This window comes from Cricetulus griseus (assembly GCF_003668045.3).
Source record: "Cricetulus griseus strain 17A/GY chromosome 1 unlocalized genomic scaffold, alternate assembly CriGri-PICRH-1.0 chr1_1, whole genome shotgun sequence".
Classification (NCBI taxonomy): domain Eukaryota; kingdom Metazoa; phylum Chordata; class Mammalia; order Rodentia; family Cricetidae; genus Cricetulus; species Cricetulus griseus.
The window spans coordinates 128,201,096-128,489,453 of NW_023276807.1; positions in this window are offsets into that span (position 1 = coordinate 128,201,096).

Sequence of the window (288,358 nt, forward strand, 5' to 3'; positions counted from 1 at the left end):
TTACAATTACAATATGATTTTATGTATGTAAAATTCAAAGGAAAGCAACAACAACAAAAAAAAAACAACAAAATTAAGTTTGCATAACTGAACCAAACCTGAGTGGCTGAGGCTTCAGATGTATTAGTTTGGGGAGGAAATAATTAAAATGTACATCATGAAAAAGTCACGTGTCTACTAGACATTCATACTTAAAACAGAAGGGCATGGAAAGCTGGCATAAACTATATATGTCTTCCAATCTTTGGTGAAGATAATTGTCCTGAAAAACACAAAGTGGTGCTATATTATAAGGAGAACTGTCACTTTTACTCCAAATATACTCTGAATACTAGGCACTATATATGAAGTACTTAATTATAGAACACCACGCAGTAGTGAAGTTATCATAATGGTAGCATAAAATAACACATTTGTTGGATATGAAAAATTAAGTTGGATATTTTTCAATAATAAAATATGATGAATTCCTCCATTAGGTGTTCATAAAGGGTCATAATGCTCCACATTTTTGGCAAAATTAGACTTGAAGAATTCCAAATTGACACTGGGTTTCTAGAGAGTATTGTACCTTATGGCAAAACATTTTTCTCAATTTAGAATATTCTATAGATACATATTTCACAAATAATTATTTCAAGGCTTATCAAAACCAAAATATTTGAAAGCCAAAGATTTTATTGTTTTTTTAATGTCAATATATTATTTCCTTAAGCATAGATGGTTAGATAAAATCTGCCTGGCATTTTGTTATTCTGAAAACAGGAAATTGGTATTTAGTAAGCTGTTACTTCACAGTCTCTCCCTGTATGAGAACCTCCTCAAGTTTAGAAGCCCCATTGAATTTTGATTACTTATGGTCTATATTTTTCTTTATTCTTTTTCCTTTACTGAAAGATCAAGACAAGGTTTCAGGGTGAGCATATAGAACACAGAGACAGAGTAGGCCTGGCTCAGAGGGAGGATTAGCCACGTGTGATTTATAATCAAGCATATCAAGAAGAATAATCAAGATTCAGACAAAATCTTTCCTGTGAGAAAAAGTGAACGATTAAAAACGTTTCTATGAAAGAAGCCTGAATCAGTGTAACTATTCAGACAGCCATTCTATGTAAGCACTTTTATTAATTTCTGAAGGGTCTTGGCAATGCTCATTCAGCAAAGAAGACTTACAGTAAAAATGATTATATAGAAGTAATGCCAAGAGTTTGAACAAGGAGGTGGAGGTTGTGAAAATAATGAGGTGAAATCATCTAACATACTCAAAAGATTCAATATAAACATCCTGCCAACTGAGAAACAGACATTCAAATATTTGCATGAGAATTTTTGACATTATCTATGGGATAACAGAGTAAAGTGGGGGAATATATATATAAACCTTTCAACAGAGAAATATTAAACTAAAAAAACAAAGCTGCCTAAAACCAGATTCCTAAGAAGGCAGAAGATGATTACAAGTTCCCAATACTGCAAAGTGAACCAAATAAATGTAATTTTGTTATTTAGTTGCTGTGAAGAGTCTTCCTAGGAGAATAGAAAGTGTCTTTTCTTTGTAAATTCTACCTTCAGTTTATTTATTTCAAGCAGCTGCTGGGAAACAATGAAATTTGGTGCTGAGTTGAAGATAACAGATTTTTATTGACCACAAATTCATTTGCATATCCCAAAAGAGCAGACACACAAAGGAAATCAGTGAACAAAAAAAAGACTGAATAAAAGAACTATGTATATAGACTAGACAGCCCCAAGGATGATCAACTGTGTGTGTCACACTCTGCTCCTTCATTACTAACACATTGCTAATAGAAGGATTCAGTTGAATTCTGGAGTTTCAAGTTAGATGAACAATTTGCCTAAGCTGGTTTTTTTCCTCCCATTGCTCCGAAGGACAACCATCCCTTCCACATCTGGTGATCAATAAGAAGACATCTTTCCACTTCATATTTCCATGTGGCATCCAATGCAAAGACATGCCTGTGCCAGTTTGATCATTCCCAGAAAATAGACAATATTTCAATGCTTAAGTAAAAACAGATTTAATTGCTAAACAAGATTTCAAGGAACTGAACTTCATTTTAATCACAAACAAGCTGCAAGGCAAATTTCAATTACAGCAAGCTTTTTTATTTTTCTCCAGCTGTGTCTTCCTGCTGATTCCTGAAATTACATGTAAGTTGTCCCAGATTTTCAAGTGGTGTACCTACAGAGGTTTTTCTTTTGTCAGTTGATGAAGTATCTGTGATTAGAACTTAAATAAATTGGCATTTATAGGATTCATTACCCCACCCTGTAAATTTCACGACATGATGATGGAGCATAAAGATTGAGGGAGATATCCCCAGTGACAGCATTGAGCCTAATTAGGCCACTGGTGCTGCAAGACTTCACCTCTGCTGCAGGAACATCAAAGGATAACATGAGAGCTAAGTCCCAGAAAAAGGAATCTGTTGGGTTTTAAACAACCAGGTCAATAAGGGATTGTATTTTCAAAGTTCTACAAAGTCCCTGCTATCAGGAAAGTTTGCAGCTGTTTGTTTCCACTAACAATCTTTTCCATATAAATCAGAGTGTTGGCAGATTTGAAATGGAAGTATTTACATTTGGAGGGTTCAAAGAGAATCTGGCACTTTCAGGAAACCGTGTATCATTCTTTGAAAAATAACATAGAAATGTTAATGCCCAACAAAAAAGAAAACCAATACTCATGTCATAATTTTCTTTGTTTCCTTTATGAACCTGACTACTATAGCTGTGCCACTTCCCAGACCCTTTAATTTTTAATGGCCACTCAAAAAGAAGTATAATTGTCAGTTCTTGTTTGAAAGGCTCTTCTACTACTTTTATAAAGTGCTGATGCAAAAACACAAAGGTGGAAGCAGTGTCAAGAGAAGAAGGAAATCAAGAATGCAAGGAAGACAAAATACATAAAAGATCTCAAGTAGAAACAAAAATATGTTAGATCACTCAAAGTAGGTTTTTCTAAATTTTGAACAAATATGAGGTGTCAGTGTCTCACTATAAATATGAAAAAGAAGCATAAATGCACAAAAAGAAAGAGAAAAAAACTGAGTTTCAAGTATAGGAATTACTTCAAGGGTTTTTTGTTTGTTTGTGTTTTTGTTTTGTTTGTTTTAGTATTTTGTTTGTACATTGAGAATGAAAGGATGTTGTGTGACTGAAAAAGATTTTACTTTCTTGATGAACACTGAAAAAATATAAAACATTGTAAAAATTCATCAACAGCCTTTGGTCAAACACAGACACATGCTCAGCCCACCCCCCCACACACACACATATAGGAGCTTGGAAAACAGTAATTGGTTTGTAGTATCTAGTTACACTTAAAAGATACACAACACAGAGACAAGGCACCTCCTTGGGGGAATTCTGGGCATAATTCAGAGTATTTTTAATGGTTTATGGAAGTGCTGAGTTTTTGACTTAGTGATTATTATTATCTCTTTTAAAATTTTTTAAGTCTTTTTTTTTTAATCTTACATGCCAAACATAGTTCCCCCTCCCGTTCCTCCTCCTACTCTTCTCCACCTCTCTGGTGTTTCTATGAAACTGAAGGAAACAAACTGAAAAGAAAAGGTGTGTAAAGACAATGAACTGGGAAAATATTTTGGTAGACTGTGAAAATGCAAACTAAATTAAATGAGGTACAACTGTAGCTTGGATTTAAAAATCTAAAATGGTTTCCTTTTAACCAGTTGTTTTAACCAAAGATTATATATTAGAGAAAAATGAAACCACAAAAATATTGTAAGACATGCATGTATGAGTTTTCACACATCATGTTATATATATATATATATATATATATATATATATATATATATTCATATTCTTATTCAAAATTAGTCATTTTTCACTGTTGAGTTTTTCTACTTATTATTATCATTCTAGTCCCTGTAGGTATAGCCACTATTTGAGACCTATCCCTAAAAGACAGATCTCAATATTGTGTGAATACTTATACATCCTAAGAAGAATTTAACTATAAAGCAGTCCTACTAATTTTAAATACATTCCATATGTGATTACAATTTTTAATTGATATCAAATATTCCAATTTTCCAAATCCTGTTACAAGCAACAGGTTTTAATTCTAATTTTCACATGACTATTTGTTTTTGAAACCAAGAACTTTTAGCACATGTATTTTTGTGTTATATAGGTATATGCATAAATATAGCCTCTATTTTATTTTCTTCAGAGGGTCTCTTTCTTAATCATTATTTCTAAAATTATATGATAATATTCTATGGTTAAAAGATATGAGAAATAATACCATTAAAATAGACCTCCAAGTGTAACTCATAGATTTAGGTGCACTACTGGACCATGTGTAAGTATGAGTTGATAGGCGGTTAAAGTCAAAGTGTGATAATGCATGATGCAATGCCTAGTGGCAGGAAAAAATAAATCTCTACACATATTTAGTGTCTTTTGCTGTTGTTGTTTTGTAACCCACTGGGTGCTATTAGTTACATTTACATATACTTGTGCATCAAACTAGGATCTGGGTGACCCTCCAGAGTCCAGATTCAAAAAAAAAAAAAAAATTGCTTGTCTTGATTATCTGTGTCTCAACAACTTTAACTGTATAGCTGCCCAGATGGGGCTAGCTGACCAAAAACCTCTCCCCACCCATGCTAGGACTATAAATCAGTTGACCTTGTCTAGGTTTGGTAAAGTTAACTGGAGCTTCTGTGAGTTTATATATGCAGACGCATGCCCAAAAGATATTTCTTAGGACTCCTCCAAGATTTCTAGCTCTTTACAGTCTGCCTGTCCACTCTTATAATGATCACTAAATCTTATAGTCTACAAGGATGGTGTAGATGCCCCAACTATGGCTAAGCACATACACTCACTTATTCTCAGCATATTGAACCATTGGGTCTGTCCAATAAACAATGACTACTATACAAGGAAGCTTCTTCAGCTCAGGTTTCAAGATTTAAATGGTTTGGTGACATAAAACATCTTTTTTTTCTATCCTAGGTCTATTTACTTCTCTGTTGTCTTCTGGGACATTTAGTTTAAAATTATCTCATTATATAATTCAGTTATGAGGCATGATTAAGCTTAGCATAATGCAAAATATCATAACTAATAGTTTACCATTAGTAAAATATTGTTCAAGGATCCATTATTTTCTAAAAATCACACTAAAGTATAACTTTATGAATGTTGTGTATTTGTTTTGTGGTATTACTAAATATGTATTAAATATAAATATTTACTTAAATATTTATTAAATAAAAAACGCTTTAATATCTATGTTCTAAAAGATTAGCAATCAGAAAGTTTATAGAAACTACATAGATAGAAAAGTCAAATTTTGTGTCTATATGAATATGAAATAAATCTCAGGAGAATGAATTTACCTTGACTATCATTTTTCTCTATTTTAGAAATTCATATTTCACTGACAGAGCTATTCTGTCAGTGAATATTTTAGTAGTGAATGTTAATAACTGACAGTATATTACTTATTTCTGGTGTTAAATTACTCATTAGAGACAGACTGAATAATGAATAACCCAAGTTGTAAATTAGCTTCCATTAGATCACAGTACTTTGTAAAGTAGTCAATAAATGCTAGTTTTGAATACTTTACTAATATTATTCCTATTCTGAAAATAGAAAAGTAAAAAGAAAACCTATAGTGAAGATATTACTGTAATGGTTTCTATATTTTAAAAAAAAGCACAAACTTTTAAAGTATAGATATCTATTTATCTCAAAGTATATGTTGCCATTCAAAAGAAAGTATCTCTCCTTTGATGAAAAATGGAATAATTTAGGTAGATAGACATGTTATCCAATTTTTCATCCTATACTACACAAATGAAGGAAATTGTTTTTATTATATCCATAATTTTGTAACAATTAAAATATTAGTAACATAAAAGAAGTAGATTGTTTAGATGGGTAGAATTGGCTCAAAAATTCAAATTCTAGAGGAGTTGACTGGGAAATCTGGCTGGAGACAAACACAAATAGTATCAAAGTGAGTACAAAATTCTGTAACAAGCCCATCACCAGTACTAATCACTCTGCATTTCATTCTATTCTACTATTCCAGATATTACAACTATTGCTTCAAGATTCACTGTAAGAGGTACAAACATTTGTCTATCATAGAAAATATATTTATATTCAGAATATCAAATTCATTGGGAAATATACCATCGCTATCAGAAAGCTTATTCCATCAGGACTATTAAGTCAGTGAATCTAACTCTGGGAAATATATGTGCTAAATATGAGCACAGGGATAGTATGAACAATGTTAATAATGTAATTTGAGAAAGAGACTTAACTATTTTAGCTTTCAATACAATTGTAGAGTAGAAAAGCACATCATATTTCCTGACATACCTCGAAATCATAAAAAGTAAACTCTAAATCCAGCTACATTAATGCGTAAATGACAGAGAAGTTCTTTAAAGATTATTAAACAAGGAAGTCTGAAGTCAGCTTCAAGAGAACACCATGGATAATTGAAACAAGCATCTTATAGTTGCAGCAAAGATATACATGGGGTAACTCCTATTCCTAATAACAGGACACCTCACAGTGCATACATGTTTCCTTCTGCATATCTTCCAGAAAAATGCATTATAACCAACTTACACTAAACACTGTAAAAGATATTAAACAACATGGAAAACCTAACTTGATAAAGATTTGGTATAAATGTTGATTTTCTAGTGAGACTTCACACCTTCTTGTATTACTGGATAAAAATATTGCTGTAACCATTATCAATATGTTAGTGAGCCAATTAGATAACAGGTAATATAAACATAAATAGAAGGGTTAGTTAAGCAAAGAGGTGATTTTGAAGTAAAGCATTCACACACACACACATACACACACACACACACACACACACAGAGAGAGAGAGAGAGAGAGAGAGAGAGAGAGAGACAGAGAGACAGAGAGAGACAGAGACAGAGACAGAGAGAGCGAAAGAGAGTATCTAAAAGTAAAAAGTTTAACAGATACAAAAACATAATAACTCCTCAACAGATTACATTCAGTGACTTTAATATATCAAGCTCAACCCATGCAAAATGCCTGCATGGAAGGGGAAGTAAACAAGAAACCCAACAACTATCTGAGGAGCTATTTACATCTGGTACCTGTTGGGAGAATATTTTTAATGAAGTGTCTCCTGGTAACTTAAGCACATGCCCAGTAGACATCTTTCCCACAACTACCTCCAGACACAAACTAGACTTTATGAGAATGAAAAAAAAATCACAAAATTTATTTGGAAAGGATTGATAGGAAGAGAAAGAAGTTATAGGGGGATGTGGGGGAGAAGGGGTTATTATGTGAAAAACACATTGTATGAAATTCTCAAAAAAGTAATGAAAATATGGTTGATATAAAAGAGTAAGTCAACTTCCCTATATTAGTTACCTTACTTAAATGTATCATGAATAAAAGCCATAGTGAGAGAAAATACACACACACACACACACACACACACACACACACACACACACACAACACAATCATTAAACATGAGTGGCATAAGTAACATTCATATGTTACAAGTAGTGTAACATATGTTATCCCATCTCATGTGAAGGGATGCATTCTTGGCCTGGAAACATGGGGGAGGGGTTAGGCCTGGCCCAGGATGATGAGGTTGACTTTGGGGAGCAGCCTCAAGGGTCCTACCATGCCTGGGGAGTGGAGGGTGGATGGGGTGGGGGTTTGGGGCAAATATGTGTGTGCATATATAATATGTAAATAAATAATCAAATATTTTAAAAAGAAAAATAATTACAAGGTAAATATCAGTTTCTAAAAGTAGCTACACTCTCACTAGGATGTGTGCCTAAATTTGAGGTGAGGATGAACAAGGATAGTCATTCTAATATGTACAGGGGTAGAAAGGCATAGGTGGAGCTCAGGAAGCCTCAGTCCCACAAAAAATCTAAAAGAAGCTATGGAATATTGAGACGAGGAGAAATGGACTTCCTCAGCAAAAAGTATACCAATTGGTAATCCAATACTAATTGTCTGCAGTGTAAACATACAAACAAGTAACAATATTGAGACTGAGCAGATCATATTTAGGAATACACACACAAACACATAAACATATATACTACAGAACAATTAATGAAAAAGTAAGTCCTGAATTTGGAGAAAAACAACAATGAGGGGTATGTTGGAGGATTTAGAGAGAGAGGAGGGGAGAGGAAAATGATGTAACTATTTTATAATCTCCAAAAACAAAGGGAGCAGTTAAAGGAATAAGAATGAGAAATTATAAATAAATGTAACTATTATTTTGGAAGGATCATTTTCTCAAATCTATCCTATTTTCCATCCTAAATGTTACATTTTGAAATGAATAACACCCATATAATAGCATTAGGGATATGCTGATAATGTAGCAGCTAAAATTGCTGGGTTTATCAGCTTTTTCATTTATGACATGTAATTTGAAGTGATTTACGCAACTGTAATAAAAATATTCGTATTGTAACTATAAGAAATTAATAAGATATAGGCCATTTAGTAAGGAGATTAGTTTACTGTGCATCATTAATATACTTCTGAGTAGCATTCAAAAGCATTTCAGCCTTGCTTTGATATACAAATAAAACCCTGGTTTTCAGAAATAGATGCTCTATCATTATTGGATGTATGAAAATTTAAAAGAAACATTTTAAATGTTTGAGAGTTATTCTCTACAAGATACTGATTGAAGTGTTTTGTTCAGAATGCTCTCTTTAGTTTAGGATTTTTCATCTAAACTTACTTGTAAGCTTTTCTGAGTTCAAAAGAATGTTAATATTCTAATTGATTTAGCATTAAAGCATTGCTCAGTTAATGCTTTTGTGAGTAGCTGTCAGTTTACATCAGTTGCTTCATAAGCAGAATTTTCTAAAACAAAACAAAACCCAAAAGTGCTCTTCAAAGTAAAGAAGGTAAGTCAACTCCAAATACTTTGTGCATGCTATTTTAACTCATGATTATTTTTAATTTTATCCCATGTAGAAAATATATTTTAGGTGTATTTCCTTATTTCAGTGTTAAACTGCTTTCTGGATTTGCCTTTTAAGTATAATTTAATGTATGACACATAATTTTGAGGTGATTCATTCAACTTAAATAAAAATATGACTAGTATGACTAAAATTAATTAATTTGTTCAGATCATGATCAGATGGGGGAAATATAAAAAACACAGTGTTTACCTTTTGAGACCATAAACAAGAACCTTGGTCAGATATATGATTAAACACATTATCTGTTACATTTTTGAACTGTCTCAAATTCTAACTATATATGGATCTGTTATACATAGTTGGGAGCATTTATTCATTCCTTAATCCATGTTTTATACAATCAATAGTACATTTTACTTTTTCATTTATTGGAAAACATCCATAAGAACAAAAGAAATTACATGATTTCTGATATTTTAAATTATTATTACACCCCAAATACTATTAGAAAGGATATAATGTTGGTACTACTCAGAATAAGGTTTTATTTAAAGTTCATTCACAGATCAGTTTTACAATTGTAGCCTATTAGTCTTATGTTCTATTACCTTGGCTGTAAATGGATTTATCTTTGTCCCACCAACTCACAAAAACAACATGGTGATTTATTAATTATGAAAACCTGACCTATAATTTAGGATTGTCCCACTAACTCTTATAATTTAAATTGAACCCTTTATATTAATCTACAATTTGCCTTGTGGCTTTTTACCTCTCTTCCATCTTGTACCTTCTGTTTCCTCTCAGTGTCCTCTGCACGTCTTCTGCAACTAGATTCATCTCCTTCACCTTTTTCTCTCTGCCTGGAAGTCCTGCATGACTTCTTCCTGGTAATCTTTGAGCTGTCCACCTAACCAATCATATGGCACATTGGCAAAGACACATCTTCACAGCATACAAAAAGACTATTCTGTTGACGTCGGAGCTTCACCCCAGCCTCTGGAATCCATATACCCAAAGAGTCTAGAATATTATGGTGGAAGCTTCACTTCAACCCCTGGCATCCATATATGAGCTAGAATGTTATGGTGGAGGTACCTCCCAAGCCCCTCCTCCAACTCTCTCCAAAGCCTACTGCATCTCAGAAAGCAGTGACACCTCCTCCAGAGATGCTCAATACCACTCCCACAGGGTACTTAAAGTGCCCCACAGAAACTGATCTCCCTTTCTCATTCCCTTTCTAGGGGGTGAAGTACCAATTGGGAGTGCTGTATCTACTAAATATGTGGTCTTCCTAATTTGGTATGAATTGATCTGATTTGGATTGCTGCAAGTTGGAGAGGTTTATCTGGGTGTGGAAACTTTTCATCTGGAGGTTCTACCTAGGGGACTGTTTCTGGCCAGGGACACATGGTGGAAAAACAGCCTTCTTCCACACACCTTCTCTATGCCAGGCTTGGATCAGCTTTCTACTGAGTAAGTTTTCATTTCCAAGTCATTGTCTTAAAGGCCAAAGGCATCTTGTAGTTTTCAGGGTGTCCTGTGAAAGACATGGCCATGCCAGGACCCCGACCTGTTAGTTGGACAAGGACTTGCCTTGTCCCTGAGCTGTTACTGGGACAAAGACCTGCCTTGTCCAGTGGGAAACCTTCTTCAGAAAAAAGTTCTATTCATGGGATTCTGCCACATCCCTTGTTTTTGACTGAGAGCCTACCACAGTGGTCACATTGTGTTAGGCTTTGGTTTTCAGCATAGATTTGTAAAATGGGCACATGCCATTTGAAGCCACATTCCCAAATGTCCTTGGGCTGCCTTTTACAACATCTTTTTAAATTGGAGCTATCTGACAACATATGTCCCAAATGCCTGATTTATTAGTGCACTAAGGCCTGACCTCAATATGCCCTTGACAATGGGACACAATTGTCACTGGAGGAAACTTGAATTTTCCATCCTCCAAGAACTTGAAAATTTTCACTGGTGTGGGGACAAGTGAACAGAACCCTCATATGTCCATGTTTTGTGGATACTGTGCTCCACCCTTCCCTCAGTAGCTAGTGTCTCACAATACCAATCATGTTGGCTAGGGTCATGGTGCCTCCAGATTTCCACATATATGACAACTGGGACCCATAAAATTCTGCCCTGACCTTGTTTCCCTAAACACTGAACCCTGCCATATACCAACCCTTTCCTATGGGGCCACTTGTTCCAGTTAGTGGTCCACATTTCACTCATTCCTCCCCATCCAACTCTTTCCTTGTCCTCCTCGAGGACAAAGGTGGAGTAACAATTTCCTTCTTACCCATGTTCTTCGTCTCCACTTCCCCCTACCACCCCTCCCTATCTTTTCTTGACACCTCTTTGTCTCCCTCTAGCTATACTTGACATAGTCTCCCCAGTAGGAGCCACAGTCCTAGCCACCCATTTCATTTCTCAGTCAGAGCTAGATATTAAAAAGCAATTTAAAAAGGCTGAGGAAGGTCCCCAGAATTCCATACAGGAATTGGTTAAAAATGGCTTTTAAAAAGCTGTCTCACAATGTCCATTTGTGTGTAGGGGAAGCTGTAGCCACGCCTACTTAGGGGCTGGCTACAGGTGTGCCTGACCACGCCCTCACAAGCTTATGAGGGCGTGGTCAGGGGATGTAGGGACTGCGTTTTCGCTTTCTGTTTCTCTTTGGGGGTTGTGTACAGACTGCTGCCACGCCGGCTGGCTAGGTCACTCTGTAAGTAAGGCTTTTCCCTATTAAATACCCTTATATTTCTTCCTGACTCCATTTTGGTAATTTCCCACAATATTTGTGTACTAGAGATAAACACTTGCTCCACTGTTAGAGGTCCCATAGACTGTCCAGGCCTCCTAGCTGGCATACACATTCAGAGGGTTTGGTTTGGTCCAATGCTGGTTCCCCAGCTTTATGATTAGCATCTGTTTGCTGTCATGCAGCCCAGATACAGAAAGAGGTCCTAGACCCTCCACCAAATGATGTGAAGGACTTTTATGGTTCCCCCATGGAGGGCCTCACTATCCTTGAGGAGTAGGTGAGGGTGTGTTGAGATGGTCGTTGGGGGGCATGGAATGATGGGAGGGCCAGGGAATGGGCATATTAGTATGTAAAATTAGAGTGCTTCTAATAATAAAAAAGGAAGAAAAAAAAAGCTGTCTCACTTTTGCTCATCTACTTATCCCTCCAATCTGATAACATTTGATGACTAGGGTACTGATAGCTCATTAGTAAATTTAGTTAAGTTTCCTGCTAAAAGTATGGGCAGGTGTTCTTCATTTACATACTTCATAGTCAGGGATTATTAACAGGTTTCAGATGTAACTTCAGAGGTTCAGAGTTTTAAATTTCCTCTGTTTGTCTTCCTAATATGTTAATGCCTTTTAACCTAAAGCCTTTTACTAAAACACCAAGATGGAAAATCTGTTCCAGCTGTCTTACAGATACCTGCAATTCCCGGAGAAGTTCTTCCATATCAAGAAATCTTGTCTAATAAAAACAGACCCGAACCCATTTTTGCTCCACACATTTTCAAGCATATCTTGCAGGTTCATTCCTCTTGCCTGGGCCAAGGCCAACCCACAGAAGGCCCTCCACATAAAGCCAGAACAAGCTCCTGGGACTTCTCCATTGGTACCACATCTCCAGGATCAAGCAGGCACCTCTTCATGATAGTTGTCTGTCCAGGTGTGACCTTCTACCCTCTGATTTTGTAAGATGCCACAGTAAAAGGCCTATTTTCTTTTTTTCCTGACACATTGACCTCTGTCAGTACAATTAGGGCCAATGTTAACAATTTACTTTTTTCTCCTAGCAATCTGTCTTGTCCAATTCAAGGAACAGGTACCCTCTGAGGTCTACAGGATGGCAACTAAGGGAATGCTTCTCCACCCAAACATTCTGCTAAGCATGAAACCACCAACTCCTGACTTCCCTGCTTCCCCACATTGTTACTTGTTAGCAGGAAGAAGCCAGACATGAACCTGCATCCATACATCCAAAGAGCCTGGGATATTAAGTTGGAAGCTTCAGCCCAGTCCCTGGCATCCATATACCCAAAGAGTCTGAGATATACTTCCAACCCCTGCTGCATCTCAGAAAGCCCACCAAATGATGACTGCTTCCCTAGAGATGCTCAAGACAACTCCCACAGGATATTTACACTGCCCCCAAGCTAAACTCATGGTTTTTCTAAAAGTTCTCCCTTTCCAGGGTCATCTCCTGGGAGAGGGGTGGCTGGAAGGCCATTTAGGAGTGCTGTATCCATTAAATGTGGGCGTTTTTAAATTTTGGTTTGATTTAGTCTGATTTGGATTTCTGCATCAGCAGAGAGGCTTATTGGGGCATAGAAACTTTTCATATTCCACAGCAGTTGGCCATTTAATGTCAAACAAAACTGTTACTAGAAGGATGCCAGCAACTTCTCTCAAAAGGTAAATCTGAAGATTTGCATGGCAGTTTATTTATGCAATCCCAATACTAAGGAGGTTGTACCAAGCAGATACTTGGTAGTTCCATGTTGTCTTTTAAATATAAATTATCATCATTTACAGTTACAGAAAGGATTTAGTAGATTTACAATTATCTTTTCTAGAAATAATAATATCATGGAAGCAAAAGATGGAAATACTATCAAATTCACCTCAAATATTTACAAGTAAAGTGTCTGAAACTATTTGAACAATGAGAGAGGTGGTAAATTGTGAAGGATTTTAAAGTTCAAAGGAAGTGAGGACACAGGAAACAGGAGATGATCAGTTAAGTAGTAGACTCATGTAAAATAGTAGAAAATGCCTAAAGTGTTTGGAATGTTTAGGAGCCTTAGTTTAATTCTGCAAACAGTTCAACAGTCTGGCATGAATACTAAAAGGACGATACAAATATTTTAATTCCATGGAAGAACTGGACAATTGGCTTAACTAGGAAAATCTATAAGTAAATATTCATAAGATTAAATAACAGGATCATTTGTAATCCTGTGGCTGTATTACTGAACTCATTATCATTTGGGTATTTACTCCTCCATTGGTGGTTCAAATCAGATCATGAGTACATTTCCTGTAATATCCTTAGCAATTTAGCAATCTGTAGATATATATTGATTCTGATCATTTCACTGATTTCTCACTGTCAAGTTTTGAAAGAACTTTAACTTTGCTTAAACAACCCTTGTAATCTTTCTTATCAGAAGACAAAACAGACTTCTGTAAATTTGCAGAACTGTTTTATGGAAGAGAGAACAACACTAATTACAGAAAAAGAACTAATAAACCAGTAAGATAATATTAACATACTAGGCTAAGTGCCTGAGTTATTGTAAGAATTCTACCTAAATAAATCTGATTGGTATATGATATTTTAAATAAATATTATTGACTTCAAAGAATTTTAGCTTAACAGAAGTGGTAAGTCATCTCTTCTGAAATCATATTTCAGTTGTGATTTCGACTTATATCTAGTTTCAGATGTTATTCTGCCACATTTATCAGCAAGTTAGAACTACGTGTTTGATAAATATGAACACCTTCAAGCATATGCATTTTTCACACTCCCGGGGAAAACTTTCCTCTCTGCTTAGTAATCAACTGTCTTAGGGTTTCTCTTGCTGTGAAAAGACACCATGACCAGGGCAACTCTTAGAGAGGAAAACATTTAATTGGGACTGCTTTACAGTTTCAATGTTTTCATTTTATATCATCATGGTGTTTTGGTACTTGGTGACATTCAGGAAGATATGGTGTTAGAAAAGGACCTGAGAGTAGAACATTCTAATCCTCAGACAACAGGAAGCAAACTTGTGCCACACAAGGTGTAAATGGAGCATGGGAGACCTTAAAGTCAAGTCTCACAGTGACACACTTCCTTCAATAAGGCCACACCCACTCCAACAAAGCCACCCTTCCTAATAGTGCTACTACAAAAAAGGTGCCAATTTCTTTCAAACAAGACAGCAGCTATGTAAGATTTGTGCATTAAAAGCCTTTTTTGGGAGTTAATGACTTACTGAATAAGATCTGCTGACAAATCTTTTCTTATTTGCAAGAAATGAAAGACAGAATCCTATGTGTATGTACACTTCATTCTGAACAAGATTATTTGATTTCATGAAGTGCTTGTACCTCTTTAAAACAAAAGTGTATAAAAAAAACTATGTTACTTATATTTGTATATCACTAGTGACCATTACAACAGAACAATAGTGTCTTAGATTAATTATATTACTTACTTGCAGTCTCCTTAAAAGGAAGTGGTTATAAATTCATTATATATTGCAATCACTTTTGGAGTTGTGAACATGTTTGTGTGTGTGTGTGTGTGTGTGTGTGTGTGTGTGTGTGTTTGTACATGTGCCTTTGTGTGTACAGGCCAGAAGTAAATGTGGATGTATGCTTTTACTACTCTCTGCCTTTTTCCTTTGAGACAGTATCACTATTTGTCTAGAATGTCTGTTCAGCAGTCCACCAGGATCCATTTGTCTTTCCCTTCTAAGCAATGAATTATAGATATGCACCAGCATGCCTACCTTTCACATGGCTGCTCTTGATCAGATTTCAAGCTTTCATATTTGCTCACCAACCACTTTTACCCCTGAGCTGTCTGATGAACACTAGAACTAAGTTTCTCACAGGTTTTTCAAAAGTTAATTACTAGTATTTTAATGTATAAATGATGGGGGAAGTGCTTCTGTGCATGTGTTTGCCTTACTGAATGATAAACTACTGTTTGGCCAATGAGGCAGCAAGTTTGTCGGGACTAGGAATAAAAGAGTATTCTGGGAAATGTAGTAGAGAAGTAGTGATCCAGTCAGGAAGGAGACTCATATTTAAGCAAGGAGAAACAGGAAGTGGCCCCTTTTCCCCTCCACTCTTCCTCCAGAGGCACAATGTGATCCACCAGCAAGGAGGAACAACAATGAAAGGTGTCCAAACAGATATGTCTTATAAAATATATAGATTTATGATAATTAAGACTGAGCTAACAGATGAGAATCCTAGCCATTGACCAAGCAGCAATTGTACCTAATAAGTCTCTGTATTATATTGTTCATCCATGTGGTGGGCAGAACTCAGGTGGCTGGCAGAGACCGCCCATGTGGCTGGTAGTTATGGCTTTGGTGGAAAGCCATAACACATATATATTTGAGTATGGATATGTTCATGTCACATTGTGTGCATCCAAAGACACCATGTTATTCTCTTTCTACTGAGGTTTCCATACGTTGTGATTGGGACATCAAGTTTATACACCAGGCACTTTTACTTAACACTTTTACTTACCAAACTGTATCACTGGCACTCTAAAAAATACTTGGAAAGTGACAAGTTAAATAATAGTGAAAATGCATCAACATCTGCTTGTGTATTATTTGTATAGCCTACATCTATTGTTTCTACATTTATCATGTTGGCAAACAGGAAAATATCTTTGTATTAAATGTTCAAATTGTATTGTAGAAGCTGCTATAATACTGGTAATTTGGGTCACTGTATGCTAATTGACAAATTAATTAAAAAAAACACTGTTACAAAATATCAAAACAACTAATAAACACAGGGATGAATTAGAACCTTGATTTCCAAGGATTAGATTCCATGATGACTACAGGAAGAGCTGAGAGCTCACATTTTGATCCACCAATAGGAGAGAGAGTTAACTCAAAATGGTACTAGTCTTTTGAAACCTTAAAATCCGTCCTCAGTGGCATTCTTCCTCCAGGAAGATCACAACCCCTAATCCTCCATAATAAGCCCTTAAGTGTTAACCAAATAATCAATCATGTTATATACTTTAATTCACAGATTAGGAAATTTTGGGGGTTACTTGGTACATATTTATAAATGTATGTGGTAGTTTGCATTTTCTTTGGAGATGAAGGTATGATTTGAAAATTAGGTTGTGAAATTTTAGTTTCACATCTGACAATATAACCATTTTCACTGGTTACAATTAGGAATGTAATTTTCTTATTTCAAGCTAATATATATATATATATATATATATATATGTGTGTGTGTGTGTGTGTGTGTGTGTGTGTGTGTGTGTGTGTGTGTGTGTTTCAGTTATGTTTCATGTTTCCCTTTTCAATCATATTTTGCATAAAGTCATGCAAAGGAGTTAAATGACACTTTTTTGATTTTCATGTTAGTACATTTATGAACTAGAATAAACTATGATGCCATGTGAAATCAAGTTATAATCAGAGAAATAAATTGCAATACAGATAAAATAATCAAATATTTGTTAAATGAGCTAAAATTTTCATGAAGCCCCGATAGTACATTTTTTTAGCTATGGCAACTCACTGCCAGTTTTAAAGTCTATAAAACTTGTTCTTGAAGTGAGAATATACCTAAGTGGTATTAGCACTATCAGAAATGGAGAAAAAAAGTCTTTTTATAGACCTTACTATACTCCTGTGTGTCAATCATTGTATTTGACATGTGACATCCTTAACAGAGTTGAGTACTTAATATTTTAACTAAAGAAAGCGAAAAGAAATTGCTGAGTACACAACTTTAACCAACCAATTACATGCAGAATTTTTAGCAAAACTATCTGGATCAAATTTAGTTCTGATAGCAAAGCTATTTCTCTAGAACTTTAATTATTCCTGGGAAATTTTTATATAGTATATATAATGAAGTGAAATTATAAATAAATTTTATAGTGAAATAAAATTATTAGTATATGTAGAAAATAAGAGACTGAGAAAATCAAGAAAAGCAGCATGATTCTTAACAGAATTAACCATTATGGAAATATTTGTGCATTGGAGTATGTTAGCAAAGAAGAATACTCACCTTAGGCATAGGGGATGAAATAAAAAACCAGACAGAGCAACCACTAACATTCCTTTTAGATCTCATATGTGCATTTGATTTCCTAGTGTCAAATTTTAATGTGTAAGTAATTTCAAAATGGCTGTGCATATTAGCCCACACCTAATCTGTCTACAGAGTCAAACAGATCTTTGATTTTGAGACCAGCTTGTTTTAAAACAGACTAGTTTTAGGGTAACAAGATTTACACTGAGGCACACTGTCTCAAAACCAAATAAACAAAAATGATTTTTCAAGTGAAATAATATGAATGATAATTAAATTTCAAGCTGGTTATATGTTCAGATTTTCCTTTCATAGGCAGCCAACATATGTTAAGGTAAATATGTTTTATTAACAGTAAAACGTTGTCATTCAATAAAAATACATTAGAGAATTAACAAAATCTAGAAAGATAAAGAATATGTCATATATCTATTTTGGAAATAAAATATAAAGTGAAAAGATTGTATATATATAGTATATAGCTATTGCTTTACTTTATGTAGATAAGCAGAGACAAGCAGAAGAAACCAATGAGAAAAAGTATTTAAACAGGAAAAATAATAAATATATGTAACATGTGTGCACATTAAAAAAGTATTTATTATTATGAAAATTACTCAAATAATAGTCAAGGTATCATTTAAACCTAAAAGAAATGTCATATTTTAAGATCAGAAGGGAAAACACCAAATCATGGCAAGGATGACCAATGACAAGTAAAATAAACAGGATTTCCGACATGCTAATCTTTTTATAAATATTTGGGAAAACACTGAATTTATCTAGAAAACTTAAAGATGAAAACAACATGTTATCTCGCCTTTTTTCTTATATGGAATAGAACTATAATACCAAGTTGAGTAGCCATTGGAACATGTAGTAATTTAAATTACAATTTAAGAAAAAAGTGTTAAAATTTCAATTACATAAAGAAGTTACACAAAGCACTCAGGTGTTTTATAGATGCTTACTAGTAGTGGTTACATTTTGGACTGTATACATAGAAACATTTCTATAAACTATTAAACTACACACAGTTATATTTCTAATATCAATATTTTGCTACATTGTTTGTGATATATATATATATATATATATATATATATATATACATATATATCAACTCATTCAGTCAAATGTATAATTTTAATAAATTCACACAAACTACGTATACAGAAAATAATGGGTAATTATTGGATTGACATAATCATTAGGATTCTATTTATGCAAAGGTCACACAAGTTAAAAAATGTGTTGTATTAATGGAATTTCCACACATGGGTAAAATCTTATACAGAATTTGAAGGCAATATAACACTTAAATATTCACAAATACAGAGGAGGCAGGACAGTGAAAAATGTGGAGGAAAAGGGAGATGAAGGGAGGGATTTAGGACATAGGAAGGTGGGAATAATGAAGGAAAAGGGAAGAAGGAATGGATGGAGGGAGGAAGTAATGAAGGAAAAAGCAAGGGAAGGGGAAGGAATGGATGAAGGGAAGGAGGAAGAGATACTGATCTGTCATTGAAAATCAGACATATTAATTCATTCTTAATTGTCCAAGCTCAAGGTTGGGAGATACTAAGAACAAAAATGGAGGGGAACAATTTTCTTTTTTGTGGGGAATTCGAGAAAGCGTTTCTCTGTGGCTTTGGAGGCTGTCCTGGAACTTGCTCTTGTAGACCAGGCTCATCTGGAACTCACAGAGATCAACCTACCCCTGTCTCCTGAGTGATGGGATTAAAGGTGTGTGCCACTCTTATAATACACAATAGTTGATGAACAATTGGTATATTCAAGTGAATGCTTCTAACAAAATTTGTACATTTGAGACTGGAATCATAGAGATTTGTTTGAAGTAAAAAGAATTTGTGAGTAATCTTATGACGTGTGGTCAATTCATAAAAGCTAGGTTATTAGAAAAAGTCAGAAAACTAGTGGAGATAGAAAAAATAAAGGTACATGACTTTCAAAGACTTGGATAGACTGCTTTAGGCCATTAATGTGACACATGTCCTGTAACTGAATTATGTGAATATACCTGAATCTATACAAATTCAGAAACAAAAATTTCATTAAATATCTGCTTATTCATCACATACCAACATTACTTACTTTCAGATTAAAATTATTTAAATGTATGCCTAAAACATTAAATTATTTTAATGATGCAAAAATTTTAAAATATACATATTTTTGCATTTCATTTCAAAGGATTCTAAAAAATTATATATCAATGAGGGACCATTTGATTTTTCAGAGAAAGTTTTTTATGAATGGCAGTAAATTCAGAGACTCATGACTATACCAAATGCTGAAAATAAGTGATGTCTAGTATTAAAACATTTATACCACTTAGTGTATGGATAATGGACCACTGTAGTGGATGAGTCTGGGAGAATAGATGAGTGGGATTAGAGAGAGAAGGGCTGCGATTTTTATTAAAGACACACCTATTGCAATCACACACTCAGAGCTGTAATTGAATGTTTTCTCCCATACACTATTCACAAATTACAGCACAAAGACTTGTATTAATTGTAAGTGCTTGGCTGATAGTTCAGGCTTACTACAAAGTAGCCCTTAAATTTAAATTGACACATTTATATTAACCTTTGTTTTGCCACATGGTTCATGGATTTTTTTTTCTGTCCCCTAGAATGTCTTATTCTCCTAGTGGCTGGCTTACATCACCACTGACTCTACTCTTCTTTCTTCCTTTGTTTGGTTTATCCACCTAACCTTATCCTGCTGGCTATTTGTCAGTCAGTTTCTTTATAAAGAAATCAGAGCATAATTCCACAACACTTGGCATCTGCAGATTAATACAGTGAGTTTCCACAAGAGTAGTCTTTCAAAAATAATGTAAGAATGGAGTAGGGGAAAGGGGGGATTGTAATTGCCTTCATTTGAGTGCCCACTCATGATTCCCTCTGGCTTCAATAGGTAGTTCCAGTCCAGTGATCACACAGATATGATTAATCTAAATGGGTCAAAGCCAATCCACAAGTCATGCATCTGCAATAGCAACTGTTAAAACTAGTATGCATGCACGTGAGGCTCTGATGCAGGTAGGAATGACATAAAGTAGAGTAATAAGAACACATGCACATGTAAGTAACTGTCAATAAAGAAAATTTATAAATGCCCTCAAATAAAATGAATATCTAAACAAATTAACAAACAAAAAATTGAAAAAAATTCTGTGGTAATTTATGAAATGCTTTATCATATCTTTACGATAAAAGCAAGCAAAATCCTTCCATTCTGTATTCTGAAAAAAAATTGATTACAATTTTTTGTCTGTGTGTTTATGTGTACACACACACACACACACACACACACACACACACACACACACACACACACACGCACTTGCACACACATGCATGTGTCATAGTAAATGTGGAGATCAAATAACAACTTGTATTAATATGGCTTTGGTGTGGAATCTTGAGATTAGAACTCATATCTTAAGACTGGGAAGCAAGCAGCTTTGCTCACTGAGCCAATCTTCTGGACTTAAGCTAGCTTTCTACAATGTGGAGCATATTGTTGATAACAATATTCACCATAAAGCAGTAAAACAAAACTTCCTTATTCTACCCCTTTTAATGGAATTCATTGATTTTAATATCTTCCCTCTTGTTTTAAATCTCTGGTATTCGGTAACCAACATTATACTCTCAAATTCTATTTATTCAAGTTTCTGCTGCTTTTTGATAAAGCTTCCTTCTCTGGAAGCTTTTCTAGTTCATATCTATTGAAAGACTCATTCTGACTCCTCTATGCATTGATTATCATTGTTTAGAGTTGCAAATCTTCAGAATGCCTATAATTGCATTCTTATAATTACAAATTTCATTCCATTCTACAAAAACAAATATATTGAAAATATACTGAGTAGTTCTGCCAATTATTCTTTCACCCATGTCTTGGCTATTTGACAAAAGATGTGGATAAACAAATGTATTGATGGAATTAAGTAGAATCTTTGAGTTTTTGTTAAGTTTCTAGCCAAATGAAAGTAACAATATGAAGATCACAGCTAGACCTGGATCATATCATTTGATTTATTATTTATTACATTTTTCTATGTTTAATATGTAAAAATATGAGTCTATCACTTCTTAGAACAAGGAAATTTTGCCTTAATTCTTTAATCATGAAATAATTTGGGTTTACAAATATTTGAACACCTCTTTTAAGTCAAATTTAAATTTAGGTAAAAAGTCTCTTGAATAAGAAATCTTTTTTTACATTTTCTCTAGATAGAAGGAAATGTAATCTATCTATGTGTTAGTCTATCCTATAATGTGCAGAATTCATATCCAAAAAAAGAGATGGTAACCTTCAAGTGTATATCTTTTTCCTTCTCTATATTTTCTAGCAACTGTTGTTAACTATTGTGATGAACTCTAATCAGTAAAGGTTTACACAATTAAATGTGAGGATTAAACATTCACCAATTTCCAGACTTAGATATTAATCCAGGATGAGTATAAATTGAATTTGCCATACACAAGCTTTCCACTCTCACAGATGTTCTGAGAAATCTTTGGAAACTTGGGGATTACAACTGACATATTGATTTTGTGGAACTCATTTGGCTAAATATGCCAGAATGAATATGTATATTTGGGTTTATTGGACAAAAGAAATATTCTTGTAAATTCACTGTTCAATTCCATAGAGTGCATTGACTTATGTTCATTCTTCTAAGGAGCAGATGTTCAGAGGTAATGCACTTTCACTTTGATTTTATATAAAATGATAATTTCCAGTCATGGGTTTCTTTGAGATAATGTATAAATAAAATTTAAAGAAAAAAATTCAATATATATAGTCAAGGTTAGTCAAAACCATTGACACTCTTGTCAGTCTGAAGAGATTAATATTTGAATGGAAGACTTCACTGTTAGGAATACAGCACAAAGGTGGTAGCATTAGCGGTTCAGATAGCAGGAAAGGGACAAATGCTGGGTGTGATATAGACCAAGAACTAAAGAGAGAATTTCTGTGGAAATTTTAATGGGAGAAGTTAAGTGAGCAAGGGAAAGGAAGAGAGAAGAGAGACAAAAGAGATACAGAAAGAGAAGCAGATAGAGTGAGAGACATAGACACCTGCCTCCTCAGGGAAATGGCAGAGAGAAGAGAGAAAAAAAGAGAAAAATAGGTGGAGTTTGCATCTTAAAGAGACCTCCACACCTGTGTACACAGCAGGTTACTGCTTGCCATGCACAGAGGCAACTTTGCCAGGTTCCCAAGGGAGGGGGCCAGGTTTGCCTGGATTATTATATTCCGTTCAAGCATATCCTTAGTTTCTAAAAAATCTAATACTGTGTGACATTAAAGAACTTTAAGGTCAACCTTACTAATGAAAATGTCAATTATATTATGTAAATAGGAAACAGCTGAGAAAGAATAATCAATTGTAGTTTTTTGTAAGTTAAGGATGTCTAGGTTTTTTCATAGACATGTCATGATAACAAAGCCAAATGGTACCTTGCAATTTTCTATTTGAAAGGCATAGCATGACTCTTCATCTATTGACTGATAGAAGCAGATGCAGAGATGCACAGCCAAGCACTGGACTGGGCTCTAGGAGTACAGTGTAACACAGGAAGGAGTGATTGTATGAACAAGGTGAAGATCAGAATCATGACAGGTAAGCCCACAGACACAGTTAACCCAAGCTAGTGTGAGCTCATGAACTCTGGAAGACACCTGGGAGCCTACATGGACCAAACTAGGCTGTCTGCATGTGGGTGACAGTTATTGGGCTTGTGCTATTTGTGTGCACCCTGAGAGTGGGACCAGAATCTATCCCTGCTGCATGAGCTGGCTCTTTGGAGCCCATGCCCTGTGGTGGGATGCCTTGCTCAACCTTGATGGAGGTGGGGATTGATCCTATCTCAACTTGATGTGCCAAGCTTTGTTGACTCCTATGGGAGGCCTTACCATCACTAAGGAGTGGATGGAGAAGGTAGGGGAGAGCTAGATGAGGGGAAACTGTGTTTTGTATATAATAATATATATAATAAAAATTTAAAATAAAAAAGAAGCATGTCAAATAGCAAAGACAACACAGACTAAGAGATTTGTCTTCTGAAATTATTACATCAATTTCCTGGTTTTTTAAAGTAGTTTTTTTTGTTTGGGTAGGAATGAAAACTGAAAATTTTAAAACAAACCAAAAGGAATACACACACACACACACACACACACACACACACACACACACACACACATAGCATTCTTTAAGTGTTTTAAGTGTTTCTTAGATCTGTCAGAACTAATAGGTTATAACATTGCAAATTTACTAATATGTCTTTCCTGTAACCTTGATGTTACATTTGCTTGCTTTATTTATTTTTTAAGTATTTTCAGCAACTTAAAATAATTATTTGAGACATGTCAACTTTAAAATATCAGCTTGACCAAATAAGAAATCTAAGAGATAAAAGAGGATATTGAGTTTAAAAGTTTACTCTGAACTTTATGATATATAACTTGAGATTAAAAAAGCAACATTTGTATAGGCCAAAGAATATAGAGAAACACTACAATATATTCTCTAGAAATACTAATGAAAAGTATTTAGAAGAATTTTGTTACTAGTGAAGTTTTGGGAATGGTAGTAAGTTAAATAGTCTCAATGTGAAAAATTCATTGAATGTGCACTATTTATAGTCAATTCCTAAAAGCATCTTTTCAATGAATTTCTTTTAAATAATAGATAAGTAAAGGGTGATGTTTCTCTGATTTCTTTCTCCACCAATGTGTCATCGATCACATCGATATATTAGGGCTACAGATTATTTTGTATTAATCTTATATCCTGCCACATTGCTGAAGGTGTTCATCAGCTGTAGGTTTTCTTTGGTAGAGTTTTTTGGTTCACTTATGGAGACTATCATAAAATCTGCAAATAGTAAGAATTTGTCTTCTTCCTTTTGTATTTGTATTCCCTTGATCTCCATTTGTTGTCTTATTGGTCTAGATAGAACTTCAAGGACAATATTAAAGAGGTATAGAGAGAGTGGACAGCCTTGTCTTTTCCCTGATTTTAGAGGAATTGCATTGAGTTTCTCTCCATGTAATTTGATGTTGGCTTGCTGTATATTACTTTAATTATGTTGAAATATGTTCCTGCTATCCCTGATTTCTCCAAGACCTTTATCATGAACGGGTGTTGGATTTTGTCAAAGGCTTTTTCAGCATCTAGTGAGATCATCATGTGTTTTTTTTTTTCTCAGTCTGTTTATATGGTGTGTTACATTGATGGATTTTCATATGTTGAACCATCCTTGAATCCCTGGGATGAAGCCTACTTGATCATGGTGGATAATTTTTCTGATGTGCTCTTTGATTTGAATTGCCTGTATTTTATTGAGAATTTTTACATCAATATTCATGAGGGATATAGGTCTGTAGTTCTCTTTCTTAGTTGTGTCTTTGTGTGGCTTGTGTATCAGGATTATTGTAGCCTCATAAAAAGAGTTTGGCAATGTCCCTTCTGCTTCTATTGTGTGGAACAATTTGAGGAGTATTGGTATTACCTCTTCTTTCAATTTCTGGTAGAATTCTTCACTAAAGCCATCTGGTCCTGTGCTTTTTTTGGTTGGGAGAATTTGATGACTGCTTCTATTTCCTTAGAGGTTATAGGTCTGTTTCAGTTGCTTATCTGTTCTTGATTCAATTTTGTAATTTTGGTAAGTGATATCTGTCCAGAAAATTGACCATTTCCTTTCAATTTTCAAATTTTGTGGAATACAGGTTTTCAAAGTATGACCTGAATATTCTATGGATTTCCTCAATGTGCATGTCCACTGTTATGTCCCCCTTTTCATTTCTGACTTTCTTAATTTGCACATTCTCTCTCTGCCTTTTGGTTAGTTTGGATAAAGTTTTGTCTATCTTATTGATTTTTCTCAAAGAACCAAGTCTTTGTTGCATTGAGTCTTTGTAGTGTTTGCCTAGTTTCTACTTATTGATTTCTGCCTTCAGTTTGAATATTTCCTGGTGTCCACTCCTCCAGGGTGAATTTGCTTCCATGTGTTCTAGAGCTTTCAGCTGTGCCTTCAACTCTCTGGTGTGACTTTTCTCTAGTTTCTTCATATGAGCAGTTGGAGCTATGAACTTTCCTCTTTGTACTGATTTCAATGTGTCCCATAAGTTTGGATATGTTATGTCTTCATTTTCATTGAATTCTAGGCAGTGTTTAATTTCTTTTTATGCTATAGCGGATGGGGAGAGAGGGAAAAGCTTCTCCACTGCTGGTGGAAGTGCCAAGTTGTACAGCCACTTTGGAAACCAGTATGGCAACTCCTCAAGAAAATGGGAATCAGTCTACCACAATATCTAGCAATTCCACTCTTAGGCATATACCAAAAAGAAGAACATTCGTAGAACAAGGACATCTTTTCAAAGATGCTCATAGCAGCACTATTGTAATAGCCAGAAACTGGAAGCAGCCTAGATGCCACTTAACCAAAGAATGTATAGAGAAAATGTGGTACATTTGCAAAATGGAGTACTACTCAGCAGAAAAAAAAAAACAATGAAATCTTGAAATTTGAAGCAAAATGGATGGAACTAGAAGAAACCATTCTGAGCAAGCAACCCAATCACAAAAAGACAAACATGATATGTACTTACTCATATTTAGACATAGAGTAAAGGATTACCAGCCAACAATCCACACTGACAGAGAAGCTAGTAAACAAGTATCACCCTAAGAGAGACATAAATGATCCCCCTGGAGAAGAGGAAAGGGTCCAGTACCCTGAAAATTGGGAGCATGGGAGGAGGGGGGAGGGAGCTAAGAGAATGGGAAATGGAGAAGAGGATGGATGCAGAGGACATGAGGGAGAAGAAAAGTTGAGTCAGGCAAAGAATAGAAGTTAACAAGAATGGAGATACCATAATAGAGGGAGGCATTTTAGGTTTACAGAGAATTCAGGCATTAGGGAAATTTCTGAAGATCTACAAAGAGATACCAGCTAACAATCTAAGCAACAGAGGAGAGGCTACCTTAAATTATCTCCCTTGATAATGAGATTGATGACTGACTCATATGCCACCAGATAGCCCTCATCCAGCAGCTGGTAGAAGTAGAAGCAAATACCACAACTAATCACCAAACTGAACTGGTATCCAGATGCAGAGAAGGATGAGTGAAGAGCAAAGAGGTCCAGACCAGGCTGTGTAAAACTCACAGAAATAGCTGACCTGAAAACTGGGGAACTCTTGCTCCCCAAACTGATAGCTGGGATAACAGCATGGGACTGATACAGATCCAAGGCACATGGGTTTCAGTGAGGCAACCTTGGAAATCTGCGGGAACTCCTGTAGTAGTTCAGTCCTCATCCCTAGCATAGGCATGGACTTTGGGAGTCCATTCCACATAGAGGAATATGCCCTGATCAAAGACACTCATGGGTGGGTATAGGCCCTATCCCAAATGATACAATAGAACTCTGATCACTCCCTATGGAAGGCCTCACCATCCAGAGGGAACAGAAGGGATACATGGTGGGTAGGATTTTAGTTAGGTGTGGGGGGTTGATGGTAGGGGAGGACAGGAGGGAGAAGGGCACAGGGATTATTATGTAACACAATCTTTTTTCCAATTCAAATAAAAAATCTGAAAAAATAAATAATCGATAAGTCAGAAAGGAAAATAATACATTTTGAGCTGCTATTATGTTTTAAGACCTTAAACTTTGAGATGTTAAAGAATATTAAGTGTTAGAATAGAATTTAAAATTGCTGGGTTAAAAATGTTGAAAACATTGGAAGTGGTGTTCCCATAGAATGCTTTTGTTCAAGATGCTTTACAAACACTTGTCACTGCTTCAATTAGATTACTTAACAGAGGACCTCACCTATGTCCTAAAATTCAAAGAGAATTTTATTTTAATTACTTTTGAGTAGGGCCTTTTCTTGAGCACTACTGATTCAGTTTACTTATGTACTTCTAGCATACATTTTAGTATTATGCTTAGATTTATTAGTTGTCCTTTTGTTCTATAGATGGATTTTTACTTTTATAATAGATTCATATTTAATGACATTTCCAGATATAATTAGAATAGTTTTCATTGAATGTAAGATGCAGATTCATAGTTCATTTGGTAAGGTGCTTGGCTTACAAAAATAAGGATCTTAATTTAGCTCAAAACAAAAAATAAACAAAAGCAGCAGCAGCAGCAACAGCAAGTAAACAAACAAGACTTAAAATTGTAGCAGAGCATATTGGTGATTTTCTGGTAAGGTCAAAAACTTGTATTAAACAACAACAATAATAATAATAATAATAATCAATATTAACAGCAAAGAAGCTGGTGATGTCTGACAGCCAGTCTAAAGGTTGTTGCTCATCCTATTTAGCAAAATTATTTTAGTATGTCCATCTCTGGGACCAGTCAGAATACTAATAGATTTTGGGTCACATTTCCAGTACCAGGTATGTCATTTTCTTTTTTCAAGTGAGCCTTAAATCCTATCATAAACTGATAAGTACTCACATAACATTTATTTTTTCTCTTGTAATCATGGGTATATATATCTTGGCATGCCTCTAATTACTTTATTTCACAAGGGTGAGCTGAGTAAAAGAGTTGATGACTTCCCCCACCCCTAGTAGCTTTCATGGCACCTTCCAGGACTACTATAATCATGGACTTAGAGCAGCTTTTGTTGCTTGGGAAAATCCTGTACCTTGAATAAGGCCTGCAAGCCAATGAACATACTACCATAAGTAAGAAGGAATTCAATATTCCCTGCCTTTGACCTAGGAGTTTAGAGAGGTGATGACTTCTAGAGTTGGAGGGAGTAATTTTTCTTCGAGAATATGCGTCCTGGTAGGTCGTCCACACATGTGGACTGCTCAGATTGGATTGGAGGATTTATTAAAATTACAAAACAGAAAAAATGTGGAGGAAGTTTGAGGTGTGGTAGGGAGCTGAGGGTGGTTCTGCAAGTAATAAGGGAAAGGACATAGATCAAAATATAATTTATGAAATTCTCAAAGAATTAAAGAACATATTTATGAAAATAGTGTGGACAGAACCTAAGAAATGATGCTCAAAACTGTCCTATGGCTTCTATATACATACATGAACATGAACACACATGTTGCACACAAACACATATATGCACACAGACAAGTATAGCCTCACAGATGCATGAATTCTGAAAGGCAGAGGCTTTATCTCAGACCACAGTGCTAGAACTGTAGGACATTACAGTTGTCACATGACAAAATATGATAGTTAACACTAATGTTTTTAAATTTTGTTGAGATTTTTGTCTGCAAGGTTTTGTAGATATTTCCCCTTGTATAAATCCTCCAGTGTAGTATGTCCTTCTATAGTCTGTGACTATGTGTGTGTGTGTGTGTTGTTCGTTGATGAGTAAAGCTGTTTTGGCCGAGGAACAGGCAAAATTTAGCTAGTCAGGAAATCTAAACTAAGAGACAGGGAGAAGGGAGATAGAGTAAAGAGGCACCACTTATCCACTGGGAAGCAAGATGAAAGAGCATTACTGGTAAGTTATAACCATGTGGAGATACACAGATTAATATAAATTGGTTAATATTTTAAGAGACAGCTAGACAGTAAGATGTGTAAGACATTAACCATGGAATTATAAACATATGTTAAGTCTCTGAGTGGATATTTTATAGGCAGTTAGGGGACCCAGTGGGCAGAGAGAAAATGGGACCATTGGGACTGGACTAGACAGAAAAAAGTCTCTACCACCCTCCATTTTGGAGGGCACATCCTTAGTATATGGGATATTCGAGGGAGAGATGAACAATTCCATGATGCCACAACTGAAGATATTCCTTAGGCCCTTCCCTCTCCAGGCATCTATAAGAAATAAGGACAAATGAAAGACACTCCAAGATAGCTGAGCTACCTAGAAGAGTCTCAGAGAACTCAAGCCGGCTACAAGAAGCAAATACCCAATGAACCAATCAGAAGGAACAGAGACCAGCTATAGAAGCAGATCAACCTACCTGAGTTGCCTAAAAAAGGAGTCTCAATCTTCCAGCAAGTTGTGCTGTGCCATGCAGATTCCAGCTTTCCTGAACATCACTCCTGCTGTGGTGGGCTTGATAATTCAGATCTCTTTGAATCACTTCTGCTTTGTAAGTAACTCTTCAAAAATATTAGTAAAAGTAACCCCAATAAAACTCATTGGTTCAATAAGTGGGAATTTGTTGGTTTCTCCACTTTGATCTTTTATTGGTTCTCTATCAAGTGTAAGTAAATGTTTTCTCATGTTTCTGCAGGAACAGTGTCAAACCCTAAGACATTTACATGCAATTTGCCTAATTCTTTATAAAACTTACTTATATTTTGTGGTGTGTGTGTGTGTGTGTGTGTGTGTGTGTGTGTGTGTGTGTGTGTGTGTGTGTGTATGTGTGTGTGTGTGTGTGTGTGTAAATGTGTGTGTGTGTGTAAATGTGCAGGGATGTTCTGATGCCAGAGCCCACCTGTGGAAATAAGAGATGAGGATAACACATAGGAGTCAAACGCCTCTTTCGACCATGCATGTTCTAGCAATTGAGTGTAAGTCCTCAGGCTTGGTAGCAAGAGCATCCAACTGCTGAGCAATCTCATTCATGTCCCCAAAATATTTGCTAAGTTTTTATTTACTAAATCTGAAACCTGAAAAAAAATTTGAAACATTGATTTGAAATAATTTATATTTACCTCCTTTCATGATCAATTTATTTACTACCCCTTATGAAGAAAATTGTTGCAAGTGTTTTATATACCTGAAAACATCTTCTTGTTTCATTTTGTTTGTCCTTTTCTCTTTAGAGTTTTGACTTCTGTTTGCCTAGAAAATTTTGACTTAAAAGAAATTCACACACCTGCCAGGTGGTCACATGCCTTTAATCCCAGCATTCAGGAGGAAGAGGGAGGTAGATCTCTGGGAGTTTGAGTCCAGACAGTTCTACATAGTGAGCTCCAGGACAGCCAAGCATACACAGAGAAATCCTGTCCCAAACAAACAAACATCTAAAACAAAAGAAAATAACAACAAAACAAAACAAAAAAGTATTCCACATAGCAAAAAGTAGACCATCATATGCAATTAACAGAGATATAGACATTTAACAAAAATATACCACTAAAATGTGTGCAGTACAATACTGGTAATACCAGAGTAAGTTCAATTTTCTTATAAGTGACCACAGGGTGAAACTGCGCCAAACTATTTTTGTTTCAAAAACAAATGTGTTATCTCTAATATAATATAAAGAGAAAGAAGCTTTGCCTTCCACACACACCAAAAAAAGATGTATCTATTCTGTGTATTGTCTCTCCATCTTTGGAATTATCCTAAAATTTGGTCATTTGATAGTTCCTTTGACCTGGAGAGTTCCCATAAGGTAGATGTTGCTGAGCTCTGCTGCACAGCACAACACAGTTCAATTTGCCTCTTCTGTCCTCTGTACCTCCTGAAATCCAGCAGCAAGGTCCAAGTCATACAGCAGGACAGAGGCTCAGTGCCATTGTCAAGATGTGCTAGTACCCTGGTTTGGCAGGGCATGATGGATTCCTCTGAGCTAAGCATCACACTGGAACCATAGCATAGATAGAAATTCATACTGCTGCAAGATTATTCTGCACATTCTTTCAAGTCACATTATTAGTTAAGTTACTGTTCTTACTGTTGGGGGTTACAGTTTTGCTTTTGCAAGAACTCCAGAAATATAAAAAATAAAACCACTGGACTCTACAATGTGACAAACAATAGTCAATTGTGGCCCAAAAAAGTCCCCGCCCACACTGAAAAGAGACCCTTCCTTGAAAAGTTGAATTTGCCACAATTGGTTTATATGAATGAGACATTTCAAACATATAAAAAAAAGTAGACGGTAAGAGACCAAGAGACAAAAGGGGTAAATAAAAAAGCAAACTTAGAAGTTTTGAAACAATTCTCTAAGCAGGAGGAGGTAAAGCAGGAAGGAGTCAGAGTGGAATAAGGGTTTTGTGAATATTGCTATCTATGTTCATTGTCTGAAAACTACTTTCATGTAAAAATAAGCAGGACAAAAACAGCTGATGACAAATCATGGCAAGTTTTGCCTTTCTAACATAGCAATTATTAGCTCTTAATCAAATGTTGTGAAGAATATTTCTAGAATTTTTTTCTTTCTAACAGACAAGGAACAATTTCCAGTCATAAACAATAGATAAAGGGACCTTCAGTGCCATTTTGCTATAATCTATGACCACTGTGTAGCTGTGATTTATTTATTATTATTTTTTCAGTTTTACTCTTTTTAAAAAGCCAATTGTCAGTGGATTTATTGTTGTGTAGGGCCTTGGTAATAAAATGTCTTTGGCTGATGCCCCTTTTGACATTTATGTCCCGCCAAATCAAACTAGAGTTTTATTAAACCTTTTATGCTCACTGATTTCAGTTTATTAATTTGCTCTTTTCTGTAATTTCAATATTTACAAAGACACGTCTTCAGTAACATTTCTTGATCCATAACTAAACTTTCCTTTTTCATTGAAAAAATGAGCTTTTGTATTTTATTATCTAGGCTCAGGGAACAAAACACAGGAAGTCCAAGTCCCAGTCCCATGAATGTTTTCTATTTCCTGTAATTTTGATAGTTAAGAATTACTGTCTGTTATTTGGGAAAATGCCCAGTCATTCAGTTTGACAGAGGATTCACTAAGAACGAAAAGCCATGCTGAAGTTTCTCATCATGTAGCTGTTGGAAAATGGCTTCCCACAACAGGAAAATTCTGCATGACTAGTGGATATGACACACATTTCATATATATATATATATATATATATATATATATATATATATATATATTATTAGAAACAATCTTATTTTACATATCAATTTCCCATTCCCTCTCCCTTCCGTTCTCCCATACCCCCCATTGATACCTGCAACCCAACACCCACTCACTCCCCGAGGAGAGTGAGGCTTTCCATGGAGGATCATCAAGTGCGTTGAGTCTTTTGAGGGAAGACCTGGGCCCTTCTCCATGTATCTGGGATGAAATAGTTTCCTTCCATAGGGAATGGGCTTCCAAAGTCCATTTGTTCACAAGAGATAAATAGTAGTTCCACTCTTAGAGATCCCATAGACTGTCCAGGCCTCCTAAATGGCACCCACATTCAGAGGACTTGTTTCGGTCCATGACACATTTCTTAATAGGGAGTTGTTCCTCTTCTTCTCCTTTCTTGTCTCTCCTCATTGTCTTTCTCCTTCATTCTCTTTTTCCATCCCCTCCTTTGAATTACATTTATATAATTGCAGTTGCATGAGCTATGTTGTAAACAGCCCCTAGGAACACCTTAAATAAACCAAATTAATGCTAATTGAATGGGATGCATGCTTCTATTCTTAATCTTGAATCTTTATGTTTAGGTTGAAGGAAACAACATCTTCAAGTAAAAATCACAATGCCACCCTTGACTCCCTCTGCTTTTACATAAAACTTTTCAATCAACACTGTCCAGAACAATTTCATGGAAAATTCTAGAAACAAGTGCCTAGTAAGTTTTAGAGTATGTATCATTCTGAGTAACATGAGGAAATTTCACCTTTTATTCTGTCCTGCTGCATTCTTTTGCAACTTCCTCATCCTATGTTTTCTACCACCACAGATAACTGAATAATTTCACAGTTATAAAATCAGTTCCTGCCGGGCATTGGTGGTGCATGCCTTTAATCCCAGCACTCAGGAGGCAGAGGCAGGTGGATCTCTGTGAGTTCGAGACCAGCCTGGTCTACAAGAGCTAGTTCCAGGACAGCCTCCAAAGCCACAGAGAAACCCGGTCTCAAAAAAACAAAATAAACAGAAAAATAAATAAATAAATAAAATCAGTTCCTAACATTTGCCAGTGCTTCTGACACCTACATTTCACTTATTAATAATTCTAAGTCCAAGAGTATTATTTCTCAAAATTAATGTACAATAAATAAGAACTGTGTGGAACTTTATTAATGAAATGACAAAAACTCTCAGCTTATAAAGAAAAAAAGAGTTGCTGCCACATTGCTAGGTTCTACAACACAAGAAACTTTTAGATCATTTATAAGTTAAAATATAAAACACTTATAGCATATTCCCAAAACTTATATTAAAAGTAATTATTATTATTTTTTGGCCTTTTTTTTGAGGCAGGGTTTCTCTGTGGCTTTGGAGGCTGTCCTGGAACTAGCTCTTGTAGACCAGGCTGGTCCCGAACTCACAGAGATCTGCCTGCGTCTGCCTCCCAAGTGCTGGGATTAAAGGTGTGCGCCACCAACGCCCGGCTTAAAAAGTAATTATTAAAATGCTTACCCTTCATTGTTGTCTATTGCCAATTCTTTACTATATGTATTTTATGAACAAGTTATTAAATAATTATACAAATCATATTAAACTAAAATTTTGAAAAATAAATTTGGTTTAATTTTATAAATTAGGTTGCTTATCAGATATTTTTATATTTTGTATAATGAGTTTATAGATGATTACTTTGACAATCATAATTGTTTTAAACTCAGTTCCAATTTAAATAACAAAATCTAGATTCCCGAACAACTTTGCATTTTCTATATTGCAACTTTTAGCTTAGCATCCTATGTCTCACATAGTCTTAGCTGAATAATTATTTTATTTTACAAATCCTTTGCAAATTTTCTACAAGAAATTTGAACCATGTTCACCTCTCCTCTATGTTCCCAAGATCAACTTTCGTTTGATTAGCCATCCAACTATGTATCTTACTTTATTTGTTTTAACCATTGAAGTCTAACTTGTGCTGACCATGTATTCATGGATGTATAGCCTTCCACTGGAGCATGATTAATTTACCAAGGTCAACACTATTAAGGAAAGCTGACTCTCCCTCTTCTAGCAGCTTTCACTCTCCAAAAGCTGTTTTACAAGACATGAAAGTCCATGTCTCGTCCATCTCCATTGAAGGGACGATCTTGCTTGAGCTTTCACTACTATGATTCATGTTTTCACAACCACAGTGAGTTCATATGTGCAGTTTCTGTACTGTATATGGAGGACACTGTTTCTCTGCACTCATTCACCACCTCTGGTTCTTCTTGTTTGTGTCCCTTAATTTACAATGATCCCTGGGCCTTGGAATAAGGAGACACAATATAAACGTTCCATTTAGCACTGAGCATTCTACGGTCTCTTATTTTCTGCATCATAACCATGTGTAAGATTGATGGTTGCATTTTTCCTCTAGTAAACATAGCACCTTGTAGAATGCTTTTCTACATAGTGTACATAGTGTCTTCAGGAATAGCGACTTGTTGTCAAGTTCTGTAGATTAACCAGGAGAATTATTAATATACCATAATATTTGGGATTCTTTATTCCTACCTAATTATGTTAATAGTCTTAAACACTGTATGTTTATAATGAATATATAAATGTTTTTTTCACAATGTTATTTTTAAAGAGCCCAGAATTACCATAACTTAGAAACATTTATATCTTTTAAAATGTCAGTTGGAACTAAGTGCAAAGAATAGAGAAGAAATTGATTTACTTGTAACAAAATTATGCATGTGCATGCATGCATATCATTTGCTTTCTCTAGGAGGTAAGTATACTTACTTTATGCAAATTTGTGATTTTTGAATGCCATTATTAGCAATTTATTTATTTAAAATTATAAGTTCATATATGAAAGTAAACCAGAAAGAGTAATCTTCCTCTTCTTTTTTACATATGATATTATTTCTTTCTTTATTTTATGCCTAAGAGAATGAACAAAGAGAAAAGGGAGGAAGCAAGCCTTTACATTTTGTGTTATTCAGTTACCAAGGAGGATGCAATGCCCATGGATCCAGGGAGTGCTGAGCCATCAGAATTTTGTCTTTTATGCATGCTCAGTTACATAAACCAGCATAACCTACGCTCCCATAGAATTAGCCTGACTTTCAGATGCTGCATATTTTTCTATACAGAGTAGTGGATTAAGGACAAAGCTGCTTGGGCCTTCATCCTGGATTTGTCATTCTTGCTATTTGTGTGATCCAGGTCAGATCACAAGGCCAGCCTGCTTGAACATTCACAGCTGCAGAAAGCAGCTGCTTTTCTAGAAGTTACATACACTACACGGAAAATTTAAAATAAATGCCAACATTCATGTTTAACATGAAAGCAATACTTCTTGTGCAAGTTACTTATCATTTCTAGTCTCTTTTTAACTTCGTAAAATTTATTTTAAAACCTGCTTGCATATAAACCCCACACATCAAAATTAACCAGACCCCAGAACTCTGCATGTTAAAGTACCACCATTCAGTTTAAAAAGCGGTTCTGAATCTTTATAGCTTCCAGGTGGATATTACTTTCAGTATTGAATATATTATTTGCTCTTCTCCACCACAAAACAGGAGAAATACATGACAGAATTAGAACTAAAAAAAAATTAACCTTATAACTTCATTCTTAACACATCAGAGATGCCTGTACTTAGTCTTCCTCATCCCCTAATATTTAGCCCATTGTGTGTGTGTGTGTCATATTCTTTATTTTAAAATTTATTATTCTCTCATGCAATGCATTCCTTCTAATTTCCACTCCCTCAACTCCTCCTAGTTGCCAAATACCCTCCTCTGTTTCCCTTCAGAAAAAAAACAAAAAACAAAAAACAAAAAACAAAAAACAAAAAAACAAAACAGTCCACCCAGGGATATCACCAAAATATCGCATAAAAATATAATAAAGCTAGGTAGAAACCAATATATCAAGGGTGGACAAGGCAAACCAGTAGCAAGACAATGTTCTGAAGAGCAGGCAAAAAAGACATATATAGCAACTCCCATAGTTAGGAGTCCCAAAAGAACACCAAGCTACACAAACATAACATATGTGCAGAGGACCTAGGGAAGGCCCAGTCAGGCACATAATTTTCACGTCAGACTCTTTCTGATGAGCTAAACTAAATACCAAGAGTTAAGACAACAGACACATTTCCTATTAAAGTTATCAAATTTTCTTATATTATAAAACTTTTGCATAAAATATGCATAAGTTGATACATAATATTTTAGTAGGAGAAGTATAGTTCTTGGTTGCTATTAATTTGCAATATAAGTAGTTAACAGATTAAATGTGAGATGATATATGTTCCTCTTTATAATTAAAGGCAATTAGCTAAATTGAATTTATATATAACATTACAGAGATCTTATAATAGTAAATTTGAAAAACAAAAATTGAAATAAAACAATGGAACCTGTGACATGGACATTTCAAAAATTTCTAGTTTATGTTGGACAAAGTTGAATAGATTATGTTCTTTACCCAATTAAATATGTTTCTCATTTTTTTTATGTTTTCATTATTTTTAATTACTCATATTTACATATCCATCCCCCCATTCCCTCACCCTCCTCTCCTCCCATGTTCTCCACCCAACCCACCCCAACCAATCACCCCGACTCCTCTCCAGGGATAGTGAGGCCCTCTACCAAGGACCGACAAAGTCAGTCATATTAATTTCAGGAGGGTCTAGACCTTCCTTGCTGTGTCTGGGCTGCAGTAGTATCACTCCATAAGGAATGAGCTCCCAAAATCCATTTGTGCTCTAGGGATAAAGACTGGCTCTGCTGTCAGAGGAGACATAGACAGTCTTGGGCTCCTCGCTGGTACCCATATTCAGTGGGTTTAGTTTAGTCCATCACTGTTTCATCAGCTTTATGACTAGGAACTCCATCCTATCAGTAGGTAAGGTTCACTATTTCTGCAGGTCTCTCCATCCCAGTCTTGGCTCCTATGCTCAACCCTCCTCCCTCTCCACAAGTGAATTCCAGTAGTATGGTTCAGTGCTTAGCCATTGGTGTCTGTTTCTGCTTTGAACCACAACTGGATGAAGACTCTCCTTGCTCTCCCTGCCCCCGGGCTCCAATTTGGTCAGAGGTTCCTGTCCCCATCCCCTTCTTCGGGGAACTATGCAAACTTTACTTGGGTTCCTCATTTCCTAGCTCCCCTGGCAGTGTGGCATGTAGGCTAGTGATCCTTTGCTCTATGTCTAAAAATCAAAAATGAGGGAGTACATACCATTTTTATCTTTTTGTGAATGGGTTACTGCACTGAGGATGGTTTCTTCTAGTTACATCCATTTGCCTGTGAATTTCAAGATTCCATTGTTTTTTTTTTCTGCTGAGTAGTACTCCATTGTGTAATTATCTATCTATTCTTCAGTTGAGGTGCATCTAGTTTGTTTCCAGATCCTGGCTATTAAATATAATATTGCTATGGACATAGATGGACATATGTCCTTATTGTATGTTTGTGCGTTTTCTGGGTATATGCCCGAGAGAGGGATTGCTGCATCTTGAGAGAGACTGATACCCATTTTCCTGAGAAACTGCCATACTGATTTCCAAAGTGGTTGTACAAGTTTGCACTCCCACCAGCAATGGAAGAGAGTTACTCATTATCCATATCCTCTCCAGCATAGATTGTCATCAGTGTTATTGATTTAGCCATTCTGACAGGAGTAAGATGGTATCTCAGAGTGCTTTTGAGTTGCATTTCCCTGATGGCTAACGTTGAGCACATTCTCAAGTTTCTTTCAGCCATTTTGGATTCTTCTGTTGAGAATTCTCTTTAAACTTCTGCACTCCAGCTTTTAATTGCGTTATTTGGTGTTTGGTGGCTAGCTTCTTGAGTTCATTTTATATTTTGGTGATCAGGCCTCTGTCAGATGTGGGGTTGGTGAATATCTTTTCTCATTCTGTGAGCTGGCATTTTGTCTTGCTGAGTGTGTCCTTTGCTTTACAGAAGCTTCTAAGTTTCAGGAATTAATTGTCAATCTCAATGTTTTAGCTACTGATGATATGTTCAGAAAGCAGACTCCTGTACCGATTTTTTCAAGGGTGCCACCTACTTTCTCTTCTAAGAGGTTCAGTGTGGCTGAATTTATGTTGAGGTCTTTGATCCATTTGTATTTAAGTTTAGTGCTTGGTGATAGACATGGATAAATCTGCAATCTTCTACATGTCCGAATCCAGTTATGCCAGCATCATTTGTTGAAGATGCTTTCTTTCTTCCATTGTATAAATTTAGGTTCTTTGTCAAAAGTCAGGTATTCACAGGTGAGTGGGTTAATATCAGGGTTTTCAATTTGATTCCATTGCTAAAGCTGTCTATTTTTGCACCAGTACCAAGCTGTTTTCAGGACTATGGCTCTGCAATAGAGCTTGAAGTCAGGGATAGTGATGCCTCTGGAAGTTTCTCTATTGTACAGGGGTGTTTAGGCTATCCTGTTTTTTTTTTTTTCCATATGAAATTGAGTACTGTTCTTTCAAGATCTGTGAAGATTTTTGTTGGGATTTTGATGGGAATTGCACTGAGTCTGTATATTGCTTTTGGCAAGATTGCCATTTTTACTATGTTGATCCTCCCTATCCAAGAGCATGGGAAATCTTTCCATTTTTCTGGTATCTTCTTTAATTTCTTTCTTTAAAAATTCAAAGTTGTTACTATACATGTCTTTCTCATTTTTTGGTTGGTGTTACCCCAAGATATTTTATGTTGTTAGTTGCTATTGTAAAGGGTGATGTTTCTCGGATTTCTTTCTCATGAACAAATAAGCAAGTTTAACAGACCGATAAACACTAAAGAAATTTCAGTTTTGCATGTCTTTTAAATACCATCATTATCACAATACCATTGAATTGAAATTAGTACTTGAAAAAATCACTTTGCTTATATAGACTAATATTAAACTTGTCAATAAAATTGCAAACTAGTTAATAAAAGTAGATTTTATATTTCCTTTTTTATGATTTTTAAATTTAATTTATAAACAATCTTGTTTATATGTCAATCCCAGTTCTCTCTCCCTTCTCTCCTCCCATCTCCCCCACTAACCCCCATTGCATCCCTCTTCTGCTACATAGAAATTGTGAGGCCTCCCATGGAGGATCTTCAAAGTCTGTCACATCTTTGGAGCAGGTTCAAGGCCCTCCCCCATTCATCTAGGGTAATAGAGTATCCCTCTATGTGGACTGGGCTCCCAAAGTCCATTCCTTCACTAGGGATAAATACTGATCCACTGTCAGAGGGCCCATAGACTGCCCAGGCCTCCTAACTGACACCCACATTCAGGGGGTCTGGTTCAGTCATATGCTGGTTTCTCAACTATCAGTCTGGTGTTCATGAAATCCCCCTTGTTCAGTTCAGCTGCTTCTGTGGGTTTCTCCAGCACTGACTCCTTTGCTCATCACTTCTCCCTCTCTGCAACTGGATTCCAGAAGTTTGGTTCTGTGTTTAGCTGAGGGTGTCTATTTCTGCTTCTATCAGCTACTGGATGAAGGCTCTAAGATGTCATATAATGTAGTTATTAATCTCATTAAAGGGGAATAACATTTGATGTAGCCTCTCAAATGTCTGTTATATTCTTAACTGGGGTCATCCTTGTAGATCTCTGGGCATGTTCCTAGTGCCAAATTTCTATTTAGATGTATAATGCTGTCCTATATTATAGTACCTGTTTTCTTAGTCTACTGTATTTTTCCCCTGACTCAATCTTCTGGCTCCCTCATGTCCCCCTCCCCACTCCTCTTCTCCCCTTCTCTTTCTCTTAATTCCCTCTTCCATCCTCCCATGCTCCCAATTTGCTCAAGAAATCTTGCTCCTTTCATTTTCTCTTAGGGACCATGGACATCTGTTCAACTATGTTCATAGCAGCGTTATTTGTAATAACTAGAACCTGGATGCAACCTAGATGCCCCTCAACTGAAGAATGGACAAAGAAAATGTGGTATATTTGCCCAATGGAGTACTACACAGTCGATTAAAAAAAAACAATAGAATCTTGAAATTTACAAGCAAATAGATGGAACTAAAAGAAACCATTCTGAGCAAGGTAAGCCCATCACCAAAAGACAAACAGAGTATGTACTCACTCATATATGTATATTAGACAAAGAGCAAAGGATTACCAGCCAACAATTCCCACCATCAGAGAGGCTAGAAAACAAGGTGGACCCTAAGAGAATTTTTATATTTTTTTGACTTTTTTTATTTGAATTACAAACATGATTGAAATACATGAAAATCCCAATTCCCTTCTCCCTCCCTTCCTCTCCTACCAGCCCCCAACTAAAACCCTACCTATCACAAACCTTTCTTCTAATCTACACCTGACTCAGTCTTTCTGCTCCCTCATGACCTCTGCATTCTTCCTTTTCTTCCCTTCTCATTCTCTTAGCTCCCTCCCCCCACTTCTCATGTTCTCAATTTGCTCAGGTGATGGTGACCCTTTCCCCTTCTCCAGGGGACAAAGTTTGTCTCTTTTAGGGTCCTCCTTGTTTACTAGTTTCTCTGGCAATGTGGATTGTAGGCTGGTAATCTTTTACACTATGTCTAAAATCAACATATGAGTGAGTTCATATCATGTTTGTCTTTTTGTGATTGTGTTACCTCACAATCAAAGGTTTCTTCCAGTACCATCCATTTTCCCTCAAATTTCAGGATTCCATTGGTTTTTTTCTGCTGTATAGTACTCCATTGTGTAAATGTACCATGATTTCTCTATCCATTCTTCAGATGAGGGGCATCTAGGCTACTTCTAGTTTCTGGCTATTACAAATAGTGCTGCTATGAACATCGTGCAATGGATGTATTTGTTGTATGAAGGTGCTTCTTTGGGGTGTACGCTTAGGAGTGGAATTGCTGAATCTTGTGGTAGACTGATTCCCATTTTTTGAGGAGTCACTATACTGATTTCCAAAGTGGCTGTACAAGTTGGCACTCCCACCAGCAGTGGAGAAGTTTCCCCTTTCTCCACATCCTCTCCAGCATAAACTGTCATTGCTGTTTTTTATTTTAGCCATTCTAACAGGAGTGAGATGGTATCTCAGAGTTGTTTTGATTTGCATTTCATTGATGGCTAAGGAAGTTGAACACTTTCTTGTGTGTCTTTCAGCCATTTTAGATTCCTCTATTGAGAGTTGTCTATTTAGTTCTGTACCCCACTTTTTAATTGGATTGTTTGCTGTTTTGGAGACTATCTTCTTGAGTACTTTGTATATGTTGGAGATCAGCCCTCTGTCAGATGTGGGGTTGGTGAATATCTTTTCTCAGTCTGCGGGATGGGATGCCATTTTTTCTTGCTGACTGTGTCCTTTGCCTTACAGAAGCTTCTCAGTTTCAGGAGGTCCCATTTATTAATTGTTGATCTCAGTGTCTATGCTACTGGTGTTATGCTCAGGAAGTGGTCTCCTGTACCAATTAATTCAAGGGTATTTCCCACTTTATCTTTAATAGGTTCAGTGTGGCTGGGTTTATGTTGAGGTCTTTGATCCATTTTGACTTAAGTATTCTGTAGGGCCAAAGGCTTGAGTTTATTGAATACAAAAACACATGAGAGAAATCATACATCACAATCAAGTAGGCTTCATCCCATGGATGCAAGGATGGTTCAACATAGGAAAATCCATCAGTGTAACAAACTATATAAACAGACAGAGGAAAAAAATCACATGATCATCTCACTAGATGCTGAAAAGGCCTTTGATAATTTCCAACACCCCTTCATGATAAAGATCTTGGAGAAAGCATGGATCACAGGAATATTCCTCAACATAATAAAAGCAGCAAACTGCAAGAGGACAGCCAACATCAAATTAAATGAAGAGGAAACTAAATGCAATTCCTCTAAAATCAGGAACAAGACAAGGCTGTCCATTCTCTCCATACCTCTTCAATATCGTACTTGAAGCTCTAGCTAGAGCAATAAGACAACAAAAGGAGATCAAGGGAATACAAATCGGAAGGTAGAAGTCAAACTCTCACTTTTTGCAGATGATATTATAGTCTACATAAGTGAGCTGAAAAACTCTTCCCAGGAATGCCTACAGCTGATAAACACCTTCAGCAAAATGGCAGGATACATGATTAACTCAAAAAAGTCTGGAGCCCTTCTATATATGGATGAAACATTGGTGGAGAAAGAAATCAGAGAAACATCACCCTTTACAATTGCCACAAACAACATAAAATACCTTGGGGTAACACTAACCAAAAAAGTGAAAGACCTGTACCGTAAGAATTTGAGTATCTAAAGAAAGAAATTAAAGAAGATACCAGAAAATGGAAAGATCTCCTATGCTCTTGTATAGGCAGGATCAACATAGTAAAAAATGGCAATCTTGCCAAAAACAATCTACAGATTCAATGCAATACCAATCAAAATCCCAACACAATTCCTCACTGACCTTGAAAGGACAATTTTCAACTTTATATGGAGAAACAAAAGACCTAGGATAGCCAAAACAACCTTGTACAATAGAGAAACTTCTGGAGATATCACCATCCCTGACTTCAAGCTCTATTACAGAGCTATAGTCCTGAAAACAGCTTGGTACTGGCACAAAAATAGACAGCTTAACCAATGGATTAGAGTTAAAAACCCTGATATTAACCCACACACCTACGAACACCTGATGTTTGACAAACAATCCAAATATATATGCTGGAACAAAGAGAACATCTTCAACAAATGATTCTGGAATAACTGGATGCAAATATGTAGAATACTACAGATAAACCCAAGCCTTTCACCCTGCACAAAACTCAAGTCAAAATGGAGTTTTTATATTTTTATCCATTTCCAATTTACATACTTCCCATGGGTCCCCTTTATTTCACAATAAAATTCTACCTGGTTCATATGATGTAGAAAACTGGACATTATCCAAAGTCTACTTTGCTTCTTTTTTATGTGACCTTACATTATTCAAAATGAATAATATACACACAAATAAATATACATTTCCACAGTCTATCATATTTCATTTGTGATTTAATTTTGTTTTCCTTAGTACATGTTTTCCTTCCAAATCCCTTTCTGCCTCACCAATTATCAAACACATTCCCCTCCAGGACTTGACCTTGCTAGCTGGAGCAGGAATCATTCCTTTATTCTCAGAAGCTTCTCAAACTTTCTATTATATTTATCATTTCCCATGGCTGTGTTTGGATGGAGGACATTCGTTAATCATCATAATTTCATTCTACACTTAGTAGCTACTTAATAACTGATTCTGAATAGGAATGAGTTGATTGTGAGACATTAGTGTAATTACTGCTTTCCAGCTCAGGAAATAACAGTAGACAATTAAAAAACCAAAACCAGCTGGATGACATCTTTTAAAATGAACTGTGTGGTAAGTGAGTAAAATTCGATTGAACCACTTATGGTGTAATAATTTTTAATGAAAATATTTTAAAGACATCTGGATGATTCAGTATCCATATAGCATTAACATATAAATATATTATTAAAAATTAGCTGTCAATATTATATCACTCAGTAATCCATTTTTATAGGACTTCCTATTCATAAGTATCAGTTCCTTGAACTATTCTTAAATATTTCTCTTTGAAAACTTGTAAGACAGCAAAAGAAACAACAAAAAAATTCTTTCTCATCAATTTTTAATAGTAATAATATTAATTAAATGTCTTCCTTTATTTTACATTGTGATCAGTTTGCTGTCCCTCCTTTTCTCTCATTCCTGACCCAACTTCCCCCAACACCATCTCCCAATCTACTCCTCCTATGTTTATGTTTATGTTTATGTTTATGTTTATGTTTATGTTTAGAAAGGGGCAGGCCTCCCATGGTTTTCAGCAAAGCATGACATACCAAGTTGAGGTAGGACTAAGCTTGTCTTTTTATATTAAGAGTGGGCATGGCAACTCAGAAGGAGGACTACATTCCTATAAGCCAGGCAAAGCATTAAAGACAAGATATGCTCCCACCACTAGGAGTCCCACAAGTAGATCAAGCTACACACTGTCACAACATATATAGAAGGCCTATGTGGGTCCAATGTAGGCTCCCTAGCTATTCCTTCAGAGTCTGTGAGCTCCTATGAGTCCACGTTAGTTGTTTCTGTGGATTCCTTTGTGATTATCTTGATAACCCTGACTTGTTCCTCCCTCTCTTCAATAGAATTCACCAAGCTTGGCCCAGTGTGGATCTCTGCATCTGTTTCTACCCATCAATGGATGAAGCCGAAGTGATGATAATTGTGGTAGTTTCCAATCTGATTACAGGAGATGGCCAGTTCAGGCCCTCTCACCACTGCTGTGAGGAGTATTAGCTGCAGTCATCCTTGGAAATTCTTGGGAGTTTCCATGGCAACAAATTTCTACCTGACCAGAAAATGCCCTCATCAAGATGTCTCTTTCATTACTCTCCCTCTCCATCCACATTCCCTCAACCTCAATGATCTCCCCTCCATCTACTTCATTTTGTGTGGACATCCACACATCCTCATTCTCCTTTGGGCCCTCCTTGTTACCTCACCTTTCTGAGGCTGTGGATTGTAGCATGTTTATCCTTTACTTATAAGAGTTGAAATGGCTGAGATCAAAATCACTGATGACATCTTATGTTGGAGAGGATGTGGAGTAAAGGAAACACTCCTCCAGTACTTGTGTGGGTACAAACTATTACAGCCACTTTGGAAACCAATATGGAGGTTTCTCATAAAATTGGGAATCAATCAAACTGTAGACACATCAATACCACTCTTGGACATATAACCAAAGGATGCACAACCATTCTACTAGGACATTTACTCAGCAATGTTCATAGCAGCATTATTCATAATAGCCAGAACCGGAAAACAACCTAGGTGCTATTCAACCAAAGAATGGATTATTAATCAGCTGTTAAAAACAATGACATCAGAAAAATTGAACTCAAATGGATGGAACTAGAAGAAATCATCCTGAATGAGATAACTCAGACCCATAAGGACAAATATAGTATGTATTCACTTATAAATGGCTAATAGCTGTAAAGTTTAAACATGCTACAATCTATATCAGTCTTTTCCAATTCAGAAGTCTAAGAAGCATTTGTGTTCCAAAGCATGCATATTATAGAAAAGCTCATAAGTGATTAATATGCTCATGAGCTTTGCTTGTAAGGTTCAACAACAGAATTAGACATTTTATTACTTCTTACATTTTGTTTTTGGAATTCATAAATCTACTCTTCAAAAGAAACTTGAAAATATTATATTCAAAAAGGAAAACATAAATAAATTATAAATGAGAGAGATAAGTAGATTTTGATTCTTTGAAAGCTCTGTTATCACACATGCTAAAAATAAACAACCAACAAGTATATGGGTATGATTTGCTGTATTAATTTTTATTATTACAGTTTGGACTACTACAACTTTGGTCTTAACTCATTTGCCTAAAAATCTGGATTTATTCATTTAGAGTCCTTAAGACAACAATTCCTTTGGAATTTGAGATCTTAAAGATATTAAAAGTCAAAGTGACTGTCAGTTATCATTAAATTTTGAAGAGGATGTAACATGAATTAATAGAAGATCCAGAGACAGACATTGAGGTTCAATGTGAAAATCAGGGAAGCATAGCAGTCAAACTACCAGTTACCTCTTACCTCTAAAAGGACTGTGGCATTCCTATTCTCAACGTGACTAGAAAATGAATGTCTCTTATCTTCAATGTGGCTGGAGAGTGAATGCTTATACTGAAACCTTGTTCCTACCTTTCATAGCTCCTTAATGCTAAGATTAAAGTCATGTGATCCCAGGTGCTTGGATCAAAGACATGAGCTGTTTTTCATTTGGGCTGGCTTAATCTTGTGTACATCTGAGAGGCCTTGGACTCACAGAAATCCATATACCTCTTAATCCTGAATCCTAGGATTAAAGGTGTTTAGTTTATGGCTAGTGGGATTAAAGGTGTGTGCCTGGCTTCTGTGGCTTGTGGCTGACTATGCTTTCTGAGTCCTCAGGCAAGCTTTAATAAATCATAAATAATATATCATTACACTAAGAAGCTATGATATAAGGATTCCTTATGTTGGTGCTTAAATTTTTTCCTAGCTTCTGTTTAAGTCTCCATTGTCTTGTCTGAGAGTGGTCTCAGATACTCTGAGTTACTCCTAGGCCATTGCAATGTGCTGATTTCACAGTAAGGTAGAAAACTCATGAATTAAGCAGTAGAATTCTGTTTCTATTTCTCACATCTATTAAAGATGGGTAAATGTTTTAGGTAAGTTTACATATATTTGTCAATTGACCTGAAATAATACACCTTCCATTTAATCTAAGCCAACCAATAAGGAAGATAAATAGTTATATATGAACCATACATTTACCATTTAAGGCAACACTCTCATAGGAAAGACATTCTGTTCTCACTCATCATGATCAACCCACTCTCAGCCAGAGGAATTTCTCATGATTTACATACTACAGTAAGTGTATCACAACAGTAATATTCAAAGTCAGCTCGCCACTTCTTAAAATTTTATCATGTTGACAGTACAGGATGTTAATAGAAATGATTTCAATATACAGAAAAGCTGTAAACCATACTTTGTGATAGATAGAATTTTACTACATCTTATATCTCATGTATGAATTCAAATATTTACTCAGAAATGTGAAGTTTATTATAATAATGATAATCACATAAGCTCTCTAAAAACAACTGAAGGTACTCGCAACTTTAATGACATTTAATTAAATGAGGCAAAGAAGGGTGTTTCCTATTTCCTTCAAAAGAACTTCATACCACATATAACTAAATTTAAATTAAAAATATAATTCTTATGAACCTGAACTTGAGATTTCAGCAGGTAGGTTATTTTATCAAATTACCTGAGTCACTAATGAAATGTCACCCTGTCCTGACAGTCTCCATTTTGTGTTCTCATTAAATTCACTTCTTTTAAAACCCTTAAAAAAGGCCCTGGGGATAATAGTAATCTGAAATGTCTTCTTTTCATACAAGTCTTGATAAAGAAATAAAACAGGCTAGTGAATTTGAAATCTTTCACTGTGTATGCCAAAGAAATAAAACAGGCTAGTGAATTTGAAATCTTTCACTGTGTATGCCAATTTCTCCATATATAAATCAATTGATAATTAGTACATTATGTAACCTGAATATCTGTAGTATCAATGTCTAATTCTAATGTCAAGAGGTGATTCTCAGTAAATTTTGACCTTTGCTATTTGATAATATTTGACAAAGTAATAATACATTTGTTCCTTTTTTCCCAGTACTCCACGACATGTGATATAATTATATTTTAAAATCATTCTTAAAGTGCCTGTCTAAGAAAAATAACTCCATTAAAATTGAAATTCTTCAGTGTCCAGAAGGAAATATGCTTTATAAAAGTGTATGGAAAGGTTTATAATAAAAGTGAACTAGAGGGGTATTTTGATTTCTATTGATTAAATCTTGATATGATCTAGAATTACCATTCAGACAAAACTCTAGTCATGTCTGTGAGGGATGTTCTAGGTTACTTTAGTTGAGATTAGAAGATCTGCTTAAGATGGGTGGTACTATTCTATGGTCTCTGTACCCTAAATTTAAAGACAAAGAAAGAAAACTGAGAATTCATTGCTTCTAGATTTTTGATTACTCTTTAGAAATGACAAGTTCTTCAAAAACCTGTACTACTCTCTGCCATGTGGAGACAACAGTTAATCAGAGTAAACCAGTCTTCCCTTTAATTGCTTTACAGATATTTTGGCACTGCATGGGAAAAATAAGCAATAAATTTTTCAGATATTTAAAACTGAATAGATACAGAAGTGGATCTGATGACATTGATTTTTTTCAAAGTAAATACTATATCATGCTTTATTGAACTGAAATATCATTGTGTGAAGTGTTTTAGATTAAGAAGCTACACATGGTAGTCCTTCTTGTACTGTATAAATAATTAGGTCACTCATCCCTTGGAGAGATTATTTCTCCTTTTTTCAGCAGTTGTTACCTTCCTGCCAAAGTATGTGGTTGCATATTGTTATTTGATAATAACATAGCAAAATTATCTTTTCTACCATTTAAACTTAATTAAAAAGTTAAAAAACAATGCTGAAAATGTGTAAAATATAAATGTAATAGTGATTGGATATCTGGATAGTTATTTTATAACAATATCAACTGAAAACTACAGTAAATTAAATCAACCAACAAGCAAAAGCTTTACCATAAGTTATGATTCTATTTGCAGGAGCAACACAGATATAAATACTCCCTGTTGGCCTCAATTGGTTCAGGCATCACAGGCCCTCTACTATTCCTAACTAGAACACAGAGTGATGATATTTGATACTAACTACTATTTCTGATGCATCTGAATAAGTATGTGAACTTTGGAAAGTCTTTTCTTTTTTTATAACCTTCTGTTTTGATATATTTGTAGTCATTTATTATTCAACCAGTATTATCTTTTAACCAAAACAGTGTTGCCATTCCCCCCAAAAGAAAATCCTCACACTTTCCATTAGACACTACCTGCAGATGGATTTGGGTTAGTTAATAAAGTTTTTGGTTGTTTTCTCATTTGAATATATGTATATGAATACTGATATATGTAGGACTCTCCAGAACTTGTTATGTGGATATTCCATATAAAGGTAATTTCCATGCACATGAATTGAGCTGAGTCTCTACCTGAATTTGTCATGCTATATGTGCAATCATGCAAGCAATCAGGTAACTGGGAAACTCATCAGTATTTCCTTAAATCTCTAATAGATGTTTGTCCCACTGTTTGTCCTTTTGATTATTTGTAGTGAAAGATATGGTATGGCAGCATCACTAATAAAATTTTGAGGTTCAACAGACTTCATGCGTACTGCTTTTATCTTGGGTAAGAGGTTTTTTTATTAAAAAAAATAGTATCCAGAGATCTAGAGAAAAACAAAATTTTATCACTCTAGCTATATGTCAATATCAGGTATCCAGATGTATATTCCACAATCTTTCAATGCAGTCCATTTTGTAAGGTTGGTTTTCACTGGGTAATTTGCTCAAGGACAGTAAGTCCTGTATTTCAGCCTTTCAAGTGTGCATCCTCAGCTGAGACAGAAACTAGGGTCAGTCAGCTTAAAATACAGTGTAAGCATATGAACACTTTTCAGAAGTGAAATTTTGCCATTTCTAGTGTCTCACTATATTTGATATGATATGGATACCCTATACACACATTTTTATGTAATTTTGAAATGTAATGGGTAAGACAATATTTGAGAAATTAAATGGACATTTAGTGAATCCTAAGTAAATATGAATTAGAAATACTATTTTAAGTCATCTGATTAGTGAAGCGGACATACATATATTTATAAGAATCTGACCATTCCCTTTTGCATTATAAGACAAATTCTTGACTCAAAAATATTTAGCATGCATTACCTTCTTCCTTTATATATATTTCTCTTCTCAAACATTCAAGTTTATAAATGTAATTAATATTAGAATTGTCAAGTTGTTATGCTATTCTAAATCAATAAAATCAACAAGGAGCATTCAAATGGAAGTCTAAGAGATTACATTTCATTCACTGTAAAATTAACCACACTAGATAAGATGAATAGTGATTCCATTCCTAATTTGAATGAAAATCAATTATATATCAATCTTCATTAGTTATTAGAAGGCAAACATTTAAACTGGGCCTCACATTCATTCAAGAAAAGTGTTAAAATATACAAAGAGGAAAAAACACTTATATGGGATTTGTATCCAAGAGTTTAATGTGATACTTTTAAAGTTGTAATATATATATATATATATATATATATATATATATATATATATATATATTGTGTGTGTGTATTGTTTTTTATTTTTAAAATAAAATCCATAATGGAAGCAAGCTATTAGTGAAAGTGATAATCAAGTTATACTTTTTCCTTTGATTGTGAGAATTTGGGGAATTTTATTTAGTGGGGTAATGTGAGAATTACTAATTCAGAGTCAGGTAAAAATATAAGGCTTAGGGAGAAACCTTACTTACAGAGCAACCTAGCCAGCCAGCAGGGCTGGAATAAGTACAGCAAGCCAAAGATGAAAAGGAAGAAGGGAGTTCCATGCTCATGACACTCACACTTAAACCTCCATGTCACCCTGAGTAGGCCTGTAAGGGCGTGGTCAGGCATACCTGTAGCCAGCTCCAGCAGGCATGGTTATGGTGTCCCCTACAGTGTGGAAGTTTAAAAAAAGTAGAGAACAATGGAAATCCTAATTTCCACAAACAGATTGTGACCAAATCATAGTGATCTATGAGGGAGAAATGGATGACTGTTGAAGGGACATTTTTCAATGAGTTGGACAAACAATGTATTTTGTTAGAGAGGATTGTTTGACCAATACTCAATAAAGAATGTCACTGAGCCATCAGTAACAAATAAAGTGTATTGGAAAAGTGGAGAATGAAAAATGAACTGCAAAAATCTAGTGGTCAATTGAAATAAAAAATCAGAAAATGGAAAAACTACAGAAATGCACTTTTATAAACTTTATCATTTTAACTCTACAAAGGAACTTTGTATAATATTTAATGTGGAAATTCTCTAGGATAGGATTTTAGTTATTATTTATAATTATGATGATTAAAATGATATACAACATGAAAATAACATAATAAAATTATTTTGAATTTCTGTTTGCCAGATACTTTCAAGTGTCTCCTTCACAATAGTTATGGTGTGAAGTTAAAAAACTTGCCAAGTTATGCAGCAGTGCAAGAAGGAATATAACAATCACAACTAATGATGAAAATTCATTGGAAATATTTTAATATGCTTTCATTGTAGAACTCATTAATGATAACAATTTATTCATTTATTGACAATGTTTTTCACCATTTTCTTTTTCTGTGTAGATAATACAAAGTCTAAAAATTTTAGGCTGTTAAATAAGGACAAAGTAAAGTTTACCAACAATGAGAAAACCCACCATTCCCAGGTAATTGAAAGTTGAATCCCTAGCACTGTTAGAGAAGGAGATGACATCATTATCCCTGCATTCCTGTAAAAAAAAAAAAAGATGAACTACATGTGTCACTTTCTGATGCTGCTGCTATTATTAAAGCATAGGTCACTCGTCTCTAGAAAAGCATAACTAAATGTGGGGGTTCAATGAAAGATTGAAAGAAACTGAAGTTTATTAAGTCCTTCTACATAAAACTTCATTTGAACTATGGTCACTGATATTAATTCTACAAAGTCAAAAAAGTTATGAGAGTGGGAAGGTATACATTATATGAATCACCCTTTCAGGATTTTTTTCTTGTAATATTGTTTTCCTATACCAACTTTCTTGCCCCGTTCAAAGTCAGCATAATTGTGGATGTCACAGAGGCATCAAATTGAGCACCATAAACCCAGTAAAACTGAAAACATGAGACAAAGCTGTTTATGCTGTTTTTTAAAGTAGCTCCAGTGCTCTGAATCATGCAATAAATATTTTATGCCATTTTTAATGAGTGTTACAGTCACCTTGGATATGAGCATACTCAGAAAATAGTCTATTTGAGTAACAGAGGTGAGTTTTGCTATGCCAGTACTGAGTTCTTCAGCAAAGTAACTGATCTAATGGAACTGTTGAGAAATTCTCTTTGTAATCTCTGTTTTGGTATTTTGAGGAGAAACAATTGTATTTACAAAGTATGGTAATCACCTAGTTAAATTGTCTTTTCCTGAAGCACTTCTGTTTTTCAATACTTTTGCCTTTAAAGTTCTTTAGTCCCAACCCATCCACCTTACAGTATTGTGCAGGTGCAAGTTTATTTATCTTGAAGCAATGGATAAATCCTTTCTTAGAAGAATAATCTCATAGAATCGTATGGGAAAAAATTATTGAAATTTAAAAATGACAACAACAACATTTAATAACAGAGTGCCATGGAATATGTGAATGTGAATTTATCTGCCTGCTGTTGTGAGAGTATGAAGTTCAGTTTGTTGCAGAACCAAATTGAGGACAAAGCTGAAATGGGAAGACAGGTATGAGGTCTGATGTTAAACTAAATACCAAAGATATTAGAAGGACATACTCTGTGATTTGTGTTTCCTAGGGAAGTTTCTGCTCTCAGCATTTCTAGTTGCCTCAGTTCTTTGTGTAGGATTTAGGCCTCTTGAGCTTTTCCCACTCTTCATTAACATGTCTATTGGTGTCATCCTGGTTCAGCTCATATTTAAGCAGTCATGTTGGTGAAATTTTTGGGTGTAGCTTCTGACATTCTAAGAACATGTCAATTGTTTATTCAATACTAAATGGCTAACTTTGAAGAAAACATATACATAAAAGTACATTACAAAGGCAGAAGAGGCTATACTTATGTATTTAGAGCATGCATTCAGAGAGAAGAAAAGGAAAGGGGCAATTGTAGAAACATATTATAATATCATAAATCAAAACTTTTTTAAATGATGGTTAAGAAGGCTAAACATAAGAGCATATATGGGAAAGAGTTACAACATAAGAATGAATGGCACATGTTGAACAGTTGAAGTTAATACATTTGACTGAAAGGTACAATCAATTTTCAAATATAAATTCATCTGTCTTACTATATAAACTCAGCAGGCAGATATGTTGCATCAGGTTTTACTTAGTGTCATTTAATAAACACTATATGGGCTATTTTTTTAGGATTACAAACTGTTCTTTGGTATTGATGTACTGAGAATTGTGATTCTTACAGAAATCAAACTAAGTAGAGCACTGCATACTAAATTATGCCTAAGAGCACTATGAAGCAAAGGAATGCAATACAATCTAATGGTTACACAGTTGTTGTTTATATAACTATTAATACAGTTGATGACAGGAGATTTTTGACTACTAATCTAGTCTTCAACTCCAGTGAAGTAAGTGTTAATATTACCAGTATTTTCTAGATTGGCAGTAGAATTCTTCTAGAGTATGAATTAATAACTTTTAGTACATGAAACATCACAATTAAATTTCAAATTCACAGGTCTGTGCTATTGAACAATTCTATTTCATTTTTATATTACATATGTAAGAATTCAACCATAAGAAATAATTGAGAATAACCAAGTACCCACTATTCACAATGCCAATTCAGGAAGATGTTATGATGATGGCTTCTTTAGGGATGCTCTCTTCTTGAAGGAAACTGCCTAGTCAAAGTATTCTTCTATTGTGTTGTGCTCCATAGCCCATTAGTTACTGTTGAGTCTTGCAGCCAGGAGCAGACAGCTATCCAACATCACAGACATAAAATTTGATCACATACTTGGATGATTAAAAGTCCTAGTCATGTTAACTGTTCCAAATTTCTTCCTACATACACAATTTATAGATCAAACTAGTTATTTTACAGTTTGGCAAACATATGTATGCCTATACTATAGAATAACTAGAGTTCTGCATTTTTAATCTAAATTCATGTCTGCTCCAATTATTAACATAGACTACAATATGAAACAAACAAGAAGCAATATCGAAGGAAGGAAGTATTTGTTACTGACAGAATTATAAATCGTACACTGTTATTTAGTTAATATATGTGCATAAATATACCTCTATTTCGTTGTTTAAGATTATATGGATTTTGGTATTAAGTATACCATATTATAATTCTGTGTGCTCTAGATATGAGAAGAGTCATTTTGTAAGATATTTAAGAAATATTTTATAAGTAGCAAGAGTCAGTTACTCTTTAATCTGGGTTTTCATGTGTCATTAAATCCTTGTGACTGTTGAAAACAACTGAAATGGCTATTATTTGAAATGCTGTATATAACAGAAATTATTTCAGTTGTGCTTCAACTGTTTCTAATAGTAAATCTTTAGTCTATTTTGAAGGCTTTAAACAAAGCTTTTTATCCCAGAATTCACCAACAGTTGATTGGAGATATTTCCTTCTTATACTCAACAACTAGCTAGGCTCCATAAGGTAATAGTATGAGCAATTGAAATTCAATATATTGTGGCTCTTGATGGCAGCATTAGTTTAGGATTAAGAACATTGATGTATTAAACCACATTACGATTAAAGTGTTAGCTCTTGCCAATTCTGACAGGAGTCTCTGTTCTTAGACATACAAACTTGTGCAATACAAGCATATGTCATAGATAATTCAAAGAGTTAATGTCAAAGAATGATGACTTTTAAAGTCCATTGCAATAGATATATGGTCTCAGCAATTATTTGCTCCTACAACAGAGGTAAAATAACACTATGTTAGAAGTCTGTGGAAAAATGTTTGTTGAGTTATAAATAGTACATATTTAGGTACAACTTTAGTTATGGATGTTCATTTTAATTAACCAAGTTCCATGGTGAACTCTAACTCATTAAGTACTCAAAAACAGTCTTTAAGCACTCAGATTATTACTGAAGTATCATTCTTAAAAAATGTTTATTGGTCTGTAATTCCCTTTTTTCATTTTGTCTTTGTGTGGCTTGGACACCAAGGTAAATGTAGCCCCATAAAAAGAGCTTGGCAATGTCCCTTCTGCTGCTGTTGTGTGTAACAATTTGAGGAGTAATGGTATTAGCTCTCCTTTGAATTTCTTGTAGAATTCTGCACTGAAACCATTTGGCTCTGGGCTTTATTGGTTGGTAGATTCTTGATGACTGCTTCTATTTCAACAGGGTTATAGGTGTGTTTAAGTTGCTTATCTGTTCTTGATTTAATTTTGGTAAGTGATATCTATCCAAAAATTGTCCATTTCCTTTAGATTTTTGAACTTTGTGGAGTACAGGTTTTCAAACTATGACCTGATTATTCTCTGGTTTTCTTCAGTGTCTGTTGTTATCCCCCCCTTTTCCTTTCTGATTTTTTAATTAGCATGTTCTCTCTCTGCCTTTTGGTTAGTTTAGATAAAGTTTTGTCTATCTTGTTGATGTTCTCAAAGAACCAACTCTTTGTTTCATTGAGTCTTTGTAGTGTTTTCCTAGTTTTTACTTTATTGACTTCAGCCTTCAGTTTGATTCTTTCCTGGCATCTACTCCTCCAGGGAGAGTTTGCTTCCTTTTGTTCTAGAGCTTTCAGTTGCACCATTAATTCTCTAGTGTGACTATTCTTCAGTTTCTTCATATGGGCATTTAGTGCTATGAACTTTCCTCTTAGCACTGCTTTCAAACTGTCCCATAGGTTTGGTTAGCCATCAGGGAAATGGAAATCAAAACAATCTGAGATACCATCTTACTCCTGTCAGAATGGCTAAAATCAATAACACCAATGACAACTATACTGGAGAGGGTGTGGAGAAAGAAGAACACTCCTCCATTGCTAGTGGGAGTGCAAACTTATACAGCCACTTCAGAAAGTAGTATGGTGGTTTCCTAGGAAAATGGGATTCAGTATACCTCAAGATCCATCAATCCCTTTTTTGGACATATACCCAAAAATACACACTCATATGATAAGGAAATATCTTCAGCTATGTTCACAGCAGCATCGTTTGTAATAGCCAGAACATGGAAACAACCTAGATGCCCCTCAACTGAAGAATGGATAGAGAAAATGTGGTATAATTACACAGTGGAGTACAACTCAGTGGAAAAAAATAATGGAATATTGAAATTCACAGGCAAATTGATGGAACTAGAAGAAACCATCCTGAGTGAGGTAACCCAATCACCAAAAGGTAAAAAGGGTATGTACTCACTCATTAATTTTTATACATAGAGCAAAGGATCACTAGCCTACAATCCAAATTGCCAGAAGAGTAGGAAACAAGGAGAATCCCAAGGGAAGCTTGTATAGTCCCTTGACAAAGGGGATGGAGACAAATGCCCCTGACAAAATTGGAGCCCAGGGAGAGAAAGAGGACAGAGAGTCTTCATCCAGTTGCTGTTCGAAGCAGAAACAGACACCCACTGCTAAGCACTGAACCATACTACTGGAATTCAGTTTTGGAAAGGGAGGGAGGTTGAGCAAATGAGCCAAGACGGGGATGGAGAAAACTGCAGAAACAGTGGACCTGACCTACTGATAGAATGGACAACCTAGTTATAAAGCTAGGAAAACAGCATTGGACCAAACCAAGACCTCTGAATGTGGGTATCAGCTAGGAGTCCAAGACAGTCTATGGGTCCTCAAACAGCAGAGCCTGTATTTATCCCTAGAGCACAGATGGACTTTGGGAATCCATACCCTATGGAGGGATACTATTTAGCCCAGATACATCAAGGAGGACCTAGGCCCTCCCCAAAACAATATGAAAAATTCTGAAGGTCCTTTGTGGAGGGCCTCACTCTTCCTGGGGAAAAGTTGGGGTGTGTGTAGGGATGGGTTGGTGGGGAACATGGGAGGATGGGAGGGCAAGGGAATGTGGGGAATGGATATTTAAATATGAATAATTAAAATAATAATAAAAGAAAAATGTTTAATTTAGAAATAATCTTATTTGTCATATAAATCCCAGGTCCCTGTTCTTCCCATCTACCCATGTCTGCATCAACCCCCCATCTCAACCCCCATCCACTCCCCAGGGAGTGTGGGGCCTTCCATGGGGGGGTCATCAAGGTCTGTCAGGGACCTAAGCCCTTCTCCATGTATCTGGACTGAGAGAGTATCTCTCCAGGGGGAATGGACTCCCAAAGCCCATTTGTGCACTAGGGATAAATGCTGGATTCACTGTAAGAAGTCCCATAGACTGCCCATGCCTCCTGACTGGCACCCACATTCAAAGGGCTTAGTTTGGTTCCATGCTGATTCTCCAGCTTTATGACTGGGTTCCATGTGCTCTTATTTGGTAAGATCAGCTCTTTCGCTGGGTTTCTCCAGCATGGTTTTGGCCCCTTTGTTCATCCCTCCTTCCACTCTACAACTGGAATTCAGGAGTTCAGCTCAGTGCTTTGTTGTGGGTGACTGCTTCAACTTCCATCAGCTACTAGATGAAGGCTCTAGGATAGCATTTAAGGTAGTTATCAATCTCATTATATTGGAGGGGCATTTAAGGTAGCCTCTATAATTGGGGTCATTCTTGTGGATCTCTAGAAATTTCCCTAGTGCCAGATTTCTCTTTAACCTTATAATGGTTCCTTTTTTTAAAGTATCTGTTTTCTTGTTCTTCTTTATTCTTCCCCTAACTCAGTCTTGCTGATCCCTCATATTCGCCTTATTCCTCCTCTTACCCCTTCTCTTTTTCCTATGTACTCACTATTATATGGATAATAGTCATAGAGCAAAGGACTACTAGCCTACAATCCACACCTTCAGAGAAGCTAAGAAACAAGGAGGACCCTACGACAGACGTAAAATTTCATTTCTAAGTCAACAGTAAATCACTAAGTTCGTAAATTAAAAATAATTAATAAGAAGCCCAAATCTGATTACATTTTTAATTATCATTCATTAAAAAATCATTTCAATTTGGAATATTTGGTCAAGTACCATGAGATAACATGTAGGCTATTCTTCTTTAAGAAGCACTTTATTGAATTCTTTATTATTTATCCTTATAAAGAGGATAAATGTGTTAATATACCTTCTTTCACCATTTAGTTATTACTTATACTATTGCTATTTTTATTTTTAATACAGTCTTGGCTCTCAAGATAATACTTCCTTAGAGGAAGTAACAGAATGATCAAATTAAACAAAACAAATCAAAACAAAAATAACACATTTCTTTCATTAGAAACAAATGCTCTAATTTATAATACTAATCAATATATTTGATGGTTTATATGAGCTCTGATATATTATGCCATGTATTAAAAAGATTCCATTATTTTTCATCTATAGACATATATTGTCATGACCATATACTTTTTTATCCACAGTCACATTAAATCAACTCAAGGTTGCTAATGCCTTTATGTAGAATAGAAGTAGAAAATATTTAAAGTGTTTTTTTTTGCAATATTCAGTTCCATGTCTACTTATTTAAACTAACTTCTTTTACTCTTAACTACAAACATGTACAATGAACATTAGCATTGCCTAGGTATTTAAAAGCCTAAAACTTAAAACTTTGTGTGCACTTTAGTGTGGGTGCATCTTGTCCTGCTCCACATATGGCTAATAGTTGATGAAAAGCTGGTTGACATATGATGTGCTTAGGACTGTAGTTTTAAAACTGTTTGGAAATTCCGAAGATTTGGAATGATCTAATTATTAATATGTGAGAATATATGTCTGGTGCTTTGTTCTTCAAAATCCCAAGTTTCAATTGCATCAGATGTCCTAAAAAGACAGTAAATACAGAAGTTTCATTATTTTGGGTGGTATGTGCAAGGATGTAATCTGTTGTTAATTTAAAGATTCCATGATCCAGAAACATAAAAGTCTTTCTGCTCATCTAATGATCAATGACTTCGTTATGTAAGTATACACAAAGTCACCATAGACATTCACATAGCATAACAAAACTTCATTTAAATTGTGGTTCATTGTTCTTTAAATATAATGAATAGCATATTGTCTTACTGGGGAGACAAAACTATGAGCATGCTAAGTATGCTTAAAGTTACAATCAATGTAAGAAAGTTAAGGAAACATATGACAGTGATGTGTATGATGGTAACAAGTTTAAGTAACAAAATCTGGGAAAAGAGAATTGTAAATGTGTTGTCTGAGATGTGTGGAGAAAGCAACTAAGGGAAATATCTGCTTGAAAGGCATACCAGATACAAGAACCTGAATTAAATATTTTTAGGGCAGGATTTTACTAGCATGTTACAGAGTACTATGGAAGTTAGTGTTTACATTGCACCCCTACAGTATAAATAAGAATTGACTTCAGAGAATTAGCAGATCTTAGACTATGTCAACTTGTAAAAAGGAAATGAAATATGTGTTGTTTTATGATTAGAGGTAACAGCTTCTTACTGAAAATTTGATGCTATCACTCTTGCTACTTTTTTGAGTACTGAACGGGATAGTTTTTAAGGGAAAGGCTACCACAAAGAAAGCTTAGCTATCTCTAACTCCCCCTCATGAATAAAAGACCCACCCATGTGAGTAAATCTATAAGAAAATGGGATATACCTCTTCAATTAAATAGATACACAGAAAATATATAGAAAACAGATTATATGTTGACAAACATTATCAACTCAATTCTAGATGCTTTAGAAATTTGTAATTCAAATGTTGGCTTAGAAGGTAATGATTATTATATACTATGTAAAATATAAAACATGAAGTAATTGTTCTCCTACAGGATGGCATATTTCACCATACATAGATTTAAACCACATACACACATACACACACACACACACACACCACACACACACACACACACACACACACACACACATATATATATATATATATATATATATATATATATATGTATACCTTGAGAAGTGATATCAGGACAAAGGATATAAAGGAGAAATCAAAGAGTAGTCAGGGCATTTTGTAAATAATGCTGCTCAGACTGATTGAAAAAGAAATTCTGCAGTGGTCTGGATTGCCTAAAGACAAAAACAGCTTATAGGAACAAATATCAATAGATTAAATTATGACAAGAGTCAAATACTTAAAAGAGACTATAGGAAATAGACTAGTTTTGGAGAGAAGAAGAATGGGATTTGCCCGGGAATGACTAATCCTTTTGCCTTGTTAGCACACATAGTCACCTCTGCCTTCTTTCTGACACCATAACTTAACTTCAACAAATCAAATTTGTCTGCTAGTCCTGTTTGACAAGAACCATACGTGGCTGCCAGGAGGCCTGGCTGCAGCTGCTACTCTCCTGAAGCACACAGTTGTGCTGCGTCATATGAATTTGTGCTTCAATGCATCTTGAAAACCTTTCTTCTGCATAATCTGATTAAAGTCATGTGCCTCGTCTGTTCAGTTGATTGCTGATGCTGGAGAATCCTCCTTCTGACACAGATCACAAATATTCACTCCAGCAGAACTATTTTTCATGAGAGAAATACTTGTAAAAATAAACGTTTGCAACAGCGTTCATGTTGTCAGCCCCCGAGTATTTTAAAACAATACCCAACCACTTCTGTCTACTTATTTTGCCTTTAGCATACTCTGTCAATCAAAACGAATGCCTTTAAAAATCTACTCATTGAATTAGACTCTGTATATTTCTTTCTATGTCCCTATTCTGCCAGCATGCACTCTCTAATTGAATACATAGTCTAGTTGTTTATTAAATTATTTGTAGGCTATTCCCAATATATATTTCAATTACACTGTATGAATTCTCTAAAGAAAACAGTTAATTTGCTGCTGTAGATGCATTTTGGAAAAACAGTGCTATTTCCCATTTATTATAACAAAATGCCCAAGATAAAAAGCTTGTATGAAAAAAAGGCTTATTTTACACTTTCAGTCACTTCATTCTTGGGTCATCTGGTTCTGTTGTTAGTGGGCCTATATGAGTCAGACATTATGGTTGAATTAAATCCGAAGTGCACTGTGCAGAAGAACTACTTCATGGAAATCTGGAACAAAGAGAAAATAAAATGGGTGAAAGATTGCAATATCTCTTTCAAAAACACACTTCTGACAATATCCTTCCACTAAACCACACTCCCTAAAAGGTTTTTCCTAAATACAAAGGAATGGTGACCAAGCTTTGGGATACACTTATGATCCTTCCTCTGTATTAGCTTTACAGTTAGCATAAATCCCTGTTTTATTTGCATATTATACTTGGGAATTGTATTTCATAGAAAAATTGGCTCAGACACTACGCTTCTCTTCCACTTTTCCCTTCCTCATGCTGATTTTTACTGTCTTCCCTATTGACATTAATTCCAGCAATGCCTAGCTTATAAAGCTCCTGAATGTCTACCTATTATTTCTTATCTCCTGCCAAATTATTCTCCTTTTATTATACTGAGCAATTTGACATTTAGAAAATATCAAATATTCAGAGTTTTTCCTACCTCTTTAAATAACTCATTATTTTTCCAGGTGAGCATTGCTGTTTAGTTGTGAAATAGCTTGTCACTGAATAGTATATTGAAATACAGGCAGTAAAACTGAATTACTTAGATCAGAAAAGCTTTGCACTCTAAAATAATTTATTTTGTTTTTTCAAGAATCTGCTTCTCTGTGACAGCCCTAGCTATCGTGGAACTTGCTCTAGAGATAATGTTGGGCTTGAACTGACAGGAATCTGCTTGGCTCTCCCTTCCTAGTGCTGTGATTAACAATATACACCACCAGCATTCAGCTGAAGTTTTTTATTGTATGAAGCTTAAATATTTTTAACATTAAAACATCTTGAAATGACTTATTTTTTACACAATTTGAACTTCTAGGCATTAGAAGTTTGTTTTAGAAGGGTCATTTCAAAGTTCTTCTTTAGAAGATACAAAATACTTAAAAAACATACACATTTAAATAAATAAAACAAAAATACCAAAGAGCAAGATAACATTTTTCACCTATGGCAATGTGAATATTTGTACACCAATATAAAACATGGTATCTAAGGGCTTTCATTTCGGGTGGATTGGTAGAAGAGATGATAGTGTTTGGAAAAGGGCAATTAGACCTTTGTGAATAGCTTCTTCTGGAGACTGAAGGGGAATGCACTGCAAGACAACCACCACAGTAGTGGTTACAGAAACTGCACCTCCCTGTACTTGTAGTAGCTTAGAGTGAATTTTACAGAAGTCTTTTATTCGAGTAAATAATAACCATTTTATTTTCCTAGAGTGAAATGGAAAAGGAAATGGTAAAGTTTTAGTTAGCTGAGAATGATGACATATAATAATTTATGACATTGACTAAAATATGAAAAACTGCACTCTAAGATGGGAAGAGACATATTTAGCAATATGCTGACTTAGAAATTTGGCTGCTGTTTTCAATGTCTAATTTAGCTTGTAAATTTCTTAGCACTAGCAAGATTGATTATTTACTTAATGGAGACTCATATGTATTGTTCCTTGGATTTTTTATATTATTCATACTTTATTTTACTTTTTCTTGGTATGTTATTTATGTGTTTATCATATTAAAACTGTAGCTTATTTCACCATGTGAAGGTATAATACCTACCCTTCAAAATAATTTAAAATGTAGTATGTGTTTGGTAAATATGTGTAGCTAAAAAGTGAATTACAGCTGGAAAATGATTTTTGGTTTTTCGTTTGAGTCTGTTTCAGAGTGTTTCCCCTTTGAGACCAAATGTTCACCAGTGTCCCCTATTCTTTAAATGTTGACTTCATGATAATTTAATCAAAATTTCAGAAACTGAATTAATTAATAATCTGTTTTTTCTTTTGCCAAATACTCTAAAACTGTGATAACTGATCAATGAAATATAACATGTAAAATTTATACATATTAATGGGGTACCATATTGTTTACATATCTGTTATACTGTATGATGTTTAAACCATGTTCACAGATATCAGCTCTCAGAAATAGATGATTTTTCCTAATCTCTAGATCTATCAGTATCTACTCTGTAGTAAAAAATGGAAAGCAATATGGGGGATAATATTGGAAGTAAAGTTCAATAGTTTCATTGAGATTTTTATTTTGTTCATTATTTTTAGAAGTTGTAATATTCTTATTTTATATTTATTAAATTAAAACAATATTATTTTACATAGCAATTGCAGATTCCTCTCCCTCCTGTCATCTCAACCCCCTACCCACCCCCATCCACTCCTCAGACAGGTTGAGGCTGCCAATGGGGTATCATCAAAGTCTGTCACAGCATTTACAACAGGACTGAGGCCCTCTCCCTGTATCTGAGCTGAGACAATATACCTCCATAGGGAAAGGGCTCCCAAAAGTTCATTCATGCACGAGGGATAGATACTGGTTCTATTGTAATATCCTAACTATCTAGTTTTAAAATTTGCATTAAAAATTTGAAAGCTGTTCAGTGGAGCACATGTCTGTAATCATATCTCTTTCTAGGCTGAAACATAAGGATTAAATCAAAATCCAGGCTACCATGGGTACATAGCATGATCCATGGGAAAACAGCCCCCATTTTTCTGTAAATCCATGCTAACACTGAGAATAAAGTTTGAACATAATTCTAGCAAAAAATTATAAATGTATAAAATTAAAAAGTAACCTAATCACAATCAATATTTTAACTATTCATCTTTGCAAGTTACTAGGCATTAGTCATATGAGTTTCACAGATTTTTCAAAACTGTAAAAACTAAGTAATTCTGAAGTCTCTGAAGACTATTTCTCCTGTGATAGTTAACATTATGTTTAAAGTTTAAACTCACTTGAGAAATCAAAAATTAAAAACACCTCTAGTATGTAAGACTCTAGGATGCAGAAGCTATACCTTATAAGCCCATTTTTGGTTCCTTTCATAGACATTGAATACTATTCTCTGAATTGACTGATCTTGTAAAATTCGCTGTTCTAGCATGACTAAGCCCTTCTTCAGCTTTCTTCATCAAGCTTGCTTAGTCTGCTCTGAGAGATAACTAGGGCAACTTCTAGGGCAAGTATAAGATGTGTGTTAAGATAAGCCCTGGCTAGACTAGGCAGTATATATGAAATCTGTGGGGTTTGCTTCTATGAACCCTGGGCTGTTATGGGAAGAGAGTGCATGACATGATCATTCACAGGTATAGAATTGGCTCGAATCAATCCTGGAGCCAGCATCTAAGTAAAAACCTCTTCTTATAAAATCATATTCATTGTAGGTTGTATCTCTGAAGAACATCAAACTAATATCACCCTCAGTTCTACATTCACAATATCAAGTGAGTATAAACACTCAAATATTCTTTTAACAGAGTTAGAAATGTATATACAATCCACCAATCTGCATACATAAAATATTTGGATGGGTTTTTGTCGAGTCTGCCTCTATCAGCAAGGGAAACATAACATGAACTCTTCTTTAAGCAGTTTTTTCAGGAACCTTGAACAATCTTCTGACCCTGGGGGAAAGCCAACCCACTGCTTATAAAGCCTAGGAGAAGCCAACCCCAGCATGCCACGTGGTGATCGCAGATAAGTCCACACATGTGGAAGCAAGCCTAGATCTCAGCCTTAGCCAAATAGGGAGTTGTTTATTACAGAGAGCACTCACCTTCAGGAGGGTGGAAGGCGTAAACCAGTGCCATCTTTAAGCCATGGCACGTCGCAGCTCTCTACAGGTTTTGACATATTTACAAAAATCAAATAACATTTCTCTGAATTTAAGAGGACTTACTTTTCCTTGAACATGATATTTTGATTATTATCCATCCATAAGTTCTTGTTCATTAATCTATTGAAGTGTGATGATCACAGGTATGTATTTGTCACATTCATATTTCAGATTTTTAATAACTGTGTTCATGCATCCATGATCATTAGTATCCTCCTGAGAAAACATAATTCAACTTACACATCAATAATAAATTCCTAGGGTGAGTTTTTGATCATAAATTCTTCCAATGCAATAATTTATCTCATCTCCCTTATCTTATTTTATAATTTTCATATGTGGAATAATTTTGTAAAATATATTCAATAATTCAATTCCATCACAATAACATTGTAATCATAATTTAAAAGCTATTAAGAGATAGTCATTAATTATATTCTCCAAAATTGATAAAAAATTTTATTGCTCTATTTGGACTTGATGTGACTTTAAATTTTCCCCTCTTTGAATTTGAAGCACTTCTTTAAAAATGCCTTTTAAGGCAAACACTTGTAACTAATGAGCTTATACATATCTTTACAATATTGAACTAAATCTGGTACTGCTCTGTAAGATGGCAACAGGTGAGGGAATCACATTTGAGCCCTAGATTTCATGTTCTGAGTAGTAGTTTACTAGCTACAGAGTTCTGGGTTGGATATTTTGTTGCTGTCTAATGTTCTTGTATTTGCCAATGAGTTGATGGCAACTAATTAGTAATGTACATTGTATATGACTTCTGTTTCTTTTCCTTGTTTTTCCCATGGGGTATAGAGGCATATATGTGAGACATATATGTAGCTGTGTTTGTCCAGGAAATAATTTTATAGAACAGGCTGGCCTTGAACTTTCAGAGATCCAACTTCCAAGTGGATCCTTCTGCCTTCCAAGAATTGAGATAAAGAGAATATGTCATTGTGCCCAGTATTACTTAAATTCCTAATCTCTCACTTGTAATATGTACACTACTGCCTAGGTATTACTGTATTTTTTTGGACAAAACTTAGAACATAAAATCTATAAAAATCAACTTAAAAAACCTTGCACAAAACTTAAGTCAAAATGGATCAAAGATCTCAACAAAAATCCAGCTACATGAAACCTATTAGAAGACAATGTGGGAAATACCTTTGAATTAATTGGTACAGGAGACCGATTCCTGAACATTACACCAGTAGCACAGACACTGAGGTCAACAATTGATAAATGGGACCTCCTGAAAATGAGAAGCTTCTGTAAGGCAAAGGAGACAGTCAGCAAGACAAAAGGGCAGCCCATAGACTGGGAAAAGATATTCACCAACCCCATATATGGCAGAGGGCTGATCTCCAAAATATACAAAGAACTCAAGAAGCTACTCTGCAAAACACCAAACAACCCAATTAAAAAGTGGGGTAAAGAACTAAACAGACAATTCTCAATAGAGGAATCTAAAATGTCTGAAAGACAACTAAAAAAGTGGTCAACATCCTTAGCCATCAGGGAAATGAAAATCAAAACAACTCTGAGATACCATCTTACTCCTCTCAGAATGGCTAAAATCAAAAACACCAATGACAATTCATGTTGGAGAGGATATCGAGAAAGGGGAACACTCCTGCACTGCTGGTGGGAGTGCCAACTTGTACTGCCACTTTGGAAATTAATATGGTGTCTCCTCAAGAAAATGGGAATGAGTCTACCACAAGATCCAGCAATTCCACTCTTAGGCATATACCCAAAAGAAGCACATTCATACAACAAGGACAAATGTTCATGACGTTCATAGCAGCACTATTTCTAATAGCCAGAAATTGGAAGCAGCCAAGATGCCCCTCCATGGAATAATGGATAGAGAAAATGTGGTACATTTACACAATGGAGTACTACTCAGCGGAAAAAAACAATGGAATCTTGAAATTTGCAGGAAAATGGATGGATCTAGAAGAAGCCATTCTGAGCGAGGTAACGCAATCGAGAAAAGACAAATATGGTATGTACTCACTTATATGCAGATTTCAGACATAGAGTAAGGATTACCAGCCTAAAATCCACACTGCCAATGAAGCTAATAAACCTGGAGGTCCCTAAGAGAGACATACATGGTCCCCTGTAAAAGGGGAGAGGTTCAAGATCTGCTGAGCAAATTGGGAGCCCTGGAAGAGGGGGGAAGTACCTAGGAGAATTGAGGAGAGAGGAAGAGGGATGCAAGGACATGAGGGAGCAGAAAATATGAGTCAGGGTAAGAATACACGATAGCAAGAATGGAGAAGTAATACAGGGAGGCACTTTTGGTTTACAGAGAAATCAGGCATTAGGTAAATGTCTGGAGATCTACAAAGATGACACCCGATATCTATCTCAGCAACGGAGGAGAGTCTACCTCAAATGCCCTCCCCTGATTATAAGATTGATGACAGACTTATATGCCCTCATCCTGCAGCTGGTGGAAATAGAAGCAGACACCCATAACTAATAACCGATCTGAACTGGAACCCAGATGCAGATAGCTGGAATACCAGCATGGGACTGATCCAGACCCAAGGAACATGGGTTTCTGTGAGGAAACCTCGGAAATCTATAGGACCTGCTGTAGAAGCCCAGTATTTATCCCTAGCATATGTGTGGACTTTGGGAGCCCAGTCCATATAGAGGAATACTCCCTGAGCCAAGACACATGGGGGTGGGCCTAGGCCCTACCTCAAAGGAAACCAAAGACTCTGATGACACCCTATGGAAGGCCTCAATATCCAGGGGGAACAGAGAAGATATGTGACAGATAAGGTTTTAGTCGGGGGAATAGGGGAGGACAGGTGGGAGAAGGGAAATGGATTGTCATGTAAAACAATCCTGTTCCTAATTCAAATAAAAAAAATTGGAAAAAAATAAATACAGCACAGGAATCAATAAAGTGATTTCAACAGTACTCTAGTAGGCTGTAGTTCTTTAAGAAAATAGAAATATAAGTACAAAGTGAATAAAAAATAAATTTAACAAATAATTTAAAAAATGGTGATTAAGACAATAAGAAGAACCAGTGATGACTTTTTCCTGAATAATTACACAGAGCATGCCTGGCAAGAATATTAAGTGTGCTTTTAGTTGTGACATATAAAAAAAGTGTAATAGCAAAACAAAATATGTCATAACAAATGAAAATATCATATTTTAATAATTGAAAGTAGATCCAAGTGTTAGGACACATGTCTTTTATCCCAGGTTTGTAAAGTCAAAGGCGAATGCTTCTCTATGATTTAAATGATATCCTGTTCTCCATAGGAAGATCCAGATTGGCTGAGATTACACTATGAGATCATGTCTCAAAAACCCCTAAACAAACACAAAGTTAATAATCCAAAGTAAATCATAAAATATGCATGTCTATAGACATGAAATAAAAACCTAAGATGGAAAATACTCATTATGTAAAATATAGAGGGTTTTAATAAGTGAAATTATTGTTTTTTTATATTTCAAATTGTAGTTTAGGGAACCTCAGGGCTAGATAGAGAATACAAAACAATTTACATTAATAGAGATGGTTTCTTAGAAATAACAGATATATCCTAGGAATAAGAAGCAAGTGATGTCTACATTAAGTAATTACATCAGAGCACAGATTTGAGGAAATTATAACTCTCTTTCAGAGGTAGAAATTCAGTATTGCAACAACCTTATCTTCTTTGCCAATTAATTTGCCAATTAATTTGCCAATTAATTATCTTCTTTGCCAGTTAATTAATTAATTAATTGGAAACATATGACACAGTAGTTATAAAGTTAAGCAAGAGAAAAGGAAATAAAAGTAATAAATTTCAATGCTCATCAATTTAGTTAGGTAGGGGGATTTTTTTCTCAACACCATAAATAGAGATTTTGTGCTGAGATTAGCAGCAACATCACTGCAGACAGAGAAAAGGATTCCTTGTTCATCATTTGTATGCAATAGAAAATAAAGAAAGTGAAATAAAATGAATCAAAATAACTGAAATTACATCATTATATAATCATGATATGATTATATAGATAGAAAAATGTAAAGATGATTCACAGAAAACCTCAAAAATTAACAAATCACTCCTAATGACTTGCCATTATAACCAGAAGTCAGTGTATCTCACAATAGTCATCCAAAAAGCTCCTATTTGCAGTAGAAATGGGTATATACTAATGCACATGCATACACACATACACACACAAACAAGCACACTCACTGTGTTCAAGAGTGAACACACAAACAGACATAGTAGAGGCACAATCATACATTTTAAAGAAAAGTAAATGTTAACCAGATGTATTATTAGGGTGACAACTTTTACAGGAACATTTATATTGCTTGTACCTAAAAATTCATAAATCAACTAAAGTAGGAAAGCCTGGCAAGCATAGGGAAATATGAGCAGATGGATTGAGTTTTTATTGGAAGAGAAAAAAATAGCATTATAATCATGCATTTAGAGTCATAAGTTTTTCTTATTTTTATAATTTTGCTTATATATTTACTTCAGTTCATGCTTACTGTGTTATACTTGGGATAAATGCATCATATGTAAATACCTATGAAAGAAATGAGACCAAAGTTCTGAATCAAAAGAGTATGTATCATATTATAGTTTCTACTTAGCAATAGGTTTAGTATTTTTCAGAATTTTTTATTTTAATTTTTATTCATTTTGCATACCAACTCCCTCTCCCTACACTCTTAAAGCTCCCTGACCTCCCCACAATCCACATCTCAATCCACACCTCAGAAAGGGTAAGGCCTCCTATGGATGAATTTAAAAAGCCTGGCACACAAATTTGTGGCAGCTCCCCCTTTATCAAGGTTGATCAAGGCATCCAACCATAGGAAATAGGCTTAAGGAAGCCAGCTCATGCAACAAGTATAGACCCTCATCCCACTCCCAGGAGTCCTATAAACAGACCAAGCTACACAGCTGTCACTCACATGCCTATTATGATCCCATTCAGGCTTCCCAGCTGTTGAGTGTCCATGAGTTCTCACAAGCTCAGGTCAACTGTCACTTTGGGTTTCTTGACTTCCCTTGCTGCCTGGTCTGAATTGTATAAGTCCCACACTTCTGGACTGATGTCTTTGGAGCTGTGATCAGAGGCAGCCAAATAGCCCCAGGTCCATCCCTGAGTTGGGGAGTGCTGGTCCAGGAAACTCCTAGCTACCCAAAGGCATTAAGGATGAGACACAAACATCTTGTCATCTCAGGAAGGCTATCAGTCCATGCTGGAAACTGGGGTTCCACAGTTTATTCAAGCATCCTCTTAAATAGCTTTCCAACAGTGGGGGTGATACCAGAAGACATCTATAATCCTGTATAAAACTGTAATCAAATATTTCCTTTAATCTCAGAGGAATCTCTAAAATTGCACATCCTCACCAGCCTCTCACCAGTTCCTAGGAATGTACACAGGCCCTCAGATATTTTATCAGGAACAGTGCCTAGGTCTGATATACAAACTAGGAGACATTCTCCACTGAGGCCAAGTCATGCCAAGGTAACAAGCCTACATCTAAAGACAATATGAGATTTGAACTCCTGGGTTACAGCTTGAGGCTTGCACCCCAAAACATCATAATTGATATTTTTCAGGCCGAGGCAACTTGCTCATAAAATCCTTCCACCCTCTTTTTCACTGGACTCCCAGAGGAACACTGCCTGGTACTAGGCTGCAGATCTCTGCATCTGATTCCATCAGTTACTGGATAAAGATTCTATGATGACAGTTAAGGTAATAACCAATGTTATACAAAGAAAGGCCAGTTCAGGCACGCTCCCTAATGTTGCTAGGAGTCTTAGCTGGGGTCATCTGAGTGGATTCCTGGAATTTCCCTAGCACCAGGTTACATCTTAACCTCATAATGGCTCCCTCTATCAAGATATCTCTTTCATTGCTCCCTGAATCCATCTTTTTCTCAACTTGACCATCACATTCTCCCATGTTCTCATCCCAATTTCCTCCCCTCTACCATACATAGCCCGCATTTTCCCCAGAAGTTCTTATCTATTTCATATCCCAGGGTGATCAGTGTGCCCCTCTTTGGTTCCTCCTTGTATTCTTTTCTGTTTTTACAAGGAAGGCTCAATTCTTATTAATTCATAATGTACTAGATGTCTTTGTGTGTAAAAATACAACAGTGATGTTCCTCACAGCATTATTTGTAATAGCCAGAACCTGGAAGCAACCTAGATGCCTATCAACTGAAGAATGGATAGAGAAAATGTGTTACATTTACACAATGTAATACTACTCAGCAGAACAAAACAAAAAACAATGGGATCTTGAAATTCACAGGCAAATGGATGGAACTAGAAGAAACCATTCTGATCCAATCACAAAAACACCAGTCACAAAAAACAAACAAACAAACAAACATGGTATTACTCACTCATATGTGGATTTTAGACATAAAGTAGAGGATTACCAGCCTACACTCCACACTGCCAGAGAAGCTAGTAAACAAGGAGGACCCTAAGAGAGAAGGGGAACTGGACAAGATCTCTTGAGCAAATTGGGAGCATGGGGAAGAGGAGAGAGAACTAGGAAAATGAGAAGGGGAGAAGAGGAAGGGTGAGGAGGACATGATGGTACAGGGAGGTTGAGTTGGGAGAAGAAAAGAAGAGAGCAAGATAAGAGATAATATAATAGAGGGAGAGAAATCAGCCATTAGGGAAATGTCTGGAGATCTACAAAGATGACACCAACTAACAATCTAAGCAATGTGGAGAGGCTACCTTAAATGCCATCTCCCGATAATGAGACTGATGACTAAATTATGCCATCCTAGTTCATCCAGCAACTAGTGTAAGTAGAAGCAGACACCCACAGCTAAACCTTGAACTGAACTGGAATCCAGTTTGCAGAGAATGAGGACTGATATGCAAAGGGGTCCAGACCAGCCTGGTGAAACCCACAGAAACAGATGACCTAAAGGGACAGTACTTGGTCCCCAGACTGATAGCTGGGAAACCAGCAGGGGACTGATCCAGACCCCATGAATGTGGGTGTCAGTGAAGAGACCTCAGAAATTTATGGGGCCACTTGTATTGGATCAGTACTTATCCCTAGCATAGGAATGGACGTAGGGTGCCCATTCCACATGGAGGGATATGCCCTGAGCCTAGACACAAGGGAGGAGGCCTGGGCCCTATCCCAAAGTATATAACAGACTTTGAAGACCTCCTACAGAAGTCCTCACCTGCTCTGGGGAGCATAAAGGGTATGGGATAGGTAGGGTGTTAGGTGGGTGGGCAGGGGAGGAAGGGAGGGAGACAGAACTGGGATTGACATGTAAAATTATCTTTCTAATTCAAATAAAAATTATAAAAAACATACAACTTATTAAGTTGTAAAAGTTGTTTCTAGTCACTGAGTTTAGATCAAAATCCAAAATCCTTACCAGATATTCAAATGTTCATTCCATAGCCCTTTTCAAGTGAAATATTTGTTTCCATATAAGTTTGGGCCCACTGGACCTGATTGTACACCTGTATAGGTTAAGAATTTAGTTTTCATGTCACATCATTTTACTTCACACATTGTTGTGCCATATAATTGACATTACTCTCTTATTTAAAAATTAATTCTTGTTAAGTGTGTAAAACTACATATTAGATATCAGTGAAGATTAATTAGAAGATAGATTAATCTATGTTTATAATTTATATTTAGTAGAAAGACAGCTTCATTTTCATGATTTTTCTGGTGATGCCAATAATTATAAAATAAATGCATAAATATATCAGTTTTACACCTTCAGGGGAGGTAAGTTATAATGTCTAGAGAGATGCTTGAGCCATATTTAGAAATATAAAATGCCATCATGCATTTTGTAGTACAGCTTAGAGTAGCTAGGACTGTTATTATAATGCCCTTATTCACAAAGATTTTTCCAAAAGTAAAAATGTATCTGGAAATAAATGTTGAAACTTGATGATGGCTAAGTAGCAAAATTAAAATATAATTAGTAATGAAAATCAGCAGTGATTAATGGAGGCCAATTCAGAGACCCACAACCGAACACTGGTCCAAGATAGAGTACTCCTGCTGAGAAAGGGGAGAAAAGATAGTAGGAGATGGGATAGGGTGTGGGGTTTAGGGTCAACAGAGGAAAAAAACCAAACTACCAGTAACTTGGCTCATGAGAATTTACAAAATCTGAACCAACATCCATGGAGCCTGACTGGGAATGCCCTAGGCCATCTACATTTGTACAACAGCTATGTGGCTTGGTTTATATGTGGGACTCCTAGAATTGGGAGCAGGAGTTTCCCTGATACTTTGACTGTATCTTGGGAACCCATTTCTCATGCTGGATTGTTTTTCTGAGCTTGAATAAAGGGAGAAGTGTTTGGTCGTAAGGCAACTTGGTATGCCATGTTTTGGTGGATTGAGGGGGACAACCAGAGAGGAAAAGGGAAGGAGAGGAAAAGAGGGACAGAAGGCTGGAGTAGAAAGGTAAAATAAATGAATAAATTAATAATTAAAAAAGACTGAATAGAAATTTTGCAGTCAGATATATAGGAAGCCAAAGTAGTAGGGAAGAAATATTTGGAAGTTTATCAGGATGTTGAACTAAAGCTAAAAAGTACAGAATTATGCAAGAGCTTGTTGATTGTGAAAAAACTATTTTTTAAGACTATGGGAAACATTTCCATATGTGCAAACCAAATATGTGCTATGTTCACACATAAATGCTTAAAATGTAATTTGGGAAGTTGCTTAGAGAACACATGAGCTATGGCTATGGAATACCTAATGTGGTAAACTGAGTAGGAGTCTACTACCTAATTCAGATAAAAATGATAAGTTGAACTAAGATGATTTGAGAAGGATAGAAAGAGAGAGCCTGAAAAGAATTTAAATAGATTGTAATAATTCACTCAGTGAATTATGAAGATAAGAGAGAGTATGATAACCTAATGATATTTTTATTACTAGGATTCTGTAATATAGCAAAATGAAGTTTTGTTATAACTATAGCAGTATTTATTGTTTGGGATCATTTTGACTATGCATGGCATTTTTAATAAACACGTGGCTTTTTTGTTTTGATTTCTTGTGCTATTTTTTTTCATGAAAAATGGAGGAATAGTATTGGCTGAGATTTCATTGAACATGTAGTTTATTTTTCATAGGATGTTTATCTGTACTATGTTAAATTTGCATTACATGAACATCTGTAATCATTCCATTATTTAGTGACATTATATTTTTCTTGAACGATTTGGTCTCTATTGTTTAGATTTTCCAGTTCTTGGTTGAGTTTATTCAGAGAAATTTATTATTTTGAGACTATTGTGAGCAGAAACACTGCAATAATTTCTCATTATGTTCACTACTGTTATAATACAATAAACTTATTTTTAGAATATTATTTTTGTTGTGTTCTTTGCATATATATAATTTGGAGATATATGTACTTAGAGATATAAATATTCCTGTTATATCTACCTTCATTTTATCCCATATATTGTGAAATGTATTTGGGTATATTTGAGTCTAGAGACTTTAATTTTTTAAATTTCTCTACTGATCTAGTCATATTTCTATATTTATTGTTTGTTATCCACAAGTTTCTACATTTTCTGTACCCTGAATTTTCTACCTTTAGTGTTGGTATATTTCTCAGTGACACCCAAAGAGGATTCCTGTGTTGTGACATAATCTACTTGTGTGTTTCTTCTTTGGATTAAGGAACTAAGTCCACTGTTATTCTTAGTTTTAATATAAGTGTAAAAATAGTTTCTATAACTGGATTGATTTTATATTGCTTTGTGTTTTCTTAGTATTCATATATTTTAAAAATATATCTTATTTTTACTGGCCATAATTCCAGCACTGGGAAGGCAGAAGCAGGAGGATCTGTGTGAGTTCAAGGCCATCCACATCTACAAAGCACATTCCAGGACAGGCTACATTCCAATAGGCTACACAGAGAAACCCTGTCTAGAAAAACAAAAAACCTTATTGTAATTATTTATTTTATTTTATTAAATTATAATACAAATTATTTTCTCTCATTCCAACAAACCCTGCCATATATACTTCCTTAGTTGTTTTGTTTCAAAGTCATTATCTTTTTTGTATTAATTGTTGTCATATATTTATATATTATCAGAAGCTATACCCATGAGATTTCACAAATATGACATTCCCATAATCAGATGAAAAAGACAATAATACAAAATCAATCATATACACATCTCTCTCTGTGTGTGTGTGTGTGTGTGTGTGTGTGTGTGTGTGTGTATAAACACAAATGATCCAGAAAAGTGAAACTGTAATAGTACAAAAAAGGTAAAGTCACCTATAATGTCTAATGGCAGGTATTTCAGAAGAAACAGGCTTTTAATGAAAAGTCTGAACACCAGACGGTAACAAAAGAATGCAATGCAAGTCCTGAAAGATTACAACTTACAACTAAGGCTAGAGTATCCAGCAAAACTATCTTCATAATAGAGGTTGACAATAAAATTTAAATAGCAAAAGTAGGCCAAAGAAAACTATGTTCATTCAGCAAGTTTTTCAGAGAATCCTGAAGTAGTCCTTTTAACTGAAGAGAATGCTAAACACATCCAAAGGGCAGTATGGAGTTGGGGTGGGGGAGCATACCAAATATTTATGTACAATCTCATCAGTCTGTATATTACATTTATGTATATCTTAGGGCTGATGGTTTGCTATCAGTATGTTACTTCATAGTAGCAACTACTTCTCCCATGTGCAATATTCCAATTTGCTTATAGTTTTTTTTTATAAGGGTTGATACCTCAAGAGCTTTTCCTCATCCATGTCAGCAATTATTATCTGTAAATTTGTAAATTTTACTTCTATGATCTTATTGAATACATTTTCTATGCAACATGCATGTTTCTATGCCCATAATGTGTAAGTTGCACACTTCCTGGTGATCAATTGCTTTCCAATTAAAAAAATTCACTTAATTTTTATTTTATGATACCATTTGAACCTTGGCTTTCTTCAATATTTTTAATTTTAGTTAAACTATATTTCATACATTCAACTGGATTCTGTATTTCATCCATTTTTTCTTAGCATTGAATAAGGTCATTATTTCCATCTTCTTGAAATTCATTAAAATATGTATACAGTTCCTCTTTGAGATCATTGCCTGTATATATATCAAAATTTTAAATCATTTTTCTAGAAAAAGGACTACCGCATTGATAGTCACTTCTAGAGGATTGGTAATTTTTAGAAAAGTAATTTCTTTTTCTTTTTTTTTGAAAGGCAAAATTAAAAAATTAGTATTTACTTCAGATAAAAGTGTGTGAAATTGTTTGACAAACACATCAAAATTGGTTTATTCATGAGTTCATATGACTGTGAATTTGCCTGATTGCTAAAATGTGTTTGAAATCCCCATTGAAGTATTTTGTTGTTGTTGTTTGTTTGTTTTGTTTTGTTTTAAATTCTTTAATTACTACTAATATTTACATCCCCCATTCCCTTGCCATCCCATCCTCCAGTGTTCCCCCCCAACACCCCCAACACCCCCCCAACTCCTAAGGGATAGTGAGGCCCTCCACCAGGGACCATCAAAGTCTGTCATATCGTTTGGGGGACGGCCTAGGACCTTCTTGCGGTATCTGGGCTGCAATAGTATCCCTCCATAGGGAATGGGCTCCCAATGTCAATTTGTGCTCTAAGGATAAAGACTTGCACCACTTTAAAGGTCCCATAGACTGTCTTGAGCTGATAGCTGGTACCCACATTCAGAGGGCTTGGTTTGTTACAATGCTGTTTCCCCAGCTTTATGACTAGATTCTCTAGTCTATCAGTATGTCAGGTCCATTGTTTCTGCAGGTCTCACCAGCCCTATCTTCGTTCCTTTGCACAACTCTCCTCCCTCTCCCCAACTGAATTCCAATAGTATAGTTGAGTGCTTAGCTGTGGATGTCTGTTCCTGCTTCAAACAGCAACTGGATGAAGCCTCTCCTTCCTATCCTTGCCCTTGGGCTCCCACTTTGGTAAGGGGTTCTTGTTCCTATCCCCTTCCTCATGGATTATGCAAACTTCTCATGGGGTCCTCATTGTTTCATAGCTCCTTTTTTCCATGTCTAAAAATCAAAAGTGAGTGAGTACATACCATGTTTATCTTTTTCTGTTTGGGTTGCCTCTCTGAGGATGGTTTACTCTAGTTCCATCCATTTTCCTGCAAATTTCAGTTAATAAATAGGACCTCCTGAAACTGAGAAGCTTCTGTAAGGCAAAGGACACAATCAACAAAAAAAAGCACCAGCCCACAGAATGGGAAAAGATATTCACCAATCCCACATCTGACAGAGTGTTGATCACCAATATATACAATTAACTCAAGAAGCTAGCCATCAAAACACTAAACAATGCAATTAAAAGTTGGAGTGAATTCTCAACAGAGGAATCCAAAATGACAATCTATGTTGGAGAAGATGTGAAGAAAGTGTTACTCTCCTCCATTGCTGGTGGGAGTGCAAACTTGTACAACCACTTTGGAAATCAGTATGGGGGTTTCTCAGGAAAATGGGAATCAGTCTACCTCAAGGTCCAGCAATTCCTCTCTTTGGCATATACCCAAAGAATGCACACTCATACAATAAGGGCATATGTTCAACTATGTTCATAGCAGCTTTATTTGTAATAACCAGAACCTGGAAACAACCTAGATGCCCATCAACTGACGAATGGATAGAGAAAATGTGGTACATTTACACAATGCAATACTACTCAGCAGAAAAGAAAAAAACAATAGAAAAGTCATTTTCATTGGCTTCCAATGTTCATAATATTTTCGCATTTGGATTTGCCCATCTAGAGTAGTTTTATGTTTCCAGAAAACCTTCTGACTTAAACATGTGGGATAAGTAATTGATTTGTTTGGTGTTTGCTTTGTTATCACCCTTGGTTTATTTCAGTGTTGACTAACGTTCAACTGTGGATCAACTCAGTGCTGAAGCCTGGATTGAAGGTGATTTTATCTCTGTTGTAGGCACAATGACTTTTAGAATCCAATGATCTCAAAAGCCAGGGTTATAAGCTGTTGTGGATGTGCTTTGGGTTTGGATATTTTGAGAGCTCTAATTTCAACAACATTAATGCATAACACAACCTATTATTCCAGAAAGGAAGCACATATGGCAACCTAGGGTATGAACTGCAGGCTGGTGAGCAGATCCCACTATTCTGGCTTCATTAGCTAAGATACAGAAAGGGAGTTAGGAGATAGATGGGGGCAAGAATTGTAAAGTCTTCTAAACTTCCCAGCTTGGGAGAGCCCACTAAAAAGTGAATGTGTGAGCAGCATGAATCAGTCACCCACATAGATTAAGCTAGGGACAGAGACACTCATTGTCAACAAGGAACATACTCAAACAATAGAATGGAAGATGAATAACAAAATACTTTTATGTGATAATATTGGGATGTGTTGCAAAAGAACTATATGCTTGTTCAAGAAACCATGGTCTGATACTGACTGGGTGAATTATTGAATAGAATTAATGAATTAGTTGACATTTCGATATAAAATGTGGCATATCTTGAAATTTTCCACATATATGCAACTGCTCTGCCTCTTTCTTTAGTTCTCCTGTGGTAGTCCCATGGATACATTCCACAGAGCAATCCTAGTCCCTCCCTGACAAGAATAAGAGAATCAATTTCCATAAATGATACAGCCAAAGGAATAAATTCAAAGACTTGGAAGGCAGCCAGTTCTCTTGATTTACAGTGATTTTTTCTTGCATTCCAAATGTGCTGTGCTGATGGCATAAGAAATAGAATAAGTGTGGTTAGTCCTATGCAGACTGCAGCACTTTACTGAATGTGCTCAGAAAGGATGCTACAAGATGTCCTTTGAAAGGCTGTTCATGTACTAATACTCTGCAAAGCAGAGGAGCGAACTCAGCATCAGGTTCACCTGATGGACTACAGTTAGAATGTGCTTTTTATTATATAAAAGGACCAGAATAAACAGAATTAAGGCCACAAAAATAATGGCTACCATTTATTGAGAAATGTCAGTGTGCTTGTGTGATTAACCCAATTTCATATTTATTTTTAGTTGTTTTAACATGGTGCTGTCTTGTGAGACTAGTGTCCTAGTTCTGCAACCTTACAAAAGTTTTGCTTCTGTATTGAGTATTTGCACAAATAACAATGAGCTGTGGGGATGGCTCAGGCACTAAGGGAATTTTATACTTCTAAAGACAATCCAGGTTTGGTTCCCAGTACCCAGATGGAAGGTCAATACAGTTTGAAACTGCAATTGCAACAATTTCCAGTACACTCTTCTGTCTTCCACAAACACTGTATGCACATTGTGCACATACATATACAGGATTTTATGTGTCTTACACATAAAATAAAAATAAATAACTCTCCAAAATAAAATGCAGTTGTCATCTATGACTTGTTATGAATCAATATTTTCTCAAAAGAAGTGAACATCATTATAAATGTTGCAGAGGAGTCATCTCATAAATGTCATATGTTCATCATGAATTAATTTAGGTACTACTGTGATCATCATCATTATTAACAGCAGAAAAATAGACAGGAATAAGTTAATTATAACTATTTAAATGATACTTCTGCTAGTTTAATTTCTTAAAATCTCTTCCACCAATGAATACACTTTTCATCAATGTGATCTAAGGCTAGGACTTAGAATAATTCCTAAAAGGACTTGAAAAATAGACTTCACAAAAACTAAATTTTACTGAGTAACTTAGTTGTAGCAGCCGTATGTAACTCTTCTGTTTTGTACACAATGGAATAATGATGGTGCATTATGGCATATACTCCAAAACATTACAGGCTATTAATATTGCTCTCATAGAGAAATTAAGAAGAATAAAAGGACAAGAGAAATATTAGCAACAATAAGAGAAACTTAGAAACACTGAGTAGATATTTTGCCAATGTTAAGTGATGAACTCATGTTCCATAGCAGATATAGACTTCTGAAAGTTATAGACTAATTTGAATGTGGCCTTACTTTAACAGTATTATCATATGTGTTGTTATTTGCATAATTCCACCAGTACACTAATTCTAAACATAAAATTCCCTTCTTTAGAGTTTGTACATATATTTAAAAAGAGTGAACCTGGGCAGTGATAATGCAGACCTACTCCCAGCACTTGGTGGCAGAGGCAGGCATATCTCTGCAAATTTGAGGCCAGTCTGGTCTACAAAGTAAGTAGAGGACAGAACAGGTTCCAAAGCTACACAGAAAAACCACATCTTGCAAAAGCAAACAAAAATTTAAAAAATAATTAAATATAAAAATACTTAAAATTGAGTTGTCCTATAACAGGACAACTAGACATCAGAAGCTAACAAATAAAATTCCCTGTGTCAGGAATGTGTTTCTTAGTTTGGAGTTCTTATTCAGGGCAACTCCATTAAACACCTGAAGCATTGCAGAATATTGCATTTCTTACAGTTACTCTTTAGAAAATTATAGTAGGACCCAATTGCTTAAAACACAACCAGCCTGAATCATAGACAAAAAGAAGTCAAGCTTGTGTTAGGCTAGAAGCATCGTTTTTTACTGGCTAGTTTTCACAGCATGAGAAGATGTTACATAAGGTGTCATATGAGAAAGTCACCTATAATACTCAGCTATGAACTCCTGGAGTTACATAAATTACTGGCCTTGGAAGATATGTCATCGATGCAATAGTACATGAGCATCCTTGAAGTAATCAACTTTATTCCCATTCCACAAGATGTAAGTTAAACCTGACACCATGATTGGAATAAGAACCTATGGCTAAATAGTTCATAGGTGCTGGAGCAGATAAAGATTATTACATTTTTAAATGGATGTACTATTGCCCTTATTCTAACTATTATTATACTGGCAGACCAATGTGTCCATCACTGCTCAATTTAGAAGCATATTTTAGAGTAAATGGTGATTAAAACTGATTAATATACAGACCCACGATGAGACAAGGGTCAGAGAATAAGAGTCCAATGAATATTCAGCTTTAAAGGGAACATGATATATGGAACACCTCCTACTAATGCTCAGCAATAAGGAAAAAAAGAGGGTGGCACAGTAAAACAACCAAAGGCAATATTTGCCAAAAAGAGACACACAAAATAGGCAAGCTGTAAATACAAAATTACATCAATTAAAATGATGTGTACAAACCCTGAGCAGGCCTAAACCCAAAGAAAACACACTACTTAAATGGGAATTGGATACACAGTCCCATCACAAGTCATGGAGCTATTGAGAACTGCTACCTGGAGGAAGGACCAATGGAATCACATTGAAAACCCTGATATTAACCCACACACCTATGAACACCTGATTTTTGACTAAGAAGCTAAATTTGTACAATGGAAAAAAGAAATCATCTTCAACAAATGTTGTTGGAATAACTGGATACAGACTTGTAGAAGATTGCAGTTAGATCCAAATCTATCACCATGCACAAAACTTAAGTGCAAAGGATCAAAGACCTCAACATAAACTCAGCCACACTAAACCTCCTAGAAGAGAATGTAGGTGGTACCCTTGAAAGAACTGGTACAGGAGACTGCTTTCTGAACATAACTTCCATTAGCACAAACATTGAGATCTACAATTAATAAATGGGATCTCCTGAAACTGAGAAGCTTCTGTAAGGCAAAGGACACATTCAGCAAGACAAAACACCAGCCCACAGAATGAGAAAAGATATTTAACCAGCCCCACATCTGACAGAGTGCTGATCACCAAAATATACAATGAACTCAAGAAGCTAGCCACCAAAACACTAAACAATGCAATTAAAAGTTGGAGTGCAGAATTAATTAGAGAATTCTCAACAGAGGAATCCAAAATGGCTGAAAGACATTTGAGAAAGTGCTCATCATCCTTATCCATCAGGGAAATGCAACTCAAACCAGTCTGAGATACCATCTTACTCCTGTCAAAATGGCTGAAATCAATAACACCAATGACAATCTATGCTGGAGAAGATGTGGAGAAAGAGTTACTCTCCTCCATTGCTGGTGGAAGTGCAAACTTGTAAAACCACTTTGGAAATTAGTATGGCAGTTTCTCAGGAAAATGGGAATCAGTCTACCTCAAAAGATCCAACAATTTCTCTCTTGGGCATATACACAAAGAATGCACAATCATACAATAAGGACACATGTTCAACTATGTTCATAGCAACATTATTTGTAATAGCCAGAACCTGGAAACAAACTAGATGCCCCTCAATTGAAGAACGGATAGAGAAAATTTGTTACATTTACACTACTGGAGTACTACTCAGTAGAAAAAAAAAAAAACAATGGAATCTTGAAATTCACAGGCAAATGGATGGAACCAGAAGAAACCATTCTGATTGAGGTAACCCAATCACAAAAAAAGATAAATATGGTATGTACTCAATCATTTTTGATTTTTAGACATAGAGCAAATGATCACTAGTCTACAATGCACACTGCCAGAGGATCTAGGATACAAGGAGTACCCCAAGATAAGAGTTTATAGTCCCTCGAAGAATGGGATGGGGACTAGAACCCCTGACCAAAGTGGGAGCCCAGGGACAAGGATAGGAAGGGAAGCCTTCATCCTGTTGCTGTTCAAATGAGAAACAGACACCCACAGCTAAGCACTGAACCATGCATGCTACTGAAATTCAATTGTGGATAGGGATGAGGGATGAGCAAAAGCCAAGATGGAGCTGGATAGACCTGCAGAAGCAGTGGACCTGACCTACTGATAGCATGTAGACCCTTGTCTTAAAGCTGGGGAAACAGAATTGTTCAAACCAAGCCCTCTGAATGTGCGTACCAGCTAGGAGGCCAAGACAGTCTATGGGACCTCTAACAGTGGAGACAGTCTTTTTTCTAAAGCACAATGGATTTGGGGAGCCCATTGCCTATGGAGGGATACTATTGTAGCTCAGATACAGCAAGGAGGGCCTAGGTCCTCCCCCAAACAATATGACAGACTTTGCAAGTCCCCATTGGGGGGCCTCACTATCCCTGGGGAGGTGTTGGGGTTGGTGTTGGGGTGGTTGCTAGGGAAAATGGGAGGATGGGAGTGCAAAGGAATAGGGGGGATGGATATGTAAATATGAGTAGTAATTGAAGAATTTAAATAAAAAAAAGAAAAGCTTATTTGGAGCTATGTTATGCAACTTAAAATTCAGAATCTTTATCTTCCTTCCTGAAATAAATTTAACCACTTAATCTTGGTAAATTTCACTCAAACGCATGCACGCATACACACACACACACACACACACACACACACACACACACACACACACACACCACACACATACTGTGCTAATTAAATGTGTTAATACATTCATATATACATAAGTATTATCAAATGTATTAAAATAAATCCAGGTATATTTTGCCATCTGTTTCAGATTACATTAAAAATTGTCTCCATACTAAGAGTATACAATCCTTAAGAAAAAGAAGCCATGACCTGAAATGCTCATTTTTATTTCTCTGACTGTACTCAAGCAAACTGAAAGTTTTAAAGTGGATTGGAAAGGCAATGTCTTCATAAGCACTCTCTGAAGGGCACTGTAAACAATGTGATGTATTATTTAAAAGGGAAGCTGATCTCTAAGGCAGAAGAATGTAATTTCCTTTGGTATCTTCATCTACATGGAGCAAAACAAGCTATTAATTCCACTAAGAACAGAAATTACTAAATAAAACCTCTATTTTCAAAGTGGCTGAGTGCTTGCCACTATGAAGAGAATAAGCATGATGTCTTACATGTTGTTCATAGGCATTTTTAAGGACTGTTAGGGCCAGTTCTAGTGGTGTATTCCTTTAATCCCTGAACTCGGGAGACCGAGGCAGACAGACATCTGTGACCAGCCTGGTCTACAAAGCAAACAACTTTGATATCCACTGTTACCATGAACATTATAATATCCATAAAGTATCTCTATATTTCTTATTTTCCAAATAGAGTGCATCCAGCTTAATATTAAATGCACATTTATAGACTTATATATCATTCAGGAATCATATATTTCTGAATTTTATTTATAGAGCTAATATCTGAATTTTGATTTTTTTATATCTCATAAGGCAAATAATGTATAATGCAGTGATTTTGTCAGAAGTATGCAAACTTAAATATATGAGTAAAATGCTATTTGTCTTTTAAGAGCTACACTGAGTTTTACAGCATATATTTTCATATTATAAAGTATCCACTATATATTTGGATACAAGAAAAGATAGTGAATTATAGGTAATGATATCTCTTTGGAGAGGCAAAATCATGTGATTGTCTTTTCTCTGTGATATTTTTGACAGCTTGGTGAATTCCATTTGGGTGACTCTGAACTGATAATGGTGTGCCCTGCTTATAAAGCATTATCAATCTTGGAGAATCTCAGTGACAACATCAGTGTCAACTTCTTAATTCAGATATATATCTGAAGAACTTGTACTTATACTGAATTAAAAAGCATGATGGCCTATACAAAGAGCCACTGGCAGCAAAAATGATACCATTTTCAGAGAAATTCAGAGAATTTGTCACAATCCAATCAAGAGGTAAGTTGAAGCTATTGAAAAATAGGAAATGAAGTAATGATTAATTTTATTTTAATAATTATATATGTTAGTTCCTCAATTATTACAATAAATAGCTTTGCTTAAAATTTCTTAATATAATGTGCCTCAAATGCCAATATAAGGTTTTTGTCTCCAAGAGAAACATTATCCTCACTAGTTTTGAAAAATTTCACATTTGTATTAATAAAACTTAATAATAGCAGTGAATAAACAAAGGTTTATAATAATGAAATTATTGAGCAGAAAATATTAAGTGTTCTAAATTAAGCCTTAAATTTTCCCCAAAATTTTAATACACAGAATTAAAAATATATATCCTGATATAATAACAAGTCTTATTACATTGTATAATAATTTGTTTCATAAAGTTAATTTTTTATCATATTCTTTTTCTTTTGTAGCCTGGATTTCTGTGTAGCCCTGGATGTTCTGGAACTGTTTGTACACAAGGCTGGCCTTAGCCTCAGAGGTCTGCCTGCCTCTGCCTCTTGAGTGCTGGGATTAAAGTTATGTACCAAGTATTGCAGGTTATTGCCATTTGCTCTTAGTTGACAGAACTTGACATTTAGACTGCATTCTGAAAACACCACATATTTGAGATACAGAAAACAGCTAAATCAATCTGATAATGACCTAAATAGTTATCCATAATGTCTTGAGTTCATAATATTGAAAGTTGTTATGCATGCTGCTGTAGGAGAAAAACAAAACATTAACCTTACTCAGGAGTTTTCCCTGCACATTGCAGTAATGACTGTCCAATTGGGAATGCACATTGTATCGATAGTGACACAAATGACAAAAGAGTAACTAAAGACTTTATGATTTATGTATATAAAGATTTATGTATTAGGGGCCCATTCACTCCATAATATAGAACAGATACCTGACACCATTATTAGGGCTAAGCCTCCATGGCTATACAGGACATGGGTCCTAATATAAATCCAAGGTGTTATTCTTACTGGACATAAACTCTTAATGATTTGTCACTATACTCCTAGACTATTACATATATCAACCTTCATTTGAGAAGCTTAGTTTTGCAGTATACTGTTATTAACAGAGGCTCACAATTGTTCAAGCTGCTGAGAAGAAGTGATGGTGGGTGCTCAGTCTAAATGGGCCATCCCCATCACACCTTGTTCCTCCAAGACTCAGTGTTCAGTTTTAAAGAGTTGGCAGATGAACTGAAAGAGGAGAGGCAATGGATGACTATTAAAAGAAAACAGTGTTTCCAAGACACAATAAAACAATCACACATGTGAACTCACACCAAGTCTCAAAGCATTCACAAGACATGTTTAAGACTATACCAGATTAATTCCCAACACAGATAGTGGAGAAAAACATAAAACTACATTCCTAACTAAGGTGAAACTGGCAAGTAATTACATTTGAGGAAAAGTGCATCAGTATTGTCTGAGAATGTTGCCCATGATAGGAGAAACTTGCTGCAATAGATATCCTCACATCAAATATCATATAAATTACACAAATTAGAGTCATTAGGTTTTCAAAAGTTTCAGGGTATATAATTATATGGGTATGGAAATGGGGTAGATTTCAGAGCATTTGGGGAACTCTGGGTGAAAAAATCTAAATACACTGTATGATAATAACAAGAATCAATACAAAAGTTGTAAGTTAATGTCAAAATTTCTAAAATATATTTAAAATAGTCTCACAAATAATTTGCTTTAATATTAATATTGTTTTTATGAACAGTATTTTCCATATGATATAATTTAATGCAGTATGAAAATTTTGAAGAGCAAAATGCTTTGGAATTGTTAAGGAAATTATATATTAACAGTTTTAATGTTGTATATATTTTGGAGTTTGTACATGTATTGGGAGAAAGGTTAGGTATACATGAGTACATGAGTAAGGATGTGTGTTCTCATATATGCATTGTCTTTGGAGACCAGATGACATCATTGAATTGCATTGCTCATGTTTCATGGTTAGTTTTATTTGTTTGTTTGCTTGTTTTTTTTGTCACCTTGAAACAAGCTACAAATTTTTGAGAAGACAAATCTCAATCAAGAAAATGCCTCCATAAGATTGACAGTTGGAGCCGGGCGTTGGTGGCACAAGCCTTTAATCCCAGCACTCAGGAGGCAGAGGCAGGCGGATCTCTGTGAGTTCAAGACCAGCCTGGTCTACAACAGCTAGTTCCAGGACAGCCTCCAAAGCCACAGAGAAACCCTGTCTCAAAAAAACAAAACAACAACAACAAAAAAAATGCAGACTGCATAACAGCTGTAAGAAGCACATTGCTACATGTATAATATGTGTTTTCATATTTTGGGTTTAATTCCAAGGACATCCAAAGCATTCCTGCTTAAGCATATTGAGAGAACGTTTTGAGACCAAGGTAGAATAATGTAGGGAGACACAGTAACCATGCCTCCTAAGGGCCGGCTACAGATGTACTTAACCATGCCTGTCAGGGCGAGGTCAAGGAGTGTTCAGGATGATGTGGGGGCTTCTTAAGGTTTTGCGCACATATGAATAGCCCTTCTCATTGGTCTGGCTGCCTTGCTGCCCCTGGCATGCTCTGGCTTGCATTTGGGCTGGCGTTTATCTGAATAAAAAAAAAATCTTAGCCTTATGGACTACGGATCATCTTTGAGCAAACGCAGCACGCAATAATCTACATTTGGCACCCAACTGGAATCCAAGACCTGCCCTGCTCCCACGTCAGCCGGGGCTCCGCTTGCAACCGTTACACATCCTGGGCCTCTGATTTCCTACCTGTTAGGCTATGGGTCAAGAGGCAATGAAAACATACAGTTGGGGAATGCATGAAGGAGATAACTGGTGCTCAGCAAATTTTTCTCAACATGAGTTTTCAAGGATAAAACTTGCGTACATATTAAAGTAATTCACTTGTATAAAACGTTACCTAAAGTAACACTTTTTCACCTTGAAATATTTTATGTAAGAATTTTGAGGGAAAGACAACACATGATATGAAAGAAGAAACATTGAATTCAATTTCAGTGCAAAAAAAAAGCTATATGTATTTTCCTTAGGAATTGTGGAACCCTCATTCTTTTGTACTTTGCTTTACTTGTGTTATTTCATTCTTCCTGTGTCTCCCATTTATCTAACTTCCTATTTGCTTCCTTTTGTTTGTATTTTTAAACTTCTATTCTACATCCCTTTGAGTATTGTCAAGAACCATATCGTGTATTAATCCTGGAAAATAGAAGAGTAGGAGGTGCAGGTTCTAAGAAATATACCCTGAGGTTGCTAAGATGCAAAAATATGACTCAATTAATGACCTATGGGATCCTGTGTGTGCTCATTTCCTTGCTGTATAAGTGGCTAGGGAGAATAAATTAGTTGAGGTTAGTATCTGTATTCCCTGTTTAAAAACAATAATAAAAAAGACTCTCTGGCACCAGAGGCTGCCTAGCATAAATATTCCTTCAATTCTCATTTGAAATCCCAGAAAACTTTGTTTATGGTAATTTCATAATATATTGAAAAATGAAAAATTTTATCTTGTTATTGAAAATTTAGTGAAAACATATCACCAGAGTCAAAATGCCAAATTCTTAAAAATGTAAGATACATTTTAACTGAGTTTAAAGTAGTGCTAATCCATAGGTTACAGGGAATTTTAATGTATTTGACTGTTTGATGTTTTCTTCTTCCTCTTCCTCCTCCTCCTCCTCTCCTCCTCCTCCTCTCCTTCTCCTCTTCCTCCTCCTCCTCTTCGTCCTCCTCCTAAGAAGACAAAATGACAAAGTCATCTTCATTGCTGGAAATAATATAACAGCACCTAACCTAGAGGCTTACATATTAAGCATCATTTGTTACAGAAAATAGCTTGAATTCAGACTCATAGGATGGCTGTTATTTATTAACTTTCTCTAATGAGAGAGAGATTGTTCTAAGTATGGGTACACACACGGTATTAAGTACAGTACAGCAGATGGGTTCAAGCTATACATTCTCCTGTACTACTTAATATGGTTGCTGGTTGTTGAACTTTGGTCGTCTTATAGCACAGTACTCACTCTAAACTGCTGAGCTATCTCTTTAGCTACTAGAAACACCTATAATAACAATAACAGAGGAATAATAATAATAATAATAATAATAATAATAATAATAATAATAAGATAACTTAAGAATTAATACCACACCAAAGAACAAATCAAATTTAGAAATATTAAGGAACATCATAGTTTGTAAAGAGTTAAGCTTATCTGAAACTACTGAAATAAAATTTAAATTTCTACTTTGTATCTTATTTCAATGATGACAATTGCTTCCCATTTTTTTGAATAAGTTTTGTGTGTAAGTCACAGTTTACTGTTAAATTGAATGCATTCTTATTGGGAAGTAAGTCTTATGAATAAAATGATTTGTGATCTTGCCTCATTTTCTGTTTTAGAGACTGGAAATGTATATGTGTTTAGTTTCAATTTGAAAAAAAAATTAGCTATGTTACAAATATGGCTAGTGATATTCTATAATTTAAATGTGTATTATGAATTATATTTCTGGCTCTCTCGAGAGACAGAAGTATAACACACAGCACTCATCTTTAGTAATAAATCACCCTGTATGACCATAGAGAACATTACCTAATGCTTTATAAATAGCATTTAAATAATGTCACATGTTTCTCCAACATATTTAAACATTTTCTTTCCTGGTGAGAGCTTTTCTTACTATTATGTAATTTAATATTTTAGGAAACACTTAACTGAGTTACAAGTCCCAGTTTCAGAATTTTTAAATCTGAAAATCTTTCTTATGTACTTAGTTCATACTGCAAATTACAATAACATTTAAAATTGCCCAAAGGTAAAAAAATTATAGAAGAAAAAGAAAATTAAAAAATAATAAATATTTGCAAGACAAATAATACACATATTTTATTATCAAAGAACCGTAATGCAGATCATGAATAAAAGCATCACACTATAATATGTTTTACTTTCTTTGTGAAGATGTTTTAATGATGCAACAAATTTTATTTTAAAGCTCATTTTTTCTTAATTATGTCAAGTACATGACTAAATATTTTAATCCTTGTTAACATGAACATTATCTAAGGATGCCATGAAAATCATTTCTCTGGTTACATGACCAATGCTTTTCTGAGCATCTTATACATTATCCTATTAAGGTATTCACAGATACGGCTGTTGTTATTCTCATGTAATTGTTAATCATTAAATTATTGATGTTTAATGAGGTGTTAACATACAGAACAGCCAATGACTCTTTGTTTATTCATCCATCAGAATACTTATACAACTCTCAAAACATAGATATGATAGATTATTTTATTATTTACAAAAATTGTGATTATTAAAATGCTATCAAACCAGTGACTGATTTATTTTATAAAAGGCTTGTACCAGATATTCTGCATATGTAATAGAGTTATAATGTTAGTATATGGGACTCTTTAGTGTGAGAATGAGTTGGTCTGTGATTCTTGTGCCTGCTATTAGGACTCTTTTCATCCTGTTAGGTTTTGTGTCCAACATCAATATGATATGTTTGCTTCTTCTTACTGTTTTTTGTTTTGTCAAGTTTGGTTGCTATCTCTTAGAAACATAATAATTTCTTGATGAGAGTGAATACAGAGTTGGGGAGGAACTGGAAAGATTGGAGGGAATGAAAACTATAATCACACTTTATTATAAAAATAAAATAAGAAATACAATAAATGGATATTAAAACTGTTACAATATAACAAAAAATGAGCACTATTTTAATGGACAAATATTTTTGATGGATTTTCAGTCAAAGAATTTTACCACTTAAACTTCCAAGGAGACAACTTATTATTTCTACCTTCACATTAAGAGAAGTTAAATATATGGGAGCTGAAAAGCCAGTATTATAAAATGATCTAACAGAAACATTTTTTCGACCTTTATATTATTGATTCCCACTTAGGTTGTTCTCAAAGATCATAGTATAAATCTTAACTGTTCATTCTTTATCTGTCCATCCTTTTATCTGTCTTCAAAGTAAATACATTAGCTAACACATCATGTAGCATATCTTACATAGATAGAAATAAAATTGATATTTCACAAATATTTAAGTAAAAATAGCTTTCCCAAAACAGTGATATTGGTATATTTGCCATTTCAACTTCATGCCTACATGCTTTTAAACAATTTTTAATTATCAAGCTATAATTCTTGTATAATTACCAATGAATGTAGTTGTGAGACTTCATTTATCTTTAAGGCACGGCAGCTTTTGTCCTTGGTTAGTTCTATCAATGGTTAATTACATGATGCAAAGTCAACTGCAGAAAAAAGCTTATTTTGCAGGATTTTGAAACCTGATTGTGGCTTTAAGTATAGAGGAAATAATATGATTTTTTAAAATCTCCATAAAAACAATATGTTTAGTCTGACTTTATCTAGCTTGCTCCTTATAAACAATATATATTAATTACTTAAACACATGTAACATTTTGTCATTCTTCTACAGTCAAAATTTTGAGTAATGGTGAGAAGATGATATTTCTCACATCCATGCTTAACTACCTGACATGGTAAAGAAATGAAGAAATGTGGAAAAGAGAATAAAACTACCCCGCATTCATCCATGTCTTTTATTTTATTTGGTTTGGTTTTGTGTACCCTTTTCACAATACATGGGAATTAAAATGATTTAATTATATGGTTATATATTGTGATATAGAATCCCAAGGAACATTTACAGGCATTGACAAATTTTCTCACACAAGAATGCTTTACAAAATAATTGTAAAATGGAAAATTATGACAAATAAAACCAAAAAGTGACCCCTTAAAAGCTGCCAGTAAATATATATATATATATATATATATATATATATATATATATATATTGTCTATACAACAGTGGATAATAAAGCAGCTAAGGTTAGTTAGGATACTCTCAGTTGACTGATATAGAAAAACTTTAAAGTTATATTATCAAATAGAATATTTAATTTACAAAAACATATTGCAACATATCCTCTTTAAAGTTAATGCAGCTAAGTACTTCTATTTTCACAATGATACTTCATTTTTACATAAGTTTATTAACATTTTATTAGGTACAATTTGTTTTCTAAATTTTTAAAATTTATTTTTATTTTATGTGTATGAGTGGTTTCTCTGCATGTATGTACATATACTTCATGCATACCTTGTACCCATATAAGCAAGAGTGTAGCAGATGTAGTTGACGTGAAATGGCAAACCGTTTTCTTCCACCATGTTGGTTCTGGGACTCAAATCCAGGTCAAGTGCAAAAGTAGCAACGTTCTTAAGCGCTGAGCTATTTCTCCAACATTTTATTTCCTTAATTTATATAAACCAAATCAATGATTTAAGCTAATTCTGAGTTATACCATTAATTGAAGGTTGTTGTCAAAGCAACATTTAGCTTTATATGATATGTGAATTTTAGTTTTTTTGAAGATAACCTATAATTCACATAAGCAGCATTAATTTAAACATGATAAAATTTAAGAGACTTTCTCAGCCTTAAATAGCCAATTAATTAATGCCTGAATTAAATAAAATTGTAGGGTTTTTAACATTAATTTTCACTTATTTTCATTTGCCAAATTCTAGAAACTGACTAGTTTTCATTAGGCATTACAAACAAAAGAAATTTAGGTAATAATTGCATTCCAGTTGAAACAGGGTGGTTATGTAGCTTTCCGTCTCTGCACACTTTTTATTAATTAAATGATTTTGATAGGATAAAAATGGTTTTGGAAGAAGGTAATGAGGCATTTCATAAATTTGTAATGAGCAAAGGACAGATAACTTCAATTTTCCTCAAGGCTAATGGTTTTCTAACAACACCATAGAGAAAATCATAGGAAGTCTTTATGGAAATGAAAAATTCCAAAATTCAATCATAGGAAATTCTGATATAGCCTCTGTAAGAGTGTGACCCCAAGTAGGCACACCACTATCTAATGGGAGGCCACACACATGGGCAGTACAACCTAAATTTTAAAAATTAATAAAACTAGAAGATGAGAAGAAATTGAGAGGTGAAGAGAGTGTTGAAGACTGACCTAAGGTAAATTTAAAGGAAGGGACTGAATATGATCAAAGCCTGTTGTATGGATTACTCTATGCACAGATAATAAATGTAACAAACAGAAATAAAGATCAAATTAGAGAATTCCAAGGAGGTGACAGTCTATTAAATGGTTTATTTGACTTTATCTTATCAAAGTCCTTCTTGCACACAGGTTCAGAACTCTAAATTTCTGGCTGTAAACAAGAAAGGAAAAGTATCATACCTCCAACTACTTGGTGTTTGGAAGGTGGCTGGCTGGATTGGGCCATAGAATAAATCTGCTGATGAGAGATTCCTATGATGCCAATGTGATTTCTCAGAACTTAAAATATTCTCTAGTAAACAAAAACAATTTGAAAATTATTTATATTTGTTTTGTTGATCATAATAAAATTATACCATTCCTATAATCCTTCCTTATACTCTTTTTTCTCTCTTTCAAATTCACTACTCTTTTATCATTAGATGTTGTTAGATACATACATGACTATGGATACATCTTTCTAAGTATAACCACTCAGTATGAATATTGTCACTTGTATTTATGTTTTCATGGCTGATCATTTTTTTTGTTGTTGTTGTTGTATAACAGTTTGTGTGCTCTTACCTGGGATAGAAGAATTTTTAAAAGACACGGGAAACCAAACTATGGAGAAATTAGTTTTTTTTTCTTTTTTAAAATTTTCTTTTAAATATTCTTCCTTTTGTTATTACCGGTAGAAGTTTTTATTTAATTCACAAAACTATACAGAATAAAAGCAATATTAAAATTTAACCGCTGCAAGTTTCATCATAAGATGCTAATTTCATTTAAGATATATGGGCAAGAAACCATGCGAAGGGATATTTCCTTTTCCCTTTATTTGAAGTAATAAATACTTATTAACTGTGATCACTTAATCCTATTTCCTCCACTGTGACTCTGTAATATTATTTATTCCATATTATCTTATTTTGCTTTTCAGAATGTGGTTGCTCCATATGTTAAAAGCATGCTGAGATAAAGAAAAAATAGTTTTGTTAATTTATTAGATAAGAGGAGAATAATGTGTTTTATTTAAGTGAGATAATCCAGGCCCATGAAGATAAATATTATAGGTATTCACACATAAGTGGGAATTTGGAGTAAAGTATAGGATTACCAACTTAAAATCTACAGCCCAAGAGGTTAGATAACATGGAGGGCTCAAGGATGCATGGATTTACCTGGGACTGGGAAATAGAAGACATCTCCTAGGTAAACTGGGGGTGGAGGTGGGGAGATGGAGGTATGGAAAATTGAGGGATCTGGTTAGGTGGGCTAGGTGTCAGAGGGAAGTTTGGGGCAGAATAGAAGGGGAGAATAACAAAAGAGATGTCTTGATGAAGGGGCATTTTGGGTTTATGGAGAAACCTGGTGCCAAGGAAACTCCAGCATTATACAAGGATGACCCCAGCTAAGACTCCTAGCATTAGTAGACAGACACACAATCAAAACACACACACACACACACACACACACACAGAGAGAGAGAGAGAGAGGAGAGAGAGAGAGAGAGAGAGAGAGAGAGACTAAGTCATTACGGGAATCTAAGAAGAGAATATATATGTATTTTCTTAAATGTGATTAAGTAAATAAGCTAAAGGTTAATTTGAGGTTAGCTTTGAACAGCACTTCCTTAACTTCTGGCAGAGTGAATCCCAGAATATCTTGTTCTCTATGTCTCTGAGAGCTATGGATCAACAATTTCAGACACAACATAATTCTTGTCCTTGAGAGTTAGTGAATGTTTCAGTTGAGGTTTCTGCCTGGACACTAACAGTGACAAACTGTCTGCCAGAAAAGGTTACTCCAGAGGGGCCAGACTTCTATGTTTATACATAGACTGGGCGGAGAGAGTTATGGTATTGACTGTAATTTTCTTTGGCAGAATCACACATTAGTGGGGGAAATCATCCAATGTAGTAATGCATAGAGAAAAATGTGACAAGTAATTGATTAATACACTGCTGGATTTTTTTGGAGGAATTCCACCATAAAAAGGTAGTAGTATGGCTTCACATGAATTTACGTTAGGGTGAGTGACTATTCATAAAACAAGTATTCCTACTGCCCTGTGTGTGGACCTCCTCCATTGGAATGATCCCAGTCTGTTAGCTTCATAATTTTGTCAGAGGAGATCTCACTGCATAATTCTGTGGTCCATAGCAAGAATGTTCATTGGTAAGGTATAGAGAGTGGAGAAAGGAGGAAATTGCAATTACAAGGACCAAAGTATCATATTTTAGATTCTGGAGGTGCACTATATAGCACAGTTCTTATAAATAAATAATATTGTGGTAGATAATTAAAGTTTTCTCAGTGAGAAACCGAATTTAGTAAAAATCAGTGATTCATGAACATACATGTATTTGTTTGCTCAATTGAGATTATCTTTTCACAATCATATATTATACCAAAAATCATATTGTATAGTTTTAATTTATAATATTTTGTATTGATTGTTTATTTCTCAAAAAAGCATAGGGAATGGGTGATGAAAATATGAGGGTACTGGATGGGCTAGTTGGGTGGAGAACAGAGAGATAGAGCAATGAAGGAGATATCTTGATAGATGGAGCCATTATGGGGTTTGCCAGAAACCTGGTGCTAGGGAAATTATTAGGAATCCACAAGGATGACACTATCTAAAACTCTTAGCAACAGTGGAGAGGGTGCTTGAATTGACCCTCTCCTGTAATCAGATTGGTGACTACCCTAATTCTAATCATAGAACCTACATCAAAAACTGATGGAGGCAGACAAAGAGATCCACAGTCAAGCACTGGGCCAAGTTCCTGGAAGTGCTGTCAAACAGAGGGAGGAGAGATTACATGAGCACGGTGGTGGTGGTTCAAGACCATGATGGAGAAACCCAAAGAAACAACTGCCTTAAACAAGTGGGACCTCACGGAAATGTGGGGAGCCTTCATGGGACCAAACTAGGTCCTCTGCCTGTGCGTGACAGTTGTGTGGTTTTGTCTGTTTTTGGGACCCCTAAGAGTGGGACCAGGATCCATTTGGTGCATGACCTGGCTTTTTGGAGTTCATTCCCTGTGGTGGGATGCCTTCCTCAGCCTTGATACAGGAGGGAGGGGAGTGGTCTTGCGTTAACTTCATGTGCCAGACTTTGTTGACCAACCATGGGAGGACTTACTCTTTCCAGAGTGTGGACAGGGGTAGAGGTGAGTGGGTGGTGAAGGAAGGGGAAAGTGGGGGTCAAGATGAGGGGGAGGAGAAGGAACTGTGGTTGGTATATAAAATGAATAAAATTTTAAAATAATAAAAGAGAGAGGGAAAGCACTAAAGCCTAATCTTAATTTATTGTGAAGTGAATACAATAGTAATTTATTACATACAATACATACAGTATAAAATATACATGTTATGGAAGTATGTTACAAATGAACAAGAATAAAAAATATATATACAAAACAATATATTTATTGGCTTGGATGCAAAAGCCAATGTAATTTCAGGTGGTAGGCTGAAATTGCAATATGAGAAATTTTATTATTATACAATATTAGCAAAATTGAAATAATATATTTATAATTTATTTTGCAAACTAGCAAAGAAGGGTATGATTGGATAACTTGTGGCTTTTCCATCTTAAGACTATATTCCTTGGGGGTAAAACAAATTTTCCTTATCATTATCGTCGGAGAGCATGAGGCAAATGTTTCCCATCCTTGGTTCTTCTCTTTTGCTTATTTCCTACTTATCTCATCATCCTCCTTACAATTTCATAAGCTGAGAAATGAGGCCCTCCCAGAAATAAAACACAGCTGTGCTGATTACATCCCAAAAGTCCAAAATAGACATTACCACATTTATTCACTGTAAAGATTCAGCAATGCCTCTAAGAAAGTGCAGAGTAGGGGAAGAGGAAGGAAATCACTACTAAAATATTAAAAAAATAGCCATTAAAGAATATCATTTGCAGAGATTATTATTGTGTCTATTAATTAACAAAGCATTAATAATGTGTTTGGGTTCAATATTAAGCACAAAATAATGGTAATTAATTAATTTTACTGGGTAATTTTATTAAACTACTAATTTGTTGCTCAACACATTATCTTCAGATGTCATGATTGGGTTGACTTCTCTGAGTCCCTTTTAAAAAGGTATCATCATAGAAATAAACTATGTGAATCACAGTTAAATGTTTCATTCAAAAGCAGATTGATGTGTTCTTAATTAACAAATATTATTGTAATCAAAAGCATGTAAATTATAAAATAAATTGTTTAAAAATACAAATTTGCTTAATGGTATTTCACAAATTATTAGTGAAAAAATGAAAACATTGGAGACCAGAAAATAAAGTCTTATTGATTTGAAAATTTTTACATGATTTCAAAGTTTTAATATGAATGCAAAAATTTTTTAAATACAAATTGAAAGCACATTGATCTTTTTAATCTTGTTTGATAAGTCTTAGTTTTTTAGTGGTAGCTAAATACAAAATATTTGGAATAAATATAAAGTAAAATATACAGAAAAGTAACATAATTCTTACTGATACCTTACTATCATTAAGAATTACAGTGTAAATGTGATTCAGTATTAGTGAATGCTTGCAGATATTAAGCTTCACATGTAATATGTTCCTATTCATCATCATTTTTTAAAAATTTTTCTTTAAATGTACCAATGCAGGTGACATTGCCATGATTTATATTACTCACAATTTTAAAATGCTATAACAATTAAGTATATTACACACATTAAGCAAATAATATAAAGGCACATGGGATTTTTATCTTTTTTTCTTTTACACTTCTTTCAGACATTACTTCCCGACTGCAGTTTCCCCTCCCTCAAATCTCCACTCTTTCAAGCCTGCTGTCCCACCTCACCCCTTCCCCAGATCCATACCTCCTGATTCCTCCTGTTTCCCTCCATAAAAAAAGCCAGTTTTCAAGGGATATCAACCAAAGACTATATAACATGGTAAAATAAAACTAGGTACAGTTATATCAAGGAATCTTAAGGTTGGATAAATTACACAGCTGTCTCTGTGCTGATCAAAGACAATGATGACATCCAAGCCAAAATAAAATAAAACCAAGGGACGTTGTTTTAATATTTTAAATTGACTTAAAAGACAAAATCTATTGATATGTGTTGTGCATAAGCAGTTCAAACTGGTCTCTGCATGAGCAAGATCAACATAATTTTAAGCTGAGGGTGTAAGTTATAAGGCCTTGGGTTAGAATAATCAGCACACACATAGTACATAAATCACAGACATTCACACATAAAGTTTAATGTTTTATATAAAAAATCTACAAATTGACATCTATATGCTATTTGTCCAAACAAAATCAAAAGCCACATTTGTGAATTGGTTCTAAAGGTAATCACAGTCATTTCCCAAATGCTTTAGATGTGTTTGTGCATCTACAAGGTGCAGTTTGATACATTAATGGACAAATTTTTCTTGGGCAATTCCATTGCCTCCAACTTTGTCTTCCTGTTTCACTGTCTTCTGCTCTTCTTTCTATCTCCTATGTGTTCATCTATTCAGTCTTCCCAGTCTCAGACAATGTTAGCTCACCACCTGAAAATTGCCATTATGGTAAACTTAGTGTTTAATGTATTTTTCCAGAAAATTCAGTTACTTTAATATTAATAAATTTTGTGTGCATAGGGAGAGATGTGCTTGCCAGATGGTACTTGTTGACATTAGAGAACAATGTAAAACAGTCAGTTCTCTCCACTTTATGGGTCTCAGTGATTGAATTGAGATCATCAGGTTGGCTGGCTTGGCAGCAAATTCCTTTACATGTTGATCAATTTCATTAGCATAAAACATAATATTAACAAAGACTACAATTTGTATGATGTTTCTATGGCTAAAACAAAGCCTACCATGGAAATATATGTGGTAAACATTTAAAAAATGAATTAATAAATATTTATTGACTTGTGTTCATGAACATTACACCAGTAGCACACACACTGAGGTTGACAATTGATAAATGGGACCTCCTGAAACTGAGAAGCTTCTGTAAGGCAAAATACACAGTCAGCAAGACAAAATGGCAGCCCACAGACTAGGAAAAGATATTCGACAACCCCACATCTGATAGAGGGCTGATCTCCAAAATATACAAAGAGCTCAAGAAGCTAGTCTCCAAAACACCAAACAATCCAATTAAAAAGTGAGGTACAAAACTAAATAGACAATTCTCAATAGAGGAATCTAAAATGGCTGAAAGACACATAAGAAAGTCTTTAACATCCTGAGCCATCAGGGGATGCAAATCAAAACAACTCTGAGATACCAACTTACTCCTGTCAGAATTGCTGAAATCAAAAACACCAATGACAGTTCATGCTGGAGAGGATGTGGAGAAAGGGGAAAACTTCCCCAATGCTGCTGGGAGTGCCAACTTGTAAAACCACTTTGGAAATCACTATGTAGACTACTCAAGAAAATGGGAATCAGCCTACTACAAGATACAGCAATTCCACTCTTACAAATATACTCAAATATACTCAAAAGAAGCACAAGGTCATCTGTTCAACGATGTTCATAGCAGCACTATTTGTAATAGCAAGAAACTGGAAGCAGCCTAGATGTCCCTCAAGCGAAGAATGGATGGAGAAAAAAATGTGGTACATTTACACAATGGAGTACTACTCAGCTGAAAAAAAAATGGAATCTTGGAATTTGCAGGAAAATGGATGGAACTAGAAGAAATCATTCTGAAAGCAAGGTAACCCAATCACAAAAAGACAAACATGGTATGTACTCACTCATATGCGGATTTTAGACATAAAGTATAGGATTACCAGCCTACAATCCACACTGCCAAAGAAGCTAATGAACAAGGAGAACCCTAAGAAAGACATACATGGTCCACTGGAGAAGGGGAAAGTTTCAAAATCTGTTGAGCAAATTGGGAGTACGGGAAATGGGGGACGAGCTAGGAGATTGAGAAGGGGAGAAGATGAGGGATGCCGAGGACATGAGGGAGTAGATAGGGTGAGTCAGGGGAAGCATACATGATATCAAGAATGGTGATATCATAATAGAGGGACACATTTTTGGTTTATAGAGAAATCAGGTTCTAGGGAAATGTCTGGAGATTTACAAACATGACACCAGTTAATAATCTAAGCAACAGAGGAGAGGCTACCTTAAATGCCCCCCCCTGATAATGAGATTGATGACTAACTTATATGCCATCCTATAGCCTTCATCCAGCAGCTGGCAGAATTAGAAGCAGACACCCACAACTAATCATGGAACTGAACTAGAACCCAGATTCAGAGAAGGATGAGTTAAGAGCACAGGAGTCCAGACCAGTCTGGTAAAACCCTCATAAACAGCTGACCTGAACATCGGGGAACTCTTGCTCCCTAGACTGATAGCTGGAATACCAGCATGGGACTGATCCAGACCCCAGGAACATATGTTTCTGTGAGGAAACCATGGAAATCTATGGGACCTCCTGTAGAAGTTCAATACTTATCCATATCATAGTTGTGGAGTTTGGGAGCCTATTCCATATAGGGGAATACTCCCTGAGGCAAGACACATGGGGGTGGCCCTAGGCCCTATACCAAAGGATACAATAGACTCTGATGACACCCTATGGAAGGCCTCACCATCCAGGGGGAGCAGAAACAATATGTGTTAGATAGGGTTTTAGTTGGCAGTGTCATGGTAGGGGAGGACAGGTGGGAAAAGGGAACTGGGACTATCATGTAAATCATTCCTATTTCTAATTCAAGTAAAAGAAAGATAAAAAACAAAAGCTTTCTGAGCTAAACTAAAATATGTTAAATCTAAAAGTCTGTACCATTTAAATAATTGGTACGTTTCTTTTTCTTATCATTGATACACCATTTATTGTGTTTTTCCTTGTTTTAATTTTCAGACAATGTTGTTGATAATTTCTTTAATCACTAAATCATTTTTAGTTACTGAGTGCCCAAGTCTGGTAAATAAAATCAGAAACAGTAAGTAAGTAAGTAAGTTCAACAAGTAAGGGAAATTTCAACCATAGTGATGAAGTGATTAGTGACAGTTAAGGCAAATGATAATGGCATTTCCTAGTGTGGGGATAGTTTAAATTACTATTTTGAGTATTTATTTATTTACAAAATTTTATTTTCCATCTGGTTATTGCCATAGTTTTTAAGAAGATATACCAAGTAAAGCTAGAGTTCACTAATATTGTCTAGCCAGCTAGCTTGTTCTAGGGATCCCTTGCCTTTGCCTTCCCAGGGTTGGGTTTGTTTATGGTCTCCATATCTGTCTAGATTTCTTGGATCATGGGTCTCTATTTCAGTTCTTAATTCTTTCCTCTAAGAGATTTTTACAGAGAGCACTCTTTTCAATTCTTATTGTAAAAATGTATTGTTTGTAATGATTCAAACACAATTTTTGGGTTAACAAATGAACGTTATGAAATCAAAATTTCAAATATTTTTTAGGTATCAGTATTTATGTATTTAAATTGTAATAATGTTCCTAAGAGTGTAGGAACATTTTCTTTTGGGAAAAAAATCTGAGAAGGGAATGCACAATAACTTCTCCTTATATATATGTCCAGTATTATATATATGTCCATATATATTATATATATGTCCATATATATATGTCCAGTATTTGGATTACATTTGAGTTCACACAGGAATCTTCGTTTTGAGCGTTGTTTGGCATTAGTCATCTTGAATTCTGCCGGTAGTCCACTTTCTTAAGCAAACCAGACATCAGCTGATGCACTTGCAGGTGCTTTCCTTTGTCCTTTAGAGACTAGGTTAAACACAGCTGGCTAGCTCTGTCTATGATTTGGAAGTGTTAGCATTTATTCTCACATTCTTTCTGTCCTTAATTAAGGAAACAGCTTTTCCCCCAAATGAATTCTTCAAAGTTGAAGTGGTACTATGTTGAGATACAGAAATCTGTTAATTCGTTTGTTTTTCTTGTTAAAAGCCTCTAATTTTGTAAGATCACTTTTAGAGATATTTCCATTCCCCTATTTTTTAGCAAGAAATGACTTGTAGTTTCTTGTTTTGAATAAAAAGCACTAGACTTTCAAATATAAATTATGGAAAATTAATCGCAGTTATCAAGTCTTTTCAAATTTCACTGTACTTTGTTCTGTCTTCTTTTTTCACAGTATACATATAAGACATCTATGAATTAACTAATTTACATGCCCATATCACAGCTTGACATCATTTTGTGTCTCTGTCTACAATGTTACTATTGTAAATAGTCATAACACAACTGGATAATAATATCTTATATTGATAATGAATTGAAACCCTGAGGCAAGAATAACAGTTTCCTTTAAGATCACCTTCCCTCTCTTCGGCCCTGAGGCAGCTCATTGAGAAAACATTAATCACACCTCCCCCTCTTCCTGTCCTCCTCTGCAGTGAGTGAGGATAATAAAAAATCATCAAGTGAGGTGTAGTCATTTGAATCCACCTTGTGAAATATAAAGGCCAAAATATTCGGGTAATAAAATGTGGTTATCAAGTTCTTGTGAAAAGAATAGCACCAAGGTAGAAGTATATTATATTATTTTAGGATAGAGACACTGTCCCTGACAAAAGAGACATCATGATACACACACCTGGGGAAATCACTCTCTACTTTAATGGACTATTCTTCTAAACTCAATTTTCTGCAATAATGACTACCTGGATCCTTATTCTAAGATATAGTTCTGTTCATGATGTTATCCTTGAAGCATCAGATTTAGTATACTTAACTTCATCCTCCTAAAAAAAAAGTTTCCATTACAGTTTCACTTCTGGAAAGCAATGGATTTCCAATAAATAACTGTCCATGTATACTTTTAATAGATTCTATTCTCAAAATATCTTGCATTTTAAATTGAATATGTTCTTATTGGCTGAGTTAGAACCTCACTCACTATCTCTTTTTTTTAATACAAGTTAATTACTAGTTCAAGTATTTGAAATCAATACAGACTATTTCAGGAAGTTCTGAGGTGACAATTTGTATACGTTATGTGCTCTTATCCAGGGAATCTGATGTGCTGGGATCCATCACAATATGCAAATTATACTTCTTCAAATGTCTCTTTTCCTCTGAGGGCTTATTATTTTCTACCCTTGACTTTTAACTGACACATAGTCAAACAGATATAATTGTGCTCTCCATCTGTCATGTAGATAACTGTCCTCTGTAATGCAGTTGGTCCATTAAGGTATTTGAGTATATATGTTTTCTCTACCTTTTCATGGACCTTCCTTAAAAGACAATTGTAGAAGCTTTATTTCCTTTCCTAGTCCACTTCTTGGTAAGAGAAAGACACTTTCCATCATGACTTTTTCTTGAGGAACATTCCAAAATTTTCAAAAATTTTATGAAGCAGACTGCTCTTCTCAGTTTTGGAATGTCTGATTTCTATAATTCTAGTTTTTTATGGGAAATACAGATGAGCTGTATTGTGTTCTTGATGTCCTCAGTCAATATTGTTCTGCCTCTTTAACACACACAATTACATGCAGCCCATGATCATATGTCAAATGTAATGATATATTTCTTAGACAAACCAAGAAACTATAACTGAAATAATTCCTATTGTAAACTGTATGAAATTGAAGAAAATATTAATTAATATATCCAGTATGACCTTCTAAAGAACATAAATTTTTCAAATAATTTATATAGAGTCATAATAATGGGTTATTTTATGGTAAGACTGATTCTTTCTCAAGGGACAAAATATATTTTTGAAAACCCCATCTATCTCTATTTTCCTCAAACTGAGCTTTGTCACTCCTCAGTATTACACATAATAATGAGGCATAGCTCTCTCTAGACTCACAGCAAGATCTAGCTCATTTAAAATTAAGAAGGAATCATCTATTTGCAATACCTGTAGTCTTGGATTATTCAGATGGAAGGTTTTTTTTCTCTCTTCCGATGTAGCTGACTTGATGATTATTGAATATGTAACATTTTCTACTCAAATATGCCAGGCTTCATATTGCATCTCTATGAGGAATATGTTCTGTTCATTGCATATTACACTCTTGATGTCTGCTAAAATGGGTCTCTAGGACCCATTTGGGTCCCTAGGATCAAGCTTGACCCCCTGTGCTACATCACTGGAGGAATGTCCAATTAGGAAATTAATCAACTTATTAAAAGGTGAGTGAAAGTGGTGAATAGTAGTTTATTCCATTTTTCCATTGAGGAAAGATGATTTATATTTTGTCAAAAAAATACCTTATGGACATTGCCTCATTCCTTATAAGAAGAGATAGTGTGAGCCATTTCCATGGGGACACTGGGAGTTTAACTTAAGCCTACTCAGTTCTGTTCTCAGTTCTTTCATTCGGACTCCCAAAACTTCTTACATCTTACACTGGTAGGAAATTCACATTTTTAATTTCTTTCCAAATGCAAAAAGAAAATAGAGGGTTTTTATTGTTTCCCTCAAATCCTAATATTGGCATCTGGAATCCCACTTTAAAGTATTCAGGCTGTTTCAAAATGTTCTTCTATAATCAGTAAGTAGAAGAAACAGAATCAGCAAAGGCTAAATCAGGAATTTGCTATTAGACAGTTTATCAATAATGCAAGTGGTAAGCACAAGCTTCTTTCCAGTTATTGGAAAAAAAATGATCCACAAAAATAAAGACTGATAGACAAAAGTAGATTACTTCTATGATCCTGGACTGTATTGTCATAGATGGCAGTAGGTTCCTCTTCTGTCCAGTAGTGCTAAAGGCCTTGTACCAGTTATTTCTCTTGTAAACTACTGCTTGAAAAAAGTATTATAATCAATGTGAAAATGCATCATTAAACATTTCATGCATTTAGTATAATTTTTCATAAAGATACTTATTACCAATGTCAAAATTTGAAATTAGTGTTTAGAAGTCACTGTTTCTTTACCTACCTCTTCATTTGCTCTGTCAGGGCATAATGCATTTTATCACCTGTAAAATAACAACGATTTTTCTTTGTATTTTATAAAATCTCATGTAATTATTATGATGGGTGTTGAATATATATATATATATATATATATATATATATCTTATCTCAAGGATAACACTTGATCAAATCTGATAAATATTCTTTCATTCACCCAAAATATGCAGATATCTCAAAAATAAATTTGATTACTCTTGTTTTGTGGTATTTGTGTGTGTGTGTGTGTGTGTGTGTGTGTGTGTGTGTGTGTGTGTGTGTGTTTGTAATTTGTTCATACTGTGTATTCTGTATGTATGCATGTTCATCTTGTGTGAACATACCTACTTGAATATGGAGATTTTTGCATATGTTTTATGTCCATGTGGATGCCCAAAATTAGTGTATGGAATAGTTGGATTGTTTTTCATTTTATTTAGAAGATGGGGTCTCTCCAAGTACCAGGTGCTTACAGACAAGATTGGCCAGCTGGTCCAGATGATCTTCTCTTCTTCATAACTAGTGATGAAATTACATTAAACAACAGAGCATGGCTAATTTTTCACAAAATTCAGGAACCCTAAACTCTGGTTGTCAGGTTCTCATGACAAGAGCTTTATGTAGTGAGACACTGTAAGTAACAAATACTGGAGACATTGAGAAGCCAAGTTTCTTGTGCCATATCAGCAATATTGATTTTCTATAATAATCACTGTTTATGTGAATAATGAAAAGAAATAATCTCTTCTTGTTAAAAACCCAACTATTATTTAAGTGAAGACACCTGGCATTTATTTAGTTGAATGTTATTATCTAGAAGTTTATGATTAAAACTATCCTTTCCCAGAGTTCATTCACTTGATGATATGCCTAAAATCTTGTTAATTCTCCAGTAATTTGGCTATGTTTTCAGGTGTGATGTGCAATTTTCCCAGAAGCTTCCAAGAAAAAGATAAGAACCAACTAAATACAAACAGTAAAGATACAATATCCTATTGATAAAGAAGAAAGTGACATTTTTTAAACAAAACCTTTAAAGAAATCAGTGTAATGATGGCAGTATCATACATTGATTCTTCTCCTTGACCTTTCTCTTCTATTTTTTCCCACCTTATTACTTAAACTTTACACAGCCTGCTATCCTTTGTCTGATTTCATGACTCCTATATCTATGGCTCTCCTCTATACTTTCTTTAAATTCCATTTTCCATCTTATATGATCATGCTTTTCAGTCTCATTTCCTATTATACTCATACACCTATATACAAATATATGTATAAATATACTTACGAATTCAAAGTTTACAGTCATATATAGAGGACATCATATGATATTTTGAAACATTGTTAAATTTGTTAATAAAATAATATCAGATCACTCTTTCTTTTATTATTTTTCTATCAAAGATTGTCAAAATAAAATTTCTTAAATGTAAATTTAAAGATTTGGATGGGTATAATATACTTACATAAGAAATAAGATCTATTAAATATACATAGACTTCATCTGTGGTTATTCTTTTTGTTTGTTTGTTTGTTCTTTGATTTTTTTAAGTTAATTACCTAAAGGAGAGCTGTGTTTTAAGTAGTTCCCTGGGAGGCTATACTTTTCCCAATTAGAACTAGTTCACTCTACACAGCCTTTGCTGTATACTTAGTATCAGTTTACTTCCTATAAGTTACAGTCTTCATTTCCTCATTCATTATAATGGCACTGAACCCAGTGATTTTTCAGTAATGCTTTTCTTAATCATTCGAGAACTTCATACAATGTATTTTGACAATAGTAATACTTTCTGAAACACCTGTGAGATGCTCCTTCACCTCACTACACATATCACTTCATGCCTTATAAGTTATAAGTATTTGGTATCTTCAGCTTTAGGGACTTGCTATCATGTTTTGGAGGGTAAACAATAGTGGAGATTCATAGGATCCAACTGTCCACCAACTCAAAACAGCCTTTAATGAAGAATATTTCATACTTGAAATATCTTTTACCTGACAAACAATAAAATATATATTAGTAGATTTTTTCCATTTAATTACTGTCTATCCTTACAGAAAACATCCAAAATGTTTGGGACTACTTTGCTCAAAAATTACTATAAAGACAGGATATCTTAGTATGGGTGTTTGAATGAGATGTCCCACATAGTGTCAAGCATTAGAATACTAAGTCCCCCACTGATGACAGTGTTTGGTCTATTTGGTTCTTCTATCTCTGATACCTCCTTGTGGTTTAAGGTGCATCTCTCATCTTGTTGTTCCTGTTTTCCTTATGTATGATGTTTTACATTATCAATAGAAAAGTTAAGTAATACAGAAATTGGTACTCAGAGTTGGCTATTGTCATACAGACCTAACCACACTAGGTTATATTTTAGGAATGTAGAAGACTTTGGAACTTTGAACTGGAAATGTGTTTGAATGCTTTAAGCATAACACAATAGACATCTTAGTAGTAGAAGTCTTCTTTTACATTGTGTCTCCTAGAAATGATACATAAGCTATGCCATTTATACAATGTTTGCATACACAATAATAGAACCATGAATATAACAACAGACCATCTAAGGAGGAAGGTAGGAATCCTATTGGATGAATCTCTGGAAAAAAAAACTATAGGCAACTAATGAATAATTAGAGAGGATGAATTAGTCTTTCCCAGGTATGAGCTCCACATTTGGTTACTCAATACAAAATGGTCAGCCTAGAAATCATATACTTATAAGTATCACCAAATGTATTTGGCAGATCTTATTTATATATTTGTGTTTTAATATACATATGTGTACATAATAATTAAGAAAGATAAAGAGTAAAGAGACCGTGAATTTCAGAAACAATAGGGGTGAAACCATGGGAATGGTTAGAGTGACAGTACAATACATGGAAGGGGTTGGAGGAAGGAAAATAAAGCAAGGAAATGAAATTAATTTCATTAGATTTCTAGAATATGAAATTATCTCTAACTTATTATTTGTTCACTTATGTAAATTACCAACTCATAAATTCATAATACAGTTGGCTGAATCAGTAAAAAGATGAATTTCATTATTCCATTTGTTGTCTCTACACATATTTTCTCCAAGTGTTAGAGTATGAATTTGATTACAGAAACAGGCAATCATAAAGACTCAAAACTCTTAAAAATCAAAATCTAAATGGTTCACTCTATTAGATGTAAGGCTTACTTCATACACTATTCAGTTCTAACCACTTTCTCAACAATAACTGACTAATTGAAAAAAAAAAAAACAAGAATGTACTGGTGAGAACTATCTAGGCTTCAGGATATCTGACCACACTTTTGCCCATTGAGGTCTGTTTATAATAGACTACTTATGCTGAAAAGGTAAATTTTATCATTCTTCCAAAGCTCCTCTAGTACTTTTCTGAGCCCCAGAGACGCCACAATCCCTAGGCTAATCTTGAATATTGCTGACTCTCTGTAAATAATCTGCTTACTCCATGAAACTTCTTGCATGAATGTTTTTTTCACACTAAACTTGGCCAAGAAGTAGAAAGTGTAGCCTAAGGTCATGTAAGCTGTGATGATAACTAAAACATAAAGAATGTCTTTAAAATCAAGCAAATAGATTTTATTGTTTACAGAGTTAGAAATTCAAATGAGTAGGATTTGACAAAATAATGCATACATAATTACATTAAAAAATTTATATCTGGAACAAAGTTGTGATTGACATTCATTATATTTTGCATTTTAAAGATTTACAGATCACTGAAACTCAATTCATTTGGAAATGTATATTGAATTTGCATTCTGGTCATTTAAATGTTTTTAGGTTTCTTTAAATTTTATTTTATTGAAACTAGATGTTTCTCTGATATAATACATCCCAACCTCACTTTCCCCTCCTACCATTATTCCTAGATCCTTCCCCACTTCCTCTCTTGCCCAGATCGACTACCCTATTTTTACTTCCAGAAAAAAAGCTATATAAAACAAGAAGAAAATCAAAACACTGGTATGGAATCTGAACAAGACAAGTGAATAGAAAAGATTTCAAAGATGAGGCAAAAATGTCGGAGACATGCCAAGTTCCACTGTTGGAGTTTCACAAAAAGACCATGCTAAGAGCCATAACATTCACAGAGGAGCTGAGGCAGACCCATTCACGACCTCTGATTGCCTCTACAGTCTCTGTTTTTCCATGTAAGCCTTGCTTAAATAATTCAGTAGGCAATGTTCTCTTGGTGTCCTACACCCCCTCTGACTCCTAAAATCTTTGTTTCCATCTTCCACAGAGTTCCCTGACTCCAATGGGAGACACCGGATAGATATCTTTAGTTTAGATGCTTTCTCCACATAATGTCTTCCTGTGCATCTCTGCACTTGATATTTTCTGCTGCTAGTAAAAGCCTCTATGATGACAACTGAACAAATATTGATCAATTTTTGTAGGGATTATTTCATTCTTTTTTTGCCAGTTATGTATGATTACCCCCTACATCTCTCTCAGCTATCCAATCTGTTACTCCATGTTATGCAGTAACTAGGCTCCCTCTTTGAGCACAGGACTCAAATTAAACTAGACAATGGTTGGCTTCTCCCACAAGTTCTGTGCTACTTTTGCTTCAGCACATCATGCAGGTAGCACATAATGTAGTTGAAGAGCTCTCTAACTGGGCAGGTGTCCAGATTTCTCATCGCTTAGCCTTAAGCCTTAAGAGAAACAGAGAGTATAATATAGGGAGTCAAGGCTCCATGCAGGCACCAGCTCAACCTCTGGATAATGATGGAACTCTGTGGATGTTGTCCTTGTCAATGGGACCCTTCTGCCCTAGCATCAGCTTGAGTACTTTAGGGATCTTTATGGGACACCCTTGGCCAACAACTCACCTAAATGCAATCCAGTCCCATCAATGGAAGTCTTGCTGGCTAAAAGAGATTGACAGTTAGTTCATACTCCATAGCATTCATTATTAGGATCCCTCACTAGGGTCACTACATAGGTTCAGGAAGTTCCCACTGCAGTAGGTTTCCACAAAGCATACAGAATGCCAACCCCCCTAAATGCAGCTGTCCCTTCCCATACTGTCTCATTCCATGCTCCCCCAAGGGCCCCTCTGACCCTTCAAATTCATCACATTTTTATTCTTGTTGTTCACTGAATTTATTTAATTCCATTGCAGATAATTTCCCAAAGCTCATAATGACTGATGTGATGCATTCCATTATGTGTAATTGAAAGCTGCTTTATAAAAGTAAATGCAATGAATTTAAATATTAAACCTGCAAGTAATTATTGAGCCCACTTTAGCTTACACATGATAAAACCTTCCATATAATTGCTGATATTATTGTGTTGGTATAAATATTTGTGCCACCTCTCCAAATTACATACATGTTTGTATTACAACAATAACTACTAAATACATTTGAGTTTACTATCTTCCTGTAACTTCACTGGTCTACATTAATATTTACAGCAACATTAGATGATTGTTATATTTATATTTTAAAGTGAAGAACAGAATGCTAAGCAATTTGCCCAAAATCATAAAACTCCTACCAAGTTTAATATTGCTAACTGTAATTCACAGGTTTGCTATCAGTCATTTTAATATATATGATGAGGGAAAAGGAATGGTTATTTTTATGGAAGTGCTAAGTGATCATAATCAGAATGAAATATATGAAGAAGATAGAACAATAAAGAGTATATTTAGTAAAAGTCATTAGAGGACTTACATTAATATTTTTATAAGTAAAATATGACTATATTAATAAGAATGAAATTAATAGAGGTCCACCTTACATGAACTTATTTTGAATAATTATTAAATTTCACTTTAGTATGTAATATGTTTCCATCTGTTTTTATTTTTGAAACAGGAATGTGGTCTTTCTGTGTGGAAAGTGCAGAGGCAAGTGAGACCTAGTGAAAGAAAAAGAAAAAGAAAAAGAGGGAGATATATTTTTATTATTAACATTATAATGATTTTGAGCCCAGCCTAGATAATCATGTCAAATCATATACAAGAACAAAGTTTTGTTGAGTAAGTCTTCTCCCACAAGGAATGATTTACAACATGGATTTGGGAAATACATTCCAAGCTTGCATAGATTTTTTCACGTCACACCAGTAGAAAACTTTGTCATCACAAACATACATACAAAACTATATACATTGGAGTATATAAAGAGTGTCTCAGAAACAATGTGTTCTAGAAGGTTATAAACAAATTGTTTAAAATAAAATATAGTTATGTGCATTATTCTAATATTTTATTGGTGATCATGTGTTTTATTCATATCTCCAGGTTTCTCTTGGAGAAATGTCTTAGTATTTAGTAGATATTCAGTGAGAGGCTCAGTTCATGTAAGATATTTACTACTTCCCAGGGCATATAGTAACACAGCTGATATTGAGGTCAATTAATCTTTTTTCAGATCCTTATATCTCTTTAGTAATGTGGGTTCAGTTTTCTTTCTTCTGTACTACATTACTTTTTATTATCTTAAATTTGAATTTTTGTTTTGTTTTGTTTTGATTTTTGTTTTTTGAGACAGGATTTCTCTACATTGTTTTGGAGACTCCCATGGAACTTGCTCTGTTGACCAGGCTGGCCTCAAATTAATAGAGATCCTCCTGCCTCTGCCTCCGAAGTGCTGGAGTATAGGCATATGGCACAACTTCCTGGTGTCTATATTCTTTATTCCATTTTAAATTACTGTTTATCCTCCTAACTATGTGTGTCTTCATGGAATTAGATTTTTAAAATCCATTACCTGTCTCAGTTTCTGCAATCAGTGAAAGATGCTAGATAATATGAAATGAATATACTTATTTGGGGGGGGATTGTGAAACAGGGTTTCTCTGTGTAGCTTCCGAGCCTATCCTGGCACTCTCTCTGCAGATCAGACTGGCCTCGAACTCACAGAGATCCACCTTCCACTGCCTCCCAAGTGCTGGGAATAAAGGTGTGCACCACCAATGCCCCCCTGAAAGAAAACACTTTGACTAGAAAGAAATTTGCAAATTCAAGCAAACAAACAGATAAAGAACCCATATCTCTGTATCAACAGGCAAAGATTTAGTTAACCAAGGGATTGTGGACATAAGTGCTAAATTTCACGATAAAAATAATTGAGATAGGGTCTGGTTTCTGCTGCCCTTCACTGGGACACTTGAGGTAAGGGGACTCCATCCAGGAAAAGAGGAGAGACATCAGAGTATTTGAATTGTTTGCATATACCAGAAGGGAACCTTGTGGTCCTGTAGCCACCAGGAGAGGAAGAGATTCTTGCTAAACTCACCGGAAGAAAAGATGGGAACAAGACAATATAAAAGTACATTAAACTGGCTAAAATTACAAACACCAATGAAAGTTTATGCTCAAGAGGGTGTGGAGAAAAGGGAAAACTCCTCCACTGCTGTGGTAGTACCAACTTGTACAGCCACTTAGGAAATCAGTATGGCAACTCCAAAGTTATATGCTTGCCAAAAAAAAAAAAAAAAAAAAAAATTGACACACTGGAAGACAAATATCACACAATTTCAATTTTATGTGTAACCTAGATATGATGAACTTATGGGAATAGAGAGCAGAATTGTGGCTATTAGGCTTCAATGTGGGTCTTTTAACAATGGGGAAATGATTGGTTTAAGGATATAAAACTGCAGTTGGACAAGAGGCATAGACTCTGTGAAGTCCTGAGGTCTAGTGAGAGCTTGATAAATACGGTTGATAACAATATGCTATATTTTAAAAGTTGTGAGATAGTATACTTTAAGTTTTCTCAAAACAAAAATGGTGAATTTTTGTGATATAACATGTTAATTGGTTTAATTTAGGCATGCCATTGTGAACATATTGTATTGTGCATCATAATTGTGCATGATTTTATATATGAACTAAATAAATGAATGGAGAAAAAAAAGAAAATGTGAATCAGTCTACCACAAGATCCAGCGATTCCACTCTCACACATATACCCAAAAGAAGCACATTAATGCAACAAGGACATTAATGCAACAAGGATGCAAGGATGTACAACATACAAAAATCCATCAATGTAATTCACCACATAAACAAACTGAAAAAGAAAAACAACATGATCATCTAACTAGATGCTGAAAAAGCTTTTGACAAAATCCAACATCCCTTCATGATAAATATCTTGGAGAGAACAGGAATAACAGGAACATATCTAAACACGATAAACGCAATATACACAAACCAATAGCCAACATCAAACTAAATGGAGAGAAACTCAAAGCATTTCCTCTAAAATCAGGAACAAGACAAGGCTGTCCACTCTCTCTATATCTCTTCCATATTGTACTTGGAGTTCCAGCTAGAGCAATAAAACAAGAAAAGGTTATGAAAGAAATACAAATTGGAAAGGAAGAAGTCAAACTTTCACTATTTGCAGATGACATGATACTCTACTTTAGTGACCCGAAAAACTCTACAGCTGAAAAACACCTTTAGCAAGGTAGCAGGATACAAAATTAACTCAAAAAATATCAGTAGCCCTATTATATACAAATGAAAAATCCAATGGGAAAGAAATCAGGGAAACATCACCTTTCACAATATCCGCAAGCAACAGAAAATATCTTGGGGTAACATTAACCAAAAAAGTGAAAGACCTGTACAATAAGAACTTTGAGACTTTAAAGAAAGAAATTAAAGAAGATACCAGAAAATGGAAAGATCTCCCATGCTCTTAGATAGGTAGAATAAACATAGTAAAAATAGCAATCCTGCCAAAAAGCAATCTATAGATTCAATGCAATGCCCATCAAAATCCCAGCACAGTTTTTCATAGACATTGAAAGAACAATACTCAACATTATATGGAAAATTTAAAAACCCAGGATAGACAAAACAACTCTTTACAATAAAGCATCTTCTGGAGGCATCACCATCCCTGACTTCAAGATCTGCTATAAAGCCATAGTTCTGAAAACAGCACAATTCTTTACATAGGTTGAAAGAACAATTCTCAAATTTTTATGGAAAACGAAACACCCAGGATAGCCAAAACAACCCTGTGTAAAAAGGAACTTCTGGAGGCATCACCTTGCCTGACTTTAAACTCTATTACAGATCTATAGTCCTGAAAACAGCGTGGCACTGGCACAAAAATAGACAGGTAGACCAAGGGAATCATGTTGAAAACCCTGATATCAACCCACACTTCTACGAACACATGATTTTTGATTTTTGACAAAGAAGCTAAATTTAAATGATGGAATAAAGATGGTATCTTCAACAAATGGTTCTGGCATAACTGGATGCTGGCATGTAGAAGACTGCAGATAGATTCATATCTATCACCATGCACAAAACTTAAGTCCAAGTAGATCAAACAACTTAACAAAAATTCTACCACATTGACCCTATTAGAAGGCAAAGTAGGAAATATCATTGAATTAATTGGTACAGGACATCACTTCCTGAACATTACAACAGTATCACAGACATTGGGCTCAACAATTGATAAATTGTACCTCCTGAAACTGAGAAGCTTCTGTAAGGCAAAGGACACCATTAGCAAGACTAAACAGCAGCCCACAGAATGGGAAAATACATTAACCAACCCCACATCTGACAGAGGGATGTTTTCCAAAATATACAAAGAACTCAAGAAGTTAGTCTCCAAAACACCAAATAATCAAATTAAAAAGTGGGGTACAGAACTCAACAGATAATTCTCAATAGAGGATTATAAAATGGATGAAAGACACTTAAGATGGTGCTGCACATCCTTAATCATCAGGGAAATGCAAATCAAAACAAGTCTGAGATATCATCTTACTCCTGTCAGTGAGAGGATGTGGAGAAGGGGGAACACTCCTCCACTGCAGTTGGGAGTGGTAACTTGTATAGCCACTTTGGAAATTAGTATGGAAACTCCTCAGGAAAATGGGAATCAGTCTACCAAAATATCCAGAAATCCCATTCTTACACATATACCCAAAAGAAGCACATTAATACAACAAGGATATATATTCAATGGCATTTATAGCAGCACTATTTGTAACCGCCAGAATGTGGAGGCATCCTAGATGCCCATCAACTGAAGATGGATAGAGAAAATGTTATACATTTACACAAAGGAGTAATATTTAGCAGACAAAAAACAATGGAATCTTGAAATCTGGAAAAAGGATAGAACTAGTAGAAAACATTCTGAGCGAGGTAACTCTGTCACAAAAAGACTAGTGTGGTATGTACTTTCTTATATGCAGATTTTAGACATAGAGTAAAGGATTACCAGTCTATAATCCACACTGCCAGAGAGCTAACAAACAAGGAGGACCCTAAGAGAGACAAACATGGTGCCCTGGATAAGGGAAAGGGACAAGCTCTCCTGAGCAAATTGGGAGCATGTGTAGAGGGAGCAGGTAGCTAGGAGAATAAGAAGAGGGGAAGAGGATGGGTGAAAAGGACATGAGGGCCAGGAAGTTTGAGTTGGAGGAAGAATGGAGGAAAGCTAGATAAGAGATACCCTAATATAGGGAGCCATTATAGGTTTAAAAAGAAATCAGGCACTAGGGAAATGTCTGTAAATCTATAAAGATGACACTAATTAACAAAATAAGCTACAAAGGAGAGTTTACCTTAAATGACCTCCCCTGATAATGATATTGATGACTGGCTTATATAACATCCTATAGCCTTCACCCAGCAGCTGCTGTAAGTGGAAGAAGACACCCACAGCTAAACACTGTGCTGAACTGGAATCCAGTTGAAGAACAGGAGGACTGATGAGCAAAGGGGTCCAGACCTGGCTGGTGAAACTCACAGAAAAGCCTGACCAGAACAAAGGGGAACTCTTGGTTCCCAGACTGATATCGGGGAAATCAGCATGGGTCTAAGGCTGTCCTTGAGGAGACCTCTGAAATCTATGGGGACTTTTATAGATCAGTACTTATCCCTAGCATAGGTGTGGACTTTGGGAGCCCATTCCACATAGAGGGATACTTGTTAAGCCTAGACACAAGGGGGTGGGCCTACGCCCTATCCCAAAGATATGACAGACTCTGAAGACCCCACCTATGGAAGGCCTCACCTTGCCAGTAGAGCATAAAAGTTATAGGATAGGTAGGATGTAAGTTGGAAGGGGGGAACAGAAGAGGGGAGGCAGAGGGAATTGGGATTGATATGTAAAATAATCTTGTTTCTAATTTAAATAATAAATGCAGAGAATGAAAAAAGAATTGAGATAAAACAGAGAATGTTGCCTAAGTATTTAAAAGGCAAAACGACTAATGATAACGTGAACTTAAATTGTGAAAATTGAGTCAAAGCAAACATTTAACACTTAAAAAGTTAAAATACATTCCATTTTCAGAAACAAAAGAGAAAATACATTCAACAAATTACAATATTAAAAGAAACCATACAGTTAGAAAATGCAAACATCAACAATCTCAGATTTGTGAATCACAGGGAAAATTATGTTTGTATCTAAGTGATAAATTGACAATTCTTGCTAGTTTTAAACATACTTCATATATATTTAGCATAATTATAGGTACTTGATCAATTCCTAGGGTGTAGTTGTATCACTTGTGTGAGAAAATAAGTGTTGTTCCAGTGGAAGACCTCTCTACTCAGTGAACTTAAATGATGAGGTTATTCATATAGGAGAATTTAAAAAATGATATATGATATATTTATTAGCAAAGAATATGGGTTGGAGGAAGAAATAATTCAAGTTGGAAAGAAAACCTATGGGTAAAATATCTATGTTGAAACCCTGTGTTAACTACCATCAGAGTTCAAACCTACTGGCCTTGATTTTCAGTTTTCACCCAAAACCTTGAAACGTGAACTGCAAGCAATGCAGAAGTTTTAACATTTCCTCATGGACTGATGTCTTACTCTAAAGCTTTCCTGGTGACTTCTTATTCTGTTCTTCTCATCCTCAATAAAAATAGGTTATGTTTCTTAACCTCAACTTCATAACAATTGCCTTAGCTGCTTTTTAAAATATTTCTAATTATTCTCAGCCTTGTTAATGATTGATTAATGGAATGTTTCCCATGTGCTTGTCTTTCTTTTTCATTGATAGCATTATGAATAGCTAAATTTATTTAGGAGTGATAATATGCTTGGGAATTTTGGCTTAATGTAGAGAAGAAAAATAAAATCATAAATTATGGCACAAGTATGTATAGGGAAGTGGAAGTGTTGAAGTGTGTTCTGAATAGAAATGGCAGCAGATCAAAGGTTGTGAATCAACACTAAATCATTATCTTCCCTGATATAATATAAGAAAAAAATACTATTAGGAAAATGGATATATAACAAAAAGAAAATAAATATGAAATTGTTTGAGGTGATTGCTACTATAAGCAAGTAATGGAGAAGGATTGTGGCAGAATTTTTCTATTAGTAAATCCTTCTAGAGGTTTTTATTCATTAAAATTATTCTTTAAATTTATGTTGTGCCTATACATACTATTGTCTAATTTTTATACTAAACTGAAATATAGGAAATTTAAATCAAGGAAATAAGACACCAAAACACTCTCTAGCAGTAGTTGAAGCCTAGTGGAGAGTTTTCATTATAGAAAAAAAAAAAGCAAAAACAGTAAGCAAACACAAATAAAACTGACAAAATACCCCACAAAAAACGAAGCAACAAAAAAGGCAGACAGTTGAAGGCATCATTATAGGAGATATGTGTCAGTGTTATATGAGTTTATTTTTAAAATCTACATTCAATAGATGATAGTTGGTGAGCTTATAAGCAACAGAATTTAATCCCTGGTTTCCATACTGAATTCCACTTGAGGAAGCCATGTTGAGAACTATGTATTGCAACAGCACAATTTGCCATTTCTTTATTAAGACCTTCATTCAGGTTATTGGCAATTTTGAGATGGAGCATGAGAGAAGTAAAAATAAAATGAAAAATACATTATTCTAAGCTATCCTCTTAAGTTAAAGCTTTTGGGATTCTCATGGGAAGACCCCACATGGTAGCACCATTCAATCCTTTAGTCTTTGATTATGCAAGTGCTCAAAGTCCCGTAAGTAAAGAATCAATTATCAGTCTCTATTAATTCAGACGTGTTCTGAAAATTATAGCTGCCTACTTAAGTTAAACCCTCTCTCTGGACCTCCAGAAAGAAAATAGTTGAATGATGCCCCTTAATATTCCCTTTAACTACAGGCTCTCAAACATTAAGGCACATAAGAATCAATTGTGCATCTTATTTAAAATGCAAATTGCATAATTGCAAAGCCCAGTCTCCAGGGATTCTGATTCACTAATTCGGTAATGCAGCTGATACTAAGAAATCAATCAGCCTCTCGCGCTCCCCTCCATCTCTCTTTCTCTACCTCTCTTCTCACATGAATTGAAAACAATAGTTTGAGTATAAAGAAAAAGAAAAGAAATTTAAATGCAATGTAGATGTCTTCTGGGTGTTAATACTGATCTTTATAGCTGTATTTTATGTGACTAAATCTTGTCCTGTAAATGAACATAATGCTAATTCGCTTGCTCATCAATTTGCTTTGAAAAATTCAATAATCTCATCACCATCAAAAATCAGAATTAGCACATTGTAGTCATCACCAAAGATGATGCAATTTATAATATGAGACTGTAAACTTTTGGGGATTTATTTGTTTGTTTATGAATTGTATGCATATGTGTGCTCTATCTGCATATATGCCTGCATGCCAGAAGCAGACATCAAACCCCATTATTGATGCTAATGAACCACAATGTTTTTGGCGGGGATGTAAACTCAGGACCTTATGAAAAACAGCAAGTACTCTTAACTGATGAATTATCTTATCTCTCTAGACCAAGACTGTAATCTTCTGAGATAATTTTATTAGTGAATTAACTTAAGAAAACTTAAAATGGTGTAAGGTAAATGATTTTATATGGGACACAAATGAAAACTTTTGTTAAAATTGTAAAGCACAACAACAAAATGGAAAGTAAATAAATGGTTTGATTAATATCAGAACTTACTATTGTATGGTATTTCAGATATGTTTTATCAGCTAATTAATGTGGTAATTACAGTTCAGCAGGAAATTTCAATCTCACTGTTTCTCCTTTTTTTTTCCTTTTTGCAGTTGTTTAAATAGGAAATTCTGATAGAGTTACCCACAAAGCAATACATAGCAGACAGAATACTTCTTTAATTAATTTCGTGATCATCTAGCTGGATTCTTAATAACATTTCTTTTGTTGAGTTGAAAATATTTTATGATGTATGAGGTTAAATAAAAATGTATTATTGACATTAACTTCCTTTTATTTTCACTTGTTTATATAGCTACTAGAAAACACACAGTCAAAGGCAGGTACTATGGCATATATGTGTTTTGTCAGGTAAGACTGAAGTAGCAAGAATTCAAGGTTCTAAAAGATTTAGGTAGCAAGATTTCAAGGTTCTGATAATAATAGGCAAGTTAGTGAGATCATCCCTCAAAGTAAAATATGAAAAAAGCATTGATGATATCATTCACTGGTAGAGTATCTTTCTACTCTCCATAGAACTCTGAGTTCCACACATCATGCTAAATAAAAAAATAAATATTTTTCTATTTTAAAATATCTTGGTCATTTGATGGGCATGTATATGTTTGTGTGTTCTGTGTTCATAATTTTCTCTCTCTCTCTCTCTCTCTCTCTCTCTCTCTCTCTCTCTCTCTCTCTCTCTCTGCGTGTGTGTGTGTGTGTGTGTGTTTGTGTGTGTGCGTTTAATCTTGAATGTTGCTGGTCCCTGAAACTAGGCAGAGACTTGAGCCTGCTGATGGCTAGAATTCATGTTGGTAGATGGTCCATTGCACTGTTCTAAGGAAAAAAAATAATCAACAATATTAGCCAGCTGTATACCTGATTGCCACAATGACTAGCCAGGCAAAATATTTCCATTTGTGTAATAGTGGCACTTATGTACTCAGAATAATCAATCATTTTCTGTATGGATTTAGTCCTGTTCCACCAGACTGAACTCACTCATGATACTCTTAACTTGTCGAAGAAACTGTGGCTGAGGAGGAACTAGGCCAATACAGAGAGTATATTACTATTATTCTGAAAATGGATATACTACTATACAAAATTGCATCCTAAGTGTTTATAACTATATCGTTAGTTTAGTGCAGGGCTGACTCACATTTCAGAAGCTTCTTTTTCAGTGAATGACAAATGATAAAGAGACTCACAGTTGGTCAACGTGCATAGATAAGGAATATTCCTAAATGGATTATATGTATCATATACCTTCCTGGAAGATTATGAAGGAAGAGGCTGTAGAAACAACGTAAGAGTCAGAAGTCACGGAGGACAGTTGCAAGAAATCATTCTCTGGATGTGACAGCGATATTGCACACATGAGCTCAGAGTAGCTGAAACTCCATGAACAAGACAAAAAAGACATGCACAGATGTCCAAGCCAGTCACAATACTAAGCATGAATAGGTGAGGGGCTCACAAAGCCATATTCTTAGATGAGGAGCTGTTAACAAGTATTGGGTTCTATTGAACAGACAGTCATTTTCCTTCAGACTAAGTTCCAGTTAAGAACCTTTATCTATTTGTACACTGGCAGGACTAACTGGCATGTACAGTTTAATACAGATTACATGACGCAGAGAGGGGAAAGGGGATATAGTAGTTTAAGAAAGTGTATGGAAGGTAGAAACTTGGATGTATATGATCAAAAAACATTACAACTAGGCAGCAAATTCTCACACAACACGTAAAAATTATATATATATATATATATGCATATATGGCTTACACTAATTTTTCCTTTTGTCTTTATTCACTTTTACTGAGATATAAATGAGAAGCAAAATGTGTACATACATAAGATATACAAATAATTTAAAGTATCTATTATATTTATCAATTTATTTATGTATGTCATTGGGGTCACATGAGCGTAATGGCAGAGATTTGGAGGTCAGAGGACCACCTGGATAAATCAGTTCTCTCCTCTACCATGTGAGACTCAGATATTAAATGAAGATACTTAGGCTAGTTAGCAATTACTATGGACATTGACAATTCACCAGCCTACAAACAGTATTTAGAGAAATATACATAGAGCACAATAAAGCTAATAAAAATATCCACCACCATGCATAGCTGTTCTCTGTGAATTTATAGCAAAGGAAATAGTGGCATATTTCAAATATTTAAGACCTCATTATTCTCTATCCCAATCCAGTTGTTTTTATTTTCCTGTATAAGTTAAAGCTTGTAGCTATGGCAGTACTAGGATTCTGTTAGGAACAAATTAATTCGATTTTGTATTAGAAACCTCCCATTATGTTTCCACATAATTCCTGAACTCTTCTCACTGCCAGATTTTAAAATTTGCAGCTGCACTAGAGATGTAGCCAGTAACAGTACTGCCCTCTGTTCCTCAATTCTGCCATTCTTGCCCTCTGGTGTATGGTCATTTTCTGTTCTTCCCTCTCCTTGGAGTGCAGGGCTCACCTCTGTTTCTACCCTCAGAAATGATGGCTCTGTATTGGCTTCTGTCCTCAGGATGACTTTGGTTCCTCATATCTTTTAGCAGCTTCTGTCATCTCCCTGCAAATAAAAAATGTGATACATTGGGTATATTCTGTTACTCCAGGCTAGGTCAAAATCAATATACAAGAAAAATATCAACCACTTAATCAAAGATGCAGCTAATTGATACTTAGTTTACTGGGGTTTCTTTTTTCTAATCTATTATTTTATAAAGCTTAACTGATCTGGCAGAATATCTGGAATATCTAATTGAAAGGATAAAGAATGTGAAAGCCTAGGATGGCATCCTTTTTCTCCTAGGAAGATAATGGTTTGCTAAGCAAATTAATAATGTAAAGGTTTTTCAGAGCTAATTGCAATACTTTCTTACTTGATCATTAAAGCAGTTTCCCTCTGCTAGGCATTATTTAGCTAACCTAGTTTAATCATAGCATGAAGTAATAAAAGCAATTTTAAAAATATGGCCTATTATTCTATCATTATTTTTTGGCTCACAATTAGCTTTGCTAGAATTATGAAAAATAAATTAGACTTTAAAAATTGCTCTTGTTATAACAAGGTACTGTTTCTTTTTAAGGCAATTCTTTAAAAGCTAATTCAAAAGAAAATTGCAAATTCTATGTTTTATTGAGTACTTGACCAAAATTTGAATGTATTTACCTGAATATCGCCAGTGGTTAGACAAAATATGATTTCCAAGTACATGCTTGAAATAGATAATTAAGAATTTTATATACTTTTACCTTAGTAGATAACATAAACAAATTTAACTCTGTACTCTCATTTTTCCTTAATCTCTTTGTTCTGGCTGTAATAAATAACAGTTGGAAAATACTATGCATAAAATATGAAAGCACATTTTAGTATAAACAATATTTTTCTACTGTCATAATTCCCAATTCTTTAATGATCTCACCAGAACAAAGAGGTTACCTACCATATCCTCAAATCTACTTAGTATTTATTGGTAGGAAAATAGAGGCCGTGGAGAAACCTGTTTTGGGACAGATTAGACAATAAAGATAGCTCAGTTTAGCAGTGAAGACTGGTTCAACACTAAAGCAAATGAGTTCAAACGAGTTGATAGACTTCAGGAAATCTGTCATGGGAATAGTTTTCATCTGATCCATGATGAGAACATGCAAACTTCTCAAAGCAACACTACAGAGCTGGGAAGCAACAAGAAGCTAAGGTTTTATAATTGGTAGCACTGTGGATTTGAGGATTCAGTACACTCAACTATGAATGGCTCTTGATTATAGAGCAGGCAAATTGGACCCTGTTTCCCAGGAGAACTAACTGACAAACATTTAACACATAGATGCTGACATCCTGTCCAAGGTCACATGCTCAATGCTTACATACTGCATGGTGTCACCTAATATTACAAAGATGTCTATTGTTACATTCTGGAATTTGGCCACAGACTTGCAAGGAAATCAAGTAAGCATGACAGATTAATAAGTCATTCCATGAACTGGCCAAAGAGGGACATATTTCATGAAGAACCACTCTAACCATACTGTAGCTGTAGCTCACTTATTCAAATTTCTGTTAACATGTGTACTATATCTGCTGCTTTTTTCCCTTTAGAACACTATATTTGAACACACACACACACACACACACACACACACACACACACACACACACATATATATATATCACACACCATATATATATATATATATATATATATATATATATATATATTCATTTGACAGTCTTAGTGATCTCTATGTACCTGATGTTTCTTTCTCACAATTCATATACTTGCCTTCATGTTAAATGTTGTGGATTCTAGAGTTTGTACTTTTAATTTCACTCTGAGGTACATATGGGAAACACATGAGCAGCTGCTTCTGCTGTCTCTGGAGCTTTTTGCATGCTGTTGTGTTGTACAACCAGGATGCATTTTTTGAGGAGCAGCTGATGAAACCGCACTACCTGCTCTGGGCAATGAAAAATTAAGGAAAGAATCAAAATTGCACATACAATCATATGAATTTAGAGATGGTAGAGCAGGATGGTTTGCAATACAGATTAAGATTAAGAGGCATGGACCTCTTAGCAAAGCAATGGAAGCCTGCTATGAGTGAAACATTTTATCAGGAAGGCAGATACAAGTTTAATTTGATAGACAACTAATTTATGAAGCACAGAAGCACATGAAAAGTCAGAAACAGAGGACAAAATTATAACTGCTTCATTTTCACAGTGATCAGGAGATGTTGCTAAAAAGGGAGCTTGATTCTTTCATCCAGAATGTTGATAGACAAATAGTACACTCTTAGTTATGAAGCTGAGATTTGGTTCTGGTACATCCTGACTAGTATAGTATAGTTCAAGCTATTCTTTTGTTATCTCCTTTCACATGGCTTCAGTGCATATAATGCATCTGGTTGAAGACACCAGTATACTCACCTTTTCATTTGAGGCTAATGTTATGTTTTAGTTGGCATCAAATATGGATGTGCTTTTGGCTTACCAGAGAATGCTTCAGTATGTTACTCATTCATTGACTATATTCATCAACTAAGAGAAACATATGTACAGAAGGACATACCCCATCACCTCATTTACTTTCTCGCTATACTGAAAGATATATTTCCATGTAACTTCTGTTCTAACTTTCTTTTATTCCTAAGCAATGAATTACACTTTCTCAATTTCATTCCATCACCTAGGACAAAGCTTAATTCATTGCATTTGTTCATTAATATCTACGTAAAATACAAATGATTGACAAAGAATGCTTAATATTCCACATTCACTAGGAACAAAATCTTGTTAAATCAAAAGAAGAAACAAAATGTATGGAGAAATCTGTCCACCAATGTCTGGAGTTTCCATAATGTAGCACAGATTTCATTGTGCCAGAGCAGCACAATTTTGTTGAGATGGGCCTGTAATCTTCTTTATTTCATGCCATTTAAGTTCCATGCCACAGGTTAAATGCATTGGATTAAGCAGCCAATAGAGCTCTGAAACCAACAAATGATCCAGTTCTACTATTCCCAGACATAGAAAGCTAATTTGTACCTTATCTCTGACTTTCATGATGCTTCATATATATAAACACCATCTTATTTCACACTAATTTCTTTTCATTTCATATTTACATATTTCAAGTTCTTCATAATCCCTTTTGATTAATTAGAAAATTTCCTTCTTTTCATTAAACTATTATTTTCCCATTGAAATTTTATGTTAATTCTGTGCCTTTTCATTTAATAGTTCATGGAGGTCCAATGCTAAGAAACAACTTCAAACTCCCAAGAAAAACTTGAAAAATTGTAATGAAATTTATTTTCTAAGAGGCCAATGTTATTGGAGCATCAAAACAATTATGATGATAAAGCTAAAATAATGACAATGTAGGCAAAGTTTGTTTCACTGTAGTATATGTTTCATCTATTTACTTTAAACTTGCCTTGTTTAATGGCACCAAAATATAATTCTTCTGAAGAGTACATATAGGATATATTTTTAGAAATACCAAGGTGTGAAAATACTTATTTAATATTCAGAATTATTGATTAATTAATCACTAACAATGATCAATAATACTTTTCTTTTAACTGTCAACTGTGGATATCTGATAACCAATGCAGAATGCGCTTTGGAAATAATGTCAAAATATACAATTATAACCTAGGGAGTGGGTTTGGTGAGCAAAAGCAGTTGTCTATCAGTCATGAGAACCTGAGATCAAGCTTACAGATTTCATATAAAACCCAGACACATAGCATTAGCATTTGTATCCTATTGCACCAGGTTAGTTTTCCACCACATAAGTAAATAGTTGAGGATCATCAATATATTTATTCAGTTTCTGGTATTAACAACTAGAGGTAATATACTGGAGACTTCTCAATCTAGGAATCTAATTAAAGAAAAATACAGAAAAGACAAAGAATTCCTATGTGATGTACATTAGATGTTTTTATCTGTAGGAAATATTTCAACTCTGCTTTTGCCAAACAGGTGCTGAAGCAATAGTCTGCTGTGTAATATTCCTTTACACTATGTGAATGAATATATTTCCCTGTGATTGGTTTAATAAAAAAGCTGAATGGTAAATAGCTGAATAGAATAATGTTAGGCAGGAGAGCCAGACTAGGAGAATACTGAGAAAAAGATGGGTAAACTCTGGAGTTATCAGCCAGTTGCTGAGTGAGCAGGAGATGAACCTGTCATGTTAATAACAGGTTCCTCCACCATGTGGAAAAGCATAAATAAAGAACACAGGATAACTTAAAATGTAAGAGCTAGCCTGAGCAAATGGCTGAGCATTTATAATTAATATAAGACTCCATGTGTTTATTTGAGAGCAGCTGTGAGACAAGAAATCTCTACCTATACCACACATTCTTGAAAAACATACAAATTTACTTTTCAGCACCCAGGTCAGGAAGCTTACAACTGCCTGTAAGGATAGCTCCATGGATCTGAAACTGACACCCTCTTCTGCCTTAAAATGCAAACACACATGTCATATATTCACACACACACACACACACACACACACACACACACGCAATTTAAAATATAATTACAATGAAACAGTGTTTTCCAGACAGAACAGGGTAGACACCTTTGAACTAATAGTACTTGTGACTACCTGCCCAAAACCTGCACAGAATAAAGCCAGAAAATCATAGCATGCCATAGGGAGGTGAGTACAAAGTTTATCAGTAGATGAGAAGATATTGATATTTGATAGCTTCTGGAAGAGCCAGTTATCTTTAAGGGTATGACTCCTGTTAGATTAACCATTTCCCAGGGATGGCCCCACCTCCATGAGTATTGGCAAAACACAAATTGGAAAATATGGATGAAAAAGCAAGCAAGCAAACAAAATCCCCAGAAAGTTAGGTGGATAGAAAGATGAGAGGGATTAGGGTGAGCAAGTATGACCAAAAGGCCTTTATGAACATTAATCTATGTGTTAAATAAAACAATAACATATAGTATAAATAAAATATCTTAAAGTTAATATCTTCAAAGGCATCTGTTCTGATACATCTCCCTGGTTTTAGTCTAAATTCCAACCTGACCATGCAGCTTCACCTTATGTGCCCTTATATATTTACCCAACAGTTCTACATCATGAAGCACAACTATTGATTTTCTGTTAGCATATTGTATATATCTATAATGTAGAATGATCATTTATAATTTCAAATTGTAGGTCATTATATGAACTGATTTCTAGTCATAATTTTAACATTTACAACTAAGTCACTTGACTTAATTGCTCTTCAATACTTGGGTCTTTGAAAGGAGAATACTAGATAAGTTAGATACGTAAATTTTTTTATTGTATTCTTTACTAAGAGGGTCAATGATGAAAATCATTCCATTAATAAGTTACTACTCCAATGGTGGGAATAACTGTGGACAATTTCACTGACACCAAGTAGGTAGAGGCAAATTGAACCTATAGTTTTCTAATGACATGAAAAATTTATGCCTTTACCTAAAACTTGTTACATTTTCTGAAGAAATTGTCATAAAATTCACAGGTATAAGAACTCTAGAATTCCTACACCCTGCCCTCTGTCTGGCATCGGGTGCCCTAGCCTAAGGTGACTCTGGGCTCTGCTCTGCCTGCCCCACAACCTCTTCCATCAATCCCTGCTTGCATCTTCCTGAAACACCCCACCCCCCAGACAAGAGTGGACCAGCCCATACCGGTAGGCCCACCCTGAATCCGGACATACCTCATCCAGGTCTACACCCTGCCCTCTGCCTTGTTGAGGTGCCCTAACCTCAGTGGGTGCATGAGGCTCAGAAAGGTCCATTCTGAGTCTGGACACACCCCACCCTTGTCTACCCACCACCCTCTGCTATGGAGCTGCTGCCAGAAGCTGAGCCATCTGCACTCACTGGAAGAAGGGATGGGGAAAGAAAAGACTAAGAACACACTCATCAACAGAAAAAACCAATATGACACCACCAGAATCTAGGGACTCCACAACAGCAAGATCTGAAAAGCCTATCACAGAGCATGAAGAAGAGATGGACCTCAAAAATTAACTTAGGAAGATAATAGAGTCCTTTAGAGAGGAAACAAGAAAATCCCTTAAAGAAATAGAAGAAAAAACAAGCAGAAAATTACATGAGATGGAGGAAAAGACAAACCAAAGAATTCAAGAAGTAAATAAATCTCTCAAAGAATCTAAAGAAAGCCAAGAAACAACAACCAAACAAGTGAAGGAAGCACTTGAAACAGATCAAAGCATGAAAGCTGAAATACAAACAATAAAGAAAATACAGAATGAGGTGATGCTAGGAATGAGAAAGGCTGGATAAACAATCAGGAACTAAAGATGTGAGTATAACCAATAGAAAACAAGAGATGGAAGAGAGAATCTCAGTTGTTGAAGACTCAGTAGAGGATATACAATCATCAATCAAAGAAAATCTCAAGTCCAACGAAACCCTTAACACAAATTATCCAGGAAATATGAGACACCGTAAAAAGGCTGAACCTAAGAATAATAGGTATAGAAGAAGGTGAAAAATACAGCTCAAAGGTACAGAAAACATATTCAACAAAATCATAGAAGAAAACTTCCCCAACCTACAGAGGGATATGGCTATGAGAGTACAAGAAGCTTACAGAACACCAAACAGACTGGACCATAAAAGGAAGTCTTGTTGACACATAATAATCAAAACACCAAACCTTCAGAATAAAGAGAAAATATTAAGAGCAGCAAAGGAAAATGACCTAGAAACATATAAAGATCAGAATCACACCCGACTTCTCAATGGAAACTTTGAAAGCCAGAAGGTCCTGGATAGATATCCTTCAAACACTAAGGGAGCATGGATGCCAACCCAGACTACTGTTCCCAGCAAAATTTCAATCACTATAGATAGAGAAAACAAGATATTCCATGACAAAACCAGACTTTAACAATACAAATCCACAAATCCAGCACTACAGAAAGTTCTAGAGGGAAAACTCCAAACCAATGAAGATTACTACACACAAAAATATAGGCAAGAGATAATCCAATTCTACCAAACATGAAAAGAAATAGGAGGGTGAAATCGACACACAATGACACCACCAACCTTAAATCCAAAACAAACAAGAACAAACAATCAATGGATATTAATATCCCACAATGTCAATGGTCTAAACCTCATCATAAAAAGATACAGACTAGCAGAATGGATTCCAAGACAGAATGCATCCTTCTGCTGTATACAAGAAACACACCTCAACTTCAAAGACAGGCGATACCTCAGAGTAAATGGTTGGGAAAAGATTTTCCAATTAAATGGGCTCAAGAAACAAGCTGGTGTAGCAATCTAATATCTAAAAAATTAGACTTCAAACTAAAATCAATCAAAAGAGATGAAGAAGGACATTTCATACTCATCACAGGAAAAGTCATTCAAGATGAAGTTTCAATCCTGAACATCTATGCCCCAAATACGAAGGCACCCACATTTGTAAAAGAAACATTAATAAAGCTCAAACCACACATAAAAGCACACACACTTATAATAGGAGACTCCAACACACCACTTTCACCACTAGACAGGATCAGCAGACAGAAACATAACAAAGAAACAAAGGATTAACAGAAGTTATGACCCAACTGTGTTTAACAAATATCTATAGAACATTCAATCCAAACACAAAAGAATATACCTTCTTCTCAGTGCCACATGGCAACTTCTCTAAAATTAAACACATATTTGGCAACAAAGCAAACTCCACAGATATAAAAGAATTGAATTAACCCCCTATATCTTATCAGATCACTATGCTTTAAAGCTAGAATTCAACAGCAATACAAATTACAGAAAATCTACAAACTCATGGAAATTGAATAACACCCAATTACAACATTCCTGGGGTGAGGAAGAAATAAAAAAAGAAATTAAAGACTTCCTAGAATTTAATAAGAATATAGACACAACATACCCAAACTTATGGGACACTCTGAAAGCAGTGCTAACAGGAAAGTTCATAGCACTAAATTCTCATGTGAAGAACCTGGAGAATAGTAACATGAGAGAATTGACAGAACAATTGAAAGCTTTAGAGCAAAAAGGAGCAAATGCACCATGGACGAGTAGATGCCAGGAAATAATCAAACTGAGGGTTGAAATCAATAAAGTAGAAATTAGGAAAACATTAAAAAGAATCAATGAAACAAGGAGTTGGTTCTTTGAGAAGATCAACAAGATAGACAAAACTCTATCCAAACTAACCAAAAGGCAAAGAGAGAGCATGCTAACTAACAAAATCAGAAACATAAAGGGAGATATAGCAATGGACACTGAGGAAATCCAGAGAATCTTCAGGTCATACTTTGAAAACCTGTACTCCATAAAATTCAAAAATCTAAAGGAATGGACAGTTTCCTGGATAAATATCACTTACCAAAATTAAACAAAGAACTGAAAAAGCAGTTTAAAGAATCCTATAACCCCGAATGAAATAGAAGCAATCATCAAAATCCTTCCAACCAGAAAGAGCCCAGGGTCAGAGGGCCTCACCGCAAATTCTACCAGAAATTCAACAAGAGCTAATACCAGCACTGCACAAGTTGTTCCACATATAGAAGCAGAAGGGATATTGACAATCTTTTTTACGAAGCTACAATTGCTTTGATACATAAGCAACACAAAGATACAAATAAAAAAGAGAACTAAAGACCAATATCCCTCATGAACATAGTTGCAAAAACACTTAACAAAATATTGGTGAATCGAATCCAAGAACACAGCAGAAAAATCACCCACTATGATGAAGGAGGCTTCATCCCAGGGATGAAAGGATGGTTCAACATAGGAAAATCCATCAATGTAATCCACCAAATTAACAAACTGAAAAAGAAAAACAAAATGATCATCTCACTAGATGCTGAAAAAGCCTTTGACAAAATCCAACACCCAATCATGATACAGGTGTTGGAGAGTACAGGAATAACAGGAACATATCTAAACTTGATAAAAGCAATATACACCAAACAAACAGCCAACATCAAATTAAATGGAGAGAAACTCAAAGTAATTCATCGAAAATCAGGAACAAGACAAGGCTGTCCACTCTCTCCATATCTATTCAATAATGTACTTGAAGTTCTAGCTAGAGCAATAAGACAACAAATGGAGATCAAATTGGAAAGGAAGAAGTAAAACTTTCACTGTTTGCAGATGACATGATAGTCTACACAATTGACCCGAAAAACTCTACCAGGGAACTCCTACAGTTGATAAACACCTTCAGCAAAGTATCAGGATATAAAATTAACTCAAAAAATCCCATGAGAAAGAAATCAGAGAAACATCACCCTTCACAATATCCACAAGCAACATAAAATATCTTGGGGTAACACTAACCAAAAAAGGGAAAGACTTGTACAGTCAGAACTTTGAGACTTTAAAAAAAGAAATTAAAGAAGATACCAGAAAATGGAAAGATCTCCCATGCTCTTGGATAGGAAGAATCAACATTGTAAAAATGGCAGTCTTGCCAAAACTAATCTACAGAGTCAAGGCAATCCCCATCAAAATCCCAACACAGATCTTCACAGACCTTGAAAGAAGTACACTCAACTTTATATGAAAAACAAAAGACCCAGGATAGCCAAAACAACTCTGTACAATAAAGGATCTTCTGATGGCATCACCATCCCTTACTTCAAGCTCTATTATTGAGACAGTTCTGTAAACAGCTTGGTATTGGCACAAAAAACAGACAGATAGACCAATGGAATAGAATTGAAAACCCTGATATTAACCCACACACCTATGAGCACCTTATTTTTGACAAGGTGTTAAATCTAAACAATGGAAAAAAGATAGCATCTTCAACCAATGGTGCTGGCACAACTGAATTCAGACATGATGAAGATTGCAGATAAATCCATATCTGTCACCATGCACAACACTTAAGTGCAAATGGATCAAAGATCTCAGCATAAATCCAGCCATACTGAATCTTCAAGAAGAAAAAGTGGGAGATACCCTTTAACGAATAGGCACAGGAGGCCACTTCTTGAATATTACACCAGTAGCACAGACATTGAGATCTTCAATTAATAAGTGGGACGTCCCGAAACTGAGAAGCTTCTATAAGGCAAAGGACATGGTTGGTTAGAAAAAACGATAGCACACAGAATGGGAAAAGATATTCACCAACACAACATCTGACAGAGGGCTGAATTCCAAAATATACAAGGAACTCAAGAAGCTAGCTACACCAAAAAATGAAATTAAATAGCGGTGTGCAGAACTAGAGAATTCTCAACAGAAGAATCCGAAATGGCTGAAAGACACTTAAGAAAGTGCTCAAAATCCTTGGCCATCAGAGAAATGCAACTCAAAACAACTCTGGGATACCACCTCACACCTGTCAGAATGGCTAAAATCAAAAATACCAATGACATTCTATGCGGGAGAGGGTGTAGAAAAAAAGGAACACTCCTCCATTGCTGGTGGGAGTGCAAACTTACAAGGCCACTCTGGAATTCAGTACAGTGCTTGCTCAAAAAATTGGGAATCAGTCTACCTGAAAATCCAGCAATTCCTCTCTTGGGTATATACCCAAATAATGCACATTCATACAATAAGGACATATGTTCAACCATGTTCATGGCAGCATTTTTTGTAATAACAAGAAACTGGAAGGAACCTAGATGCCCCTCAACTGAAGAATGGATAGAGAAAATGTGGTACATTTATACAATGGAGTACTACTCAGCAGAAAAAATCAATGGAATCTTGAAATTCACAGGCAAATGGATGGAACTAGAGGAAACCATCTTGAGTGAGGTAACCCAGTCACAAAAAGACAAACTCGCTCATATGAATTTTAGACATAGTGCAAAGGATTACCAGCCTACAATCCTCTTCACCAAAGAAATTAGGAAATATGAAGTACTCTGGGGGATAAATGCATGGACCCCAGGATTGGGAAGGGGCAGGAAGTCCAGAGCTAATGGGAGCATGAGTGTAGGGGATGGGGAGCTGTCAGAATGATAGCAGTAGAGGAGAAGAGAGGAGGAAATGGACGAACAGAAATATTGAGTTTGGGGAAGAATAGAGGAGAGCAGGATGAGAGATACCATATTAGAGGGGGCCACTATAGGTCTGAGGAGAGATCTGGCACTAGGGAGATTTCCAGAGATCTACAAGGATGACACAAACTGACAATCCAAGCAATGGTGGAGAGGATAACCTAAACACCCTTCCCCTAAAATGAGATTGATGACTACTTTTTACGACATCCTAGAGACCTCATCCAGTGGCTGATGGAAGCAGAGTCAGACATCCACAGATACACTCTGAACTGAACTCTGGAACTTAGTTGCAGTGAGGGAGGAATGAAGATCAAAGGGGTGGGTACCAGCCTGGTGAATCCCACAGAAACAGCTGGCCTGAACAAGGAAGAACACTTAGACCCCCAGATGCTGTCTGGGAGGCCAGTACAAGGCTGATCCAGACCCCTGAACATGGATGTCAATAAGGATGCCTCTGTACTCTGGGAAGCCTCTGGTAGTGGATTAGTATTTTTCCCTGGTAAGAAGGGACGTTGAGAGTGCATCCCACATGAATGGATGCACGTTGGCCCTGGACACATGGGGAAGGTCCTATGCCCAGCCTAGGATGATGTTGTGGACTTTGTGGAGCCCCATTGAGCGCCCTACCCTTCCTATGGAGTGGAGGGTGGATGGGGTGTGGGGTAGGATGGGGTGGGGTAGGAGGAGTGAGGGTGAGGGAGGGAGAGGGAGAAGGGATTGGCATGTGAAACAAGCTTGTTCCTAATTTGAATAAAAATAACTCTGGAATTCTCTTTTCTGGTCATATATACTACCCAGTGCTACCCAGTGATTACTTTCCATAGAAATACTGACCAGTATGGAAACTTGAGCTTTCTCCCTCATTCATCTATAAAATTTTATTTGTTATTGATACTGTATGTTACTCAGAAACCAGAGATTTAGTGAGTAAAAGTTCATCGGAAACTTAAAATTTTATTACCTTACATCTCTTCGAAAGGCAAAACACACACACACACACACACACACACACACACACACACACACACACACACGCACACACACACACACACAGTTCATGCCCTTCTGTAATTCAAATGTAACTGACAAACCGAGTTAAAGGATCCTTTTAGACATGCATCTTACAAAAATAAATTAAGAATCATATAAAGGGCCTTTCTTCAGATGAATATTATCTCAATGGAAGGCAAGATTAATGTTTTTTCAGTGCTAATTAATTACCTATGTAAGTTAATGTTACTTTCACTGGGTCCTTTAATCAAAACTGAATTCTTAAATTCACTAGACATTATTGGTATTTTTGAGGTATACTTGTTTTTTTTTTTTGCTGTGAAAATTAAACATATCAAATATATAAAAATATTCTTCTTGGATCTTCTTCTAAGGGAGGTGGGAGGGTCTTGAAACACTTTAAAGTTTAAAAATATACTCATTTTTATTTGTCTTCAGAATATTGTACTTATTGTATGAAATGTTAATAAAATTAAGTTTTTTAAATATTATTATGTTTCACTATTTTTTATTATTTTTTATTTATTTTTTTAAATGTAATGATGTTTCAATTCACAAACACATACAGTCTGAGCTACATAGTGATACCATGTCTCAAAAATATGCTAAGAAACTGAAAAATAACAAAATTCTGTTTAAAATATATTCTTTTTTATTTTTTTATTTGTTCTAGTTAGGGAACAAGCTTATTTCAAGTCCCTTCTCCCTCTCCCTCCCCTCACCCCCAAACTTCCTCTCCCACCCCCAGCCCCCCCCCACCCCATCCACCCACCACTCCCCAGGCAGGGTAGGGCCCTCAACGGGGGCTCTGCAAAGTCCACCAAGTCTTCCTATGCTGATCCTGGGCCCTTCCCCATGTGTCCAGGGCCAGAGTGTAACCCTTCATATGGGATGGGCTCTCAAAGTCCCTTCTTGCACCAGGGAAAAATACTAATCCACCACCAGAGGCTCCCTGGAGTGCAGAGGCCTCCTTATTGACATCCATGTTCAGGGGTCTGGATCAGTCTTGTACAGGCCTCCTGGACAGCATCTGGGGTCGATGTGCTCTCCCTTGTTCAGGTCACTTGTTCCTGTGGGTTTCTCCATCCTAGTACAGACCCCTTCGTTCTTCATTCCTCCCTCTCTTCAACTAAATTCCCGATTTCGGCTCATTGTATATCTGTGGATGTCTGTCTCTGTTTCCATCAGCCACTGGGTGAGGGCTCTAGGATGGCATAAAGAGAAGTCATCAATCTCATTTTAGGGGGAGGGTTTTTAGGTTATCCTCTCCACCATTGCCTGGATTGTCAGATCGTGTCATCCTTGTAGGTCTCTGGAGATCTCCCTGGTTCCTGATCCCTTCTCGGGCCTACAGTGGCTCCCTCTGATATCGTATCTCTCATCTTGCTCTCTTTCCTCTATTCTTCCCCCAACTCAATGTTTCTGCCCCTCCGTTTCCTCTCCTCTTCTCCTCTTCTCTTGCTCTTATTGTAGCAGCTCCTTTCCCCCCCCACCCTCATGCCCCCAATTAGTTCGGGAGTTCATGCCACTTCCATTCCTGGGGACCATTTATCCCTTAGAGTCCTTCATGTTTCCTAGTTTCTTTGGTGAAGAGCATTATATACTGGTAGTCTTTTGTTCTATGTCTAAAATTCATATATCAGTGAGTACATACCTTGTTTGTCTTTTTGTGACTGGGTTACCTCACTCAGGATGGTTTGCTCTAGTTCCATCCATTTGCCTGTGAATTTCAAGATTCCCTTGCTTTTTTTTGCTGAGTAGTACTCCATTGTATAGATGTGCCACATTTTCTCAATCCATTCTTCAGTAGAGGGGCATCTAGGTTGTTTCCAGGTTCTGGCTATAACAAACAATGCTGCTATGAACATGGTTGAACATATGTCCTTATTGTATGAATGTGCATTATTTGGGTATATACCCAAGAGAGGAATGGCTGGATCTTGAGGTAGACTGATTCCCATTTTTCTGAGCAGCCGCCATACTGATTTCCAGAGTGGTCTTACAAGTTCACAAACCCACCAGCAAATGGAGGAGTCTTCCTTTTTCTCCACATCCTCTCCAGCATAGATTGTCATTGGTATTTTTTATTTTATCCATTCTGACAGGCGTGAGATGGTATCTCAGAATTGTTTTGAGTTGCATTTCTCTGATGTCCAATGATTTTGAGCACTTTGTTAAGTGTCTTTCAGCCATTTCAGATTCCTCTGTTGAGAATTCCCTATTTAGTTCTGCACCCCACTTTTTAATTTCGTTGTTTGGTGTTTTGGTGGCTAGCTTCTTGAGCTCTTATATATTTTGGAAATCAGTCCTCTGTCAGATGTGGGATCAGTGAAGATCTTTTCCCATTCTGTGGGTGGTCGTTTTATCCTACTGACTGTTTCCTTTGCCTTGCAGAAGCTTCTCAGTTTCAGGAGGTCCCATTTATTAATTGCAGACCTCAGTGTCTGTGCTTCTGGTGTAATGTTCAGGAAGTGGTCTCCTGTGCCAATTTGTTCAAGGGTAGTTCCCACTTTCTCTTCTAGAAGATTCAGTGTGACTGGATTTATGCTGAGATCTTTGATCCATTTGCACTTAAGTTTTGTGCATGGTGACAGGTATGGATCTATCTGTAATTTTCTGCATGTCCGAATCCAATTGTACCAGCACCATTTGTTGAAGATGCTGTCTTTTTTCCATTGTATAGATTTAGCACCTTTGTCAAAAATAAGTTATCCATAGGTGCATGGGTCGATACTAGGGTTTTCAATTCGATTCCATTGGTCTATCTGTCTTTTTATGTGCCAATACCAAGCTGTTTTCAGAACTATGGCTCTATAGTAGAGCTTGAAGTCGGGCATGGTGATGCCTCCAGAAGATCTGTTATTTTAAAGAGTTGTTTTGGCTATCCTGGGCTTTTTATTTTTCCATATAAAGTTGAGTAGTGTTCTTTCTATGTCTGTGAAAAACTGTGTTGGGATTTTGATGGGGATTGCATTGAATCTGTAGATTGCTTTTGGCAGGATTGCCATTTTTACAATGTAAATTCTACCTATCCAAGAGCATGGGAGATCTTTCCATTTTCTGGTATCTTCTTTAATTTCTTTTTTTAAAGTCTCAAAGTTCTTATTGTACAGATCTTTTACTTTTTTGGTTAGTGTTACCCCAAGATATTTTATGTTGCTTGTGGATATTGTGAAAGGTGATGTTTCCCTGATTTCTTTCTCATTGGATTTATCATCTGTATATAGTAGGGCTACTGATTTTTTTGAGTTAATTTTGTATCCTGCTACCTTGCTGAAGGTGTTTATCAGCCGTAGGAGTTCCCTGGTAGAGTTTTTCGGGTCACTAATGTAGACTATCATGTCGTCTGCAAATAGTGAAAGTTTTACTTCATCCTTTCCAATTTGTATCCCTTTGATCCCCTTTTCTTGTCTTATTGTTATAGCCAGAACTTCAAGTACGATATTGAAGAGATATTGAAGAGAGTGGACAGCCTTGTCTTGTTCCTGATTTTAGAGGAAATGCTTTGAGTTTCTCTCTGTTTACTTTGATGTTGGCTATTGGTTTGGTGTATATTGCCTTGATCATGTTTAGATATGTTCCTGTTATTCCTGTTCTCTCTAAGATCTTTATCATGAAGGGATGTTGGATTTTGTCAAAGGCTTTTTCAGCATCTAGTGAGATGATCATGTGGTTTTTCTTTTTCAGTTTGATTATACATTGGATTACATTGATGGATTTTCGTATGTTGAACCATCCTTGTATCCCTGGAATAAAGCCTACTTGATTATGGTGGATGATTTTTCTGATATGTTCTTGGATTCGGTTCGCCAATATTTTATTGAGTATTTTAGCATCGATGTTCATGAGGGATATCGGTCTGTAGTTCTCTTTCTTAGTCATATCTTTGTGTGGCTTGGGTATCAAAGTGATTGTAGCCTCGTAGAAAGAGTTTGGCAATATCCCATCTGCTTCTATTGTGTGGAACAGTTTGAGGAGTACTGGAATTAGCTCTTGTTTGAATTTCTGGTAGAATTCTGCAGTGAAGCCATCTGTCCCTGGGCTTTTTTTTGGTTGGGAGGCTTTTGATTACTGCTTCTATCTCATTAGGGGTTATAGTTTGATTTAAACTGTTTATCTGATCTTTATTTAATTTTGGTAAGTGATATTTATCCAGAAAGTTGTCCATTTCCTTTAGATTTTCCAATTTTGTGGAATACAGGTTTTCAAAGTATGACCTAAAGATTCTCTGGATTTCCTCAGTGTCCGTTGTTATATCTCCCTTTTCATTTCTGATTTTGTTAATTAGCATGCTCTCTCTCTGCCTTTTGGTTAGTTTGGCTAGAGGTTTGTCTATCTTGTTGATCTTCTCAAAGAACCAACTCTTTGTTTCATTGATTCTTTGTACTGTTTTCCTAGTTTCTACTTTGTTGATTTTGGCTCTCAGGTTGATTATTTCCTGGCGTCTACTCCTCCTCGGTGTGTTTGCTTCCTCTTGCTCTAAAGCTTTCAGTTGTTCTGTCAATTCTCTAATGTGACTTTCCTCCAGTTTCTTCATGTGAGCACTTAGTGCTATGAACTTCCCTCTTAGCACTGCTTTCAGGGTGTCCCATAAGTTCAGGTATGTTGTGTCTACATTCTCATTAAATTCTAGGAAGTCTTTAATTTCTTTTTTTATTTCTTCCTCAACCCAGGAATGGTGCAATTGGGAGTTATTCATTTTCCATGTAAATGTAGGTTTTCTGCAATTCGTATTGCTGTTGAATTCTAGCTTTAATGCATGGTGGTCTGATAAGATACAGGGGGTTATTTCAATACTTTTGTACCTGTGGAGGTTTGCTTTGCTGCCAACTATGTGGTCAATTTTTGAGAAGGTTCCATGTGGCGCTGAGAAGAAGGTATATTCTTTTGTGTTTGGATGGAATGTTCTATAGATATCTGTTAAACCCAGTTGTGTCATAACTTCTTTCAGATCCTTTGTTTCTTTGTTAAGTTTCTGTCTAGTAGTTCTGTCCAGTGGTGTAAGGGGGGTGTTGAAGTCTCCTACTATAAGTGTGTGTGGTTTTATGTGTGGTTTGAGCTTTAGTAATGTTTCTTTTACAAAAGTGGATGCTTTCATATTAGGGGCATAGATGTTCAGGATTGAGACTTCATCTTGATGGACTTTTCCTGTGATGAGTATGAAATGCCCTTCTTTATCTCTTTTGATTGCTTTCAGTTTAAAGTCTAATTTGTTAGATATTAGTATTGCTACCCCAGCTTGTTTCTTGAGCCCATTTGATTGGAAAATTTTTTCCCATCCTTTTACTCTGAGGTATCGCCTGTCTTTGAAGTTGAGGTGTGTTTCTTGTAAACAGCAGAAGGATGGATTCTGTCTTCGTATCCATTCTGTTAGCCTATATCTTTTTATGGGTAAGTTAATACCATTGACATTCAGGGATATTAACGTCCATTGTTCATTGGTTCTTCTTTGTTTTGAATTTATTGTTGGTGGTATCATTGTGTGAGGATTTTGCCCTCCTGTTTCTTTTTGTGTTTGGTGAAATTAGATTAACTACTGCCAGTGTTTTTGTGAGTGTAGTTATGTTCGTTGGGTTGGAGTTTTCCTTCCAGAGCCTTCTGTAGTGCTGGATTTGTTGATATGTATTGTTTAAATCTGTTTTTGTCGTGGAATATCTTGTTTTCTCCATCTATAGTGATTGAAAGTTTTGCTGGGTACAGTAGTCTGGGTTGACATCCATGCTCCCTTAGTGCTTGTAGGGTATCTATCCAAGACCTTCTGGCTTTCAGAGTTTCCATTGAGAAGTCAGGTGTGATTCTGATTGGTTTGCCTTTATATGTTACTTGGCCTTTTTCCTTTGCTGCTCTTAATATTTTCTCTTTACTCTGTAGATTTGGTATTTTGATTATTATGTGTCGGGGCGACTTCTTTTTATGGTCCAGTCTGTTTGGTGTCCTGTAAGCTTCTTGTACTTTCATAGGCATATCCTTCTGTAGGTTGGGGAAGTTTTCTTCTATGATTTTGTTGAATATGTTTTCTGTACCTTTGAGCAGTGTTTCTTCTCCTTCTTCTACACCTATTATTCTTAGGTTTGGCCTTTTTACGGTGTCCCATATTTCCTGGATATTTTGTGTTAGGGTTTTGTTGGACTTGAGATTCTCTTTGGTGGATGAATGTATATCCTCTAGCGAGTCTTCAGAAGCTATGTTTCACTAATTATTTTAGTGGCTCTCCGAATCCCCCTGCCTAAATGTAGGTGGTAAGATTCTGCCAACATGCTACTCTGAAATAAAATCTGAAATGTTGCAGTGTGCAGTATCACAATTTCACTTGTGTTTATCCCAATAAGTATTCATAATAATGGTTTTTAAAAATGTGTATTGCTCTGGCTGACCATATAGATAATTTTTGAAAGCTATATTAGGTGACCTTTTGCAAAAACATAAAATATCTAAATATTGATACTCCCCTATATTTTAAGTAATTGATACAGGGATATTTTTAAATCTTAATTTATGATTTTATAAACTAAGTTCAATAAAGAAAATTCTGGTCATGAATTAGCAACCATACAAAATATTTAATATTCATGTGCTCAAAATATTTGAATATTACTTTCAGTAACTTCTGTTATTGGGAGCTTTTATATGTTTTAATCTATTTTCCATAGAAAATGTCCAATTCCAGAAGGGCAATACTTGTGTTGTATTTAAATTTTTAATTTTTGCAAACAACTGTGAATAATGAACGAAAGAAAATACTTCAGGGATAAAGGTGAATTTTTTTCTTTTTTTTAAATTTTCTTTTACTTTTTAAAATTGCTACACATATTTACATATCCATACCCCAATTCCTTCTCCCTACCATTATCTCAAGTTCCCCACCAACCCCCTAAATACATCCACCCAACACCTCCCCAGGGATAGTGAGGCCCTCCATCAGGGACTTTAAAGTCTGTCATATCATTTGGGGGAGGTCCTATGTCCTCCTTGTTGTATCTGGGCGGCATTAGCATCCCTCTATAAGTAAAGGACTCCAAAAGTCCTTTTGTGCTCTAGGGATAAAGACCAGCTACACTGTCAGATGCCCCAGAGACTGTCTTGGTCTCCTAGCTGGCACCCGCATTCAGAGGGCTTGGTTTGGTCCAATGCTGTCTCCGCAGCTTTATGACTAGGATCTCCATGCTATCATGAGATCAGGTCCACTGTTTCTGCCGGTCTCTCCAGGCCTGTCTTGGGTCCTTTGCTCATCCTTCCTCCCTCTCCACAAATGAATTATCGTATATGGTTCAGTGCTTACCAGTAAGTGCCTGTTTCTGCTTCGAATAGAAACTGGATGAAGGCTCTAGGAATGGTAACCAAGGTAGGTATCAATCTCATTATAGGGGAAGGGCATCAATGGCATTCTCTCCACCAATGACTGGCTTCTTAGGGTCATCACTGTGAATCCCCTAACATTTTCCCTATGCCAGACCTCTCTCTGAACCTGTACTGTCTCCCTCGATCAAGGCATCACCTTTTAGGCTCTCCACTATTCCTCCCCTGTCTCAGTCCTCTTATTCTACTTCCCCCTTGCCTTCTTCCTACCTCCTTCCTCTCCCTGCTCCCAGGCTCGCATTTGGTCAGGGGTTCTTGTCCCAATCCCCATCTTCCAGGGACTATGCAATCATCTCTTGGGGTTCTTCTTGTCTCCTAACTCTTCTGTCAGTGTGGATGAGTGATCCATTGCTCTATGTATAAAAATCAAAAAGGAGTAAAAATATTAATAAAAAAGACATTTAAAAACATAAATATCTAAAAAACTGGTTTAAAAAAGAAATTTAAATACCCTTAATGTCTTTCTGTAATATATAGAAGCATCATTTTAAATCTTAATTGAAAAACTTGTGTCTAGCATGGTACCTCTAATTTCCATGTGGTCATCTTTAGTCAAGATGGTGATTTAAGTATCTTTTTTCAACATTAGCAATGCTGCCCTATAAGATCTCTATGCAGATGCTTTCAGCTGTCTTTTCTAGCCATCCATGGTGAATGGATGAAAGACCTGAGCTAACATGGGGTTTGCTCATTATATAACTATAATAAAGCTTCGTGCAGTTTGCATAAAAAAATCAAAAATGAGTGAGTACATACCATATTTATCTTTTTGTGATTGAGTTACCTCGCTGAGGATGTTTTCTTCTACTTCCATCCATTTGTGAGTTTCAAGATTCCATCGTTTTTGCTACTGAGTAGTACTCCATTGTGTAAATGTACCACATTTCCTCTATCCATTTTTCAGTTCAGGGGCATCTAGGTTGCTATTACAAATAATGCTGCTATGACCATAGTTGAAAAATGCCCCAATTGTAAGAGTGTGCATTCTTTGGGCATATGCCAAAGAGAGGAATTACTGGATCTTGAGGTAGACTGATTCCCATTTTCCTGAGAAAAGACCATACTGATTTCAAAAGTGGTTGTACAAGTTTGTACTCCCACCAGCAATGGAGGAGAGTTCCTCTTTCTCCACATCCTCTACAGCATAGATTGTCATTGGCTTTATAGTTTTTAGCCATTCTGAAAGGAGTAAGATGGTATTTTATAGTGGTTTTGAGTTGCATTTTCCTGATGGCTATGGATGTTGAGCATTTTCTCAAGTGTCTTTCAATCATTTTGGATTCCTATGCTGAGAATTCACTCCAACTTTCAATTGCATTGTTTGGTGTTTTGGTGGCTAGCTTCTTGAGTTCATTGTATATTTTGGTGATCAACCCTCTGTCAGATGTGGGGTTGGTGAGTAACTTTTCCTATTCTGTTGGCTGGCATTTTGTATTGCTGACTGTGTCCTTTGCCTGACAGAAGATTCTTTAAGTTTTAGGAGGTCCCAATTATTAATTGTAGATCTCATTGTTTGTGCTACTGGTGTTATGTTCAGAAAACAGTCTCCTATATGAATTTGTTCAAGGGTAACACCTACCTTCTCTTCTAGGAATTTCAGTGTGGCTGAATTTTTGTTGAGGTATTCGATCCATTTGGAATTAAATTTTGTGCATGGTGATAGATATGGATCTTAGTGCAATCTTCTGTATGACAGAATCCAGTTATGCTGATACTATTTGTTAAAGATGCTTTCTTTTTTCCATTGTATAACTTTAGCTTCTTAGTAAAAAATCAGGTGTTCATAGGTGTGTGGGTTATTATCAGGGTTTTCAATTCTATTCAATGGGTCAAACTGTCTATTTTTTGTGCCAATACCAAGATGTTTTCATGACTATGGCTCTAAAATAGAGCTTGAAGTCAGGGATGGTGATGCCTCTGGAAGTTACTGTGCGGGATTTTTTGGCTATCCTGGGTTTTCTGTTTTTCCATATGAAGTTGAGTACTGTTCTTTCCAGGTCTATGAAGAATTGTGTTGGGATTTTGATGGGAAATGCATTGAATCTGTATATTGCTTTCGGCATAATTGCCATTTTTATTATGTTAATCCTACCTATCCAAGAGCATAGGACATCTTTCCATTTTCTGGTATATTCTTTAATTTCTTTCTTTAAAGACTCAAAGTTCTTACTATACAGGTCTTTCTCATTTTTGGTTAGAGTTACCACAAGATATTTTGTGTTGTTAGTTGCTATTGCAAATGGTGATGTTTCTCTGACTTCTTTCTCTGTGCATTTATCTTCTGTATATAGTAGGGCTACAGATTTTTTTTTGAGTTAATCTTGTATCCTGCCACATTGTTCAAAGTGTTTATCAGCTGTAGTAGTTCCCTGGTAGAGTTTTTGTGTCACATATGTAACTATCTTATTATTGGCAAATAGTGAAAGTCTGAGTTCTTCCTTTCCAATTTGTATCGCCTTGATCTCTTTTTGTTGTTTTATTGTTCTAGCTAAAATTTCAAGTACAATATTTAGGAGATATGAGGAGAGTGGACAGCCTGTCTTGTTCCTGATTTTAGAGGTATCCCCTTGAGTTTCTCTTCATTTAGTTTGACGTTGCCTGTTGGTTTCCTGTATATTGTTTTATCATGTTTAGGTATGATAAAAAGGTCTCCAAGACCTTTATCATGAAGGGATGTTAGATTCAAAGTGTTTTTTAGCATCTATCAAGATGATCATGTGGTTTTTCTTTTTCAGTTTGTTTATGTGGTGGATTACATTGATGGATTTTTGTATGTTGAATCATCCCTGCATTCCTGGGATAAGGCCAAATTGATCAAGTTGAATGATTAATCTGATGTGCTTTTGGATTTGATTTGCGAATATTTTGTTGAATTTTTTGCATTAATTTTTATGAGGGTTATTGGTTTTTTTTCATTGTATCTTTGTGTGGCTTTGGTACAAAGGTAATTCTAGCCTCATAGAAAGATCTTGGCAATGTCCCTTCTGCTGCTACTGTGTGGAACAATCTGAGAAGTACTGGTAGTAGCTCTGCTTTGAATTTTTGGTAGAATTCCGCACTGAAACCATCTGGCTCTGGGCTTTTTATGGTTGGTAGACTTTTGATGACTGCTTCTATTTCATTAGGGGTTATAGGTCTAAATTGCTTATCTGTTCTTGTTTAAACTTTGGTAAGTGATGATCTATCCAGAAAAATTGTCCATTTCCTTTAGATTTTCAAATTTTGTGGACTACAGGTTTGCAACCTGATGATTGTCTGGATTTTCTCAGTATCCATTGTTATGTCCCCATTTTCATTTCTGATTTTAATAATTAGCATACTCTGTCTCTCCATTTGGTTAGTTTGGATAAAGTTTTGTCTATCCTGTTGATTTCCTTGAAGAACTGACTCTTTGTTTCATTGAGTCTTTGCAGTGTTTTCCTAGTTTCTACTTTATTCATTTCAGACCTCAGTTTGATTATTTCCTTGCATCTACTCCTCTGAGGAGAGTTGCTTCCTTTTGTTCTAGAGGTTTTAGTTGCTCTGTTAATTCTCTACTGTGACTAATCTCCAGTTTCTTCATGTGGGCACTTAGTGTTATCAACTTTCCTCTGATAAGATACAAGGGTCTATTCTAATTTTTTGTTTCTGTGTAGGTTTGCTACTTAGCAAATTATGTGGTCAATTTTAGAGAAGGTTCCATGTAGTGCTGTGAAGAAGGTATATTCTTTTGTGTTCCAATGGAATGTTCTTTAGATATATGTTAAAACTAATTGGGTCATAATTTCTATTAGTTCTCTTGTTTCTCTGTTAATTTTCTGTCTGTTGGTCCTATCTAGTGGTGACAGTTGTCTGTTGAAGTCTCCTACTATAACTGTGTGAGGTTTTATATGTGATTAGAGCTTTAGTAATGTTTCTTTTAGGAATGGGGGTGCCTTTGTATTTGGGGCATAGATGTTCAGGATTGAAACTTCATCTTGATCAACTTTTCCTATAATAAGTATGAAATGCTCTTCTTCAACTCTTTTGATTGATTTTAGTTTGAAGCCTAATTTGTGAGAGATTAGGATTGTAACACCAGCTTGTTTCTTGGGTCCATTTGATTGGAATGTCTTTCCCCAACCCTTTACTCTGAGGGAATGTCTGTCTTTGAGATTGAAATATGTTTCTTGTATGCAGAAGAAGGATGAATTCTGTATTTGTATCTTATCTGTTAGCCTGTATCTTTTTATAGGCAGGTTAAGACCATTGACATTGAGGGATATTAATGACCATTGATTGTTGATTCTTGTTTGTTTTGGATTTATTGGTGGTAGTGTTATTATGTGTGGATTTCCCCCCTTTTTGTTTTGGTGTTTGCTAAAGTGGGATTATCTATTGTCTATTATTTTTTGAGAGTAGTTATATTTGTTGTGTTGGAATTTTCCTTCCAGTAATTTATGTAGGCCTGGAATTGTGGATATGTATTGCTTAAATTTGGTTTTTTCATGGAATATCTTGTATTCTCCATCTATAGTGATTGAAAGCTTTGCTGGCTATAGTAGTGTTGGCTGGCATCCATTTTCCTTTAGCATTTGTTGAACATCTTTCCAGGAACTTCTGGCTTTCAAAGTTTCCATTAAGAATTTGGGTGTAATTCAGATAGTTTTGCGTTTGTATGTTACTTGGCCTTTTTCTTTTGATACTCTTATTATTTTTATTTATTCTGTATGCTTATTGTTTTGAGTATTATGTGGTGAGGGGATCTTTATGTGGTCCATACTATTTGGTGTTGTGCAATCTTCTTGTACCTTCATAGGCATATATTTCTTTAGGTTGGGGAAGTTTTCTTCTATGATTTTTGAATATATACTCTATACCTTTGAGCTGAATTTCTTCACCTTCTTCTATACCTATTATTCTTAGGTTAGGTCTTTTCACAGTGTCCCATATTTCCTGGATATTTTGTGTTAGGAAGTTGTTGGACTTGAGATTTTCTTTAGTTGATGACTGTATATCCTCTAGCGAGTCTTCAACAACTGAGATTCTTTGTTTCATCTCCTGTATTCTATTGATGATGCTTACATCAGAGGTTTTTGATCATTTACCCAGGTTTTCTATTTCCACAATCTCCTCATTCTGTGTTTTCTTTATTGTTTCTAATTCTGCTTTCAAACTGTGAACTCTGAATTGTTTCTTTCACTTGTTTGGTTGTTTTTTCTTTGCTTTCTTTAGATTCTTTTAGAGATTTGTTTATTTTTTGAATTTTTTGTTTGGTATTTTCCCCATTTGATGTATTTTTTTTCTAATTTTTTCTTCTGTTTCTTTAAGGGATTTTCTTGTTTCCTCTTTAATGGTCTCTATCATATTCATAAGATAATTTTTAGGGTCCATCTCTTCTTCCTGCTCTGCATTGGGCATTTCCATTCTTGCTGAAGTGAATTTCCTAGATTCTGATAGTGTCATATTGGTCTTTCTGTTGTTGAGTGTGTTCTTATTCTGTTTTCTTTCCATCCCTTCTTCCTGTGGGTGCAAGTGGGACTCTCCCTCTCTCAGACAGCAGGTGGAGGGCAAAGAGCAGAAGGTGAACCAAGAGTAAGGTGCATCCAGATTCAGGGTGGGCCTTCCTGTCTAGGTAGGTCTACTCTTGTCCAGGGGGAGGCTCAGGAGAAAGCGAGCATGGAATGATGGGAGAGGTTGGGGCAGAGTAGAGCCCAGACTTACCTCAGGCTCAGGCAGCAGTCAGAGGGCAGAGAACAGAGGGGTAAAGGTGAATTCTTATATAAACAAGTTTACAATCATTCACTCGTGGTTAATTGGTGCTTGAATGCCTTGGGTATTTTTATATTAGGCTTATGCTGTATTTGAGGAATATGTTCACCTCTGTTTTCTCCTGGACTTAGTGACAATGTTAGGATTTGCAATTTAGAGTTCATATGAATTGTCAAAATATTCCTAAAATTGTTAGAATTTAAAGAGCTATTGTAGATGGTTTTAAAGAAACTTACAGGCTCATTTGTATATGTGCTGTTAGGATTCTCCTTTATTTGAGATAGAGAATGATATTTTGTAACTAAAACAACTGGAGGGAAGTCAAGTTAGATAAATAATTGGGTGTTGAAAGGTTACTGTATTCAGAGTTTTACAAAGTACAAAGTATAATGTCCCCTCTGTTTAAGTAGCAAAATCTACATATGCAAATAATGTCACTAATTCTTTCAAAAATATCTTTTCAAAAATCTTAATGCTTGCTAGCTAATGAGATGACAGCCTAAAACTTTCCAGGCATATTTCCATTTGCACTTCAGACTAAGCAAATGCAGAATAGCATTAAATTTACATGAATGCACACAGGTTTAAACAACAGGGGTGAAAAGATTCAGAAACTACCACACAGATTAAATTGTTATTCTTCAACTTACTTCCAGATTCACTCTTTTAATGAAGAATCCATGGCAAACAGGCCAAAATACTCACATTTAAAACTTCATTGAAATTCTACTGTTTCTTATTACTCTCATTTCTCTATGCCACAGAACAATTTTAATTAAGGTTATGTGCATTTAGGGTCATTAATAATCTCCTGATTAATTGCCATCCCATGATTGTAAGATGGCTACTTTGGAAAGGTTATAAATTATGTCTAAGCTCTAAATGCTAGACCACTCAGCCTGAGTAAAGGGAAACAGAAAAGACTAAAGGGGAAAATGGAGGGAAATTGAAGAAAAGAAAAGAGGAAAGGCAAGGAGCTGCAATGACTCACTTAGATTTTGTCTTTTTCCCCCACTGTGCTGTACCTGTCTTTATAAAATTATTAAATATAAAAGTGACATGTTTTGACTAAAGTGGTTTTAGAAATGTCTGTTTATATTGCCAGTAATATGAGTGTGATTTGTTGTAAATCATCACTTTAACTTCAATATGGGATGTTAAAATCAATCATAATCTCTTCACTGTTATTTTCTAAAAAGAATTTGCATATATATTGTCTTCTCTATCAAGTATGTATTGTTATATTGACATTTAAATGAACATCTGTCCAAATATTCTTGTTGCAAACATTCTTGTGGTCCATCCCATTCTTAAGATGAATCTGAGAGTTCTTTCTATGTCTGAAATTGGGTGCAGGGGACTTTGATGTAAAGGGCTGCATTCCTGAACTTCTAGGATATGAGGTCTGAGGAGATAAAAGGAATTTCAGGAGAGTTATAAAAACTTGTGGATGATTGTGCTCATTTTTATTTTTTTTAGTCCTTCAATTTCTATATAAGAATCCACCAAATGCACAAATATATAGAGAGATAGATAGACAAATAAATAAGTAATCAGAATGAAATAGTTCATCTAGGATTAAAGTACCTTGTCAATGTTTATAAAAGTTAATAGTTGAATACTTCCACAATTTGGAAAAAATACATTCCTAGGTCAAACAGTTTCCCATTGAAGGTGTGCAAATCTGTCAGAAAATTCCAAATGTTCAAAATCACAGCCATTCCCACAACATTTTGCAATATCAAATTATTCAATAAGTAGTTCTGTGCAATTAGTTGATGTTCTTATTCCCATCCCCAACTCCAACACCTATTGATCTACATCTCCAGGCAAATCTTTATATAATATTCTGTCTATGCATTTGCTTATTCTGACAATTTCCCAGAAATAGAATAAGGGCTCTCTGAGAGTAATGAATCCAGTATTCATCCATTCGACTGTGTAATAACACTCCTAATTCAACTAGTATACAATCATGTTATATAACATATATCATCTGTCTGAGTTGTTTGGTTTATTATGAATAATACTCACAAATATTGATGTAGTTTCTCTGTTATGATAAATCTTTCCGCCAAAAGCCACGGATCCACACAACCACATGTGTACTCTACGCCAGCCGTCAGCCTGAGTTAGGGCCAAAATGAATACACAGAAACTTATATTAGGTTCAAATGTTGCTTGGCCAATGACTAGGATTCTCATCTGATAGCTCAGTCTTAGTTTTCATAAATCTATATATTTTATAAAGCTTATCTTATAGAGGATGCCTTTTGCTGGTACCCTCTCTTGCCGGTGGCTCACATGGCACTTCTGGAGGAAGAGCAGAGTCATCCAATACACCAATGCATAGGAGAAATTGTGCCCAGTAGACAATTAACACACTAGTGATGTGGTGGAAATGCACAAGCTGTAATGTGAGAGAACCAATTCTTAAAAAAAAAAAAAAACAAAAAACAAAAAAACACTTCACTGAAGACAGCCCCATTCAGTATTCCTTAGTGTCTTGCAGATAGGGTAAATGAGATGTGCATCTCTAGTGACAATATTCCTTTTCGCTTTGCTAAATACTCTATGAAAAATTCATCTCTGATGGGTTGTCGTATAAAGTGTGTTCTGAATTCTCATTGCATAATTCTGAGGTGCCTTAGCACTTGTGCAGTTCTATATCCTGATGTTGGATTTCCATGCACTCAGTAAAGAATGATGTTGGCATCAATACTTACTGAACATTTGTATATTCAGAGTTCTTGTTGCAGAAGTTTTAAATTGAGTTTTTTTTTCTCATAGTTTTACACTTAATCATCTTTGAGGAACTCACAGGGCTCTTTTTAAATAAATTGCAATTCATCATTTTAGAATTTTCCAACATGCCCTTTTCCACAATATGGGCTGTTTTCACATTGTCTTTTTTACTTTATTTTTTTCCATGAAAACAATAATTATATTTTTGTTACCTTGTTTGGATATTTTTAACTAGTTTTTTCAAATACCATATTCCCAGGTTTCAAAATAAATTTTATTACAAAAATCTCAAAAAGTGAAAACAAAATTGAAGACTTCCAAAGGCTATAGATCTCAGTGAACTAATATACAGTTACAATATCCATTCTGAAGCTGTGGACATTCACACTGGATTTTATACTTCCACTTTCTTGAGTTTTTATTTGTTTCAAATCCAAACTACACACTTTATAATTTTTTATCTCTTTGATGCCTTATTTGAGGAACCACCCTCTAATGCAAAGAACAGTAAGTTAAGCTATTGTTTTCTGAAAAAAATTCTTTCACAATTAAACACACACACATTGTGTATCGACTATTCTAAATACATATCATTATACCCACAGACAAACATAAATTTTTCCTCTTATCCAAAAACTTTCTTTTTGTAGATGGAGCCACTATAAAAAGCCACAAAGGGGAAAAATGCAGAGATAAAAACTGATCATGCAAAGCCGAAAACCAATTAATAGATCTGTAACAGAACTCCTGTACCCAGCACTTAGAATACACTCCAGAAGTTGTGTCACAAAAAAATTTTAAGAGTCAAAGTGTGAGAAGCTGTGGTGTGATATTGCACATTGTGATTATCATGGGGATGCTACATTTATGAAATAGCAAGAAGAAGGCTGCCAAAACAAGTTCTGAAAAACTTAAACACACTGGACAAGCAGTCTAGGTGGACATTTTACTGATCTCATTGCAAGAAGAGTCCCTGCTTGGTTATCTAGTACCCAGTTATTAGCAGTAGATATATGTATATGTGGGAAACACTGAACTTGCGCAGCTTATTGTTTTCCTATTGCTGATGTGTTTAGATGTATATGTAACAATAATGGGTAAGGAAGGGAAGGTCTTGAATTTGTAAGGACAGGAAATTGAGACATGGGGAATCTAACCAGGAAGACAATGAGTGGTAATTATACATACATACATACATGCATACATACATACATACATACATACATACATACATACATGTATATATAAAATACAATACATTTTTAGTATACATTTGTTCCCCACCACTGAGACTTGTTTTATTTAGACTTGCCTTTGTAACTTTTGAAAGTAAAATCACTATGACTATTATTGTAAATCCCTATATTTAACATTTCATGTGGCTTAATTTTATGACATATTCTTAGGACTCACCAAGTGTTTCTTTGTGATTTAAAGCATGTAAATTCCAGTTTTTCTGCCTTACACGAATGGCTTGCTATTCTGGATTCAGATTGACATTGTACTCTTAACTACACTATTAAATAATCATATATTCTTTATTAGGAGTCTTTATTTTGACCTCAACTATGATCAAACATGAACTTAACCTACAGTCTGCTCCTACAGGTCCATCAAAAACCTTTCTGCTCTCACTTTCATATTTGGTTGGCTTATAGTTATAATTATTGCAATTCTCTAAATCTCCTTCAGCTTTGATGCACTAACAATTTAATGTAATATTGAAAATGTTCCCAATCAATATTATAGCTGCTTTGTTTTCATGTTTATGGGAAATATATATTAACCAATACACTGAGATAATCTCATCTTAATTTATATTAAATACTACATAATGTGATTTTACTATTTGCAGAAAAATAAGTCTTTTTAAATAGTTTTACATTTTTAGAGTAGGTTTATTTTTATGAACTTTGTCTTTTCAGCTCATTGCTATTGAATATGAATGCACCTTTTGTTTACTATTTAGCTTCACATTCCTCCTTCAGATAACACATGGCTTTTCTCCTGTTTTTAGCTTTCAATTTCATGCTGATGAGTCGAAAGTCTACGTGCAGATATTTTTCTCTTAGGTGACATTCAAAATATCTCTATTTGAAATAGCATAACACAACAGAACCAGTGTCTCTCCTCTTCATGACTTCCTCATCACTTCCAATTTAAAGTGAACCCTTGTTATTTGTATGTCAGAATGGTTCAAGTCTGCTCTCTCAGTCTATTTCTCCCTGTTTCTTTATCTCTTTTTCTCCCTATATATCTGTCTATTTCTCTCTTTATGTGTTCATTTTCTTCAACCATCCTCAGTCATAGGATTATTATACTGATCTCACTTTTGTTGATTTTAGCTATTTTGCTATTCCTTTCCTTCCCATCCGTCTCCTTCTCTTCTTTCTTCAGTGTTATTTTTTTTATTTCATAATTTTTGGCAGAGTTTAGGTTCTTGCTCTATTGTCATCTAAGCACTTATTGCTTGGGCTCAGGGAGTCCTTGTGCCTTAGTCTTTGAGTAATAGAAACTTAAAATGCAGAATACAATGACAGGATTAGTTCTTCCTTTTTATGAAATACCCTGTGAAATACCAAAAATATTTTATGTAATATAATAAATAAATATAATAAATAAATAAATAAATTATGTACATTACTTGGAATCTTTAATTATTATTTGGTTAGCATACTATTGTACAATAAATTAATCAGTTTCGTGGTGGGAATTTTTACTACTTATTTTCAATATGGACATTAGTGGTCCCTTCTGTAACAAAGCAAACATTCTCCCTTTCTATATTATCTACATATCCTCCATTGATCATAATTTATTTTTTTCTCCATCAGTGATTACCTTTTTGTTTTTGCTTGTTTTTTCGTCACAATTCTTTTGGATTTCCTGCTCTCTTTTGAAGAAAGGCCTTTCAAAACAACACAAAGACAAATAGTTTTTCAGTATTTTCTTCCTTCATGATTTATATTTTACATATATTTATTTATTTGTGGTTTTGCTTTCCTTTGGTTTCACATCTTGTGATTCTTGTATACTCTACTGAGATATGTGTGCCTTTGTGTTTGTTACTGGGGAAATCTGTCAGAGGTCTGGTGTTTGGAATGTTGCTTTGTGCATACTTCTAGCACTGGAGAAGGTCTGTGTACGGATAGTTATTTATACAGGCATTTTTTGTGCTTTCCTAATTAGTGAATTCTTTTCCATATTTAAAGTCCCCACTGTAACAACACTAATTATTTGTTACATCTCATGTCTCTGAAAAAGTCATTTGTTTTTTCCTCATGTCTAAATAAGGTTAGAATGCTTTCATTTACTATATACTGTACAATGAAGTGGAATATAAAGTAGAGGATATCTTTTATGAAAAATCATGGATTTTTATTCCTTCATATTTGTAAGTATTGTGTGCTGCTTTCTTTCTGTGTACTTTGTTGCACCTTAAGAAGAAGGGAGCATATAGCTGAGATGGAGTGTAGTGCTTCCATGATTTTTGTTCTTTTTCTTTTTGCTATTGAGAATTTGTAAATACATTAGGTCAGCAGTCATTTATCTTGTAGAACACTGTAAATCCTATTTCAATGTACACAAAAGAGGACCAGGGTTATGCTACCTGTTGATGTATAATATTTAAATTTTGTAATAAGTAAGGTTCCCCTAAATTAACCACAGAAGTCAGGAAAGTAAAAAAAAAAGAAGAAGAAAGGAAGGAAGAAGAAAGAAAGAAAGAAAGAAAGAAAGAAAGAAAGAAAGAAAGAAAGAAAGAAAGACAAGGAAAAGGAAAAAAGGACTTTATAGGGACATGGGGATGGGGTGACAGGGACTACACAGAGCTAATTTTAAAGACAGGGGTGATATAAGGAGGGAAAGGGGGAAAAAGTCAAAGAGATTTAAGAGGGCATGGGAAGGGAGAGTTATACTAGAGAAAAGGAAGGCATGTATAATAACTGTGGAAATATTGAGAAAATTTCATTGAGAAAAATATTTTACAAACTTTATAAAATTACCATGTATGTATATATGAATTATATCACATGAGGTTATAATGCCTCCGCTAAGAGGCATAGGCTAACAAAAACAAAATCTCACATTTCCAGGCATGGGGAATCTACATGTCAGTTGTTGGTCAATGGAATCCTAGAGAATCCAAAAACAGTGCATGCTGCAGCCAATTTCAGTTGTTTCCTCGCAAAACTTGAAGGTAATATTGTATTCTTGAAGAAAACAGAAACTTCATACTCAAGAATAAGCAATCATTCTGTAAATCTTGTCCTTGAGGGCTGGTTCTCATGGTATCAGAAGTTACTAAGCAAGCAACTAAGGTAGAGAACTAATCAATAGCCCCATCTAGATGTAAAATTATGAAACACAACACTGTCCAACCTGGCACAAAGTAATCTCCAATTGTATTAAAGTCATTATTATCTCATAAGTAACCAACACAGGTTTCATTGGACTTGACACAGTATTTTACAGAAAATTCTAGCCTGGAACTTAAATCGTAGCCAATAATAAATGACTGGAGAGATCCTGAAAACTAAAAGACAATCTACTACTCTCATTTCCCCAAAACAATATAATTTATAATTGTACTATCGATAGTTATCCTTATAGCAACAGATAAGTCTAGCTCTCACCAATGATGATAGAAGCTTCTTTTTAGAGCAGATGGAGACTCTTACATAGATCTATACCTGGTCAAAGTAGAAAGAATAATTGATTGGTGTGTGCCTTAACCCATTGGATATATCTACAACTCCCTTCTTTACCTTAAGGCAATGATAATATTGCTGAAGATGGGAAAGAAAGATTGTAAGAACAAACAAATGAAAACCTGTTTCTAGATAACGTCTTCTAGATATAAATTGGATGCAACACCTAAAAACATTGACAATATGACATGAAATATTAACAATATTCTTATCTAAAAAGATCTATATAAAGAAATCACCAGTCTACATGACAATCAAAATAGGGAAAATTTCTCATGACTCCACTGCAGATGAACAGCTGCAAGCAATCAGTGGCTGCTGAGAGAAGGACAATCCATTTTTTCCAGAGATGAAGCCCCTACTAAGTTATTAGTCATGATTTATGAAAATATATATTGGACTGTAATATATATATATATATATATATATATATATATATATATATGTGTGTGTGTGTGTGTGTGTGTGTGTGTGTGTGTGTGTATGTATGTGTAATGTGTATATGGTCATTACACTGAGGAGTAGTTGAGGTTCAGTGAATGATGGAAATGGAATAAAGACAGTTGTCATATAAAAAGTTCTTAAAACTCAAAAACTAAATTACACCGGGTTTTCCAAAGAGTTATTTCTTCTCTTGTTGACTTATAAAATGTTATTACAGTGTCTGTGAAAATGGCTACACTGAAGATTAAAAGCTATTCAAAAACATAGCTTTTGTACTATAAAATAGTTATACTCTGCAGGTATGATTACAAACTTTCCACAACGTGAATGTGTAGGCCATTTCATTTTGTCTCCCTATATGTTCATGTACCCTGGCTCCTATAATTTATTTAATTTTATGACACTTATTTGTAGGAACTGTTCATGAGTAGTGAGTGTGCTTGTGTGTTGTGTGTGTGTGTGTGTGTGTGATATTAATTATTGATTTTGACCTAAATTATTCTTCAATAATTCATGATTATATAATATTAATTAGTTCATTTCTAATCAGTGATACACAACTGACTAGGTCATTGAGCCATTATAAGAATCAAGAATTGTATACTTGAGATTTTTGTTTCCCCAGAGTAGGCCATGTTACATTTTGGGCATAATCAAAGGACAACAAACAAAACTCAAGTGAATGAGGAGAAGTTGGCTTCTTTTTTGTGGTGTAGAATTCTAACTAATTAAATCTGTAATAACTGCACATTGTATTGTGCTACTATGTCCAGTACAAAAAAGGGAAAAGAAGACAGAAATAGTCATGCAGACTTCATTTCCCAATGGGGATCACATGTTAACATCTATTTCAAGGATGTAGGAAAATGTCGTATCTCTGTGACTCAGAATATAAAAAGTTCTACCTTACTATTAATTATCCTTAAATACCATATAAATATAATGAGTTAACTGTAAAATGCATTCATATTATACATATATGTATAATATATATATATATATATATATATATATATATATATACATTCTCCATATGCCTTCAAACTGAACAGTGTAACTAAACTGTCATATTCTTATATGTTTTTCTAAGAGAAAGAATAAGAACGTTCAGTCCCCCTTGGAATTTTTTTTCTAAAACACATGAAAGCAGAAAATAATACACTATATTTTACTTCCTCACTACAGTTAAGAAGTTAAGAAGTGATTTTCAAATAAAATCTCATCTACAAATTCAGTAGTTAAACATTTTTTCTTCTAATTATTTTATCACATTTTCCTTGTTACTAAAATGGTCAATGAGGTCAAATATAATGCAATTTTCAACTTAAGAAATTATGATTCTTTAGTAAACAATAAAGAAAATGGTGAATCCAACATGCTACACTATAGTTTTAGGTAAACTGAAATACACAATAAATATTGATTTCTTTAGAATAAATATTTTATATATTTAGAAATTCAAGCACATGTAAATGTCTCCTTTGGGTTTCATGACATATTCTACATGGTGAACTTGTGATTTATATATTATGTTAAGATGAGAAATTAAAATAGACAGAAGAGAGAGCAAGAAGAGAAGGGAAAAGGGAGGCTAAGAGTCTCAGGAGTTGCCGAGCTTGCCAGCTGTCATTTTCAGTGCTGTCATTGAATACTCTATCGTTTCTTTGGTTTTCTTTGTTTTAAAGATGTCATGTGCCATAAGCTGCAGCTTTGCTCTGGTTTTACTGCCTATCATAGTCACAGTTGACAAAGCCAGTCTTTTCCCTGTCAGTCTGAGTCCAACTATACTGCTGATTTCCTATTGCAGTGTAGAAAATTTATTGCAAAGCAAGGTGCACTTTATGCTTACAGCTATTGCAGCAATGCTGGTAATAATAACACTGACATCACCCCAAGCAACTGCTATCTGTAATTGAAGAGACCAAACATCTGAAGCATGATGTATTACATTTGGGAATATCTTATACTAAATATAGTGATGTTTTGAAATCTTCCTTTAGAAAAAAATATAAAATATTTATAATATTGCTATGCTTATTTTAACACTGAATTATGCTAATATAAATGCAATCATAATTTCTTGATTGTATTTTCTGGTTGAAAAACAAGCATATGTAAAGACATTTTGCAAGGTATGCAGTTTACTTTGAAGAACTGAAATAAAATGTGAATTTCCAGGTTTCTTCTAAATAGAGGAAGGGGGAGCAAAATATCTGCACTGTCCTTGATTTCAAATAATATCTATAGTAAACACACACACACACACATACACATGCACTGCACATGCACACACAAACACAACAAAAATAACTGGTCATTATCTCTATACAAATGTTCCTCATACATTAAATGGAACAAATCAATTTTCCTAATCTCACTCTTGGGCATAGACGCTTCATCACTTGTACAGAGAGGTAGATACCTTGTCCCTTCATCTAAATCTTATAAATCCATATAAGTTCCATCTGTAACTGCTGATTTACTCATCCACAATTCAGTAACTACAAATTTTTAGATGGCTGTTCATTTTCTCTGTTTGTAGTGGAAACTCTACAATATCATTAAGCAGAAAATCTGTATTGTCCCTCAGAGTCTCTTTGCTTTTCTGGTTCTGAAAAAAACTTCACATGAGAATGAATAGATTAGCACATTCCTTTTCTTTTATGGTACCCACATCTCCCACTACTCCTCATCTCAATATTCTTCTTCGTCTGATGGATAAAGGTAGTGACAATGTCATTCTCATTTCACTTAAATCTGACTCATATGTACACATTACTATAATGCATACCATGGTGCTTCCTGAAGATGCTATCACTTTTCCCACACATTCCTGATTTCAGGAAAGTGTTCATCAGAATAGATTGAGAATCTATCTTCTAGAGTTCACTATGATTAATGAAGTCTGTGTACCCAAAAATAAGGCACATTCAGGCCCAGCAGTAATGTCATTCTTCAATTATGGTTTTAAAACATCAATATCACTAAATTATTGTTGTTAGTTTCACCTGTAGGGGACATTAACTTAAAATCCAATTAGAAAAATAATGCACTTGTTATCCCTGATCCCTCCAAGACCTTTATCATGAAGGGGTGTTGGATTTTGTCATAGGCTTTTTTGGCATCTAGTGAGATGATCATGTTTTGTTTTATTTTTTCTCATTCTGTTTATATGGTTGGTTACATTTATGGATTTTCCTATGTTGAATCATCCTTGCATCTCTGGGATGAAACTAACTTGATCATGGTGGATGATTTCTCAGATGTGTTCTTGGATTTGATTTGCCAGTGTTTTATTGACTATTTTTGCATCAATGTTTATGAGGGATATGGGTCTCAGGTTCTCTTTCTTAGTAGTGTCTTTATGTGGCTTGGGTATCAAGGTTATTGAAGCCTCATAAACAGAGTTTTGCTTCTATTGTTTGGAATACTTTGAGGAGTATTGGTCTTAGCTGTTCCTTGAATTTCTGGTAGAATTCTGTACTGAACCCATCTGCTCCTGGGCATTTTTGGTTGGGAGACTTTTGATGACTGCTTCTATTTCATTAGGGGTTACAGGTATATTTAAGTTGCTTATCTGTTCTTGATTTAATTTTGGTAAGTGAAATCTGTGCAGAAAATTGTACATTTCCTTTAGATTTTCAAATTTTGAGGAATACAGGTTTTGGAAGTGAAATGTGATGATGCTCTAGATTTCCCCCTGAATCTGTGATGAATGATTTTCTTCATTTCTATTGACAGATTTTAGTTTAAAGTTCAATTTGTTGGATATTAGGATTGCTACCCCCACTTGTATCTTGGGTCCATTTGATTAGAAGATCTTTCTCCAACCTTTAATTTTTAGGTACCATCTGTCTTTGAAGTTGAGGTGAGTTTCTTGTATGCAGCAGAAGGAAGGATTCTGTCTTCTTATCCATTCTGCTAATCTGTGTCTCTTTATAGGGGAGTTAAGACCATTAATGTTGATGGATATTAGTGACCATTGATTATTGTTCATTCTTGTTTGTTTTTGATTTGGTGATGGTAGCGAGATTATGTGTGGGATTCTGTGCCTTTTTCCTTTTGGCTGTTGGTAAGTTGGGATTATCTAGTGCCCATGATTTTCTATTTGTCATTAATTGCTTGGGTTGCAGTTTTCCTTCCAGTACTTTCTGTAGGGCTGGATTGGTGGATATGTATTGTTTGAATCTCGTTTTGTCATGGAATATTTTGTTTTGCCCATCTATAGTGATTGAAAGCTTTGCTGGGTATAGTAGTCTGGGCTGGCATCCATGGTCTCTTAGTATAGGTAGAATATCTACCCAGGACCTTCTGGCTTTCAGAATTTCCATGGAAAAGTGAGGTGTGATTCTGATACGTTTGCCTTTATAGGTTACTTGATCTTTTTTCTTTGCTGTTTTAATATTTTCTCTTTATTGTGTATGTTTGTTTTTATTATTATTATGTGGCAAGAGGACATGTTTTTTCTGGTTCAGTCTATTTGGTGTTCTGTAGGTTTCTTCTGTTTTCATTGGCATGTATTTCTTTAGGTTAGGAAAGTTTTCTTCTATGATTTTGTTAAATATGTTTTCTGTGCCTTTGAGTTCGATTTCTTCACCTTCTATACCTATTATTCTTAGGTTTGGTCTTTTCACAGTATCTCATATTTCCTTGATATTTTGTGATAGTTATTTGTTGCACTTAAGATTTTCTTTGCTTGATGAATCTATTTCTTCTTGTGTATCTTCAACTCCTAAGATTCTCTCTTCCATCTCTTCTATTCTGTTGGTTATACTTAAATCTGTAGTTCCTGATCATTTACCCAGCTTTTCTATTTCCAGCATTCCCTCAGATCATGCTTTCTTTATTATCTGTATTTCAGTTTTTAGGTCTTAAACTGTTTCCTTGAGAGATTTTTTGATATCTTGTAATTTTTGGTTTGTTTTATCTTCCATTTCTTTAAGGTGTTTTCTCATATCCACTTTGAGCCTGCTATCATTTTCATGATGATGCTTTTAAGGACATTCTCTTCTGGTTCATCTGCATCGTGATGTTCAGGTATTGCTGGTGTGTGGTTCCTAGTCTCTGTTGGTGTTATATTGGGTTTTCTGTTGTTGGATGTGCTTTTACCTTGTTCTCTTCTCATCCTTTCTTCTGGTGGGTGTAGCAAGAATTTCTTGCTCGCCTTGTAGGTGTGGCACCAAGGTTCTCTTCTGGTAGATGCAAACAGATCCAATACTCTGATGTCAGTCCTCTTCTCGTGGATGGATGTGTCACTGATACCTGGGCATGGGCAGTGCTCCGGTGTGCTGGGTCCCACCAGGCTGGCAGTTGGAGGCAGAGATGTCACGGGCCTTTGGTGTGTTGGATCCTGCTTCCAAACTCAGTCCAGCATGTAGGTCGATTGTGTCAGATGACTCTGAGCAACCACAATGTACCAGAACCAGAAACACCTCCTGGCCTACCTGGGCTGGTGGATGGAGGCAGGGCTGCCTCTGGGTATTTGGTGTTTGGATCCTGCTGCTGAACTCAGTCCAGCATGCAGGTTGCTTGTGTCAGATGATTCTCAAAAAAATGGAATCTAGAAATTGACAGGCAAATGGATGGAACTAAAAGAAATCATTCTGAGGGAGTTAACCCACTCACAAAAAGACAAACATGGTATGTAATCACTCATATGTGGATTTTAAACATAGACTAAAGGGAAGCTAATACGCAAGGAAGACCCTAAGGGCGACATACATGATACCCTGGAGAAGGGGAAATGGACAAGTTCTGAGCTAATTGGGAGCTTGGGAGAGGGGAGAGGGATCTAGGAGAATGAGAAGGGGAGAAGTGGAGTGGTTAGGAGGACATTAGGGAGCAGAAATTTTGAATCAGGGGAAGAATAGATGAAAACAAGAAAAGAGATACCATAATAGAGGGTGATATTTTAGGTTTAGAGAGAAGTCAGGTACTAGGGAAATGTGTGGAGATCTACAAAGATGACAACAACTAACAATCTAAACAACACAGAGAGGCTACCTTAAATGCCCTCCTCTGATAATGAGATTTATTACTGACATATATGGCATCCTATAGCCTTCATCCAGAAAATGGTGGAAGTAGAAGCAGACACCCACAACTAATCACTGAACTGAAGTGGAATACAGTAGCTGAGAAGGAGGATTGATGAACAAAGTGGTCCAGACCAGGCTGGTGAAACCCACAGAAACTGCTGACCTGAACAATGGGGTATTCTTGGTCCCCTGCTGATAGCTGGGAAACTAGCAAAGGACTGATCCAAAACCCAGGAACATGGGTGTCAGTGAGGAGACCTCAGAAATCTATGTGGATTTCTGTAGTATATCAGTACTTATCCCTAGAATAGATGTGGACTTTGTTAGCCCATTTCACATAGAGGGATACTCCTTGAGCAAAGACACATGGTGGTGGGTCTATACCCTATCCCAAATTATATGAGAGACTCTGAAGACCCCCCCTATGGAAGGATTCACCCTCCCTGGAGAGCATAAAGGGTATGTGATAGGTAGGGTTTTAGCTGTGGGTGGTAGGGGAGGAGAAGAGGGTGAGGGAGGTGGATTTGACATGTAAAATAATCTTGTTTCTAATTCAAATAAAAAAATGGAGAAGAAAAGAAGAAAAAAAGAGTTAATGCAAACAGAAACTCTTCCAACTTTTTAATCTTAATGAATTAGGTATTGTATTTATTCAAAGAACACATTCCCTATAGTCTATTACAATTGGTTTCCAAATTATATGGATTTTTTTGTTTTCAAACTAAAGGGTTATTATAGGTTGAAATCATATTTATAATACTATATTCTTTTTCCAAAAGATTGATTAATGCTAGAAGTAAAATAGTTTATTCAGTAAACAGTTACTCTATTTTCTGTGGAAATTTTGGATCCTTATACAAATAGATTGATAGAGTATAACCCTCATTATCTGACTTCTTTAGCATCAACTTCATCATCTATATATTTGAGCACTTCTGATGGTCTGTCAATGTTTTCAAATGTCATTTTTATAGCCATATACTACTAAAGTTTAAGTGGAACTTAAGTTATTATTGTATTCCTTTAAAACATGATAAGAGTTCAGAGTGACTAAGATTTCCAATTTGAAACATATAATTAGCACCTAACAATTTTATGTGAAATTACAAACCTTTAAGAAAACCATACTTTATTATAAAAGTAATCCAAATTTAGAATCGACTGCACTTTACCCTTGATGTCCATCTTATGAGATACTCTATGTTAAATTTTTACTATCATTCTACTATTTCCCTTACTTAGTTATAAATGCTTATTCCCTATGGTTTTCTGAGAAGCAAGTTACCTTACGATGGGAACTTGTTATAGTGAATCTCTATTTTCCTAACCATTAACAAATGAAGCTCCCTTTTTAGCAAAGTACAAAAGACATGGTTGACTCTAAGAATTTAAGTAGAGAGAGAAAATACTGATCTGAATGTTTGCAAAAGTTGCTTTAGTGTGTAGAGTTGCAGATAGATATACACTGGAGCATATGATTGGAGTATTTTCAGCATATACTCCTCTCTCTTCTCTCTGAATTTCAGATCCATAAGTGAAGAAGGTGTGTCAACACTGACTTAGATACAGGACATCATTCAAATGCTACAACAGATGGAAAGCAAAAAAAAATAATTCGACATGAATATCAGCTAGACTAAATATTAAAGAGATCCTAAGAGCCCATGACCACCATTTCTTAAGGACATTTGCTATTGAATTAAAATTGAAGATATGTTTAAAATGTAGATGGGTTGTGCACACAGCTAACCTTCCCATTATACTGCAGTACTTTTAGAGAATTACACACAGCTTTATAAACAAAACAAAGTTTTGTTTTTTTCTTTTCTTTTGTTTATTTAAGTTGATATTAATTCAGTATCTATCTGAATCCCTCACAATTGTAGCCATAAATAACATCTTTCTTTCCTCTTTAACTGGATATATATATATATATATATATATATATATGTATCCTTAGAAAATATTTTGGTGATATTTTAAGAAACATAAAAAATTCTGACACCACTTCTCCTCTGTAACTTCCTTGTTTTAGGTTACTTCACATTTTCCTAATTTGGAATAACTAGTAATCAAATTGTCTTATTTCAGTTCCAGTAAAATATATGGAATCTCTCCTTCTACCTCTGTCTCATTATTTTAAATTAAGCTATTAAATTTTTTAATCTTAAATATGGATAGGAGAACTGTAAGTTTATCAGCAAACATGTATTAGTATATGCCTGAAGGCAGTTTAAATGAGGAAAGCAATTTGAGTTTCTCAGACCTGACCTAAAATATGTAGTATAAAATATAGAATACTTAACCCACTTAGAGAAGAACTCTTTTTAACACTGAGTGTGATAGCCAGGTATCTGAAATTGTGCTGGGAGAGAGAACCAATATGAGAAACAAATCTTTGCTAGAGTTATCCACAAAAGGGCAGGATATGCTTCGGGCTATGCTGTGGAGTCATTAAGGAATGATTTGGGATTTCATAATATGTGAAATTTCCTTAACATTTGCTCCATCACATAATTTCCTACTGTTTCCTTTATTTTAGGGTCTGTCGCATAATTACCTTAACAGAGCTGGCTATGTCCTTATACTTGGCAAATTAAGGATAATCTGCCCTGTATCTTTTTCCCCCAAGTTCTTCTCCTTCATTGTCCATAAATTAGTCTTACAAGTCATGATGTATAAGTGGGCTAAACAGGCCATCCTGTCCTATTTGTGTTTAACTGTAATGTTTAGATAAAAGTGCATAATACAAGGATATCTTCTAATTCTAAAGGCAGGACAAACAGATAATAGTCCCTGCATGAGACTACATACTCTGCAACACTGTAACCCTTTACTTTCCAATGTGCTTAAACTGGAGAAAACAAAATGATAATGCTGAATGTTACAAAAACAGTACCAGTGGTAAAGTGTATAACAACAAAATAAGATTATTGTAAGACAAAGTGGATTTTTCAATTCCAGAGCCTTCAGAAGCATACAGTGAGGGGTACATTACTGAAGAGTGATTCAATCAATGCTCCATCATTTGTGTAACCAACCTTCCCAAGTCAGATGACTTTGACACCATAAGACTGTAGAGAGATTTCTGTCTACCATGCCTGACCTGCAAGATTTGGAGAGGTTCCTTATGAATAGTTAAAAACCCCAAATACGAAGAGTGACATAAGATCATAACCTAGGTAAATAAAGAAATTGTAATTTTTCTTTGTTCAGTGCTTGCTAGAGCTAGACATCATCATAAATATTTTATTCATCTCAATTCATTTAAACTCAGCAATAACTCAACTAAGGAAATATGATAAATTTAAATTTGTCAATTGAAAACACTGAGGCAAATATAAGCAATATGTTACAATTAGTTGCTAAGAAGTAGTAACAAAGTAGTATTTGTAAATGCATATAATTTTGCTCAAATTTTGCAAGCTATAAATCATGATTTTTGTATTTCCTCTCTTCAGATAAAAAGATAGTGAAAAAATTTCAGAAAAAATGAAAGAAGAGAGGAGCAAAGATGGGGAGAGGCAAAAGAGAGTTGATTTTGCCCTCACTAACAGTAACCGGCATGTATGACATTCATGTCACTGTAAACTCTAGAGCTGGAAACCAAGCAGCTGTGTAGAGACACTCGGTCAATGGCCTCTTATACTCTTCTGGGGAATTTCTGTCTCTTAAAGATTGATATGCTGCTTTTCTACCACCAATTTCTTGCCTAATGCTGGTAGATGTAGTAAATAATCCAGACACTAAGACTGAGAAAAGGATATGTATTATCTTTTGAAAAATACCACAATAACATAACCATTTCAATATAGTCACAGGCTTAATTATGTATCCAAGTGACTGAGATTATTTTCACGTACCCATTGTATTTTGTCTGCCTGTTATATTTGCAGTATTTAATTATAAAACACTCATCTACTGAAATTAATGGATGACAAGAATATGGCTATACCTAGGTAAAATAAAGTAGGTGCTGTGCATTGAGAATAATGTAAAATCATGAGGATCTCAAGGTAAAATTTTCCTAAGAATATGTGTGTACAGACCACACAAAATATCTTACGGTGATTCTCCAATTTCAAAAAGGTATATAAATTGATGCATTTCATAATTTATCAACAGCTCTGCTTCTTATCTAAAACTCCAAAACTCAAACTATGGAGTATATTTTATCCTCCTATACCTAATCACATCTGACACCAGAATTTCCAACAAAATGAATCATGACTGACATGCCACAGAAAGAGCTTCTAAAGTGTCATGTTTTCCAATGTGCCAGGGGATGTCAGAAAGTTTCAGGGCAATGCTTATCAGAGGCAAGGTCACCTGGTAAAGAATGACAATGTTTTGAATGTTCCCTGATTATGAAAGAATGTAAGTCTGAAAGAAGGAATAAAAACACTATTAAAATATAGAAAAAGAAAAATAAACCTCAAGAAAGGACATAATAAATATCTACACCAAAAGGCAAGAAAAAAATTGTCCAAGTAGATGAGGATTTTGAGAAACTTCTTCCTTTTAAAATATCATTTTTCTACAACAGATAGTACCAGGACAGCTTCCAAAGCCACAGAGAAAACCTGTCTTGACAAACCAAAAAATATTCTTGTGCAAAAATTTATTCTTATAAAAATATAGTGGGATTCAGCATAACTTGTTGGAAAGTGAAATAAACAGAGGCATTCAAAATTTATAATGTTTAACCTTTGAATTTTAAAAGCTTCCAAGGTATTAATATATACAGAAGCGACATTATAGAATTTTAAACTTTTGCTTCAAATTGTTAAACAAATTATGACCTGAAATATAACTACATTATTTTTTAACATATATTGTGATGATAATGATGGAACTACTTTAACAGACAAGAGTTAAATAACTTAACTTTATTCCCTCAGGACCAATGTACTATTGTTCTTAACATAAATATATATATATATATATATATATATATATATATATATATATATATCAAGTTATCAATAAAGCATTACTAATGCTACTAAGGTAAAAATAGACTTAAAAGTCATGTTTTTCTGACTCACCATAAAGGTAATGTTCTATTTGTATTAACTTTTCTTGCACATCTCTTATATAAAAGACATTGTTATTTAGACTTTGGTAGTAGTGATTTTATTTCATACTATTCAACAGAAGTTTATAAGTTTGCTTCTACAATTTTCTCTCTGCGCCTTCTCACCTTCATGTTTCATCAGAGAGATCTGCCATGCATTTTATGAAGGTAACTACAGTCCAGGTGCCATCTTTGGTTTAACATCTCTACAGATTGCACCATTATATACAGAATTTTAATGACAGATAACCAATGTTCTAGTTTAAACTAAAGGCACCATTTCCATTTTCCTGTCAGAATAAACTAAGAATTTTATATTTCCAGTTACAAATGGTACTTAATATGCAAGTAATACCTTGGCAGCAAGTTCCCCTCCCTCCGTACCTGATTCACCCATGAATCCAAATGATATAAGCATCATTCCTTTTCTGTCCTGAAAAGAACAACTACTTTCAGTCATATGAAATTCCTTTCACTGTTTTAGAACCCCTCCTCATCTTGCACATGATACTTGATCATGAAGTTTCCTTTATACAAATGACTATCTCCATTTTCAGTCTCTGATGAAAGTTTTCGTCTTCAGTAGCAGAAATCAATAGATGTAGAATTGCTTACAATATCGCATATATGTTCATTACACAGATACCTGATGTGTGCATGTGTGTGTGTGCTTGTATGCATTTGTTTTTGTGTGTGTACATGTGTGATGGTGTGTGATGGTGTGTGATGGTGTGTGATGGTGTGTGATGGTATGATGTGTTTGTGTGTATATGTGTGTAGAAGGCTTTGGTATTTTTTGCAGAATTAGCAGTGAGTATTCCTAAGGAAAGGAGAAGAATGAAATCTTTGTTAGTTTTTGGGTTTGCTGATTTAGTTGATAGTGACTATTATAGTTTCTCAATCATTACTAATATTCCTAATTATTGTTTAAATGACCACCAAGCAGTATGTGACACTGATAATATGAGGTATAAAGTTATACATAATACTAAAGAAATAATTCAATATTATATTTTGAATGAGTAGTTAAATTTTTCTTTAACCACAAAAAAGCAAATAGTAAAACCTTTTTTTTTCTTAATGGAGTCTGATACATTTCCTATAGGATTAAGTTTTTGGCAGCTTATCCTTATGTGAAAAAAACATGAATCTAAAAATGTTGGCTGGTCAACTCTATTTCCTACAGAATACTCTCTAAAATAAATTATAATAATCTACACTCTTTTATGCATCAATGATGGATAATTCTAATCTATCTTATTTCATGAATAAAAATATACCTATCATAAATCCTTTATTTTAACATAAATTACTACTATTAAATTTCTGATGATGCTACCTCCCACAAATCATCACCTGAGATTCCTAAAAAGGAAGCTGAAATATATTATGGATGATTTCATTCTTTGCATTCATATTGATCCATGGACTACACCTGACGCATTGAAACCATTTGTCCTTCTAAAGCATATTTTATTCAATAATCTTAATACATTACATTAATTCATCATGATGCTGAAAATGTTAGGTATATTACATACAAAAGAGCTGTATAGACCCTCAAGTAATAAGCATCAATTTTTCTGACTAGTATAGAAAATCAATTTGAGTACCATAAAAAAAGAACAACTTATTTAGGTTGGCATAGAAATCAATATTTATATTTCTTCTACTTTTATTTTTTATCTTTTGTATTTGCATATTACTTAATGTTTAGGTAATTTCATAACATTTTCTTCATTGTTAGCAGAGAAGTATATAATAAGTATAACTTAATAAAAGAAATACTATGAACTGTGCTTTCCCTATTTAATAAATGTCATAGAATTAGTAATTTACATATGCTATTTTGTTTGTAATTGTGATGCCATTTCCTTCATCCTTTTGAAACAGAGCCTAATGAGTATAGCCTAGGCTAACCTCAAGCTCTTCAGGTATTTTCAGTCTCACAAGTAATGGGAACCAATGTTAACATCAATACTCATGGCTTTGTTTTAGTATCTTTGATCAAATAGACAAAAAAAAGTCTGGACCTTATTTGAACAAGACAAGTTGGAAAAAAAAGAAAAGGAAAAAAGGTAAAAACATTCCACATTAAGTTGGAAGTCTTCATTTGTGCCACTAGATCATTGTATAAAATATGAAAAAGACTAATTTTTTTTCTATTTCTACTCCAGGAACTCAGTTTTTAATTTTTTTAATTTACATTAATATCTATCTTATTTTACATACCACTCCCAGTTCTCTCTCCCTCTCATCCTCCAATGCCCCACACCAAATTCCCATCCTACCCACAATTCAAGATTCAGGGAGGGTGAGGCCTCCAATGGTGATTACCAAAGTCTGGCACATCCTTTGGGGAAGGACCAAGGCCCTCCCCCATGTATCTAGGCTGAGAGATTACCTCTCCATAAGGAATGGGCTCCCAAACCCTATTCATCCACTAGAGATGGTCCATTGCCAGAGGCTCCATAGACTGCCCAGATCTTTCCATTGAAACCCACATTCAGGGGCCCTGGTTTGGTCCTTTGCTGCCTTCCCAGCAATCAGTCTGGGGTCTGTGAGCTCCCCCTTGTTCAGGTCAGCTGTTTCTGTGTGTTTTCCCAGCATTGTCTTTACCCCTTTGCTCATTGCTCCTCTCTCTCTACAACTAGACTCCAGGAATTTGGCTCACTTCTTAGCTGTGAATTTCTGCTTCTGCCCCATCAGCTAATGGATGAAGGCTCTAGGATGGCATACAAGGTAGTCATCATTCTCATTACATGGGATGGGAATTTAAGGTAGACTCTCCATTATTGCTCAGATCCTTAGTTGGGGTCATCCATAGCGATCCCTGGAGATATTCCTAGTGCCAGATTTCTCATTAAACCCATTATGGCTCCTTCTATTAAGTTATCTCTTTTCTAACTCTCCTTCTCTATTCTTCTCCCAAGTGGACATTCCTCATCCCTCATGTTCTCTTTCCCCCTCCCCTTTTCCTATGACAATTTTTTAAAGCCCTATTAGCCATCCTAGGTTAAGACATTTAATATACAATAAATATATTTTGATTATTAATATGAATAGAGAATATAATGTTTTAAAGTATTTGGAATGGCAGTGAATGCCACACCTAAGAGCATTGTTTGAAATCTTCCTCTAATGACATGAAAAGATACCAGTTTTCAGTGTTTCTGGGGAATTGATTCTTCTGAGAAGATTTAAAGCACGATGTAATCATCTTATTGGTTTTTTTCCTCTTGTGCTTCTCAGCTGCTAAATTCTGTGAGAATGAATTTATTAGTGGTGAACTGAAGGTATGGAGTTGCGGGAAGCCCTGATATCAGAGTAAGTTTGCTGGATTTTAGAGTAAGAACAAGTTACTTTTAAAAGAACAAATAAACAAACATGCCTGTTATATAACAGTTGCTAATATAGGCAAAGTTCCAAAAGGTCAAAGGACCATGGCTCAGTGACTTTGAGATATGCGCTAAAATCTTTCTATTCATCCATCCTTAAGGGTAAGAAATACAGGTAATATAACATCATACAATGCAATCAGCATAGATTAGATGCTATCAATCTGCTCCTCAACCTAACCTTACCCTTGTCATCATACAACATGTTGCCTCAGTTTTGTGTCATATCATATTCATGTCTCTGCAGAAAACAACTAATATCAACTAACAGTGGAGAAAAACACCAAGTATAACTTACATATAAGCTATCTTGGTATGCCTAATAGAACTGAAAGTAAAGATTCCTGTATTGTAATTTTTAGCCATACATTTGAAAAACATTGTTTAAGTAATATTTTCTCAAAAGACAAAAGGTTTCGGTTAAGAACATAACAATGAGATGGACCATCAGCATATATGGATTTGAAGAAAATGCCTTAAATAACTATGATACAATGGTTAAGACTGACCACTTTAGCCACACTAGTCTCTATATGATGGATATATGAAGAGTAACAGGCATAGGGATGATCACATGGATGATTACGCACAAGCATCTATCTACTTTGATTATCACACATTTGATCTGCCACCAAAAAAGAATGAAATGATACACCAGTGTGAAAGATAACATACTCCTGAGCCCTTTACATTTTATGCCCAGTAGAAAAACTGAATGTGCCAGGCTTTGTTGACTCCCCATGGGAGGTCATACCCTTTCTGAACAGTGGTTAGCGGTGATTTGGGGAATAATAGGGGAGTTGGGGTGAAGGGGGAACTGTCGTTGATATATAAAATGAATAAAAAATAATAATCCCCCCAAAAGAGAAAAGGTATGCTATGTTTCTTACATTATTTTCAGATGGACAAAATGTAAATGTGTCTTTACTTGATCAAATGTGATGATAGAAATATTCCAGGGATTCCCAATATCACTGTATAAACAAGACACTGAAAACATATATACACAAATAATAAAAAGTATAAGATTAACCAGGCTGTGGTGACATATGCCTTTAATTCCAGCACTTGGGATGCAACACAGGTGGATCTTTGTGACTTCAGGTCAACCTGATCTACAGAACCAGTGCTAGGACAGACTCCAAAGCTACACAGAGAAACCTTGTCTCAAAAAGCTTAAAAACAAATAAACAAATAAATAAATAATTGATTGAACCTGAACTAGGTTCAATTTGAACTAGAGCATTACAAAAATGTTTCTGTAATCTGTCAATAGGAGGTATATGAAATTGATAAACACTGTTTATTTAAAGTCCATGATTTGTAATGCAATGAGGTGGGTTAGTTGTTTCAGAATGTTTTTGAATGAGATCAATTTTTATCTCGTATTTTAAACTACTAAGCAAATTTACTTACTTGTATTATCACAAGGTGTATGGGCATTGCTTTAAAACTAAGTTCATTTTTTTTCTTTGATTACTGGAGTATTTTTAGTTCAGTAAGGGTTGAAATGCTTCCATCTGTTGTTGCAACTTGCAGAAAGAGAATTTGTTTTCTGGAACTTAAATGAAGTAGAGATTATTTACAGAGATTTTATGGGAAGCTTAGAAGTTTAAGACACTGTGTGTGCCCTGAAGAAATCTCATTTTTAGATGCCTTTGAAATGTCTTATTTGTATTTCACTCTGTCTTGATATGTCTTTAGTTTCCTTAATCAATGAACACAACTGCTCCACATAGGCCCTAAGGCAGTCGATACCATGAACAGTTGCTTTGCAGCATAAGAAAGAAAGTCAACAGCAAGGGCTTTCCAGAAAAACTTTGCTGGTTTCTTTGAGAGAAATTTTCAATCACCCTACAGCCACCACACAGTGTGTATGCCAATTGTGGCTTTGTCATCCAAATTGGTGCTGTCACATAACTGATAATCACATTTTGTGACAATTCTAAAAAGCAGATGATTGAAACATTTTCTTTTGGCTTGAATTAGAATGAAAATATTTTATTAAACCAAGTTCATTGTTTTAATTATACTTCCAGACGTGTGTAAACATGAAGTTTCAAGCTTTGTTTTAATTCCCACTGTTTACTTCTCATACACTTAACCATCATCCAGGTCTTAACCACTCTCCAGCTCCTGAAGAGACCTGGTTAGCAAGGAGTTAACCCACAGCCTACCATATTCATCAGTAAGGTCAGTGTCTGGTTTCCCTGGAGACTTCTTGAACTCCCAGAGGTCTACACTCCAGAGCAAACACAGACACTAATCTAGATATAGTCAAGGACAAAGGACAAGCTCTTGCTCTCACCTTTCAGAGAAGGGAACTTTCGGTTCTGGTAAGGACAAGGATCCAATTATACCATTGAAAACTGAAAATTAAGGCTTTGTTAAGTACCTTATATCTGACTAAACAATTATGGGAAGGAAGAGGAAGCTACTTTGTGCTATTCCTGTGTGGGGATATTTGTGTCAGTAAGTGTGTTGTGTGGTTGGTATGTTTATGTAGGTGTGTACATTTGTTTGTGTATATTGGGGTGTGTGTGTGTGTGTGTGTGTGTGTGTGTGTGTGTGTGTGTGTGTGTAGTTAAACAGTAAGGTTAGTTACCAGACTATTTTTACCAATAATATGACACTCATAACATCTCATTTACTTGATAAGATATCAAATAAAAGTAAAACTTACAGTCAATGAAAACAGCAGCTATCTGGCCAGTCTAACATTTTGGTAGATGATTTTTCCATAACTTACCTCTTAAGAATAAGACATTGTGGTAGATAATTTTTCCATAATGTCTTATTCTTAATAGGTAAGTTTTCATTATTCATATAATGTATATGAGTAACTGTACCTATCAGGGATTCTTTAAAAATGAGAATAACACAGGTTGTTCAAGCATGTTTATCACTTCTTTGATTGGTCTTGATTTATTTACTCTATCTGATTGATCTGAGCTTCATTTGATAACAGTAAATTTTATCATATCTCTATACATTCTTATAGATATTTGTGAAGAATCACTCATCTGAATTTATAACATTACAACTATTTTTAAATATTAACATTGTTTACACACATTAATTACTCTAATTCTCTTTCTAACAGTTATTGCTTTCCAAACTATTTTCAGTGATCTATGAACATTTTTTTTTTTTGCTTTTTAGACCCTCTATTCGGGATTTTTTTTTGATCTTCTTGGTTATGGAAATATGATAGCAAAGCTAATGACAGAAATGCCTTCAAAATTATTTCAATCTATTTTCACTGTGTCCAAGTTCAAATTACATTTAAATCAAGTAGTTGAATAAACCCCCCTTGTTAACTTACCAAAGTACATGAAGGCTAAAGAAATCTTTAATGTACAAGAAATATTTTGTACTCACTTATAAGAGGATATTAGACATAGAGCAAAGAAAAACCAGCTTACAATCCACAAGCCCAGAGAATCTAGGAAGTAAGGAGGACTGTAAGAGAGACATACATGTAAAATAAGATTGTTTTTAATTTAAATTAAATATAAAAATGATAAAAAATTTCAAACATTACAGTCAATAATAGACTATTTTCACATTCATACTATACATAAAACATTCATAGAGTATTCCTGATAATATATAAAGTGAATTTATTAAAATTATTAAAGAATTAAGAGAGAAAGTGAAGCACAAGAAAAATATCATATTTAAAATGTTATTATTTCTGAGTTCTCTTGTAGTTTCCCAGCAACTACTCGTTAAATGAGTAAATTCATTCATTTATATTTTTGACTAATACAGCAGAAGTCAATTGATTTCTCCTAAGTGGTAACAAGAAACTGGAGTATGATACTGTTAGTGATGTGATAGGTAGATTTGGGTGAATTTGGAAGTGATTGATAAATGGCTGCAAATGTGGCAAATTGGTTTGGATGACAACAGACAGGAAGATAAGGATCTTGAAATAAGCTATGTGGAGTAGGTGCTATTTCTGTGATTTGGATAAACATACTCCATAGGCCTGAGGTAAAAACTCCAATTCAGATCAGAATCAATAGATTGAAGGCTAGTTAGAGTGCTGCACACCATGAAAGGGGATTGGAATTCTTTAGGTATTTCATCTCTCTTGGCATCTAAAATTTCATGAGGTGAGGAGGTCTTCACCATTTCTTTCTACCATGATAGCTTGGCTCCTTAGAGGCTCTGAAGTATCAAAGCCTATGGGCCACTTAAACTAAATATCTGAAATTGAGAGACAAAATATTTGGTAGAATATTATTTTCAGCTGTGTGACTTTTGTTCATGATGCTATTGTTTTTTGTTTGTTTGTTTTGTTTTTCCAGACAGGCTTTCTCTGTGTAGCTTTGGAGCCTATCCTGGCACTCACTCTGGAGACCAGGCTAGCTGTGAACTCACAGAGATCCATCTGCCTCTGCCTCCCGAGTGCTGGGATTAAAGGTGTGCCCCACCAACGCCCGGCTTATGATGCTATTGTTTAACTCTATGAAGCTGTGTTACTGTGCCTGTCTAAAACACCTGGTGGTCCTATTAAAGAACTGAATGGCCAGTAGTGAGGCAGAAACAAGTATAGGTGGGGCTGGCATGCCGAGAGTATAAATAGAAGGAGAAAGGAGGAAAAGAGGAGGAGGAAGAGAACAAAGAGCAGATGTTAGGGGCCAACCACCCAGCTACCTAGTCAGCCATGGAGGAAGAAATAAAAAGTAAATTACACAGAAATAAAAACCCAGAGGGAAAAGGTAGACGTATTAATTTAAGACAAGAAAATGTGGCTGGAAACAGTCAAGCTAAGTCTGGGTATTCATCATTAAGAATAAGCCTCCATGTGTGATTTAATTGGGAGTTGAATGGCATCCCCCTAAAAAAATGCCAGGAGAGTAAAACATTAGACACCAAAATGAACCTTTATCCTGCTTTAATTAATCTTTGCTTTCATGTTCAATAACAGAAAGCTGATTACTACACCTCTCTCTGACACTTATTTCTTGTCTACGGTAAGTATCTAAGTTATTTGGGAATCTACTTGATATTGCTCAGGAAAGACTAGGGAAATGTGCTTCTCCCAAGAATTGGCTTAAATAAGCATTTTTAAATGAATTATTTTAAGTGTGAGGAATGGAAACAATAACAGTATTGCTTAATATAATGACAGAAAAATTATTAGGTTTTATCTTCCAAAATTTTCTTTTGACACAAGAATAAGTGACACAAGGGTGTCACTATTATCACTTGGGAATATACTAGCCTAACTCAGTTCTTATTCTAGTGTTCATTTGCATTTTTATTACTGTATTATTTATTTAGAATAAACAAATACATGTCTCACCCACTGTAAGTGACTTTGTATAAAAACCCAGTCTTATTTCTTTAACATTTCAGTCCTCTATTATGTTTCCCAATATATTGCTCTTCCATATTCTTGAACATATATATTCTGCATACTTAAAATACTCATTCAGTCCTGCTCATATTTCAATGTTTACTGAAAATTCTTACTCCAAGAAACATTGCTTATATATAGTATGATCCATGGACTTGCCTAGACTGATGATAAATTATATGAAAACATTCATTTTGAATGCATGTGGACTGTTAGGTCATTATTTCTATGGGTGGTTTTTTCACTACTTATTAAGAATGCCAAATTTTACAATTAGGTTTTGTTTCCCACAATTTTACAGGCTGATGATTATCATATGACCATATACTTGAACTACTAATGTTTGTTCTCAGGTATTATCCTTTGTAGAGGTGTAATACTTAATAATAAGAGGAACTAAATATTATCACAAAGTTCAAGTTAGATTTGAGGTTCTGAATTCATTATGATGAATTAGATAAGAGCCCATATAACAGAGGTCACAGAAGATGCACTTGCCTTCTTACCACCATGGGATAATGATCCAAAACCCAGAAAACATCTACATTCAGAACTTAAACGCCCCTCATATATGACTTCATGAATTCTGGTAACTATTGAATACATTTTTGTATTTTATAAGTTATACTATGAAGACAAATTTATTGGAGCAATCTAAGAAAAGTAAGACGGTAAATGTGCTGTAACTCACAGGAAATTCTCTGAAGAACTGGGCTAGGGGGTAAAAAGCAAATAGTTATTTTTTTCCTACACGAAGACTTAGCCAGCAGGTGACTGAAGTAAACATACTGTGCTCAGAGTGTTTTTCTGAGATGAGAAATAACTTCTATACTTGTAGGCATGGTTTAACCTTCACTATGTGATGCATTATCTTGTGTACATCCTATTAAATGTGTGAAATATATAGAAGTCAATTTTTCTAGTCATTTTCTGAACAAATATATGTAGTTTGTCATCTTCTAGGGTATTTTAATGGTTGCAAAAAAGGCAATTACATCTTCAACTATTTTTCATACAATATACTTTCACAGTGAAAGCTGTGATGTTTAGCATCTGTAAGTGGGGTTATTTCAGGGAGGGGTGATTATTACTCCTATTTCTACTTTTCACCTCCATCCACTGTTTCAGAATAGAACACAGCATAGATAAACTTCATTGAATTCAAAAGGACAAAGTGATTGAGCTATATTTTACCCTCCTTAGTATTTTAATAACTTATTGTGTAATTAATTTAATCAAACGTGTTTTTTTTAATTTTGTCATAACCTGGCTAACTTTAGGTGTAAAACATTTACCTAATTAAAAATCTGGAAGATGATTACTGTTTTTTTTTTCAGACTCTCTTAATTGATGCTTCCTCTGTTGCTATAATTTGGGGGGGAAAAACAATTCCTATGTTTTCTGTGGAAATTTAGTTCCTTGACATCATGAGATGGAATATGCAAGAAGCTATCTATGATGTAATGCAGTGTAATCAATGCCTAGTCTTCCTCATCTGGAGAATCACAGTGTACCTTTAAACCACTGAGACTCTGAAGATGGCTGTACAGGAAAGGCTTGTCATTTTGTTTCCTTTTTTGTTTACCTAGAGCTTATATATTATCTAAAATAAATTTACTTAATGCATTTTTCTTCCACACATTTGATAGTATTTTCTTTCTTTCTACTATTTAAGTGTTCCTTTTTAAGTCGTACAAGTAAATCAAGTCTTCATCCATGCTATATAAACACTCAGTCACTGACCTAGTACAAAATGGTTTTTATAAAATATTTATTTTCTTTCTCTAAATCACCATTTCAAAATATTTCTGCTGTCTACAATAAACAGCATTAAATATGTGAGTATAATATATACAAACATGTTTATGTGTATTTATATGTTCAATACTTCATTTTAGCTGTACTCTTTATAAAGCAATTATATTTGATTCTATAACGTTAAAGAAAACTCAGTTTCTACTAGTAGACTACATGTGTTTTACAGATCATAGTTTGATTATCATAACATAACACACAAATTACCCAAATTATAATGCTATTTAATTGAAGAATAATTAATAATAAAAACCACAAAACTTTTGGTGTAAGTATTTTCCAAAACTTCTTCTCCCTGTGTATATATTGTATTAATTGTTTCCCATATTAACAGAAAATAAACATTGTTCTAACTGGTTCCACATTATTACAGTTTAATTTTGTCTTGGTCGAATTCACTTGTATGGGTTTATCTGTTGAAAAATTTAGAGCTGATAATTTTGTATGTTTCTCCTGCAACTTATAGATTAACCTTCTCATGGATCACAGTTTATTAAACTTCTATGGGTCTAATTAATAGACCCATAGTCAATTGACTTTGACGAAAAAGGTTTAAGAAACTGCCAAAGGGTGAAAGATCAGGGAACAGCTAAGGGGAAGTGTAGAACATAGATTATTAAAAAGAATTGAAATTCTTTTAAAGGATTTTGGTGTTACGTTAATGAATCACATCACTCAGGCTCTGTTAGAAGATAATTGTCCTAAGTGGCTACCTGTGAACTGCTTAGTTCAATGCAGCAGAAGTCTTCACAAATTTAATTCGAAGTTGAGATTCATCTCTTGCCAAAATGTGGTCTTTAGTCTTGGCCACCTCCTTTTCTCTGAGGCAGAATTCTCAATTCTTGCCAAATACTGCATGATAGCAGGTAGTATTAAGGAATTATTTTGAACAGCATCCTTAACTTCCAGGTCTCACACCAAGAAATGCGGTAGGGTTTCAAGTTCTGTTTCATTAAAAATTGCAAATTCCCTATCAGTGTGCATCCAGTTTGGGAAACAAAATCACAAGGGAATAGTACTTTTGACAAGTAGATTTGTGTGTTACATGGCAAAATGATTTCTTATCTAGCTCTCAAACATTCTGCGGGATTTTGGGACATAGGAAGGCTTTGAAAGAAGGGTTCTATGTATTTCAATGACAACTCAAGGCTTAGACAACAACATGTAAGGATGAGCCCCACAGAGTCCCCACCCATATACAGGAATCCCCATAATAACTAATCAAATCTTGAAATGCATTCAAATGACTATGGAAATTTTGAGCTATTCTGCACAAAACTTTCAGAATTTTGCTCCTATCTTTATATTTGACTATTTGTATTACTGCCTCTATGTCTTGGTTACATTTCTGTAAATTGACATTTGCACCATGACTAAGGGCTTCTTAAAGAAGAAAATATTTATTGGGGTTCATGATTCCAGAAGGTTAATATCCCTAACCATTGTGTTATTTATTTTTGATTGCCTTAATAATGTAGTATTCCCAAGGAATCATATAGAAGAAAGTATTTAATAGGACTTAAAGTTTCAGAAGGTGAGTCCAGGACCATTATAGCAGGGAGCATGGCAGGGGTCAGGCAGGCATGGTGCTGGAAAAGGCATGTAAGCCACATTAAAAAATGTGTGCTTTAATTGCATATCTACTGTTTTTCTTTTTCTTTTCTTTTTCTTGTTTTTTTTCTTGTTTTTTTTTCTTTCTTTTTTTTTTTTTTTTTTTTTTTTTTTTTTTTTTTTTTTTTTTTTTTTTTTTTTTTTGTAAGAGCTTAGCTTTGGACCCTTCAGCTACCCAAGTCATGTCTACTCAAAACTACAAATGTCCGTTGATTGATTTCAGCTTACCTAGATTTCACTAGTAAGCTGAGCAATAATGCATTTCATAGAGTGAAAAAACACTCTTTCATATGTAGACTGATATGAAAGCCTTTGTGCTGTCCTGGATTCAATAAACTTTAGAGTTTATTGAATTTTTCTGACTTGTTCTGGTCTTCCATTCCTTCTCATTTATTTTAGGAAGCTTAAGAGTTGCAAATCCTTAAAAAACAAACAAATAAACACAAAAAAAGTTGTAAATCCTACCTTTTGTCCTTTTACGTACAAATCTTGGGGAGACCTTTTGCCAATATGACAATTTATGATTCTTCCTGTGGGAATTTCATTATGTGTGGAAGAAGGGAAGACTGACCTCACTGTGTAACCTGTTGGTCTGCAAGAACACCCAGAATGCTTAGTCTTTCTTTTTGTTAGTATCAATTAGTAAACAATGGTAACTACACCAAGACCTGCCCATCCTGCTGCACAAGCCAAAAATGGCAAATAATTCCCACCCTATTTACTCTTATCCTCTAATGCTTTAAGAAGACTAACTTCACATATGACTAGAAGTAACTTTTAATGGGATTGTTGGTGGATTTCTTTAAAATTATAAACATAATATTGCTCATGTTATAGTCTTATTGAGTTAATAGGTTAATTTGAAACATGCTTTCATATCAACTCATATGAAACTCAGAAATATTATTTTATAACATTAAATCACTTTTTTACATCTAGTCACAATTAAATTATTATTATTAAATTATTATTATTATAATTATTATTATTATTAAATTATTAAATTATTATTTAGGCAATAATATAGATATTTTCCGTGCCATCTGGTCTCCTTTTTAAATCCATTTTTTGATACAGTTTCTCTGTAGCTTTGGAGGCTTTCCTGGAACTATCTCTTGTAGGCCAGGTTGGTCTCCAACTCACAGAGATCAGCCTGCCTTTACCTTCCACGAGCTGGGATCAAAGGCGTGTGCCACAACTGCCCTTGCCCGGCCCTTGTTAAATTCTTAACTATGAAGTTTAATGCAGTATGTCCTATATGTTCCTATTTCATACATTATTATACTGCTCAGTGTTTTGTTATAAAATTGATCTGAGTTGATGATACTATGTTTTAAAAATTCATTTATTTTCTTATAACTTTAATTTAGAGAGCTCAATTTTTGTACATGATATCTAAAACTGCCAAGTGTGCTTAATCATAGTTTTGGATTGGTTTTGTAATGTTTTCTAAAAGAACAGTTTAATATAATAACTACATATTTTGTAAGGTCATGTCATTTATTTACAAACATTTGTAATTTTTATTGATCTTGTTTGTTTTGGAAGATGTTCATTCTAAGATAAAACAGATGGTTATAATGAGTTTGGAGTCTTGTATCTTTTTAGGTGATAGGAACATTTATAATATTCAAGAGAAATTTTAATTGAAACCAGTCATCTTGTCAGATGTCAATCATTTGTCACCAGGATGCCTCAAAGACCATTTCTTACTCATAATTTAAAATAATAAGATTGCAATGTTACATCATAAAGCTTCTCTGATTAAAAGATTATGCAATAGAAAATGAGTTTTAGCTTAGATGAATAGAGGTAGAGCTTGGTTAGGGAAATTACACTGTGAAGAGATCCCATGAAAAAGAACTGACTTGGGCTTGCTATGTGTGGATTCCAATGTTTTAACCAGATGCTAAGTATTTTTTTAACAAAGTACTCAGGGCTAAGTAGTCTTTGCCTACTCTGCTCCCCAGAGTACTACCTGGCTGACTCTGTGATTCAAGGTCCATATTGCTCCATCCTTTTCATCATTTCCTGTACTGAGATCCACTAATGTCAGGAAATGAAAAAAAAAATACACCTTGCTGGTAGACAATGCTTTAATGAAATGTGAGATCAACAGAAACCTGCAGTCAAAAGTACACATTCACTTTTGAATTTTAAAGCTCGGTTGTACTCAGTGGTAGCTTAGTAGATTTAGAGGTAATAGAGTTTATATCCTCCAAAAACTGTTTTTCTCTATTCCCAATTCCCTCCTAATTTCACATAGCTTGGTGTGCTTTCAGCAGCCTCTATCTTCTTCTCCACAGAGTGTAGGGTAAGTGTCCCTGGGAGCTAGCCACATTCCCCTTCTCTAAATTAGCTGATTATGAGCTGAGGTAGATGTCATTCTCTCTGAGGTGTGGAACTTCTCCCTGTAAAATGACCAGTCTCTACAGACCAATTAAGCAAAAGAATGCTGAGCCGAGCTTCCGGCAGGTAAAGCTCTCAGAACACACAGCAATTGTCAGCCTATGTACCTCTAAGCAATTTCTGTGAGAGAGTTTTCTGAAAGGTTGAGCTAATGGATTTGAGTACAGCTGTGCATGATGTTTTGCAGAGCCAGCAAAACTAAGGAAATGTACATTTTTGCCAGTTTCCTAAAACAGCGATCACTGCTTGCATAAACAAGCCTTTGGACATGTGCAAAGGATGGCTTAGCTGTATACCTCACACTGCATTTGTGGTAGACAGCAGCTTGGCACTCAGACCACCCTGTGGCCCTCAGCTGTTTAAAGTAAAGTGCAAGAGGAGTTTCACCGAGTAGATTCAGCTAAGCTTGTACTTTCATCTTTTTTTTCCCCCCTGAGCTTTTATCTGCCATCCAGTGGAATTTCTCAGCAGCCTTTTCTGCATAATGAGAGCTGAAGTTCTGCCACCCCTAATCGATCTCAGCTTGTTTGAAGGAGTATCTTACATTGCCTAGGAATCCAAAGGCATACATTTTATTTATTTAACATGAACTTTGTGGAAGCAGTTCAGTGCACGGAAAGAACCTACGTGTTGGTGTCCAACAGATAAGGATTAGAATTTTAGGTACACTCAACTAAACGGTATGTACCTGTACATAAAATTAGTTGTCTTTTCTCGAATTTCTGCTTTTGTAGCAGTATATCATTGATTACTTGTTCAAGAAAAATAATTTAACAATTCTAGAGGCTGTCAAGTCCACAATTATACTACATTATCATGTCTCATGAGAGATTTCCTGCTTTTGTTTCTCTTTCTGTTTTTCTTTGGTTTTGTTTTGTTTTCCTGATTTGTGTACCTGACTACTAAGAGAATCACAACAGGGAGAGGAGGGAATAAAAGTCAGAAAGAAATGTAACTTTAGAGTAGAACTAACTTCAATAGCAATGATTCTCCCCAGGTAAGTAACCTATCTTCTCCTGAGAAAAGGACAATAAATTCATTCTTGAGAGTGAAGATTCATAGACCAAATGCTCCTTCAGTGTCTTATTCCCAGTCCAGTCTTAGTATTATTTAGTCTAAACATGGGATTTTGGAGAGGTCATTCAAACAATAACAGTAGTTATGCTCTTCTATGAGCCTCAAGATGTTCAAGCCTGAAGCATAGAATTCAGCCTCATGAATGACACTGCAAACTTTCACTGCCAGCTTGGCATGGAACCTTGCCCTCGTCAAGACTACAGAAACATCAGCTTTTCCATGCTTTTTGGGGACACAAAACCCTTCAGGCTATTTCATCACCAATTAGGGCATTAATTGGAAGGACAGGGATTGAACCTTCCAGAACAGAAGGTTTTTTGCTTTATTGTGAAGCTTCTTAATACTCTTTTTATTTCCAAACTGCACATTTTATCTCCTTTTGTGATGACCCAATTCTTTTTTGTTTGTTTATGTTGTAGACCTGCATAAAAATAATCAACAATAACCAATCCAAAGACTCAAGTTTATGGTGTTTTGAAATTTCTTCTGCCAAACAAATCTGTTACTTTTCAATGGATTCTCACAAAAATAATGGGTAATATAAATTGAGATTATTTTCTTTTAATTTACTCCATGAAATTCAAAGTCATGTGTGGCTCTGCAGTGGCCAGGGTCTGATTTGTCCATGACTCCTATTACTACCAAGAGCTGTGCAGATGCCCAGGATCTGATCAGCCATGTGAGACCATGGTCGAGTTCAGGGTCATGCTTCCTCGGAGGCCAAAACTATCTCAGTGACCTGAGCTGTGACAAGGACCAGGATGATGTGCAGGCCTGAACTGCTGACGAGGGCCATGTCTGGGGACCAGTCTTGATCTGTGGTCCTGATGCAGTGGGGGTCTTTGTTAATGTTCATAAGTTGTGTTAATGCGGGATTATAAGGAACCATGAGTGTTGAAATCTGAGGGCCATGCTGAGCCAGCCTGCCCTTCATTGGCCTTTGGATAGCTGATCCTGCACCCTGGTGGGCATTGTAACAGTAAGTTGGCCCTGACCTACAACACGAGCATGGGATAGCTAGCCCCCATGGCATGGACCTAAGAGAGCTGGCACCACACCTCCCCAGAGGTGGGTGATTCTAGCAACTCAGGTACCACTGAGACTCACATCCTGAGGCTTGGCTTGGCACACCCTAACATCTACCCCATGTATAACCTGAAGGTGGGTTAAAGGAAGTCCACGAATGCCCCAATAAAGAGTTAAGCAATGTTTATTTGAGGTGCAGTCACACGGTAACAGTAAATAACCACGTGGTCTTTTGCTTCTCGAGGTACAGCATCTGGCCTTGCAGAATGCTCCAACCACAAGCCAAGAGAGAGAGAGATCTAGCAAGACCCTCATTTTCCTTATAGGCGTTTCCCATCTGCTCACTGTAGCCACACCCTAAGGTGTGGCCATTATCTCATGTCTATTAATGGAATGAGATGCCATCACAATGACCTGCTGGAGCACACAATGGACTAGTCATTTATCAGGCTCTCCATGACTTAGAGCAAAAGCAAGATATCCTAGAAGGTTTCAGTGAGGGCTCAGTGATGTTGGTGTAGCAGACGCCTTGAACAAGACCAATGACTCATTGCAATGAACATTTGTGGTTGGGACTGATGGGACAAAGGAATAAAATTTGTGATACACCACAGCTCCCAGTGCCACTAGGACAAATGGAGAGCATTTTGAGACACAGGAAAGACAGAGGAGTGAAATGGGATTTGTTTTGGTTTGTTTTTAATTTGTATTCTTTTGGGTGGGGTTGTTTTGTGGAAAGGACCCTGTAGTAGTGAAGGCTGAATATGGAAGGCCAGGAAGGTGATCAGCATGTTTGGGGTGCATGATGTGAAATATCCAAAGAATCCATCAATCTTTTACTCTGTTCGTGTGAAAATTGTCAATTATTATCATTTCACTATTTGTCTTTACTGTACTCTGATTTGAGTAGCCTCTACATTTTCCACCACATGAATTGATTTTCTTACATTTACTTTCATACTTTCCCCTTTTATCTTCATATCCTCATTGCAAACAATACTTTTTCCTCTACTCTCAATTGCCAAGGTCACTTAAACTATCACATCACTTAAGAATTCTACCCTTCCATTTCTACTTTCAAATCACATATAAACATGATTTTAAGTTTCTATATAAAATCAAGATAAAATATGGGAATGCATTTATGAGATTAACTTAAGTTGATTGGCATGATAATCTCAAATTCCATTGATTTTCCTATAAAAAATAGTTGCATTATTATTTTTATGAATAAAATTCCATTATGCATATGTACCACCTATATATTAACTATTTATCTATTACTCTCTTGATAGATAAAAAGTTTTATCCCATAAATTAGTAAATACTTATAAGGGTGCAATAATGATTAATGAAATAATGAAGTAAATCAAAAATAGCCAATTTAATATTGAGCAAAATGAATAATGATGGAGGGATTATTATTCTAGATTTTGAAATATACCTCAAAACTATGGTAACATAAACAGCAATATGCTAGAACAAAACCAAAAATTAAAATCAATGCAAACACTAAGTCTTTAAAAGATATATATTTCCCCTCATTTCACTTGTAGATTGTGGTTATTTAATTTGTTATATATATTGGTATATATATAACATATATATATATATATATATATATATATATATATATATATATATTTCCCCTCCCAGCAACTATATTCTTTTAGTTGAGAATATTTGAAATATTCAAGTGGTGTTATGTTTTAGTTGGATTGAGAGTGTTCTTCTCCATTAGAATGAGGTTTAATTAAATACAGAAACTTCAGTTGCATGCAGTCAGCACACCAGTTATGATCTCTATTAACACTCCAAGGACAGGAAATCAACTGCATAAGTAACCACACTTTCTGGATAGGACCAATCTGTGACATATGAAGAGCCAGTTAAAAACAGCCATCCCATTAATGTAACAATATAAGGTGATGGATGAACTAGGAAAGTACAAATAATAAGATAGTAGTTACTAAATTTAGGAGCAGAAAGTAAAAAAAAAAAAATAAGTAAGGATAAGAATTACTGTTACACCATCTGGTGAAAATATGAGGAGTACAAAGCAGATGGAAGGGAGAAATTGGGATATGTTAAAATCCATAGGGCTTATAGACTATTAAAGTTACAGAGAGCTATACTTATGAAGTAAGAGCTTGTGACATTGCTCAGCATATATAATCACTTTCTCCCAAGCATGGGTGAACTTTTTGATCTTCAAATTCCTAGTGGAAGGCATGGACCAATTCCCAGAAATTTTCCACTGAGTTCAACATGGATGCCATGGAAAACACACATACAAAAATAACTGAATGCTATAAAAATGAATTAAAAGGTAATTAAACGTTGTCTTACTCAAAACTCTATTCCTTCTGGTCCTTGACATGCCATCCCTACTATTTTTAAACTGTCGGCCTCATTATTTAATATTGTCATATGTAAACCTACACATATATGTGTGTATCTGTGTTTGTGTGAGAGACTAAGTATAAAAGTACAATCTGCTGAACATTGGAAAGGGGAAGAATATGAAGAAAAATTTATTTGAGTAAATGTATTTAATGTTAAAATTATTTTAAATAATAAAATTTGAAAATAAAATAAAATAAATTATTTGTTTCCAACATTCATCTTCATGGATGAAGAATTACATCTAAGCATGCATTTTGCTCCCCCTGAACAGATTTGGGAGTCCATAAACTCTAAAGCTGGCCTTGAGTACATTTTTTGAATAATATATAAACCACTTTTCCTTGTTTTGATTTTTTTATTAGAAACTAGCTTCTTTTACATTTCAATCCCAGTTTCATCTCCCTCCTCTCATCCCCTGCCTCCCCATCCCCCATCCCAACTCATTTCTGCTCCCCTGGGAGGGGCAGCCTTCCATGGGGATCTTCAAAGTCAGTCATATCATTTGGAGCAGGGCCTAGTCTCTCCCCTGGGTGTCTAGGCTGAGAGAGTAACCCTTCATGTGGAGTGGGCTCCCAAAGTCCATTCGTATACTAGGGATAAATATTTATCCAGTACTAGAGGTCTCATAGATTGCCCAGACCCCCAACTGACATTCTAGCTCAGGGGGTCTAGATGCTGGATTCCCAGCAATCAGTCTGGGGTCAATGAGGGACCCCTTGTTCAGGTCAGCTGTTTTTGGTGAACCAACATTCTTAGGAATATAATTTTCTTCAATGAGACCAAGAAACTACACACTTTAGGAATTATATCCTAGATCTAAAATTATAGATGACTTCGAAAACAGTTGTTCTCTGTCTGTATATCCAACTCAGTAGGAGGTTATTTACCTATCATGTACAAGACCTGGGCTTTGATCCCAGTACTGCTGATACAAAGCAGAAAGAAATGAGAGACAGAAATGGATAGAGCAACAGACAGGCAAACAGAGAGAATCTAGTAGACTAACATTTTCCACTTTTCAGAAGTTAACTAAAATTTGCATTTGGTATTTAATTCAGTGTTAATTTTAAAAAACAAGATGGGCTGGCTGGAGAGATGCATAATTGGGTAAAGTGCTTGCTGAGCAGAAAGAAGACTTAGACTTTAATCCCTCAAATCCATACAAAATATTGGTGTAGCAGCTGTACATATGTAATCACAGTGAAATTACGGGCAGAGACAGGAGCATCCTCAGAACCCTAAGAAACAGGCATTCTGGGTACTCAGCAGTGAAGAAATAAGGAACTGTATCTCAAATAAAATGCGAGATTAGGACAAAGTCCTGGATTCTTTGGACCTCTGTACATCTGCAAAAACATCCACTCGTACATACAAATCTTTGAAAGTATCATATATGAGATATATATATATATAATATATATATATATATATATATATATATGACAGAGAGAGAGAGACAGCGTGTACACCATGGGAAACCCACTGAAATATATATATGGAATGCTCATACTTGACTAAATGCTTTATATCCCCAATCCTTAATAATTACAAATAGTTTATGATAATTTGTTTAATTTTTTAGCAAATAAATGAAAACACAGTTGAAAGTACATTTTGACCTTTGACCTCTTGCCTTGGGGTGTAAAAATAATATCTTATTGCATTTTACTTTGCTTCAATGTTCCCTTTTATATTCTGAATATTAATAAAAATATTATTCATTGGTCAATGTCCTATGACATTAGTATGTTTTGCTTAAATAGGAAAGCAGACAAATTTTAGAATGAAACATAGGGAAGTCAGGGATGTGTCATATTTTATTGTGCCCTTTCAAGTTTTTCATGCTCTATTCATTTTCTGGTCAAAATTTTTAAAACATACTGTCCGTACACAGACACTTTCAAATAAAAAGATAAAGGACAAAAGGATTTGCATTCAAAGAAGCAGGGCAGTAAAATAAGCTGTTAAAATTAGGGCAGGATGATAGGCAGCAAACAATTAGGGCACTGCAGTTCTGAGATATGGAGAAGTAGAGGGCAAGGAATAACAGAGTATGACAGGTGAGAGATGAGCTGGGTCTGTACACTACAAAAGAGGACAATGAAGCATTCCGATGGGGAGGGAAAATCAAGTGAACATCTGTGGCTGCAAATAATGTGCCAACACCCCAAAGGTGAGATAGGAAACCGAACAGGAGAAGCAGGGATGGACTCCAGACTGATCATAAGAAATTAAAGATACCTCCTCAAGATGAAAGAAATGAATCTTTTCTGGAAAGGACAGATATATTTTCTGCTTGGGTGCTTTCTTTTGCAATATGTATCCACACTGTTAATTGATATAACAAATTTGTCATCGAGTTTTACAAAATTTCTTACACGACTGATTGTGGAAATGCCAGAGAAGATATTAAACTATTGCTGTAGATTTATAATATTTTCAAATTCTTAATAATGTACTTTTCATATTACAATCTTAAATTTCCCATTTAAAATTAATGTTTGTACTTTTTAATTCATTCTCCTAAACTTGACATTGACAAGAAACAAAATCTGATAAAACAGAAGTGAATAAATTGATCCCTGTTCTACAAAAGAACAAAAATATACTTAATACTGCCTAATGAAGGCTCAGGGACACTAGGTAATGTAATATATTTGAAACATCAATTTACATGCAAAGCACAAAGTTTTGCTTTGTGGAATAATGGTTTTAAGAAATATATATTCCTTATAATGTGATATAAATGTAATTTACAATTTCAAGCAAAATAAATAGCTCTAGAAGAAAACACACACACACACACACACACACACACACACACACACACACACACACACACACACACAGTAGAAATGGGCTCAGGTTATTCCGTCACTGTGGCCTGTTTGTGGGTGTCCTGAAATGTAATAAGAAATATTCTGTGTACACACACTTGTCAGCTACCCAATGCTCCCAATTTCACAGGGACACTTCTTTCTCATTTTTAAACTTAGTTTCCCCCATGTGGAGAGGCTCTTGTTGAAAAGGAACTAATGATAAACACAGGATGTCATTCAAGTGAGATCAAAGTCAAGCTGCTGTGAAGTGAAAATAAAAAAAAATCAGGGTAATTAATAATAAAAGAGATTTTATAATGTCTCTGGTGGAAATTACAATTATCTCCCTTGCTGCAGAAAAGTAAGGCAGAGAAAAAAGTTCCAGCATTGCATGCTTAGGTCAACCATAAAACTGTGTGTCAATAAATGTGCTTTGATTCTTTAAATGGTTTAGCAGCATTTTTTTCTTTTGTTTGATTTCAGCCTTGCTAGCAGCTCTCCCAGGGTTCATCTCTTTATATCACTCGGGGTCTTTTTATATATTCAATACTTTCATGCAATACATTTTTTAAAAAAAAATTTAATCCTAATTGCATGTCACATTCTAAAATCCCAATAGAGTGTCACTGTTCCACAGTATTTGTAACCAATGGAAAGTAAGGATGATACTGAAAATGTGTAGAGTTCTTCAAAGTTACCCAAATACTTGAAAGTTCAGCTTTCTGGAAGAAAACTCAGGCAACAATCACTAAACGAAGACACATTCCTGTGAGAAATCGCTGGACCAAATCATGTTACAAAAATATTAATTACATTTTATAAAGGACCGAAGTAACTCAGCTATGCTGTTGACTATAATTCTGTAATATTTAGCTTATAGAAATGAAACAACAATACATAATTTAAAAAAAGAACAGAATCTGTCAAAATGAAAAATAAGCACTCATATATTGCTGGTGGATAAATTTACTTCAATCTTTCCTAAGGGTATTCATGTCTTTCCATCCTAGGATCCCAGCTGTATTCTGAACCAAGTACCAAATCCTCCCACACAAACCACCTGCTCATTACTTTTCCCCAGGCTCTGCTTGCAGGAAGCTAAGCCTATCTGTTGGTGCTAGCATAATTTAATATCTATGGTCAGTTTCAACAACATACATCCTTCATCACAAATGAGGAATCAAGGGTTTACAGAGGTATGATTTTCTTGAATCTGTGCTTAGTTACAATGCACAGATATTTGTCCATCAACATTAGAGCCCTTCATGTACTTCCAGGATCATGAATGTAGTGAAAAGGATCTATGAAAAGATGCCCTCAGATCTATCATTTGATGCTGTCAGACACATCTGATGTCATGCGATACATCTGTCTCTTTGCTAGGGTTTGCATATAGTTTGTCTTCAAGAAGTTCCTCTGCTGGAGACTGTTTTGTTAATGAATAGAGCCATTTTGAAGGACTAAAACCTTAATGAAAAAGGACCTAGAGAAAGGTGGTAAAGAAACTGGGAAAACAATTTCCAAAGGAAATTGACATTTTTGCAAATTTTTGTTCCTTTTTTGAAAATGGGTCCTCTCTCTCTCTCTCTCTCTCTCTCTCTCTCTCTCTCTCTCACGCACGCACACACACACACACACACACACACACACACACACACACACACACACACACTCACACACACACAGCCATATATAGACCACTCAACCTGAGGTTTTTCTTTACAGCAAAACAGCATTCTAAACAGTTGTTCAATGAAGAAAATTTATTGTTTCAATAAATGAAAACACTGAAAAACTTGGTGACTACTATGTTTTTTAAATAAAACTTGATATATATATATATTATATAATATATATATATATATTATATCTGTTATAATACAACCTATTCGTTAATATTATATGTGATTTAGTATAAATCAGATTGAAGATTAAGACTGTAAAATTTTAATAAGGGTCATACAACTAATTAGAGGAGGAAACTGAAACCAAGGCAATAAAATTCCAGGAATTGTCTCCCAAAACCTAAATACCGAGAAATGCTAATTCTTAATAAAAAGTTTCTGCTGTAACATTCATCACACAGAAAAATTAACATTTGTATAATTACATATGTCATTGTCTTACATTTAAGCTACAATCATGATACTCTGAGAAGATCTGAAAGGCACAATAGCACATATTTAGGGAAATGCTTTTATATTGTTTTTCTTAATTCAAAACCACATTGTTTCATGTGTCTTTAAATAGAGTGTTGTGTGGGCTTGTTTGTTCACCAGTGTACTTCCATCTCTGAAATTATAGGACATTGATTTTCTTTACATCTCCCCATATTCATAGTAAACATACACTTGACATATTCATTCATCATTGTCTTCTATATAGTGAAATAAATATATGTCAGGGATTTATTGCCAAATATTTACTAAATAAACTATTAATACTAACATGATTTGACTTAAAACGTTATTGTAAAATTCATGGAAAATTCCCATTAATTTATATCTGAGTCTATGTTATTGTTCTATATTTAAAATCTCTCTTGACCCCATATCTGCCTTCTGGTACAGCCCTACTTTTTGCCACTTTTCTCACAAATATCAAATAGTTGTCTACAATCTATCTCAACTTTTTGAACTTCTTTCCTTTGCTGAACTTGTGCCCTAGCTTTCCACTGAAGCTGCTCCTGTGTGTGTCACCACTGACCTGTATTATAGAGAACAACCTTCCTTTGTCTCGCCTCTTCTTATATGTTTCCTCAGAAGCACTCAAAAATGTTACAGCCCCCCTTTGAAGCAATAAATGTCCTTGGTTCTGTGATTTTTACTGAACCTTGATTTTCTTCCCACTTTCATGGTGGATCTCTTTGCATTGAAGTTTCTGCATCTTATCATTTTCCTCAAGTCATAAATGTTGTTGGTTTCAACACTGCTGAGATCCTTAACTGCCTTCTTGTAACTTATGCTTTAAACTCTGTTCCCTGGTCATTTTATCCCTGACAGAAACTAGACAGTGTGTCTATGTGGGCCATTGATTAACATAAGTGTCTTCAAATTTGACTTCTATCCTATATTTCAGGCTCTTTATTCACAATGTTTGCATTTATTCATTCATCCCTTGATTTGTTCAATTTTGCAATTGAAACACTTTGTAGATATATAAAAATCAGTTTTAAATATGTCCTTAAATTTCCCTCCTACACACATAATTCGTTATTTCTTTTCTGTTATTAATTATTATCAGTATTATCATCATAGGCAATGTCATTATTGTTATTATTACCTTTGGTGTTTCAAGAATGACTCATTTTGACATGTTAGGACACTTTTGCTGGCAGAAGAAACCTCAGGGGCTATGCAGTACTGGTGTCTCAGAATGAGCAATGTAACTTTACTAGGTTTTAGGAATCATTGTATATATTGAAGAGAAATCATGATATAAATTTAACTTTTATTTAAAGATAATTATCTTTTTATGTACTGTTTATTTTCTTATTTTGTGTACATTACAGTCTGCTTCTTTCATCATAATGAATATATAATGTGATACTTCGTGATAGAGACCAAATTTTTCCTATCAGTTCTTCTACACATTCTGTGCAAAATTAATTCAATCCTTCTATGAGACACCCCATTAGTAATTGACTGACTGTATCTAGGCTAATAAATATCTGACTCTGCCAGAAATTTACAAGTCAGAGTCATTTTATCAAAGCTTCTTCTTCTACAGAATTGTGTAATCAGTTAAAAACAAATTCATGACCATCCCTTATTAGTAAAGATTGTGGTACTCCTGTTCTGATAGTAGGTCTTATAGTTTCTCTTAACACATGTTTCATGATCTGTGTTATATTAAAAATCCCATTTTTTAAATCTGGCATTTTGAGGAATTACCAATCAACTATGATGGTACCAGATATGATTGAGAAGAGATATGTGTGTTGTTTTTAGTTATTGTTCTAAGATAAATTTTCAATTTTGTAGCTAAACATATTTTTAAAGTAAGGACATGGTGCACGATTATCTTAGTTTGCATACCTAAAGTGTAAAAGAACCTCAACAGTATGATCTTCTAAACAAGGTTTGTACAATATAACATGAGTTGAAAGAAAAATGTGGACAGGGGAAATCTCATAAGCTTACATCCCTAGATGAAGCCCTTTAGCACATAGTGACTGCTGAGGGTGGGAGAATCATTATTCTCTTAGCATGAGTCCTATAAGTATTTGAGCCCCAACTGAAATAGATTATCCATATAAAGCCTAAACTAGCCTCACAGTATTAAACATTCTTTAACAACTTAACAATCATTATTAAAGATTGTGCTGCCTGGCTGGATTGGTTCAGACTATATTTCATATTTTTCATCTTTGATAGATCTTTGAATATGGTTCATGGAACCAGAAAGTTATGAAATCACCACCAGGAGAAGTAAGTTGTTATTTATTACCTAGAGAGGTAAGAAACAAGAACAAAATAATAATAGTCGAACCTGTAGGCAGAAGAGAGGCCTCATGAAGAGAATTCTGGCCACCTCAAAAGCAACTCTTCTTAAAATTAAAATTCTGTAAAGAAGCACTGTCTGATGGTGCATGAGTTGAGGAGATGCAGGATTAGGGTGAGCCACGATGTACTCAAGATCTCTTATTATCATATTCATAGCCAGAATCTTTCTTCAAGAGAAGCAAGTAATGAACCCATCACTACAAAGAGCTTCAGTCATTATAACTCACCTGGCTGTAGTGAAAATTGGACACATATTCTGAAATACCTAGCATCTTGATGCACCTCAATACAATGTATGTTTTTTTTTCTTTGAAATTTTGCTTAAAGTATTTTTATGCCATATATATATATATATATATATATATATATATATATATATATATATATATTCCTATTGACAAGCCATGGGTTTTAATTTGTACATAATATACTATGTGATACATAAATTTGCATTTATTTGAAAATGACATTGGATACATGCATGCAAAGGAACTAGTAAAATAGCTTATGTAATAAATAAGTTCTAGAGAGACCTTGCTTTGGTACTTGGAAAAGGTTATTTGAGTCAATATTCTTGTAAATACTTTATGTGGAAACATGTGTCCTCCAAAAATAACTTGATGAGTAAATAAGTCATAGGAAAATAATTTATTTTACATTATTTTATAAATCTTCAAATAGTTTTCTTACTTGGGTATTAAAAAATTACTTAAACTGATTTGATCATGTGAAATATAAAGCTAAAACCCTGGAATGTGTTATGAGATAATTACCAGTGTTCCTGGGTTTTAAGAGCCAATCCTCATTAAGGCTTGACACTGCTAACCCTCAAAGTCTCACATTATAATGGATGAGGGCATGAATTCAAACCAAGTTTTCCACAAATAATGACTTCACAATACATATTTATATTGGATTGACTTCAGACATGAAATCATATTAACTACACAAACTAATAAAACCTTCATGGATCTAGTATTCCCTAAGTCACTTGTTCTTAACATTCCTAACACTGCTACCCTTTAATACAATTCCTCATATTGTAGGCACCACCAACCATATAATAGTTTTCATGGCTACTTCATAATTGTAATTTCGCTATTGATAATGCAATAGTCTGATACACATGATATCTGCTATGAAATCTTCTGTGAAAGGGCTGTTGAGAACTACTGCCTTAACTCAGCCTTCAAAAGAGTAGATTCAAATGCATACTAATTAAAAGATAAATAAAGGAGTAAGTGAGTGTGTGGGGGAGTTTCTTGTTGTAGAAATTCCATTATTCCAAGACCTATAGTCTAGTATTATCAAAAATTGAAAAGTCACAAGGATTTCCTCAGTGACATTTTTATACCTTACCCTCATATCTCTTGTCTTTCGGGTGACACTGAAAATTGTGTTGATTCTTTGTCTATTTCCTCACACGCTGACATCCTCTGCTGATTCTTTTCTCCTGCCTTAAACTTTTTCTTCATGTATTCTCCCTATTGAATATTAATTTACAAAATTAAATATCTATTTGGCTTTCCATTTTAATAAAAAGCTTTTAGAAAAAGACTTCTTATTTTCACTATTAATTCATTAACAGAGTAAGATATATTTAATAGATGCTTAGATCCATGGCAACCAATGAAAGGAAAGCATAATAATGTGATCCTCAATCATTTATTCTAGTAAATATTTACAGTGAAAATGTGCTGAAAATGAAAGGGAAACAAATTATTGAGCCATAAATTTTGACTTTCAACATTAATTTCATAATTTTTTTCTAAATAACACCCTGGATTAGATTGAGTACTGTTATTATAATATTATTCTTTATGCCTTCTTCTATTACAAAGTTTAAAATTCTGAATGTTATATAATCCTTATTATAGTTCTGTTCTGTAGTAATTTTTACTTTAACACACATTGAAGCACATGGATTATGATGGGACTGACTTTCAAGGAGTTTTGAATGTCATGAAGAATATAGAATTCCGTAGCATCCGGATCATGGAATAAGCAGTTGTATCAACTTCCAAAACAGTTGATTGAGTTATTGGCAGCTTCAGAAGAATGATCTCACCTAGGAAGGACATTTGAACAATCATCTATGTTCTTGAAGACCAAAGTGTCGTAAGTTTCTCCAGAACATTTTAATTTCCTTTGTAATCTACTTATACCTTATATTGTTTTTTCCAAATTAATCTGTTTTTTGTCTTAATAGACACGTTTTTAATTTAATCAAATAAATTGTGCAAACTGGTTAACTTTCTATGACTTTTCCATTTGCCTTATACTATCAAATTATTCACATACAAAACAAAAGCATAATTTAATAGGAAGTGAATACTTATAAATCTTCTCTTCTTGTATATATCCATAATAATGTTTACACATCTATTTTTTCCTTTTGAGATGAATTAAAACTTCCAGAAGTATGAAATCACAGTAGTTTAACTTTGTAGGCCTTACATAAAATGAATATTTACTTGTGGAAATTCTCTATTGTTTTATAATTACATTTCGAATTGGAAAGGAATCTTATATTGTTATATGAGATTTGTTAGCTATTGCTTGCAAAATAATTGCATTTTTATTATGCAATAATTTTCTATCATGTTTCAAAATTGCATTGAAATAGCTCTTGAGTTTAGAAATGTTCAGATAGATTCAAATAGCCTCACTGTTGTTCATCATTGATGGATGTAGAAAGTGATTTCTTAAAACTTTTTCACTAATATGTATCTACACTACTTATTCCTAGATTCAGAGCCAATAAATTAGTAAAAAATTTGACACATTTTTCTACTTAAACTTGTCATCCATATCCTCCCATCACACTGGCCAGTAGACGAAGGACATGAAATTTCTAAGGAGAGTATGACTTCAGCTAATGGAAAACTCACTGTAAATATGACAACAAATTTAAATTATTTTATACTGACAGTGTGGCTTGAAATTGATTCTGTTATTCTCTGGATTCTAGCTACTTTAAATTCCTTTGTACATGTGTAGTCAAACTAAGTTTTTTTGAAAAATCCATGTTATGTTTATAATTAGGTATTTGATAACTTTTCACAATGTACAGAAAAAGTAACCAAACACCCACAACTCCCCCAAGAGGAAGTTACTTTGTTAATGCAAGTGTTTACTGTCAAGTGATACAGACCTTCTTACTAGAGAAGAAACCCCCAGGACTTTATCTGGGCTTTGGTGTTTTACTGCTCTTCTCCCTTCCTTCTTTTTTATAGTAGTGTCTATGTATCCCTTCAATGTCTGGTACTGAGTCTCTATTTCTGTCCACAGTTATAGGAAATAACTGACTTGCTAATCTCTAGGGACTATGTATATTTTAGACAACAAGCTCTGTTCATTGTGGGGTAACTGCTACACTCACACCAACCACATGTTAATGAAACTTATGCTGGTGATGAAAACCAAAACAGTGATGGAAGATTACTCTCTACTGCTGGGGGGGATCCATAAAAATATCAAGCTGAGGTTATTGTCCCTTCTCCCATCCCTGAGGTTCACATCCTTAAAGTTGTATTTTAGAAAGAGTGCAAAAGAGGAAGTTAAGTAAGACAGCAAACTCCAGAACTTGGAGATGGTAAAAACACTTTTTATAACAAATTTATCATTTATCTTTATTTTGTTAATAATTGCAAACTAGAAATAATTATGACTCTGCATATAATCTAGCATCTTAACCAATAATTTCACTGTCTTCTAAGGTACACAAAGAACCAGGATCTGAATGAAACATTTGCCTGTTTTTCCACAAACTTTTCAACATTCATATAAACACTGATAGAAAGCAAGTAAACATTAGTGCCAGACATTCACAAAGCTAATAGATTTCATGACCTTGAGTACAGGAACTGCACTCTCTCAGGTTCTCTGTCATCATCTACACTATAATGAAAATGCCCACTTGGACAGCAGAATGAGGAATGGGTATAGTGTTTCTGGCATGCAGCAGATACTTAATACTTATTACAATTTTTCTTTATTACTTTTGTCACGACAGCCATAAACAGTAATGTAGAGATGAAGCTTATAGTAGCTTGCAAAGTTCATTCTTTGATAAAGTAATACTAACCAATGATCTACCTTTACATTTAGGCACTTTGGAAAGCATGAAAGAATATTTTGTTAACTATGACACTTTTAACACTTTTCATAAATAATTCAGGATAAAAATTTTAAGGAGAAAAATTAGGTTGAAGCCTTACTTTCTGGTTTTATGGAAAAGCTTATGGTAAAATATTACTTTGTTCACTCATGAATCTAGTATATTTCATAAGCTATCAATTTCTGAATGTTTGAGTATCACCAACATACAACTGGTGATACTCAAGTTCTATGATTAATTTAATTTTGAGGAGAAAAGTTAGGAAGGTTAATAAAAAGTTCATATAATAGCAGGTTGAAAAATATAACTTGTCCCCAGTGAATTATACACTCCACATTTATATTATTTCAGAAAAATAGATATTGAAATCTATATTTTTATGAATAATACATGTCTAACTTAGGTTCAGTAATTTATTATTGCAAATCATAATTATTGATTCATAAATTAGAAATTTTGTGGTCTAGGACATACAAAGCAAATTTTCCTACATTACAAAAAATTGATAGTGTTTTTATACACAAATGTGTCTACATAATGAGGACCTGACATAATCACCAAAAAGCACATTTGGTTAAATGCAAAGACCTGTTAACTGAAAACATTGATTTTATTATGAAGAAAACTGTAAGCCCAGTTTGAGTATATACCATATAGCCAAAATTAGTCACAAAAATAAAAATTATAAACATTTGGTAAATATCAAGGCTAACAAAAATTGATAAAAGAAATTTAACTGATTAATATACATTATATCCAAAGGAATAATTTACACAAGTCCCTTTCTTTATGACTCATTTATGATTAAAGCATGGGGAAATGAACAGAAAGCCATGCATTTTTCAAAACTGTCTGAATTGATCGGTTAGAGTCATATTTCACTTATCTATGACAACTTAGGAAATTATCTGTTAACTCTCATTTATTCTTTTCAATACCTTTAAATGATGTATAAAGACAGACACAAATGAAATAATATAAATTATTAACTGCTATAAGTTTGTACAGAGTGATGTGACTGATTTGCATATTGCTTAAATATAATGTTTGCCATTAAGAGAATTTTTGACACTTAAAAAGTCTGTTCCTCTAAATTAAAATATCTCCTCCCCTACCTATTTCTGCATAACACAAACTGTAATATGTTGATGAGCAATCAGAATTATTTTTCCCTAAGCTTGAAGAGATGGCTCAGCAGCCAAGAGTGTTGTCTTTCTTCACACAAGAACTGACTTTCTTCCCAAATCCCAAATCAACTACCTCATAAACACATGCAACTCCAGCTCAAGGGAATCCATTGTTTTCTTCTGCCTTCCTGGATCAATCAAAATGAAATATATGTACACAGAAAAATATAAAGATAAAACTTTAAGATTTAAAATATTATTATGAATTTTATGAATAAATTTGGATTTTAAATATTTTGAAGTCAAAATTTGTTATCTTTCATGTGTTTTTCTGTCACTGTGAACAGTTGTGATTATTTTCTGAAGAAAATATTTAACTATAGAATATTTTAACTGTTCTAAATGTCTAATATATGAATATCTTTATAATCTTTGGAGCTATATCAGTCACTAATAACTGGGCACAGTTCACCAATGTGTAGCTATCTCATATCAGTATTTATTGATCAAGAATATAATAAGTGTTTGCCAAAACTAAAAAAATAATTTAATCCTAGGAACTCTAACCATTTTAGTAAAGAACACAAGATAATGCCACAGTTTCACAAGTTCTTTTTTATGTAAAGAAGCTAGGAAAAATCCTCAATGTGCAGTAGTTATTACTAGATGCTGGTAAGTACTGCTGAGTTAATGGTAAAGATAAGGGAATAATATGTTCACCAACACAATGTACATATTACATATCATCAAAAATAATTTGCAAGTATAGAGTAATATATCACATGTATATCTTAAGTGAGAATGATCATAAACTGTCCTCATCTCCATGACAACTTTATCTAGGACCACCATAGTAAAGTGACAAAGGTCAGACCTTTGTTTTTGTTGAGATTTTCTTCTCATTTCAGATCAAATTATACAACAGACTGCTGATGAAATCTTCATCTATCTGTTTATCATTTTTATCTTTCCATCTATTATCTATCTTTATTCTTCCATCACTTTTCAATCTTTCTAAAAGCTCCTGTAGGTACTTGGTTAGAGTGCTCAATAATTCAGAATCTTTATGAAAAAAAACCTGAACCCATAAATACAGTCAAAGCAAACGTGTTAATATGCAACAGCATTGAACTGAGATAGCACATCGTGAAAATTTTCACTGCTATTTTAGCACATGTGTCAGCATGTGCATAAGAAAAACTTCTATTGGTGATATTGTATGCTATTTCTTAATTGTATGCTAACTTAAAAATCAAAATAAAGTATCAGACAATAATAAGATAATATGACAGAATAATGCAATGATAACCTTGCTTCTAACTTTGAAAATTTAAAAAATTATTTTATTGTGATTGTGGATTCATAAAGTGTCATAGAGCTACATGTTTATAGAATAATACTTACATATGATTATATTTCTGCTCTATATGACAAAATCCTCTGGTATGTCTGAGAAAACATTAGAAAATACAATAATTTTTATATTATTCACTAAATTCATTGAATTTGTGGATTAATTTTGGTTTACCTAGCTGATTATTGTTTCTGCATATTTAGTTAGGCAAAGCATAAGAGTTTAAAATTTTAACATAATTCTCATGATTCTAAAAATACTGACCACTTCCAAATTATTCCGTTCAAATACAGAATTTTTATTCTAGTATTAAAATATTTTCTGTATCATACATCCTACAATATTTCCAGTATAGCGTCCAATAATATATGCAAAATAGAATTATTCCTTGAATGGGTCCAAGGTATAGTTCATAGTCTTCTAAAACAAAGTAAAACAAAAACAACAAAATAATTGGCCTATCATATTTGACAGTTTTCAAGGTTTTTCTCTACAACTATTGATGATATTTTAGAAAGACTTATTTTAGAATGTCTTTTGTACTTTTTTGTGTTGTGTGTGTTGGGAGACTTGTGTTCATGTATAAACATATATGTCACCTGTCAAAACTGTCTGTAGAGACCTCTGCAGTTGGAGTTCCATATACTTCTAAAATGACTGATATGGATGATAGGAAAAAAGTTTAATTCTTTTGTAAAGATAAATACTTCTTGTCTTTAAATTGTTTCATTAATTAATGAGTTAATTAATCATCCAAGCCTGATCCCAACTTTACCTCCAACTCTCCTATCTTTCCAGGACCTTCCCCTTGATCTCCCCACTCTCCCCCATGCACTCCCTCTCTATACCCATAAGAAATGTGCCATGGAATAGCAAATTGCAGCAAAACTAGACACCACCTCTACTCTTAAGCCTGGACTAAGCAACCCAGCAGGAGAAAAGGGTCCCAAGAGTAGGCTACAGAGCCTGAAACAAACCCTGCTCCCTCTGATGGAAGTCCCACAAAAAGACCAAGCCACAAAACTGTGACACATGTACAGAAGACCCAGCTCAGTCCCATACAATTCTTTTGATTAGCATTCAAACTTCTCCATTACACACTCCCCATGAGCCCACGTCAGTTGACTCTCTGTGTGTTCTCATGGTGTCCCTGGTCCGCTTGGTGCTCATAATCATTTCTCTCATCTTCTGTAGGATTTCCTGAGGTCTGCCTAATCATTTGGCTCTGGATCTCTCCATCTGTATCCATCAGATGTTGGGTGATAGTACTCGATAATCTAGACGTCAACAAACCAAAATAATCTAATCAAAAATAAAGTACACATCTTAATAGAGAATTCTAAACAGAGGAATCTTAAATGACTAAGAAATAGCTAAATAAATGCTGAACATTTTTAAACATCAGGGAGATGTAAATTTAAACAACACTGTGATTCCATCTTACAAGTACACATGTCAGAAAGGCTAAGATCAAGAAATCAAGTGACAGCTCATGCAGGAGACAATGTGGATATAGGGTAACACCCCTCCTTTAGTGGTGGGATATCAATCAAGACAACCATTAGTAAATTCAATATGGCATTTTCTCAAAAAATGGGGAATAGATCTACCTTAAGACCCAGCTATATCTGTACTCCTCCTGAACATATAACCAAAGGATGCTCTACAGTATTACAAGAATATTTTCTCAACTATATTCATAACAACTTTATTTGTAATAGCCAGACACTGAAAATAATCTAGATGTCTTTCAACTGAAGAAGGGATAAAGACAATAAGGCAGATTTACACAATGAAGTAGTATCAATCTGTTACAAACAATGGTATCATAAATTATGCCACCAATGAATGGAATGTTAAAAGTTCACTGTGATTGAGGTAACCAAGACCCAGAAATACAAAAAATGCACTCACTTATAAGTAAATATTTGACATAAATTAAAGTATAATTATGCCACATTACATAGACCAAAACAATCTAAGGAAAAGAAATGCTCAAGGGGGACTCATTCATTTTAATATGAAGAAGAAATAGAACAGATATCACAGGTGGCTGTGGGAGAGGTCTGGATGGGGAGTGGATATGGGAACAGGACAGATCAGGTGAGGAGGGCTGTATAGAGAGAGTACTGGGAAAGACCACTGAAGTTAGAAGCATCTCTGAGATGAGCTAGAAACTGAGTGGAATGGAAAATTTCAGGAATGTGATGGTGACCGACTCCTAGCAATGGGAGATATGGAATATGAACTCCCATCTCCCAAACCAGGAAAAACTTAAAGTAGAGGGATTTGAGTTCTACCCAGGACACTTTGACATACAATTTTCTCTACTTACAAGTTATGCTGGGATAATAGTGTAACAGAAACTATGGGTGTGGCCAACTGGGTCAGCATTAGGTCCATTTTATGAAAGGGAGGCCACACCTGACAATGCCTGGAGGGCCAAGACAAAGAGGTTGCACAGCCCAGAGACATAGAAGTGATCTAAAAGTGCCTGGCAAAAAAATTAATAATAAATCTAAAGTCAATGAAATTATTCCTAATAATATTATGCTATGTTCATAAAAAGCTGTTTAGTCTGGCACCTTAGACCACTGGGCAATGTGGTGGACTTTGTGGAGGATCCCCTGATGGGGGCCCTACCCTGCCTGGGGAGTGGAGGGTGGATGGAGGGGGGGATAGGTCAGGGTTTGGTAGGAGGAGTGAGGGTGAGGGGAGGGAGAGGGAGAAGGGATTGACATGTGAAACAAGCTTGTTCCTAATTTGAACTAATAAAAAATGATTTTTGTTGATTAAAAAAAATGCTGTTTAGCTCAACTGTCATCAAAGAGCAGGCACCCTTAAACACTGAGCCTGATTTCCAGCTGTGTCATTCATCCTCCTTGTAAACCAAACATTTATTTACTAAAATAAAAAGAACAACCCACTTTCACCCTTATTCAGAGGAGATGCTGTAATCTATTTATCAATTAGGAGTGATGTAATAAACAACCTGTTGTCTTTCACAAGGCACCGGCATCACCCACTAACTCTAACATCTTCAATAGGTGTCAGACATACAGAAGTAAAGGCTAAGGAACAATGCTACTGCTGATGCATTAGAACCCATCTGTAATAAAAAAAAATTAAAATATATAAATGTTGCCATTTCTTTCTTGGTGACTCTTGAAACTAATGCTATTTAAAAAATAAAAAAAAGGAAATTGAATCATTCTCCTCTTCCCGTGCTTTAGAAAATAATATAGTAGAAATAACTGAAATTAAAAAAATAGTAAAAATTTTTAATAATTTGGTCTTTACCTGTACTAATCAAGTAGTAATTTGAACCTTAGCTGAAGAAGTCAATTAAAATTAGGAAATCATCACTAAAAGTGTTTAAGTTTAACTTAACTGATATCTAATAATTTACCCAAAGCCCTCCTCATTCTGTCTTTCTATTACAATAACAAGAAACATTCGGCAATGAGACGTAAATGCTCATAATAACAAAAGACATAAAGAAGTATTTTTTAGTTCTATTGTTTTTGTGTTTTTTCTTTTTTATTTAAATTAGAAACAAGCTCTTTTACATGCCAATCCCAGTTCCATCTACCTCCCCTCCTCCCCTGTCCACCATCTACCCCCATCCTAAACTTTTTCTGCTTCCCAGAGAGGGTGGTGCCTTCCATGGGGAACATCAAAGTCTGTCACATCATTTGGATCAGGGCCTAGACCCTCCCCCATGTGTCTAGGTTGACAGAATATCCCTCTATGTGGAGTGGTCTCCCAAAGCCTATTTGTGTACTAGGGGTAAATAATGATCCACTACCAGTGGCCCCATAGATTTCCCAGACCTCCAAACTGGCTTCATCCTTCAGTGGGACTGGAACTGTCCTATGCTGGTTTCCCAGCTATCAGCCTGGATTCATGAGCACCACCTTGTTCAAGTCAGCTGTTTCTGTGGGCTTCTCCAGCCTGGTCTGTACCCCATTGCTCATCACTCCTTCCTCTCTGCCACTGGATTCCAGAGTTCAGCTCAGGATTTAGTCGTGGGTGTCTGCCTCTGCTTCTATCAGCTACTGGATGAAGGCTCTAGAATGGCATATAAGTTAGTCATCAATTTCATTATCAAAGAAGGGCATTTAAGGTAGGCTCTGGACCATTGCTTACATTGTTATTTGGGGTCAGCCTCGTAGATCCCTAACATTTCCCCAGTGCCAGAACTTGCTTTAAATCTATAATGGCTCCCTCTATTATGGAATCTCTTTTCTTGCTCTCCTCTATTGTTCCCCCGAATAGATCCCCCTGCTCCCTCATGTCCTCCTCTCCCCTCTTCTTCTCCTCATCTTTATCTTCTAACTCCCTGTCACCTCCCTCATGTGTCTAACTAGTTTAGTAGATCTTGTCCCTTTCCCCTTTTCCAGGAGACCATGTATGTCTTTCTTAGTGTCCTCCTTGTTTACTAGCTTTTCTATTAGTGTGGATTGTAGGCTGCTACTTGTTTGTTATAGGTCTAAAATCCATATATTAGTGAGTACATACCATTTTGTCTTTTTGTGACTGGGTTACCTCACTTAAGCTGTTTACTTCTAGTTCTATCCATTTGCCTGTGAATGATAAAGAAGAATTTTTATGTATTGAAAGTTTCTCTTCACTATTTCAGGAGAGAAGAAAACAATACAGAATAAAATGTGATAAATCCACTGACCAATGGCAATTAGAAACATTAATATTCCAGAAAGTTCAAATTAAGCTATGAGTTCTTATTGTATGTTATTAAATTAACTTTCTCTCTTTTCTTATTTTAACACACAGAAAAATGATACATGGAAGACAACAACAGGGACCAAGAATTTAAGCAATAAAGGAAGGATGAGGAAAAATAGAAATACAATTCTAGGTGTCAATGTTTTGAACACATAAATGATACTGCACAAGATTCATTTAATGCAGACATCACAGGGTAAAATAATACAAATATAGTAACTAATTCTAATTAAATCTGTTATGTCAACAAATGCATAAATAAACCTAAAATTTTCTCCTGATTCCGAGATTTTGTCCTTATATTTGTGTAAACCCATTTTAATATTATATATTAACATATACATATATGTATATATATTCTTATTTAGATCAGAATATGAATTTAAAAGAATGTAAGTGACAGAAAGTAAATGGGAAATGCTTAGTACTGAAGATTTAGAGAAATAGGTAGAAAAAAATTCACATTGATTTATTAGTATTTTAGAAGAACTACTCCATCAGCAATTTATGAAATGATTTGTAGAAAATGTTAGACTGAGACTCAGAAAAGAAAATTTGCATACAGGAATAGTTACAGAAAGAAAAGAGGTTTTAATAAATTTTCAGCTATAAGAAATCAGTGACCTGAGAATAATGCACAGGGTATTTTATACAGGCCTTAGGATGATATATCTAGCTATTCGTTCAACAAAATGTAAACTACTATATGGAAATGTATTTTGGAATATTTATTATTTGTATTATTTGAATAATTGACAACAGCTAGAGTTTTCTCTACTCTCAAAGGAAAACCTATATAGGGATAAAGAATGTGTACAATTTGAATAAAAATATATTAGAATAGCTAATTTGAAAGCAGTTAGAATGATTGTTTTCTAATTAATATTATATGACCTCTTAACATAGTCACTCTTAAGCTTTAAATAAATTTTCTTGATATATTTTGATTTACGGGTAGAAAAATTAAAGTAAATATACTGAATGGTCACGAGGTGGAATGGTGATATATATTTCTAACATCAAAATTGAGAGTGAAGTAGAGGAACTTCACTTCTGAGACCTACCTAGGCTTCATAATGAGATTACAAAATGTCTAGAAAAAGAAAACCATCCAACAGAGGCTGTATAAATTTAATATGTTTCCTATTCTCAGAAAATCTTTGTGTTATTGTTTTCTACAAATTAATCATGTAAATTATACAGTACATATTAATATTTATCCTGAGATCACTAAACAATGAGATTTGTTATAAAATGTTAATATAAAATAAACTTTCAATTGCTAATATTAACTATCAACATGGGTGTTAATTCATACATCTTCTTCATTAGAAGAAAACAAGGCACAGAAAGAATTCATAACTTCCAAGTACATAACTATGAGGTAGATAAAGATTTAAACTCAAGAATTATTAATCCACTTTTTACATTTCTATCTATGTTCCTACAGGTTCCTGTACTGAAATCCCATCAGCTACTTTTATCTACCATTTATTTAATGAAGAACTTTTAATTCTGAATTGTATGTATTCTTTATTTAAATGAATGAATAAAACCTCACCATTTTGACTGTTTCATATTAAAGTATATTATTTACATGGTCTTTGTTTTATTCCTATAGTATAATTATTCAGAATAAATTATCATATTTCCAATTGTACAAAATCACATTTATTAATTTAAATTCCAAACCATTTAGAATATACAAATATACATTCACCTTAATTTCTCCAAATATTTATGAACTTTTCGTTAACATTAATGTTATGTACTGTCATGTATAGACAAAGTTTAAAGGTAAACATCACGTGAAAAGTATAGGGACTGAATAAGAACAGTAGGTCCCAAACATCCTGAAACAAATTTCAAATCTACTTTTTGTCTTTATGCAGATAGAAGTGTGACATCATGGATACACATTAGATGATTTTCTAATGTACTGATCAACTTAGAAGGTGATATAGACTTAGAAGGATCTGCAGCAGTAGAGGAAGAGTGAAATATTTTTTACTCATGTTAAAGTTTATATAGGACAGAGAGAGTTCAAATGATTTCATTGTGTAAGTGTAGGAAGATGTGGCAAAATTGCTATTTAGAACTTTTCAGATACTTCAAAGTTTATAGAACATGCTGTTAGCTCTGAGCTGGGAAGAAGATGAAAAAAAAAATGTGGTAATCATCATTTAGCTTAGCAAAGGCACCACCACCACTTATTATAGCAGAAACTATGAGATTAAATAATATAGTTTTAGAACATAAAAAGCCAATTTTATCACTTACTTTTATACTTATTGCTTTCAACATTCTTATTGTTACTATTCTTTAACGATTAGTATTTTAAAAAGAATGTTATCTCCAATTGCTCTTCTGTAAAAGGAACACATTTTACTCAGAATAGTGACTATTGCAAAATTCAAGTAAAAATATTTATTTGTCAAAAATTCAGTCATTTGACCAAAACTAAGCATGGTTTCTCAAGTATAATAAAAAGATAAGCTTCCTTAATTTATTAATGAACCTAGCTAGGAATCAGATATGTTTTAACAACCATAGTAACTTCAGATAAGAAACAATTTAAATATTATTAATACTTATATAAACCCACCTTTACTATTTATTGTTTATCATATCTATTAACTACATGGTGAGTTCAAGTCTGTTCTGATATACAGAGGTCCATAAGGAAGTTTCACTAACTTAAATAGTAATATGCACAAGGTACAATTAAATACTCAAGAGAATCTAATAACATTAGTCTCAAGTAAGCATGGTTACAGAGGATTGCATCCTAAATGCTAGAGAAGAAATATATCCAAAAATCTAGAATAAGATACATAAATTAGAAGAATTTGAAGTATCTTCTGTGTGAACAGCTAATAATAAATTACATGAGCTGATAAGTTTTAAGGAAAATGCAGACTACCAGCAACAACAGATTAACTCTTATATAAATAAAATAATTCACTACTGTATCTAAATGCCATGTTTTATTGACCTACTTTCATCCTGTAAAAACAAGTTGTGTTCTTTATTTTACATAAAAGTTGTATTTAGAATGTAGATGAATCAGGCCTTCATATTCACCTATTTTTATTTCCAAAATAATTCATAAAATATTCATAGAAACTTTGAATTATTATATAATGTACACTGAAGATAAAATATATTCTGTATCTGATAAAATTTTTGTTTAACATTTTCCATTTTCTGAAAAGGGCAACTACAGAAGGAATGACATCCCTGGTGAACATGGACACAATACTCTATTTAAATCTTAAAATACATATATTTAGAATTCAAACATGCAGGAAGGTTTGGCACTAGGTTTTACATGAATTACATTATTTCCTTCTGCCTTATGACCTTCCTGTGGGAATAATATTGGATTTTGCTTAAATTTTAGCATAAACTATGTATCCTAAGTCATTATAGAGATATTGATGAAGAAAGAACTTTCAGAATTGTTCCCTTCTTAAATATCCTAAAGCAGCATCCTCTTCCAACACCGGGAGCAGTATTTTTTTTTCTAACATACCATTCTTTCATTCTCCCTAAAAGTCCAAATAAATAAGATTTATAGATTGTATTTTTCATGATGTTTGATGTGGGGAATAATACAATATATGTAATGAAACATCCTATTTTTTCAAACTTTTTATTTGAATTAGAACAGGATTGTTTTACATGACAATCTCAGTTCCCTTTACCCACCCGGCCTCCCCTACCCCCCAAAATAAAACCTTATCTGTCACATATCTTTTTTGTTCCCCCTGGATGGTGAGGCCTTCCATAGGGTGTCATCAGAGTCTTTTATAACCTTTGGGATATGGCCTAGGCCCATCCCCATGTGTCTTGGCTCAGGGAGTATTCCTCTATATGGAATGGGCTCCCAAAGTCCACACCTATGCTAGGGATAAATACTGGGCTTTACAGGAGGTCTCATAGATTTCTGAGGTTTTCTCACAGAAACCCATGTTTCTGGGGTCTGGATCAGTCCCATGCTGGTATTCGAGCTATCAGTCTGGGGAGCAAGAGTTTCCAGATGTTCAGGTCAGCTGTTTCTGTGGGTTTCACCTGCCTGGTCTGGACTCTGTGCACTTCACTGGTGCTTCTCTGCATCTGGGTTCCAGTTCAATTGGTGATTAGTTATGGGTGTCTGCTGCTACTTCCACCAGCTTCTGGATGAAGGCTATAGGATGTCAAATAAGTCAGTTATCAATCTCATTATCAAGGGAGGGCATTTAAGGTAGCCTCTCCTCCATTCTTGAGATAGTTAGGTGGTGTCATCTTTGTAGACCTCCATACATTTTCCGAGTGCCTGATTTCTCTGTAAACCAAAATGTCTCCCTCTATTATGATATCCCCATTCTTGTTATCATCTATTCTTCCCCTGACTCAACCTTTCTGCTCCCTCATGTCTTCTGCATCCCTTCTCTTCTCCCCTTCTCATTCTCCTAGCTCCCTCCCCTTCCTGTGCTCTCAATTTGCTCAGCAGAACTTGTACCTCTCCCCTTCTCTAGGGGACCATGTATGTCTCTCTTAGGGACCTCCTTATTAGCTTCTTTGGCAGTGTGGATTGTAGGCTGGTAATCCTTACTCTATGTCTAAAATCCGCATATGAGTGAGTACATACCATGTTTGTCATTTTATGATTCGGTTACCTCACTCAGAATTTTTTCTTCTAGATCCATCCATTTTCCTGCAAATTTCAAGATTCCATTTTTTTTTCCGCTGAGTAGTACTCCATTGTGTAATTTACCACATTTTCTTTATCTATTCTTCGGGTGAGGTGCATCTAGGCTGCTTCCAGTTTCTGGCTATTCCAAATAGTGTTGCTATGAACATCACTGAGCATATGTCCTTGTTGTATGAATGTTCTTCTTTTGGGTATATGCCTAAGAGTGGAATTGCTGGATCTTGTGGTAGACTGATTCCCATTTTTTTGAGGAGTCACCATACTGATTTCCAAAGTGGCTATACAAGTTGGCACTCCCACCGGCAGTGGAGAAGTGTTCCCCTTTCTCCATATCTTCTCCAACATGAACTGTCATTGGTGTTTTTGATTTTGGCCATTCTGACAGGACTAAGATGGTCACTAATTTATTTTTTCTATTGCAAAACCACAAGGGAAAACATTTTAAAATGTTATAGAAAATTATTTATGAAAATATGCTTTAGGGTCAATTAAGACATTTGAAATTGATTATGAACCTTAAAGACTGGACAGTAAAAATTCTGTCTCAAGATAATACACACTAAATAAGTAGTACTAAACCAGTAGCATTTACTATAAGAGTATATATTAATGTGTAACACATAGTAAGATGTTATTATATTAAACTGCCTTTTGAAGTAAATGTTATTAATAATAATAATTCTCAGTTTTTTCTAGTATCAATGACCATTTGCTACAGTTCAAAATACAGAATTCCATAGCATGTCTTTTCTTAAATTATAGAATGACTAAAAATTGAAACTTGAATTTTTAAAACCTGGTTACATATAAACTAACCTTATTTAATTTTTGTTTTAGAGATTCACAGAAAAAAAAACAAAGAAAATGATGCCCAAAACCTTCACTTTTTGGCATATTTAAAACGAAATTTTCAATAATATTTTAGAGTTGAAGCAAAAGTGTTGACTACAGGAGTTAATATAATCAGTACCAGATATCCACTATTCACAGTGTAGTGCTACAGCTATGTAAACACTGTAGCACTGATTTTTTTCTACATTATAATCAAAGCCAACAGCCATTGTGAAAGATCAATGGAAAGAATTTGGAGGAACGTTTTTAATTTATACTATTTTAGAGGCACTCATATTTACAAACTCATCCCCCCATTCCCTCAACCACCCATCCTCCATATTACCGAACAAGACCACAAACCCACCCTCACCTCCTGTCAACGTCTTTCATATCATTTTCGGGAGGGCCTAAGCCCTCCTTGCTGTATCTGGGCTGGAATAGTATCCCTCCATAGAGAATGGGCTCCCAAAGTCCAGTTGTGCCCAAGGGATAAACACTGGCTCCTCTGTAGTGGTCCTGTAGGCTGTCTTTGCCTCCTCGCTGGCACCCATATTCAGAGGTATTGGTTCAGTCCAATGCTCGTTCCATAGCTTTACGACTATGGTCTCCATGCTCTCACTAGTTCAGGTCAACTGTTTTTGTGGGTTTCCCCAGCACCACTTTGCTCCTTTGCTCATCCTTCTTCCCTCTCTGCAACTAGATTCCAGGAGCATGCTTCAGTGCTTAGGTTTGGGTGCCTGTTTCTGCTTCAATCAGCTAATAGATGAAGGATCTATGAATGGTAACCAAGGCAGTCATCAGTCTCATAGGGAAGGGCATCAAAGCCAGCCTCTCCACCCCTGCCTAGATTCTAAATTTGGGTAATCCCTGTGGATCCCCTAACATTTCCCCTGTGTCAGACCTCTCTCCAAACCTGTACTGTCTCCCTCTACCAAAGCATCTCCTTTCTTGTCCTCCTCTATTCCTCCCCTTATTCAGTCCTCTTGTTCTCTTCCCCCTTCCTCTCCTGAAAAAGAGAAGCTTTTATAAGGAAAAGGATACCATCAGCAAGACAAAACACCAGCCCACAGAATGGGAAAATATCTTCACCAACCCCACATCTGAAAGAGGGCTATATTTCAAAATATACAATGAACTCAAGAAGCTAGCCACCAAAACACCAAACATTGCAATTAAAAAGTGGAGTGCTGAGGTAAATAGAGAATTTTCAACAACAGAATCTAAAATGGAAAGATACTTAAGAAAGTGCTCAACATCCTTAGCCATCAGGGAAATGAAACTCAAAATAACTCTGAGATACCATCTTACTCCTGTCAGAATGGCTAAAATAAAAAACACCATGACATTCTATGCTGGAGAGGATGTGGAGAAAGACGAACACTCCTCCAGTGCTGTTAGGAGTGCAAACTTGTACAATCACTTTGGAAATCAGTATGGCACTTTCTCAGAAAAATGAGAATCCGTCTACCTCAAGACACAGAAATTCCTCTCTTGGGCATATACCCAAAGAATGCACATTCATACACTAAGGACATATGTTCAACTATGTTCATAGCAGCAATTTTTGTAATAACAAGAACCTGGAAGCAACCTAGATGCCCCTCAACTGAAGAATGAATGGATAGAGAAATTGTGGTACATTTACACAATGGAATACTACTCATCAAAAAAAAAAAAAAAAAAAAAAAAAAAAAAAAAAAAAAAAAAAAAAAAAAAAACAATGGAATCTTGAAATTCACTGGCAAATGGATGGAACTAGAAGAAACCATACTGAGTTAACCCAGTCACAAAAAGACAAAAATGGTATGTACTCACTCATACATGGTTTTTAGAAACAGCAAGGGATCACCAACTTACAATCAACAAAGCCCAAGATGGTACGAAACAATGAGGACCCCAAGGAAGATTGTATACTCCTTTGAAGAAGGGGACGGGTACATGAGACTGGAGCAAATTGGGAACTCGGGGTGGGTGGGTGTAGCAGAGAGGAAGGAGCCAAGAAGGGGAGAAGAGTTTGGAGAATCTTATCAATAATTTGTGCAGCACCATTTCAAGCCATATAATAAAACTGTGATTTCAAAGTAACTCCCCAACGAAACTAACTTGCCTCATGCCCAATGTGATAAATATGAATAGTGTGTGGAGATAGTTACTTGGTGATTTCATTAATTCTCAATGGGAGAAAATAAGCACATAAAGAATACCACATATATTATCAAATTTTCCTATTCACTGTGACTATTTCATAATACTTGAGTTCATTTTCAAAACTGGATCATACAAGCTGAAGTTATTTGGAAGTTTACTAAAGTAGAATCAATCCAAGAGTCTCATAGGTACTGAAAATTTAGCCATCAAAATAAGAACAATGGTATGTAATGCTTGTCTATATTAGATTTTAATTTTTCCCATGTAGTGCAGCCTCCAATCCAAAAAGAAAGAATTTGAGTATTCCTATATCAGCCATTTTGACATTCCTAAGCACATCTTGACTTGCATGTCATTATTACAGTAAGCAGGGTCCAGTGCTGGATAATAATAATTTTCAAGTGTTTGTAAGTTGGTTGGTGAATTGAGGTAAAAGGTACCATATCAAAGTAGAGAAAAGAAAGGCATTTCCATCTCCCAGACAATAGAAAATCTACAATAATGAAAAGGAAATTGTTCTTTCCTTTAAATTTTAAAGGCTTCATTATATAGCAAGTATATAGCCTGGAACAAGCTACAAATATTGTACCTTTGTTTCAACATTATCTTTATGGATAGGAATTTGACTATAATTGGAGCTTGAAATTGGCCAAGAAAATAGGAAATGCTCTGCAACTATAAACTACTGATAGTATCGGGTTGTACCTGGTAATGTGAATGTTTCTGTTTCAGACAGTCTTCTAAAAATGAATAATAATAATAATAATAATATATTAAATATATATAATAATATTATATATAATATAATAATTATTATATTATATATTATTATTATTATTATTCATTTTTAGAAGACTGTCTGAAACAGAAAAGATAAACACAATTGTTGTGCATTTAAAGTAAAAGATCTGTAAAAACAGAGGACTAATTTATTGTCAAAAAAACGAAGAACTTATTTTTTTCTTTGAAGACAAAATATTGAGAAATAACTATGTTAAAGTCAATTTACATTGAGATTCATGTTATATTACTTTGGAAAAAATCCTCCCATTTTCAATTCATACAATTTTAAAATATGAATTTAGAAAATGGTATTCATAGATATGTGAACAATTATGCCATTTAATAACCATATGTAGCTTTACATAATTCATCTACAATTAATCATCTACAAACCTAAATAATTAGACCTCCTATGTCATTGTTTTTCTAAAGCAGAAAATCATTTTAGCTCTTAATGATACCAATATCTCTCATAAGAACATTTAATTTTGAATTATTGTGGAATATTTGTTTAACTATGCAAAGAGATAGTTCATTTTTTAACTATGTAATGATGTGATGCATTTGTTTACATTGTGTAATATTTGTTTAGCTATGTTAAGGTGTGCTGCATTTTTTTAATTATGTAAAGATGTGTTGCTGTTTTACCTTGCCTGCCTAAGGCACCTGATTAGTTTAATAAAAAGCCAATAGAAAGCAAAGTGATATAAGTAGGACTGCAAGGCAGGGAGAGTAAGTAGGAGGAGGAATTTAGGTTAAGTGGAAGAAAGAAAAGGAGGCACCAGGGAGATGATCGGACACATACAGCCAGACAAAGAGAAAGCAGAAAAGCAGGACATATGGAATGAAAGAAAGGGAAAATGCCCAAAGGCATAAATTCAATTAAAAGAGCTAGTGGGGCAAGCCTTAGGTAAGACCAAACATTCATAAATAATTTCTCTCCTTTTCTTTATTTGGGAGCTGGTTGATGTAACAAAGAGAAAATTCTAATTACACTTGATCATTACAAAACAAATGAAGACAACTTCTCCAGATGCCCCTAATTTACTAGAAGGCACTCCAGGATCCAGAACCTCAGAGTCTGCACAGGTCAACAGAACTGTGGTGTAGGTACCACGCTTGACTAGATACACACTGGCCACCAGAACCAAGGGTTATGCAGGACAGAAGACCAGGGCAGAAGCAGAAAAGAAGAGAAAAGACTTACATCTGTGTTGTGACCCGGCTTGTCTCAGCTTTAACTGATGACAGCCATGAGGTTCAGCCTGAGTGGGGGTGTGTGGACCTGGGAGCTCCCAGAAACCCAATGGCTATAAAGATCAAACACAGGCATCTTGTCATCTTCAGAGAGCTCTCAGTTCCATGTTGTAGAACTAGAGTCATTTCTTTATTAGCCATCTTTTCTGGTATTTCTTAACCATTCTGCCAGTACCACAAGGGAATTGTAAGACCCTCGGAAAGCTCAGGCTTCCAGAATCTTAGCCCAGGACTTCAGCCACCCCAATCACAGAATGGAGGCGAAAGCTTGATGCAATCGCATGAGGCTTTATTGTAGTTTAACGAGCTAACCCCATGTTAGCTCGGGTCTTTGACCCACCCACCATGGCGGATGGCTAGCAAAGATAGTTCGAAGCCACTTCTTACAGATCTTTATAGGGCAGCATAAGGGGAGTGTCTAGGGGTATGCACAGGCTCAGGATTGGCATGCCTCCAGGCTTGGAGGGTTTGCCCTCTGTTGATTGGTCAACTGGTTGTTATGGCCTATAGGCCCTCCCAGGGTGGTTGCTATGCTCTCTATGTCATTGCTGTGCTTGTCCGTAAAACACACCCATAGTCGTAAAGCATAGTGCCACCAGCTAACTTCTGATTGGTTCCTTGTCACAAGGCAGGCATCTGACCTCTAAGTGACCAAGGCAAGTTTATGGCAAGCACGTGTTCGGCTGTAATGGCTGCAGAAAGGGAAGCTGGTCCCTTCAGAACTATTTCTCTCTTTGTTCCCTCTCTGCTCTGGCCTCTCACCCCTAACTCCTAACCTTCCATCCTCACAAGTTACTCACACACCTCTAGCACCTCCGCCCAGGTGAGGGCCTATTCAGATGCTTAGGAGCACAGAGATGCAAATTAGGAGGCATATTACCCTAAGGCCATGGTAAACAATAGTAGCCCTACTGGCATTAACAATACAATGGTGAGGCTGGAGCTTTCCAGTGCTCCATGTTTACTGGAGGTAGAAACTGGGCCCCCAAATATTCCATAACAGAAATATTTGGTCCCCCACACATCTGACAAGGAAAAATAAAGAAATCAGCATCTATACCTATAATTACCCCAGTTCCAGATACCTAGATACCAGGATATGAACACTATCAACCACAGTAAGGACAATATGTCACAGAGACCAGCTATCCTAATACAAAAGACCCTGAGTATTCCAACACAACTGAAGCACAAGCAAATGACATTAAAAGCAAATTTATGAAGTTGAAAGAGGTCCTTAGAAAGGAAATTAATAAATCTTTAAAAACTGAAGATGTATAAATCCCTTGAAGAAAGCCAAGAAAAAATAAATTGGTAAAGGAAATGAATAAAATTGCTTAATACTTGAAAATGGAAAAAGAAGCAGTAAATAAAGCATAAACTGAGGCAATCCTAGAAAATGAAAATGTAGGTAAGCAAACAGAAACTACAGACACAACCTCTCCAACACAATGCAATAGATGGAACATAGAATCTCAGAAGCATATCTAGGATTGAAGAAATTTATACATCAGTCAAAGAAAAAAAATCTAAAAAGTTTCTGAGACAAAACATCTACAAAATTTGGCCCACTATGAAAGACAACAACAACAACAACCAAAGTACAATAAGAAAGGTGGAGAAGAATTCACAAAGCCCAGAAAATGTTTTATCAAAAAATAGAAGACAATTTTCCCAATTCAAAGAAGGATATACCTATAAATGCAAAACACCAAATAGATTGGGCCAGAAAAGAAATCCCCCAGAAACATAAAAAGCAAAACAGAAAACATACATAAAAAAGAAAGAACAATAAAGTTGCAGGGGAAAAAGTCCCAATAACATATAAGACACATGTTTAAAATTATACCTGATTTCTCAAAAGAGACTCTAAGAACAATAAGGAACTGATGAGATATCCTCAAGGCTCTGAGAGACCATAGTTGCAAGGCCAGCCTACTATACCCAGTAAAACTTTCAATTACTATAGTTGGAGAAAACAAGACATTCTATGAATTCTCAACAGAGGAATCTCAAATGGCCAAGAAACACATGAAGAAATGTACAGCATCCTTAGCCTCATGGAAATGCAAATCAAAATTGTTTTGAGATTCCATCTTATACCTGTCAGAATGGCTAAGATCAAAAACAGAAGTGATAGCTCATGCTGGTGATATCAAAAAATTGAAAACACTGTTCCATTGATGGTGGGAACAAAAACTAGTAGAGCCACCTTGGAAATCAGTATGACTGTTTCTCAGAAAATTGGGAATCAATCTGCTTCAAGACCCAGCTATATTACTTTTAGGCATATACCCAAAGGACTTTCCATCCTACCACAGGGATCCATTCTCAACTACATTAATTTTCACTTTATTCAAAAGCCAAGAACTGGAAACAATCTAGGTGTCCCTCAATGAAAGAAAGACAAAACAAAGTGTGGTGTATACACAATGGAGTATTAGTCAGCTTTTATAAACAATGTGTCATGAAATTTCCAGGCAAATGGATGGAAATAGAAAGATCTTATTGAATGAGGTAACCCAGACAAAGAAAGACAAATCTGTTTTCTACTCACTTATAAGTGAAGTACATTTATAAGTACACATTAGCTGTTTAGTAAAGGAAAATCACTATAATACACAGACCATAGAGGGTAAGTAACTAGGAGAGCTCAAGGGATGATTCATGAATCTTGCTGGAAAGGGGAAATAGAATAGATTTTGCAGTTGGACTGGGGGCTAGTGTGAATGGGAACCGGAGGTATCAGATAGGGTGTGGGAGGGATCAATGGAGAAAGTCATGGGACAGATGACTGCAACTGGATTGCATTTAGGGAGAAGATGTAGGAACCTACTGCAGTGGAAAGTATTTGTTATCTACAAGAATGACCCCAGAAAAGTTTCCTAGCAATGCTAGGAAATATGGAGCCTGAACTGCCCTTGTTCTACAAGGCAGGGTTCATAGCCATGGGACTGAGACATCAATTTAGCCACAAACTTTTACCTACAATCTGCCCTGCAAGAAATGTGGTGCAGAACTTATTGGAGTAGCCAATCAATGATTGGTCTAACTTGCAGCCCACATAATGAGACATTTATATTTTACTTTACATATTTTCAGAGTTATTTTTGGCCAACAATACAACAATTTATCAGTTTCTGTTTTCATTTAAATTTTCCATGTATTTTATATATATTCATTAATGACAAATACAACATAATCATACATCTCAGTGGCATTTTCACATAATGATGATTTAAATGCCAGGAAAAGACTATATTGTCCCAGATCTGTCTCATAGCATCGTGACTGATTTAGGGCTCAAAGTTAGTTTGATAGCTCCCATTAATACAGTTAAAAATTTAAAGATCAAAATGTTATTTCTTAATAAATTACCCATGAAATACAATTCTAAATCTGGTAACTAGCATTTTTTTCTTCTGACAAGGGTGGTCTTAGCAACTTTGTTCTAAGGAGACAAAAGTCCACAACCAGGCATTGGAAGCATTTGTATTTATTCTAATGTTACACCAGCAGCAGTCTGGTCTCACCACATATCATTAACAGCTGTCTCAGTGGATATGGTTAATTATCACTATTCCAGTCATATGATGAATATTAAGTGAATAGCTGTTCTATTATGAAGGTAGAAATCTTGTTTCATACAAAAGGGACTGCATTTAAAATAAAATGGAGAACCACCTTCATGCTCTATTAAAGCTCGCCTGAACATTGTTGCATATTTTTAATCTATCTAGGGATTGTTTTTCCCCAATTAATTGTGGCCACAAAGCTAATGATTTCAAGAGTCATTAGCAGAATTTTAAAATTGATGCTAGCAAATAAACAAGACTTAACCTCCAAATACTATTTTCTGGGACAGACTGGATCATTAACATAGTTACATATTGCAAATTCCCATTGTTCTTTGTTACAAAGAATTCCCTGCAGTAAAGACTTTTCACTTAATTTGTTTTTATTTATTACTTATTCTTTATATGTATATAATGATCTTTAGTCACCTTTACCCCTCATTTCACTGATTTTTCTTTACTGACCAATTGCTTCCCCTTTCTACTTCATATCTATTTTGTCACTTGATATTTTGACTCTAATGGGAACACACCATGACCATGAGCAAGAGGGCTTTAATTAAATATGAGATAATTGGTTGTAGAACATATCTAGATGTCCATCAGGTGACTAACATATAATGAATATGTAGTGTGTATACACAATGGAATGGTATTCAGCTATGAAGAAAACTGAAGCAATTAAACTTATAGGTTAATAGAGAGAACTGCTTAAAAAATACTAGTGGTATAACGTAGCCTTTGAAAAGTGAGTGTCATATGCTGTCTTTCCCACATGGATCCTTGTTTGAATATTTATACTGAATGTTTAGGTCAGTGTAACTTCAAAAGCTAAAAAATCAGGTGGGCTTACTGAAAGGATAGGAAACAATAGAACACAGGTGCTATAGATGTGGAAAGGGAAAGACAGAAAGGGGAGGGTATCTATGGAATGAGATAGGAACATAGGGTACAGTAGGGTTGGGTGAGGGAAACCAGATATTTAGTTCTGTTAGGTATAAGCCATAAGGAGATGTAATATCTTGCACACTTATTAAATCGTGATTGGAAATACTTGAATGTGGGTTGTTGTAAAGTTCCCCCCAGAAGCAATAAGATTTTAAAGAAAATTCCCAGTGTGTTGTCACTCCTTCACTTCTTGGTCACAGAACTGGTAGAGATGGTTTGAACAGTAGAGGTTACCAACATTGGTCTTGATTACCTATGAAAGCTGTAGAGTAAAACACTATTCCTTAAGATACCACATAATATGCTCAAAGGGCATGAAGAGATATTAAAGAGGTTTTAAACTTGATTATTTATTCCTGGATCAGGGAAATAATTGTGGATTCATAGAAAGAAATACTTAAAACCACCACAGAAAAAGCTAGTGTTCAGAACCATTCCTTCTTTTTTAATTTAAATGATTAATAAATAGTAATACAAAGTTACTTAAATGTGAAATAGTATTGTCAATGAAGTTATAGTAAGCAAAATACAAAAGACTTTTCAATCTATGAATTTTGTCAAATATATACATCTGTATATATGTCCTTATACATACAAAACCAGTAGTGTTCACAGTTTTCATTCATGGTTTAAAAAGGGACAGCATTTCTTGTAGCAGACTTGTATATTCAGCAAAAGCTAATGAATTTTTTTTCTTATTTTCCATGTGCTGTATGTATTAAAAGTAACAAAATAACATCAATTTATAAATAATTGAAGGTAAAATACATTTTCTAATGTTATTACAAAAATGTTTCAGTTTTAATGCTTTTTACTCTTCATATTAATATTGAGAAGTACTAACACTCACTGCTCAAAATATTTTTTTATTTTATTTTATTTTTTTACTTATTATTATTATTATTATTATTATTACTATTATTATTATTATTATTAATTCAAGTTAGGGAACAGGCTTGTTTCACATGTAAGTCCCCTCTCCCTCTCCCTCCCCTCTGCTCAAAATATTTTTATACATGTTTATTAAATTGTAATCACATCACTTTCCCTCTTTAGTTTCCTCACTCCTGTCCCTCCCATGTCATAACTCCTTTCATACTCCTTAATTTTCAAATTATTTCCCTTTCACTACCAATTAATATATGTTTATATGTATGGGTATGCACAAATATACAAATACAAACTTCTGGGTCCATTTTCTTTGTTTGTATGTATATTTGTTACAGGGCTGACCATTTTGTAATAGATAACCAATTTTAGTGGCCATGTTGCTTGGAGAATTTAACTTTCCCTATCTCAGCAGTGTTCAGTTTCCTGTAGTTTCTTTTACAAGCATGTGATCCCATGAGACTTCTATCATATCAGTTTGCCTATTGCTATTTCAGTTGTTCATACCTTGCTTATACAGCTATTTCTAAAAGAAACTGTTTTACAGAAGACTTCCTGGTACTTATGTGCCCACTTCCAATGTGTTCCTGAAGATTCAGATACTCTAGCTGTGATATGGATTCATAGATTAGGACTGGGATATCAATGATCTGTTAATCTCTGCACTGTGTCTGGTCATGGTTTTCTAGCATTGACTCCATTTACTACAAATAAAAGATTTTTAGTGAGGACAAGTAGCTACATTTATCTGTAGGTACAAGGAAACAATTTAGAATGTATTAAGGAATTATGTGGATCTAGTGGTGTTGTGGTTCTAAGAGAAAAATGGCTCCCAAAAGAATGGCACTATTAGGAGGTAGGGCCTTGTTGGGTTAGTGTGGACTTACTTAAAGAAGTGTAGTCATTATGGAGATGGGCTTTGATTTCTTCTATATGCTCAAGTCATGACCAGTGTCAGAGACAACTTCCTGTTGCATGTTAAGGGTGTAGAACTCTCAGCTATCTCTTTAGAATCATGTCTGCCTACATGCAACCATATCACACCATGATATACAGGACTGCACTTATGAAACTGTAAGCCACCATTGTTTTCCTTCATAAGAGTTGTCACAACTATGGTGTCTCTTCACAGCAATAGAAACCCTAAATAAGACAGGTGTGGTAGTTGCAGATTCTTTTAAGAGATACTTGAATTTACATTCTCATGCACTTATTTCCTCTATTTTGGATAACCACATTCCTATGAAAAGGATTTGACAGCATGGACCTAGCAATGGAAGGGAGCAGACACTGATGGCTTGTTGTATAATGGAGAATCAAAGAACCTATATATTTGACTTTTTACAGAAGTTAAATAGATTGAGGCAAATATAAGTGAATTCAATAATAATGCTGAGATACTCCATGCCTTAATATAACAATGCAGTACACATCCTCAATGTGATTAGATGATAGGAATGAAATTTTATCAGGTCCAGTGATTTCTGGAATAATTATCAGAGATTAACTAGCAAGAACACTAAGTTCTTGGAAGGAAACAGAATTCACTTTTATTATGGAAGTTCATCAGCCAAAGGGCAGAAGTAACTTAATTTCTCTTCCCTTCTATCTTGGAAATGTGTCTTATCTTAGTCCAGTTCACATTCCAAAGATGCAGTATGTACCCTACTTCATTGAGTCAAGAGGGTTATTCTTAAGACTTATAGAACAGGTTGAGTGTCTAGGAGATCATGATTAGATTTTTGTCAGTTTCTCACTAAAGTAGCTACCATGTTTCCACTTTTAAATCTCTGTTTCTCCCCTTGGAAGTTGGACACTAATTGACTTAATTATCCATTATTCCAATCTACTTTTTTTTCTTCCAATGACCGATTAAGCCTGTGGATTTGAAATGATTTGCTTGTAACTCAAAGTAAGAAACTCCAGTGAGAATTAGCTCTCTACATGATAGAAGCAATATAAAGAAAAACTTTTGAACCAAACACATTCATTTTGTAGCATGCACTGGAGAACAGAGGCTTCTTTGAAAAGTGGACAATCTCTAGGTTCCCTAGTGATGGACTCTTTTTTAAAGGAGACAATCCTGGCTAAAAGCAGAATCAGTACCACCATTCAATTCTATGTCTTCTTTCCTGAATACCCCCATATTAAATTCACTCTGAATATTTAAGAGCTCTGACCAACCCTGCTGTGAGGAAACTGATGTTCACAAGTAAGTTTTGATTGTGAGGAATGTCAAGAGGACCTAACTGCACTGCCATTATTTAGTATTTTTATTGTTCGAAGACATGTCCTTTCTTTATTCTCCCTTCTGATTTTTATGATTAATGGATGTGTCCCTTTCTCTGGCAACTTTTGAATAAGACATAGACTGAATGGTTATAACTCTAAGGATGCTCTTCCAAACTGCCTAACCTACTTAGAAAAGTGGTAAAGATAAAACAACCTGGGGAATGGTGGGTACCCTTTACAATTGTACAGCAGTATTTATAAAACTACCCAATCTTCAAGTGAAAATAAAGTGTTGTAATATGTTAATGTTAAAGTGAAAATGTAACTATTATTTTTAATAATGAACTGCAGAGAAGCATGCTTTTAAATTATTTCCTTTATCATTTTCCCTTTCCCCTTTCTCAGCCTACAAATGGTTTTACCCAGCTATGAAGGCTGTGAACTACAACAATGACCTGTGTGATGATATATGTTTTTTAATCTTATAAAGCTACTGTAGATGAGATTTCAAAGCCAGCCACAGTAGTTAGCCATAGAAACTATTCAGTGTTGGCACAACGCTTTAATCCTAGGACTCAGGATTAAAAGGTATAATTATATCTGTTAGTTCAAGGCCACCTAGGGCTATAGAGATTGAGTCAATATAAAGGAGAATTAGAGGTCATTCCTTTAATTTTAGGAATCATGAGAGGTATTTAAGACAGGAAAATTGTCAGAGCTGGCATTCATTCTCAAGCCACACTGAGGATGGGAAGGCTTTGGAGTCTCTAGCTACCATGAGTAGATCATAGCAATCTCAGTGAATCTGAGGAGCAGTGAAGTAGGGAGTAGTTTAAGGATTGCCCCTTTGGTATGAGCTGAGGTAGGCATAAGATCTAGTGGTTGGCTGCTTTGCATTTCTGATCTTCAGCTTGAAGCTTGAAACCCAAAGTTAGTCTCTGAGTCTTTGATTTTTGGTGTTACAAACATCCATGACATGAAAACCATAAGGTGCTGGAATGTGAAAAATACATTGGTGACAACCAAAAATTTCCTTATTGAACTTAAGAACAACTCATTGAGAGGGAAATTATACCTGGCACTTGAAATCCACATAAGTATTGAACTCTAGTAATTCATGGGTCCTGGAAGAGAAACTACAGCCACCAATTTGCCAAACCAGCATGATTTCCAGATGCAATCTATATTTCTTTAAAACCATAATAATGGGAAGTAAAGGAATGTCATATGACAGTTTCTGTAAGAAGTCATTTTAAAGACACCATGTCAGTATGGGAGTGGAGAAAAGATCAGATTCATTGGAGAAATTGCTTAACGTTGTAAATCTCATCTTATTGATCCAAAAGTCTATTAACCTTTTTATTTGAATTAGAAACAAGATTATTTTACATGACAATTCCAGTTCCCTTTTCCCTCCCATCCTCCCCCAACAGTCCCCGAACTAAAACCCTACCTATCAAATATCCTTTCTTCTCCCCCTGGATGGTAAGGCCATCATTGGGTGTCATCAGAGTCTACAGTATCATTTGGGATACGGCCTAGGACCACCCCTGTGTGTCTTGGCTCAGGGAGTATGCCTCTATGTGGAAAGGGCTCCCAAAGTCCACACCTATGCTAGGGATAAGTACTCAAATGCTTCAGGAGGTCCTGTAGATTTCCAAGGTTCCCTCAATGAAACCCATGTTGCTGGGGTCTGGATTAGTCCCATGCTGGTATCCCAGCTATCAGTCTGGGGGATAAGAGTTCCCTGATGCTCAGGTCAGCTGTTTATGTAGGTTTCACAAGCCTGGTCTGGACCCCTTTGCTCTTCACTTGTCTGCATCTGGATTCCAGTTCAGTTCAGTGATTAGTATTTGGTGTCTGTTTCTACTTCCACCAACTGCTGGATGAGGGCTATAGGATGGCATATAAATCAGTCATCAATCTCATTATCCAGAGAGAGCATTTTTAGGTAGTCTTTCCTCTGTTGCTTAGATTGTTAGCTTGTGACATCTTTTTAGATACCCAGACATTTCCCTAGTGACTTGTTTCTCTGTAAACCTAAAATGTCTTCCTGTATTATGTTATCTCCATTCTTGTTATCTTCTATTCTTCCCTGATTCAAACTTTCTGTTCCCTCATGTGCTCTACATTCCTCCTCTTCTCTCCTTCTAATTCTCCTAGCTCCCTCCCCCATCTTCCTGTGCTCCCAATTTGCTCAGGGGATCTTGACCCTTTACCCTTCTCCAGGGGACCAGGTATGTCTTTGTTAAAGTTGTTTTGATTTACATTTCCCTGATGGCTAAGGATGTTTAACACTTTCTTATGTGGCTTTCAGCCATTTTAAATTCCTCTATTAAGAATTGTCTACTCAGTACTATATCCCACTTAAGTCAAAATGCATCAAATACCTCAACAAAAGTCCAGCTACACTGAACCTATTAGAAGACAAATTCTCTCTTAGGGTCTTCCTTGTTTAATAGCTTCTTTGGCAGTGTGGATTGTAGGCTGGTAATCATTTACTCTATGTCTAAAATCTGCATATGAGTCAGTACATACCATGTTTGTCTTTTTGTGATTGGGTTATCTCGATCACAATTGTTTCTTTTAGTTCCATCCATTTTCCTGCAAATTTCAAGATTCCATTGTTTGTTTTCCACTGGGTTGTACTCCATAGTGTAAATGTACCAAAATTTTCTTTATCCATTCATTGGTTGAGGGGCATCTAGGCTGAGTCCAGTTTCTGGCTATTCCAAATAGTGCTGCTATGAACATCGTTGAACAGATGTCATTGTTGTATGAATGTGCTTCTTTTGGGTATATGCCTAAGAGTGGAATTGCTGAATCTTGAGGTAGACAGATTCCCATTTTCTTGAGGAGTTGCCATACTGATTTCCACAGTGGCTGTACCAGTTGGCAGTCCCACCAGCAGTAGAGAAGTGTTCCCCTTTCTCCACATCCTCCCCAGCATGAAATGTCATTGGTGTTTTTGAATTCGGCCATTCTGACAGGAGTAAGATGGTATCTCAGAGTTGTTTTGATTTGCATTACCCCAATGAATAAGGATGCTGAACACTTTCTCATGGGTCTTTTAGCCATTTTAGATTCCTCTATTGAGAACTGTACTGTTCTGTACCCCACTTTTTAATTGGATTGTTTGCTGATGTGGAACCTAGCTTCTTAATTTCTTTGTATATTTTGGAGATCAGCCCTCTGTCAGATGTGGGGTTGGTGAGTATATTTCATGGTCTGTGCATTGCCATTTGTCTTGATGACAGTGTCCTTTCCCTTACAGAAGCTTCTAAGTTTCAGGAGGTCCCATTTATCAATTGTTGGTCTTAGTGTCTGTGCTACTGGTGTAATGCTCAGGAAATGGTCTCCTGTACCAATTAATTCAAGGGTATTTCACACTTTGTCTTCTAATAGGTTCAGTGTGGCTGGATTTATGTTACGGTATTTGATCCATTTGGACTTAAGTTTTGTGCATGGTGATATGCTTGGGTCTGTCTGTAGTCTTCTACATGTCTGCATCCAGTTATACCAGCACCATTTGTTGAAGATGTTCACATTTTTCTATTGTATAAGTTTGGTTTGTTTGTTGATAATCAGGTGTTCATAGGTGTGTGGGTTAATAGGAGGGTTTTTGACTATATTCCATTGATCTACCTGTCTATTTTTGTTCCAATACCAAGCTGTTTTCAGGAATACAGCTATGTAATAGAGCCTGGAGTCAGGGATGGTGATGCCTCAAGAAGTTCCTTTATTGTACAGAGTTGTTTTGGATATCCTGGGTCTTTTGTTTCTCTGTATAAAGTTGAGGATTGTTCTGTCAAGGTCTGTGAAGAATTGTGTTGGGATTTTGATGGGGATTGCATTGAATCTGTAGATTGCTTTTGGCAAGATTGCCATGTTTAGTATGTTGATCCTACCTATTCAAGAGCATGGGAGATCTTTCCATTTTCTGCTATTTCCTTTAATTTCTTTCTTTAGAGACTCAAAATTTGTAAGGTACAGATCTTTCACTTTTTTTCAACTTTTTTTAAAATTTTACTTAGAAATAGGATTGATTTACATGATAATCCCAGTTCCCTTCTCCCACTTGTCCTCCCCTATCACCAAGCCCCCAAATAAAAACCTATCTATCACATATCCTTTCTCCTCCCCCTGGATGGTGAGGCCTTCCATAAGGTGTCATTAGAATCTATTGTATCCTTTAGGATAGGGCCTAGGACCACTCCCATGTGTGTTGGCTCAGGGAGTATTCCTCTATATGGAATGGGCTCCCAAAGTCCACACCTATGCTAGGGATAGAGACTGAACTTCGACAGGAGGTCCCCTAGATTTCCGAGGTTTCCTTACAAAATCCCATGTTCCTGGGGTCTGGATCAGTCTCATGCTGTGATTGCAACTATCAGTCTGGGGAACAAAAGTTCTCTAATGTTCAGGTCAGCTGTTTCTGTGGCCTTCACCAGCCTGGTCTGGACCCCTGTGCTCTTTACTTGTCCTTCTCTGAATTTGGGTTCCAGTTCAGTTCAGTGATTAGTTGTTGGTGTCTGCTGCTACTTCCACCAGCTTCTGGATCAAGGCTATAGGATGGCATATATGTTAGTCATCAATCCCATTATCCAGAGAGAGCATTTAAGGTAGCCTCTCCTCTGTTGCTTAGATTGTTAGCAGCTGTCATCTTGGTAGATCTCCAGACATTTTCCTAGTGCCTGGTTTCTCTGTAAACCAAAAATATTTCCCTCTATTAAGATATCTCCATTCTTGTTATCATCTATTCTTCCCCTGACTCAACCTTTCTGCTCCCTCATGTCCTCTGAATCCCTCCTCTTCTCCCCTTCTCATTCTCCTAGCTCCCTCCTCCCTCTTCCTGTGCTCCCAATTTGCTCAGCAAATCTTGACCCTTTCCCCTTTTCCAGGGGACCATGTATATCTCTCTTAGGATCTTCCTTGTCTATTAGCTTCTTTGGCAGTTTGGATTGTAGTCTGATAATCCTTTACTTTAGGTCTAAAATCCACATATGGGTGAGTACATACCATGTTGGTCTTTTTGTGATTGGGTTACCTTACTCAGAAGCCATCAATGTAATCCACCATATAAAGAGACTGAGGAAAAATAAACACATGATCATCTCACTAGATGCTGAAAAAGCCTTTGACAAAATCCAACACCCCTTCATAATAAGGGTCTTGGAGAAATCAGGGATAATAGGAACATACCTCAACATAATAAAAGCAATATACAGCAAGCCAACAGCCAACATCAAATTAAATGGAGAGAAACTCAATCCAATTCCTCTTAAGTCAGGCACAAGACAAGGCTGACCACTCTCTCCATACCTTTTCAATATTGTCCTTGAAATTCTAGCTAGAACAATAAGGTAACAAACAAAGAACAAGGGACTACAAACTGGAAAGGAAGAAGTAAAATTCTCACTATTTGCAGACAATATGATAGTCTACATTAGTGACCCAAAAAAATCTACCAGGTCACTCCTCTAGCTGACAAACACTTTCAGCAATGTTGCAGGATACAAGATTAACTAAAAAAAATTGTAGCACTACTATATACCAATGACACATTGGTAGAGAAAGAAATCAGGTAAATATTGCCCTTTACAATTGCCACAAACAACATAAAATTCCTTGGTGTAACACTAACCAAAAATGTGAAAGACTTGTACCATAAGAATTTTGAGTCTCTAAAGAAACAAATTAAAGAAGACATCCAGAAAATGAAAAGGTCTCCCATTCTCTTAGACAGGTGGGATCAACATATTAAACATGGCAATCTTGCCAAAAGCAATCTACAAATTCAATGCAATCCCAACATCAAAATCCCAACACAATTCTTCACTGAACTTGAAAGAAAAATTCTCAACCTAAATGGAGAAACAAAAGACCCAGGATAGCCAAACCAACCCTGTACAACAGAGGAACTTCTGGAGGCATCACCATGCCTGACTTCAAGCTCTATTACAGAGGTATAGTCCTCAAAACAGCTTGGTATTTGCACAAAAATAGACAGGTAGACCAATGGAATAGAGTTGGAAACCCTGATATTAACCTACACACCTAGGAACACCTGACTTTTGATGAACAATCCAAATTTATACCTTGGAACAAAGACCATCTTCAACAAATGGTGCTAGCATAACTGTTTGCAGAAATGTAGAAGATTGGAGTTAGACTTAAGCCTATCACCTTGCAAAAAACTGAAGTCAAAATGGATCAAAGACCTCAACATAAATCCAGAAACACTGATTATATTAGAAGAAAAAGTGGGAAATACCCTTGAATTAATTGGTACAGGAGACTGCTTACTGAACATTACAGCAGTAGCACAGACACTGAGGTCAATAATTGATAAATGGGACCTACGGAAACTGAGAAGCTTCTTTATGGCAAAGGACATAGCCAGAAAGACAAAACACAGACAGGGAAAAGTTATTCATCAACCCCACATCTGACAGAGGGCTGATCTCCAAAATATACAAAGAACTCAAGAAGCTAATCACCAAATCACCAACAATCCAATTAAAAAGTGTAGTACAGAACTACATAAACATTTCTCAATAGCAGAATCCAAAATGGTTGAAAGACACATGTGAAATTTTTCAACATCCTTAGCCATCAGGGAAATACAAATCAAAACAACTCTGAGATACAATCTTACTCCTTTCAGAATGGCCAAAATCAAAAACACCAATGACAGTTCATGCTGGAGAGGATTTGGAGAAAGGGGAACACTTCTCTACTGCTGGTGGGACTGCCAACTGGTACAGCCACTTTGAAAATCAGTATAGTGACTCCTGAAGAAAATGGGAAATAGTCTACCATGAAATCCAGCAATTCCACTCTTAGACATATACCCCCAAAGAAGCACATTCATACAACAAGGACATCTGTTCAACAATGTTCAAAGCAGCCCTATTTGGAATAGGCAGAAACTGGAAGCAGCCTAGATTCCACTCAACCAATGAAAGGATAGAGAAAATGTGGTACATTTACACAATGGAGTACTACTCTGTGGAAAAAAAAATGGAATCTTAAAATTTGTTGGAAAATGGATGGAACTGTCTTTCGCTTTTTTGATTAGTGTTACCCCAAGGTATTTTGTGTTGTTTGTGGCAATTGTAAAGAGTGGTGTTTCTTTGATTTCTTTTTCCACCAATTTGTCATCAGTATATAGTAGAGCTACAGATTTTTTTTAAAATTAATCTTGTATCCTGCCTCTTTGCTGAAGAGTTTTTTGGATCACTTATATAGACTATCATATCATCTGCAAATAGTGAGAGTTTGACTTCTTCCTTTCCAATTTGTATTGCCTTGATCTCCTTTTGTTGTTTTATTGCTCTAGCTAGAATACCAAGGACATTATTGAAGAGGTATTGAGAAAATGGACAGCCTTGTCTTTTCTCTGATTTTAGAGGAATTGCATTGTGTTTCTCTCCACTTATTTTGATTTTGGCTGTTGGCTTGCTGTATATTGCTTTTATTATGTTGTGGTATGTTACATATTACTTTTTATATGTCTTGTTCTTACAAGAAGTACAGTTGAGAAAGTAGAAATCATACACATGTGAAGCTAAAGAATTAGATGTTATCTAAAAACATAGACCTAAAATAACACTTGATCTGTTGTTTTGAGTCTCATTATATTATTAGAATATGATTTATGTAGATATAAGTCCAATAATATAAGATTTGTGTTGCAATTTAAGAAAAGAAGTGCACAAGAGAAAGATACAATGTAATAGGGTTCTAGCAGAGTGTTTTTATTTGTTTGTTTTGTTTTAATTAGGGAAATGTTTCATAAATGGTGGAAAGGGAAGCTGGAAGACTGGTCTCTGAAGACAGGAGCAGCAGCTGACAGGACAGAAGAAAGAGAAGGAGAGAGGAAAATACACAGAGAGAGAGAGGAAGAGAGGGGTAGCAGATATGCAAGTAACAACTCCTGAATTAATTGGGAGCATGAGGGTAGGGGGGAGGGAGCTGCTACAATAAGAGCAAGAGAAGAGGAGTAGAGGAGAGGAAATGGAGGGGCAGAAATATTGAGTTGGGGGAAGAATAGAGGAGAGAGAGCAGGATGAGAGATACCATATCAGAGGAGGCCACTATAGGTCCAAGAAGAGATCTGGATCTCCAGAGACCTATAAGGATGACATGTTCTGACAATCCAGGCAATGGTGGAGAGGATAACCTAAAAGCCCTTCCCCTAAAATGAGATTGATGACTTCTCTTTATGCCATCCTAGAGCCCTCATCCAGTGGATGATGGAAGCAGAGACAGACTTCCACAGATATACTCTGAGCTGAAATCAGGAATTTAATTGAAGAGAAGAAGGAATGAAGAGCGAAGAGGTCTGTATCAGGTTGGAGAAACCCACAGGAACAATTGGCCTGAACAAGGGAGAGCACATCGACCCCAGATGCTGTCGGGGAGGCCAGTACAAGACTGATCCAGACCCCTGAACATGGATGTCAATAAGGAGGCCTCTGCACTCCAGGGAGCCTCTGGTGGTGGATTAGTATTTTTCCCTGGTGCAAGAAGGGACTTTGAGAGCCCATCCCACGTGAAGGGATACACTCTGTCCCTGGACACATGTGGAAGGGCCCAGGACCAGAAGAGGAAGATTTGGTGGACTTTGCAGAGCCCCAGTTGAGGGCCATACCCTGCCTGCAGAGTGGTGGGTGGATGGGGTGGGCAGTAGGCTGGGGGTGGGGGAGGAGGGATGGGGTGAGGGAAGGGAGAGGGAGAAGGGACTTACATGTGAAACAAGCTTGTTCCCTAACTAGAACTAATAAATAAATTAAAAAAATAAAAAATAAAAGGTAACATTAAGCATAGGCACAGGTGTTGCTCTTAGTGGCTACAGCTGATGCTGTATCCTGTCAGAACCCCAAGGAAAGGCCAATACAGACACCTGAATATGAAAAGTAGGTAATAAAACACAACTTGTTCAAAGGCATTAAAATAAAGACACCATCAGCCAGGCAGTGGTAGCACACGCCTTTAGTCCTAGCACTCTGGAGGCAGAGGCAGGCAGATCTCTGTGAGTTTGAGACCAGCCTTGTCTACAAGAGGTAGTAGATTCCAGGACAGCCTGCAAATCCACAGAGAAAAACTGTCTCAAAAACTGACCTCCTCCAAAAATAAGGAAAAACATGATCAAACTAGCTTACTTCAGTGGTGATTTAGGATTTCTCTACATTGAGCTAGTCCATGATGGTGTCTATGAGCTGATGCATTGCCATGGAAATGTACATTATTGACATGGGATATAAAATACTCACAATTTCATGTAATTATTTAAAAAAGTATAAGGGTTCATATTAAAGACAATTTAAAAGAAGAAATTGAGATCATAAAGAACAGAATAAAGAAGCCTCCTACTGGTGTAATGTTCAGGAATCGGTCTCCTGTACTGATTAATTCAAGGGTATTTCCCACTTTGTCTTCTAATAGGATCAGGGTAGCTGAATTTATGTTGAGACTTTTGACCCATTTTGACTTAAGTTTTGTGCAAGGCGATAGGCTTGGGTCTAACTGCAGTCTTCTACTTGTCTGCAACCAGTTATGCCAGCACCATTTGTTGAAAATGTTCTCATTGCTCCATCGTATAAATTTGGATTGTTTGTCAAAAATCAGGTGTTCATAGGTGTGTGGGGTCATATCAGGGTTTTCAGTTCTATTCCATGATGAAATTATGGGAACAGAGAACCGAATTGTGGCTATTAGGCTTCAATGTGGGTTTTCAACAATGGGGAAATGATTGGTTTAAGGATATAAAACTGCAGTTGGATAAGAGGCATGGACTCTGTGAAGTCTTGAGGTCTACTGAGAGCATGATAAATATGGTTGATAACAATATGCTATATTTCAAAAGTAATGAGATAGTGTACTTTAAGCGTTCTCAAAGCAAAAATGATGAATATTTGTGATATAACATATTAATTGGTTTAATTTAGCCTTGCCATTTTGAACATACTGTATTGTGTATCATAATTGTGCATGACTTTATTTATGAGCTAAATAAATGAATGAAAAAAAATGGGACTTTGAGAGCCCATCCCATGTGAAGGCATGCTCTCATCTGGGACACACGGGGAAGGGCCTAGGCCTGGCCCAGGATGATGTTGTGGAATTTGGGGAGCCCCGGTGGAGGGCTCTACCCTCTATGGGGAATGGAGGGGGGAAGGGGATGGTTGGGGTTTGGGGAGGAGAGGGAGAAGGGATTGACATATGAAATTATAATTTGTAAAAATTAAATAAAAAATAAAAAAGAAGCCTCCTAAAACCTGGGGACTGCACATGGGGAAACCCATCCCAGTGGACCAGCCCATACAGAGTTTGCCAGCATCTAGGTGCTAGTACCACCTCTACCCATGGGAGGAGGTAAGCATGGCCCTGTTTCCAGCCTGCTTTCCAGTGCCCTTCTCAGAACCTCCTCAGTCATGGGAACTACACACTGGGAAAACAGTCTTGGTGGAACGGCATATCCAGAAAAAACAACATTGCAGTGCTAGTTCCGCCTCCACCCATGGGAAGAGGAGAGCCATCAGAGTATTATACCTGCTTGCACTGACTGTAAGAGAACCATGTACTGGTACCCAGAAGTAGAGGGAGAGACCCAACCAGCATCTAATGGAAGACGGGGTGGGAAGATGACAGTATAAGAACACAGTCAACAAAAGAAAGATGAATAGGATGCCACCACAGTCTAGGGACTACCCATGAGCAAGACATGAGCATCCCAATACAGATGTACGGAAGAAAACGAGCATAAAACAACTTTATGAAAGGGCTAGAGACCATCAAAGAGGTAATGAGAAAATAATTTAAAGAAATGGAATTTAAAACAAACAAAAATTCAAGAAATTGATGAAAAGACAAACCCAAAATTGCAAGAAATAAACAATTGTCTTAAAGAAAACAAAGGAAGTCAAGAAAAAAACAACAAACAAGATAAAGAAACAATTCAACAGTGCAAGTCTTGAAAGCTGAAATAGAGACAATGACAAAAATAAAAAACAAAATCACCACAGTCTGAGGGAATGTTGGAAATAGGAAAGCTGAGCAAAGGATCAGGAACTATAGATGCATGCATAACCAACACAATATGAGAGAATCAGGAGTTGAATATAAACTAGGAGAAACAGACTCATCGACCAAAGAAAACTTTAAGTCCAACAAATCCCTAACACAAAATATACAGGAAATAAGGGACACTGTGAAAAGACCAAACATAAGAAAAATAGGTATAGACAAAGGTGAAAAAATCCAATTCAAAGGTGCAGAAAACATATTGAACAAAATCATAGAAGAAAACTTTCCCAAACTAAAGAAAGACATGCCAATCAAAGTACAAGAAGCCTACAGAATGACATTCGACCCAACTCAAAAGAATATAATTTCTACTCAACACCACGTGAAACCTCTAAAATAGAACACATACTCTGCAATATAGAAAATGTCAATAGGTCAACCAAAATTGTAATAACCCTCTTTATCTTATCTGACTAACATACTTTTAAGTTAGAATTTAACAACAAAATTGCAAAACCACTACAAACACATGGAAATTGAAACATGCACAATTGTGCCATTCCTGGGTCAAAAAAGTAATAAAAACAGAAATTAAAGATGTCCAGAGTTCAATGAGAATGAACACACAACATACAGAAATTTATGGAACATTTTTAAAGCAGTGATAAGAGGAAATTTCATATCACTAAGTAGCCACATGAAGAAAATGGAGAGTAGTCACACTAAAGAATTGACAATACAACTCAAAGCTCTAGAACAAAAAGAAAGAAACTCAACCAGTAGGAGTAGATGCCAGGAAATAATCAAATTGCGGGCTGAAATGAATAAGGTAGAAACTAAGAAAATAATACAAAGAATCAATGTAAAAAACAGTTGGTTTTTTGAGAAAACCAACATGATATACAAACGTTTATTCAAACTAACCAAAAGGCAGGAGAGATCATGCAAATAAAAAATTCAGAATTAAAAAGAGGGAAATATCAATGTACACTGAGGAATCCAGAGAATCATCTGTTCATACATTGAATCCCGTACTCCACAAATTTTGAAAATTTAAAGGCAATGGAAAATTTTCTGGATAAATATAATTACCAAAATTAAATCAAGAACAGATGAAAACTTAAATAGAACTAAAACCCCTATTGAGATAGAAGCAGTCATCAAAAGTCCCCCACCACACCCCCCAAAAAAACCCTCAGGGCCAGATGGTTTCAGTGCAGAATTCTACCAAAAATTTAAAGAAGAGCTAATACCAATACTTCTCAAAGTTTTGGATACAATAGAAGCAGAAGGGTAATTGCCAAACACTTTTAATGAGGTTATAATTACCTTGGTACACAGGTCACACAAAGACATAAGTAAATGCTAACTACAGACCAATATCTATCATGAATATTGATGCAAAAGTATTCAGTAAAATACTGCCAAATCAAATCCAAAAACACATCAGAAACACCATTCAGCATGATCAAGTAAGCTTAATCCCAGGGATGCAGGGATGGCTCAACATATGAAAATCCATCAATGTAATCCACCATATAAACAAAATGACGAAACAAAACAAGTGATCATCTCACTAGATGCTGAAGCCTTTGACAAAATCCTACATCCCTTCATGATAATGGTCTTGGAGAGATAAGGGATAACAGGAACATTCCTAAATATAATAAAAACAATATACAACAAATCAACAGCCAACATCAAACTAAACAGAGAGAAACTCAATGTGATTCCTCTAAAATGAGGAACAGGACAAGGCTGTCCAGTCTCTCCCTCTATTCAGTATTGTACTTGAAGTTCTAGCTAGAGCAATAAGACAATAAAAGTTGATCAAGGTGATACAAATTGGAAAGGAAGCAGTCAAACTTACACTATTTGCAGAAAATATTTTAGTTTGCATAATTGACCCAAAAACTCTACCAGGTAAATCCTACAGCTGACCAACACCTTCACCAAAGTAGCAGGATACAACATGAACTCAAAAAATCAGTAGCCGTACTATATATAGATAATAAATGCATTAAGAAAGAAGTCAGAGAAACATCACTCTTTATATTAGCAACAGACAATACAAAATATCTTGGAGTAATAACAACAAAACAAGTGAAACAATAATAGCAAGAACTTTGAGTCTTTAAAGAAATCAGAAATTGGAAAGATCTCCCATGCTCTTGGATAGTTAGTATCAATATGAAAAAAGTGGCAATCTTGCGAAAAGCAATCTACAGATTCAATGCAATTCCCATCAAAATCCCAGCTCAATTCTTCACGGACCTTGAAAGAACTATACTTAACTCTATATGACAAACAAAAAACATAGGATACTTGAAAGAATAAAGTGCAATAAAGGAACTTCTGGAGGTATCACCATCCCCGACTTGAAGGTCTGCTATAGAGATATAATAATGTAAACAGCTTGGTATTGGAAAAAAAAGCAGACAAAGATGGACCAATGAAATTGAATTAAAACCCTGATATTTACCCACACACACACCTATGAACACCTGACATTTGACAAAGAAGCTAAAAATATAAAATGGAAAAAAGAAAGCATCATTCATCAAATGGTGCTGGCATAAGTGCATGCTGATATGTAGAAGATTGAAAATAGATCCATATCTATCACAATGCACAAAACTTAAGTTCAAATGGATCAAAGACCTCAACATAAATACAGCCATAATGAACCTCTTATAAGAGGAATTGAGAATTGCCCTTGAATGCATTGGCACAGGATACCAATTCCTGAACATGACACAAGTAGCAAGGACACTGAAAGGATAATTAATAATTGGCATATCCTGTAACTGAGAAGCTACTATAAGGCAAAGGACACAGTCAACAAGAGAAAAAAAAGCCTACCAAATGGGAAAAGATCTTCACTAACCACACATCTGACAGAAGGTAGATCTCCAAAATATTCAAAGAACTTAAGAAACTAGACACCGAAATATCAAGTAATCTAATTTAAAAAGGGGGTACAGACATAAACAGAGAATTGTCAACTGAGGAATCTTAAATTGTGAAAAGGCTTTTAAGGAATTTTTCTACATCCTTTTCCATCAGGAAAATGCATTTTAAAATAACTCTGAGACACCAAGTTACTCCTGCCAGTATAGGTAAGATCAGTAACATTAATGGGAGGTTATGCTGGAAAGAATGTGGCAAAAGGGGAACACTCCCCACTGCTGCTGGGAGTGTAAATTTGTAAGCCACTTTGGAAATTAGTATGGTAGTTTTTCAGAAAATTGGGAGTCAATCTACCACAAGACCCAGCAATATCACTCTGGTGAATATACGAAAAGAATAACATTAATATCATAAGAACATTTTTTCAGATATGTTGATAGCAGCTTTACTTGTAATAGCCAGAAGTTAAAAGCAACGTAAATGTCCCTCAAATGAAGAGTGGATAATGATGTAGAGTACTATTAAGCAGTGAAAAAAATGACATCTTGAAATTTGAAGGGAAATGGATGAAAATGGACAAAACCACACTGAGTGAGTTAACCCAGACACAGAAGGATAAACAAGGTATGTAATTACTCATTTCTGTATATTACACATAAAGCAAAGGATAATCAGTTCACATTCCAAAACCATAGAGAAGCTAGGAAACAAGGAGGACCCTAAGACAGACATACATGCACCCCACCCTCACTCAGGGAAGGGGACACAGACAAGATCCCCTGAGTCAATTGGGAGCATGAGGGCAGTGGTTTGGTAGTAGAGTGTGTAGGGAAGAAAGAGAGTAGGGAGGAAAAATTGAGGGATAAGACAGCTCCAGTTGGGAGAACATAGAGGGAGAGCAAGAAAAGAGATATCTTGATAGAGGGAATCATTATTGCAGTATCCAGAAACTTGGCATTAGGGATATTCCCAGGAATCCATAAGGATGACCCCAGCTAAGAATGTAAGCAATATTGGACAAGGGATCTTAACAATCCTGGCCCTGTAATCAGATTGATGACCACATTAATTGCCATCAGAGAGCCTTCATCCAGTAACTGGACAAAGCAGATACATAAACACACAGCTAATCACTGGGTAGAACTCCTGGAGTCCAATTGTAGAGCAGGAGTAATAATATGAACAAAGTGTTCAAGACCATGATGGGAAACCTACAGAATTAGCTGACCTGAGCAAAAGGAGCTCCTTGACTCAGGGATGACATCTGTGGAACCTTCATAAGTCCAATGTAGGCCCTCTGAATATAGGTAATATTAGGTGGCTTGGGCAGTTTATGGGATCACAAGCAGTGGAAACAGTATTTTCCCAGAGTGCATGAACTGTCTTTGTAGAATCCATTCCCTTTGGAGGAATACCTTGCTCATCCGAAATACAGGTGTGGGGGGTGCTTGGTCCTGCCTCAAATACTGTGATAAACTATGATGTTTCTCCATGGGATGACTCATCTTCTCTGAGGAGTGGATATGTGATGGGGTGGAGAGAAGCTGGGGGTACTGGCAGGATGGGAGGGAAAGGGAACTGAGATTGGTGTATAAAATAAGATTGTTTTAAAATAAATAAATAAATAAACAAATAAATAAATAAATGAAACATGTGAACATTTAAGTCCAAATCATTTTCCAAAAAAAGAGGAATTTGTAATTTTTGTTTATGTAAAGACCTGGACAAAAATGCTGAGTAAAGCTTTATAATTGCCAGAAGTTAAAAGCCATATGCCTTAGTTCCTTTTAAGGTTGCTCTGATAAAATTATAGGATTAAGCAGTTCACATGAGAAAGGGTTAATTTCCGCATATAGTATGTGATCAAGCTCATTATGACAGAGAAGTTAAAAAGTAGAAGCAAGTGATAATAGGAATTCAAAAGCAGAGAACAATGAAAGCTTATGCTCAGATATAATTTTATTTATTTTATTCTTTTATTTCTACACAGTACACAATCAGAACACAGGTAACGGCATGGCTCACAGTAGATAAACCTTACCTCCTCATTGATTCTATCAAATGTTTTTCCCAGAGGCCCATCTACTTTGTGATTAAAGTCCCCACTAAATTGTTAAATAATATTCATGATCACACCAAATGAATATTTATTACATGATGGTGCAGCAACAAGTTTATTCTTTTTTATCTTCCAATTAAGATTTTCCAAAGAATACCCATGAATTCCAAACTATTACAATAATAACTATTTACTCAGGGATTAATAATTATGGAATGTCTACACAATAATATGCAATATGTGATCAGTTGCTATCAGTATGTGTAACATGATTCTTGAATAACAAAATAATCACTTTGCTTGAAAAAATCTAGAGAGTGCAGAGAGAATATGTACTGTTTTATTTCATTTTATTTCTTTCTCACAGATATATGCAAATATACTAATTTCCTTTTCTCTGCAGTTTCATATCCTGCACTTTGAATTAATTGTATTCAAATATTGGCCAAAATGTTGAATTTAAATTTCCAGAAATAATGCATGATTTAAATCACTTGCTATTCTGTTTATTGCACAAAGTCTTATGTTTTCATGCTTTGAACACTCATCTGTGAATCAATTCTTCATTCAACGTATCTACAGTCTACAGTATATGAAACACCTGCCACTGTCTTACCAGATTGCATATCAACAGATGGCAGTTCTGTGTTCAATTAAACCTTATGTGGTAGCCTAGTGACCATCTCATTCATCACATGTTAGCTCATTATAGAGGACTTGTATCATCTTGTAACTTTATCATAAGAAGAGTGGGTAAATTATAATAGTAGAACTTAAGTCAGATCATTCAAGTAAGACTTATTGCATTATATTGCTAACATCATCCCATTTAAGTTTAAGTTGTTGTTTATCTCTTGCTATGCATAAGATGTAAATTTAAATCCTGGTGTAAGGATACATTGGGGAAATATTATGTATGTTTTGCTACTGACCATGAATTCAGATGTCCACTGATGCCTTGGTGTGTAACTTTCTCACATAAAGTACAGGAAGATACTGATCATAATGATTGCAAATTGTTTTGGGAGCATTGTGATGTAGAAAGAAGTGTGAGAAGTGTTAACAGAGCCATTCGGTTATGTAAGGGATATGTCCTCTCTCATTACTGTAGGGGTATATAATATTTTCTATGATTTTGTCAAACTATATCAGTATGTACACTTTAAATTTGTTAAATACCATTGATGAAATATTAACTATTCTTTAGTTCTATTCTTTATTAGACATTTAATGTAAGTGTTAATTTGTGGAATAATCTTGTGATTTGGGAGAATGTTCAGTCTCTAGTCACTTCAGTACAATGAAGGAATAAGGAATTTATAGATTTGTATTGCTAACAACCTCTTTTATTGCATGCACTGACTGGTCTGATGAAATTTTCCACTGGTAGGTTTCATAGTCATTATTCATTCTTTCACTCATCTAACTGACAATTTTTTATTTATATTGCTGTATTTAGGCACACTTGTGGATACTGAAACTAAAATTGTTACCATTTCTCATACTTTTCACATCTATTCTTGCTGTTGAAGGTTTGTTAACCGAAGATTCACTTAACTATTTCTCAGAAAACTTACTGCTTCCTTAGAAACACTGGCAGATTCATTGTTATACCTTTAGCCATTATAGCAATATGGTAAAATTTCATCCAGTGTGCTCAGACACATTACATTCACATTTTAAAAAATTAAGGTAAAAATAAGATGCAATAATGTGATGTACTTATTATTTACCTGTTGTAATAGAGCAATAGTGTTGGATTTCACTTTCTAGAGTATATGTATTTGGAGAAGCTTCTTTGAACATCCTTCCACAATAGTGAGATTGATGACTACCTTGAATGCCACCCTAGAGGCTTCTTTCAGTGGCTGACGTAAGCAGAGGCAGACACAAACTTCTAAACACTGAACTGAACTCCTGGAATCCAGTTGCAAAGAGGGAGGAGAGAAGAGAAAATGGGTCAATAAAGAGCTGGTGAAACCCACAGAAACAGCTGACCTGAACAAGGGGTAACTCAAGGACCCCAGACTAATGGGTGGAAGGCCAGCATGGGACTGATCCAGACCCGCTGACCATGGGTGTCAGTGGGCATGTCTAGGCAATCTGTACGACATTTGGTAGTATACCAGTATTTAGCCCTCTTATGAATGGACTTTGGGAGCCCATTCCACATCGAGAGATGCTCTCTAAGCTGTACATGTGGCAGAGACCCTGCCCTGGATGATATAACATAATTTGGCAATCCCTCATGGAGAGCCTCACCCTCCCTGGGTAACGGAGGTAGAATAGAGTGAGAAGGTTGCTGGGGGCAGGGTAGGAGGGGAGAGAGAGGTAGCTGGGATTGACATGTGAGGCAGACCTGCTTCTAAATAAATAAAAATAAATGAAAAAAGAGTATATGTATACTTCAAAGAAGAATATTTCTTTAATTTTCAAAACAAAATGTTATTGGATTCATTTGTTTTGTGTGTGTGAATATTTTTCTGCATATATTTCTACTCATTTAGTATTTATCTGATGCCCACATTATTTGGAAGAGAGTATATTATTCCTCTGAAATTGGAGAGGAAAATGGCTGTGAGCTTCTATGTGGTTGCTGGGAATAGTACTAGGGTACTCTGTAAAGACAACATGTGCTATGAATTGCTGTATTTTGTCAGTTCTTCAAATGTAACAGAGAAGAATTGACACTTTTTAAAGTATGTACACTGGATAGGAGATACTTAAATATACTCTTGCAAGAATTGATACTGTAAAACTATCTTTTTTTCAGACTACCAGGGAATGTGGGACATGCTTCACAGAATATACAAAGAATTAATGTCAGCAGTCATGTCTCCTAAAAATACTGTTTCTTCAAGTAGGTAATTTCAGAGAGATTCCACTATCTTGTGAACAAACCACTGCTTTCTGTAGATTCATTTTCGAGAATGAATGCTGGGGGAAATGCATCCTCCGGGGACTTCCACAGATTTTTCTAAGGTCCTCCCTAAGGTTGGATTAAACACCCTTTATGAAGATTCCAAAGCTCCAACTGTTTTTGTTTGTTTCTTATATTTTTTTGCTTGCTTGCTTGTCTGTTTGTCTTTTGCTCAGCATAAAAATCCTCGGAATATGTTTTTCCATAGAGTACTGCATTTCAGAATCTCTCTGTAATGATGTTTCTCCTTCTCTTCTCCAAAATTGAGCACCAACATGTTGTATTTCAAACTTTTTTACAACTGTTGCTTCCAGAGAGGGTTTTCTATAGTATTTCCCAGTCCTACTGAAAAATTGACATTGGTCAGGATAAATATTAGTAAAGTGTCCAAATACGTATGAGATTTGTTCTTCCTTGTTTCACCCAACCTATTCAGGCAAGACAATCTTAAGTGTCTCTATTGTTATATTGGGCCTGTTCTTTGATGTATTTCGAATTTCTATATTACCCTAACTGCAACCATTCCTACAATTTTCTTTTTGTTTCACCTTTTATATATTAGTGAATATTGCTGGTGTTTTCAAGTAGGAAGTTTTATAACTTTGCTTCTTTTTTGAGGCATTAGAAAGAGGAGAGTAAGTCTTAAGCAATTAAAGGTCATGGATTTCTAGGGAAGAAATGCAGTGTGCTAGTCAAGCAACTTCCTGTATTAGTCAACTATGGGAAAGTTTACCTCATCCATTGGGATATGTTTTGCTTTGCTTCAACTGCTCAAAGATTCTCTGTGACATATTAATAAGCAGCATTTCAATTACAATTAAATATCAAAACACTTTATCTTCATTGCTGAATAAATTGATGAGGAAAGAGGGAATTTAATTTGTATGATTAATTTGAAACTAGCGGGATCAAATTTTCAGTATAATATTTACAATGATCTTTCCAATCATTACAAGGTACACATGATTCTTTTCAGACCTCACAATACTTCTCTGACCCTTTCACTCTTCTTATCTATTTAAGTTTCCTACACTTTGTCTTTTTCTTTTTGAAAGCCAGTTTGGAAATTGGAAGCCAAGTTCTTATTTAGGATATTTAATTCCTCCCCACCACCACCACCACCAACAACAAAATTATTGAGTACTTTTGATCCCACTACATGCTACAGACTGAATACCTAATGACTCTTCTTAATCAAAAACAATTCCAGTGTACTACATGTAATTATATACCTCCTGGGCCTAGTCTGGTGACAATTTGAGGTAAGATAGTGACAACAAGGAAACAGTGGGCACAGCTGTTTTGTCACAAACACAATACAGCATATTGCTTGCCAATGTCTTAAATCACTGTACATGTGGTCACACAAGGGATGAGAGCTGTCATAAAACCTAGCTGCTAATTGCATGTGTTTAAACAATTGGCACTTTTATCAGAAAGTCTATAAAAAGGATACTTTTAGGCTTTCTATTCACTTTGACTCAGTAATACAGTGGGAAAAGAGAGAGGCCTACAAGTATACTTGAGCAATTTGTGCTCATATGTCTGATGTGGTGAAGATGGCTTGTATGGGGAAAGGGTGCACACTGGAGGATAGAGGTTACCATGTTATTACTCAAAATCAGACACAATCTGGAAATTGGAAGAGAATTTGTTCAAAATTCCTCCCTCTTTCCTGTTTGCTGCAATGCAATAACCTCCCACAGACACAAATTAGGGGAAAAATCCATGTAGGCAGAGAGTTGGGGAAATAAAAGACAGCATGCAATTACTCTAGCTAAGTACCTTAAAATGGCACAGAAAATGTGAATATGGGATTGAGAAAGAATGAAAAATAGTATCTTCCCCAAAATTCCTGGAAAACAATGTTAACGACAATGTACTAAAATAAAAATGGAAACACACACAGGAAAATTATGGCTATGCTATTCTCAGACAAATAAGAATCAGAGGGTTTCATGCAAAATAGAATTGGCATAAAATTTTATGTGAAGTAAAATTGAAAATTATTGGTTATTATTAATACTTAGACATATTGATGTGGATAAGGAAAATCATGAAATGCCCCAATCCTACACAAAGAAATTTACAATGGAAGAACACACCAATTAGAAAACATATATACAAATAACATTATTCAAACTGAGCAGAGTTTAGTGATTATGTAGGGATACATACACTTTTTTTAAAATTGGCCATGTATTTTTAAAATTGGCCATGATCTTTTAAAAGATAAAGAATGATATATAGGGAATTTTGAAGAGAAAAAACAAAGAAGGGAAATTATCTTTTTGTATTATCATTTCAAAACATAAAAGAAGTAATTTTGACAAGTAAGAAAATTGTTTGTATTCATGGTGATGAGTAATAATAGGAGAGAACTGAAAACATATATTGTTCTCAATTCCATTTTCCCTGATTATTTGGTACTTTTTATACTTTTTATTTCAATCTTATTTTACATATCAGTCCCCCCATCCCATCCGCCCAGAGATTCCCTCATCCCATCCACTTCCCACCAAGGGTGAGGCTTTCCAATAGGGATCATAATAATCTGTCAAGTCATTTGGGGCAGGGTGTAGGCCATCCAATGTGTATCTAGGCTAAGAGAGTATTTCCTCCATGGGGAATGGGTTCTGGAAGTCCATTTCTGAACTAGGGATATACTGTGGTTCCACTGCCAGAGGCACCATAGACTGCCCAGGCCTTCCAATGTGTATCTAGGCTAAGAGAGTATTTCCTCCATGGGGAATGGGTTCTGGAAGTTCATTTCTGAACTAGGGATATACTGTGGTTCCACTGCCAGAGGCACCATAGACTGCCCAGGTCTCCTAGCTGACACCAACTTTCAGGTGGCCTGGTGGAGTCCTAAGTTGTTTACCCAGGTGTCAGACTGGGGCCCATGAATTCCAACTTACTCAGGCCAGCTGTTTCTGTGGGTTTTCCCAGAATGGTCTTGACCTCTTTGTTCATCATTCCTCCCTCTCTTCAATTGGATTCCAGTAGTTCAGCTCAGTGCTTAGCTATGGATGTCTGCTTTTTCTTCTTTAAGCTACTGGATGAAGGCACTAGGATGTCATTTAAGATAGTCATCAATCTTATTATAGAGGAAGGGCATTTAAGGTAGCCTCTCCAGTATTGCTTAGATTCTTAGTTGGAGTCATAATTGTGGAATTCTGGGCATTTCCCTAGTGCCAGATTTCTCTTTAAACCTATAATGGCTCCCTCTATTAGGGTATCTCTTTTCTTGCTCTCCTCAATTTGATTATTTCCTGGCAGGTTATGAGTTTTTATTATTATGTGGTGAGGATACTATTTTGTAATCCACTCTATTTGATGTTCTGCAAGTTTTTTTGTACTTTCATTGCCATGTTTTTCATTATGTTGGGAAAGTTTTCTTCTATGATTTTGTTGAATATGTTTTCTGTACCTTTGAGCTGGTCTTCTTCACCTTCTTATATACTTATTATTATTAGGTTTGGTCTTTCATGATGTCACATATTTCATTGTTATTTTGTGTTAAGGAGTTGTTGGATTTAAGATTTTCTTTGGTAGATGAATCTATTTCTCCTAGTGTTTATTCATCACCTAAGATTCTGTCTTCCATCTCTTGTATTCTGTTGTTTATGATTGAGTCTGTAGTTACTGATCATTTACCCAGCTCTTCTGTTTCCAGCATTCCCTCGGTTTGTGTTTTCTTTATTTTCTCTATTTCAGTTCTTAGGTCTTGAACTGTTTGAATTGTTTCCTTCATCTGCTTATTTTCTTTACTTTCCTTGCTTTCTTTAAGATATTTGTTGACGTCTTCCATTTTTTTAGTTTGTCTTTTCCTCTTTCTTTTATTTTGATTTTTCTTCTATTTCTATGAAATTATCATTTCCTCTTTGAGGACCTCTATCATTTTCATAATATTTTTTTAATGTCATATTATTATTCATCTGCGTTGTGATGTCGAGGTCTTGCTGGTGTAGAGTCTCTAAACTCTGGTCTGGCCATATTAGTCTTTTTGTTGTGAAATGTGTTATTAGAATGCCATCTTCCCATGTCTTCTTACAGTGGGTACTGGTTTGGTCTCTCCCTCTCCTGGTGGATGCCTGCAGGAGCTAGACAGGAATGGTGGCTGAACCTGGATGCTTTGTTCTGCCTCTAGGTCCCTCTGTGGGATTCAGTGGCAGGAAGGGTCTGGGGCCTGCAGTTCACAGGACTCGGAAATGTGCGCTGGGATAGCCCTGGTACTGACTTCTCTCCAGGAGGGATAAGGGGCAAGACTGGAATGGCAGTGATGCTGGATGCCAGATCCCTCTGGGGGATTCAGTGTCAGGAAGTTTGTGAAAGCAGCAGGTCAGGGCGCGTGAAGAGGGAAAGTTGGGCTGGAAGAACTCCTGACATTCACCTCTCTCCTGGAGAGTGGAGGGGCAAGACAGGAATGGGCGTCAATTCTTTTCATATGAAGTTTTATTTGCTTTTATAAAAAGTAGATTTTTAATGCTGGGCATGGTGATCCATCCTGTAATCCCAGCACAAGATCGGAAGAAGCAGATAAGTCTCTGCAAATTTGAGTGTCAGTTTGAGGCCAGCCTGCACCATATAGTGAACCCAACCCTTTCAGAACTACAAAATAAGAACCCTATAAATTAATACTATGAGAATTTCATAATTCACTCAATGTATTTTAATCATACTCACTTTCTAATTCACCTCCTTCATTCCAGATAGAACTTCCACTGTCCACCAATCCCTTTCACAAATTTATGTATTTCTCTGTTATTATTATTTTGCTATACTACACTGAATGCAATTTGTGCTTTCAATATATGCCTGGATTTGGGGCTATCCACTGCTGCGTGATCAAACAAGCAGAGACCACACCAATACAAAGCTAAATCTTCCACTCTTAGCATCCATCCCCTGTTAGTAGGTCCTTACTTTGGGTTGAGTATTTGTGATCCACTCACCTGGCCATGCTGGAATGCTGACTGGCTTGATCTTGTGTAGGACATGAACTGGTTACCAGAGCTGCTGTGATTTTATGAAAATTTATCTTCTATTATATTCAGAAATAATTACTTTGTTTTAATACTTCCTGACCTCTAATGCTCTTAACAGTATTTCTGTCCCATCCTCAATTTTTTCTCCTAAATCTTGGGCATAGTGTGTGATACAGATGTCCCATTTATGGTCACTAACTCTCCAGAAAATTATTTTTTCCAATTTAGCTAGTTCTGAGTTTGGTTTTAACAGACATCCAGTGTTCAAATAAGTTTCTTTGGTGTGGAATAAGTTCCCCCCTAACCTATGCATAAAGATATATGTATGCATATGTGTATTTTAATTAGATGTCCTTGTAGTAAAATAATAGTTTGCCTTGGGAACTTCAAGGCCTCGAGCCATTTGGGTCCTAGTTGGATATATATTGCTAGGCAATTGTTCCCTCATGCGCACCAGGTCTCAAAATCAATAAGAAAATTGTAATCTCCACAGATTCAAGTCATTATTGCATTGATGTGCATGAGAGGCTGGTATTGTAGACCACAGCATACACAGATGGCAAAATCTGTAGATAAGATTTTCTTTCTTCCAGGAATCAACATAAATCAGAAAAGGATTACTGGGAAAAGGAAAAGAAAAGTCTTAGGGGAAAGTAATGTTTTCTTGTTTTATAAGTAATTTTATCAGTTTCCTCTTAGGATTTCTGATCTTTAAAAATATGCTTAAAATATTCTTATCCTTTCTAAATATACAGAGATTCCATCAAATATTAATGACTATATTTACTGATGTTTTCATATTTTTAAAGTATGATATATTCAGAGAAATATAACAAATTTTGTATATTCAGAGATACCAAATCCATTAAAAGACACTGATTATGTTCATCTAAAATTCTGGAGTCCCTGGTAGATGACTTTGCTTGTGATACAACAATAACCTAACATTTTAAATGCCTTAAGTTTTACTTCAATGGGGTGTGTATGTTGCATAAAACTATAATTTCCCCTCCTAACTATGGGTTTTAAAGTTATTATATGATTTTCTTATTTAAATAGAGCCTCATATCTAGAGTTGAGTTCAGCACACATAGGTTTAGTTCCAACCTCACTAGTGGCGCTTGTTATTGCTAAATATGAAACTGGCAAGTAAAACCATTTAGAGCACTAAATATTTCTTGTGCTATTTTTCACAAACATCTCTTGGCAATTTTTATTGAAATCAATTTGATTTCTCCATCTTGACAAAAACTCCTTTAAATTCAATTAATATTACATTAATTGGGTTTTAGAAATTTGAATAAACTTCAATTCTTTTAGGATACATTTCACTCAAATTTTAGTAATTATATGGCATTTTAAAAGTAAGAATAAAATATAGAACTGTGTTGTTGGGCTTTTGATATTCTTTTAGCCTGTAGTGAACAGCAAATGTATTCAGAAATGACAGTGAGTTAAGTCTGCAAGAAGTGATTTTCATATACTTGCTATAGCATTTAGACACAAACTCTCATCAAGATAACTTGCTGGAAATTTAAACATTTTTGCAGTCCCTAAATCCCATTTTCCACATAGCATTATCTGGCATTCTCAGAGTAATTATAAATTAGATTAAATTTCCAAAATCCTAACTTAACCAGTTATGAGGAAAATGGTTATTGAAGCAATTTTCTCTCTCATGGAAGTAATCTTCACAATTCTGCTCAGCTGCCAGGCTAATTCTCTCTGGAATGCATTAATTTTTTGTGCAGGAAATGGGAGAATAACCCAGTAGTATTTATGGCATGCATATTTTTTCTAAAAAAATATATTACAAAGTGATCGACACTTTAATTTTGCTATGTTACATTATCCCTTCTGTGTAGACCCTAAAAGGCACTGTTCAAAGTTTTCAAAAAATATGGAGCTTTCCACAAAGATCATATTGATCTTTCAACAAGAATTATCTTAAGAAAACATCAAGACATTTTGTCATAGGCATGTGCAAATTTCATAGATATGTAATGTGTATATGTATATACAAATATTTCTTATATATATAAGAATTATATATAATATTTCATATATATATATACATATATATATATATATATGTACATACCCACATATGCTATTGCATGCTGGAATTTTATCTTTGAAATGTGTCAGAAATTTTGTCATTCATATAATTCACAAATAACATGTAAAATATTGCAAAATAAGGAATCATGCATTTGATATGATCAATGAATTTTATCAGTGTATAAAGATAACTTTCTAAACAAGTAAACACTTTTGGTTACTTTCCCATGATGGCTGCAAAAATTAGCTTATGTTAGTGATTTGAAACTACAGAAATTTCTCCTAGTTCTGAACATAATAACCACAAAAATAAAACCACTGTATTGAAGGCAGTGTGAACCAGGCATCATTACCTCAGGAAAATAGATAAGGCAACATATTCTATCTAGTCACTGAAATATAAATTACAGTCATTAGCTTATGATCACTTCACCCCTTGCCATATTCTTCCCTGTGTTTAGGTGTGCATTCTCTCTGCATTAGCTTAAAACAGATGCAGTCGTACAGCATCCTGTAGGGATAATCCACAATGTATTCTGAAGATTCTTAATTCATTAATATCTTCAGAGACTTTGTCCCCAAATAAAAGAAGACTTGCATGTTCCAAGGACCCTGTTGTGGTATACATGACAGTCTTCATCAACCTATGAAAATTTTAATTTTTCTACTATTTGTTTTTGAGTTTGCCAATGTCTTTAATTGAAAATGAACTTCTTTTTATTTGTATTTTGGCTTTTCTGAAATAAAAGTTTGTAACAGTTCGTTCATTTCATAATTTTCTACAATGTCTGTTTGATTAATAATTGTCAAACCACTAAAATATTCTTACAGAGAACACAGATTGAAATTACAGTTGCAATGTGATACTCATGCCAATTTCTACTGAATTAACAGAGCAGATTCTTGAAAGTCATTGGACATAACTTCCTTCATTGTTAGTCACTGCTAATATGACTGAGAAAATCATGAACTGTCCACTAACCCAATTACTTACTTAGAGCAGGCTGTTACATATTGATGTTTTGATTACTTTCCAAAATGCTGTGAATATTTAGTTACTCCTGCATTCATTTCATCAACTTTCAATGACAGCATTGTGTTCAGTGTGCTACAGACCTCCCACTTAATCTGAAATTAGATAGGAGCTAACCCTTACTACACTTTTAAATCACTAAAATCTAAGATAAATCCAAATATCAAGTATACTAGAATAAAAAAGAAGAGCTATGAAATGCAGACAGCAAATATTTTCTTGGATTCTGTGAAAAAGAGAATTAAAAGAGAACTCATAAAAATATGATAATTTAAAATTGATGTTAGCAGGGATGCAATGAGGGCCTTTAATCCCAGTACTTGGTAGGCATAGATAGGCAAATCTCTGAAAAATTTCAAAGAGAGTCAGGACTACACATAAAAACCCTGTATTGAAAAACGAAACTAAAAAAATTACTGTTAACAAAAAAATGAAATTTAACAACATAATTATACTATAGTATTTTTCACAAAAAATTAAACCAGACTATCAAAATAGATGTCTTAGCACAGATAAACAATATTAAAGAAAAGAAGGACTATTCCATTCATTGTTTATGTAAAAACATCAAGACAACATTAGTGGAAAAACAAAAAAAAATCTGTCTTTTATATATTTATCTTTTGTTGTACTGGAATAGACAATATAATTTTGTTTCTCACAAATCCAACACTTTTGCAAAATTCTAGAACCAGGAAAGTTAAAGTTAAAAAAGGTTGAAGGCATTTATATTATGAAATATTAAATCAAGTTATATGGCATATATGATGCCTGTTATTTAAATTTTCAAAAGAAAATTTGCTTTCAAAGTTGATTGGTAGTTCCATGTATAAGAATCAGTGTTGAGCCCCTAATTCCGTGTTTTGTAATTTCCAGCTATAATGGTTAGAAGCACTATAAATATAAATAAATTCATGTCACAACAGATTTTAATAATATATATTCTAAAATTAGAGAGATTGAGAAATTGTAATTGTTTCTATTTATTGTCATATTATAATCTCTTATAAATAAGAAAATAGTAGGTACAAACAATTTAAAATTTCAAAACTAGGTAATATAATAAAACACATTCAAACAATGAAAATAGACAACATCTAGAACAGATAAAACAAAATTTTTATTATGTATATAAGATCTTTATGGATATAAAATTAGAGTTATTAATAGTATTAAAATATGATTATAAACTAACCCTTAAAACAGAAAATAAAACAATTTTCTGAAACAGAAAGAGGGTAAGACTTTAAATAGAAATGACATTGATAAAAATGTGGCAATTAACTTTGTTTTCATAAAATAGGCATATGTGAACCTTTTATGTACATGTATATAGAAATATGAAAATAGGAGAAATTTTTCATATAGAGTCCTGTGGAATTGGGAAAAAGCAGAAAAGAAATAAAATTGCACATTATTGTCTATTATACTATTTAAAATACAAAGGGTATATAAATTATCTACTACAAATCTAGTAAGTTTTTAATAAGCCTTCAAATGATCAAAAGTATAGTTGAGCAAAGTGATGATTTGATGAAGAATTTGGCTGACATTTTCTCATTTCATATGGTTTTCCACAAACAACTAGTTTACTAAGAGAACTAGTTGACAAACATAAAATTGTTTGATGATGCCTATGAACAGTTCAAACAAATACAGAAATGAGAAAGAAGGATTATCTCATTTATTGAAGTTAATATTATATGATGTGATAATTAAGTAGATCAAGTTGTGCTGTCAGCATTGGCAACCACTCTTAAACCTCAAAACTGTACAATGTAGGCATAATACTCTCTTTAAAAATAATACTGGCCGGGCGTTGGTGGTGTACGCCTTTAATCCCAGCACTCGGGAGGCAGAGGCAGGTGGATCTCTGTGAGTTTGAGGCCAGCCTGGTCTCCAGAGGGAGTGCCAGGATAGGCTCCAAAGCTACACAGAGAAACCCTGTCTTGAAAAACCAAATAAATAAATAAATAAATAAATAAATAAATAAAATAAATAAAAATAAAAAAAAAATAATACTGGAACATCCTCAAAAATATAATTTGTATTTTTATAAAAGCTCTACAGGAATATATATATATATATATATATATATATATATATATATATATATGAGTTCTTTCATAAAATGGTGCAATATGAATATTAAATTTTGAGGCACAAAAACTGGCTTCTTGGTTTTGATTTTTTTGTGTGTGTGCTGCAATAAGAGTGGATAATATTAACTGATTTTTAATGCCAACCACTCTATAATGTAGTTTTTAATTTTCTCATCATTGAGAGAGAAAGCATTATTTAATTCATGATGGAAATGATGTAAATCCTGGTATGAGAAATTTACAGAACCACGAGGAAGGCAGAGTGTGAACTACAAGAACCTTATAGGATTAATTTAATTTTACATTAAATCACGGAAAACTATTGTTTAAACTAAAAATCAAGTCAAAATTAATGAGAGAAAAGCTCGACTCTTATAATTTCTGAATTTTGAATATCAGCTGTCATAATGTAAGCACATTTAAGATCACTGTTGAAGTCACTGTTCAGTGTAGCTAGGGAAAAGGAAGCATTTAGGTGTATTTTTCATGATTTCCTGGTATATAAAGTGTTCAGGAGTTTGAGTTATGCAATTGACTTTTCTTTACTCAGATATATATTTTTTAAGGAAACACTTTCTCGATAGGTCCCCTAGAAATAGTAATCCATAATTGATGCCCAAATTATAAGAAATACACATTATAGCATGTCATAAAATTTGCAAGTGCAGTGCAATATACTCCTATTTTGTTTTATTCAGTAGGACCAGTGTAAAAATACTTTCAATAAACATAATACAAAATTTGTTATTCTGATATATTTATTAATTTATATGAATAAAAGTATACAAATTACAGAAACACAACTGTATATCTTCCTAGAATATATGAAAACTAAGAATTATTTATCAGTACAACTATATGAAATATTACAAAATATCTTAAAAGAGTAATTATAAAAAATGATTTTATATGGTAAGTGAAAGTGATTAATTGAATTTAAATTATCTAAACTGAGAATTAATTAATACTAATATCCTTTTGAATGTCTATCCTTTCCAGATTAATTTGGAAGTGATTTATAATACTATAAAATATACTCGTATTACAAAGAACAAATTAAATATCACATTATCAATTGATTAGAACATGAGAATAATACTATCTTTTTAGATCAATAACCATTTCTGACCAAATTAAAAAAAAAGCATGCTTTAACAATGTACCCATCTTTCTATGTACCCATCCTCACAATATGTCTTGGCAGTTTAAAGCTGATTTTACCTAAAAATACGTCTTAGAATGCAAATTGTTGTGGCACTATTCTGGTAGATCATAGATGTTTTGCAAAGCTTATTGATTTACAAATAGATTTATAAAAATTTGTTTCATATCCTATGTAAAAAATTCATAACTGCTGATACTTGGGACACTGGAATTATTGTATAAAATGCATGTAATCCCTTTGCAATAGGTGAATGATCTAAGTGTTACTGGATGTAATTATTCTCTTTACCATTCACAACTAGAGAAAGATACTTTTAATGAAATATAAAATTCATATATATATATATATATATATATATATATATATGAGAAATTTGTATTTTACTTTAGTGTAACATGTATGTAAGTACCCTGATTTAGAAAGGAAAAAATGTTAAGATAATTTATACATTATGACTGGAATTTAGGTGAAACTATGGTCTTTAGTAACTTATTGTCTATAATATATGTTATTCTACAAATTTAAAATAGTTACATTCTGATACATTATTCTTAGTGGATTACATGTGTAGTTTAAAACAAAATTGTTTCTTTTTTCTTTTGAAGGGTGAAAAGTAATTATGATATCCTTGACCTGAGGGAATTAGAATGCAAACTTAGGACATGTAAAATTATCATTTAATTCAAGTACTCACCTGTAATGTTAGCATGCTTTTATTATTCATTATACTCTCAACAATCTATTTCATAGTTGTCTATCAGGAATGAAAATATTAGGTTATTTGGATTTTGTCTTCTTCCACAGGCAATGGAACAAAACTTGAATACTTCACTGTTTTAATTATACAGTCTCAGATAATTGGTATAGGTACATATATATATATATATATATATATATATATATATATATATATATGGCATTTCAGCTAGTAAATAGAAGATTAAATAATGATAATATTTTGTCACATAATTTTCATAGTGATGATAATTATTAGCAATACTGATATTATACTGGAAAGATAAAAACAAATTTTACATGTTACTTCCTGTAACAGTATTTAGAGTGACTGAATGTTGTAGCAAGGCATTCTTAAATGTTCACTTATTTCTTATTTTTATTATATTTCCTCCAGAGAGGCCACGAATTGAAAAACATGTTCAATACATCCAGGTTTCAAAATGGCTGCAGTTTCCCCTTTCCTTCCTAGAATGTTAGCAACCACTTTAAAGTACCCACAGACTGACACAGTATAAAACATGATTAGATTTCAGCAACAGCCCGTGTGGATGAGAATAACACAAGAGGCAAGACTGACCTTTAGAACTGAACTCTATGCCAAAGTAAATGTTCATCAAAAAGAAATCCTATAAAGAGAAATCTCATGGTCCAGAAGTCAAAGAAAAATTGTGTTTCCAAAATATTCTAGTCTATTGTTTTTCCAGACAGAACTGTTTGTAACATGAAGTAAATCTAAGACTTGTATTTCTTTAGTCTTATTCTGTCAATCAGCTTTCCAATATTATAACAAATACTGTAAATAATATACAACACAATGGTTAGTTGTTTTTACAGTTTAGGGAATCTTATTTCATGGACAGTCTGTTCTTCTTCCTTTAAGGCAAATAATCACATCAGAGCAAAAGCATGTTCGGGGAGAAAATGGGTTTCCTCCAGTATAGGGAGGAAAGGAACAGATGAGGATAGACAGGATCAACACCCCCTTTCAAGAGCACATCACTATGGATGTAAGGGCCTCCTGCCACAATCAATGTCCTACAGTTTTTACCACCTTACAACAGCTCTACACTTAGGCCTTCTCAACAGATATGAAATATCTAAGTAGAATATTTGTTATGTTCTCAGATATTTTTGATACATAGATTTTAAAGTATTTAAATAGGACTAAGAAAAACATTCCTGATTTCTCCCTGTGTTTTATCTTTTAATTTCCATGTATTATTCTATGTATAAAAAAAGGATGAGAGGTTAAAAGGACAAAACTAGTTTATGACAAACAGGCTTTTATGGAACATTTTTGTGGCTTCATTTACACAACATCATGTGTGTGTGTGTGTGTGTGTGTGTGTGTGTGTGTGTGTGTGTGTGTGTGTTTCCATTTATGTAATTTTAGAGTAAATGTTTTCATTGTTAAATTTTACCAACTGTCATGGCAAACAGTAGACATGGAGTAGTGGTAGCCAGAATAAAGCCTAATGGTCAGTGATGGGGGAGGTCCTTCTGTGTATATGTTTGTCTTATTGATTGATAAATAAAATACTGTTGGCCAATAGGGAACCAAGTTTGACAGGACTAGAAGTCAAGGAAGATTCTGTTAAATGTAGTAAAGGAAGTCTTGTGATCCAGGCAAGAAGTGGCATAGCAGGCAGACTCAGAATATAAGCATGGACAAGCAGGAAATCACTCTCTTCATCCTAATCTTTTCTCTGTGGAATTGCCATGTGATCCTGGGAAGAGGATGCACGCCACCCACATCCTCCATTCGTCTTTATAAATATATAGATTAATGGCTATGGTTGATACTTAAGAAAGAGCAAGCATATAAAAAAATCCTAATCATTGGCCAGCAGCATTGTAACTAATAAAAGTCTATCTGTGTTACTTGGGCCCCTAATGTGGTGGTAGGCAGAACTCAGGCACAAGGTGGAAAGAGTTATTATTATAGGTCAGTACTGAAAATATATTTACAGGTAACATAAAGAATGTGCGATGGGTATATGGGAGGAAGTGGAGAAAGAAAAGGAAGGGAGAAATATTATATTATAAAATAAAAAAAAACAAAGATTAAAATAAATCTAAAAAGTAGTATCACTTCCTGCCAGAATATGACCTAAATAGTGGCCTTTATTGAGAATGACTGCTCTAAAGGGTGAGCTTGAAGATCAGGAGGGAAAATATCAAACAAGTTGTGTTAGTTATTGTCAGCTGCACTTGTCAAATTAGTGCAAGAATTGACGTCAATTGGGATGAAATATAATAAAAGAAAAGCAGAAGAGACCAGAAAAGTAGGGACTCATAAGCTTGGAAAAGTATCAGATTCTCATCTCCAGTCAGGAAAACAAAAATCAAACAGAAAATTATTGAGGATCAAAGGCTAAGTCAACTCACTTTTATAGTATTGATCATGTCAATTCCAAAATACCATACTGATTCTTAGAAGCTCTAGCTGAAATGTGGATCTTACTACTCAGACTCAATTCAAGCTGATTCCCAACAAATTCATTAGCCCAAAATGACCAAAAGTAAGAAAAGTTGAAGTATGTTTTACTAGGAAGTATGATGCAATTAAATTAATGAGAATTATAAAAGGGCTGTAGTAGAAAGCAAAGATAACTCACCAAAGAACTATTAATAGTCCAATATTCATTTTGCTACTGGTCATATTGTTATCAGGCAAAATTTGAAGGGGTAGTACTTTGAAAACAACTATACCATCAATAATACCATACCTGCTTCTGAGAAACATCTGTGCATATCTAGACAAGAATATTATAGAAAGTTCAGAAGAATGATTGTTCAATGTATTTAGTGTTCTAATATCAGGGCCTTCACATTCCATCAAAATAAGACACCTGGAAAACATAGATAAAAGAACAAAGGCAGCATTCCAGGACTTAGGGCTTGTCTGCAAGTTTCTGAGACTGGTATGGGATTGTACATTATTGCAGAAAGGATATGGTGAAATAGCTGCTTTCATAATTATGGACACTGGTCTGGATGGAAGGAAAAGGAGAGAATGTTTCCTCCCTTGATTAGGTCTAATCTTTGAAATTTTCATCTATTTCCAAGAGCCCACTAAATTATTAACACAACAATAGATTACAAAATTAATGAGGTCAGTTGACCTGAGCAAGTGGGAGCTCAGGTACACCAGACTGACAACTGGGGAAGCTGAAGAAGACCAAACTAGCCCACCTAAACATGGGTATCATTTGGGGGGCTTGGGCCGTCTATGAGGCCTCTGGTTGTTGATCCAGTATTTATCCCTAGTGCATTATTGGGCCTTGGAACCCCAATTCCTATGGAGAGACACTCTCTCAGCCTGCATACACAGGGGAGGGCCTCAGTCCTGCCTTAAAAGATGAGAGACTTTGATGATCCCCCATGAGAGGCCTCACCCTCTCTGAAGAATGGATGAGGGGTGGTTTGGAGGGATGTTGGTGGGTGGAATGAGAGGAAAGGAGGGAGAGAGAACTGGGATTGCTATGCAAAATAAGATTGATAAGATTGTGTTTAATTTAAATAAAAAAATAGAAGCCATAGGGCCATATGCTTGAGAGAGCTGGACACATTGCATCCACAGTCAAGACCAGAGACAGATGAATGCATTTGCCCAACTGAAGTTCTCTGTCTCATATAGTTTAGGATCTCTGCCATAGTTGGTGGGTCTTACAGGCTCAATTACCCTGATCTCAATAATAATTCATCAACTGATAATTAATATGAAGCATTATACCTGTTAACAGAAAAGTATAAGATGTTAACTCTAAAAGTTGTTATTTAAATGAAAGGTCTGATCTCTTTCCTTTTATCACAAACAAGCACTTGCCATAGTACTGTAAGTGTGAGTCATTAAATGAATCAAGCAGAGGATAATTCATGAATGTTCTCTTTTGGCTGTAAATGTAGTAGACATAAGTTTCTACAAGTTTGAGGCATGACATATTGTGTTTCTCTTTTCTCTACATTGCCAGCATTGATTTCACAGATAAACTTATGTTTATATTAATTTCCATTTAACTTACATGAAATAATGTTTTAAGAAAAAAGAAATGTATCTTTAGGTATTTATAAGCTCCTCAAATATTTTAAGTGGGTCAAGGCCACTGATAAACATTTTTTGTTGTTTTTTATTAAGTCCCTATCACACCTCAGTCTTATCCTTGTTAAAATAGCTGTTAACAATTATGATGGTTCAATTCAGTTCAATGTATTTCTGACTAATGTGAAAGAAATCATACTTCTTTATAGGTTCTTTTTCATAAATTGTAGCAGTTCCCTTCATACAAATTATTGCCATTATAATTAGTATTTAAAATGGAAAACAAGTCATTCTTCAATGGTAGAATCTAAAAAGAAGAGTTTACAGTCAAACTCCCCTATTGTTTGTGATGGTTGGCTTTAATAAACAAGGAGAGTTCCTTAAAAAGAATATTTATCATGATTACTGGAAGAGTACATTCTAGTAGCATTTAAATCTTTGCTCCTCTTATTGTGGTGCAAATACAGTCTACATTTCTACAGTTTTTCAATCATCTTTGATTTCTGTAAAGAATGAACAGAATTTCCATTTTTCCAAGATAAACTTCTTGTAACAATTGTATTATAAACACCAATGATTTAAAAAATAATATGCACAGCATACAAATTTTAAACATTTTCTTTCCTCACAATTATAAACCATTCTTAGTCAAGAAATTTCATGTTTTTTCTGACACCACTGAATTTAAAAAGAATACATTATTTGTCAGTTACTAGAAGCTACTGACATATTAAAAACTTCACCTGGTTTTTAATGTGATACATAAAGGATATTGTATCTATTAATGAATGAATGAATACTTTTATTAGTACAGCTAAGTCGAAAGAAGAGCAGAATAATTTAATCAGTATTATTTTATGAAAAGTATGTTATCAAGTAGAACTAAAGTGTGTCTTTTTTAACTGATTTTATTTTATTGAAAAAATATCATTGAACTGAAATATCCTCATGTTAGAGTTGTCATTGCCAACATTGCCAACACCAAGTAAAATATAATAAGGAGTACCTACTACATTTTAACTGTATGTCAATTTGAGAATAAGTTAAATAGTTTTCCTCATAAGAAAGTAGTCCCATAATTAGCATTATATTTTGGTTTTAAACAGTAAAAATAAATTTTAAATTTCATATACTTTTCAATTCAAATTTTATAAGTAAACTCATGTCTTTTAACTCTGAAGGACTTTGCAGTTTGAAACTAAAATATTATGCATATATAATCTGATATGGTGATTTGAACACAATAAAGTAATTTGTGTGATTGAAGAGTCACACTATATGACATAATTATAAGCAGTTATTATATGTACAATAGCACACCTCAATATTTAAGAAGAGATTATACTAAAATTTACAAATGTCTATATAGATTATAATGTTTCATTTTTGCCTTTCACTGAAGAATCTCTATCATTCCACAATACTTAATTTTATTTTATGAGTGCTAAAGAGAATTTATTATTAAAATATGAATTAATCATGGTAATGAACCTTTATTCTTTTAAGCAAAGGGTATATGATAAAAATATTTCACAGATTATCTACTATCAGACCTTATAAGTTGAGGTGGTCAAATAATCTGTTTCACTAACAGTGAACAAATTTATATTTAGGAAAAGAAATGTAGGATTCATGAATGCCATAGATTTACACTATACATTATTTGAGGCCTTAAAGATGGAGATATTAAGGGTAGCAAACACATAATAGATGCTTGGAAACATAAACATAATGAAAATACATAGTCATAAAAATAATTTGAGAATCAAGGCCAATTATACCTCCCTGGTATATCACTTTGAAACTTATTAGAAGAGAGCATTCTATTGGGTATATTGGGCACAGTGTGAATTTCAGGAAATTATCAGCTATTTGTGGAATTATTTCTATCTATATGGCCTTTATTTTCATTTCAATAATGAATCAAGTGTTAATCATTAGCAGTTAGGACTCCTCTGATGATACAAGAAGACAGTACATACTCATGAATCCTGAGGTATACATTTCTTAACCAGTTATGACTCAGAACAGATAAAATCTCAAATCAGGATTTTTATATAAAATCCACCATGCAGCTTTTTTGTTTTGAAGGATGCAAACATCATTTAGACCAGAGTGTGTATTTTAGATTACTCTTTTACTAAATTTATTGACACAATAATGAGAGAAAATAAAAGTAAATGATCTGTTACCACAATTAGTTAGGTCAGATTTAGTCATAGAAACTCTACAAAATAAAACTGTGATCAGGAATACTTATAACAAATCATAATATATGATAGATCCTTATTTTGACCATTCTATAAAATATCCCTTTACTTACTATATTTTATTTAGCTTTTATGTCCCAGTTCTTTGCTAGAGGTTTCTGTCTTTCTTTTCATTTTATTTAAATTAGAAACAATCTTATTTTGTATATCAACCCCAGTTCCCTCTACTTTCCATTCTCCCATGTTCTTGACCAACCCCACCCCCACCCCCCACCCCCCGGATTCCCATTCTTCTTTTGTTCCATAGAAAGGGTGAGACCTTATATGGGGATCATCAAAGTCTATCACATCATTTGGGGCATGGCCTAGGCCCTTCCTCATGAGTCTATGCTGAGAGAGTTTCCCTCCATGGTGAATGGGCCCCCAATGTCAATTCATACACTAGGTTTAATGCTGTTCCATTACCAGGGGCCCCATAGACTTCCCAAGCCTCATAACAGACACCCACATTATTATTTAGCTTTTCATTGAACATATTTATTCAGTATATTGGTTGTTAATCGTCAGGTCTTTTATAATACCCTCCTATGTTTTGAAATCTGTAGAAATAGCTAGGGGTTATATATTAGGTATTAATAATTACTCAAGAATGATAGAATATATTGCAATGCTTATATACATGCAAATAACTGTACATATCCATATATATATGTATATATGCAAGAATTCATGTATTATGCATGTGTACTGTTAAGAGGTGTGATGGTTCCTCTCAGTTAAATATGGTTCTAATTGAAATAAAATGAATAATCCTATTTTTATACATTCTGTTTGATACAACTGTAGCACCATTCACCCATTGTATTAAAATTTGTAAGAGACAGCATTATGGTTGGTAATGTTCTTGATTTCTGTATTTTTAATCTATTCAAGTATTTATTCCATGTAAGTATATAGCATATTTCAGTATCACAGATGGAATATATAATAATTCTACATTTAATATTCATTTACAATTTGCTTAAAACATGGAAGCACATGTACACATTGTGGGTAGTGATAGAAGTATATAATAATTTTTATAATAAAAACTTGTTCCAAATGAATTACAGAAAGCAATGAAATTATAAACAATTATGAAGAATCACTTTTTAATATTTGATATTGTATTTTAATCACATTTTCTCTTCCCTTTCTCTTTTCACCTTCAAAACCTTCATATATATGATTCACTGCCCCTCTCTTTCAAACTCATGGACTCCTTTTAATCAGTTGTTATGGTATTATGAAAGTATTTTTCTTTTTCTAACTTTCCTTTTTTATTTATTGCTTGTGTCTTTCTCATCATTCAACCTGATCCCAGGCATCTCCGATCCCTTCACAAAAATGTTTTTCTCTAGAACTTAGGAAATATATAACTGTTTGAGTATTCAAATTAGTAGGAATATTTTTACTTCAGAACAAAAATTGCTGGGTGATAAATACATGTACAGCATATCAGTGGGGTTTCTTTCTTTCAAAGAGAAAGTTTAAAAGCATAAGCATGATTCATGGACTTTTAATCTTCCCTCCAAATAAAATGATGAGTAGATAATTTAGAACATGTGAACAAATGTTAAGAGGAAGGGAGAGATGAGCAAGTATGAGTTTGCTAACTGCACCACAATGGAGCAGCAGGGAGACCAGGTTGCACAGAGGGCTAATTATCACCTCCCAGGGAACAATGATTCCAGAGGGGGTGTTCACCCTCAGATAAAAGGGGAGGGCCCCTCATAGGAGTTTTGTGCCAAGCAGCAAAGGTCTTTTTCTTTTCAGAAGTAGTGGTTATGAATTAAGGCCTACTGCTGCTCAAATAATTAGGATTTGTGGTGTTTAAGAATTACTCCTATTAGAGATGTAAAATGGTATTAATAGTGTGGCTGCATGCTGAGAATTACAGAAACACCACTTCCTAAGACAGCTGTTCAATTGTTGTTAGAATGTGCGAAGCCCCATGGAGGAGGGCTGATTCAGAGTCAATCAGTGCCTGGCAAGCAAAAAACAACAATAATGGAGAGAAATAATAACCCTGAAGATATGAGAGTCCTCTTGAGCTATTAGAACGATTAGAACACAATCAACATTGCTAAGGAATCACAGAATTGGAAAGAGAGAGGAATTATATATTTCCATGGAGATCTACAAAGACAGTAGTACTTTCAAGGCAAGTTTACTTGAGAAAAAAGTCTTCAAAAATTCTTAATATTTCAGTATACACTATGTAGAACAAAGTCATGATTTGTTGAAAATATTTCATGGGCTACTATATGTTTTGAGTGAAGGAAAATTGTGACTGTACACATTTAAAAATATCATATTTACAAAGAAAAATAAGAGGATAGATTGTCAGGGCATCCTAGAAGAAATATGTTCTGGGAAAAAATGGAGGTAGAGTTTGGTGTAGATATGATGGAAAAGCATTTTGACATGCATGAAACCTCAAAGAATGAATAAAAGAATGAAAAATCTATATTAATAAATTAACTTTTAAAATAAATTTTACTACTAACATTTTATTTTTTTAAAGTTTCAATGAGAAATAAGGTTGAACATAAATACTTTTAAATTTTATTAATATTTTGAGAATTAAGTTCATTTTATTTTGATCATATTCATACCACTTTTTGTCCTCTTTAAGGTCCAAACTAATACATACTCAAATACTTTTATATCTCCATTTAACTCAGGGAGGCTTATTACTGCTGCCTATAAACTTTTGGGTACTTGGCTTTTGATGGGATTTCAGAATTTATACTTGTAGACTTGATCATAAGGCAATGAGTTAACAAAGAATAATTAGAACAGAACATTGATAAAGGAACTACGAACAATATGGAAAGGGGAAAAGAATTACACAGAGAAAAGCTAGTCATCAGATAGATAGAAAATTGTGAAAAATAATTCATGGAATAGGTAGGGTACAACAAACATGATGGCATCACTGATGAAGAGAATGTGAATGTCCTATGGGAATGCCTGTTATTGTCCTTCTCAAATTCCTGTATAGGTAGTAATTTCTGTAAAACTCTATGTGTATAGCCACGGGCTAACCTATGAGAAAAAATCAGAAATTTCTCCTTTTTCTGGCCCTTAAAGTTTATCCATGTACATTTATTCAATGTCCCTGAATCTAATGAGGAAGAGATAGACAAATGGGAGATGGAAATAGTTTATTTATTTATTTATTTATTTATTTATTTATTTGTGTTTTGTTTTCTTCATTCTCCATTTTTTAATTTGAATTAGACACAAGATTGTTTTACATGTCAATCCCAGTTCTCCCTCCCCTCCTGCCCTGCCCACCTCCAACAACTCCCAACCTATGCCATACCCTTTCTGCTCCCCAGGGTGGGTGAGCATAGTGTGTCTTCAGAGTATGGCATATTCTTTGGGATAGGGACTAGGCTTACCCCTGTGTGTCTAGGCTCAAGGAGTGCAATGGGCTCCCAAAGTCCATTCCTATGCTAGGGATAAGTACCGATCTACTACAAGAGGCCCTATAGATTTCGGTGGTCTCCTCATTGACACCCACATTCATTCTGTCTGGATCAGTCCCATGCTGGTTTCCCAGCTATCAGTCTGGGGACCAAGAGCTCCCCTTATCCAGGTTAGATGTTTCTGTGGGTTACACCAGCCTGGTCTTGACCACTTTTCTCATTACTCCTTCTCTGCAACTGAATTCCATTTCAGTTCAGTGCTTAACTTCTACTTCCACCAGCTGCTGGATGAAGGCTATATGATGGCATATAAGGTAGTCATCAATCTTATTATCAGGGGAGGGCATTTAAGGTAGCCTCTCCTTTGTTGCTTAGATTGTTAGTTGGTTTCATCTTTGAAGCTCTCCAGACATTTTCTAGTGCCTGATTTCTCTTTAAACCTATAATGTCTCCCTCTTCTATGCTGTCTCTTATCTTGCTCTCCTCTATTCTGCTCCTCTATTCCTGATGCCTCATGTCATGCTCACCCCTCCTCTTCTCCCATTCTCATTCTCCTAGCTCTCTCTTCCCTCCTCTCATGTTTCCTCACCGCCCCCACTCCTAATTTGCTCAGGAGATGTTGATCCCTTTCCCCTTCTCTGGGGGACCACATATGTTTCACTTTGAGTCCTCCTTATTTTCTAGCTTCTCTGGTGGTATGGATTTTAGGCTGGTATTCCTTTGTTCTATGTCTAAAATTCATATATGAGTGAGTACATAACATGTTTGTGATTTTTGTGACTGGGTTACTTCGCTTAGAATGTTTTCTTCTAGTTCCATCCATTTTCCTGGAAATTTCAAGATTCCATTGTTTTTTTTTTTTTTCCCACTGGCTGAGTAGTATTCCATTGTATAAATGTACCACATTTTCTCAATCGATTCTTCAGGGGAAGGGCATCAGTCTACTACAAGGTCCAGCAATTACATTCTTAGGCATATACTCATACAGAAAGGACATCTGTTCAATGATGTTCATAGCAGCATTATTTGTAATAGCCATAACCTGGAATTATATTTATTTTGTGATTTCAAAACACAAAGGTTTCTGGGAGTTGTTGGCACATGCTTTACCCCCAGCACTCTGGAGGCAGAGGCAGACAGATCAGTGTGACTTAGAGGCCAGCCTGCTCTATACAGCTTGTTCCAGGACAGCCTCCATAGCCACAGAGAAACCCTTTCTTGAAAAACAAAAACAAAAAATCCATAAAAGTTACGAACTTTTACAAATCCTTCAGGAGGCAAAGGCGGGAGAATCAACTGTAATGTCCAATTGTTTTGGAGGGGAGCATTTCAGAATTTTGAGCAGAGAGGTAACATGTGCATTGAGTTTATTTTGTATATTGAAAAACCAGTCACAGGATTATGTGTGTGGAAGAACAGAGCCTTTTCAAGTGAAGTCACTCATTTGGAATACCCTGTGTCACCATCAGTTATGAACAAGACAATTAACAAAGAACAATTAGGAGACTGAGATTTGAGGACAGTAAGTTGAAGACCATTCTTGACATAGAGACAGAATCAGAAAAAGAAGATGGTAAGGGAGGCCTAAGTTAAGTAAGGAATGAAAAAGTGGAGGAGGAGAGGAATGGCAGGTGTTATAATGGTAGAACAGAGGCAAAAAAAACTGATTTAAAAAATAATGAAATAAACTCAGCCACATAAGCAACAATGAGGGAAAGTTGGTGGGCTCACCCACCCTGCTACCACCAGGACACAGAAACTGGTCTGTGAGTTGGTCCACCGTAACATCCAATATGTCTATCAACTATTGGAGTATATGAAGGGGAGGAACCTACAGATCCAAAACAGCACAATCTCCATGACCTAGGACAACAACAGGATAGCCAAGAGAAGCCCGAGAGAGAGCCTACTATCAATAGGATAGAAGAGCCGTTGAACCAGATCAATGACTCATATCAATAAACACTTACAGGTAAAGATTAATTGACTAAAAGATTCATGAAAACACAGCCAATAAGTATAAATACAAAAACTACATATATATATATATATATATATATATATATATATATATCACATACACAATAAATTAAATGTGTCAAGATAATTTTTATTATATAGGCATAGAGATACATAAATATAGTCTCTGATACTTCAGAGAATAATGGACAAAGAACCCAGTAGTTTGAGACCAACTTTGGCAATAGAACAAGTCCTTACATAATTCATAGAGTAATGAATTGTTGACATTTCTGAAACATTTCATTTTCAAAATTTTCCATGAACCTTACAAGCTGTAAGAATGAGACTATCAAGTGTTATGGTCAAATAATTTGTTTATGCAAAATATTTATGAAAATAAAAGTATGTTTGTTTTTGGAGAATTCATGGCATTACTGGCATTACTCTAAAGTATACATGTGCCACCACTAATGAAAAAATGCTAAATAATAATGAGCTCAAGGCTCTGAATGATGAATGAAATTTACATTTTCAGGATTCCATCGGTCCCAAGCTCTGCAGATGAATGTGAATCTATGCAAAACCTACACAAGCATTCCCCATTGGTATGTATGCCCTGTACATGTACTTCTTATTCCTGACTCAGACTAAGAAATAAATATTGGAAAAGAGATTCTTTCATTGCAACTAAGTCTCTGTATTTATTCATTTTTCCTCCAAGTTTAAAAGTGTCAATGGCATTTGAAATAGTGAGCCTTTGGAATGGTTACATTTCTATATATTTCTGAAAAAGTTTGACTTAGAACACTAAAACCCTGCATTTATAAATGGAGCATTGGGAATTTTGATGATTTGAAAATATGACATATTTGTTGGTAATTCTCATTATAAGAAAATTTTCTTATTCATCGATGATGGAAGGAATACAAGGATCTTTTGCATTCATATTAAATAGGATAACTAAAAAGTTTTAAGGAAAAGTACTCCTCAACTGCAGCAGGGTTACCATCTGCCCAATAAGAGTAAGAAGCCTATCTAAATAGGAGATATATCTCTGCTTCTGGTTTTGTGTACTACTAACATAAGTTCACATTTACAGGTTAAAGTTCCTTAAAACTCTTAGTTGAGTCAATTAAGGAAACATGATTAGATAATTATTTTCCCCACTGTAGTCTGTGTATGTTTGGGTTTGAAAGACATGATGGTGTTTACTTCCCTTTACATATATAAATTGTGATGAAAAGTTGACTTTCATTAGGTATAAATTCATTTCTGTATTCTGTAATTACTTTTCCTTTATCAATTACACCTGTGAGTGCTTATCTTGCCATTGATCAAAGAGGGTTAAGAAAGATCTACATGGTCCCAAATCCACCTATACTATAAGAATTAATAAATCTTTTGTAATAATCCTCCAGAATAAGTTCAAAATAGAGTACAATTAAATTAAGATTATTGTTATTACACATATCCTAAAAACATTAATTAGTTTCTGTTCATTTCCTTTGGCACATATACATTATCTCTACAATCTATTTAAATATTTTACAAATGTAAGTATATTGTAAAAATTATTAATAGCTAGATAATAATATAATATATTGGATGAAACTGAGGTTAACAGAATGTAAAATTCTTCACTTCTTTCTGACAAAGTAATTAGTCTGTGTTACCAGTTTAGTTTTTATATTAATCATTGAGCTTTAAACAATACATACAAACACACACAGGTGCACACATACATGCACTGACAAGTAATGTGATTTGATTTTATGTAAATGTAAAATACAGTGACTTATGGTTTTATCAAATAATTTTTGTATTATTTGACCCTCTTTGTACTTTGCACTGTGTATATTGACCCACCTCTCCCATTTCCAATTGGAGCTCCCCTTTCCACTTTTCCATTTTTTGCTTCAAGGCTATTAATGCTTCTCACATCAGCCACAGACTAACAAAATCCTATCAAGTTGAGAAAATATCCTTAGGAATGGTTGATTAGGTCAGTCCTAATAACTTCCCTGAACAATAAATTGTGGTCGCTTTCCCTTAATTTCTTTTCAGAAAATGAAGGTAAATCCCCATTCTCAAAGACAACCAACATTTAGAACACAGGACTAACATGTATGCAGAAAAAAAAAATGCAAGTAGCCAACGGAAGGAAGCAAATCATAATTCTATTCAGCTGTGATATGTATGAATAACAACAATGATTAGAATGACAAGATATTCCTAAAGGTTCAAGATCACTCACTTGTGAGTGGTAATCAGATGTTGTCTAATTGGACTTAAGGCCCCCACAAAAGGAGGAAATCATGCCCAGTACTATATACTTAGGCAGAATCTCACGGCTAGAGTGCCCATGGGTCTTAGAATATAATTAACTACAGCAATTTTGTTAGATGAAACTAATTCCTAACTACATTCTAAATCTTATACATACATAATTCTAGCTATCACTGCCCATGAAAGAATCCACAGTTCTGTGGCTAATGGATACCATCACAGAAAATCAGAGCTTTGCACACTCCAGGGATAAACAGATTAAGGAGCACTCAGTCACAGTGTGTACATCTACATTACAGCTTCTGAATGTATGACTCAGGAAACATGTTAGAACATGTGGAAACATAAGGGTTGGTAGAACCACAGTGCCAGGAATATGCTGTTAAGTAGTGTCTAATGAAATAGCTCCATAAACAATATGTGAACAATGGTAATATCAATAGACATGCCAATGTCAAAGAGAAAATAACTCACAGGATCATACTTCTGGACAAGGAAATTGAGCCAAGTGATGACTGCTGAATGTGACAATAGATTTACCATAGACTGAGCCCCAAAATATATTTTAGGTTTTCCAGTATGAGCATGAGGGGGTCAAACCCAATCCAAATAAACAGAAGTAAAAAGTGAAATGTATATGAAATTAATTAGAATATAATCATCTAAAGCCACTTTGTGAGACCAATATTCCTCCTAACTTCATTCTAAGTCCCATCCTTATATACAAACATATGTCTAGTTACCATCCTCTGCATAGAAGAAATGATCAAGAAAGAGGCATCAATTTTAGAGCTGGGACATGAAGCAGTTTGAAGAAAGGAGTTGGAGGTACTTGATGAAAAGGGTAAACAGGTAAAGTTACAGAATGGTATTTTAATTACAATACATGAATCAAATAAAATAAATCATTAATTTTTACATTTTCTTCTTTTGGTTATACAATAAACTCCCCAAAGAAAAATGTGTGAGTTCATTAAACATCAGGAAGGGTATTAAAATAATTCCTGGAGCCACATTTAATAAATGTGTTTTCTTCATACAGTTCACACTATATGTGCTATTTTTGTTTCAGCTCTTTAGAAGGAAATATTAGAAAAATGCATCAGTGGTTTGTATAGTATTATATTTTACAGAACAGAAACAGAAGTAACACATACATAGAGTGGAAGTGGGTCTGGAGCAGAGAGGAGTTGTCGAGGAACTAAGAAGAATGGAGGGAGGGGAAACTGTTTTGGATATATTGTATCAGAGAAGAATCTATTTTCAATAAAAAATTAAAAAGAAAAGTCACTAATGAACTATTGTATTGATTACATCACAGTGTTTCAATAGTATCCTTAATGTATAGCCCTTCAATGATTTTTAGCCACATCCTTTATTAATTCTTACATACATCATTTACTAAATGTTTATTCTAAAACAGGAGTATTTTGTATAGTTTTTCTATGTAGAGAACAGCAGGTATATAATAAACACATGGATAAACTACTCTCCTGAGAAAATTGGAAGCATGGGGGAATGGGAGAGGGAGCTAGAAGAATGAGAAGGGGAGAAGAAGAGGGGAAGAAGAAGACATATGGGAGCAGGAAATTTGATTTGGGAGAATAGAGGAGAGCAAGATAAGAGATACCATAATAGAGGGAAACATTATAAGTTTAAAGAGAAATCAGTCACTAGGGAAATGTTCAGAGATCTTCAAGGATGACAACAACTAACAATCTAAGCAACAGTGGAGAGGCTAGCTTAAATGCCTTTTCCTGATAATGAGATTGATGATTAACTAATATGCCATCCTAGAGCCTTCATCCAGCACCTGATGGAAGTAGAAACAAATACCCACAGCTAAACACTGAAATGAACTAGAATCCAGTTGCAGAGAAGGAGGAGTGAAGAGTAAAGGGGTCAAGACCAGGCTGCTGAAACCCACAGAAAGAGCTGACCTGAACAAGGGGGAGCTCTTGGCCCCCAGACTGATAGCTAGGAAACCAGCATGGAACTGATCAAGACCCCATGAATGTGGGTGTTAGTGAGGATGCCTGGGAGGGGCCTTTAGAAGTAGATCAATACCTATCTCTAGCAGGAATCGAATTTGGGAGCCCAATCCACATAGAGGGATACTCCTTGAGCCTGGACACATGGGGGAGGGCCTATGCCCTATCTCAAAAGACATGACAGACTCTGAAGACCCCCATGGAAGGCCTCAACCTCCCTGGAGAGCAGAAAGGGTATCAAATAGGTAGGGTGTTAGTGGGGGGCAGGGGAGGAGAAGAGGGAGAGGAAACTGGCATTTACATGTAGAACAATCTTGTTTCTAATTTAAATAAAAAATGAAAAAAGAAACCTGACATATTGAGTCTTTTATTAACTAATTTAAATATTAACACAATTCTTTGAATATTTGATTTATAATCTCAATTTTTTATGTGTTTTCTTTTCAGTGTAAATTAACTTATAACTCCATATTTTAGAATATATTTAATACATAATATGTCATGGTATATTATAAATTACCATAACAAATTTAGAAGTAGAATAATATAGGCTTGCTGTTTAATGAATGAGAAGTTAGTTTAAATAATTGACAGTGCACTGCTCATTTATTTCAAGCCAATGTTAAATTTAAAATTTTGTAGAGAGAAGAAATAAAATTCCTGATCATTATTGCAATATGTGAATACCTTACCCTTGAAATAAAACTAAATTTGATTACAGCTTTCTATGTAAACCCAGAGCTTTAAACAGTTTAATTTTTCTTGCTGCTCATATTTTTGCTGCTAGGCAAACTTTTAGGCACCTGCAGATAGGAACTAATACATTTGATGAAGATCTGTGTCTTGATTACTCTCTTGCAGAAAAGGGATAAATTGGTTATATAAGCCAAAAATTGACTTCCAATTTTTCTATGCTATTACTACATTTAGACAGCTGCTTTGCTCAAGATTACCTCATATATTTCAAGGGATTGGGTTGCACTTCATATGATAGCTCTAAAATCTATTCTGTAATAACTGTCAATTCCTGCTTCACTACTTTGTTACTAACAGATACAGTATTTACTGATTTATTTTATTAATATGAGATTCATTGCATTCACAGAATAGTTATAGAATATACACATAGTAAACTATGAACATATTACAATAAAAATACTCAACAATGCTGGTTTCCAAGCTGTCAGTGTGGGGTCCAAGAGCTCTCCCCTTGTTCAGATCACTTGTTTCTATGGATTTCCCCAGCATGGTCTTGACCCCTTTGCTCATCACTCCTCTTTATCTCTACAACTGTATTCTAGGAATTTTGGCTCATTGCTTAGCTGTGGATCTCTGCTTGTGTTTCCATTTGCTACTGGATAAAAGCTATAGGATGGCATATAAGGTAGCCATCAATCCCATTACAGAGGAAGGGCATTCAAGATAGCCTCTTCACTATTGCTTAGATTGTTAGTAGGGGTCATCCTAGTAGATCTCAGAACATTTCCCTAGTTCTAGATTTCTCTTTTTTCCTACAGTGGCTGCCTCTAATATAGTATCTCTTTTCTTCCTTTTCTCTATTCTTCCCCCAACTCAATCTTTCTAGAACCAGGTCCCCTGCATGTGGGTGCCAGTTAGGAGGCCTGAAAAGACACTGGTAATGCAGCGTTTATACCTAGTGTACAAATGGACATTGGGAGCCTATTTCCCACAGACCTATTTCCCACAGAGGAATACTCTTTCAACCTCTACACATGGAGGAGGGCCTAGGCCCTGCCCCAAGTAGTGACAGGCTTTGATGATCCCTCATAGAATGCCTCACTCTGTGGAGCAGAAAGTGTGATGGAATGGGAGGCACTGATGGGCACAGAAGAATAGGAGGGAGGGGGAACAGGGATTGATTTATAACATAAGTTTGTTTCTAATTTAAATTAAAAAATACTCAACAATGATGTCCCAATCTCATACATCAAATATTTTAAAGCAAAATATGGACATATGTGCTAGTTTTCTTTTTGTTATTATGATAGAATATGGAGAGAACCAGTTCTGTGGACTTTCTTCGTGTTCTATTGCTGTAAAGAGATATTATGTCCACAATAACTTTTACAAAAGAAAGCATTTAACTCAGACTTGCATATAGTTTCAGAGGTTTTGTCCATTCTCCTGATGTTGGGAAGCATGGCAGCGTGTCTGACATGGTGATGGAGAAGTGTGTGATCATTTTCAAGCTGTATCCTCTGGCAGCAGGAAGAGAGAACCACTGGACCTAGCAGGGTTTACATGACTTCCACAGAATAGGAAATCTTGAATCACTAACTTAAGCAAGGACACAGCACTAGAGAGAGGTCCTTGACTGCTGAATATTCTCTGTGTCAGCACCCAACACTGAGCATCTCACACAGCATTTATCCTGGACCCCCAGGAGAAGGGGAGAGGCTTAGGTAACCATACTATCTTGCATATCATCAATAAAGTTCACCGCAGCCATAAAAAATTAAAGGAAAAGAAAAAATGAGACCTCCAAGCCACCTCCAATGACACACTTCCTCCAATAAGACTATGTCTCCTATTCCTTTCAAATAGTGCCACTAGCCTGTGACCAAGCATTCAAAACTTGAGCTTATGGAGGCCAATTTCATTCAAACCACTAAAAGAACAGATGGGGCTGTGAGCCTTACTTTACCATACCAGAGTCAATCATGTGTAGAGACAGAGCAGGAAGGGAAGCAGGAACTTTGAGATAAGAATCAATAGATAATAATGGATTATTTGAGCTGGAAGGAGAAGTGGACACATGCTCCCATTCTTAACACAAGCAGTCTCCAATTGATAACCACTTGCAAATTCAAATGAAATTTAATTTGCTTCAGAAGTGTCTTCCTGGGGAAACAAGCCATTTTTAAAGGTAGGCTGCATGCCTAACAATATGTGGCCACCAGAAAATGATCTCAACCTCATCATTGAAGGTTATTTGTCTTATAATGTTATGTTAGGGCTTTTTTCTTTATTCCTTCTTTCCTTTCTTTTTGTTTTGCTTTATCTTGTAATTTCATCTTTTATTATTATTTCTGTCTTTCTTTATCTCCAAAGATTTTTTGGTGTATACTTTATGGCCACCCATTTTGTGTTATTTATGTTTTTTTGTACTTCCTTCGTGTGCAAAGAGTTGGCTCTCTGCTGTGATTTTCTTGAGCTCCTTTCTTTCTTTGCCTGTTATTTTCTATTCTGGTGTGTTTGTTTTTATTTAATTTAATTTTACTTTTATTCCTTAGAAGCAAGTTTGGTTCTTAATGAGAGAGAGAGAGAAAGAAATGGGGTGGGTCTGGATGGAAGATGATGTGGTATTGAACTGGGAAGAATAGAGGGAAGAAAAATGGTAACAAGAATGTATTATATGAAAAATTATCTATATTCAATAAAAAATAATCAAGGCGAAACTATGGAGGAATGCTGCTTGATGGTTTACTTCCCATGAGTCCCTTCTCTACTTACTATAAAGAGCCAAGATTACCTGAAATGGCACAACTAGTAACAGACAATTCTCTATCAGTTAGAAATAAGTAAAATGCTCCACAGACATAACAAATGTTCAATCTGATGGAAGTAGTTCCTCAATTAAGAGCCTTTCTTTTTAACTATACCTTGCTGTGTCAAACTGACAAAAACTAAAAAAGTGCATTAAACTTTTGCATTGGTGAAAAACATATGTCAGCTCATTCAGTATTTGACATTTGTTCTTTAGAATGAATTATAGTGTGTGTGCATGCTTGAATGTTTAATCACTGGCAAAATTAGTTTTCTAGCAATATGCCTGATGAGTTGAAAACTTGTTATAAAATATGAGACTATAAAGGGAGGTCAAATCAATAACCATACCCAATTTATTTGATTTGCTTTTGCCTATGTTGTGAGGCACCATAACCTGCTGTACTCATTCATACAGAAAATAAGTAAAGTCAATGATTTGGAACTTGCATTTGCAGATAAAATTAGATCATTTCTTGAACCAATGATATAAATACATATCTGTATGATATATATCTGTGTATATGTGTGTGTGGTATTTGTCTTTTTCCTAACATTAACAACAAGGTACTATCTTAAGGAAGTACATACTACCTGAATTTAATGTTGCTATTTTGAACAAACAATAATGTCATCTTTAGTAAAATTATATTGTTTATTTCCCTTCCTCCTCTATAATCTTAGTGTTGCAAGGGCTGGCCAAAAATTTCAGTGTCTGTGTCTGTAGAACTTTGCAAATCTTACTAACCAAACAATTCAGATTAGTGTGTCTAGATATTGTTTTAAACAAAAGCAGGATTTAATGAGTACTAGCGGGGCCTGAGGAATACCATTATAAAAATATATCTAATATTTTTACTCCTTGAGGAAAACACAGGCTTTTGACTGCAGCCCTTTGCATTTCAAGAGGACTAATTTGGATGTACCTAGTTTACACACACGTAACATAAATAAGTATGTTAATAAATGAAAATAATTTACAAATTGTATTTAATTGGAAGGCTAACAGCAAGAACACTGAAGTATCTACTCCTTTATTAGCATTATGAATGTTCAACTGATTTAAATGAACATGCATCAACTCCTGCTCTCATAAAGGATGGAAACTCCTAAGGGACTGTATGAAAATAACTGAGATATTTGTCACTTAAATAAAACCAATAGTAGGGTAGTTCAGTTATTTCCTATAACAGTCACTAAAATTTATCACTCAAATTAATTTCTAGAAACTAGGATGCTGTAAACTCTGAGTACTTGTTAGTAGATTTTTAATGTTTTTCTCTTTATAAATTAAAAAGTCCATTTGAATTTCTGTTTTTAAATTGGATTAGAATTTCTTCTATAATTTATTGGCAACCTAAAATCAGAGCTTGAAAAGGCTTTAATTTCTTCAATTCCATTTACTTTTTATTAAGTAGCTTCTAAGCTAATTTGGCTTCTGTACTGATTTTAATTAAATGTTCTTCAAAGGGCAAGCACAGCATGACTCTGACCCTGGGTGGGTTTAGTGCATGGGGCAGTGCAGTGTTACCGACAGATTTCTCTTTAAATGATAGCTGAATATTTGAAAATGAGAAAATAAACAAACAGATGAAATGGAAATTTTATCAGTACACAGAATAAAATATTTCTGGAATGCTACTGATCGCCTAGCATCAATAAAATTTCAATCTTTTGTCTTCATAATTTTCCAAATTAATGGATGAATGTTTATGCTTTAATCATTTAAAAATATTTCATTTAACCTGTAATAACAAGCTTTTAAACATATCTCTTGATTTTTTTTAAAATCTCCTCCTTATGGGTAACATGTGATTCACAGTATTTATATATTATAGAGTCAAAATTAGTAATTATTATATACTAAAATAAATCACTATACAGAAAAAGTAAATTTTCTCATTGATATGTATTTATCTTTAATGTAGATCTAATAGATAGAATAAGACAGAATCTAAAAATTATAAAATAAATATAAATGATTTGCAAGTTTGAATCTCTAGTGCTCATTAGGAAGTGGGGGAATCTGTTTAGCATACAAAGCAAACAGTTTAGTACTGCCAATTTCTTCCCAGCCACCATTATATGAGTATAAATTGAATTAGGGTATACTTTCAAACAGGTATCATTTCTATTTTATGCCTTAAAGGATGCAGACTATTTTTTTATTTAGAAACAATCATTTTACATATCAATCCCCCAGTTCCCTCTCCCTCCCAGCCTCCCATGTCCCCTACAACTCTCCCAATCCACCCCTACCTGTTCCCCAAGAATGGTGAGGCCATTCATGGGAGATCATCAAAGTCTGTCGCATCATTTGGGGAAGGACCTAGGCCCTCCTCCATGTATCTGGGTTGCAATAATATCACTTTATAGGGAATGGGTTTCCAAAGTCTATTTGTGCACTATGGATAAATACTGGTTCCACTGTTAGAGGTCTAATAGAACTGCCAGACCTCCTAACTGGCACCCAAATTTAAGAAGGTTTGGTTCACTCCAATGCTGGTTCCCCAACTTTGCAAGTGAGGTCCATATACTCTCACTACGTCAAGTCAGTTGGTTATGTAGGTTTTTTCAGTATGATTTTGACTCTTTGGTCATCCCTCCTCCCTCTCTACAACTACATTCTAGGACTATGTAGCAGTGCTTAGCTGTGGGTGCCTTGTCTGCAACCATCAGCTACTGGTGAAGGCTCTAGGATGGGAATTAAGGTAGACATCAATTTCATTATAGAAGACAGGCATCAAAGATGGCCTGTCCACTCCTGGTTAGATTCTTAGTTAGGGTCGTCTTTGTGGATCTCTGAACATTTCCCTAGTGCCAGATTCTTCTTTAAACCTATAAAGCCTCCCTCTATTGATGCATCTCTTTTCTTGCTCTCCTCTGTTCCTCCCCCTGTCAGTCTTCCTGACCTCTCTTGTTCTCTTCTCCCTCCTCTTCTCCCCTTCCCTTTTTCCTATCTCTCTTGCCTATTCCCCACTCTGTTCTCCCAATTTGCCCAGAAGCTCCTCTTACTTTCCCCTTCTTCAGGGGACTATGTATTTTTCTCTAAGGTTTCTCCTTCTTTCTCAGTTTCTCTGGTGGTGTGAATTGTAGGCTGGTAGTCCTTTGCTCCATATCTAATATCCATATATGAGTGAGTACATACCATGCTTGTCTTTCTGTGACTGAGATACCTCACTCAGGATGGTTTCTTCCAGTTCAATCCATTTGCACTGGAATTTCAAGATTTCATTGTTGCCCCCCCCCCTAGTAATACTCCATTGTTGAAATGTACAACATTTTCTCCATCCTTTCTTCTGTTGAGGAGCATCTGAGTTGCTTCCAGGTTCTGGCTATAACAAATAATGCTGCTATGAGCCTAGTTGGACATATGTTTTTGTTGTGTGAATGTACATCATTTGGGTATATACCCGAGAGTAGAACTGCTGGATCAGGAGGTAGACTGATTCCAGTTTTCCTGAGAAACTGCCTTACTGATTTCCAAAGTGATTGTACAAGATTGCACTCCCACCAGCAATGGAGGAGTGTTCCCTTTCTCTACCTCCTCTCTAGCACAGAATGTTATTGGTGTTTTCCTCACTTTTTAAAAAGAGAAATCCTCACATTGTATTGTCAGGTGGTCTCAAACTCATAGAAATCCTATTGCCTAACTCACCCTAGTGTGACTTACAAACATTCACTGTACCATTTTTATTATGTTTTTGTTTTATGTAGGTAGCTATCCATTAGGGCAGATATTACTTGCCCTTAAATAAAGTAATAAATAAGAGTAAGGAATGAAATGAAGTAAAAAAAATTCTAGGACATTTAGCAGTTCATCTTGTAATTTTTTGTATTTAAAGTATAATTATCTTAGGAACATAGATAAGAATATTTGTAGATGATATTTAATTTCTTACTCAGTAACATGAGAAAGAGTATTTCTAATAATCTTCTACTGATTAATGTCATTAAACCCAGATAATAAACTTACAATATTTCTGGTTGTTTATTTTCTAAATATTTTTATGTTTTCTGATTGAAAAACAGCCCCTGATCCTTCCCCCTTAAATTAGACTCAAGTAATTTATTTTTATACTATAAAGTTGACAGATGACTTTGAAATTTTAAAAGATTGTGTATTTTGAACCTTTAATATTTTGTATTTTTGAATCCCAGCAGGACTTTCAAATTTATACTGTTTTATATATGATATTATCATTAGAGCTTGAGGCTATGAGTTACCAGTGATATGTTAATTTGCCACAGTGACAAGAGGTCAATTGTGCTTGTTATTTTTGCAAACTTAACATGAACTTGAGAAATCTTGGAAGTGGCTACCCCAACTGAGAACATACTTATATAAGAGTACCCTGTAAGCAAGGCTATGGGTCTTGCTGTGGTGGACCCAGCCCTTTACAGATGGTGGCACTGTTGGAGTGCAGCCCTTGTTGGTAAAGGAAATCAGGCTGAGTGAGCCATAATGTAGAACAAACCAATAAACCTTCCTCCATAGCCTCTGCATCAATTTGAAACTCCAGATCTCTGAGAAGGTTCTGTGCTGACTTCCCTTCACAATGGACTATCCACTATAAAATGAAATAAAACATCTATTTCCCTAGATGGTATTTCCATTGTTTAATTACAGCAATAAAGAAAAAATGATGGCATTATAGCATTGTATCATAAACATTCCAAATACAATTGTTAAGTGTTATAGAAAGTAAAGCCAACTTCAAATATGGGATCTTTCCAAATGATTTCCACTTTCAACACAAGTAAATGTAGTCGTGGGTGATGGTTAATTCCAATAATAACATTACTTTACAGTCTGAACTAGGAGAATTACCATAGGTTTTAGGCAATCCTGCGGTACATAGTGAGTTCCAAAGTGAGAAGCTTCAGAGTGATACAACATATAAAAGAACAACAAAAGTGAATTAGACAGGATTTGTAGATTTGTATTCTAACTTCACAAACAGAAAGATATATTCACATTGTTTCTCCAGGTATATGTTAAGTTACTTATACTGTTGCTTTTGACTTATTGAGACCAGAACACTGTGGACATAAGTCAGAATATGACATTATTGTATAAGATATTCACACAAACACATATATAGAGATAATATATATAAATAAATACATATGTATATATGTATATTACATACATTATATATATTAAACCAAGGAATGAATTAGTTAGAATAAATTTCATTTGGTAGAAAAATTAACTCTAATGTTATTTGAATAAACAGGTTGATTTTAAAAATATTAGAAATCTAGATTCAGGACTAAACTATGTGGAACATCCTGTGTCTGCATAATACAATAAAAAAAGTTTCTGGCTAGGCGTTGCTGGGAAAAAAGAGCATAGGACTGATCCAGACCCCATTAATGTGTGTGTAAGTGAGGAGGTCTCAGAATTCTATGGGGCCTCTTGCAGTGGGTCAGTACTTATAGGAATGGATTTTGGGAGTACATTCCACATAGGGAGTTACCCCCTCAACCTAGACATATGGGGAGGCCATAGTCCCTATCCCAAATGATATGACAAACTCTTAAGATCCCCCTTGAAAGGCCTCTCCCTCCCTGGGGAGCAGAAAGCATATGGGGTAGGTAGGGAGTTAGTGGAGGGCAGGGCAGGAGGGGAGGGAGAGGGAACTAGGATTGACATGTAAAACAATCTTGTTTCTAATTTAAATACAAATGGAAAAAATTAAAAGAAAAGAAATAAATAGAGATACCACAGTCGACAGAGGTGCCTTTTATCTGGGAATAGACAAGGATTTCATTGAGTGTATCAGCAAGTCCTTGCTCCTTCCCTGGATTTTTCTTCCATCTTCTTGATTCCCAAGCCAGGTAAGTTAATCAACTTGAGAAGAGGATTCACTTCATGTATGATAACATTGCCAAGGTCAGAAGCCCTGATAACAGGTGCAAATTCCAACCTGTACTGTTAGGAACTCAGCTTGTACTCACGGGACTCCAGCATGCTTCTGATTTCTTCGTTGTTAAAGCCACAGTTGGAACAGTCAGTTCTCTGTTGTAAATCCATGTTACACACAAGTAGATTGCTTCAGTAAATATTTGTACTTATGAATCCATGTGTGTGTATACATCCACATGTTCTGACACTCCTATATACATTCTGTTTATACTCTGCTTAGTCCAATAAAGAAATCAAACCTGAAGATGATTCAAGTGCACGAGAATCTTGGGCAATGACAAAAGGAATTATACCTAGTAATGTTTTTAATATAGGGCAAATTAACAACACACATGCCTCTCCAAGTCAAGACTCTTACATTAATGTAAAAGATGATACAATTTCTCATGACAGCTTCTTTCTTTTATTCTTTCCCCTGCTCCATGCCACCTCCAATTTAATGGAACTCTTTCTGTTTCATTAACTATAACACACACCATGGCTCAGATTCTTTTTGCTTAGTATCTCTTTTTTTGCTATAAAGATTTCCAGTCTCATGGTAACCTTTCCCTTTTCCTACAAGTGACATCCTAGATGTCATTACGTGGGAAGCATGTCCTGAGCAGTATAACAGAATAGCAACTATTACATCATACACTTTTGTTCATGTTTACTTCCATTTTATTAAGTAAATAAATCATATTAGAAATACATCTCTACCTATTTGCATTTTTCTCACTGAAATAGAAGAAAAACATCCTTAAAATGATAACAATCTATATTAGATAGTTTTCAATGCTCTCATAAAAGTATGAGTCAAAATAAATTAAGATAGAAAAGTTATTGGGTTTTTTGTTGTTTTTGTTTTTGGTAATGGATCACCATGGGAAAAAATATGGTGACAGAAGCAAAACATGTCCTGGTAACAACATAAGCTATCAGGTATCAAGGAAATGATACTGCTGATATGCCCATTCTATCCTTTTTAATGTGTTTGGAATTGCAGCCCCTGGAATGGTATTATTCGTATATGTGATATTTCTTTTCACCAGGCTAAACTAATCCCAATCATCCCAACAGAGGAGCAATTTGTTTCCAGAGTGACTCAAACCCATCAAGAGGAAAATCAACATTTATCACCACATAGTTTATTGGTTGTTGAATGTCTAATAAAGTATAGCAGGGTCTGGTACATTGTAATAACTCTCTCTCTCTCTCTCTCTCTCTCTCTCTCTCTGTGTGTGTGTGTGTGTGTGTGTGTGTATGCATGAATGACTACAGAAAAAGGAAATATAAATTAAATTATTTTCCATGAAATCTTTAGTGTGAGCCATTGATTCACACTGCTTAACCTTTAGTTCATCGATTTCTGTTTGCAAAGTTTTTGTTTATTGTTTTTTTCTTTGAAATATGGTTTTGATTTTGGGGGCAGTTTTCAAGGGTAGAAGGCAGATGAGAGGAGACATGGAAATAAATGGTTATCAGGAATACATGATGAAAATCCACAGAGAATCAATAAAATTTTAAGGTAAAGAAAAAGAAGTGGAATTTTAAATAAAAAGAACATTCAAGTTTTGTACTATGAAAATAAAATTTGTAGCACAAATACTATAAACCCAGGGACAGATATTGTGGTTCAAGCTAAAGATCAGAGAAGCAAAGGGGCAAAGCCACCAGAGAGCTCTCACCTCTTCCAATGAATGATCAGATTGAAAGGGTGACTCACTGAACCTCAGATTGTATCTCCAGATGCTCTACTCCTAACCAAATCTCAGACTGCTCCTGAGAATGAACTGAGCTCCTTATATTCTCTTTAGTGCTGGGATTAAAGGCATGAATTCTGTTTCTCTTTTAGACTGATTCACTCTCATGTAGCCTCTGGTGTCCTTGAACTCACAGAGTTCCATTTGCCTCTGTCTCCTATGTCCTGGAATTAAAGGTATGTGTCAGCACTGCCCAGCTTCCAGGGCTGTGGCTAGCTTTGCATTCTGAATTCCAGGCAAGTTTTGTAAGATCATAAAGAATCTATCACCACAAAGTGTCCTATAGGAATTCTCAGCAATGTTTGGGACTTCTTGTTGATATCATTCACTTTGTCCAACTGTGCTATTGTTATAGTGAGCAACTATAGAAAATAGAGAAAATGTTACTAATTAATAACGTGAAACACCAGAATTGATAGTTATGCATGCAAACAGTATCCATATCTGTAGAGCTGAGTAGTTTTTCATAGTCTATCGCAATGTCAGGATTTGTGTACTTCAATGAAAATAGAAAGGGAAGCAAAGTATAAATATGGGAAGAAATTTTCTGAGTTCACAAAAAATTTGTTTTACTCATATTTGTAACCAAAGCTCAGTTCAATTAATTGATGGTAAAGTAAAACACATGTAAATTTCAGAGAGAGAGAGAGAGAGAGAGAGAGAGAGAGAGAGAGAGAGAGAGACAGAGAGAGAGAGAGAGAAAGAGAGATTTTCTTCAATGCTATAGTTTTGCTTTCATAATTTGTTTTTTTAAAATGTACTTACAAAGATAATCATGGCAAAACTTTTAGTAACCAAAATAAAGGAACAATACTAAACTAAGTATTAGTAAAGCATTAGTAAGCATTAGTAAAACATCATGTACCTGTTCTTTCTTTTGTTTAATTTGAGTTCGGTGCATGCTAACATTTATTTTGTTCAGTGAACAAAAAAAAAAATATAGGCGTGTAAGGGTCTTAATATTATAAATTTTCTCTTAATTTTCTGATTCTTTTGACTAATAATATTTTATTATTCCTTTTACACTTGACTACCTAATGTATGATTATTATATATCATACATTATGCTTCTAGCTTAGCATGGGTGCCAACGATACTCGTCCAGGAGGGAAATAAGAGATGGTCCTCTAGACTGAGAACTTTGATTTTGACAATGTATATAACAATTACTTATTAATCAGTTAAATATGAGTAAAACAAATTTTTTGTGATCTCAGAAAATTTCTTCCCATATTTATACTTTGCTTCCCTTTCTATTTTCATTGAAGTACACAGATCCTGACATTGCGATAGACAATGAAAAACTACTCAGCTCTGTAACTAAAAGACACTAGCTGTGGAGCAGTCCCAAGAGGTAAAATGCAATGAGCACCAGCACAGGAGACCTCTCAGGGGGAACTTTTGACTCTATTTTCCAAGAGTGGCAGAGGAAAAGAACAGAGGTCTGTCAGGTCCTGAAGAAGATCATCACAGCCAGTCCCGGGAGAAATGCTGAGAGAATGCGCTTTGCTTTTGTAGTTTTTAAAGCAACGCCCCGCTCCCCCACCTAAAACTGCAGTCAGTGTCCATTAAACTGTACGATGACCAGAGCTTCAAAGACGGAAATTCAGGAAAGGCAAATGACAGCTTGAAGTCCCCATGCATAGTGTCTGTATGGACCTTTTTTTTGTTTTGTTTTGTTTTGTTTTTAAATGCAGAGGTAGAAAAGAACCATTTTAGGGTGGTGACTGCTGCTGAGCTACTGAGACTAAAGGAATCTGAAAGCACAACGGATTTGAAGAATGGAGATACCCTATGCTCAACTATGTACCGGAATTCATTTTGAGACTGCTCAAACTATTTTACAAATTACTGGCCCTTGCAAAGTTGGCATTCCTTATATTTCCCAAAGATCATTTTAGTTCCATGTTTATGAAAAAAAAAAACTTTAATGGAATAAAGTCTTCAGTTGCTAATAAAAGCATTAAGGTAATTGCACAAAGTGCTAAGCTTAATAAAAATTATATAAAAAACTTTACCATTTCAACATGAATGTTATGATTATCTTTCTACTATGTTATAATCTTATTTGTATATCCACATTAGATTGATATAAATGTGATAGGTGTGTGTATGTGTTTCTAAACAATATGAGTTGTTTAATATCAAGACATTATTCTGTCTAAATATATATAGAAGTAGTTTGCCACATATGTATGTGTACCATGAGGGTGTCACAAACTGTCATTATTTTCAATAGCATTTCTATGTTAAAATTAAGGGAAGCATAAACTAAGCAAAAACTTATAAAATTTAATTCATGCTAAACTAAACTAAACTAATCTAAACTAAAATTTCTCCCAATTGAGTTATTTAAAAATTAATCAAATATCAAAATATTAAATTTCAATGTAAAATTATTATATAGATTTTAATTATTTTCTTTTTCTGAAATAAAATGACTATAATCATTAAATATGTTATTAATGAGGAAAAAACTTAGTGATATTGAAATTATATGAGAGAAGTTAAAACAGATTGTAAATAATTTACAAATGATGCAAATGTGGTTGCTTTAAAATTTCTTTGGTTTTAAGAAGAATAGTTTGGAATAAAATTACATCACTTCACATATGCCATAGAGGTGATTCCTATTTGCTCTTGTGGCTTTCATAATTTTCCACTTATAACATGTTCTTCCACCAAAAATGATTGCTTTTTTTCACACATAACATAAGCTTCATGAGAGCAGAAACTAATCACAGACATGTGTGTGTTCACTGACTATGCAGTGAGTATATGTGGAAATAAATATGCTCCATAAAAATGTCCAAAGGATTATGTCTTGTTTTATTTCTTTGAAATATTTGGCTTCATCACTTGGAACCCTGCTCTTTTTAAATTTTTTTTCATTAGATCAAATTAGGAACAAGCTTGCTTCACATGTCAATCTCTTCTCCCACTTCTTCCCCCCAAACCACCACATGCCCCCCACCCCATCCACCATCCACTCCCTAGGCAAGGTAGGGACTTCAATGAGGCTCTCCAAAGTCCACTGCATCATCCTAGGCCAGGCCTAGGCCCTCCCCCATGTGTCCAGGCCTAGTGCATCCCTTCACGTGGGATGTTATCTCAAAGTCCCTTCTTACACCAGGGAAAAATACTAATCCACTACCAGGGGCCACCTAGAGGGTAGAGGCCTCCTCATTGACATCCATGTTGAGGGGTCTGATTCAATCCTGTGCTGGCCTCCAGACAGCAGTCAGGGGTGCATGTGCTCCCCCTCGTTCAGGCCAGCTGATTCTGTGGATTTCAGTGGCTTGGTACCAACACCTTTGATCTTCATTCCTCCGTCTCTGCAACTAGGTTCCAGAGTTCAGTTCAGTATATATCTGTGGATGTTTGCCTCTGCTTCCATCAGCCACAGAATGAGGGCTCTAGGATGGCATAAAAAGTAGTCATCAGTCTCATTATAGGGGAAGAGAATTTATGTTATCCTCTCCACCATTGCCTGGATTGTCAGTTCCTGTCGCCCTTGTAGATCTCTGGAAATCTCCCTAGTGCAAGATCTCTCCTCGGACTTATAAAGGCTCCCTCTGATATGGTATCTCTCATACTGCTCTCTTTTATTCTTCCCCCAACTCAACATTTCTGATCCTCCATTTCCTCCTCTTCCTTCCTCTTCTCCTCCTCTCATTATCGCAGCTCCATGTCCCCTACCCTCATACTCCCAATTATGGCATGTGATGTTGTCCCTTCCCATTCTCTGGGGTCCATGCATTTTTCTCTTAGGGTCCTTCTTGTTCCCTAGCTTCTTTGGTGAAGAGGTTTGTAGGTTGGTAATCCATTGCTCTACATCTAAAATTCATATATGAGTGAGTACATACTATGTTTGTCTTTTTGTGACTGGGTTACCTCACTCAGGATGGTTTCTTCTAGTTCCATCCATTTTCCTGTGAATTTCAAAATTCCATTGCTTTTTTCAGCTGAGTAGTACTCCATTGTGTAAATGTACCACATTTACTCTATCCATTCTTCAGTTGAGGGGTATCTAGGTTGCTTCTAGATTCTGGCTATTACAAACAATGCTGCTATGAACATGGTTGAACATATGTCCTTGTTGTATGATCATGCATTATTTGGGTATATGCCCAAGAGAGGAATTGCTGGATCTTGAGGTAGACTGATTCCCATTTTTCTGGGCAACCACCATACTGATTTCCAAAGTGGTCTAATAAGTTTGCCCTCCCACCAGCAATGGAGGAGTGTCCCTTTTTCTTCATATCCTATCCAGCATAGATTGGCATTGGTGTTTTTTATTTTAGCCATTCTGACCAGTGTAAGATGGTATCTCAGAGTTATTTTGAGTTGCATTTCTCTGATGGCCAAGGATTTTGAGCACATTCTTAAGTGTCTTTCAACCATTTCAGATTCCTCTGTTGAGAATTCTCTATTTAGTTCTGCACCCCACTTTTTAATTTCATTGATCGGTGTTTTTGTGGCTAGCTTCTTGATTTCATTGTATATTTTGGAAATCACCCCTCTGTCAGATGTGAGGTTGGTGAAGATCTTTTCCTATTCTGTGGGCTGTTGTTTTGTGTTACTGGCTTTGTCCTTTGGCTTACAAAAGCTTCTCAGTTTCAGGAGTTTCTACTTATTAATTGCAGATCTCAATGTCTGTGCTACTGGTGTAATGTTCAGGAAGAGATCTCCTTGCCAATTCATTCAAGAGTATCTCCCACTTTCTCTTCTAGAAGATTCAGTGTGGCTGGATTTATGTTGATCTTTGATCTCTTTTATGAAGACAAAATATTGGAAGAAGTAGACTGAAGGAAAACTGTTCTCTGAATGTATTGTATGAGGGAATAACCCATTTTCAATATATATATATATATATATATATATATATATATATATATTCCTTAAGATAAGATGAAGATTTTGGAATTACAAAAATTTTAAAACAGAAGATAAAAGAAGGAAAAGGTGTGATTAAAAACTGTAAAGCAGGACTGCTTTTGTTTTCTTAACCAGTATGTCTTCTTGAGAAAAGCAGAAAAATAATCTACCTCATTACTTTAGTAAATCTCATGAAAAGTGACCTGTGTAGGAATGAATGTCTAGGTAGTAATATTAGGAATTGAGAGCCAATGGTTTCTGCCAGCCTCTGCAGGTATTGAAGACTCTAAAGAATCAGATGAAATTGAGCCTCACGGGCCATAGGTTCCTGAAGGAGAGAAATGCACAAAGGAAAGGGACTTGTTTGAGGTTCTTTTCCATTCTTATTATCATTCTTACATTGAACTCTATTAACAGACACCAAGGCCAAGGCACACCCTAGAAATGTTTCTGATAGCACTAGTTAACATGGAGAGATATAAAGAAGTAATTACATATTCCCCCAACCATTTACTCACATGTTCACAGATGCCTTTGTGTCTTCTAGTAAGATGAAACTGTTCACTTATGTGTATTCATTTCTAAAACGTATATAAAATGAAATATTTTCACACATACAATCCATCTAAATTGATAGATCTACATCAATCAAAATAAAAGAGTTATGTTGTTGAGTGAAAGAAGGCAAGAAAATCCCCTTTAAATGAACTTCAGGAAATTCAAGCAGCCAAGTAAACATTCTTATTTGACTCAATAGTGCCCTTGGAGGGAGGAGACAATTGCAAATGTTGTTAAGATGCTACAGAGTGAGGTAACATTTTTGATTACCTTACTTTGCTGCTGCATTCAGCATATTAAAGTCATAGTATACTTCATAAATACTCATGTTACTTTAAAAAGATGATTAATTTTGTATCATTTTTATTAATTGATTTTATGCATTCTTCAACCACACTAAACTTAATCATATAAAATGTAAAATGACTTAAGTGAATGCTACATTGATTTACATTTAATATAAATTTTTGATGGACAATCAGTGTTATATTGTTAGTATTGTAGCAGTTGCCTCCATGGTCATATGTGTTTGTCAATTTTGGTAAACAGATGCTTCATAATTCATTGTTCTTTTATGAGGTTAGAGAAACCATCAATGTAGCAGGCACCATTACCCACAAAATAGAAAACATAACATTTAACCTGCCTGTAATGAGATTTCACAAGCACATTTCATTCACACACATAAACTTCAGAGGGAAAAAGAATATTGCTTTCTAATAGTTTTTCTGGGAAAGAATGTCTATGTTGCTTTCTGACACATACTTGAATCTACGAAGCTCCTTCATTTAAAACAACAACAACAACAAAATGGAGGTGCTGATTGGTGTTCCTGTTAGAAAATATACTGCAACTTCTACATCAGTACTCTCACAATATTGCATACATAATGTTTTCTTGACCCAGACAACTTAAAATCTATCAGACTCATACATGATTCAAATCTAAATAATTTATTTTTCAAATACTATTTCACATGTAACAAAAATTGCATCATGATGAATTCTAAGAAATGTTAAAGAAGACTTTGATTCTATTTGTATAGAGTTATTTCCCTAACAGAAAGCTTCTCTAAGAAAAAGTAAGTGTGCTTTGTATTTTTCCTGACATTTGGAATTCTAATTACAGTAGAAGGGCTTCTTAACTGACTAAATGAACTGGTTAAGAAGAGACAAATTAGAGCACATATAATTTAACAGGTTTGGGTGAAAATGCAGAGAATATAACAACACTAACAAAACCAAATCACATAATTTGTGCACATCAGAATAAGTAAAACCCTACAAAATTATTGTTCATTTTTGCAACCCTGGAATGTCTCTTTTGAAATCAGTCCTGTCAAAATTCAGTTTAGTAAGAAGTCATTTCAAAGAAGACAATGTATTGACTCCACTTAGAGTAAATATAAGGGGTTTTCATAACTGCTGTATAAATTTACCAAATGGCAAGTTGTATTTTAAATCTGTGGGGTACAAGTATTGGACTACATATCACCTAGGCAGCATTTCATCTGTTCCTAATTTATATTTAATATATATCATTAACATAGGTAAATGTCTCTTAAATGAGGCTAGAGCCAAAGAAACTTGCTTGAGAAACTACACAGATTCATTCTTATTGGTAAGAGGCTACCCTTGGCTACAGATTCCCATAATTTGCCCTTGAAGTGGTGTCACTGCAGGATTCTGTGTTCCATAGCTTCATCTTTTGTCATGCAGTTATTTAAAATTATTTTTCCAGGACATGATAATTACACTTTTGTTCTTGGAACACACACACACACACACACACACACACACACACACACACACACACACAGTGACAAGGTGGGCTTGATGTAACAGTTTGAGCAAATACTCTGAGAAAGTATGAACAATAGCCAGATGGGAGGTGCAGTTACTGTGCAATGCATTGTCTGACCTTTTCACCAAACTCTGTTAAGTGGCATCTCACTGAGACACCAGTTTAACCTTGACTGTCTGTCTCCTTTGCTCCAAGTTCGTGTGTGGTAAGGACCATCAGCAGAGCATTGCAGTGGCCAGCTGCTTTGATCTTCATCTGCATATTACACTAATTATTTTCTGTTTAGATTCATTATTTACAAACAAATTGATCTTGACAGTAGGTATTTATAATCAATGTGCTTATCTTCAATTATATCAGGTTTTATACATAATAGCCTGACTTGTTTCAGCAAGTGATACTGTAAATATGGATTTTGTTTAACTGGTGTTGGCGTATTTACCAAGTTAAAGGTTAACATAAAAGCTTATTCAGTTTAGATACATAGAGTCTTTGAGACAGAACACCTGCAAGGGGTAGCTGAAGGCAACAGATTTTGAAAGTAAAATAAGCCGACTAGGAAAATGACTTCAAATTTGTGTCTCCAGTAGTTTGTCATTGACAACAACAGAAACTATTATTGGAAAATTCTATCCTCTGTTTTTTTTTGTTAAAGTTCAGTTCACATTTCAAGATTATTACTTGAATTTTTTTAGTGATTTGGAACATGCCCATGCAATGTGGAGGAAGTCATATAGACAACTTGCTGGAATTGCCTTTATCCTTCTATGATGTATTGGAGAAGAGATTTGAATGTCTATTGCTGGGTGAGGTTGCCATGACATTTTACATGTTGAAGTATCTCACCATACTCCTGTTTCTTTTAAACTGCACATAATTACATGTGGAACCTTTGGAAATTCATTCACTGAAATGTATGAATATATAAAATGATTTCCCCATAAAATAATATCATCATATCTTCAGAAAATAAAATGTAAGCAACGAGTCTACTAAACATGACTAAGGTAAAATTGAAAGTACATTTATAATACTCTTTTGTCTTAAGACATAATTATTTCTCATAGCTATAATTAATTGACCAACCCAAATAATTACAAAATATCATAGCCTTTGTTATTTACATGTCTACAACCCATGTGATGAAGCATCTGGCTTTGATTCAAGTTGTCCTAGAGTGAAGAAAGTGAGCTGGGTAGCAAGGAGTGCTTGCATTCACTCTACTTTTGACAGTAGATGGGATTTGCTCTTCAAATTCTTTCCAACTTGACCTGTCTGCTGGGGATTATGAGCCAAAAATGATTATTTTGTAAGTTGATTTATTTTAGAGTATTTTTGTGAAGTGCCAGATATGAAGCTAATGTAAGTCCTAATGCATTAAAATGTACTGTGTGCCATATATGATACATATTTCTTATTAATAGTATTAAGTACATAGCATATATCAGTTATGCATTTTATCTTATAAAATTTGATGCCATAATAGAGAAGGCCATTATATGTTTAAAGAGAAATATGGCACTAGATCAGGGTCCAGAGATCGACAAGTTTGACCCCAAATAACAATCTAAGCAAAAGTGGAGAGGCTACCTTAAATGCCCTTCTCTGATAATGAGGTTGATGACTACCTCATATGCCATCATAGAGCCTTCATCCAGTAGCCGATGTAAGCAGAAACAGATACCCACAGCTAAGCACTGAGCTAAATAAACTCTGGAATCCAGTTGCAGAGAGGAAGGAGTGATGAGCAAATAGGTCAAGATCAGGCTACAATAACCCACAGAAACAGCTGACCAGACTAAGGGGAAGCTCATGTACCCCAGATTGATATCTCTGAAACCAGCATGGAACTGTTCCAGACCCCCTGAGTGTGGATGCCAGTTTGGAGGTATAGTTAATCTGTTGGGCCTCTGATAGTGGATCCTTATTTATCCCTAGTACACAAATGGATTTTGGGAGCCCACTCCACATACAGGGATACTCTCTCAACCTAGACAGTCAGGGAGGGTCTAGGCCTGGATCCAAATGATATGACAGAGTTTGAAGATCCCCCATGGAAGGCATCACCCTCCCTGGGGAGCAGAAAGGGGATGAGATGGGGGTCAATGGAAGGCAGGGGAGGATTGGAGGGAGAGGGAACTGGGATGACCTGTGAAACAAGCTTGTTTCTAATTTAAATAAAAGAGGAATGAAAAGAAAAAAAGCATGTCGCCTACCTTGTACAAAAACTACTTAAATGATAGATGTGAAATTACAGTAAATTTGCACAATCATTTAAAAATCTAGATGTCATCTAATGAGATATTAGCAGAATAATGAATAATATTGTATTTTTTGAAAATAAGGATATAAATTATGTCTTTAGAAATTGAACTGAGACATGTAGGGAAAAGAACGGTGAGAGAAGACAGGAATTGCCAAGCTGTTGGAGGATGATGGAGAACCTGGAAACTCTATGGAATCTATGAGAGTGATGCTATCAAAGTCACCAAGTAATGAGAGATATGGAATAGGAATGATCCATTTTCTGTAACCAGTCAAAGTACCAGCCATGGGATAGGGTCATGAACCCAGCCACAAATTCCATCTATAATCTGTTCTGCCAGCAAGATATGGTGGAATAATGGTGGCTCAGAATTGTGTGAGTGGCCAACAACTTACTGGTCCAGTTTAAGGCCTATACCACAAGAAGGAACCCATGACTACATTACCAAGAACCAGAGACTGTACAGCCCAGAGAGCCAAGATAGAGCCAAATATGACTGGTAAAAATATCACCTAAATGATTCCTAATGATCCTAATGA